Source organism: Anomalospiza imberbis, chromosome 8, assembly GCF_031753505.1.
Source record: "Anomalospiza imberbis isolate Cuckoo-Finch-1a 21T00152 chromosome 8, ASM3175350v1, whole genome shotgun sequence".
In the NCBI taxonomy this organism is placed as follows: Eukaryota; Metazoa; Chordata; class Aves; order Passeriformes; family Viduidae; genus Anomalospiza; species Anomalospiza imberbis.
The window spans coordinates 7,561,447-7,849,804 of record NC_089688.1 but is presented as its reverse complement, the minus strand read 5'-3'; the positions used below and the strand labels follow the sequence as shown (position 1 = coordinate 7,849,804).

The 288,358-nt window shown below is 40.2% G+C and overlaps 1 long non-coding RNA gene across 8 annotated transcripts; it reads right to left on the bottom strand.

Annotated features, from left to right (window-relative positions):
* Nucleotides 1–74,591: 74,591 nt before the first annotated feature.
* Nucleotides 74,592–187,810, bottom strand: LOC137478552 (uncharacterized). Of its 8 annotated transcripts, none has more exons than XR_011001638.1 (4): nt 187,666–187,802; nt 187,379–187,452; nt 158,534–158,669; nt 74,592–74,641 (listed from the first exon to the last, which is right to left on the bottom strand). It is a non-coding gene; the product is annotated as an uncharacterized lncRNA (long non-coding RNA). The 8 variants fall into 8 exon arrangements; XR_011001640.1 differs by lacking the exon at nt 74,592–74,641 and adding an exon at nt 75,705–76,784; XR_011001643.1 differs by lacking the exon at nt 74,592–74,641 and adding an exon at nt 117,244–117,442 and having other exon boundaries at nt 187,699–187,810.
* Nucleotides 187,811–288,358: the final 100,548 nt, after the last annotated feature.

Genomic DNA, 288,358 nt, shown 5'->3' with positions numbered 1-288,358 from the left:
TGAGTATTACTGAATGATTGATTGGCAGATTTCTGCTGTCTGAGATAGAGTGGCTGCTGCTCAGCCTGTGCGCCTTTGACTGAAGAGGCACCAATGAATTTAAAGATGCTTTGCTGTCCAAAGAGCCTCTTTATTGCCCTGCAGCTCTTCTGACACTTCAGAAATACAAAGTCGAGTTTCCCCTCTGCCTTTTCACTATTTGGGATAAATGTTTTGTTGCATTTTGGCTGCACAAAGGATTGCAGTTCAAAAGTAGCACCAACTCTGTTGCATGGCAGACAGCTGCTAATCCAGAGCCTTGGGCACTGGTGGCCCAGAGCTCAAAAATAGGGAAGGTTGGGATGGCAATGGGAGTGAAGCTGGATTGAAGATAGATGATTTACACCTCAAATATTGCTCTACTTTCATCTCTTTTCTTCCACATAAACTATAATGACCCCAAAGACAGGAGACATGAAGATCACCTACGGCACTTCAGAAGATCTACTTTCTTTCCTCAAGAAGAGCAATTGAAAAGGATGCTTGAGATTCATAGAGACTTTCTTCAAGTCCATTTCCCAAATGACAGCTGCTGAATTTGTGCCAGAATGGTTAATAGATTTAGCAGTGAAGCACATATGAAGAGGTGGAAACTGAGCTTTTCTGGATTCAGACTAATGCAGGCCCTTCTTTATGAATTGGACCATTTAGCTTCTGTGTACCCCCTCCAGAAGCAAAGTATCCTAAAAGAAGTTTTTCAGTGCTGAGATTATTAATTTATGACTAGCACCCCTCATGTCATAAGCTATCAGCTACTATTTAAATGTTCTTTAAGTAAATATATATTCCACTCATACGTATTCAAATTTTGCTAACACAGAGCTGCTGTCACAGTGGTTAGCTCATCCATTATTTACATTATTAACAATAAAAAATATTATTCTTCAGCTTCAGCATAGCCTGCATTTAAGTATTTTTAAAAGTTTGACAAACGTTAACCCTTACACAACTCCAAGTCTGGAAAATTTTATCATACCTGTGAAGAATGTGAATGCCAAATATAATCATTTCTTCACAAGTTTCTCACTGAGATATCAGATATTTTTTCTAGCTTATTGTCCTTCCTGATAACCATTACCTTTTCTTGACTTTCAAGAAGCAATGAAAAACTGGAGGTTGAAAATACAAACCAACCTTGTTCATGTGTGGCAGAATAAAAGGAAAATCTAAGTGAGGCAAACTACTGCTGGACTGGAGCTTGGCAAGCAACAGAGGATTGTCACTCTTCTGTCCCATGACAATACTTTTATTTTCAAATGTCTTTATCAGATACAGCACTGAGAAACAACACAGTGTGTGCAGGCAGGCTAATTAGTTCATTAGTGAGACTGATCATTACATCAGTACAGTACCCAAGCCTCTGCTGTTATCCACCCAAGAAACTCAGTTACCTGATTTTTTTTTTTTTTTGTTTGTTTTTTTTTTTTTAAGATATGGCTTTCACCTTTGACCTCATACTTGATAAGTCACATTTTAGAGACCACTGGTAAAGACAGAAAAAGATTATACAGTGTTGATTCATGTACTTAGTAATGTTAATGGTCTTTTCAGGAATTGGGAAGAGAGATTAGAAACAAAAGAAAATTTCCAAATAATGGTTTATGCTGCCATGTTTTCATAATTGGAAAAACCCCATAATTTTTCAATTAAATTTTTCCTTGAAAAAACACGGCTGGACATCTTGTTTTGCACCAACTCCAGCTGCAGTTTATTGCTCTCTGCTCACTGTCTGATAATATTTTTGGTTGCAGGCTGTCAAGTTAGGCCTTTTTACTTCTTTTCTCACATTTAATGGAAATACACAATTCTTTGCTGTTTTATTCTCCTCTGGCTTTAGTTCTGTGCCACCTTTGCACAGGTACTTCACCCCCTGGCACCCCAAACAGACTTATGACAGGCTGCAGCACCCTGCGATGCAAACCGATCAGCGGTATCAGACTTAAATCTATTTTTTCTTTACTTTTTCTTTTATTTTGTTAAAAAATCTTTTTCAAGGGAATGTCTGTATTCCCACCTAGGCCATTTCAATGTTGAGCTCTGAGGACCTACGGTCCTTTACAGCCTGCTCAGAAAAAAAACCACACAGGGCCAAGAAACATGATTAGAATGTTCAACCACAAAAAAGATTTTGATATAAATATTTGCAAAAGACCAGAGCCAGAAAACTGAAAGAGAACAGGATATAAAAGAAATGACTTAACTTTAAAACTATGTTTCAATAAAATAAAACTCTGGTTGAACACCGTGTTGGAATGCTGAGGTGCTGTGATAAATGGAGGACTCAGTTCTGTTTCACCTGCAGGAAAGGGAAACAAATTCTTTCTAATGCACTTCATTAAAGTGCTGATTTTGACTTTTTGCCTATGACGGGGCAATCTGTAAGAGAAAGTAATAAGGGAGTGAAGCTTTGAATTTTAATCTCTCTCTTCCTCTTCTTTTCCCTTCATGTTTTTCTCCCCTCCCTTGGATAACATAGAATTGGATGACTGTGACGGGAGCACATACAAAATCAAAAGGCTTGTACAAAATAAAAAGGCTTAGCCTTGCCTGCTTCTTTATTTACCCATGTAACTCTCTGCATAAAAGCCTCACTAGAAGCAAGAACACGTTGTTTGAGAATACCAATGGTGTAGATATGTGACTCCTCCAGAAAACTGACTTGAATTGATGATCTTCAGTCATTGTATAGGAAAACCAATTTGAAATAGATTTCAAATTAAACTCATTACACTTGGTGTAATTTCCTGATGTCTATTTCTTAGTGGCTCATGCTTTGTATTAGAGGTATAATGTCCCATAGAAGTGGTCTCTACTGGATTCAGAACAAAATGAAGTGAGAAATATCTTCCAAATTGTGTGTTCAGCAGGATATTCAAATTGAAAGAATTGATTTTTTCCCATTCAAGCATCAAGCTCAAAGCAAATCTAAGAAGACTGTTTCTGTAAAACAACCTACCAAATAAACCAACAAAAAAAAACCCTGATGATTCTGGATAGAAAAAACTTCATTGACATCAATAATACTCAAATCTAAGATCACTGTCTTGGGACTTCAGCACAGCAATGGGGTGTTGTGGCAGAAGTAAAGAAAACAAAAGTGTGTGAAAGGGGATTCCAGGATCTCACAGTCTTAGCTTAGCCAACGACTTGATGTACAGCCTTGGATAAATCACTTGTCTGATTACACCTCAGGAAATCAGCTGGAAAACAAGCATAAAAGCCTGGCCACTCTGACAAGCTGCTGACAAACTGAGACCTGCTCCTGCGACAGGACAGGCATTTCTTTAGATGGAGGATTGCCTAACAGGTACCTTGTGGAGGAAGGGGAAGAACAACCCAACATGACAGATGTAAAATGCACCCGTAACTTTTACTGCATAAAAGGTTGAAGTTCCTGCACATTTAAATTAAACAGTACAGAGGATAAGACAGCAAAAGATGATTTTCTAACTTATATTTTTCAAATCTTACAAAATAATAATTAGATTTAAGTGATTGGTAAAGAGTTGAAAATTAATTTGAATTTATCCCAATGTGTTCCTCCATACTAAATGTCATAGTCTGTATGTAGATCAAAATGTGCATGGGATGGACACAAGAAGTGAATATGAATCACCTGTCACAGGAAGCCTTGCCTCCTGTTTTACCCAATTCACACTTCACTGACCTTGCAGGCTTGATCACCCTTCTTATGAATGAAATATTAATCTTTGAAAAGAGCTGGGGAGCTGAAAGAAGAGGAAAGGATAAAATTGTTGCTATGGCTGACTAGCTGCTAAGAGGTTTGGGAGGTGGTGTTGGTTTTTTTTTTTGTTTTTGTTTTTGTTTTTTTTTTTAATTTCAAGTTTTGGAAAACTCAAAATAAAGAATATACTCATCTATGTAGGTGAGTATATAAGAGATTTAAACATAATAAACACTGTGTTCCTGATGACTCCTTAAACACTGATACTTTGTTAAGCTCTGCTTCTCAGAGCAAGCTTGTGTATGCAACTTGGCAGTTGCTAAGGTAACAATCATTTGGGGGAAACAGGAGAGTTAAAGAGACTTATAAAAGCTACATAAAATTGACATGAAATGGCAATGGCTTCTCTAGGCTTACAGCGACGGCCTAGGTGTTCATGAACGCACATATCTAACACAAATGTTTCCATTTCTGAGGAATTACCTGGTTATGTTCTTGTTTAAAAAGATGAATGGCAGTGCCACTTGTACTTGTTGAAGAACCCCTAACACCCCTAACTGCCTTCCCATGAAAAAAATACAGGCTGCTTTTACTAATGGAGATATTCTGCAGCTGCTTCAGTCAGCAATAGGTAATAAAGGGTGCTCCTATTTCAAGTAAAATTGTAACTGGAGGATGATTCCCTGATGTCAAGAAATCATCCCTTCACCTCAGAAATATTTTCTTTATATAGGACACCTGCATCACTTTTTTGGCACGTGTGAGACATGTGGTGCTGTAGATGATGCTAACTTGGAGCTGAGTAAAACATCAAATTTTCCTTTTAAAAAAAGAGAGGAAACTCCACTGCAGGTCTTGCTAACACTTTCTAACAGGAAACAACTCATCATAGTGGGAGCATTTGGGGTGACTGCTCAGCACCGACTTCTCAAAGGCTCAGTCATCATTTTCTGATAGGAAAGCAGAAAACAAGGGTGGTCACAGCCACATAAAAAACTCAAATCAAATAGAAGAACAGATGCTGGCAGCATACAAACTAGGAAAATAATAAAACACTCCAAAATAGTGCAAATCTCTGTCTGCCATTTAAAAATAAACATGTAAAAAGGCCTAGATTTCTCTAAGAGTCACTTATCAGTTCTGTGACAAGAGTGAAGGAAAAGATAGGACTAGAAACCAAGGTGATTCTTCTAGCAAAAACCCACCACCCAGAGAAGGAATCCAAGGTATTGAGACAGCTCAACAAGATGCCTTAAGAGAGGCATGATAAATTCCAGGAACAAGGTTCACTGTGTGCTTTCAGCAGCTCTCAGACTTAAGTTGAAATGGAGTCAGAATTTTCACACTGGTGAAAGATATCTTGCATGTGTTTCAATTTCAGGAATAGCAGAGGGAAAATGCAAGTCCTTTAGGCTAAACACTTTCCAGATGTAAGACTGAACTTGTCCATAATAATAAGCATTACACTATTTTGTAAATGACTTTGAACCTGTGTCTATCTGCAGGGTAGGAGAAAAAAAAGAAATAAAAAAGAACTAGGCAACTTTCAGCATAGAAAGATGGTCATAGCTAAAAAAAGCCTCTGTGAATCCAACTTGTACCCTGACTATCCTAGGGGAATCAAGTTGTGTCTAGTGTTGTCTATCTTGATTCCCTGCCTGCCTGTCTGTGCTCTCAAATAGTGATTTCTAGAATGCTAGTCCCACTGGCAGGCTCTGGCTGGGGCTGCCAGGGAGCCAAGTGAGCAGCTCTGCTGTCTGCAGCAGGGATTGTGCCCAGCACAGGGAGGAGGTCACGGCGGAGGGGAGGGAATGGAAGGGTGCTGCCCACTCTGCCCGGGGAAGGAGGAACCAAAACTCCATTTTCTTTAGTGTTCCCTCCCTCTGGCACTCAGAGCACCAGTGATGTACTTTCTGGAGAGAGGCTTCAGCAGTGCCAGCTTTCAGGCACTCAGCAGGTTGCCAGAGGGAAGTGGTTTGGAGATGCAGCTGGAAAGATCTGCCCTGCTCTTTTTGTCCAAGTTCATGTTTTTAACCTTACAAACTAGAAAGGCTGGGCTTTTCCTTGTGTTTATGTGAATTAGGCATTTGCCTCATGAAAACACAAGCACCATTGGCACAAAGAAACCTATCTTCTCCCACTGGCATTTCCTCCATGAGAGAGTTTTGTCTTTACTAGGTACCGTGTTCAGTTCTCCTGCAAGGCTTTTCCTGTTTAGGAGAGAAGCCCGGGGTACTGCATTAAACATCTGATTTCATTCCCCACAGGGTCTCTCTCTCCAAGAAAAAAAAAAAAAGAATGTATGTGTGCACATGGGGCAAAATATTCATCTGTGATGCATTGATGAGTTTATAACCACATGGTAAATCTGAGCGGACAAAAGCTGTCATTCAGTACTCCTGCTTTGTCAATCATTTTCTACATTAAATTTTAGTACCATTCTTGTCCACAAAAAGAAAAATTATGGGGACCATTCATACTTTCTCAACATCACGAGAGGGGAAATTGTATCAGGAGAGGGGAAATCTAGGACACGAGCCAGTGCTCCAGAAGGATTTCACTGTATGAATTTACTGGTGTGCAAAAGAATAAAAAACACCTAGTTAAAAGTCAGTGATATTAAACTTAAATCAGCTGACTAAAATCTGCAAGACAGATCACTATTACAAGACTAATTTAGCAGTACAAGTAAGCTGACAGCAGCAGACAGACATCACAACAAGCCTGGGACACAGAGTCCTCATGATATCTTAGGTTTGGTCCAGGATATGGCCTGGCAGTTCCCCACCCTCTTAATGATCTCTGAGTCACCATAATCCAATCCAAGTAACTCATTAAAACAGCACTTGGAGAAGGCCAGTGTGCCCCAAACCACCTGCAGACGGGAATTTCTTCAGGCCAAATCAATGTGATCCAGTGAAGTGTGTGCTGGCAGTCTGAGGAGGGACTTTCAAAACTTGCCTACCTTGGATAATCTTTTCAAACCTAGAGCTACTTCTTTGGCATGAGCAATAAATAGTTGAGAGTGATTTCACTGTAATCTGAACATGTGCCAAATTTTATTTTTGGGACAAATGGGTGAATGGCAAGAAGAAAGAGTCACACAGTACAACAGTAATTTAGCATTATTTACGTAACTAACAAAGCTTTTTTGAGGTTTTGCAGTGGTACCTTAAGGGAAAAGTCTACTAGCTGCATTCTGTTGTATTTGAAATCTCTCTGTTGACTTAAATGGAATTTCTCTTCCATGAGACAAGCAGAAATAAGTGTCCTTCTGAAGGAAGAGATGCATTTGTCTCCTAGCCAGGAACAAGTAAATCAATGTTCAAACATCCAGAGTGCCAGGGGAAATAAAGGGTTAGCTGGGCTGAAGGGCCTCAGGGCTGCTGGGCATCCTTTCGGCAGGACTGGTTTTTACACCAACATTTGGCAGCTTCACTCTATTTTATGGTGAAAAAATGGACCCCTATGATACCTCTGGTAGGAGCACAGTGCATGGAAAGAAATGAATCCTGTGCTAAATTCAACCTGAGCCTCTGGCAAGCCAGCCTGACCCTCTTGAAATTATTGAATTCACTAATGGGATCTCTCTCTGGGAGGAAGGAGATAAATATCCAGACCATTTATCCCAATCAGATTATTAAACATTTAAAAATGACATTAAAGGGGACGATGCACAGACTAATGCCCATATCAGAGCTGGCAGCCCCAAAGGGTGTTAGCAGCCCAAATTGCTAGAGCCTCAGTCTGGAGGTGCTAATCACAGAGCTGGGCTGGGTGTCTGGTGAAAATGAGCATCCATCGCCTCAGGCCTTGGGGCTGCAGTTTGACTGTTTAACACCACAGTAAAGCAGTCAAACAGAAAAAGCAAACCAATATTCAGGAGAGCTCTGCACAAAAGCTCAGATCCTTGAAACAATCACTTTGTTATGCTGCCATCCTTATTTTTAGCAGATTTTGATAGGATAGACTTTTCCTTTTTGTCTCAGCCTGGTGACAGTTAATTAAATAAACATTTCACTGGATCCTTATTCATATTTTATATGATGAAATGATTCAAAGGAAAAACTTGTTTAAACTGCAGTGGGTAGATGGGTGTGGGGGGTGGAAGCCCTTAGATAAATAATCACATCATTTTGTGTATCACTTAGTGTTTTTCATCATCTCTTCAGCTGCCTCTGATATTTCTTCTCTAGTTGTCCATTCTGTTTGTTTTGTTAAGGTGACACATGAACAAATCAATCTGTCTGCTACTCTCAGCAGCTAAGCCCTATGCATCTGTGTTTCTGAAAGCTGAGGAAAAAAGAAGGGGACAGAAAATAAATTCCTTGTAGATTGCAGGAAGAAGATGTGTTCCTTTTTTTTCTGGCAATTCAGTTAAACCCCGAAGGGCCATTCATTAGGTTTTGATATTGGATTTTGGACCAGAAAGGCTACTAATTGGAAGCACCAAATGCTGTATGATCACTTATGTGCCTTGATCTCAAAAGGGAAATCAAATATATCCTTAGAAATAAATACAAGAAGACACATTCATTTCACCTCTGAGGATAACCACCCACGTATTCTGTGCAGCTCTGCTGAGTAACTTAAAGGCCATCAGGAGGCTGAAGCAGAACTGGAACTTTTCTCAAGCCTTTATGACCCAAACCCTAAAGAAAGGAGTGAATGAGACTGTCTGTGTAGCAGGAGTGGGTAGGAAGGTGTTCTCAGTAATTGTCTTCCCCTCTTCATGAAGAACCAGAACAGACCCTGTCTAATTGGCTGCCTCTAATGCTGTGGCTACTAGATAAAAAAAGCAGGAAAGAAAACGTTATTCCAAGTAATGACTCAATTGCAGTTATGTGACTTTTATCCCACACCCCAGAGAAACCTGAGTTTTGACATTTGATGTGGCTGGAAATGGGGAGTGCAGCAGGGAATCCCTGATGAGGACAGCAGCTAGTGAGAGTGGGTTAGCATTTCCTGGACACCAGAGGCTTTTTTCCTGTGCAGAAAATTTTGATTCTTGTTTGTATTTATAAATAATTTAAGTGTATATTAATTAGCAATAACGTGGCAGGCAGCAGAGAAAAATCTGTGTGACAAAAATGGCAAAAAAAGCATTGGATTTCAATGATGAGGTAAATGATACTTTCAAAGACTCAAAGATTTTAAGCACAGGATAAACTTTAGTCAGTTTGTTCTAGAAAATTTAGGCCATCAAACTTTATACAGTCGTTTCTGTAATGAGCTTAATAACTTAAAGATAAACTAAAGCATTTATTTTACAGAAAGGCCAATCTTACAGCTGAGAGAAAATTTACTGCATCACTTGGAAAGTTCTGCAATTACAATTATCCTCATTATAAAAATGTGTTCCTCCTCATTATTTAGGTGCTGTTGTTGAAAGCTTAATGGTTCACACTCATTTATATGGGAAAAAAAATAAACAGTTTATTATGAAGTATGGAACTACGGCATAATGTTCTCAAAAATTAGTTCAATTTTAATGAGGCTGCAGAAAAAGTAAGTTATGTGTTCATTTTTGTTCTGGCTAGGTGCTGGAACGCAGCTGTAAGGGCTGCTCCAACCCAAGCAGACAGGCTGAATCCTCACACAAAACCCTGCTCTCTCAGGAGACAACGATCAAATTTTCATTAAGACCTTTGAATCTTTCTGTTGAAATCCTTGGGCTATAGGCAGATCCAAAACAACCTACTTTTAAACCAAGTTTTTTACCTTGGGGGACTTATTTGATCTGAAACACTGCTGCTTTTCAATTTCTAAGCTGACCAAAAACTATGCATTTGAAATATACCTTGGGCTTTTGAGTTCACATACAGAAGCACTTGAAAATGCAAGTGTAACTCTATATTATTTTCCTAGAGGATTGTGGCAGGAAAAGTTTATAAATTAAGGACAGACCCTGAATTTCCACAAAATTTCCATTCACTTTTCATGTGAACCTTTTTAAATTGTCAATATTTACCTGGCAAGAGCAATTTTACACAGTGCCAAAAATGAAAATGGAAACATAACTTATAATTGCAGCAAAACAAAATGGCTTTCATGACACTGGATTGAAAAAAAAACCAAAAATATAAAACAGATTGAGGCTAAGCCAACATTTTGTTTCAGTGCTTCACTTCATATAAATAAATCTGTGCCAGAGGAATAAGATTGCTTACCATCACTGGAAGCTGAACAGATGCTCATTTTTTTGTGATTCTCTGTCCATCTCTGTGGAACCTAAATTTCATGCTGAAACTAAAACCTGCTACTGATAAGTCCTTCTTGCCACTATCCACTTCCCAAGGCTGTTTTGCACTTGGAGTAAAGTGTCTTCGATTAATGCATGGAAATATAGTCTTCTGGTTTTCTCAGATTATTTTCTATTTCTGCTTTGTGACTTTACTCCCAGCTGAAGTTGTCGCAGGGACAGTTAAACTTCAGCATCATTCCTCTGGTTTTAAGTTGCTGAAATAACCATCTATTCAAGATTTGCAGTAAAAGGGAAATGCCAAGAACACTTTTGACCTCAGAGATGCACTTCTGTGCCCCTGGACTTTTTTTAAGCAGTTCCTTGTAGTCTGGGAGGAAAAGTGGGAGAGATGTTTGTGAATAGCAGAGAACCTGCAACTCCTGCAATTCATGCTTTAACAAAAACCGTGTCATGTGCAAGGTTTAACCTGAATGAATTCTTGCAGCTGACCCTGGGTATGTTTTCCTTACACCCCCCTATAACATAAGGGACTGATCAAGGTAAGTCAAGAGTCAACATTGAGTCAGATTCCAAACCAAAAGGGCAAAGCAACAAATTGCCATTGAACAGGTAGTGAGTGGGACACATAGCATGCTGTCCTGAGTATTGTAACGACTAGAAAAGCATCCCAAATCTAAAACCCTGGCAAAGTTGTATCAAATTTAGCTTTTCTTTCATTTCCACCAGTGTTTTTTTCCATTTTCTTTTGCTATATAAAATACAATCCAACAGTGAGCTTGCAAAAACCATGGATGTCAGTTATAGATTTTTTTCCTTTCCTTGTTCTGGGACACACAGAGATTCCTCTCAGCTTTCCCTTTCCTCCCAAAATAAAGTCAAGAAATAAGATCATACTCAAGATTAATTCTTCATAGACAGAGGTGAAAATTATATGCTTCAAATTAAAATCTCCTGCATATTATATCAATCATATAAGATGAGAAAACAGGTTCACGGTTTGAATTTTTTTGTTACAGTGGAAACTGAGGCTCCATTTAAAGGTTTTTTGAAAATGCAAAGAAAAAATATTAGGGTTTTTTTGTGTTTTGTTTTGACAAAAGTTATGTTCCAAATTTCAAGACAGCAGCTCACTCATAGAACCATCTGTAAGTTCTAAAGATTTCCTTAAAGCTTTAGGCGTAAGTTATACCTCAGCAAAGGTCAGCTTTCCCTTTTAGACTATTGAGAAGGTTAATTTGACCAGACGAATCCAGACTTCACCCTGAAACTCAGCTGACATTTTTAGATGAAAAGTGAGTGATGGTAGTGAGGGAAAGAAATCAGTCTCAGCTGCTTCTGTTCTATCACCAGGGAGAGCAGAGCTGCAAGCATGAAAACCCCAAACTCCTCAATTACTATGCCCATATGAGAGTTGGATCCTGGGGCTCAACAGCTTCAAAGGATTTGTTTTTCACACTGTTTTCAGTAACAGTACAGTATAGATTTCAGTAGCCAGCTGGGAGAAAGAGGGAAGGGAAAGAGGTGTCTTTCCCAGTTAAGCTGGGAGCCTGGCTAACTGTGGAATGGAACAGTCCTCACTCTCAACACTGAGTCACATGTGAAGGACAGAGAAACAGGAATCTAAAATTTTAAGGAGATAAATGTTGGAAATATTCTCTCCTTGGAAGAAACAGAAGACATATATCCCTGTGTGCACACATGCACACACATATATATGTGTAACATAAATATGTATATATCTACACCCACATACAGACATGTAAAGGAATTCAGCTGAAAATTCCTGAGAAACACCTGTTTGTCACAAGACAAACAGGAATGTTTAAGTTGCCATTTTCACCTACAGTGCACAATGCACTTTTGCAGAGCTGAGTAATTTTTAAGCAGGCACTCTGCCACTTCAGCAGATGGGTAAGAGCACAGCCATGCCAGCCAAACAGCCTGTCCCTGAAGTTTGGGACTCCCTTGCCAGCTCCGCATCCCAAAATGCTTGAGCAGCATGAGTTGTTTCACCTCTGGCTAGTGGGGATATGTTTCTGCCTGAATATGGAGCATTTAACTTTTAAAATCCCTCAACCAGCAGAATAAAATATCTATCCTGGGAGGTCAATCCATCAGGGTTTGGATTTTCTGGGAAAGCAAAACAGGAGGATAAGATACATGCAGTATTATGTGCTACCTGTGATCTGCCAGAGGGTTCACACCATTGTTAGGAAGCAGCAGGAGTTTTGGAGTTAGGGAAAGGGGCACAAAGTGAGACTGACACAACTGCTGCTTCTCCAGCCATGCTGGGAAGCTCAGCCAAGGTGTCCTGAAGCCTCTGGGATCTCATGCAGGATTCAGCAACCTTGGGAGCAGCAGGGTGAGGACAGGATTTTCTGTCTCTGCTATGATGTAGCTCAGCCACCATGGCCCACCAGTGTGTCTCTGGCCACAGATATCTATCCCTGGGAAACTCCTAAAGTTTTCATGGCTTTTTCTAAGGAGAAGCAGTAGGAATTTACACTCTATACACTTTTCTCATCACTTACAGAAGTTCTGTTTCATGTAAAAGACAAGTCAGAAAACACGTCTTTAAATTCATTACTACTTAATACTTTCCAAACAGCCACAAGCCATACCAAAAGCTGCAGGTGCAAAGACTGAAATCCTAGATATCACACAACCACAAGAGAGGGTTTTCTGTGTCTTTCTGATAATGCTGTATCAAAGCACAATAGTTAAAAGGATCTCTTATGAATTAGTCACTCTGCTTTCACTTCTGTTTAGGGCAGTTTTCTTTTGGGTAAATCCTTGCCTGCAAGGGGCAACCAAGCCACAGGTAACCTGTGGGAACTGAACACCAGAGGTATTTGCAAAGTGCTGATGTAGATGGCTTTGGAAGTGTTTACCTTAACAAGAGTGAGAAGAAAATAGAACAGTTTTTCACTGTCAAAGATGCATATGCTGCAAAATGTTCAGATAAATGTGTATGCATCCATAGACGAATATACACAAAAAAATACATATATTTTCATTATTGTGCAAATATGCTAATTAATCTCGAAGAATGATCTGGAAATGTCATAATTTACCCATTAGTGTGCATGCTGTACAGGAGCAGCTAACAACTTTCCTTCAATCATGGTTATAATTAAATAGGAGGAAAACTGCAGTGGCTGAAGGTTCATGCTAGAAGACTGACATGATGTCAGGTTTTGTAAGTAGCAAGACGTGGAAAATGTCAAATTATTGTTGAGGGAGAAAATGTCAATGATGCACTTAAAATTAGATTTCCCATGCAAGAGTCCCAGTGAACAAGAGGATGCAGAAGGATGATTATGACCAATGTCCAGACACTGGCCTTCAGGACAGTGATGTCTGGGACTCAAGAGCACAGATCTATTGCAGCTCTTCACTGACACCTGAAAATCATCCTTACTGACAGCACAACAATAGGATATCACTTCCTCAAAATACTTTCCTGCAGCTTTTCAGCTGTGTTGCTTTAGTCTGAATTAGCATAGGTCTAATTTCTCCCTTTTGTGGTTTTTTTTTTTTTAATTTCTTCTTTTCTTAGCACTCTTGAATATGAAAGTGCATCATTTACTAAACCAACACATTCTGAAATTACACATCATGCCAAGAAACACTTAATGGCTGACAGGACTGGCATGCCCCAGTTTAGAGAAGTCTTCAGTCAGGCAGGACATACTGCAGTCAAGTCCCTCAATTCTCTGTGATCAAAGTACTTGAAAGTGAGTAGGCAGCTTTTATCAGTAAATGCTTGGTTTTAAATCATAAGAGCTATTCAGGATTCCTTGTCCTTGTTTGTAAATTGCCTACTTTGGTTTTTTTTTATCCCACATGTTCCAGACATCTACCAAGGGAAAAACTCTAAAACTTTATGGTGCATCTGAGTGGATGATTAATCAATCTTTGAACTTCTAACTCAAGTGCTGCACAGCCACAGAAGGTAGCTGTTAGGCAGCATTAAAACTGTGCAGCTTCCTGTCATTCAGCACACATTTCTTCTCTCCCCCTTCCCCAGTCCCTTTTAGAAGGTCTGTTGCCATATTGCTAGTAAATTCTTTACATAAAATAATGCTATTTTTATGGTTTAGAGCTATATAAACTATTGAAGAGTCTTTAAAAAAAAACCATAGCACTTGTTTTCAAAACTATGTTTTTCCAAGTTTTTTACAATGCTGTAGCTAGATTAATTTCTAAAGGGGAAACCACAATTTTCTGACAAAAGGCTAACATCAGTAATTAGAGAACCAGGGTTTCCCTGAGCTGCAGTGGGACAGTCACTACACAAGGCAGAGTAAAATACCAAGTGCATATTATGTTTGTGTCACTGTTACTGCACGCTTTTGCAAAAGAGTAAAAGTGAAGGGAGGACTTCAATGATGTCCCAGAAACCCCACAAGAGGAGAGATACAGGTGTCTCACATCTGGAAATCTCTGCACAGGGTACACATATACCGTGTGTACCCTGAATTTCACGAACCACAAACCAACTCTTTTAAAAGTGCTCCCTTCATTTTAATTCCATGATGTCCATTCTTTTTAAGACTGGAGGTATTGCACTCCATCTAAACATGAAGAGACACTGGTGATGTCATAGAATTATAGAAATGTTTGGGTTGGAAGGGACTTTAAAGATCCTCTAGTACCTTCCACTATCCCAGGTTCCTCAGAGCCCCATCCAGCCTGGCCTTGAACACCCCCAGGGATGGGGCATTCACAGCTTCTCTGGGAACCTTTATGAATGCTGTTTGAAGAATTTGGAATTACATTTTTTGGGTGGCTTTGTAAGAGAAAGAACAGAAAGAATAACAGGGTTAGAGAAAGAGCTATATAATGAAAACCAAGGCACTCATTATTTTGGTGCAAGTAAAATGTGTCTCTGTTACAGTTAAATCTTCAGTGTCCCTAGAGAGAGGAAAAATACCTTAGATTCTGCTTGTGTAATCTCTGAATATGCCATTTTAGACAATATTAACACCAGTTGGGAATCAAATATTAATATTTCTGAATTGAAATTACTGGTATTTGCACTTAAAATCTAAGTTTTATTATAATTTCAATAGTCTTTGATAATTTTCCTCATGTAGATTTCAGTGTTTCAAGTTTCAGTGCAGCCTCATCTATTTTTCATTTGGGATAAGAGTTTATAACTACACCTTCCTCTTTCCTACCTATTATAATTTGAAAAAGATAGTTATCAGTAGCTGAAAATATTATTGCATTTTTTACCTCAAGTCAAGATAGAATTATCTATATTAATGTAAATTTTCCCAGACAAAGCAGGTGTATTTGTGTGATACTCAGTAGGAGATAGTTTGGTTGTTATTAGAAAATGTCTGACTAATAGGGGGTCACTTTTGAATATATTTTATGACTTAATTGACTTTCTAAAGGTATTGTAAAGAAAAAGACACAGAAAAAAACCCCAACTTGTCACATGGTAAAAAATATATATACAATGTAATTATTTTTTCTCTAGCATGAAAAATAGAAGATTCTGCTGCTGCCTGGGGCATACACCTTCTTTATGTGTAGCTGAACTATCTCTGACCTTTTTTTAGGCCTTTAGGTAACAAATTGAGCAAGCAATGTTTTGCAGCCTATGCTTTGACCTTCCAGTCAGATGATTTTGGTTAGAAAGTCATCTTACTGCAGTCTTCAACTTATATCATGTGAAGAATACCTCATCATCTGAAATTGTATTCCCAAAAAAGCTGAAGAAAATTCAGGTGCGTCAGAGGAAGTGATGATGTGTTTAGCTGGACACCCTGGTGTCATGGGTGAAACAGCACATCATGGGCTGTAGGCTCACTTTTCCTTGTTTTATCTTTAGTGCATTATTTTGTGTCCGTTTATGACCCACAGAGTCAAAATAATGAGTTTTGTAAGACAAAGTAGGAAGGCTACTTTATATGTTATTGAATTCTGATTTTTTTTTTGCCCAAAAAGCCTAAAAGTGTACACATCCCAGTCAGCACACATGATTTGACTCCAGATATTTTTATCTTAAACTGGCTGTTTGCATTCTATTTATAACTTTTGACTTATTAATCTTAGATTTTTTTCTTTGTCTTTGCTGCAGTCAATTCTTTGCTGCTTTGGAACATATGACTGATGTGTGTGGGATTGTTTTCCTGTCTCTGGAATTATTGGCTTCATTTATCCCTATCATGTCCACTGCCTCTCTTGTATGAGGTCTGACATTAGGAGATCAGAGTAGCTGAAAAAATATAGCAGGAAGGCAAAGAGAAAAAGAAAGGAAGAGAAAGGAAAGAGGAAAGGAAAGAGGAAGGAAAGGAAAGAGGGAAGGGAAGGGAAGGGAAGGGAAGGGAAGGGAAGGGAAGGGAAGGGAAGGGAAGGGAAGGGAAGGGAAGGGAAGGGAAGGGAAGGGAAGGGAAGGGAAGGGAAGGGAAGGGAAGGGAAGGGAAGGGAAGGGAAGGGAAGGGAAGGGAAGGGAAGGGAAGGGAAGGGAAGGGAAGGGAAGGGAAGGGAAGGGAAGGGAAGGGAAGGGAAGGGAAGGGAAGGGAAGGGAAGGGAAGGGAAGGGAAGGGAAGGGAAGGGAAGGGAAGGGAAGGATTCTGCCTTCACTGCAGTTTCACTCAGAGTTTTCTCTGTGAGGTAAAACCCCCAGATATTTCTATGTGTAACCAGCAACCCTTGTGCTGCAAGTGTTACAGTGACAATCTGTGGATAGTCAGGAACTGCTGCTGTTTTCCTCTCAGGTTTCTGTGGCTTTAATGGACCTAATCCACATTAAGATGATGAAACACTAATCCAAGTAGATATACCAAAAGCCAACAAACACCTTCTTACCACCCTGCAGACCACTAACAGCTTCTTCCTATCTCATCACAGATTCTCTCTGATTAGCAGTCTCAGCTCTCCACGTTTCAGATGCGTGTAATGCTATGGATTCTAAAGAAATCACAAGATCCCTCAAGTTACTGATGAAATTATTTACATGCCAAGGATGCCAGCCAAACTGCTGGAGAGAGCACCACTCAATGTCTGCTCAATCCTGTTGAGAGGATGTGAGAAAAGTACAGGTTGTGAATAGAGCTTTGCTGGAGTTCTTTGTGGGGATTAATTTCACTAGGAAAAGATTACAGCAGCTGTTAGCTCTGCTTTCTAACATGAGTCCCTTCTGCTGTAGGATTTGAGGATGTTATGTCTCCCCCACTCGGATGAAAATACTCAGGAATGGTGCTCTTAGGCTCTGTGTGCCAGCCCTTGCATACCTGAAGAAGGGCTAATTTTACCTTTTGGGAAGTTAATATCTGTCTAAAGTGTGTGCCTGCTGTCACACTCGCTCCATGGGGGTATGAAACTCCCTTCTGGGCACCTCCCTTCTGCCACTGACCACAGGAATAGCTGAGGAAAAGGGTAACACTTGTTTCGGGTGAGGTGACTTACACTTCCATACAGCTAAAGGTGGACGTGCATTTCCCCACTGCTGACCACCACTGGTCCATGTATAACCTGACAATAGTGCCCAGAATTGGTTTTTTTTGGTGCTTATCTGCAAAATAAATAACTAATATTCAAAATTTAAAAAAAAAATTGCCAAAGCACAACACCAGCATGGAAAATAGAGCACAAGATGTCCTTGGATAAATTCAGCCTTGCTGATACAACCAACAATTGGGATTATACTCTGATCCTTCTATTGTACTTTCTCTAGCCAGAACACTTTCCCGGGCTCTCTTTGGAAATTCATTGTCATGGATTTTTTCCTCTTTTTTTTTTTTTTGGTGAGAGCAGAGTGCAGAACATGAGCTGCAGCATCACTAGTCAAAGTAAGCCAAATTACCTTAGATCAGAATTTGATCCACAGGTAGAGGTAGGCAAAATATAGAGTAATGTCACCAACTTTAAAGGAATATTAATTAGAAAGTTAATTGACCTTTCAGGTAGCAATAAGAGGTGTTTACTTATTTATTTTCAGCATGGCACTTCTGTCTAAGAAGAAAGAGTTACAAGGCCCAGTATCTGGAGAGAGAAATGGGGTTGGCAAGGTGAGAAAAGAAGAGTAGCAGAGATCTTTTGATAACAGTGTATTAAAAAAACCCCACTTTGATTTCAACTTTTCATTGTGTTTCATAAGTATCACAGAAATAGAACTCACTGAGATGTAAAGCCCTGAAATTATAAATCCATCTTTATCCAAGATGTTGACTGAGATTCACTCAGGCTTTTCCCAAGACATTGTTTTCATCTCCAGAGTTCCCTGATTGATGTGCATGTTAGAGTCCACCTCTACTCAAACAGCTTCCCAGTAATTGCACCCTTCTGATTTGCTACAGACCCTTCCCTGCCAGATGCTCCCACTCCAACCCTTCATGGATCTGTTACAGGGAGGTGGAATCATTGCTTATGCTAATCTTACATTATTGTCAACAACAAATCCATCATGAGTTGAGCTGGTAGAACATTATTCACAAAATATGTTTCCTGATTAATTTCTCTATTTTGCATTTCACTAATGCAAATTCTCTTCTATGGTGCTTAAACAAAGAACTCTATAACAGTTCCAGGACTGGATCAACCCTTAGCATGTTCATCTCCTTCAGATTTCACTGCAGTTCCTTATTTTGAACTCACTCAGAATATACTTTACTGTTCAGTAAATATTTATTAAATGGGCTACTTGGATGCAGCAGTGAAATTCAGCAAGTAATAAAATACTTGTAAAAACTTTTTGCTCCTAAATGATTACCTCATATTTCCCAAATGTGCCATGCAGAAAAATAGCTACCTAACGAATAGCAGAGATTTTTTTTTCTGTTCTCTGTGAGCCATAAATGTTCTTCTACATCCTAGACCATGGAAAGAACACTGCATAATGATCTTTATGGATATGAAATGTCTAACAGGAGTGAAACATAAACAGACCCCATTAAAATTTTCCTAAGATTTTCTCCCACTATATGAAATCTGCCTCATATTGCGAGAATTAAATTTAATAGAAGCAAAAAATCTTACGTAGATAGAACTCTGTATTTCTAGGTTAGGTGCACTGGTCCAGTGGCTCTTAACTCCTACTACCTTAAAATTCAGTGGAGTCCCAATTTACAACAGTGCCTTAACCTGAATGACCATCATTTCCAGTGAGAAAGTGCTAAAGGGATTATTTTCATTTGTTCACAGAAAATTAGTTTTCATCCAGAAATAATTTAGTTTGGCTTGCCACCTTTCTGCTCAGCTTTCCTCCCTGTATTGCACAGGTCTAGTCATATGAAAAAAATAGATTCAGATATATTGATTTTCCTCCTGATGGCTGCCTGTCATCAGGCAGGTGTGAGTATCTCCTACAGAGGCAAATGAATGACTTTGCACACAACTTCATGCTGTAGTTTTATTTTCTGCTTTTATTTTTCTTATATTTTTTTCACCAGCCATGCCAGCTTAACCTGAAGGTGAGCAGAAAAGCTGGTGAAACGTGAAATATGAAGGTAATTAATTTGGCCTCTGACCAGGCACATAACCTTTGCCATCTCTATTCTAATTTGTGGTGCACTACGTATTTGTGCCTTTCACTCCCAGAAGTCCTCTTGAAACTGAAAGGGACACCTGTATAAAAAAGCCACTCTCCAGCATGAGGAAGAGAACAACTTGTCTTTACAGAAGAAAGGGCTTATTAACAGTGTTGTGTTGCTATTCTATCTGCATCCTTTTGGAAGAGGTAGAAAGGAAATTATACATTCAACACACATCTAACCCAGGGACATACTGCCAGTAGCGTTTCCAAAAAGTGTTACTGCTCAAATAAAGCTGATCTATGAGCCTCACAGCCCAGAGAGTTTTACAACGCAGTCAGCATTTTCTCCTTTGTTCCCTTGATTGAGCAGTCATAGATTTAAAATGGAGAATTTACCAGGCAGCATAAGAAGGAACACAAACAATGTGATTTAGGTATCCAGAGCAGAGCCATACATCCCAGCACAAACCATGGGTGCCAAAAGGCAAAGACTTTCAGGGTCACACCCCACGTTTCCCACAAGGAGACAGCGATGGCTGGCAATGGGTGTTCTCAGGGGAAGGGGCTGGGGAGCACCATCAAAGGCTGCCCACAGCAGGATCAAATCCCACAGCCAAATCCTGCCCACGGCAGCAGCACCCCGAGAGCCACAGAGACCCCAGGCAGCTGCACTGCTGCCTGCGCCGTGGTCAGTAGATGATAACTGGCCAAATACTGACACTGCCATTAACCACAATGCAAAATGCATCGACCTAACCCTACTGTTAATCAGATATGAGACCTGAGGTGGAGTAAATTTGTGGCACTGATGGTCAGTGTTGGCCCAGAGGTCTGAGAGTGGTAACTCCAAACCTGAGTGGTACTTAGAAAGCCAAGTTCTGACACAGATACTAACATTAAACAGTAATTTCTTTTCTCCTTAGTAGAAATTAACCTAATTTCAACTATGTATAGTTGTAGTCTCTTCCGAAGACTGACAGATTAGAATGGATTGAAACCAGCCAAGGAGGTTCTTTGTAATTCATAAAGGCAGACACGGTGATGTGGATTTAAAAATAAAAATCAATCTGAACCCTTGCTTGGAAATTAAAGGGAAACCATTCTGAGTAGTGAATCAATTACTGACAGCTTTGAACTGCCAGATTTTAAAGATTTAAATTGAATATTCCAACTTGAGTCACAAGTGAAAATGAGTGCAGACGCTTTAATCACTAAATGTACTCCTCACCAAAAGTATGATCAATGGAAGGGAGGACCCAGCATTTCAGTCTCCTTTGGCATTTCATATCAGCACTGGAGTGTTCTAGTGGGCACCTGGGGAGCCATGAAGGAGAAGTTCAAGGCAAGGTGATCAAATATGGACAGCATATCTCAAAGTACTGCCTCCACTGCAAGGCTGATATAAATCCTTCCTAATTTTTTTTTTTTAATTTTTTAAAGTCTGAACAAACGGTTTCATGTTTGTCTTGTTTGATTGATGTTTGGTTTTTTTGTTGGTTTGCTTTTTTTTCTCTTTAGCTGTCTTTTATTTTAATGAGAACTCAATCCCTTAAACTAAAAGAAAAAAAAAAAAGTGTTCTATGAAGATATTGGAGAGACTCCTTCTGTGACTCAGATCAATATAGAAAGCTAACTGTGGTTTTTTTATCAGTTTCTGTTTATGCACTTGCAAGCTGCCATATGTGACACCCTGAGTGTGACTTACTGCACGTGCCCTTTCCCTGCCACGCTGCTCACCCCTGCCCCTCTCTGCTCCAGAATGTCCTTAGATGCCAGGCACAGGAAGGGTGGATCACTAGCAATTTCCTCGAGAAGCACAAATCAGAGAGCACCCAGTGCTTTAACAGCTTGGTGCCTGTGTGTCCAACATTTGGGAATACATAACAGCTGGGAAAAAACTCCTGTCCATTGGAGCAACGTTGCTGAGAGGATGCCCAGCCCAGGAGCTCCATGCTGGAGAGGACTGCTCTGCGCCTTCCTGTAGAGCCATGGTTTTGGTGTCATCTTCGCTTCCACACGGTGTATTCCTCAGGTAGAATCTGAAGATTTACAAAAATTTTGCCATGTAGTGGCTGTCTAGAAAGCTGGTGCAACCCTGCTGCTGCCAGTAGGTGGATTCCCACACAGGCCTGTGAGTTTGGGTTCAAAACCCACAATTATTGTCCCACATTTATGGTGGGCTACAAGTGTGAGGAATGCTGTCGTGTGTTAGTATCACGCCTTCCTTTGGAACAGATAAGAAAACCTCTGAAAGAGCAAAGTTTGCATTTTAGAAGGTGTGTAGACCTCATTTAAAGACAGTGTGGCTTAAAAGGACCAGATAAATTTCTGGAAACATATGGAGAGGATGAACTTCACCTGAGAAGCTGCCCTGAGGAGACCAAGCACAGCTGAAGGATCTGCTGGCCTGGGAGGGTGGAAGAGAGGATGAACGCCAGAAACCATGAATCAGATTTTGCTGCTCATGAGGCAGGTCCCTCTGCTGTTATGAAGAAACAGTGGGCTTTAATAACGAAGTAATTGATATTCTTGTCATTTAGCTAATTAGCTACAATGCTTCTTCCACTTCCATGGAAGTCTCCTGCCTGAGGACTGTGATAGCTGATGAGATCTATGGATTAATAGAGAGAGCAACAGACACTAAGCTATACCTTCAATCAGTTCAGGATCCTGGGGCTGAAAAACATTTATGCAACAGTTGGAGACTAGGAGCACTACTTCCCCTCACTGGGGAAAAAAATTAAGAGGTGTTGATTACTAAAAGATCTTCCAAGACAAATATTTATCACAGAGCTGTTACGTCTTGTACAACTTTACAGCTAGCATAGAAAAAAATTAAAATCTTTCAATGGTTTAGACTTACTGTAATGGCTATTTTTACATAACTAGCTGAGATGGTGATCTTACCAGGGTAAGGAACAGCTCTTCTAGATGAGAAAGGGCTAAGCAGATTAAGACTTTTCAATTTGGTGTACAGATAAGTGAGGAAGAAATGGCAGAGATCTATAAAATCAATGGAGCAATGCAAAAGTGCACAGAAGACAATTATTCACTTTTCTTCTAATGCAAGGATTAAGGGGAGTTAAATTAACAGATCACAGATTTTAGAAAGCATATAAAAAAGTTCACAGAAAATGCAATTAAAACTGTGAAGCTCATTACCACAGGATGCTGGAGATGTGAAAAGTTTATGTGAGTTCTGGGAGTAACATACTGGGAAAAAACCCCACTGAGATTCTTCTCCATGCAGGCACTCTACACATTTCAAGGTTTAAGCTGCAACTCAGAGGAGTTTTGGAGAACATACCTTGGAAATATGACTCTTAGATATCTACTGCTTTCTTCTGCAGGAGGTAAAATTTCTTGCCTTGATATATTTTCAAGCTGGCCTGATGCAATCATCTCATGCCATTATTAATAGATTTGCAGCCACAGAGAGCTGCAAAGCTGACACTCAGCCGTGGATATTTTGCTGTAACAGAACTCACTGTGACTGTTGTTGGCTGTGGGATTAAAGCCACTCTACAAAACACACACTTCTAGTGAAAAGCCACAGCAATGCTCTGGTCAGCAATGCCTCTCATTTTCCCATCTGCAAAGGACTAAAGGAACTAATTTTATTTTAGCTTTTATAATTATTCAGCAAAGTGATTGGAAGGTACAAAATGAACCCCAGTGACCTGAATAGTAGGAAAGGAGGTAGAAAATGGCTCATGACTTGGATGAGACAGAAAGCTATGAAGGACTAATAAGGAATTGGCCTGCCAGGGTTAAAGCTGATACACATCTCAGTGAAATCCGCAGGGCAGGCTGCAGTGCTGGGTGCCAGGAAAGCTCTCGTGGATGCCATGCAGAAACCTGATTTGTGTCACTTGTCCTCTCACATAACTGAATCAAAAGTTTCATGTCCCATACACAACACATTGGGATACAAGTAATTTATGTCTTTTACCAAGAAAAATTCTGACAACATATCATTTTTTCAGTTACAAATAGTGTTTTTCCCCTTAGTTTTTTTGACCTGTTTATTTTTCCTTCTTTTAACATAGGAGGCAAAGAGAGGCAAAACTGCAGTAAGTGTGCAGAGGGAGTGCTTATCCATGTGTTTGATGTGATCTCCAGAGTGGCTGTGGCAGCATGTACAGCAGCATGGCAATCTTCCTGCCACCTCTGTTAAACAGAAACCTGGTGCCAGGCTTAACTAGATTGCCCAGTGTCTTTTGGTAAGCAGCAGAAGATATTCAACTGCTCATTTTATTTTGATTGACAAAATATTTAAAAAGTTCACATAAAAAATTAATGGCAGAAATGTTAGCCATCAGTTTGGTATCCGGTAATCAATTTAAAATGAAAAAAAAAAAAAAAGGAAAAAAAAGAGGGGTGGGGTGGATAAATACCTGGATTATTAATGAGTAATTAAATGTAGATTAAAGATGTAGGAGCCTAGAGTCCAGTCATGGAAATGTAACTGTCAGATGATGTGGAAGCTGGCTGTTTTGAGGGAATCTGATGAATGCAGGCTCATGGGAAGCTGTCACAATGATGAAACAAGTCCAGTCTGGGCTAATAGATTTACCTATTTCTACCTGGCAGATTATAATAGGATTTGGAGCCATCCTGCTGATCAGTGGGCATCTGCAGAAAGCTCATCACACAAGAAGTGTCATTTGAAGTGGATTGAAGGGGAATATTTTTTAGAGCTAGATATCTGAAGACATCATCACTCGAAGAAAAGCAGAGAAAGAAGGCTGCATTTTGGGGTATAACATGCAACAGATTGTCAAAATGTCTGCAAAGAAGCAGCTAAAATAGCTGATATGCTGCTGTTGTCTGTTCATGAAGAATTCCCACAGGAGATTCCTTCCCTTCCCATTTCTCTGGAGACCTAATAGTGTTGTAGATCCCAGTGCTGCATATTTTTTGACTGAATGTATAGATATTTTAATAAAGCCGAGGCTGAAATAATCAGTACTTCCAAAGCCTTAAAGCCTCAGCTGAAATGTGGGAAGAGTCAGTCAGCTGTCCTGATTTGCTAAAGATAGGTGCTAAGAGAACACTCTTGGAAAGCTGGACAAAGTATTATTAAGCAGATTTTGCATAAATGAAAGGGAAAAGTAATGCAAATATTTGTTCTTCTAAAAAAGAAAAATGTTTTTGAATCAATGCTTTAGTGTAGAAAATGAACAACACTATTAGGACAAAAGCACCAGAAAAAGCAATTCCCCTTTCCAAGAAATTTAAAACATGAAAAAGAGAAACATGAAGTGTACAATGAAATAATATCAACCTTAGTTTCAAACCATAAAGGTCAAACTCAAGTACAGCTGAAGGGAGATTGTTATGTACACATAATACTGAAGAAATCCATGACAAAACAAATTTCGTGCATAATCCCTAAACAAGGCTCACATTTCCTTCCTGTGGTGCACTTATGGTCATGCTGTCCCATCAAGATATAAAATATGCAAACAGTAAAAGGAAGGCATTTGATTCAGATATCAACAGCACCAGGGGTCAAGGGCAAGATTTTCAGAAGGTGCTGCAAACAGACCTGACATATCTGATGGCCAAAAGGATGCACCAGTAATTCATTAACTCCAGTTTACCTGCAGTGGCCACTGGATTTGCTTTAAGATTAGAGGGCAAAGTTGTGCTCTGTGAGCCTTTCATTCAGTGAAAAAGGTAAGAGAGTTTAAAAAAACCCAAGCTGGAGCCCTGGGACTGTACACACCAATGGCACCTGGTGTAGCTGCTGCCCTTCGTGGGAAAAGGTGTTTGGAAAAGAGAGAGGCAAAAAATAAAATTAATTGTAGTGTCAAGGACATCTACTCATTCAGCCCTTGATCTCTGTCAAAGGAGGGTCTGCAAAGACAGTGAGACTACAGATACTCTGCAAGTACTTCAGGCAAGTACCTGGGTAGATCAACTTCTTGTCCTCAAATCTGCCTCTCAGAATGAAAAGTGACAAACAATAAATCATTTTAGAAACAATACTCTTGTTTTCCTCTTCTGAACACATAATCACACATGTTCTTCCACATGCTTTTCTGTACCTGCAACACACCTTCACTTATAAAAGTGACTTGTAGTGGATGGGATATCTAATGAAATCTCCTTTGCTAGTGTCCTTCAGAGAAAAAATTAGGATCTTATTGCTCACATGGGACCTGAGCCAAAACCTCTTATTAAATTCTGTGGTTGTTGGATCACAAGGCTCTAAAAAGTAATAGGAATAAATGGGTTCTCCTGGCTAACCATCCATTTTTCTTTAAAATAGCACTTCATATGCTTTGCCATTTATGTACACACCTCTGGCTTTGGACCAAATCCTAACTAGTGTAAATCAGTCTCACACCACAGGCAGTGGAGCTACACGAGCTAAAAACAAGCCTGGAACTGGCCGACTGCAAATAAGTTATAGATTTACCTGCTTCTGTATCACACTACTAGTTCCTGTTATTGCTTTGTAAAGTGCTTTGGGAAATTAAGGGAGTAGTAGGAGCTACATTAAATTAGATCCCAGTCTAATACAATCTCACCTGTATTTCACAAGGAAAGAACTTGCACTTCTGAAATGCTGAGCAATGATTTTTAGAAAGTATTAAAAGTAAGGTAGTTCAGATGGCTCTATGCTACCCTGTTCAGAATCATATGGGAAAATTTATTACTGGCAATTTTTTTTTCTCTCCTCCTAATTACCATTAGTGCTAATTAGTAAGTATATGTTAGTTCAATCTCATTGTTGCTCCATAATGTTTAGCTGAAAACTGCAATAATGAATTCCAGCTTCTTCAGACAAATGTAATAAAATGATGATTATTATTCCCCAGGGCTATGATAAAATACAATTCAGGGTGATCTAACAAGCTTGTAAGTGAAAAGTTTGATATCCATCAGGTACTGAAGCTGGCACAGTAAATATAAGGAATAATTAGTAATGTGATGAAACAAGGAGGTCACTGCCCTCTACTCAAATCCAGGTGTTGTGGCCACCATGGCATGGTCAAAATTGCTTGCATGAGTATGGACTGGTGGTGTCCTTATCTTCCCCTAGTTCACTTCTTGTGCCTCTATTACCCTGGAAAACTGCCCATATATCGAAATCCACCCACATCTACTTCTGTATGGTATGAAAAAAGCAAACTCCCACTTTGCTAAATAAAAAATCTTTTTTCCATGGGTTCATGTAGGCTGTGCATAGTTAACAAAATAGAATAAAAATCTAGCATAATTCAGGGACATCCGCTGTCCTGTCAATGCACTTACAGTCACGAATTTTGGGTCCTATCCCAGATGTGAGTGCCTGTCCAAAGTGCCATCCCCTCTCTTGTGACAGTGTCACAGGAAATGTTTCTTTGGAATGACATATGGAATGACCTTGGTGAGGAGCCAGCAGGCAGGTGTCCACGAGACGCTGTGACAGTCACTAATCCTAAGGAACTGTGACAAATGGGCCAAGACCACACTGCTGAGCCCTTTCCCAGCAACAGACTTTCCAGAACAAATCTGAAATAAATCTGTTTGCCTGGGCCATGCAACAGGCTGAATCCACAAGAATGTACAGCACTTTTATAAAAATATACATTTTCTGTTATCCTATATATCCAGTACTGCCAAAATTCCACTTTCTATAAGAACAGAGGGAGGTACAAGAGTGGGAGTTTTTGATCTCACTCTGGCAATAATCCATACAAATTCATGCCCCAGAATTCTTACTTTACATAATCCAATTTATACAAACATGTTCCTCTAGTCACATGCTGCCATGACTGCTGAAATCAAAGGGGTTACATAGATGGAGAAAGGACATAAACCCAGAATGAATTCCACCCTAACCAGGTATCCCCTCACACTGCAGTGCTCATCTCCACCTCCCTTCAGGTTCCATAAACTGAGAAACTAAATTTTAGGAAGGAGTAACATAAGAAATGCACCCAAACCCACCTTTTATTAAAGAATTAGTTTGCCAGATGCAGATAGGTCTTTAAAGTGCAAATGTACATGGAGTTTAATCTCTCCATTTCAAACTCTGAAAATTAAATTCCTTTCTATGATTAAAAAAAATGCCGAACAAAAAAGTCAATATCCACCTCCCCCCTTAAGCCCAAGAAAATGCTGCTAAAAACAAAGTACATGAAAAGAGGGTAACACGATTGTCTTAATACTATAGGAGATCTGTGGCCCTCAGTCTTTCCATCCTTATTTCCCCAAGTGAATGAAAAAGATATTTAACAAGTTTACTGTGATTAAAAAAAAAATATTTTATAGGTGCTCAGGTGATGCAGGGTTGTGTCACAAAGAAGTGTAAAGTAAGGAATATTTTATGCATGTACATGTCTGTGTGTATATGTGCAAATCTCACCAAGCTGAGAAACACTGCCCTATGCATTTTTTTTCTTTGAAAACAAAATTTTCCTTCTCTCTCTCTCCATATCTGTATATACAAAATTAAAAAAAAAAAAAACCCTCCAGCCGTCTTTTATTCAACAGTGCTGCACATCTGGAAAATAAAGAGGTGAATTTAGTGAGGGGGCAGCTCCTAAACCCTCACTTTTGGTATTTTGCAGCACCCCCTGAACCAGCTGAACAAAGGCAGTGCAGATTTCACCCACCCTGTTCCATTGCAACCTGGAGGGAAACTGCAGAAAACAGACACAAGGCTCCATTCCAAGAGAGTGGCATGTATTCTCTTTTTTTCTTCTCAACCCTAACCAGGGAACATTTACAGAACTTCTTCATTTACGAGTCACTCAGAGGCAACACGCAAAAAAAAGCACACAAATATTGACTTTGTTGGGGGAATTGCATTGCTTTCCAACCAGCGGGTACCTGAGACCTATTTTTATATGGATTTCACTCCTGTGTCACCTTACTCCAACCTGTGCCACCTCTTAGACTTCATCTAGAAAGGAACAACAAAGGAACATGCCAACTTGCTGCCCAAACCCCATGTGCTCTGAGGCCAACCAAGTGGCAAACAAAAACACGCCTTTCTGGCCACTGGCAGGGCAAGGGAAAGGGTGTCACCACCCTTCTCAGCTGGGGAAAGGGGCCACTGTTTTAGCATTATCCGCTTTCTGGAAGAAGCAAACAAATGATAAATGAAAAGCAGGTTGTTGTTGCTTCTAACTGGCAGGGTTATACACAGGATATATACATAGAACTCTCAGCTTGACGTAAAAGCAAACAAACCAAGCCCCCTGCGCTCTCATTTTTGCAGTGGTGGGTATTTGCAGTGAACTGGAAAGCTGTTGGGGAGAGGTGTTACTTATTTGAATTCTAGAGCTCTGTATTTGCTAACTAAGTAAAAAAGTAGGAGAAGTTTCACATGTTATCTCAGAACATGTGAAAATAAATCAATGTAAATACAGGGAAGAGGGCTATCACTTTGTGCAATCACAAGGCAAACTCCACAATGACAGCTGAAGGGACAAGTGTATGAAAAAATCATCATTTTCTAGCACAGAATTTATGATTTATTTATAATAAAAAACTGCAGAGAATAGAGGTTTGGGCTTCTTTCCCTTTTTTTTCCTTAAAAAAAAAATTGTTCCATTGTTTTGACAAATTCCCTTCTGCTGATTTTAAAAATTATATAGAATGTATTTTTCCCCTTCACTTGCAGAAAAATTTCCTTCCTATTAATTGGGTCTGGTTTGTCAAAGGAATGGAAAACTTACAAGGGTGAGGAGTGTTTATCCAAAGTAATTATTTCAAAAAGCAAACCATTGAGCTTTTAAAGTATATTAACAGAAGATCTATAATGCTCTATAAAAATGTGTAACCACACAGAATGGGTGGCTTTCCTGCCTTAGCCCTTTCAGAAACTAAAAAAAGCACTGAAGTCACCTCTGTGAGCAGTTTCCCCAGTGTCCTCTCAAAGCTGTCACCCCATAACACCACAAGGAGGGAGAGGAAACCACCTGTTAAAATATGTGTGTGTATATATATATATATATTTGTAAAAGAAAGGCAGAGGACTTTTGTTTGTTTTCAAAGAATTTCTCAGTAGAGTTTAACACAATGCAATCTAAGAGTGTGAAAGAAAACTAAAATGTGATTAGAAAGAAATCCCAGAAATAATATCCACAGTGTACCCTGCAGCCAAGGGGAGTCTGCTTTATCACTCAAATAGCACAGGGACAATAGAGATTTTATCTGTGTTAGAATGATTGCAGAGAGTGATCAACAGAAGGTCAGGAGAAATTTCAACAATAAATATTTGTAATTACTCACTATGTCTTCCTAAGGTGTCCAGTAAGGAAGTCTGTATTATTTTATCTGGTGATCTGGCTCAAAGTTGGTTTCTTGAGCATAGGAACAGTGGGAAGATGCAATCCAGAGTCGTGACCCAGTCACTCATGAGGAGTAGCTGGGAAGACATTTTGCAAAAGAAAGCTCCAGTTTTGCTAACACTGATCTTCTACCACTAAAAATTGACCACAGAAGTTAACTACCATGTGTTAATTATATTTAGGAGGAAATGATTAAGTAACGTACTCAAATAATTTACCTCCTGCCTTCAAGGCTTAATTCTCCATAACATAAACAGAAAAACTCTGAGCTGCATTTTCACTTGAATATTTTGACTTGCACTTTGATGTGTGGGAAGATTTTAACCAAGCAGTTGCTAATGTAGTAAATAATGAAAACAGAAGCAAAATGATAAATATGGCTTGGCAACTAAAGAAATATAATATTAAAAAAAAAAAATAAAAGGAAAGGAAATGGATAAACAGGGAAAGGCTTTCAAGAGGAAAGAATTATCTTAAAAACACAAAAAAGATACTAGAAATCTTCATCATAATACAGGTCCAAAGTCTTAAAGTTTGCCCAGGGCTGAAAGACAGGACTGTGTGCACAGGGATTGGGTCCTGCTCAATAGAATGTGCCTGTTTATCAGTTTTATACCAGAGACATTTCTATGCTTTCTATAAGATGCACTTACTTAATTAGCAAGTTACTAGTTAAAAATGAGAAATTAATGTACTATAAAACAATACAGTTGGATATCTAGTCAAAGACTTTCTAAAGCACAGAATTTGGGATGCTGAGGACAAAAAGGAAACCATTAGGGACAGGAATGATCTAAAGTAATAAACTATTTTGTTAACCTTTTCAATCCCTTCTCATCTGGTGGAAACTATAGAAATATTAAACACTTTTCCCCTCAAAATAACTTTCAGCACAGCTTCAGTTCAATGTGATAGATAACTGAGAAGGGGGAAAAGGAAAAAATACAGAACTTTGATAAGAGTATGAGTTTAGCCTTACTCATCACAGCTTCAGCAGAAGGTAATGAAGGAAAGGACCAGCTTCAATAGAGGCTCTGCTATTACTTCAGATAGATTTTCCCCTTATTACATAACCTTGAGCTTTGTTTGTAGTGGAAGAAAGAGAAACAGCAAGTTGCTTAAACAAAAGCCTTTTGGTGGGATAAGGACAGAAGCTGGTGACACTGCTGAAATATCTGTGCAATATCAATTTCAGCAGTGACACTGCTGAAATATCTGTGCGTTTCATGTACAGCTGAGTGTGCATAAGGGAAGGCTGTCGAGGGAGAGCTCACTCTGACTTACTGATGTGCTCCAAGTCACAGCCAAGAGTTTTTATCCAATTTTCCAACAGAAGATGAGCAGACAGGCAGCACTCACATGGGTATACACATTCCTTCAGAGGTTTTTCTGCACAGGGGTGAGAAACACTGTTGGCTGCCCAGGTACCCAAGCTACATTGTACTATTCACCTCTTATTCCTCAAAAATATAAATCTGAGGAAAATCAGAGGCTGTTCCTGTGCTGATGCCTGCAGGAAGGTGGTGAAGAGTTCATTGAAAGTCCTCCTGGGAAGCAGGTGGGATGTAAGGCAGCACCACTGGGTAGGAAGCAATTGAAACCCATGCTCTGTGCCAGGCCAACAGAGCTTTGAATGAGAGTTTTGGCTGTGCCACAGGCTTGATGCAGCAGTTTGATGGCTTCAGCTGCAGCAAGACAATCAGGGGAAGGTGCTTTGAGAAGCATTTTTAATCAATCTAGTTTGCAGAGAAATATATTTAACTAAATGCCTCCCTGTCTTGTTGGCCATGGTCCCAGCATGGCAGAGGCAAGGTGGCAAAGGCTCTGCATTCAGCTCCAGAGGAAGCACATTGCAGTATTTGGAGCTATGTCTTCAAGCATAGCACTGTTGAAAAAGTTCCTGAGGGAATTTGGACTCTGCTCAGTCAATGAAAGCTCACTTGACAAACGAGGGCTCCCTGGCCCTACACACTTCAGCACTGGTTGGTCAATTTTTTGCTCATTCCTTTCCTCCTTTGGCACTGAAGCTTGTGGAATGTCCCCTGCCCATGGCAGCAGGGCTGGAATCAGATGATCTTTAAATTCCCTTCCAACCCAAACCACTCTATTTTTCTATGATTCAGCAGCAAGCGTTCCTGTACAGATAAAAGGTTTATAGACTTGAGATTAGACTGGGTTACTCTGTCCTTCCAACCAAACATCAGTCTGAGGCAGCACACTTTCCTCGCACAGTGAGCAGAATAGTTTCTAATCAGCTAAAGCATTTCTTCCTCTCTTGTTCAGAAACCTTTAAGAGAGAGTATTGCTGCCTGCTCCTTTGTGCAGTGACTCCCCAGAAAAACACCCCTTACATTGAAATGGCTTCTACTTTGAATTTCCTTTCAAGCTTGCTGGCCCTGAAGTTTAAAACACTGGTTTTACCACCCAATGTGCATCAGTAAATTTAAATGTAGTTACAGTTCTTGGTAATAAAAACCTCTATATTGTGAGTTCATAATGTCAGTAAAATATGCCAACCATATTGAGCTGTCATTGGACTTCTGGGACTCCCATTGGTGCAAACTAAGTCCTAAAGAAGTTCCTGTAGTATGTGTATAGGAGCCTTTAATCCACCTTCTCTATTTCTCCCTTGTGTTGGCAGGGGGCTTGGTGCCCTATGGGAAAAGCAAGGAAATAAATATCTAATTGAAGCTTTCCTATCCTTTCCACACTAAAGGCAGCATCTGCTTCAGGGACAGACACACTACACCTTCACTGCTGAGTTTTCCCAAAGTCTGCTGAAAAGCAAAGCTTTTTTATTGTAGCTCATAGTGGTGTCTTGCAAAAGGCACTGAAGGTTTGGGAATGAGGGGGAAGGCTTAGGATAACAGCTTCAAGGCTGTAAAGTTACTCAGTAAACTGTGCCATGTTGGTCTCCAGACCCGTGGCAACAAAACATAGACAGATATCGAGCTTCAGACTGTAAAAGGTTTGAAGAGTGCCTTAAAGACAGCATCTCCATCTCAAAACTGCCCAGTGCTGTGGAGACTTGACAAAATGTTTACAGAGCCTGACAATCTCCAGGAATGCCCCAAGGAAACTCGCCCACTTTTCCAGTTCTGTGGAACTCAAGTGAAGCTGTAATGTGCTCAGCTCATCCTGACACTCACACAGGCACACTGCCTCAGATTTGTTCATTACTAATTTAATTTATTGCCCACATGCAAAAATGAGGTGGTGAGCTGTGGCAGTCTGTTATTTTACAGTTTGTTCTTCTGTAGTAGGTTTCAATATTCCTTGTTATAAGTTTGTAATGGCTCAGTCTCTGTACCCCATTTGGCTTCCCTAATGGTTCAGTCCTGAGCTGTTTACCACAGTTTTCCCCACCAAAATGTATGTCAATTCACATGTCAATCCACCTGTACACCTCCCTTGTTCCCTTGTCTTACCCCTGTCTGTCAAAGATAGCACACTCCTTTGGTTCTGGAGTGTTCCCTGTCTTTCATCCCTTCCTCATGGCAGAATTGGGTTGTGGGGATTGCTCCCTGCCCGTGTTGGCTTCTATTAGGGAGCCCTTACCCTGCACCCCTCCCCTAATGCCCTCCTACTGGTCAAAGGCCGTGTCCTCCCCATCTTCCCCCATCCCTATAAAAGGAGCCCCTTCAGGTTCAGATTTGTCACTTCCTCTGCCCCGACTTCGACATTAAACGTTTGGAGACTCAGACAAGTGTCCTTCCCTTATTCCTCTGCCTCAGTTTCCTCGTGCCCTGTGCCTCTGCTGCGCTACCCACGCCGCAGCGATCACCGCCACCCGCGACAGCCTCGGCAGAGCCTCGGGGGCAGCCACGTGCGTGCCTGCCCTGTGGCCACAAGCGGGACAGCGACCGGCCAACCTCCATCCCGGGGCCGCCGAGAGCCAGGCGCAGGGAGCCGTGGTGGATCAGTCTTTTTCCAACATTCAAAACTGATTTCCATAGGAGCCTAGCCATCCCATTTCTGAAAGGCACACCAAGTAGCATCACAGGAGTCTGCTGTCAGGTTTTTTCTGGTTTAATGGGATCATGGTGTGCAAACATTAAATGTTGGCCAACAGCAAGTGGAATGACTGCAGGCCTGAAGTGTAATCACACCCATTAATTTTCAGGGATGGCAAATTATTAATTTGTAACTAGTCATTCTTTTCAATTACAGGGTACTTTTCCTGGGAAGCTGTTTTCTCACTGATCTTTCAGCTGCAATGTGCCCTCCATTGCCCTGACACATTCAGATACTCTAATAAGCTGGACTTTGTGAAAATGGTAATTACTGTGTGTTGGGGCTGAAGAAAGCCTCAGAGATGAGAAGAGATGTGAGCTTCTAGAGCAGTAAACATTTACTTAATATACTATATCAGCTACCATCTGTCTGTCATGTGACCTTTAAAGTTCATAATTTACACTAATGTACTATGAAAGATAGCTTCTAATTTGTATTATTATACTGTTGCTGAATTACTGCTTTCTTTCAATGATGCATATATTTATGCCAACTTGTTAGAAAAGATCTTTTTTAGAGTTTACTGAAACTCAAAAAAATATAAAAGGTATTCCACTTCTGAAGAGTTTTGTGATTACTCCAACTGCATACACTGGTTCATTGAATAATTAATATGCCTTCTCAGTACTAGGATCTGAAATGGCAATATTTCAATATAGAGAGCAGGATGTGGACAGAGTCTGAAGTCAAAAGACAACAAAGGGAAACTGATCCTGAGATGAACACACTGTTTTTTTGTTCTGTGTCTGAGGTGGGCACAGACTGGATAGACAAATAGAAACAGTTCAGAGGCTGAGCGCTGCCAGGCCAGGGCTCAACTGAAGCTGCACAGCACATCAAGTCAGGATTTCTTGCAGATTAATTTTAGACTGCTATCAAGCATGATAATCACATTGTAACTTCATTCTGAGGGGAAGCAGATAGGCTCTGAGCTGTGTTACTTTAAAAGGAACAATCATCAGGCCCTATTCTCTTTCTGGGTCATGGTAGGACTGATAGACAGCACTTGAATATCAGGGTAAATTTTGAAGTTCTGCTCATTTTCCATAGCCCTCTATTTGCTAGAATATAACTGTGGAATAGGGGTAAGGAAACAACGAGGGCTGCTGCTAAGTAAGCATATCTGAACCCCTTGTGCAAACCGGAGAAAAAGGATCCCGGATTTTGAGATGGGCACCATAACCACATCAAAAAGTGCAACTGCAACAGTGCCGAGAGAAATGTGCAAAACAGATTATTCTTACAAGAAAGGGAGGCCTAGGCAACCTCCTAGAATGCCTCTTGGATGCCATCATGCAGCACGTTGGATTGGATTATAAAATTGCCATGTGACTCCCAGAGATTTGATAAAGCTAAAACTCACTCTGCATTGACTGATGGGCAGCTCACTTCCCTTGTGAACTTGGACTGTGTTTGCAAATCTCAGAGGCAAGGAGTTGCCACAGCACTTGCATAAATTATGACTAAATCATTATATTATTAATCACTCTGTGTGGTAAATTCATTCTTTTTCACTGCTCCCCCGCATCTACCACAGGAAGCTGTAAGCTTTTCCTAGTAATTTTCATGTTTGGGGGTTTTAACTATTTTTTGCCAAATCCCAAATTCTACAAACAAAACCAAAAGCCATCCTACAGTATGTTACAGCTGTGAGATGGTTATCAGGGTGCTGGGATACTTTAAGAAACTTTAGGTTTTAGGAATTGCCCAAGACAATATTTATCTTGTCATCAGGAAATGAAGACTAAATCCTCTTAAGCAGTTTTATAAACTGTGTTCTCCTTCCTCCTCTCACTCTTATCCTCCCAAAGTGCCACAACCGGGCTCTTGGCAGAGCTGGAGCATACTGATGGACAGAAGGAAATTATGTTCCTGGATTTCTTTTGTGCAGTACAGATGCTGTCTCTTCAGCACAGAGACCCCTTTCATAATGGCTAGAAAAGAAGTTTTCCTTACATTTTTCCATCTTATTTATTTGACAAATATCACCACCATTCCAGATCTGGTCATTTTTGGATTGAGAACAGGTTTCTTCCCGAGTGTTATTTAATCCTCACAAATGTGGATCAATTTTATGAGAGTCAGTTAGAAATCCCATAGGATCTAAAACCTGTTAAAGGTTATAGAGACATAGAAGGCTGGGCTGGAATGTGATCTCCAAGAACCTGCCTATTTTATTGCTTCCAAGGGGCTTGTCAGCTTCCTATTGAAACACAGTTCAGTAATTGCAGAGTGAATAAAAACGAGAAGACAGCTTTTTATTAGCACTAAATGATCAGGTTGATTGGCATTAGGGATCTTTATACAATTTCATTGACACAAGCATATGCTGAAAGGCATCTCTATTTTCCAATAACACATTACTACATGTAGTAAAACAACTCACTACCCAATATTAAGCTATAACATTACTGATCATTTGGAATATGCCTCTATTATATCTCATTTCTACTACCTCCATCTAAAAGTATTTACCTACTTTTTAAATTTTACTTAAACTTATAAGAGAAAAATTACATATAATTATTTAATCTATGGTTCTAAGATTCTCTGAAAGAAACATTTCACAGTAGAGCAGTACTGAAGGGAACTTCCATGGTATTTTAGACAAATTTTACTAATTCCCATTAGATGCTTTCCCATTGCATATGGAATCCACAGTAATCCCTCCCCCTCTCCTAATGATGAGTCCTATTTCACCACAACTCTGAGACCAAGCACAGCCCAGACAGAGATGCAGCACCTGATGCAAGGACAAAAGAAAAGAAATTGCTATCATGGGGTAAAAGAGTCCATAACAGACTGAAGTGCAGGACTGTCATTTCAAAACCTTATTAGTTGCTACTAACCCTCCCTAAAAGGATTTTCAGTGATGAAATTTCTACCATTTCCTTCAGACAATTCCCACAATATAAGTCTTCCCTCAATAGATTTTTTTTCTCCATATAGAGAAGCCTTTTATGTACTTGTAATGTTATGTCTTCCCCACTCCTTCAGCCTTCTTCACTGTCTATTCTTACCCTTCACTACCTCATTTTTATTCTCTTCCCTTGTTTGAGTATTGTTTTCTAAATCCTGACATTTTCCATTGGTGCCCTGGATATCTGTGTAATGTTTATTTCCTCTGTATCAAGTATCAGTCACCTATGACTGAAAGGACTGAGTCCAGAGAGAATAGATGTTTTGCAAGGCACTTCTTTATAAGCTTTATCAAAGTTTGGACTTCTAGAAATATTTGCCTGAGTCTTTTTGGGACAATATTTAAAAAAGGGAAGCCAGGAGTCATCTGACCTCTCACTGAGAACTAAATTAAGGAAAACATACCTTCAAAGATTGGTCTGAATTTTCATGATCTTCATTATTCTCTCATGAGAATAATTTCAAATTTCAAATTCAAATTTCAGCTGTCCTGGTCAGTCATACAGCCAGGTGGCCAGTCAAAAGGAATGCCTGCAATTCTCAAGATCAGAATGAAACAAAAGAATAACTAGGAGCACCCTACAAAAACTCCAAGTACCAAATCATTCAATGGAACCTCATTTACAGCAGACTGCAGTAACTCAGTGTGGAACCACCTCCTTCCTTGCCTTTGGCCAGAGATTAACCACAAGAGAAACCAATACAAGATATCCCACTGAAAGGAAAAATAATGTCCTGCTTTGCATTAAGTGATATTATATCATGGGAACTACCAGAGAGTTAATAAGAGTTGCACAAAGGCAAAAGATTTATGTAAGCAGAAAAGGCTGAAGTCAGAAATAGTCCAGAGGTCACAGAACTTTTCTCCTGTTCCCCCACAGATTAACTACTTGGATTAGAAACCCACAGTATCAGTAGCTGAAATGTACACCAATTGCAAATTAATTTCCAAGATATGTCTTTTTAATTTTAAGTTTAGTTTCCAGGATTAAAAAAAAAGAAAAAAAAATATTGAGGAACAGTTTTTCTTCTCACAATATACCTTTTTTGACAAAAAAACCCCCCCCAAAAAAACCCCAAAAAAACACAAAAAAAAAACCCACCACAAAAAACCCCCCCACAACCAAAAAAAAAAAAATGCCCCAACCAAAGCCAGTGCTAAGGAGTGCATGAAGAGTCAATGGGATTTTGGGATTTTAAATCTCTGAAAACAGAGAGGTCATGCAACTGAGCTGCATTGTATTTGGATTTTATGAAGAATGCAGTAGATTTGCATGAAAATTACTCTAGAAACTATTACATATAATTTTTTATAAAATGTGTGGGAGTTGGAAATGAACAATGCTACTGCATTTAAAAGCTCCCTTTGGGATTTCTTTGACTGCATCTCTTCCCAACACAACAGTCTGAAAAGATACGAGTAACTTGGAGTTGTAGGAATATTAGCACTCCTGGAAGGCAGCCTTCCCAAAGCTGAATTTAGACTAAGGTTTTGACTAAAAGGAAAACTGTCTCTTGCTTACCTCGTGTTTAAATGCAGCACTACACACAGGGATAGATTAGCATCTAAGGCTCTTTGCTGATTTGCTAAGTGGACAAGTGAAATAATGTACAGCCTAAACCAAGACAGTTTTCTTCATCCCAGAGAAATAGTTCCATTCATTAAAGGGTTACCTCCATCCTTTTCTTTGCTACTGAACCCTTCAGACCCCAGAGCTGGACATACAACCTCTGAGCAGCCTGTCAGCCAAGTGTCCTGGCAAAGCCAGAAGAAGACAGCAAAATCTCCAACCTGCTACTCCTGGCCGTGCTGCTGATCTGCTCCCTGAGTGGGTGATAATCCCTCAGCAAGTTGCTGGTGGGAAAAAACCAAACCAAACAATGATCCAATCAGAAAACCCCAGTACACATGCACCAAAATCCTGATTAGGAGACTGATTCTTTCTGGACAGAGAATTATCCGATAGGGCTCTAGTTTCCAGGAGTAAACAAAAGACTGGTTTTAGTGGAATGTTGCCTTTTTGTTTTAATTGATTCTATCAGATGAGATGCTTTTTATATCATCTAATTTTCTGTTTTCACAAAAAGCTGAGTTGCAGTTGTACGTTCTTTAGAATTACAGAGTGACACATTTTTGTGAGAACTCTAAAACTCAGAGAAATAATTGAAGTTTAAAAAAAAACAAAAAAAAAAATCTCAGAAATAGTTTTCCAATTGCTCAAAAAGTGGCAGAATTGCAGGAAAACCTGTGAAATATGGAGACTAAGACACAAGCAACTCTTACAGGATTTCTACCAGTTCTATCACTTGGTGGTATGATTGCTTCCCTTTTGACTTGTAAAAATCAAGAGGGAAAAAATGGAGAGTAAAGCAGAAAAAAAGAGATAAAACCAAGAAAAATAAGAAAAAAATGTAAGAGTGGAGAAAGCAAACATTGGTAGGGATAAAAGTGATGCCTAAGATTATTATTTGATACTCTTCTGGGGAAAGAGGACTTACTTAAACTTTATGAAAGCTTGACTCTCTGCTATATAATTTCTCGTGTAGTGCAACTATGGTAATCATAAGGGCCATAGTCAAAGATAAAAGACATTTATTGGAAGTCCCTTTGATTTCTAGTCACTGTTTTTCATTTTAAAGTAAATACTGAGTTGGTAATGCAAACATTTCTGAAGAAAACCCCATTTTTGCCCTTTCTCCCGAAGGTTACTGTAAGAATTACGGTAAGTTTACACATAAGAGCCTCAGCCCACAGTCACTCACAGAAATAAAACCCATTAGTACAAAAAGTCCAGAAGGGACAGGTAAGGACAGCTGGACTCAAAATCACAAGTGTGAATTTTCTAACACACTGGAAAATGACTTCTTTTTGTTACTCCTGTCCTGGCAAAGCCTAGCTGATCCACAATTTCTATCCCTTACACAGCAAATACATCATTCTCACTCATGCACTTATGAATATGTTATAAATTGTGACTAAATGTAATTATGTAAATGATACTCATTTGTTTGCTGTACAGATTAATGTTCTGCTTCACTGCGGTCCCAATATGGAGCAGCAGAAGTTTGAGCTTTGCAGCTGTGCCTCAGTGTGGTGCTGCCTCTCGTGTAAAAATTAAAATGAAGATGGAATTTATCTTTTGCTTAGGGGGAACAAAACAAACCATCCCTGTGTTACTTAATACATTATCTATTACTTCCTCCAGGTAGCAGAATCAATCACCTTTCCCAGTGGTGGTAAACTCCCAGGGAATAATTTCATACACCTCCAGCCCTATAACACAATGTCAACGTGTTAATTGGAACCCCAAAAAAATGGATTTGCGTTTTTTAGTGAAGCTAAGCTCCCTTTGTCAAACTGGGAGCTGTCAAGAGACATGAAAAGTAAAGTTCTGCTACACTGAGAAGATATGGCTAATAAGGATTTATGTAAAATGAGTTTTCCATCCTGTGAAGGGGATTTTTGATAATTAATAGGTTGTGCTATTTTGCATCAGGATTAATCTGAGAGCTTTAAAGGGTGGGGAGAGTCTCTAACAAGAAAATCTCTTCCAAAAAAGCAAATACCTGTGTGTTTCATTAACTTACACACAGATGCTTCCTTTTAAGAAAGTCATGGTAACAGTTCTGTGTATTTTAACTTTTTCTCCTCCCTCTTTGAAAGTTGCCTGGAAATGTCTGCCAGAAGTAGGCTGCAACATTGCTCTCAGGCTGATGCCACGTGAAGTCCCAGATCTGACTAGTTTTTAAAGTTAGGCAGCCCATTTCTCTTGTTTAAACCACCAACATGGTAAAGCAGACTGAATGCAGCTTCATGTAGTTATAATAAGAGTTCCAGCATTCATAATACAGTTATCACAAAGTGTTTATATTCAATTTTCTGATTATGTCTTTTGAATTATATATGTCTCCACCTAATAAAGAGGATGCAACCAAAGTAACTCTAGGGAGGAAGGGTAAAAACATCTGCCAGACTTAAAAGACTTACAAAGGTAGCAACTATTTTGTTGAAAGTGTGACCACAAGATACACAATTTTCTCACAATAGTTCCTTTCACCAACAACGTCAGCCCTGAGACTTGCTGTATTTTCAGCACAGCGTAACAATGGAGACAGGAATAGGCTGCCTACACACTCTAATGCTTTATTAGTAAAAATTAAATGTTCAGGGAAAGGACAATTGTATTTGAAAGCTCTTGTATCTAGTAAAATGAAAGAGCCTCTGCTGTTCTGCTTTTCAAGTTCACGGTGTCATCCAAGCTCTGCACAGAGCTTTAGCCCTTCATTACTTAATCAATCTTCTATTAATTACCCTTGTATCCCTAGAACTTGACACTGACTTCTTACACTGACTTTCTCAGGTCATCTCTCTCATTTTAAACCCAAAAATTTCTGTCTACACAATAGGAAACAAAACAGAACAAAAAAATAGATAGTGACCAGTGTCCAGTGTGCCTTGCTTGTTCCTCATATAGTTCTAGGTGATGTAGTAAAACTTTCACACCTTAAGAATAGGCTGCTTATAAATTACTCAGAGATTCTTACATGAAATACAGTGTTGAGTTCAAAGCTATTACACTTTCAAGTCTTACTTGGAAGGAGCATGTCCAGGGTATTTGGAATCTTTACAAATGCCACCCACAAGTGAAAGAAATGAGTTAAATTTTTTTAACATATTCCTGGTTGATTCATGAGGATTAACATGCATTATCTCATTACATACATACACAATGAAAACTACAGGAGAGCAATTCATACAGCATGTTCTTCTTTTATAATTTAATAGAAAATATTCTTTATCCTCATTTTAATCTTCCCCTACATCATGCTCAGATGTTAATCAGTGTACAGAGAACCTGCCTCCAGTCAGCCTGGATCCATTTCTCACAGTACTTGCATGCCACAGAGAAGCACATTTGTGCAGCCACAGCAGAGCTGACCCACTAGGATGCTCCAGGAGTGCAACCAACTCAAATATTCATAGAGCTGCTAATTTATGGCAAGTGCTTGTCTCCCATCACAGTTTTCCCTCTGACTGCATGCAGATTCCAAGTGTAATGTGTCTTCTTGCAAAGAACTGGAAGAATTTAGTAATTCAGGAAGTAAAAATAGGAAGAGGAAACAATGAAGCAGCGTTCCATAGTTTCCCTAAGAGAATATTTTTCTATGTTATTATTAATCCTATGTGCATCCAATAATGCCTGAATGCTTATTTGGTTAAATAACAATATATTCCAGTTTGATTTTTCATCAAATATGCACAAGTAATTATGCTCTTCAAAAAAATATGTAGTTGATAAAATTATTCTTTGTAAACATTGTTAAATGTCAAATATTTTAAGACGTTACACAGCAATATAATTTTTTCATTTTTGTCACTTCTCATTTCCCAACAAAGAAAACATGCCTTTCCTTTTCTCCCATTAGAGTGAAACAAAACAATGCAAAGAGACAGGATAAAACTTTCAGCACTAACTAAGGGCAATAAAAGTTTTTTTTTTTGTCTGAAGAGTCCAGTTAAAGCTCTGTTGCAAAACAGTTGCACTGTAAGGACTGCCCTGAGAGCACTGGTTCCAACCCTTTCCAGGTTGTGAGTGAGGAAAGGTACGATACCATCAACAAGAGGCAATCTGTAGTGTGATCAGCTGAGGTTCAGGCTACAGATTGGAATATATAAATTGATAGCAGCTTTAGAAGGAAAAAAAATTAAAGAAAAAAATCTAATAGCAGCATTTGGCAGATGAAAGAATGCTAAATGTGAAGTGGGCATGCACTTCGAGCACTGCACAAGCCAAGCTGTGAGACTGCAAGCCAGGTCTCTGCACACTCTCTTGCCAATATGCCTCAGCCCCTCTCTGGACGGCAAATCATACTGATGGTAATTCAATCCTTGGCTCTTTGGCTTAAGGTACTGACATTTTTTTCTCCCCATCATAAAACAAGTTGTTTTCAGTAGTTTGAGACCTGTACTCAAAATCAAAAGACAAGGGTGCCTTTAGAGGAGACACTAAGAAGTTGTGGTCACCTGAGATATAATTGACTGCTTTGGCTTCATGCCAAGCTTGAGATCCTGGATCTCAGAAACTCAGGAGTCTGTTTGGAGAACAAGGCCCTCCTGACAGGGTAGGAAAAGTGTCTTTTTAAATTCTGCTAGGCTGCAAGTGTCAAGATATTTCTGACAGTGACACTGGCTAATTTTAGTTATCGAGCTAAATCACTGTCAGCCTAAAAGAAATGCTAAGCTGATAAATGACTTCAGGTCACCAAAAAAAGTGATGAGTCTCTATGGCCACTAACTGCTACACGGCTCACAAGAGTTTTCCAAGCAAAACTGCTGCTTCTCTGTGTAAAAGCTCCCAGTTCCCCTAACTCCCTTAAGGTTTGGCTTTGCCTCTTTACCAGACTCTCCATGCCAGTTGTAGAGAGCTGTGCTTTAAACAGCTCTGGCAAAAGGCAGCTGGGAATGCTGATGTTTTACGGTGACATTCACATTCTCCAGACAGACAGACATAATTCTGTCTCTCAGGAGAAGCACAGAGAGAAGAAGAGAAAACAATCTTTCTCTCTGCTCCTTTGTTTTCCCCATGTGGAATGTGGTGTGGAGATTGTTCACCTGCAGTGATTGCTGGGTTGGATTCTGGTGAAGGTTGTTTGGGGTCAGTGACCAATGGGATCCAGCTGTGGCTTAGACTCTCAGCAGAGAGTCACGAGTTTGAGTTAGTTAGGTAAGTAAAAACTAAGTATGTAGTACTTAGCATTCCAAAATGGAAACAAACATGAAAAACCCCTCAACAGTCAACAGCTTGGGCAAAGCTGGGACAAAAGGGAGGAGGAGAGGGGGGTGGGGCTGGGGAAGAAACAACAACAACAACAAAAAGAGAATAAAACAAGAGACAAGATTTTCATTGGTGAGAGCCATGAGTAGAGAAGGTTAAAGCCCTCTAACAAGGCCTGAAATGCAGACTTCATGGCAGAGAAAAGGAACATCATGTACCTTAAAGGATTTGACCTCTTAGAGCGTTTAGGAGCCTAACACATTGTACTACCACATTTGGGGACTACTGACTGTGCATACAAAAGGGACAAGAGGGGGGTGGGGTGGTTTGTGTTTTGCAGGACAAGAGGATAAATGTTTGCCTATATTGGGGTTTTGCAAACATATAGTTGATTTAGAGTTCAGAAAACCATCTTATGAATCTGGGAACCTACACAAATCCCTAATAAGAAACTTATCTGTACTGTTCGAATGAGACAAGTTCCTTCCCAGCCATCAGCACAGGACTCAATCAAATCTTTCCAAAGAGACTGCAAGAAGTCACCTACAAAGCTCAAAGTAAAGATGTGCACAAATGGCAGTAGCCTGTACAGTGAATAACACCACCACCCCAGGGACTCAATGAAAAGGATTACATGGTGGATGCTAAGGAGGAAAAATGGTTGAAAGCACTTATAACATCAGATGAGAGTTCTGCTGTTGCTACCTCACATTTCAAAAGGGATACATGTGCAGGTAATGAGCTGGAAAAGACTTAGCTAGGAAGAAAAACAAAACAAAACCAAACAAACAAAAAAAAAAAAAAAAAAAAAAAAAAAAGAAAAAGGAAAAAATCAAACCAGCCACAAAACTAAGACAACTGAGCCCTGAGAAAAGACAGAATTGAAACCAAGACAATCACTTTCTAACAATAACATTGCTGCCCAAAGGCTCCCCTGTCCTGGTCTCAGAACACAAGTACCAGGACACTGCTAAAACTCTTCTTAATAGGGTGCTTATTTGAAACTACAGGCATTATCTTCAGGCTGATTGCCTCCAATATCATACTCGGTTTGTGTATAAAGTATTAGAGCTTAAATAAAGTGACACAAAGCAGTTAACTCAGCTTCTGTGCAATTCAATAGCTCAGATACACAACATGATCTGGATAGAAGCAGGCACTGAAGGAAGAAAACTTCCTTGACTTTGAGGAATTACAGAACTGCAACTGAGTCAACAAATTATTTTCTAGCAGAAAAATAGAGAGGGTGAAATAAGTGTGAGTATGAAATAAGTACATTAGGTACAGAGAAAAAACAAAATCAAGTTATAACACTCCAAGTCAGAATGGCAATCCACTTCTGTGTGTAATAGAGATTCCTTAATTTCCATGCCCAAGTCACCTTGCTGTTTACAGAGCACACAGTCTGGAAAATTTTGTAGGCACTAGCTTGAAAATAGGGGGGGTCTTCTCTGTCCAGAGGTATTTTAGTTGTTGATGAGGGTTTTCTTCAAAGGCAAGCAAGGAAAAGGGCAGCATGAGTCTGACATGTCTCAGCAGGGCAGCTCATCAGGAAAAGGGGAAGCGCTTGATCACAGTGAGAGACCCGAAATCTGCAGGCAAAACAGCTGGGGCTGACCGCTCTCATGTGGGTCCAGCTGTCACCCCTCAGCCACTCCAAGCCACTTCCCCACCACTTCTCAACATTTCCCTTCTCCTTTCAACCTTGTTTTTGAACTTATCAGCATGAGCTGGCCAAACACAAGGGAAGGAGCACTTGCAAGTCCTCTCTCCCTGCACTCAGACTTGGAGAAGGTGGCTTGTGTCTCTAAAGTGTCCTTCTACCTCTGCACACAGGTACTTCTGCCAACACCCCCTTCTGTTTCTCTGGAAAGCCCTGTTATTTACTTGCTTATTTATGGGGTGGGGAAATTGATTTCAGTACATGTAAATGAATGCCTGCAGGAGAGAAGGAAGAGAATCTTTCAAATTAAATTTCCCATAGCATAGCAGTTAAATGTTGATTTTATCTATCAGGTAATGAACAAATATTCATAAACCTATTAATTTAATCTCTGTGATCTTCAAAAATTCTAAATTTTCATAATTCAATATTTTTATCTACTCTCCACCACTTATATCTTAAAACTATCCCTAATGACAGTGTTTGCTTTCCTGGCCATCACTACTGAAAAACTGTATTACGTGTCCTGTGAAATATCAGACAAACATTAATATATGCAACCACCTTTTGAATGAAATTTCTTCAACTTAAAAAAAAAAAATCATTTTTACTTATTCTTTTCAATAGTAGCATTTTCTCTATTCAGATTGCTATGCTCTTTCCATCATTATTTCCATTTTCTTCCCATTTTACCACATTTGCCCTGCAATTTTTTACTGATTTGAAAGCATTGCAGAAATGCTTTCCAGGAATTTACAAGGGACTGGGAAGGGCACTCAATGAACAGAGCCTGTTAGCAATGACACGCAGATGTTTTGATCTTTTCCTGAGCCATGGACTGCCTTCCTCCCACGGAATCAACCATTGCCATCTGCAGGTAAGGATTAGTTTTGATTTAAAAAAGAAAATAGCTGTGTGGGAACTCACAGGATTCTTAAGCATTGTTAGTGAACTGATGTCAGAGTACTGAGTGTAATAAGGCTGATCTAAAGCAGGGACAGAAAAACAAGGACCTGATTACATTCATTTGGGCACTGTGGGCATAAAGTAGAGTATATCCACTTCAGGCACACAGGCAGGGAGGAGGTGTCATCACTAACAAAGCTGCATGTTAATCTTATGTAGCAGCATCATGAGGCTTTCACTTGTTGAGCAGGACTGTGCAGGCAGCACATGGCCATTAGTAGCACCTAAGGACCGTGTGGTGGCAGCTGTAATTGCAGAGTGCCCTCTCTGCCCAGTGGGTGCTTCTTACTGGTTTCTCAGGGTCCCAGTGAGGGCTCTCCTCACCTCCTGTTCAGCACCTCAGGCCAGCATTTTCATCATCAGGTGTGGCTGCACTAACAGGAGCAGCCTTCAGGTGTCTGACCTGTCACTTGGATGCTTATTCCCTAAATTCACATGGACTCAGTTACTTTGCTACTGAACTCCAGATACATCAGCTTCCCATTCCTGCTATGAAGTTCCTTTTCAGAGGTTCCCAACCTATGCCATTTTATTATAACAGGATCTTTACTGCCTTCCTCCACACAAGCATATTTCTTTCTGCTATGACTGGTAATGCTGGGGATCAGGAGAAATGTTACTGACTACAGCATCATGCTCAGGATGTCAAATTGCATAGGTGAAACTCTGGCCACAAAGGTGATGTTTAAATGCTCTGCAAAACCAAAAAGTTTTGAGCCTCTCCTCCAGCCTTGCTCAATTGCTTTACTGGGCCATGGGATTTTTCTGCCTGCCCATAGAAGATGAACTGAAAACCACTGATATTTTTCAGGAGCACATGCAGATCCACTAATCACAGTGAAGATGGCACAACATCAGGTGAATATTACCTTGCCCTGAATTCATTACAGGAAATCTTGCCTGCATTGCTGCTTTCAGGACAATTACATAAACATTCACCTTTTTTTTTGTTGTTGTTGTTGTTATTTCTGACATCTTTATACAGAAGAGTTACTGTATTTCATTCACTTGTTCCTTTGAGTCTTTCACATTTTATATTTTGTTCTTGTTGGTTTTATTTCAATCCCTCTGAAACAGTGCAAGAACTGATTGGCCACTGGAAATTCTTTCCAGTACAATATTGCACCTTAGGCTTCAACTTTGTGGGCTCAAGATTAAACACAGCAACCTCAGCAATGCAAAAGCTGCTGCTATGCTGAGAACACCTTTTTTTATATTTTATTATATACTTTAACCATGCAGCTCCACAATGCACACTCCTCCAGCAGCACCCTGATATGTTTATTACAGCCAGAGACAAGAGCTAAGGACAGCAGAGCTCACCTCTCCGCTCATGAGCCAAATCCCACCAGACGGTCTTTTTTGCAATAATAACTTCTCCAGCTACAACACCTGATTTTTAGCATTCTGTTTTCTAAGCTTAGTTATCTTCAGAAAAATCTTCTTTACTTCTCAGTTGCTCCTTAGTGATACACGCAATGTGTCCCTAATGTGTTACAGAAGTACTTTGTTTTCTACTTAGCTGGAGTGACAGCAGTGCTGCCTAATCACTCCTAGCCTGATTTCCAAAGGTCAGAAAGAAGAGGTAGAAAGAACTCTTGTTCTAATCCCTTTCAACATTCGAGTTCCCTTCCTTTGTAGCCATGCAAGTAGTTTTATCCTGTGCTTCTCTCAGATCCTGCCATATGCAAAATCTACATGGCATCATCTCTGGAATCTCTCTTTTGCTGAACAGACAGCCCTTGAAATGTCATCTACCAAATGGGGAATTTTGAAAGCATTCAATTCTCTTTGTTTTTTGCCCAGCTGAGCCAAATGAAATAGTAGACTCCCAGTTAGATAACCAAGTCTGGAATAAACATATTTTTACAGTTTTGTGTAAAAGTCATGGTTTAATCCAAGCCAGGAACTATGCATGACCCAGCCATTCATTCACTCACCCCTGGCTGGGATGGGGAAGGGAATCCAAAAGGTAAAAGGGAGAAAATGCAAGGGTTATGTTAAAGGCAGTTTAACAGGCAAAAGCCATGCAGGCAAGCAAAGGAAAACAAGGCACTCGTTCCTCACTCCCCATGGGCAGGTAGGGCTTCAGCCACCCCAAGAAATCTGGGCTCCATCGTGCACAATAGTGACTTGAAAAGACAAATGGCATTTCCAAATATCCCTCCCTCATTCTTTCTTCCTCCAGCTTTATGAGCTGAACATGATATCATATGGTATATGAAATGTCCTTTGGGTCACTTGGCATCAGCTGTCCTGGCTGTGTCCCTTCCCAGCTCCTGCTGAGGAGCAAAACAGGCCCTGGCTGTATCTAAGTGCTGACCAGGATTAATGAAAGCATCTCTGATTTATCAACACAGTTTCCAGCACAAAACACAGTTTTGTACTGGCTACAGTGAAGGGAAAACTCCATCCCATCCAAAGCCAGCACGAAAGAGTTTCCATTTGTTTGGATAAATTGGGTAATTTCTGTATCTTCCTTTTGGTGATTTTCACATGCCTTGGTCACATCTATCATTTCTTAAAATAGCCACACATCACCTGGCAAAAATTCCTTCATTTCATTATCATCCATCACTTTTGGCATTACTCCTAATGAGAGTCAGCTTTGTGCTTGAAGCTTTTGCAGTGGGCAAGCAGACTACCCTAAGTAAACACACATTTAGAAAAATCATGGGGTTTTTATCTCCCACTGCCTTTTTTTGTGATGTGTGTGCAACACAGCACCTAGCTGGTGACATTTTCCCTTGTGCATATCAGTGCTGTTCCCTGCTGTGCAGAGGAAACAGCTTCTCTACCACATCTCAAACAGATATTTGTGCTACAAGCTGATTTTTCCCTCTCTTTCACCTCTGCCATGAAGTTTACTTTTGCCTTGACATTAGCTGAGAATTTTACAGACCAGTAAGAAATTTATTTTTTTTATTTTTTATCTCTTTGAGCTTGCCTGAACAACACACCTGGCTTTCCCTACACCCAGCAGCAGTGGGGTGCACTGAGGTTGGTTGGTTTCCTATTTGCAGGTCTTTGGGATTACCATCTATGTCCAAACTGCTTTTTATAGAACTTCTTTATATCTGCTTTCTTCACATATTTTCTTCTGCTACTCCGATGAGTTTTTTCCTAATGTTAAATTTCCCATTAAGATCCCATCCCCCAGTGTACTAATTCTACCTGCAAAACATATTTTTATGGCTGTACACTTATTTGTTGTCTTGGATATCCCTTGGCAGCTTCCTTGGGAAAATTGATTTTCTGGGAAGCTATTATTCTTTAAAAAGAAAAAATAAGCTCAAGTAATCAACAACTTACCTGCTTTTCTCCTGTTCACATGAGACTGCCACAAAGCACCCATGTTCTGTATCTACCCTTTTCCACCCTTCCAATTAGTTTAGAAACTGAGCAGATTTTTTCAGAAGCCTACCCAGCTGCCTCAGGATGGGCTCCTTCTGCATAGCTCTGTTCTCTGCAGTGCTTTTGGTTCAACATCCACAGCCTGCCCTTCTTTGCCTCATTTATGGGAATGCCAGAGTCTCCTTTTCCTCCGCATACCACACTTTTGATTTAGATACCTGCCAGCACTAGAAATTAACAGAGGCTAGGATGATCTAAGCTGACTTTTGTTACAACCTTCCTACAGAATTCTGTGTCATCCATACTACTCACTGCCCACCTAGAGAGTGCCCAAGCTGTGACGCCTCTTTATCTGTTAGAGAAGAAAAATGCCAGTGCAGGGGCTGGCACACACCTGAGTAACGTGATATGGAATTTATGTCATTGAGATGGCTCACTGGATTGCCTGCAGTCCCCACCCTTGGGCACCTTCAGGTGAGAACCGCTGAAGAGAAATCAGCTTGGGGACACAGAGGGGTGGTCTGTGCCGAGTTACAGATGGAGCACTATGGCTCTGTTCGAGAAAGGAGGTGTGCTTACACATGCAAATGAAAGAGACACGAGCAATGATCCTGAACAACTGCTTTAGGCTGCTCAGGGATCACAGGAGCTGAGGATTCCCACCTGTGATAATTGCTCTCCGTGTTTAATGGGGGCACAAGGTCAAAACACAATGCCTCGACAAAATATTAAAGGATTAAAAATGAAAAGGATGAGACATGTCATTTAGAAAAAGAATTTGAATATGTGGGGAACAACCGCACAAAATATTAATAAAGTTAGAAATATCTCTTAAAATTGATGAGCACCTACTGGGATATTTCTGTGACAGAACAAGTCACTTTACCTAAAAAATATCCCACATAAAACCACCCAAATATTTTATTGCTGAAAAAACCCAAGGAGCATTTGCTGAGCTGTTGCTGTTTATGCACCTAAACCACCAGTCTACACTCTGTGCTCTCAGGGATGTTTGCCAAGTGGTCATTCAGAACACCTCAGATAAAAGCTGAGTTTTTTTCATCAATTAACCAGAAAATTTGAGTTTTACTCTGTAAAAGTTCATCATTAACCACCTTCATGAGGACTGATATTGCTTTTCTGGTAGATTTGCCACTGATATGTGTAACTAAATTTCTCACCTTTTTCCTCCTCCAAGAGGTCACAGCAGTTTATAAAAACCAGTTCCAGCCAGTTACATGAAGATATTTTGTTTTCAACATCTTAATAAAAGTTCCAAAACAGAAATATAATCTCAGTTTAAGACTCTGAACTTATGATTTTTCTAGTTTCAATGGGATATTTTAAAAAGAGTTTGAAATCTCCTTGTTCCTCCTTCTTTGTACTTGATAGATTTTTTTAGAGTCCCCCTCCTATCTGGGCCAACTAAGTATTTTCTTCATAAATGGTAGACCATGACTGAGCTTTCAAAGTGAGTAAAAAGAAGCTAAAAAGTGAGTGTTTGCTACCAAAGAAAAGTCATGTTCGTTGGGAGGTAGGTTGTTTTTTAAAGCTAAATAATCAAATGAAATATTAAACCTTCAATATCTACAGATCTGACAGTCCAATTGCATAAAGTGACATTGCCAGAACTCCAGGAATCATCTAAAATTTCAAATACAGCATGTTTCATCCAGTTCTGTTACTAGCAAAGACAGCTTTGTCTTGCTCCTTCCAAATCTACTCCAAACTACTCATTTATTCTCATAAAACCAAGCAGTTTTAGTTCCACTAAATCAGACAGGGCACAGAAGCTAGTGCAGCAATTCTATTTTGCTTAAAGGACAGCTGGAGCAAAACATTGACCATGATGCTGCAGCCCAAATTTTCTCTAGGCATCTCATTATGCTGGAGAGGGAAAAGATGAGATAGAAATCTATCCTAGTATCATATCCCTAATAAGATCTTCACTCTCAAAAGGGATTTCTTCCTCTCATGGACCAATCTGCTGGAGGAGATGTTCCTAGGAGCCTTTTTGGAGAAGCAATGGGGGACACTGGCTCATCAGAGAAAGAAAAGGGAGACAGATCCAAAATTTGTATTTCCAGATCTGATCAGCTGCCTGGCAGTTTTTTATATCTGGCTATATTAACATCATAGCAACACAGAGACAGCTCAGAAGCAAAATTTCTCATTACTTCAAAGCTTTTTCAGTGAAATTAGAGTTTTTGTGAAGTGCAAGTTGGTATGGCATGCTGAATTAAGACACTTGCAGTACACCAGTGTTGCTGACTATGGCCTGGCCCTGCCTGCTGGCAGAAAGAGAGGAGGCTGCTTGTGCTGTGCCTTGGGGGCCCCTGGTGCACAGCTGTCTTCCCTCCCAGTGTCATCTGCGCCAGTCAAGCATGCACTGCCACAGCCCCAAGTGCAGGTGAGGGGAAAGCATTTTATTTTGTGCTGTACAAGTGGTTTACATGGAGCTGCCCTCTGGGTGGGCTGGGTTGCCATTACCCCATCCTCCTGGGAGCACAGCGTGGCCTCTCAGTCACATTCCAGCTCAGTCTGCCACGAAAGCCTTCCAGCCAGCCAAAGGGAGCTCAGGAAAAGCTGAAACAGCTCTTTAAATGCTAAAGAGATGTTGCCTAACGTGAAGGGGGGTAGGGATAGGCACTGCTAAATCCATCTCCCTCCACACCTCAAGCAGCCAGGTGTGAGGGAAACCAAACCATCCGTGCTGTGCTAGGCACAAAAAGTGTCTAGGAGGAAGAAAGAACCGGTGTACATGCAGTATTTTTAGTTTTACATCAAATCATGCCTCAATTAGTTTCTTTAAAAAGTGACTGCTCAACAAAATCTGATTTTTCTACAAAATTTCACTTTGACATCGATGGGGAATTGCATGCTTGCTTACCTGCATTTGCATGTTGCCCCTCCCAGCCCCAGTACAGCACACAATTCTCTTAAAGCTTGATAATTAGGCATTTCAGCAACCAACCCTTAAACCAAAACACATAAGCCCACCCATGTTCGTTGTTATTGCCATAGGAATCTTCACTTTTTAAAACATAAAATATTGAGCAACAGGCCATAATCAGCTTTATAATGGACAAAAAAACTCAAAATAGCAGAAGCACAGCCTAGCCAGTTAGCCAACAGTGTGTTTGTTTCCAGGATTGTGCTTAAGGAGAGCCAAGCTCCAGAACAGGAGAACATTATAATTAAGAAAATGAAAGAACTTTCACTTGTAGTCAGTAATTTCATAGCTAGCAATATATAACATGTAACTATTGCCATATGTAAAATACTGCATTAAATGTTTATTTATTTCTCTGTATATTGTGTGAAGAGCCACTCTGTGTGCCTTGAAAGAGTGCACAAGAAAACACAGTTAACAATCTCAATTTTTAGAACTGAGTAAAAACTGGGAAAATACAGTCCCTATGAATTACTGCATCACTATAGCCAGAAAAGCCAGGGGCAAAACCAGATGGAATTTGCTTAATTAGGTCCAGATCCAGTGAAGTATATACATATCTCTAAGCCAGCAAGAGAGCCTATGGACAGCAAACAAGTTAAAATAACCATGTTGAAAGAGAGCAGAAAGCTAAACATGACATGGATTTCAGTTTTTACAAATGATATCTCATAGGTTCAGGATTATCTGCAAGCTCAAGCATTTTGCACAATCAGTGCTTTGCCTCTTGTCAGAGAGTTGCCTGGCTGAAAGTTCTAGAAGACTGTCTTGCAGCTGATTAACACCCCATTTAATTCCTCCTCATTTCTCACTCACTTCTATGGGAAAAAGGTTTCCCTGTAAAGGAATAAAACAGCTATTGGCACTGCAGACTTTAGGAAACCGCATATATGAAATTATAGATTTAGGAACATTTAAAAATCTGACTAAATTATGATTCAAAGTATTCACATGATGATTCAAAACCAATGGACAAGGAAAAAACTACTTGCCACTAGGCAAAGCAGAAACAATGCTATCAAGTTGTGGATGACTCATGGGGTTTACAGATATTCCCTATCTGCACAGCAAGACATTCCTTTCTCCATCTTTTCTCGAGATAAGACACCCATCTGTCAGATCAATGATAGATAAGATTTCTGCCAGTGCCTATTATTTGACATATTGTTCATAAAAAGCAGTTCTTGGCCAGAGGGAATTCTCCAAATGTGGTAAGCCAGGATCCAGCTCAGCTAAGGGCCAAAGTGCCCTGAGCTGTGAGGAAACTGAAATGAAGGTCCAGAAATGAGTCATGCACAGGGGCAGGGCCACACGAGAGGCAAAGGGTACAGCAGCAAGCTCACAGGCCAGGCACAGCAGCTGACTCAGACAGGTGACAGAAATTATACCTGACCTGCCATAAAATATGCACTGACTTCCAACTTCCAGTCCAATCTAAAGACCACAATTTTACCTAAGCAAAATGCTTCGTCTTAATTGTCCAATACTGAGATGTAAAAACTAATTCTAGAGTAAAAGATTGATACAAGATGAGCAGTATAAATGAAGAGCTAAGTAATACCGTGGATCTGCCATAGCTTAAGCCAAATTTAAAAGGTTAATGTTTTCAGATATGTCTAAACCTTGGGTACCTCCTGAGTCCAGAAATAAAAATGTTATTTTGTTCCTAGAAGCCAAAATTTTGAGGCCATAATAATATATTTAGATAACTTATGTTAGCAAGTGAGACCGAGGGGACACAGCCATGCTGAATTTTGACCCTTTTGAAGTTTGCAACTGTTTTGCTCTATAGAGTACTTTAATATTCATTGAACTATTTTCTGGTTTTAGGGCCTGAGGAACAAAAGGCTCCTACCTGATAAAGGCTGAACATCCCCAATCCAAATAATAAATCACGATAAAATTATGGTTGTGCAAAGGACAGCTTTGATTTTTTTTCTCTCCAGGTATTTGCTTAGTTACTTCAATTATCTTAAAAAGGTGAACGTGTCTTTAAAGAAAAAGTGAACAAAGTAAGCCAGCCTTATGCTGCAGTAGCTATGACAACAGACTTTGAAATAAGTGTGGAAAAAGCTAGACCTGAATCTTAATTTCATTTAATTATTTTTTCCAGTCTACTCTTCACACTGACTACTTTGCATTTTACTCTGAAATTGCACAGAAACTGGGTTCTCTTACTAATACCATATGCACAGTATCTTCCATAGCTAATTCTACAGATCTTATTTAGGTTAGAAATGAGATTACTCAGAGAATGAGTAGACAACTCCTAATGTCTTCAGACGAAGCCAGACTGCTTTCTGGGGAATGCTGTTCCCAAAGTTGGAGTGTTCAGTGCAGACTGGTGTGTGAGAGACCTGACTACGTGAAGGAGCAATCCCATTGGATCAACCATTAGCAAACTGTATCAAATCTTCTATTAGAGGTGAGATTTTCAAAATAAAGACACAGTAGAGAAGGTAAAGTTAAAAGTCAGATTTTCAGTGGATTCACTAACTGGGCTGAAGTGAGAAAGATGATACTTCAGTTCTAACACCTCTTCCTTTTTTCCTTCAGTCCTTCCCATCAACCTTGGACAATCTTTTATAGATGAAATCCACAATCATGCAAACTACCACCTTCACTAGACAGAAGATTTGACTCCCTGCTCCCAACTCCCTTCCCTTTCCTCTGAATTCTTTCTAGCAGAAGGAGCAGGAAGTAAATTCTTCCCCTCCCTCTATCAAGCACAACAGTTTAGCAATCAAGAACACTTAAAAAAAAAAAGGAAAAGGAGAGAAACTCAGACCATTACCACTAACATCTCTTCCTACCCTGTAAATGTTCCATTGCCCTCTCTATTTTATTTGAGAAAGTCCAGGGCTGCACAGGAAAGCCAAATCACTTTACAGCTGTGACTACACAGAAGAGGAATCACTCGAACCTCTTTTGAAGGGAGCCACCTTCACCTGCGCTCCCAAAGCCAGTTATGGAACTGCAGCCACCCACGAGCTCCCACACCTGACCAGGCCAGGGACATTATCAGCACCTTCCCCCACCGACCCCACTTCTCCAGGGCCAGAAAATCCAAATTCACTGTTGTGGAATGCAGGGCACCACTGCAGAGGTCTGCCTGTGTCATGCAGGCATGAAATACAGAAACAGATGGGTATCATGCTACTAATTACTTATTAATTCCCTTAAGAACTGATTGTGAGTAATCAATCTTCATGATTCTCCCAGAAAGACAAAAATGCATAAAAAGTGAATAAAATATCAGCCATTCTTTTTCATATTTATTCTTGAAGAAGAATATCATTCTTTTGTTACCCTCAATTTTTTTTTTCACTTAACTCTTCCAGCTTTTTCAGTAAGGAGTCAACAAATGAAATAAGACTGGTAGAACAAGGACTGGAAGAAAGCAGCCTTAGCCTCCATTATCCTTTTTACCAGTTTTTGAGACTTCAAAATTTTTACAGGGACCATCTCATGTGTGAGCAGCTACAGATATATTCACAAGAGAAGCAACAGGCATTGGTCATCAGACACCTCCCCCTGCTGAGAAGTATGGGCTCTTATTCCCTAATTTGTCCTGTTTTCAAGCTGCAGCACTCTCCCACTCTCTTGTAGATGTGCCCCACATTTCCAGTACCTGGGGTGGACATGAGGTGTTGCAGTGTTCCATCTATGGCTTGCAGAGCTATGAACTGTTAGGAGGTACTTGCAGAATCCACCTGCAGCTCCCAAGCAGCTGAAGACCATCATCACAAGTGAGAAATGAAGCCCACTCCTCGGCTGAATTTCTAGAAATTTAAGAAAGGACAATAGGGGACAAAATCAATAAAGCAAAAGTCACAGCACTGGGTGTGTAGCTGTAGCCAGAGGTACCCCAGCTAACAACAGCAACCCTTCTTTCTATTGCACCAGTCAAAAACACATTCACAAACGAAAATATGTCAAAAACACATATTCAAACATTTTTTTAACTTGTTTACCAGTTTTAGGAAATTCTTAGCACAGCTCCTGCTCTGATCCATTTTTTTAGAGCCTGTGCAGCAGTCTTGGTTGTGGTTTTGAGAGACGTGTGTCACCTCCCCAGAAGAGCCCCTGCTCCATGGTTTCAGCAGGTGACAGTCCAAGTGTCAGTAGCAGGGGTCCTCCTCACACCCATTCCTCAGATGTTCCCTGACCATGCAGACTGTTTAGTTACTTCAGTTATTGCAAGTTAACCTCAAGTACTCTAAATCAACATCAGCTACTTCACATAGAAGTATAGGCATACTTCATGTGTCTGATATATTTTAATTACTGCCAGTTAGCTACAAAAATAAAAGCAATAGTTATTATTTCACAACTATAGCTACTTCTGCAAAAGTTAACATTATACTACAATGCACAACACATAGCATCCACTTGAATATTTGCAAAAGCCAAGGCTAAATATGTGTTTATGACATCACAATAAGTCCTTAGTCAGGAGTAAATCCAGGTTTTACTGACTGCAACAAATAAAACAGATATTTGTGTAACCCCTAAGGACAAAGAGCTGTACAAGCACTAACAAAGCACAGCCCCAGCTTACAAAGACATCGTTTGCATTTCATCTAGGACTGGAGATAGTTAAAAAGGGCCTACAGCTGCAACCTTTTATTCCAATTACCCACGTTGGGAGGGCAGAAGCAGCATTAACTCTTCAGTGGCTGTCTCAGGGACGGTAGGGAAGGGTGTGGTGCTCAGAGCATTCCTTGTTTGTGAGAACTTTTTAGCATTATATTTGGAAATGCTCCCAGAGTATTATTCAATCTGCACTCTCCTTGCAACAATGATCTTCCTCTTCCATCCTCAACAGAATCAGGGTGAAAGAGTCCTGCCACACATTTTGGCCTTTATGTATTCAGAAAACCACTTCTTAACATCTTTGTTTCTGCATCCACTACACTCAATGCACAAAGAGTTCATTTGTTTTCTGATGGTGAGCCTTGTGAAGTGCATGTACAGCTACTTTTAAATCCCTCCTCTTTAAATCAGATATAATTTTTAAAGCCTTTTTCCACTGGCTCCAGTGGGCACTGCATGCTAGGGAAGTAAAACAGGGCCATGTTTTGTGCTAGAGTTGATATGGTCTTTCCATTTTTCCTCTCTCCAGCATGCAACAGCATTGAGGACCTTGTTTCAGTCTCTCATGTAGCAAATTTGAAAGTTATTCTGCTTTTTGTAATCATGGAATAAGTCATGGGCACTTGAAGTTCAATAAATCCCCTGAGGCAGCCAGCTTGGTTAATTTTCAGCTCCGATGACCCACAGAAGGAAATTGTTTTTTGCAACATGGGAATTGTTTTTTTCCCTTATTATATATAAACAATTCTCTTAACATGAGAGGGAAAAAGTTAATATTAAAAGGCAATGTTTATTAAAATATCAGCTTCTGTCTGCTGCTGGAGGATTATTAGCATCACTGGCTTCCTTCTCTGTTCCAAAAATCTGTTGCCAGATTTCTCAGGAAAGGACTTGTGTGGTTGCTGCTCCTTGATAGTGAGTGTCTGGGAAGTTTGTCCTTTGTGTAAGAACAGTGCTGCAAAGAGGAAAAAAAGAGGTGCTGAGTTTCCTGATGAGGTGGGTGACAGCAGAGCCTCCTTTTCCGGACGGGGCCACTGTGGTCTTCAGTAGAAGCACGAGATTAATTATTTCCTTCCTAAGAATCAGACTGGTACAGACTGGAGAAATATCTTCTCAGAAAGAAAGGAATATTTACTGCTGCATTTCATACACTGTGCTACTGTGTGCAAACAGACAGGGGCACAGCACTGTTCAAGGGGAAAAGTGAGGATGATGTGATGATCATATACAGTGACATCTAGCCATTAAGTGACCCAGAAATGACACACTCAAATGGTGAGGAATGAGTATAAAATGGCTAATATTATGTCTTAAATATCACAAATGGCTCCATATAATGGATTGCTGGAAAAAGTATTTAGTTTATTTAAGTCTTAATGCACTACTTTTTTTCTTTACTTATTTCTTGAATTCATAAAACCCAAAACAAATCTGGATTTTCAGTGCAGAGATTTAGGATTCAGGCAGCAGAAACCAATTTATCACTTAAGATGCAAAAATAGTACTGTCTAAAAAGGGAGACTTTCTTATTTAAGAAGGAGAATCTGAAAAAGAATACCTAATTAAAGTGTTTCCTTTGGGTTTCTTTGAGACAAAAATGTATGAGAGATGACATGTATTTAAATCTTTAAAAACCTAATCTCTTCCATGGGTTTCAGTTGATTTCTGTAGTATGAAAACACATCCTCCTCTTGTTTCTCCCAGTTTGTTCTAGGGCAGACACTTAAATAAAAATGCCTTTTTATAAAACTATCTCTCTATTTGCTCAACCTATTTTTAATCTGTGTTTCTTTACAATGTTTGATGAAAAACTACTGACTGTTTCCCTGAGAGAAAATTGTTCAAAGTTTTGTTTTTAGTTGCTGGATATTAGCAGCACTTCTGTGCACTCTGCACAGAATGGCTGCACAAAATAAGGATGTCTGCCTTATTTTCAACTCCTATTCTGCTTCTACCCATTATCGTTCTGTTCTCCATGCAAGTGTGATTTTAAACCTCCTGGTCTGCAGACACAAAGACAATTAAAGATCTGGTGACAGTCTAAGAGTCATTTAAGGATATAAAGGTACTTTGAACAACCACAGACTTCCTTTCTAGGAATGTTTGTTTTCCTTGGACCTTTTCCTTGCATGACCAGTTTGGGAATACAAGTTTCCACACATAGATCCACATTCCCTCCACCAGTCATCAGATGACTGCCATTTTCTGGGGATTTTAGTTTGGGGGAAATTTTGTTTTGTTTTGTTTGCCTTTTTTTAATAGAATCCCTTGACTACTACTAACATGTAATTTTGTTTCCCTATTCCTTAGTCATTTAGGAGGCGTGTCAAAGCCCCTTCACAGGGATATCCTTTTCTTTCCCTGACTGTTTTTAAAACACATAGCATGAAGCTTTTTCGGTCTGATACTTTAAATTGTGTGGATTGTGGAAAAATGTTGAGGTTATGAAGGAAATTGTGATTTATACTACTACAACTTAGGCTTCAGACCCACCTGTGCTCTTCTGTGAAGAGCAGAAAACACCTAACAAGGGATGGTCAGAGTTTTCTCATCTCAGAACTGTTTTGTTTTCTGAAAACCAACACAGTAACCGTTCTAAATGGCCATAGGGACCTCCACCCAGCCCTGCCTTGCACTTTTCAGAGTGCTGCATACACAAGCCTCAGGTGATTTACAGCCAGCAGAGAAGGTACATACACAAGGAAGGGAAAGAAGGGTGTCTTTGAGAGCACCCAGCTGCTTTGTGCTCCTTTCCACTTCACTGTATACCCAAGGAGTGCTGAACACAACAGCAACATTTAAAGTCTTGGCACACAGACGTGCTAAGTCTTGCTGAGAGCAGTTGGGCCATTAGTGGCCGTTCAGTCAGACAGAGCACGGCTGTCTCAGAGCTATTAGGTAGAGGGGAGAGGTTGGTAGTGAGAAAATGTTGTACTGGAGGATCACACTGAGCAATTGCTTGGCTCAGCTGAATGAGAACGGCAGCCCTCGCTGCAGGGCTGATGGACGGGGAAAGCCAAAAGGGAAATCAGCACTTCATAAAAGTTAATGACCAAAGATAAACTTCTTATGAGTCCTGCCCATAGCAGGATTCAAGTGGAAAGCACTGGACTGTTTCCTCTTCCATTGCTCCCTCTTGTTTTGGACCAATATCCCTCTCTCTTTTTGTTATTATTACTGTTAGTTTATAATATATGCCTTTGTGAGAAAGCCCTGAATAAAGACACCCTCCATTATTTTCTTCCATGTCCCTATCAGATCTGACACAGCTGGGCCATCCCTTTTCTTTTCTGCTTTCCCAAAGGTAATATCTCAACTGAGATTAAACATCCTCTTCCAGATAGCCCATTTTTTGCTAAGTGTGTTCATGCATGAAGGCAAACATTGGCAGACCTTAAATCATCACAGAGAGGGGCACTGGTGTTCTCAGTTCCAGGCATGAAGTATGTATAGATACCTATGCTGGCCAAGACTAACTGTGACACAATAAATAACAGTCTAACAATAACAAATGTAAATAAAACATCTCAATTTCTTTCCAAAAAATAACCTTCTCCTAACCATTTAATTTCATTTCCTTTTTACCCCCATATTTATCCCTCTATTTTACCTAGCATATTTTAATGCTTTTCTGTAGCCAGCTCTGCAAATATTTTTCATAGTGTAAGCATTTCTTTGTAAAATTCATATGACTGGGCAAGGCATGGGAGATGAGTTACAGTGTTTGTTATCCAATAGTGGGTCAAACACAGGGATTGTGGATTAGGGAGGAGATCTAATGCTGATGAAAGCCTGCCCTGCCACAAGTGCCCACACCAGCTCCAGCACGGTGGCTGTCTACACAACACAGCCCTGAAGTCTTTAAGTCTTCTTGCTGGTTTGAAAAATTAGAGTTTTATTCCAAACCCTATCATTCACTCCATGACCACAGGCTTAATATTTCCTTTTTGTTTTCTGTTTTCCCAGTTGTAAACAACTCATAAAGATTCTTCTCATTTTTAAGGCATTTTGAGCCATGTGGGATGGGGTGGGGGGGTTCATAGCCATTCATGCTCAATTGTGATGACAGTGGTGAGTGGCATAAAGCAGAAAGAAACCCAAGGAAAAAGTCACTTCTAAGTTTGGTGCCATAAAAAAAGCTCTGGGATACATGAGCAAGAGACAAATCTAAAACCAAAATAATTCCAATAGAGCTTGTAAGATACAGAATAAATATGAATACACTTTCAGTATTCTGCCTTATCAAAACTGCATTTATGATGGAATAAAAAATTATTGCATTGCTAAAGGAACAGTCATAACTGTGAAGAAAAATGTTGAATTATTATGGCAGACTACACAGCAACAGAGCATTTATGACTCCACTCAGGGCAGATTGCTCAGTCAGGATTTTTCTTACATATATTACCATATAAACCTCCTGTGCCACTTGCAGTTTTGCAGAGTTCAGGTGATGAAAGAGTAAGAGAGGGATAACTTTACTTATTGCTGTGGAAACCTGTTTATCATCCATGTCTAGAATTACTGTCTTTTTACTTGAATTGGAAAAGCGTTCATTAACTCCCTGACATCTTCCCTTCACCGCAAAGTTTTCTTCTTCATACGTGCATGCACTTCATTACTATTGGAAGATGTGCTTTTACAAATTGTGCTACCAAGGTTGCTACTACCTATTTGCCATCGTCGTGTAGCACTGATTACACAGAATTTATTTATAAAGTAAATTATAACAGCACAGGACTGTCCCAAAATTCAACCACATGAATAGTAACCTCTTTGTCCAACTGTTTCTGGGATAATGAATAAGCTCTGTGGACTGCAAGTTAAATATTTCATGACAGTTCTATGATTAACTCATGAGGTTTTGAGATTTGATGGGCAGCATGATCAGGTCTGTCTTTGTCCTTGTCAAGAAGATATCAAGGAGATACATCTCTTTTGCTACAGGTTCAGCAGCAGGAGAACAAATTCCAATTCTTGACTGGGAAAGAGTAAGGAGGGAAAGGGAAAAGACTATCCCAGTTTGCTGAGATTTTGAGCTGCTACTCTGCCTCTAAACGTATCCATTTCCATGGCAATACCAAGGGAAAGTACAGCATCTGTGCTGCAAAGCTTGCAGACAGCTTTTGAAATATCAGAAATTTTTGTGGGTACAGATGATATTGAACATATGGTGTTTGAAAGAGTGGCCAACATTGCAAAAGCCTTTGGAATCATCTGATATTTTATTTTGTGTTTCTCCACCCTCAACTTTTAAGTCTGTCATATTTTCCTAGTAGCAATATAGTGACCCATTTATGGCAACAGCTGCACATTCAACTTGTTACTAGTGGTGTTATTTATCACAGTGAAAAGGAAAGATTCAATAATACTACAATGACCCTAAATGTGAGGAAAAAAAAACAAAACAAAACAAAAAAAAAAAAAGAAAAAGAAAAAAGAAAAAAAGCAATGCTTATACTTCAATGTATGGCCTGGATTATCTTTCTGTAACATATAAATGTTACTTGGTAGGCACAAGTTGACTCTGCATGCTCATGTTACATGTGCAGCTGAAGCAAAAGTCCTTCCTCATCTATGAGGCCAGTCTTCTAGATTTTTCAGGCAGAGAGCACAGCAGCTTCTGTCAGTGATGTGAAATGTCAGTCTGAGCTGAGAAATGCCATGAAGCATGAAGTGATAAATTGCCATCATTTTTGCCAGGTTTCATAATGCACAGTGTCTTCATATTACACCATCTTTACTTGTGTCTGTATATTAATTTGGTTAGGAAATATGTAAAAGGTAAAGCCTTAAAAAACAGCTTTGGCTTGTTTCATTATCTCTTAAATTTTGTGCAGTTTTTCTCAACCTTATATTTAAGCAAAAACTATTCTTTCTCAACTCATGCATAATGCAGTTCCCAACTCTCTCCATGCATCATCTGTCTCACACTGAGGGATTCTAGTTGAGACAATTGCATCATACCACAAATGTGATTTTCTGCTATTAATTCTATGGAAAATCTGCTCTGGAATAGTTTAATTCCCTGGCATTTTCTGTGTGTATCATTATTTGTGAATTCAGGCTTCCAAAGCCTGTGTCGTATAAAACAAAACTCCTGATCCCAAGGTACCAAATTTCAGGTTTGAAAAGTCTATAAACTTCTGCCTCGGGCTGTATTGAAAACCTGAACATCAGTACTTTGGGGCATCAGACCTGCAGTTTTGACCTAGCATGTCATGAGACACTAATCTAAAACTGCATCAAACCAATCATCAGATGAGTAACTAATAATTTATTCAGAAGTTGGCAAAGAGACATCCTTCATATTTCATATGTGTCAGTCTGTGTTCTGTAACTCAGCAAAGCAGGATGTTAAGCCTGTGTATCCTTTTCTAATTGCTTGCATCTGCATTTCAGCCAGACCAGTTCACAGCAAATATGGGACACATCTCAGCTGCTACTCACATCTCTGCAGTTTCAAGTCACCTAAATGAATTTCCAGTTGGGATTGTCTGTAGTAAGTGGCAAGAGAGTGAAAAACTTCTGCACACTGACAGAATCCCACAGGGTGCACACAGACAATTAAAGGAAATCCCAGGAAGAGATTAAAAGTATAGCATTCAGAATTCCATCTCTGGAAAAGGATGTAGAGGCTAGTGAGGGGTGATGAGATCATTCACTGAAAGCTCTTTTCCAGTCAGCTCAAGGGAAGTCCATACACTGCTGAGAGGAGGTTATAGTTTATAGTCAGTTATGGCCTTCAAGTTCATTTTGATTAACAATGCTTCTGGAGGGTTTCAGAAACAAAGAAAAAAAAAAAAGCTAAACAAATCTATGAAAACGGGGCTTTTCAAAAAAAAATAAAAGTTTTCAAACCCTTAAGGAGAGAATAAACCTTCATATTGGAAGGGATGTACATCAAAATGTCAAGAACTCAACCCCATGGCAAGGGTCTTCAAAATCTGCTGCAAGGAAGAAACTCTTCTTTTCAGATCCCTGAAATCTGAAGAATGGTTTCAGTACTTCATGCAATCAGGTCAATAAGTGGAGATGAGAAGTCAGTTAGTGGGAACACAGGGCTGCTTCATATTTGGCCAACCTTTGTATGTTATTTAACTTTTCATTGAATTAATTGATTCATGAGTGATCTTTCAAGCCGGTTTGCATTGCCTGTTTGACAGCAACAAGTCCTGAGCATGACATGCACAGGGCATGGTGATGAAGTTTCCACTGTAACCAAGGAAACTTCTTGCAGAGACAGCAGAGGTTGAAAACTTAGTTCAGAAATGGTGGAGGAAATAGTGAGTGCCACAGTTCCACTTGTATGGTTCTGCCTTCATTCCTTGCCTTTTGGACTGAGACTTCCAATAAAGGTGACAAGAGCAAAAATGTTTTCTCTTGTATCATAAACATCTGCTTATTTGGAACTGTTTTGATGCCTTAAAATCCTCTTTAACAAGAAGAAAAGGAACTGTAAAAAATAAACTGTATAAAAAGAACTATTGCTGTATTACATATCTCTGCTTGGTAATAATATCAATTCCTCATTTGTAGCCAGCAGTTCAAATAGTGTTTGTTTATGTTTGTGTTTTTTTTTTTTTTTGGCAACATAGGAATCCACCACTAACAAGATTTAGATAAGTAATTGCATGAGATCCCAGGGCTGAAATGCTCAGGATGACACTTTAAATTTGAAAATTATTTCCATAATATTAATCTCTTAAATATGGGGCCTAGAGATAGGTAAAGCTGAACATCTTCTCATGTGTATTACAACTCTGGTCGCAGAGATGGCCACAGAAAGAGATGTACTGAGTATGTCTGTGGAACAGAGCAATCAGATATACAGGATGAGCTTTACAACACTTTACATTATTGTTCTGTAATGTTTGGGTTTTTTCTAAAGAACAAATTTTTTAAAGTCAAGGGTGGGAAAAAATAAAAGAAATAATAGGATTATTGCAGCTTTCCCCTGCAACACTTTTTCTGCCAAAATGATACTAAAGGGATTGAAGTAACCTTCACATTGCTCCATAGCAACACCAATCTTCCCTCCTCCTTTTTGCCAGCCAGGCACTGAGGCTGTCTTGGGCATTGTCTCACCTATTCAATGACACAGGTAGGGAATGAAAAGGGTGAGAAAAGCAGAGTAAGAAAGATGAAAAACGTTACCAATGGGAACAGAAGCATTTGGGGGAGGCTGGGAAGCAAGCAGAGACTGAGATTACAGCCTGCCTACCTTTACTCATGACAGCCTCACAAGGCTGTGCAGCACCACCCTTTCTTTCTGAGTTAGCCAGCTGGGGAACTTACACCTTAACATTTGTACATTTGATGTCCAAGCCATCCTTTACAGAGACTGTGGGCTCTCCTCCAATCCATTCCATTTCCTATTTCCCGTTTTATTCAAGTTACTGTTTAATATGGTAATTAGTTGCAGTGCAACAGCTTTTGAGTTGAGAAAATAGATGAGTAGAAGATGATGCAGAGCTGGTCGATCTGTATAAAGGGGATATGGCTGCAAACGAGGCAGGGGATCATCAAATCCTCTCTCCTGAACTCCCACAAAATGGAAGGCAGTGAGAAAAATGCTTCATAACTTCATAGCTACAACATGGAGGCAGTTGTTTGCCATGTTGCTGTAAAGCAACAGCAAAAGAAAACAAATTAACATTTCCTCTATTCACTTTAAGCATCCCTAACTATGCCTTTGTGGAAACTGCAGCTTGAGTTTCACTGTGCTACTGAAATGAGCCCAAGATCTTGTGCGACATTTCAAAAAATGAGGACAATATATTTCTCCATTACTTTACTTACTTTAAGCACATGTGTTTTGTAGTTAATGTAGTTCCTGGTGTTGTGAGAGAGCAGTAAAAATGAAATCCATGCTTAATGCAGTGAACTTTGACAACAGTAGCTGCAACTCAAAATTAAAATCCACTGCTTTGCTTTGCTCTCAGGGTCTGAACCAGAGCTGAGGAAGTGCTGCAGCGCGCTGTGAATGAGGACATCTGAAATGAAAAAATGCCTGAATGGCTGCCCAAAGGACAGATCAAATCACCAAAAGCAAACAGTGATGTGCCAAGCTGTTTGCTGAATACTCAGGTGAAATCAGACAAAACCCATAAGCCTTGGAAATTTCAAGACAAAAGAGAGAGACTGAATTTTTATCATCTGCTGCAAGGCACTAATCATGGAGATAAAAGACTCATTTAGACTGGCTGACTTGACCCAAAAGCCAGAGGAGGCATTGAAGGCAATGAAGTTTCTGCCACCGGTCTCAGAGCACTTTAGATCTGGCCAGAAGACATATACACTACAAATTTGGATTAAGTTGTCTAGCGGGGGAGGTAGTGTATTTTTGTTTGGGGTCTTTTGGAGGGGTGGGGCGAGAGCTGTTGTGGTTTGGTTTTTGTCCAGACAGCAGGAGCAAACTGCTGAAAATTAGTTATTTTTGTCAGTGATCTGATGATGTCCTTTAGGTGCTTAACTGCATTTTATAATGACCCAATATGTCCAGGTTCTGTTCATTAGCTTTCCCTTTATGTCATCAAGGACCTGCTTTGGATTTGTGGCTGAAGTAGGGATTATGCAGACCCCAGGCTGCCTCTAAAGGAGAGCTCTTTAGGAAAATCTCTGCTGAGTGCCTGGCAGGCATCAGCCTCAGCTGTGCCCTGCCTGAGGCAGGTGGAATTCTCTCCAGTGATCTTCTATAAGTATCTACTATAGTGACAGTGGGATAAAATTCCAAGGGAGGAAGGGTGTGCAGACACTGTGGTCTTAAAAAGATTGTGAACGAGGACTGCCAGAAAGAGTCACTGGTACCACACTTGCCTGCTCACAGGGGATGGTACCTGTGTCAGCCAGAACTCACCAGCTGAAACTGGAGTCTTCCTGCTGCCTGTCCTCCACAGAAGAAGCAGTTTCTAATCATACAGGGTTCATGGCAAAAAAGTCCCTCCTAGAGGGATAAGTGTCAGGTAGGAAAATAACACGGCCCTACTGAGCCTGAAATTTGACATGTAAAGTTAGTCATTTAAAATGAAAGAAAGTGACAAGGTTTACAGCTGAATTAGGTTCCTATGATGTAAAAGATTATTGATTCTGATAAATAATAAAGTCACATTACTGAATGTGCTTCTTGTTATAGGCTAATGGCAATAATGTAAATATCTTGCCGATCTCTGTGTGCCATTCCCCACTCATTTTCAATGAGGAATAGAAGTAGCAGGAGTCAATAGGTCTGACTCTGCAAGCTCGCTTTCTTTTTGCAGTTAACTTTCCATGTATTGAAATGCTCTGAATACAGATTGAGTTGCTTTGTTCGATATTTATTATTGTTCCACCTGCGTTGAAATGGGAACAGCTATGGCTTTGATAAATAGATTCAAAGGCAGTCAAAATTCATTGTGCCTCTTCTAAATGGTTTTGTGTTCTCTGCTGGAGCTCTTTTTGATTAACTCTTCCAGGAAGATTTCTCTTGAATCAAAATAGATCTATTCCTTGCTTTCACAGAACACCAGTGGAAACCCTTTCTTTGAACCAGATTGTCCCATGTCATGTATTTGTCTGATTTTTTGAACAGCCAAAAGTTTGTTCCTCTTTTCCATGTTGAGAGACATGGTATTCCTTCTTAAATCATGGAGGCCATGTGCATGACAAGTGCTACATAATTAAAAAGAAAGGTGTCAGAATCTGGCAGTAGAACTTCATTAGCTTTCCAAAGCATACCAAAGAACATTCATTATCACAGTATGAAGTATCATAAATAATTAGTACTAAATCCAGATATAACAAGGGAATGATCTGTATGTCTTCATACTGTGATCAGCTTGCCTGTTTATTTCATTACTGTGTTCATTTGAAAGCTCAATATTATGCCAATTCTGCCATTCACACTCGTTTTCCCAGCATTTGTGGAAAGAAAAGAATACTAGGATTGTCTTGCTATTTTCTTAAGTCATGACACCACCTAGTTATAAATATTTCACCAAACAGTAATAGTACTATCTTGATTTAACTTATCCGCAAGATACTTTGGTTTTGAAGGTAGAATAATATTACAAATTGCAGTTGTAAATTAAAGCAATATTAAGCATAAGGCTGATGCAAACCTTCCAAAAATGCAAGAAGCTGAGCTTAAAGATGTATATTATGTGTTTGAGCTTAAAGATGTATATTATGTGTATAAAGTTCTTCTCCAAGACTTTGTGTTTGTGCCTGTTTTCTCTTCTTTTTATTTATGTCCTCACTGAATGAAGACTTTTTTCTCCTAAGAGGAGAACTGAGTGCACAGAAGAGCACTGAAATTACTAACTTACATACACACACAGTGTGGATTTAATGTAAATGTGCATTTAAACTTACTTTCAAGATCACCCTTGTCAGCAGCCCAGAATGTAACTCCCTGAATAATGAAAGAGGGGCAGCATTAGTTTAAAGCAATTGCTGTGTTTGTTCCATTATTAAGTTTTGTTGCCTGGTGCTACAGGGCAAGGAAACACAGCAGGGCTAAGTAGGGAGAGGAGTATCAAGAAAATTTAACTGGAGTCATGCACCAAGGACCTGCAAACAGCAGAACACAGAGACTCAAAGGCATCAAAGAAATGAACAAATTAATCCACTCCTCCTATTATGCTTACTGTCCTTTCTTCCTCTGTAAATCTCCTACACCTGTGCCTGAAAGACACCTCCTGCTTTCACCTTGGCTTCAGGTTTAATCCACACATCTGTCTTGAACTACCCTGTTTATTAAAATTTGCTGTTGAATATACCATTACTGACAGTTCAGCTACCTGGAGTGCCTTGATGTGGCCCCAGGACAGGAGAGCAGAGCTGCAGCAGGTGTTCAGGGCACAGAAATGTCTCTCTAGCCCCTGCCTAGAACCCTGGCAAAAAGGGCTCCTCTGTGAGCTTCAGCTGCTGCCAATTTGACTAACTGGCTAAGAGCAGTCGACCTTCCTTTTGTGCTGTTTAATAAATAATCCATAAGCATAATAGTAACACAGGCATGATTATCACTAAGAAATAATCCCACTCATTTTTGTTTACTTTTTTTGGAAAAGAGACGTAAATTCACCCAACACAAGTGAGAAATATCAATTATAATAAAATTCCTGGTACAGGAAAGACAAAAACAGTGAAAGCATTTTAAAAGTGTTGAAAGATTCCAATTAATTTTCCATGAAAGAATTGCTCATTGTTTGGAAATTGTACAGAATGAGAATAGACGGTTACAAAATTATCACAGCAGCATAATTCAATTTACAAAGGTTTAAAAATTTTTTTTAACCTTCCTAGAACTTGTGGATGGGGAAGAAACATACACAGTCTAAAATCTTTTCAGAGGCTCCATTTGGCTCCATAGTTGAGCAGCTGGCAAGAGGCTGCCTGGCTGTATTTCCCAAGAAAGCACTGAAGTGGCAAAACCACACTGATCCCAAGTTTCCACTAGACTGAGTAAAAGACAAGGCTGTTAACAGCATGTGCTGAGTCGAAGGGAAGAGGGGCACAACCACATTTCTGCCACTGGGCAGCATTGCCCAGCTGAGGGCAAGCTCGGGCTACCCCTCCTAGAACAAAGTCCTGCCAGAGCCCAGTATAGCTGCACATGGAAGGCTGCAGCTTTCCTGCCCCAGGAGAAGCAGGAAAATGTTGATAGTAAGGAATGTGAGGAAGAAGCTGGCTCCCAGTCCTACTGCCTGGGTCTGGACCACCCAGCCCTAGTCAGCCTGAGAGAGCATCATGAACCTTGCAACTGGCTTGGGACTGAGACACCTCACGCTAAGAGGGGGAGATGCTGGTCACACCCTGAAAGCCAGGTGCCTTGAAGCAGACAGAAAGAGTCCTGGTAGAGTTTTTGAGTCAGCTAATATAGCTCACCAGATTGCACAGAAAGCTAAATAACAGGTTTTTGTGTCATAGAGACTGCAGGGAGCTTGGTTGTTGTCTATGGAAATTCATGGGAGAGATTGCGTTCCTGTTCAGTAGTTCATTTTCAGAGGGTGATTTAGCCACTTGTTTTACTCAATTTAAAACCATCAGTCTGTTATTCATAAGAGAAAATAGATTACAGAGCCTGAGAAGCTGTATTTTTTTTCTTCACAATGGCTTCAAGCAGGTCCTCCAATACTTAACTGGCCTGTGCAGTTTCCCTCAGCTCTCCTTTGTCCATCTCCATGGGGCGGTATATCATTGTGAGAAATCAAATCAAAATTTATTGCAAGATTAAAGGCACTGGAGATCAGAGCAAGTTGCAAAGAACCACTGTGCTTAGATTAAGGCTCAGACCAATGCTGCTTTGAATTCCACTCCAGTTTCACAGATTATCAGGGAACAGTAGTCAAGTTAAAACAAGGCCGTTCCTTCTTAGCAGCAATCGCGCTTGGCTGGAACTTGCTCTGTCAATGTCTGCACTAATCAGTCACTTCAAAGTTTGCCTGGCACCCTCTGGGGCTGCCCCCCACATACAGGCTCTCCTTACCTTCTCATTTCAGCTTCTTCACAGCTTTTGAGAGTGGTGGGAGAGAGCTTAGAGGGACAACTCACCAGATGCAGAGCAGGAACTGCAGAAGCATAAGGCTAAACCCAAGCACAAAGGAAGATTTACTTTGTGAACTTGGTAGCTTGCTACTCTACACCGTCTCCCAAGGTAGATTTCTCTCTGCCTTTGCATCAACAGAGGCAATAACCTTCAGCTGTGCTCCCTACCTTTTTTCTCCTCTTGTTGTACAAAGAAAAACTGACTCAAGGTTAGTGGTAAGAGAGAGCATAGTCTCTAACCATTGCAGTTCTCATGCAGCATTTTGATAACTCCTCTGCTAACAGAGCTGATAGAGAGGAGAATGACAGAGGGGAGGACATTCCCTTCTTGCTCCTTTTCTTTGCTACTTAAAAAGTTTTGACTATTTTCCCATAACTACAGAGCTAACAAGAATGAGAAGTAAAATGGCTTTTGAAATGTGAAAATTCAATATTAGAAATGTGATGAGAAGACACAAATGTAGCTGTTTGAAAAGGTTTGCTGAACAGAGAACACAGGGCTGTTGTACAGCACCTGCACAGGAAGAATGAAGAGAGCAAAAGGAGCAGGCTGTGGGGGGACAGAGCAGAGATAGGCTGAGATTCTTTTAACTAAAAATTCAATACAGCTTCATTCATTATATATATTTTATGAAACAGTGGACTTAAAAAGAAAAGGCTTCAATGAAACATGGGGCTTCCAGCTTGCTCAAGAATATTGCAAAAGCCCTTATTCAGTTTCCCTTGAAGCCAAGAGAAACATGTCTTTTCTGGTCCAATTTTCAGCTCTTTGAAGCAGAAACTCAGTCTTTTATGTGTCCCTACAGTGCCCAGTGCAATAGGTCTCCTGTCTCAGCAGGGACTTCTAAGTGCTATTGTAATAAAATTGATTAATCATAATTTCTAATAACTCCTTAATATTTCCAGTATAATCCTTGACTAAAAAAAATGTATGCAGGCTGAAAAGGCATGAAAGTTTAATTTAGAGCACAGTGAAGATAAGTTTCTGCTATGAGAAAATCTAACACAAAAGGAAGTAAAAATGTTGTTCATATTAAGCAGATGCAGAAATGATATTAACAGTGTAACAAAACAGAAACCTGGGCTTTACATCTATTTGCAGCCTTAAAATGAAGTGCAAGATGAGTGGGATATGCACTCGCATGCAGGGATGCTATTTATGGCTCCAAGAGGGAGATGTACTGTTACCCAGCTCCATCTGCATGGCAATGAAGGGCCACTCAGAGATAGATGTGTAAATCTTCCTGATGTGATTCCTCCCCACTCTTTTGCAAAGTAGCACTTAATATTGACTCCTGTACTGCTGTCATATAACCCCCACAATAAGTGTGGAAATGGAAGGGCCAGCTCACATCTCTCACTGCCTCTGGCTCAGGTTGCAAATGTGGGCGGACACTGCTGCATCACACTGCACTTCAATAAATGTTTTTAAGGCTTATTTCTCACAGCAGGAGCAGGAATGAAAAATAAGATTCAATTGTACATGTCGACAGGCTGGGAGAAGTGCCAGTGTACCATAACCCCAAGTACCAGCCCAGCCCTTCCACTCTGTAAAGTACTATTATTGTAAATTGGTTCAGAGCCTGGCAAACATCAGAGGCACACGTGTGCCTCTCTGCAAATATGCATATACAGGACTCATAAATGATCCTGGGGTTTTCTTTTTCTCCCTGGTGGAAGGAAGTTAAAAGCCTTAATGTGAACTATCCTTTTGCCTCAGCCAGGGCAGATTTTTACCTGAGGGAGTTCCTCTAGGCTTCCCTCCAAGACAGGGAAGAACACAAGTATCACAGGAGGAGCTCATCTCCCCCTGTGGAAAACAGGGGATGCTTGGGCCATTCCCATCTCTCTCCTAGGCAGCTAACTGAGACTTACACATCTTACACTTGGCTGGATTAAATGCTTGCTATTTGGATGCCTAATGTCATTTGAGCTGAAGTTTTGTATAACTTCACAGCAAAGAACCACAAAGGCATCTAAACGTGCTAGTTTTATAGAGAGAAAACTGTCAATTTTAAAGTCTATTTTCTGTGGTTATTTGGAACCAGAAGAAAGTATTAGGTCCATTAAACTAAAAAATAAAAAAGCCTTTTGTAATTTAGAGTTATAAAATACAATGAAAGTTAAAGTGTAGAAATAGATAAGCTTTTACCCCTGAATTTAATCTTATGTATCCATGACATTAAGCAAAACATAGCATGGAATTGTAGAATACCAGGCTGGCTATTCATGTGGCTTTCCATCTCTGGTACACACTTCTCATGGTATTGAGCACACTCAGACCCCTCCAGTTCAGCAATGCTGCTGAACAGAAAATCCCATGTGTGGGTGAACACGAGAAAAACATTTTCCTGCAAATTATTTCTCAAAAATATCAGCTGTGTGGTAAAGCTGTGGGATTAATTAATTTAGAATGCATCTCTAATTGCCTTATTGCAATCCTTCTCTCCCAGGACTAAAGTTAATGCTCCATATCTTGAAGTATCTTCAAATTTCAGGGCTTTTTCCCCATCATGGCAGGCCATGAAATTATTCTCTTCCCTTTAACACATAAGGAATTTTGGTACCTACTAGATACAGGTACTACGTAGACATCCTGCAAGTCTGCATAGATACTGCCACTCACTATAACAGAAACTTTTCAAAATGTAGCTACTTTTTTCCCCTTAATGCTGAAGTACCATTGGGAAGTTAAGTGCAAGACACAGCTCAGATATGCAGGTGTATCTCATTCCTGTGCCACAGCTATATCAAGAGATTTGAAATAAAGAGACACCACTGGATCAGCTAGTGATCTGACCTAATTTAGCCAAGTTAATCTTTTAGAGAGCTCAGTACCTCATATTTAGCTTAGCAATATCTCCCCCAAGCCATCTAGTTCTTGATTTGACTATTTTAACAATAATTTACATCCTAATAGTTGCCGATGGCAGTCAGATTTTAGTTTATTTCTACTGTGTGTGTTTAGTTCTCCTGTGTGAACTTGTGTGTTTTTTCTTAGTCAATTAAATTCATCATGAGCTCAAAGACAGAGATGTTTGAACTTTTTCCTGGATTAACCAGAAGGATCATTCTGAAGAGTTTAGCTGGACAGAGAACAGACAGTTACCTGTCTGTTTGAATTTCACAAAAGAAACAAACCCTAAGCCAAGAATTATTCATGGAAGCGACTCAACCAATAGTTAGAATAACTATATTACATTCATTTCAAACTAATTATACATGGTTGGCAACAAAAAGGAGATAAATTATAAATTTGATTGAAAAAAAATTATTCCTGAAAGCATATATTTTTTTTCATTGACAGTAAAATGTGTACCATGATTTTATTTAAAATGTAGGCCTTGGATGATGTCAGATCATCATGATAATATGAACAAGCACAGCAGGTGATCACAAAGCTCTCCCTGCAACCAAACCCAACTCAGCCTGCTCAATACCCCAACTCACGTGAAAGCCCAGCGCTCCCAGCCATGTCGGCCAGGAAAAAACACTGATCACATGTATTATTTAAGGAGAGGGACAGCAAAATGGTGAGCACACCTTGGAGCAGGTACCTGCAGCCTTTTGGGAGGCAGCAGCGTGCCCTGCAGCTCTCTGGCAGTGAGTCTCTGCGTCTCAGCGGCCGCTCCGCTTTGTCTCACCAAGGCACACGAGCGCGCGGAAATCTTCTGGGGAACCCTCTGCGAGTCGTCCTGCTGGCCTGGTGCCTTAAATATTTCATCTCAATCCCTAACTAGAACACATATGTGATGAGCAAGATAAAGCAAACTCTTTAACAACCTGTCTCTCTTTTTTGGACAAGCAAGCTCTGACTTGCAACACATGGGAAAAGTCAGTCAGCAGCTCCCAAGATGACCCTTCTTTGAAGTGATATCTTTTTTATTTCATTTGCATCCTGGTTTCCAGCTAAACCAGGACTTGCACTGTTGGCCTGTGTGTCTGTTCCAGTCCATTCACTAACAATTTCTGGCAACTGGGCAATTTTAAATTCAAATTCAACAGAGGTACCTTTCAAATATATCTAGTCCTTAAACATATTAGTTAGCAACTCTGTCAAACAGAAAAAAATTACTTACTTTCTGGAGGAAAGTGAGTGTAGATTTATCCAAGCCAAGAAGTCTCACAATATTCCCTCAGTAGCCAATGGGGACGTTAGCTAAAAAAGCAAAGGGAGACTGCAAATTAGGATTTAGAAGTGCAATAGGTATGAGCACACAGGAAACCATATGCCACTAGATTATAGAATATCTTCTATCAGCCAAAAACCAAGGCTTGGCTAACCTTAGCCAATGCATCAGACTTAGATACCACATGTTTAACTCATTCAAGCCCTGAAAAGCCATTTTCAACTTGTTTGGTCAGTTTGCCAGTAGACACTTGGCCAACACTGAAAACCATTCCTCCACAACTTGCACGATTCGTTATAAATGCCTCTCATGTTTTTTTTTCCTCTTTAAGGAATGGTTGTTTAAAATGTTGTATACAAGTCTTCTTATAAATTCTTTTAAAATAATTTTAAGTGTTATATAACTTCTTTTTCCTGTGCTTCTGGAGTGCTGTCCGCAGAAGCACCCACTGAAACTTCTGCAGCACCGTAAACACATTTTCTTATGATTTGTGGCAGCCATATAGCAGCCTTCAGTCTTCAACAATGAAACCATGGAAATTTCACCAGGTGAAGGCTGGTGGATGGAGGAAGAAAGAAGAGCACTGGTAGACAAATGGCTGGCCAGAATTTGGCTCTGACTGCATCTTTGAGAGCAGTGAAGAGCAGAAGGAGTGCTCCCATGTTCCAGCTCCTACAACAGGCTGCTGGCCTTGTCACCCACTGTCCAGACTTGCTGGAATCATGACGTGGTCTTCAACACCTTTCTCACCTCAGGGTTAGTTTTCCTGTTATTCCTTTAACCACTAACATATTTTACCTCCAAAGAAAAACATATTTAATTAGAAAATGAAATTAAACTACTCAATCACTCCTTCTTGCTTTAATTTTATCAATATCTTGACTTCACTTAGAGTTATTCCCCAGTCAGAGCTAGAGGGAAGCAAAACCCCCCAATCTGAATGCAAGCTTGTCTTCCTTAGTCTTTCTTTTTCTAATTTAATTTTTATTTTTTGTAATTCTCACATTTCCTCAGGTTATTTAAGATGACAGCAGCCTCTTGCCTTGTGTGATACAGGACTTGAACTATTTTCAGAAGCAGTAAACTCAAAGAATAAGAAATAACTATAAAGCTTGTCCAGTGGGTTGACTTGATCTAATACTTCAAGACACCTATTATTCCACATTTACTGGACTTCTTCTGCCCCCTTCAACACTGTACACTTCCTATCTCTTTTCTTGATAAAGAAGCCAACACAATAACCCTAACAGCAGTTTCCCTTTCACCCCTGAGATGTGTACCCTTGTAGATTGCATGCAGTGATCCTCTTGATTCATAAGTGTTCCCTGAGTAAATGCTATTGAGCCTGGCAGCTACAGTAATACTCCCCTGCCATATGCATTTTCTATACAGATCATGGCCCTTTCCTCACCTCTTGCTCAAAAGCATGCTGAGAATGTGTGGAAGCTCCACAACATCTCTCTTGGTGGCTATTATGTTCTTTTTCCTGTAGCCCATGAAAGGCCACAACAACCACAGCTGATAAAGGACAGAGAGAAAATGAGTTACAGAATAAAGTGACAATGCAACAAATACAACTCATGGGAGAGATAGGATATTGTGGGAAAGCAAGAGCTTTGTGGGATGCCTGAGGTCAGGCTGCATGGTCAGAAAGGTGATTCCTGCCTTTCTGGCCCATGCCAGAGACTCTGCAGAGGAGAGGAGAGAGCAGAGGAACCTCATTGTGTCTGGTTTCAGCATACCAGCACCCTGGTGTGAGAAACTGAGTTTCAGGGCTACAGGAGGCTACCCATTCTAAATGCACACTTCTGTGAGTCCCATCAGAGGAAAAAAATCACTCGGAGACAGAATGCATATAAATCTCCTGAATTACTGAACAGAAAATAAATCAGAAAGCAAAATGGTTCTATCTCAGTTCAGCATGCCCAAAACTAATTTGCTTGTATTAGTATTTTCATTCAAATAAGACCCCTCTCAAGAAATAATGCACAGTGCTAGGAAAAATCACCGGTCCTGCAGCTGTGATCAGGGAATGAATGAGACATGACAGTGCTCTTGTAGATGTTCAGACAGCCTGAGCTTGCCTCAGTCATCTTTTCCTGCGGTGGCAACATCCTGTGTGATGCACTTTTGTGCAATTTCTGACATTGTCATTTCAGATGTTGTAAAATCCTGGAAGTGAGAGAAGGGACCAGGGTAAGAGGGGAGAAAATAGAACAGAAAATAACATCTGACAACACATATCCAGGCCCTTGTGTCATTGCAAGGTTTGCATGACTTGTCAGGATAGCCACCAATCTGATCAAAATGTGCCTACAGCTGGCATGGCAAACGTGCCAAGCCTTGGAAACCTCTTGATGTCATAACCTAAATAGCAGAGGGGTCAGTTGATTTAGACCTTCCTTCCCCCTTTCTTGGCAAAACACCCAAGTCTGAGATGAATGCATTTCTACTAATCAATGTTTTCAAACTGGACAAGGAAAAGGCAGGTTTAGCATAATTAGCAGCATTTACAGAGGCTACTTTTCCACAGGTTTCTCAAGAGCTGGTTCTCTGGAATCTCCCAACAGCGTTGAACTGACATTGCATTTCCCTCTATTAGAGTGTGAAATTATTTGGGAAAAATAATTTCCCAAATAATACATGTTTTTGTGTACATTGATAGTAAAAGAGTTTTCTGAGGTCCGTCCCACTGTCAGGCTGATCAGGTTCACGGAGAAGTTGTCAGGCAGATGAATGGACCTCTAAGTGTAACTAGAGATGCCAATTTCTTTAGCAAATCATCATAAAACCAGTTAACAATGGATATAAAATGTTTCTTTCTAGATTATATGTGTCACATGAATACTTAGAGCTAACCTGCTAAATTGTCATGATTTTCATATACAGTTTCTTTGCCACTATGACACTCAGGCAGCTTTTAGTTCAAATCCTTCCCATTAGCAGATTAATTCCTCAACATTTGGTGGCCTCTTCTTCTGCCTGATTGGATGGTCAAAAAATATTCCAATTATTCTCTGTTTAATCAATCAAAATATTTTCATTAATAAACAATACTCTTCCTGTAGTTTCAACAAACATAAAATGGGATTTTAAAATGGGAATCTGTATGGCTATCAACAAAATTCTATCTCTCTTCCTGCCTTCCCTCCCTCATCTGTGTACTTGGTGTGCTTCAGGTCCTTCATTCAGAGCATTTCAATGTTGAGATATGGAGAGCAGCATTTTTATGACACAAATTCAGGAGGATACTGCAGAACCAAGAAAGAGATTCTAGACAATCCCTGGTGTCCAAACTGCTCAGGGGGAGCCAGTCTGGACCTTCCCATGAGGAGGTTTCACTGTTTTCACCAGTGAAACCAGTTTTCAGTTATGGTGACCCTGCAAGAGACTCTCACATATGCATAGTGTTTCTAAATTTGTGGACAAATTAAAGATGGACTTGCCAGAGCAAAAGGTTTAAAGTAGCTGAATGGATGCTGAGCTGTGGAAAAGAGACTCTTGATTTAGGTTGCCTTCAGTTTTGGGTTCCCATTTCTCAGAGGGTACCTATTTTCAGGTGTCAAGGTTTCAGATTCTTTGTAGGTAGTTTTCAGGTCCCCAAAGTATTGAGCAGCTGCAGAGTGAAAGACAGAACCCTCAGGGTTCTCCAGGGCTCAGAAGCCCAAAGTCAAAGTAACCAGAAATCACCTGCCACTCTGTGATGGCTTCTGCTGGTTCTGCTTTGTGGTTCCACCAGTAAGAGAATTTAAAGGGGTTCGCTGCTCCTTGAGAGACTAAGAAGAACAAACATAAATTCTCATCACCCTCAGATAAAAAAAAAATTAGGTCATTCAGTTCCGTTATGCGTTTGTGCTTTTTTTGTGATGCTCTCCTAAGAAAGGAGAGAGTAGCTTACGAGGAAAATCAGAATGATTTTAGTAAGCAGATATTATGGTGTTTGATGTATGAATGATAACAGTGGTTACCAAAAAATGCACTACAGAAATAAGGAATTACTTACAATGCATACCAGACAGAATAAAAACAAAGAGCCACATTATGATCTCATAAGAGATAATAAAATTTTTGTCCTCTTGTTTTCAGACTAATTGTACTTGAACAGCTGTATTACAACACCATTATTTGGTCCACTTTTAAAAGCATTTCTATTTTTTTTTTCTAAGATGATTTTGGGTGCAAAACTGAAAAAGAATTCCAGGCAGAGAGCTTGTCTGCCACTAATGGAAAAAAAATAGTCTAGCCTTGCACTGAATGTGTTCCACTGGTAAATGTAAATAGCAACAATTAATGAACAAGATTATTAGTAAAGCATGAGATCACAGTTCAAAAAAGTGATTGTAGTCCAAATTCTTTTAATTCTTTAGTTTACTACTTGTTGAATTATTAGAATTGGTTTACAAGTTCTTTGCTTTAGCAAGCTGAAAACTTGCTTGGAAAATGGAACAAAACAAACAAAAAACCACAAACAAACAAACAAAAGACCACCCAAACCAAAACCAAAGCAAACCCTGAAAGAAAGCCAAATTGGTGTTCTGGATGAATTCTGAACTTACAAAGAAATAGCAGGTATGGAAGACTCACAAGAAAATTGTACAATGTGCCATCATTACACCCTTACACTCTCTTGTAATATAGAGAAAAACTAAACTGAGCTCTGAGTTTTATTTCCATAGCAATAAACTAGGAATTAAGTATTATTTAATAATAATTTCTGCCTGTCAGTTCTATGTTTGTCCAAAACAACGTCCCTTTCTTAAATATTTTTATGTTACAGTTCTTGTTTACAGCTCACTATGGTTATTTCTACAGTACTGTGAAAGGCATCGAGGGAAAATTTTACAAGTGTCATTGAACACTACTGAATTTCTCCACAATGCTAGAAGTACAAATAAAGCCTAGTTCAGTGTATTTAGGTGATCATTAGAGATCTCAAAGAGACTGACAGCATAAATACATTCTAGTCTCTTTAAAAGAGAAACTTTTCTTTTGACTTTACAGTATTTTACATATCACAAAATTTTATATGTGACAAAGAAGTAATTTTAAATAGGATTCAGCTGTTCAATAGTTCTGTTTGTATGTATTTATCTAGTAGGGAATGTGAAAAAATGAAATATAGTTTAATTAGCACTGTCAAAAAGGTACCAAATTTAACTTGGCAGGAGGGATAAAGTTAACAAATCTTAGTGTTTTGTCTCTCTGTATGATCAGTACTCGTATACCACAGTTATTTGACCTGCTAAGAGATGCATAAAACCACACTGCCAGGCCTCCTTTATTGCAGCTTACTGTCTTGGGCACCACGGGCAGAAAGACATAACAGCAGCTGTGTGGTTTAATTAGGCCAGAACTTGATTAACTCTGCACACTGGGGATGTCTCAGAACTCACTGCTGCAGAGCAGTCCCTGCCCGCTGGGAGAGGCTGCCCTGTGCCCTGCTGGCCCTGCCCTCAGCACGGGCAGCCCAGGGGCACTGTCCCTGGCACCTGTGACATTCACATTCTCTGGACAGACAGACATAATTCTTTCTCTCAGGAGAAGCACAGAGAGAAGAAGAGAAAACAATCTTTATCTCTGCTCCTTTGTTTTCCCCATGTGGAATGTGGTGTGGAGATTGTTCACCTGCAGTGATTGCTGGGTTGGATTCTGGTGAAGGTTGTTTGGGGTCAGTGACCAATGGGATCCAGCTGTGGCTCAGACTTTCAGCAGAGAGTCACGAGTTTGAGTTAGGTAAGTATGTAGAATAGTATAGTATCTCTTTAAATAGTATATTAATGTAATATAGTATAGTTTTAATAAAGCTCTCCTTCAGCCTTTTGATCTGGAGCCAGACATCATCATTTCTTCCCTGAGTCTGCTGCATTTTTTACTCTAGGCACCCTCCCAGCTGCTCCATGGCAGAACACCTGTCCAGTACTGGTTCAAAGCCCTGCTGGTCAGATCTCCATGGACAGCTGCCTTGAAAGGGTGAATACCCAACTGCAGGGACACGACCTCGACCTGATGTACACGGCTTACCTTCACCCTGTGAGGGTGAGACTGGAAGCAAACACAGCGAGTAATCCTGTTAAAGAGCTCTATGAACTATCTTCAGAGATTAGCCTAGTGACATCATTTTCAAAAACACTGAAAGCAATATCATCATCGTGTTAAAGACAAAAGTGTGTGCTTTTTTTGGGTTTTTTTGTGGGGGGGTTGGTGGTTTTGTTTGTTTGGTTGGGTTTTTTTTTTTGCTAGAATGTGTAACATCTCATTCTCTTCTAAAGTCAGGTCAGATATGAGGATGTTTCCCAGTGAAGGGAGCAAGGGCAATGATGAGGGAACGTTTGCATCTCATCCAAACATCCCATTTTGCTTTTCCTTCTGATGTTGCCTCTTCCCCTCCCTGTTGTAAGTATTTAATTTTTATCCCATTTTAAATTATATTTGAAGTGATTTGTTTTGCAATGCTAAAGTGTAATATTTTGTTTTGCAGGAATGTTGCCATTTTCCTCAATGAAATTCTGAGGAAATCAACCTGTAGTCGTGATATGTTTCATATGGTCAGAAGACATTTTCTATCAAAATACCTTGGAACAGTAATACTCAGTATGTTAAAAAAATCCTTTTATTTAACTGTTCCATTATGGTTATAAAAGACTTGCATTGGGACTTCTGTCTCATACACTCTCACATTGGCATGGTAACAACAAATGTAATAATGATCATCCTCCTGTGGCCAGAGTGCTCTGCCAAAGCCATGGTTTTGAAATGACCACATGCATTCCAAACCAGCAGGTTTGTAAAACACAGAATAATAGCTGCTGTGGGGTTTCTGACCGTGCTCAGCTGCCTCAGTGTGTTTACAAAAGGAACATGAGCTCTGCGAAATAAAATCCCGGTCGGGTGTGTTTCATTCAGAAAGTTCACTTTGCTCCTCTGCCACATTCACCTCCTGCACTGCTCACACTCCTCCCCTCGGGGCATTGCCTCTGTCTGCCCCGTGTGGACATTTACCCACTGCTGCATTAGAAATGCCCCCTGCATTACCATCAGGTTCTTGGCAGGCAACATCAACCCACTAAACATGCAGCACGACTGCCTCCTAACATCCCTGCTGCACACAGGTTGTACTTGGTGTACCCAGTGCCAGCTGAACACATCACACCAATATTCAACCACAAGCCCCAATTAATTAGGTTTTGTTTTAGAAGAGCCTTTCATTCCCTTGCACTCTCTCTTTCACACTTTCATTCTATGTGTAGATTTTCCTTTACAGTAATTTCTGTGGTATTTTAAAAGAAGCTGCAGAATCTCCTACAGAAAATGTTCTATGCAATTACTCAACCCCAAAAGGGTTGTCTTTCCCACTTATTTTTCTTCAGGGCAAGAAAGATGCACTTAGCATACTACATATAATTTAGCCTGAGCCAAATATAGCATGTACTATGATGTGAGCATTGATTTGTTTTTCTTTGCCCATCTATTACCTCAATGAACACATCTGGAGAAGGTACAAGACTAAATTAAGCTGTGAAAATTATCTTTGAATTAAGCTGAGAGAAAAGAGAATTCACAGCACTGTTACCTGGGCACATATAAGAAACTGAGTTATTATGTTCATCTTCTCTACTAAAACAATGCATTTGAAAGGTCTGGCTTCTTATAAGTCATTTAATAAATACATTATTATTGACAGACAATCAAAAATCAAAAACATGACTATCCACATTATCTACACATCAGCTAGATTCTGGAGGGCAACAAGAATTGATAAGCTAAGAGATTTCTTACATCCGAGGAATTAAAAGCAGCACCTGATAGTGAATGTGTATTTTACAGCTACTTTCTGATCTGCTCCAGAGGGTGATACTTCTTGAATTAACAGTGTAAAGAAAAACCCAGATTTTACAACCTACCTTGTGATGGGAATGTGATAGCTTTTATAGTCCATATCTGCCTCCTATTACCTGTCAGCTACATCTCTGCAGTTTTGTGCACTCCATTCAGAACACTTATCAAAATAACCTATAAATAACTTCACTTTTTGAGGAGGAATAAAAAAACTTCCACTTTTCCTGAGTATGGCTTGTCGCTGAAGCCATTAAGACATTGGGTTGTTATGCTGTATCTCTGCTGGATACAATTTGAAGCACCGATTTTTCCAGCCTGGTGCCTTTTTTCATATATATGTTCACAGGCACAGAGTTAAACTCGGGCTTAATGCAATTTGACTAGAAAATCCACTTAAATTGTCCACAGAATAAAATATTATTTCATAACAAGGTGTCTAGACAGCACTTCTATTTAATTTTTATTGAGATTATTCTAAGTCCACTTCCAGCACTCAGCCAGGGGATTTCCACCACAAGCTTTTGCTGTGTTAAAGGCAGTGTCTACACTGGGGTATTATTCTGATTCTTGATGGCAGAGCCCAGCATTGCCTCCCTAATCTGAGCCCTGCCATGTCCTGCTGGAGATTATTCCAGCCTGGAAGCAGGTGGGTGGCACAGGAGCCTCATCGCTGCCAGCCATGGGGTGACCAGCAGAGAGGGGAAACAGCACCTGAATTCCTGCATGTTATTGGTGACAACAACTCGATTTTTTTAACACACGGGGAGGCCCCACGTGCGTTGATCTTTTACAGAAATAACTGGGGTGTCAAGCAGCTCAGCACTGGTGCTGTGAGTGGTCACAGCTGACAGCTCATGCCTGCCAGGGGGCAGGCACTAGAAAGCTACCAGGCTCTGGTTTGTGTTCCCAATCAGTAAGGAAAGTGATAAAGAGAGGACTGCTGTAGCCACTCTCACTCTGCCAAGGTCCCCGTTACCCCAAGGATGATGTTTGTGTCTCCTTGGAAGCCAGCACGCTGTGCCCTGTGCACATAACCCTCTGCACACTGCCTGTGCACAACCAGAGCCCAGGTGCCTGCACACAGGACAGTCAAAGATTTTACTCTTGCAGGGCACTTCTAGTAACTGAATTCAAGCAGGAGAAGTCATTAACATATACACACGAGTGCATTTTCTAAATGAAACTTAAGAATACAGCAGAAGTAAGGGACCTAGGAAAGTTTTCTTAAATTTACGAATCTGTCAAGACACATCACAGAGGAATTGTGAGTATTGTTTTAGCAATCATCTGAGGGCACTATAATTACAACACAAAACCATCTGCTCTTGGGGAGTGACTAATTACTCTGTGTCAAAACAAGGTTAAGCTTGAATTTCCTTCCATCTAGTTCTAACCTTAGTATAAACTGATCATTAAAGAGAAGCACTAGCCAATCTTATAAGAAATAGCTTTCTTCATTTGTACTCCTTGAAATGAGTTGCTGTTTCCTAGGAGTTATCATGGAGTCATCTCTGCTAAATCACTAATTCCTCTGTGCTTGGTTCCTTAGCAAACATCTCGTGTGGGCAGTGAGCCCTGCACCAGCCTGGCCCAGGAGCCAGCAGCACTGCTGCCATTCCTCTGACTGGGTGGGAAAGATTGATTTCACTGCTGAGGAGGATGCTTGGGCATTTTTAAATGAAAATTATTATGAAAAGCTAAATTTTAAAAGCAATCCTGTTTGTTAAACCTCCAGTTGGCTAAATTTGTGATCAGGCTTTAGGCAAAACTTGTCTTTTGACACACTCCCCTAACAACCTGCCTGTAGATTCAGAAAATTTCTCTTTATCTGCCAATAAGAAATCAGTTTTATTTAATCTCCCCACACCCATAGCTGATGACTTTCAATATACTGCAAAATTTTATGCTGAAATGGACAATTACAACACATGAATTACTGAGAGGAAAATAAGAAATTCAGTTCCATTCCTCTCACCTTCTACCTTTCCCTTTTGCCTCCACTGTCTCCTTTTCTTTAGCAGCTCTACATTTAATTTCTTCTTCCGCCAGTACAATAAACAATTATTTCACTATTTCTTTGCTACTTCTATGCAGTTAGTTGGTTTCACCAAGAGAGAAGCACTAAATGGTTAAGAAAGGTTTGCTTGTTTTAAATAACATCTCTGGAAAAGTTTCTCTTTGCCTGAATGAGGATGTGAGTACCAGAGAATGCAATCATTTCTCGTCTCTCAGGCAAATTGGAATCATGACCTGACAAACTCTTCATGCTACTTGCAGGGTTGGGAATGCTTAGGGTGGCAAATTCAGCCCAGTCTTCAGCAGTCTTAATCTTTAAAGAAAGCATGTAACAAGTACTCTTTTTAAATATGCAGTCTAACCTTGCATAAAAGCAAAGGTTAGAGAGGTAAAATGCAATAATTTGAGAGATTTTTATTCTCAAGGGCTGTATGGTCTCTCATAAATGTGTATATACTAATAAGACTCATATATCACTCCCAGTGCAATGTACAGGACAGAATTAACTGTACTTCTTGCTTTTTCTTTTAAAAGAGAAATATTCTTTTAAAAGGTGCCAGATTCACAGCAGTAACCAGTGATAACCTCTGCTTATCCACACCTAGGAGAATTTACATAGCACGTAGTGTGTTTTTCATTATAACATTTCAATAAAATCCTTTAGCTTTGACCTGTAAGGAGCAGCTCTGAAGGTGGAAAAGTTTTATCTCCACATTTGTTCTTTGCAAAAGTGACCTAGCAGGAAGGTACAGCAAGGATGCCAACTGTGGGAGGAACACAGCTCCAAGGAAAGGGATTATTTTTGATATGCAACATCCATGAGCTGGATTAGCCTATCAAGGCATTTCAAAATCTTTATAAAAGTGTTTGCCCTCAAAATCACCTTGAAATATCATGGCCTTCACAATATCCACACAAGGAACTTAAAACTTTCCTATTCTAAATTACTGGCTCTGGCAGCTATAAACACATAAGTTTTCTCTGTTGTTTGCTTTAGCTGCCACTGAGATGAATTTACTGGCCTAATAAAACAGCAAAACATATTTGCAATGTAAACCCATCACACTGGTTTATTTCATCAAACTATTTTTTTCTAAAGTAAACCTTTCTAACTAATTAAAATATACTAAATGTTATTAAAATATAGCATTCACATTGTGGTATAGAATGCATTTTGATTTTATATACCAAGCAAGAGACATTTGAAATAAACACAAATAGTTTTCACAGACTATTCTATGGGTTATTCCATATTAAATCAATAATGTGCTGCTCCCCAGAGTTTTAGGAAAATGTATCTTATTTTTGCTACTGTCCTTACACATAGAATTCTATATAAATTACTGCATTCACACAATTATATTTTCCTCCTAAAGAAAACATCAAAATAGTGGTGTTTTTTCCTCTCACTCTAGCAATTTGCATCCTTGCTGTTAAATGGAAGACAGGGTTATGCTTCCTACAAGAAACAAGATGAGCTATTAGCCAGAAGTGGTAGGACCAGCGTTTGCATCTGCTGAGGGGAACATGCACATACTGAAACCTGACATTCCTGTCTGCCTGGCACAACGACCACTAACAGCTTTCTCCAATTAACCTTTGCTTTATCTGGCTTTGTGCTGCTCGTACATATGCAGCTTACACATTTCCAGAGCACTGACAATGATAATGGCATTCCCAAAACAAGAGAGCGGCTTGTACAGCGGTGCACCGAGACGCCTGGCAGCACAGGGTGTCACAGACACGCATGTGGCTCACTGGGAGGGCAGGGGCTCTCCTTGGGTGGCCAGGCTTCACTCCAGCTCATGGTGGCTGCAAATGCCAGCAGCAGCCACTGCCTGTTCCCAGGAAAGGAGCACACCTGCTGCAGCCCCCGGCTGTTAACACTGACACAGGGGTGACTGTGCTGCCTGCACCGTCCCTTGGCTGTGTCCCTGGGGTGCTCCCTGCCTGAGCTCCATGCTCTGGTGACCAAAGAGAAGGCATAAAAGCCATTTACATGTTCCCATCCCCACTGCCACAAATACAGGCTGAGGGGAGAGCCTGTGAGCATCTCCTCGGAATCAGAACGTTTGTGCCGTGCACTGGCAAAGTCAGAAGTGTGTGGAAATGTTAAGTGAAATTATGAGCTGTAAATGGAATTGAATTGATGTGAAATTCCTCTACGACATTTGCCTATTCACTGTGTCAAACTATTTTGTCATTTTATAATGTATCTGTGCTAGACATAAAGGCTGTGCAAGAAGTACATCAGAAACATGTACCAGCCCATAGACTGTTTTGCAATCCAGGGGGTTCTGACTTCATAGTGCTACCAAGTTAAAATAACGTGGCTGTTCTGGACTTTCAGACAGCAGCAACATCTATTTCTCTTTCTCTTCTCATTGCATGAAGGCTCTGAGCTGACATTGTGGAATCACCGTGGCAGCCTGGGAGTAACAATGCACAAGGTAGAGAAACCAGTGTCCCATGCTGACAGTGAGGGAGAGTGCAGGGACAGAGCTGGGCTGCACTGCCAGACAGAACCCTGCCACTCTGTGTGCTATGGGGCACTCCCAGACACACAGCTTTGTCCCAGAGCACTGCCAAGCCTCAGGGGCATGACAAAAATAAATGCCAGCTAACATAGATTAGGTACTGGGTTTATGGTTTTAATTGTGAGTGATTATTATTCACACCAATATGGAGGTGATCACCACAGTAAACTGGGAAGACTTTTTAGTTCAGTGAATGAAGCAGCACAGTTCTATTTATTCAACCAATTTGGTTAGAATAACTACCGTAAATCCAAAATAGGACTTCAAAAAACCTTTTATAATACCAAGAGCTAAAAGCAGAAATTAGCTCAGAATTGCCTCTCTACCTGACCCAGCATATCCCCATATCATCCCTGCTGGGGGCATTCTTCTCATTCTTTTTATGCTGAGGATGTTCTCTGCCTCTCAGTCTTTGTTTCTCTCACTTCTGCAGGTGCTTAGTGTCAACTTCAGTCCCCTGAATCTGTCCCTAGACCTTCGCGGTACAAATCTTTAGCTTTTGTCTAGATAAAGCTTCTGGAGCTTTCCTCAGAGGCAAGGAGAAGCTGTAGCAAGATGCAGTTCCACTGTTAAACACAATTCAAAAATCATACAAAGGAAAAAGGACTCAAGAACATGAAAGAAACAAGTGTATTTCTGCTGCTTGCTTTGCTGTCTTGTCTAAGGAGGTCCTGGATTCTGGTCAGAGCCTGACTTTTTGCACAGAAATTTATTTTAAATTGAGCATTGTGAACTAGTGGCTGTGTGGCATTTATGGATGCACACAGCCATCACAATGTGCCTGAGCAGCACAGAGTGGGTGGGAAGGTTTGCTGGGACACATCCTTGACAGAGGAGGCATCCCAAGCAGGCCAGAAAAACCCAGCTGATGCCCCCCTGCCATGGGAACATCCATCTCCTCTTCAAAGAATTCAACGTGAGCGTCACACTCTCAGTCTCTAGGGTGTCTACCTGGAACCCCAACAAATTCAGACTGAGTGCAAACTCCTGTCTGAAAGCAGTCAGGCTGGAGTAGTGAATGCAGTCTCCAGGCTGCAAACTGAGGCCATGCTAATATCAAGAGATGATGTTAAATGGAGGGAAGGTTCCTGAGAGTGCTGGTGGCTTTTCTTTGGTTCTCAGAACCCTTCACTCCCTCTGAAAGAAGTTTGAATTGGGAGTACTGAAAGAACACAGGACCTGACCTCTCCTCAAATAAAAGGATCACCATATCTTAAATCAAGTTTGGCTGTAGGAATTTTTAAAGATGCTTATTTTATTACTTTTTAAAGTTAAATAATGGTCTGGATGGAACCTAGGACAAACTAAATGTTGTCATTGGAAGAAAATCCCAAAAAGTTCTAAAAGGTACATTTTTTCCACAGTTTTTTTCAAGATTAATTTTTCCCTGAAATATTCATCCTAATTTACTCTTAGACCTCTTCATAAATCTGATTTATTAGAAAGTCATCCTAAATTATTTTCAGTGGTTCATCATCCCTCTCCTGAACAATATAGTGAAACCATTTTAAAAAGAGAGAAAAGCCAGAATTCTGCAGTGAGAGTAGGAGAGAAGTTGGCCAGATGCCCCTTTATTTCTTTTCCTATTCTCATTTGTCTTGCTACATATTGAAAATACTTCTCTGTTATATTTCTTTCTTTTTGATAGAAGGAAATGCTGAGAAAGAGGTAGAAGCCAGGACCCCTCATTACAAAAAGGTGCACTTTGAGAATAAAACTCTGAGGAGACTTCAGGTTTCTTTTTTTCCCCCTTGTAGCCCCTGCACAGACAGCCCCCAGCTCCCACACCCTCCTGGGAAATGCTGCTATCACAAACATCAGCAGATGGCAGAGTCTCATTCCAGCTGCCCCTGCACCTCAAACTCTGGTGTCCAACATGCCCTCCTGGGGCTCCTCCTGGCCTTCACTTAGGTAGGCTGATGAAGACAATAAGAATCTGGGCTTAGCTAATGAGCTTTTGCAAGGACTTCATCAGAGAGAAGGAGAAATGACTGAGTGAGATTTGTTACCTCTGTTCTGCCTCACGTTACCCAGCTATCCTGCCACAGCTTTTTGCCCTGAGGAGGAAGCCCTGCAGTCTTCTTTTATTTTCTCCAGTCATTGTATCAATCATGTCTCAGAAGATTAAAATTTAATAAAGATCATTGCCTAAAAAAGAAAACCCTGAATAATACAGGAAATAGAGCAAAAGACTGAGCTGCCTTTATTCCGGAATATCATAGAATATGATTGAGATTGCTGACCACAAGGCACACTGAAGGAACAGAGGCCAGCAACCAGATGTGCTATCACCTGAAATCTGGAGATAAAAAACTGCATGCCTTGGAAGTCAATGAAAGATTTCCATGGGAAGAGTAAAAACATGGTAATGCCTATATCTGTTGACATATACTTGCTTTTTTCCACATTTTAATTTCTTTTCCTCTTTTGCAGTACCTCTCTCTGCTTCAAAGGCCACTTCTATGTTCTCTCTGGTAGATGATCAGTTAATCAATATACCTTCAACAATTTGTGAGGAATTCCCAAAGCAAAGGAAATTTTGTCATGAATTTGATGGACATTTATCTCGTTCATCTTTTCCTTAGCCTTCAGAAGCCCCTGGCTCTTGACACATGAATAAAATCCTAAATTCATGCAAGTCACAACCAGCTGTGCCCTGTCTCCTGGGTGGCGGGTGGGTGGGGAAGAGGAGGGAAGTCCCTCCAGTCCCCAGGCATGCTGAGTGTGAGATTTGATTGCCCTCATTATGGTGTAGCTGCCTCTGATTACAGCCACAACTCCACAAAGGCTTTTGTGAAACCCTGAGTTTGTTCCTAGGATCTCCTGTGGTGGTAAATTATAGTATGAATACACAATGTGGCAGAAAGTAATAATCTTGAGTAATGTAGCTGATCTTACTGCTCTTTTATTTCATGAAGTGTATTCCTGTCAGGAGAGGGATGGCCTTTCAGCTCCTGGTGCAGATGCTCACGTCCTAAAGCTAGACCTGAAATACTAACCAGGGAGCAGAGGGCATGCCCACAGTCTGGACCCAAACGAGGAGAGATGTTCTGGTTCAGAAGCATTTCTGCTCCAGAACAGATGTGTGAAAGAAGACCAGTGGTGGTTTATGTTCTGGGATTTTTATTTTTTATTTAGGGTGACAGATGTCCAATTATAAAACTATATAGATAAATTTAGTGTGTATCCTTTTTGTTTGTTTGTTTTGTTGTTTTTTTTTCTTTTACCATGTTCAGAGACTTGAGGATATACTGGATAAATTATTAAAGTTTGATCATCCATTCTTTACTTGAAAGACTCTAGATTAAAAACTGTGATTATGGACAGGTATTAAGGTATAAGTTGTTTTATTTCAGAAATTTAGTCACCTTGTACATTTTAATATACACACATATATATGTGCATATATATATAATATATATATTTATATCATAAATATTATATCAGGGAAAAATTTGGACTGAATTTGATAAAGGAGATGGCAAAATACGAGTTGAAGGAGATCTTGAAGTACTAATGTAATATGTACATGCATTGCAATTTTGTGACTCCTTTGTGGTAATCTAATCCAAATTGAATTCTGAAAATAATATTAGTTTATACAAAATAGGGAGTGTATATAAATTCATCATAGAAGCAGAAAGCTTTATTCAACTAGATGATTAAAGGATTTTTTCTTTAATCTAATTTTTATGTGTTACATCCCATTAGTGGGTTCTTAGTGAATAAATAATTTCAAATATGTAATACCAAATAAGCCAGCTTCAGGTTTGACAAGCCATTGACTACACACAAGATAAGAAGAAAGTATTGAGAAGAATGAAAAAATTAGCAAAGCTTAAACCCCTTTATGTATAGCTTAGTTATTACAGCAGTACCAAGAAGGAAAACAATAATTATAGTGGCTAATTCCCCTTAGACTAATAGAGTTTAGTGAAGTAATTTCTCATGTGTGTGCAATATTGCTCTCTACTGGCTGCTGGCTGGATAGGGACAGGCAAAGTTCTAACCCAAGGAAACTTCAAGTGGCCTATCAAACCCTGACTCTCCCTGTCAGCTGAGAAACTCACTGAGAGGTTTGGTCACAGCAGCAGCCAGCTGACTTTCAAGGCAATGCTGCATACCCAGCTCCTTCATTGAAAACCTAATTAAAACCCTTTGGAATATGGTCTACACCAGCTGGGTTTTGTAGTATCTGAGGGCTCAATGAAAACAGGAAACATCCCAGAGCAAGGCAAGGTGACAGCAGTGTCCCTCCCTCAATGTGACCTCCTCTATTCAGCCAGCCTCCTGCAGGGAGGACAAGGAGCCCCTGACTGATAGCCTGGAGTGGCAGTAAAATATTAAAAAAAATTTAAAATCTTTGCTAAGGTTTTAAAAGACTACCAAATACAGTATTTGCTACTGGTGAGAAGCAGTTTAAGGAACAGTAAAAATCTGACCCTCAAAGTTTATCTAACCTGCCCCAGAGGACTCTCAGAGTTCATCCATTGATACAACTTCAGATTTCTGCTGAGATGTGAGGGAAGGGAGTGAAAGGAGCATGCAAGGCCACAGAAAATTTCATAACATTTTCTTGGTGTCTCCCAGATAATTTTCTTGGTCGTTTAGAGCATTTTGATGTCAAAAGCAAAATGAACTTGGATAGCAGTGAGGCTCAGCCAAGCTTCACGCTTCTTTTTCCATTTTTGTTGGCCAAAAATACCTGTTGACTAAAGCCATTCACTTCCTACTGACTGTGTGCTTCAGCTACATACAGCATTCTAAGCTGAACCTGCTACAAAACGTGACTTCTTCAACTTAAAGAGCAGAAATTAAAGATTTTAAAAGTTAGTGGGAGAAAAAAATCCAACAACTCCCACTGAAAATCTCAGAGGGCCTCGGTCTTGGCTGAGCTGGTGACTGAGGTGGCCCCTGTTGCTGTTTGCTATTTTACTGTGTAACTCTAAAGCTAGGTCAAGAAGGGAATCAGGTGGGCTCCTCCAAATGCCAAGTGGCTGAGATGGCCTTTCTGAAAACCCAAAGTTGTGTGTGAAGAAAGAAGACAGAGACAAGATCAAAAGTGAACGTCTTGTCTCGGGAGACAGAACGAAAACGTGGCTGTGGAAGTGGGGGAGCCAGCTCAAGAGAGGACACTGAGGGTATCAGACAAACAGATCCTGTCAGCTGTCTCAGGAGCTTGCACCTCACAGCCTTGAAATGATGGGCTGATTTGAAGGATGATGTGGCTATGACTTGTGGGAACTGAGAAAATGGAAGGGCTGGTAGGGATGAAGGTAACCCTACAAGAAAAAAACAGATAATTACAGATAAAGAAAGGCAGAAACTTCAGGTCTGGAAGTCTAAAAGCTGTCCCAGATAAATACAAACTTTGTCCCAGATGAATACAAACTTTCTTAGTAGAAACTAAGAAGGTCCAGGGACAGCAAAGGGAAATTGAAAAACATCATACATTTTTAATGGTTTTAAAAATAATTTCATTCTGCTCATCCTGTAGAAAGCTAGTTCACTTACCTAAATGTTCATGATGTACTGACTAAAAAAGTTGGGTTAGAGACTACTATTTAAAATTATTTACCTAATTTCAAACTTTTTCAAGGGAATCTAAAGAAATTACAAAAAACTCCAAACTTTCCTAAAATACATTATACTTCTGGGGAAAATTGCAATATATTCTGCATTTAGCTTAAAATTGGACTGATTCTGTTAGGGTATTTTCCATCATGATTGAAATGAATTATGAAACAGTTCAAGGTGTGCTTAGGAACCCAGAAATCCTGGCACAGTCCCCTCCTTTTTCTCTCTTATCTCAGAAAAACTTCCCCCCAATGTCTCAAAATGCCATTCTAGGAATCTGAGGGTTGGATATCCTTTATGATCATTAAATTACAAAAGTTTTGTCGAATAAAGCTCTATCCATTACATTTTCTGTTGGACAGGATCCACCCCCACTTCAGCCCATGGTTTTCCACCCCCTGGCAGGAGTCCTCTGGTACCAAAACTAAACAACTGCGGTTCATATGTCAGCATTTGTCTCTGCACTACCAGTCTCCGGTGAGCATAAGTTAAGACCCTTAACATCATTTTTTCCCACACAGGTTTTGCATTTAATTACAGAATAAGGTCACTGTGTGTTCCAAGAGCAATTATCTTACTGACATGTTATTCTGAAGCCAGACATCATCCAGTGTGACACGTGCTGGTTATGCACTGGGAAATGGAGCTATAATGAAGTGAGACTGGGGAAAAATACACTGGAATCTGAAGTAATGCCAGCTGAGAAAGAGCTTATGTCTACTCTACTCTATTATTATTATTATTGTTGTTATTAAATTTAATAAGCAAACTTTTATGCCTGCGGAAGAAAGAAACAAATGAGAGCTTTATAGGATAGATATAAAAGCTTTGCATAAAAGTGTGTTTACAGAGTTACAATTACCTTCCTTTTTGTGCTAAAATAGTAAAAAAAACCAAAACAAAACAAAAAAAAAAAACCAAAAAAAGCAGGATGAAACAAATGGAGACACATATAATTAGGATGTGAAGAAGAGCAAAACTCTCTTAAGGTAGAAGACAAGGGTATATTCCAGGTAGTGGCTTATGAGCAGCTTTGGTTAGGATCCAGAATTTTGTATAGAGTGCATCACAAGTTCTGGTTAAATGTAGGACCAATTTAGAGATCCATTGAAAGACCTGGAAAAACTGTAAAATATTGCTGATAAACAGTTTTGGACTTGGACTATTTCTGACATCATCTCATCAGCCTTCTTAAAAAGATTTCTCAGTCATGACCTTTGAAGCTGAGGCTGCAGAGGTGGTGAGGCTCCCCATCCTGCTGCTCAGGGGCAGCCCTGAGCATGGCAGAGCTGGTATTTGTTAAACAAGTTGTGAGCTGGGACTGGGCACTCCTCACTGAGCTCCTCATTTCACTTCTGCTGTGTCCTGGCAGCTGTACCATGTTCACTCCTCGTGCCCAACAACTACATCCTGACTTGAGATGGGGCTTTGTGGCACAGTAAAGGGTGGAAATCACCACAGTTTCTGAAGCATGATTGAACCTTAAGCCCTTTTACAGTGTAGGGCTATTTTTCTTGTTTTCCTAAAGTATTATAATTGCTGCAAAAAGTGATCAAAGTTGTCACATGTTGCAACAGGAGCTCTGAAAATCTCAGAGCTGATTGCTATGCTGGATATATTTTCAGTGTCCTTGCTGCTCTGTTTCAAGACAAAACCTGTCACTGAGGAATGTAGTGCTCTTTCAGTACAAACAAATAATCAGAGCTTCATTTTTCAGTTTCCAAATTATATAAAAATGATCTTGAAATAGAGAAGATCTCATTGCTATTTTCTAGGCTTTCACACCTCTCTGACTCACCATGGGCTAATACCAACAGTACATTAAGAGCTCTTTTGTATCTATGTCTGTCTTTCTTCATTTCTTGTGCCCACCTTGTAAGAATGCATAGATTCTGTGGGTGAATCCATCCCTGAGTAATTTACATTGTTTTATAAGGAACTGATTATGGGAAAAGTATCAGGAAAAATCCCTGTTCAAAATTTGGACAGGGTCAAAGCTTTGTGAGACCTATATAATGTACATTTTCGGGTTTCAATGTGTGTTTCTATTTTATGTTTCTTGTTATAAAAATACATTGCATAGATTACTTTGTGCATTCTTTCTGCACTCACAGAGATGCATTCTTTAGTATTTTCCATAGTACACTTCACATTTGCAGGATATTATTTGCATAACAAGTTTCTGCCAAAACCAGCGTCTTAAACTAAATCCCAAGAATATTAACTCCCAGCAGAATTTTATAGCAAGCTCCTTGTGACAACTACTCAAAAATAAAATCATTTCCTAAGCAAATATGCTGACTTTTGGGCTGTACCTGGAAACAAAGCTTCTGGGGGCAGAAGCAATCTGTTTGGAAGTTGACTGTGTTCCTGTGAGGATTCCAACTCAGTGCCAACCTGGTTATATCCTTAATTAATTTGCAGACTGTATCAGCCAGCCCAGTGAAACAGCAGCATCCAAGAGGTTTAAACTCCCCAGGTTCCAGTAACAGGGAGCCCCCCAGCCAGATCTGGGAAATCTGTAAGAGCCTGACAGACAATCACATGGCCTCTGATGCCTTCACCAACTTTAATTCTGACCTGCCCTTCAAATTATTACAAATCATTTTGGCCCTTCTTCAGCAAAAGAACAAGACAAAGCTAATCTTCTATTACCAAAGCACTTTTCCATCATGGTTTTGACACAATTTCTTCTTTACTTTCAGCTTGGCCTGGCACAGCAAGAAAGACTTCTGACAAAAACATTGCTCTGAGGAAAGCTTTAAAATTTGTTTACCTCATGCATGTCTTTGTATTTTTTCTTTACTACATGATTATTTACATCAAGCACTTCCAAGCTTGTATGTGATCTGCATATTAAGGTTCTTCTGGAAATTCTAGAAACACAAATCCTTCTTTTACATCTGTGGCAAACTACTATCAGCACTTATTACTACTGCCAAGTAATTACCACAAATTAACCTTGCACTTCATTACAAAATCAACAGAAACTCAAAAAAGTAAAAATAAAAGCACACTCACACAAACACAAAAACCTCATGGTAGCAATCTGAACAATTAAAAAAATAGGAAACTTTTAAAATTTCTAAATTAACAGGGTCATTACAACCTTTTAGTTATAGAGTTGCTTCAGTATGTTAACATATATCTATTATAAACCAATTCCTATGTCTAAGCCTTCCTTACTTGCATTTTTACAATAACTTCTCTTGAAAATGTCAAAGCCCTCAACAAATTGACACTACAATATTTTCTGGGAAAGTAATAGTAGGAAGGAAAACATTTAAAATATTGTTACTAAAACTCCAGAGATTAATTTCATTTTATTCAAGTTTTCAGACTAAAATAAATCCAGTACCCCATATTGTTTTAGTAAGAATAGGTAGACTATCACTTTCTCATAGTCTTCTTGTCAAAAAAATGAATGAATAAATAAATTAATTAATTCTTTCAGACAAAAACAATAATTTAGAAAGAAATTACGTCTGTGGGAAACATAAAAAAAAATCTCATTATCATGAGGAGATTTTTTTTCTTAACTAAGCATTCCAGAGTCCTAGAAAATCCTGGAAAATTCTTGCTGATATTCTGTTGCTAAAAAGTTGCCATGGTTTTGGTTTGTACTGCTGGCTTTCGTCTCCTGCATAAATGTGCAGCATATTAGATTCTCCATATGGGCTATGTTCATTAAACTAGTCAAAGATGATGATAGTATTCCAACAAATTGTTGTAGAATTTTAAAGAATAAGAAGCAACATTAAGAAACATCCTAAAAGCACAAGCCTGAGCAATTAAAGCTGATTAGCAATAGTTTCAAATATGCATATGCATGCCAGAGTAATGTGTATATGAATTTTGAAAGGTGTTCAGTATTATTCTGCAATAACCAAAATGATTATTGCTTACAAGTAACAGTTTTCCCATGTTTATAGGCACTGCAGACTTTAACAGTGCAACATTTTGACCTTTTTATGCTAGAGGTGATCAAAAGCAGGGAGATATAGAGAGCTGAAGGATCAAGGCTGTGTTAGCAGCAGTCTGACATCAGACATCCACTCTTCGACTCCAAATCATATTTGTCTTTCCTGTCCTAGCTTTCCCTCTGTACAAAGCATCTTTATCCTCATCAGTCTGACTTAACCATAGTCCAACATTTTCTAAAGCTTAATTTTACACTACCTGCAAGCAGTATTTTTGGATTTTTTAATAATATCTCCTTGCAGTGCTGTAATCTTGTTTTATCATGCTATTCAAGGCTTTGGTCTTCAGGGGCTACAGACTCACAGAGCACCCCTGAACCTGGCTGCACATAGGCAGATGGCCTGTCCTAGGGCACTTCAGTGAGCTAATGCTTTTCCCAGCACTCCCTGGGATCAGAGTGTCCAACCTACTCCAATTCTTGGACATCGTCACTGGAAGCCTCAGTAAGGGAGGATGTGATAACCTGGCTGTGTTTCGTGTGTACTTGTTAAGTGCTTACAGTTACCATAAAAGACAGTGTGAGCACAAATTTGTCCTAATTTTCACCCAGAGCCTCAGAGTCATTCAGGACATGGTGTCACCCGCTGTGGAGCACTGTGGAATACATTCTGCTCCTACTTGCAGCCTAATTAAGCTTTTCCTCTTGGTGGAAAGCCCATCTAGATATCACAGTGCCCGTGCCCAATTAATTCCTGTAAAAGTTGAAAGAATGGAAACTGTATCAAGAACACAAATTTTAACCAGTCAGCACAACCAACCACAATTTTGTTTTCTTGGCTTACTTGCTCGGTTAAACATGAGTGGCAGCTGCAAATTGAGTTGTTGCTAACTGACACATCTGAAGAAACAAACTGAAGCATTTTTACTAATTTCAATAACTTTAAATAAATCTACATGAGAGAAAGGAAACATGACGGAAGGAAATTTTTCTATCAGCAGTCAAATTGCATAGCCTTGATAGTTTCCAGAATAGACACAGCTTCATGACACCATGAACCAAGGAAATAAACACAAGTCCTTGCTGGAAATTAGACATTCGTGCCGTCTGAATTCATTAAGTTCTCCATGGTAAATTGAAATAATTCTCAATTTTGTTGTGGTGAGTACAGAAGAGGCAGAACCCCTTCCCAGACAAAACAATACACATCAACCCCCCTCTGCCAGCTGACAATAAAGGAAATCATAATCAAGCATCACCAAAGAAACATGTTTTTCTTTCCTAAAAACAGTTTACTTTATTGAGTAGAAGGCTTCAACTCTGAGAGATTTATATTATTTTTCCTTCCACCAAATGTCAGTCACTTCAGTTATTCTAAATTCCTACACAGAAAAGATGCCTCCGACCTCCACGTTATACTGAAATGATTAATTTTCATGGGAGTAACAAAAAAATGCAACCATACAAAATAACCACCTATATTGCTCTCCATGTATCCAGAGCTTTATTGTTCATTATATGCAAAGATCCCAGTGGGATATTTCCTTGTGTGAAGCAGAAATGGCTGATGCAGAATTAGTGGTGGAAGTCTGTGTGTGTGTGAGTGAAGAGAGAGGGAGGTCTTTCATGAAGGTCTCTTGTATTCCTATCAGGACAACAATTTAAATTGACATTTTTTTATTCAACTCAAGGCAGTTATAGATATTTCATTTTTCTCCTCACTCCTTTTGAGGAATTACCAAAATTAAACCACAGCGGTTTCCAGAAAAACTCAGTCGGTAATCCCTTCATTATCAATTACTGGAAAGTTTTGGTTACATCTTAAAATATAGCCCAAGAAATGGGAAAATTTTGGTTAACCACAAATCATAGAAAAGTAGGTCTGTCAATGTCCTCTGTAATTTAACTACTTTAGGTATCTCCCACAGGATATCTGCTATTCCATTCCAGATTTTTTTCTAAACATCTCCTGAAGATTTGGAGTGATGGCACTCCACCTCCTCAACGTGTTTTTACAAGCTCAGGTTTAAAAGCCTGCTCCAACATGCTTAGGTATTTACTTTTCTCCATTATTTGTAATCTCAGGGTTTAAAACTCAGAAAACAAGAGAAATTTCCTGTGGGAGATGGGAGGCTTCTTAATGAGTTAGCTGAAGGCAGGGGTCTTTACAGCCTTCTAGACCTGACATGTTTTATAATTCAACTTGGATTATGGACTTTGTTATTACTATTTTTCTTGGGATATTTTCTACCTGAGAACAGGTAATAGTTTTTACCTTCCTCCTGCAGGAATCCTTAATGCTGACCCCTACTGTGACCAGCTGGCCATCTTTCCATCTTTTTCTCCTAGAGATTGCCTTTACTTGAGGAAAAGCAGCATTTGCAGATGGAATTTTACAAATAAAGGTAGAAGAAAGTAATAGCACCATTCTTGCATCTTTCTTCCACACCACAGGAAAATCTACCCTTCTAACACTTCTAGCCCAGTTGGAGGCAAGAAAAATTAGAGGTCTCACAGGAGAAGCTGAGATCAAGATCTTCAAATGGTTGGGTATTTGAAATAAACATCTCTTGAGCTAGCCCAGCAGTGGACATTTTTTGAGATTTTCCCTTTCATAAGTTCTGACACCTTTTTGCAGTAGCAAAAGCCACCACTGTTCATGATGCTAACACAAAAATCCAAATAAGGGGAAGAGATTTGATCTACACTTCCTTGACATCTAAAGCCCAATTAAGAAGACCACTGTCTGTGGAACTGCATCAGGTACATTGTTTTTTCTCTTGGTAAATCCAAGTTTAGATGCACTGAAGTTTCCTTTAGATGGAGCTTATAACATTTTGGGGAAGGAAATCCCTGCATCTCTCCCACTCATATTCTTGGCAATTTTGGGGGCCATATTTGAGATTTTCCATGAGTCTCAGGGCATGGACTGAATCCAGCTGGAAGTCGCCTGACTTCTGATAAGTCCAGTGCTGCTCCAGTGTCACCTCTGCCTGTTTATTAGCAAATGCCTGGTCTTCAGGCTATCAGATCTGACATGGAGCTGATTCCTTCACATAAATCATAATAAATGGTGCCCATGCACACAAATACACTTGGCCCACTTGTGATAAGTATGTTTCAGAACCAATTATTTATCTCCCTCTAACTTTTATAGTTTGATTTAGCTGAGGAACAAAATGCTTTAGGGGATGACTAGTCTTGAAAGTCTCACTTTATAAATTGCTGTATTATAATTACAGCCCAATTAAAATTCAGTGTTACTCTCTTCATTAATTATCCTCTCCAGCCTTACAAATAAGTTGGGAGAGACTGCTGTTCTGTAGAACATGAAGCTATCCCCTGCCTGCTTTGACTTTGAGAAAACCATGGCTGAGTTGTGTGCTTCAATAATAGCGATTACAGCAGGGAGGACCCATGGTCTGCACTCAGCCTCACAACCACTCCATTCCATGGTTCACAAATACTCAAAACTCACCACCAGATTCAATCGGAGTTCTTGCTTCAGAGGGTATCAAGAACTCTATCTGGTGTGAACAGCAGTGTTAGTAGAACAGCTAAGCCCACAGCAAACATCAAGGCTGCACAGTCATGTTCAGCCACTGCATGAACTCAGCCTGCTCCTTATAAAACAATAACATCTCACTACTTTAACCTTAATTTGTGAAGATGCTCCCCCTTTCTTCTGGGATCTACATAAAGGCACAATCAAATCTTCATGGAACGCACCCTGGATCAGGCCAGTGCTGGTAGGTGATGAGAAGTTCACAAGCCCAGTCTGAAAGGGCAAGAACTCCTAACTTCATGCTGTGCTTACAAACAAAGCAACACAGGAACTCATTGCAATTTAACAATTTAGAAATTGTTAAATTCCCAAGGAAGTCGACGTAATAATTTATCATATATTAGTCTACACACCTTGTACTTCACAAAGAATTGTTTGCTTCAAATCCTGTAATGCTAGTGCTTGCTCAGGCTATTAATGCCAAGTCTCTCTGAGTGCCATGCAGGAATTGTCAGGAATCAGACCAACAGGAATACATTAGCCAGTTATGGCCACAGTAATGTTTCCAGTCCAAAGCAAATACCTCCACAGATTGCTGCCACGTGCCACACATATGTTATTGGCCCAAACAAAGCTCAATCATCCTTCCTTCCACCAAAAAAAACCGGTTACAAACTGAGCAAAAACACCATTTCTCTTATAACCTTCTCATTCCACAACCAACTCAAATATATGATTTTGTTTGGCAGGCTCCCCATTTAGAGTGATCATATATTGTGTTACACTGGTGCTTGTACCATCCGAAGCACCTGTTTCACTGATTCAGAGTTTATAGATTTTAGTTGGTCCAATGCACTATTCCATCTCTAATTAAATGAGTAAAATCATAGTACATTGGCTCTGTGATATCTTTTTCCTGTGAGTAAAAACCATAAAGGACCAAGGGCTGTTTCTTTCTGTAAAACCACAACACGGATCTAACCTCAAGTGAGATGTTTTCCAACAGCTTGACTCTTATTCCAAATTAGTGTGCCATTGCACAGGTGCTGAAAACCCAAAAGGATTCTATTATCATTAGAAGAAATGCCTAAGCTATAATAAGAGAACAATGTGTTACAAAAGGGACTGTAGTAAAAGAACGACTAAACAGAAATGTCATTTAAAAGCTGTTCCTGTCTTAATAACATCTGCCAATTCCTCTGTTGTGTTTGGAAACTAAAGATCAAAGTGCCTCTGGTTTGGGCAGGATGGGAAGGGGGATCATGACAACAGGCAAGCATTGAGCTGCTCCAGGCTCAGGCTTACAGGGAAGAGTGGCAGGAGCCCAGTGCTGACTTCCACACCACGAGCTGAACAGAGGATGGCTGTGAGAATGGGTTTGGACGAGACCCTGTGATACCTCACACTTCCCTGAAGGGATTCCTCTGAGCTTTCTCTTTTCCTTCATGCTGGCCAATTCCCCAGTGCAGTGTTTAATGCTTTCAGACAGGTTTTGAGCTGAGAACGTGGATGTGTATGGGATATGCTGAGCACATTAATTGCATTTCTTCCCCTCCCCACCCCCTTCTTATTTTGCTTGCTTCTCTGTTTTAAATATGTTTAAAATATGCTTTCTATCCATCAAAGGGATAATAGTTATTCTGAATTATACATGATTCCCAGGGACTGGCAGACCTTTCTTCTTCAATATTCATATACAAAACAAAAATAAAGCTGAAAAGAAATGTCAGGGATAATTAGACAAAACAGTGTCATATACATGGACCAAAAAGAGACCCATCAGGTAGCATATGTAAAGTGATATCCCCAGTTATCAAAGTACTCCTTTCTAGTCACAAACTGATTTTCATTTCTTCCTCTCTGGCACTGGAGCAGCAGGGTTTGGTATCTTGCTGCTTTTTCTTTTAACTTTACATTGGTTATATATTTGGGCAACATAAAGGTTGATTTTACATTTCTTTCAGCATACAGTCAATCAACAAAATCAGCATGTCTTCCAAAAGCAGAGTTAGCTTTCCATCTTTCCTCAGAGGGTCTGTAAAATGTAATTAATGTTTGCAAAGCACTAGAATATTCTTGCACAGAAAGTGCTAACTTACTGCCAAGTATTTAATGCAGGCAGTGCTGCCTCTGCCCAAGTCCCCAGATGTGACTCAGGGATTCAAAAAGGAGCATTGACACACAAATAAATAACAGCTGAGGACTTCCAATGCACAAGCCAAAAAGAGACCCCAAAATGTCTACCCCAGGACTACTCAACTCTGTAAGAACAAAACTCACCAAGCCATTTCCTTCTGACCTCAGACACAAGGAACTGGGCTGCTGAACCTCCTCTGAGCTGATTAGCTCAGGCCTGAAGAGCTGCACATCCAGCACCCAGACACCCAAAAATTTAGTTTTCACATACTGTGTGGCTGAACATACTCTGACTAAACGCAAATGTAAAAAGCAGCATCGCAGAGACAAGACAGGGGTGGACTGAACAACTGAGGGGTTTGCCCTCTGCTTCTATTTCTTTTCCAGAAATTATTTCACATAACACAAAGAAATTATTTTCTGCAGAGATTTGGCTCTTCTTAACTATCTGTCTCCAGCTAGGAGGACGGAGAGTAGCACTGACTTAGGTTTGCAGGTGCTTTTTCAATAGGGCACAAGGCTGCTCACTCCATGTGGCACCTGTTCCACAGGTCATGAGCTCTGCAGGCCAAGAGGCTCAGAACAAAAGTACCATCACTCATGGTGATGGCTCCAAGAGCTAAATATGACCACCTGGGACACCCTGAAACTTCAAGATTTAAACTACATTCTTTGCATCACAGTAGTTCTGTTTCCAACCCTAGTTTGAATTAAAAAACACAGAGGACATGAAAATCATTAACTGTTAAAAAAAAAAAAAAAGTATACGCATTAACCAGGCATGCTTGGACCCTGGACAAACTAAATTCCATTTGGTATCTGTAGCAGAAACACTTTCATAGTAAAGTCTCAGGACTGTCATGACTCTTTACTTAATAGGTAACACGTCTTGGGTAGTTTTCTTTAGGTGCAGTATGTGATCTTTGCAGTAACTGAGTCAAGTAGGGGAAAAATAGCGCAAGCTGTCTACTAGGGGTCACATTTTTAATGAAAAATATTGAAGATATCTGCCCTCAAGCTATCAAGGCCTTTCCACTAAAACAAAAGTGAAAATACAAAGAAGCACTCCCACTAGAGGAGTGTTTTAAATGTCTTTAAATGTCTTAAAAATAACATTGGAGAATAATGAAAATGCAGAGAACTGAATTTATTGGCAGAATGACAGCATTTTTAGCAGCCTGGGGGCAGGAAGCTTGTTGGAAAGATGGAGGTCTACATAAACCCTTTGTTAGTGATGGACTTAAAAAGTATTGGATCTAAGTAAGAAACCTTCAGATAAATGCTTCCATCAGCCATGTGAGAAGACATCCAGCAGCATATCCTCTGCTCATTGAGTTATTGCTTGACCTTGGCCAAAAGGGAAGCAGAGAAGCAAATGGAAGGTGAGAGGGGTTTGCTTTGTTTGTAGAGCGAGGCATCGCACGGGGCACTCAGCGCTGGAGGCTCCAGCTGCTGCCAGCACAGGGATGGAGCTGCTTGGAAAAGCACCCAGAGGAGCCAACACAGGGATGGAGCTGCTTGGAAAGGCACCCAGAGGAGCTGGAGCTCCGAGCACAGGCTCTGGGATGCTCTCGGGAGAGGCTGTTTCTTTCCTCTGGTGTCATCCTCAGGACCCTGAGGTCAGTGCCCAAAGCAGGGGTTTGGGCTCAGTGCCCAAAGCAGGGGTTGAGGCTGCTCTGCTCCAGCCCTGTGGTCATGCAGAGCTCCCCAGGAGACAGCCAGAGCCTGCAATGGGTGCAGTCACAGCTCCTGGAGTTATTCACGGCGCTGATTCCCGCGAGCTAAGCTGCAGAAACTCTTTATTTCTGCTCAGGATTTGCAAGGAGACATGAATAGGGATGTTGCCATTGTTCTCAAGATTCAACAAATTTAACTGACACACACTGCAGAGTGTAATCATACCCCAGAGACTGAGAAATCCTTCCTGAGAAAGGAGCAAGGACAATGTTTTTACATGCTTGTGCTTGAAGTACAGACATGTAAACGCCATGTTGTTACATTTAGATTTAAATTAGATAAAAACAGGGAAGACGGAAGGAGAAGAATTAAGAGGAGTACCAATAGATTTACTGTGTCATAAATATGAGCCAATATAAGAACATTTTAATGGTCCTGTAGCATTGCATAAAATCACTTGCCATTTTTCTTTGTCCAACTAATGCAAGATTTCCTAAGAATTTGTGCTATAAAGCAAGAGCAGTGACTATCAAGACCTATTTATTGAGTTTTATATGCAGTACCTCAGCAGTTTGACTGCATAGTGCTTTCAGATATTTCTTGAGAAGACAAGTTGCTGACTTGTAGGTCAAGAAAGGTACAGAAGAAAAGGGGAATTTAATTTTTTTAATGCAATATCCTCTCACTTTCTTATTGTATCATTAAATATGTACTTTTGCCCCTCTGGAAATTTTCCAACAAAGCTTTTTGAGGACTTGTTATGTAAACTGTATTTCTTCAGAAGTGGACACTTTCTCTGGTACTTAAATGTTTTCCAAAAAACTGATGAAATTTATACCTTTTTTTAAAATTTGCCTACATATAATTGAGTGTAAGGCATTAATTGTGTACATCATTGTGAAAGAAATTATAATCTGACAAGTTTTAGCATTTAAAGGGAATCTGGTTTAGACCATCATTCCCCTTTTAATGAGATTACTAAGATGAAAGAGACCATTAAAAACAATGACCTGTCTCAGAAACCACTTGCATTTTATCCCAAGTTATTCATGCCCCCCAACCTTGCACAAATGAAGAACTTAAAGGATTTCACAGAGCACAAGGGGTACTTACTAATGTTACCTTCTAGATTAAAGGAAAAGCACACAACACCCTTCACCTTCCAGTCAACACTGGGGTACACAAACAGACGCAGAACATCTTTAATACTGAGACAGAAATAACATTGTCCTTCATGCCTAATGATAGGAGAGACGGATTAATGGGAAATCTTACAGAATATCTGCACCTGCCTCACACAAAAGTTAGTCAAGTCACATTGCTCTGTGCTTCAAATAGATAAATTACATATATAAGGGCACCTGAAAACAGCTCTTAAGGTACAGAAGATTATAATAGATGTTTGTTAACCAACCCAAAACAAATTGGAGGTTTGTTCTAGTGGACACAACTGAGCAGTCACTGCCAGGCTCCCTGCGCCAGGTGACCAGTTCTTGGGGAATGCTTCTCCACAGGGAGGCATAATTACATTCTGCTATGTGTGCCCTCTAGCCACACTGGCTCTGCAGGAAACATGCATGATTTATCTACTGCATGATTATCAGTAGAGAGCAAATTCCTAAATTGCTGATGGAAGCATTTTCAGAAAGTCAGTTCTAAATGAAACATCAAGCATGACAAAAAGAGACAGAGCTTTGCTTTTCAGAACTGGATGATGTGTGGGTGAGCAGTTATATAACACCTAATATCACCACTTGGGTTATTTCTTTATGCCTTTCTAAATACCCATCCACTTGGGCAAACACAGCAACACTGATAAAAATGTTTTGGAGTGCTGGTAGATTCATAACATTGTTAGAGTGCTTAATGATTACAGCTATTTCAGAGCAATGAAAGTGATGGTGTATTTTACACTGTTTGATGCCAATTTAATTTTAAAAGGATGTTTTTACTAAAGTTTGTGTTAAATTCTTGAACAATAAGTCGTTAAAGCAATCAAAAACCTAATGAATCAAGGACAATACAAATATATATGTCTACAATATTGGCAATATTGGTACAGGTCAGTGTTTTGCAAGATCTATGAGGATAGGAATATAAAGAAGATATTTTATGAGATCAAGAATCTTTTATTTTGTTTAGTTATAAATCTCTGAAAAAGTTTTGGTAGCTTCTAATAGATCTCATGGCTAGACAAGCTATGCATAGTCAATGACTCCTTCATAATGAGGCCAAAGGAAATGGAAAAATATATTAATGAAAATTGCCAAGTAAATTTTAGTAATGAGAAAATGATGTGTATATATGCTGTATGATAGGTAGCAATGTAAGAACTTAACTCGATCAGACAGTGGTCTGCAGATGGACATTCCATTCAATTCAAAGATGAAGAGGCCACATTAATCAAATCCATTATCTATTGGAAAAATGTACTCAGTTCAAATAATTCTCACATCTTCATACAGGTCATGTAGCTGCTGCCTCAGTAACAATCTAGCAGAATGCTATGGTGAATGACATGTCTGATTTTAGGGAAATCTTGGAGACAGTAGGGCCATGCATTACAAGATATAGGCTTGAACTGCTCCGCAGCACCTTTATTCCCCAGTACTACTGCACTGATTGCCTTGCCTGGGGAGCCTGCTGCATCTTCCAAAGCTGCATTTCAGTCATCTGCAAGCTCAGGCACTGCTTTCCACTGTGCCTGGCTGATGTTTCCAAGCCTTTCTTTAAACTTGCCAAAGTTTAAAGAAAGAATATGTATGGGGGATCAGGGGGTGTTATTTAAATAAAAATAAACAGATGCAGAGTTCATGATAATCACCTGATTTCAAAAGCTTAGGCTGCAAGCAAGGTAAGCTGTGCCAGCTGGGATATATTTTATGTATAGACTAGAAGGGGTGAAATCATTCATTCCTGACTTTCTGGTCCAATTCTCAAAAAAAAACCAAAAAAAAATCTAAGAAAGGACCATGAGATTATTATAATGTGTTTGAGAGACAACCTTATTTCCTATGATATCACATTATTCTCTTGCAAGAAGGAAAGAAACTGTTTTACATTTTTGTTCCTCTTACCCAGCTGAAGAAAAATGCCTATAATCTGTCCATGTAAAGGAATATTTGCTGTTAAAGAAGATTAATTTGTTATGCAACGAACACTGTAGCATTTATTCGTGTGGTATCCCAACTCACAAGTTAACTTTTCCCAAACACAAATTGAAAAGAACAATCTGTCCAGTGCCATGATTCCTTAAGTGCACAAACCAAGCAGCTCTTCACAAAGCTCTGAGGCACTGAAATGCATAAATTTCAGCGTGACTCCGCCCTGCCACTCATCATGTGACTCAAGCAGTGAAAGAGAAATGAGATTTTATAAACAATTCATGGCCTGCTTTTTCTTATCCTAAGACTGAAGGAAATTACCAGCTTTAAGTAGCACAGGGCAGGATTCAAAGCAGGGACTCATCCATAATGGTGGATGTGTGCTTCTGAGATAAGGTGACACCTCCTGAGCAAAGAGTGTCCCATAAGAGCAGATGCTGAAGCTCTCTGTATAGAATGAGCTACATTATACCTTGGAAATGTTGATTTTCAGTAGCTCTAAATAAAAGTCTAGATGGGTAGCTGAGATACATGGTAGGTGCATGGAGTTATGGTAGTACATAATAAACTAAATAAGACAGCGGCCCTTGCTTTCTGCAAACAATACCCCTGGGAACTACTGAGTATTCCAAGGGGGAAAAAAACAAACAAAAATAAAAGCAAAAAAACACGTGCAGGGAATTTGGAAATGGTTTTCCTGTGGCTTGATCCATTGTAAATGAAGCCTGATTTCACTGGCCTTGCAAATTCCTTAACAGTAGATTTCCTTATTCTGGAAGACTTCTGAGATCCATTCACAATATTAATGCAAGCCCTTGCTCTGCTCTCTCTTACTGAGACAGCTGTCTCCGAGGGTATTGTCCAAACTGTTTTCCTGACAGGCCCAGTTCAAGGAGGAGAGGAACATTGACATTGAGCATAACTCAGGAGGAATAAAGGTTCCTTTGAACTGACTACCTCACTTCATGGGTGGGAGAATATGAGAAGTGATTTCTGATCAAATCAGGGCCAAGAAGGAGAAATAATCTCAGAGAAATCTGAAAATCTGTGATAGTCAAAATGAGTTTAGCATCATGCTTATGATATGGGAAGTGCACAGCCTTCTTACCTTAAATAAGATTTCCTGTTTCAGTTCTATATTAGATGACATGAACTGCCCTCAGCAAAACAAATTTTTATGGATAGTTGCCATAGGGAAATGTCTAGGAGAATTAAACAGTTCACTGTACTATGGTAGCCTTAAATCAGGCTCTGCTGGCGGCTGCAACGCTGTGCCTTGAGGGACAAAAAGGGGTAAGAAGACAAGAAGAAAAGTGAAAGAAGAAAACTGGTAGAGAAAAGGCAAACAATACAAAACCCAGAAAGAGTGCAGCTGGGGACACAGGAAAAGGTCTTAAAGCATTGTAGTGGGAACACACTGAAGTGCAGGTTATTGGTGCAGAGACACCAGGCAAACCACAAACTCCCTGGATTCTGTTTCTACAAACTCTGGGGTTTGCAAACTCCTGTGCAACAACTTGAACTGTGGTTTTACATAATCTTCCTAAGGGATGAGAGACACTCCTCACCATGTTTAACTGGGGTCAAAGTTCTCCCATCTCAGGAAAAAAGGATGTCAGGGAAAACAAGGGATGCTAAAGTAACCTCTTATCTAGGCATAGTATCTAACAGTGCTGGTTTAGGAAAAGATGAATGCCAACAATTTTCAAATATGCTTTCTCTTTCTATTTAAAATCAAGTAATTGCAAGCTTAGGAGAATGCTTTTATTAAGGATCAGATTTCTCGGGGTGGTTTAGAGAGACTTTTTGCTCAGCTGTTTACAAAAGTACTTGGACTTGGTCATCTGGATACTTTATACTTAAGCATTTGTAAAAAAATCTTGTTATGGTCTGAATTTAATGTTGACCATAGCTCAAGCAAGAAAACCGACAAGATGCCCTTCTGAAATCCTATTCAATCTAAATTATTCAATTATTCTGTCAGCCATTGAATTGTTCCATTCGATGACATTTAGCAGGCATCGTCCTTAACTTGGTCATTTAAAGATGAGGACCATGTCTGTGTACAGACAGTGCAATACCATCTTTGCAATGATTACTTGGATGATTAAACTCTAAGTATATCTCACAGTCCTTCTTTTAGTGGTAGCTCCTGGATTATTAAGTCTCACCTATAAAGAGTTTGATGCTTTAGGAGAAAATTAGCATACTTGGCAATTTCAGGATTCAGGCACATTTGTTTGTGAACTTGGGCACAGAGCTCTCAGCTGCTGCACTACTTCATGACACAAACACTCCCAGAATATCTTTGAAAAACAAAGCATCACTGCATCTTACTGCTTTACCAGACAAAGACAAACAAAGGAACCAGACATCACACCTTTAGCTCTTTGCCTGAGTTACTGGTAGCTTGTCCATCTCTGTATTGCTCTACAGTAAAGATTTTTCCAATCTTTATTGCTCTAGATTGATGATTTTTCCAGTCTTTTAATATATTGGAGACTTACATTAATTCTACTTAGGGCCTGCTGACTTGTTACTTTGAGAAGGTCTTGTCCTGTTTGATGAACAACTTTATTCTACTAATTTCCCTTAGCTAGGCGTGGTCACATCTTTCTGACATAAATTTACATTTTCATCCCTTAGCCTTTTTCTGTCCACATGTAATTCAACTACAGATCCAGGGGCTTCTGTGAGCCTTTTATTTGCAGACTGTCTGAGCAATACCGTTATCCTGATCTGATGCCTGATCTCTTTAGGGTTGTCTGTTTTTTCCTTTGGGGGTGTATATATTCCATTGTTGGAACACAGTGGATTATTCTAGGTACTGCCACCCCTAGAGCTAGAGAAAGAGGAGTAAGTATGTCACAGCTGTGTGTTGAGAAGCCTACACTGGAAGCATAAAATCCTGCTGGGCTTTTTTACCCACAACATATCATCAAACAGAATCAGATGTAATTTACTGCTGGTTATTTCCAGCTCTTCTTTTCAGTATTACTGATTTCCATGCTCCTCCTTCCCATTGAATGTCAGTGCCTCACACTGCATCCCTTGGAGCCAGTGGTGTCTCCTCTGGGAAGAGCAGCTGCTGGTTCCCACCTGCTGGCCAGGTGGGCACACACCGCCGAGCACTGCTCGTGCTCAGCACTGAGCCCCACACTTCCAGCTGTCTGAATTTAACAGGTACATCCAGACCTGCAGAGAAGTTGCAAAGATGAGAATGACAAATCAATACAAGTGAGTTCTCAGCTACAGATAAAGTAAAAATTTTAAGAATGTTCAGGCAGTTGCTGTGTGAAGTTTGCCAGGCATCATGGCACGTAGCACAGTAAGATCTGCACACGGGAAAAAGAACTTTCTAAATGTCTGGAAAACTGCTGTTCCTCACATATCTGGAGAAGTTCTGGGGTGTGGGGGTCTGGGTGTAGAAATAGCACATGCCTTCCTTATTTATGAGGAGAAAATGTCCTGGGAAGAGGTTACGTCTCTCCTAGTGAAGGAACTAGATTTCTTCGGGAGACACAGACAAGCCTCCCACACAGCCCAGAGATCAAAGTCCCTGGCCAGTACCAAAGCCAGGGTGGAGAGTGTGGGATGACAGCAGTGGCTCCTGCACAGGAGTGGCAGAACAAAGAGATGGGAAGATGTAGGTGAGAGCTCAGGCACAGCCCATGTGAAAACTAGAAATGTCAGCCGGAGAATAAAACCAGGATGGCAATTCAATGCCAAGCCCTGAGAAGACATGAAGGCCTAAAGAAAGGTCTGTGCCATTTCCAGCCTTTGTGTGTGCTTTAGTGCCAAACAGCTCTGTGCAGAACGCATCCCACACCAAGGATTTACCTGGCCTGTGTGACCAGGTCTCAGACATCCCGGGCTGTGGTTGCTGACATCCATGCCTGCAGAGAGCACACTGGGAAAGGTCTGGTACCTAATATTCAGTGCTATTGAGCTACTGCACTAAACCCACTCCTGATACCGTAAACTAGAGCCAGCTGGCCAGCAGACAGTGCTGCTGGAATTTCAGGAGGATGTTACATTTTTTTGCTGTGTCATCTCTTCCATGTTATTCAACACAGAAACCCAGTCATACACTCATTGAAGTTGTTTGTTTCACCTGTACCTACTGGGATAACATGCAATTTTCACATTACTTAAAGTGCTGTTATTGATAGAGAGCAAACTGCATTCCCAGAGACTGATCTATCCATCAGCCGTGGTTTGAATTGTGCTGCTCTCTCATCCTTTAAGGTTTTAATCTCTGACTCATGAACAACTTCACTGAGGTGTAGAATAACCTCCAGAGGAGAGTATTTTTTCAATCAATAGCATTTTAGTAGAAAAGCAGGACATGCACGAGTACACTAATTGAAGAACGGGTTCCCTTAGTCTCATCTCTGTTATTGTATTCTAATTTCCCACTGTCTTTACAATTTAACATTTCTGGTTGATCAAAAGTTTATCATGATATAGAGGATTTGACATATATGAGAATTTACTACTAATTTTGGAGGCAATTTGAACAGTGTGAGATTAAATTGGTGCTATTAACATGTTTGCAATTGCTCTGACAGGGAAGAAACCTTGACATTCACAAACCACTTGCTACAAAAGCAGCCTTAAAATCCTACTGAACTGAATGGAACTTTTTAGCAATCTAATGAGAAATTTCTGTTTGAGAGAAGTTCTAAGAAGGTCCCAACTGTATTTAAGTTACTTTTCTTTATTCTAATTTTTAGTCTACTTGTCTTCCTACATGTCCCTTTACCCAGACCTTCTTCTGGGACTAGGTGAGCATTGTGGAAAGGTATACTAAAATTATTATTTCAATAAATCTTTTGAATTTGCAGAATAAAAAAACAAAACAGACAAAAACCCCCAAGAAACAAATCAGCAACAATAAAAATGGTTAAGGACATAGAAGAAAATAAGAAAATAGCACTGTTGCAATTTTTTTCCCATATATTGTGAATAATATTGCATCCTTCCCAGGAGGAGGATGAGTGAGCATGTAATATTTTTGATACTCTTTGGGGAAAACCACTGTGTAAGAGGAAAGAGGAGATTTAATAAAGGGGGGGAAAAGAAAGACTGAATAGCTGTACCAAGGGAATTGTCTTTTTGTCTCCTCCTTCTTGCCACTGTGACCTAGACAGGATGATCACTTCTCACCAAGCATCCCTCCTTCTTCTTGATATTCTTGGTAGATCATGTTTAACACAACAAGACACAAATCCCAACAGGCTCCTTCAGGAATGACTGTAATAAACTTATAAAGCCAAATTATCCCATACTTCCCCACATAGATACCAACTTTTTTTCCCTCTTAGTGCTTATCTAGGCTACAGCAGTGTTTACCCCAGTATATTAAAATGCAGCAGGCATGAGATCTGTCAGAAACTATTCCTGTTTCCTTGCACTGGAGAAGCTCAGAATGTATTATGGCTTTATGGTTGGCTTTCATTAAAACCTAAAAAATTATATATACACTACCACTGGGAGCTAATGAACTAAGTGCTATCCTAGCTGAACAGATCCAGAAAATGAGATGTCAAGTGTGGGGAAGTACACCTGTAATTGCCTCTAGTGAGAGAGACAGCTGGAGCTCATCACTGCTGCTTCTCCACACACAGGCTCTGTGAAAAGATAACTCTCTGGCTCTCCTGAAATCTCCCAAAGGGTCAACTTTCACTTCAGCTGGTGTAGCATCTCACACTGCTTTACTCTACTTATTAATTTCTTCACAGCCCAACCTTTCTTAACCATTTTGCAGCTAAAATAAAATCCCACAAACACCCTGAGAGTGCTGCCTTTGGAAAAATAATTCCAAAAGATACTCCAGGTTTCTGGGTTAGGTATATGCATATATATTTGTGTGTGTACATATATATATGCAAATCAAATTTAAGGTCACATTAAAAATCAAGTTCCAAAAGCAGTGGAAGGGGATTAGGTTGTTCAAGACCTATTGATAAACTCTAAAGTCTCTTGTCAAGACATACTTTTCCCAATAATACAATTTTACTGCAGTAATCATATTTCTTTTCTTCAGAGGAAGAAAAGAAATATATTCTATTTCTAAAAGAAAAAAAAAATGTGTGTGCTGTCAAATTTATTCAGGAGGAAATGTTAAAATAAACAGCTAAAGTTAACTGGAACACTGACCTTCCACAAAAATATTTTAAAGGGATAATATTAGATTGCAGCCAGAAACTAGCAAGTGGCAATTTTTATTCTAATAATTAAATATGTTCATGTAATTTACTACCTTCATGAGATATTAAAAATTACTGCTGCTTTACTAGCTTTTTTTTTATTATTTTCTTTTTCTGTGTGATTATCATGGTAAGTGGACCCCACTGCCTGAGCATGGGGTCCTCACATCAGTGACAGAGCAGCTCAGTCTCCGCCACCTCGTGTTGTATTGTAGGGTTAGAGACACCTCATAGATTAGTGGAGGCTTTTTCATTTGTACTCATCAGCTTTGGGAATCCCCCTGTTTTCTTCCTTGTCTGAAGTCTGGACCAAGGTATTTTCAATGTTTTGTTTTGCCTACCTACAACCTTAGGCTTGCCCTAGGTTTGTCAGGATTATTTTTCTCTCTCCTGTCTGAAAGTAAGAGCTCTGTCATAACTCTGCAGTATGAGAGCACAGCAGCAGCCCATGGACTCCACACCACGTAGGAGGAAGTGTCCTTCCAGCTCTGGGTTGCTGAGTTCCCTCCATTCATTGTCCCTATGAGGCTCAGTTTTCACAAATGAAAAATTCTTCAGAGCAAGAAGAATAAATCACTTTTCCCTTCATGTTGCCAGCCCTTGGTGCTGCCTTCCCTCAGCCCCAGGCTGAACCCAGGGGCACCTGTCAAGGGCAGAAATGACAGCTATCTATCTGCCTCTTTCTCAGAGTGCTCTTTACCTTCAGCAAGTTTTTCTGGAGTGGTGGTGATAGATTTTTATCATTTAATTAAATCAGTCACTGTCTATTTCTGTTTTCACTGCCAGTAGGCTCAGCAAACACTTCTGAGAGCCCAGGATCCTTCTAGAAACGAAATGACGCACAGGGATAGAGTATTCCCTCTCTTACACTGCACAGGTGACTGCAAGCCAGGGCTATTCACATGCATTCTGCTCAGGTTTCTTACTTAATGAAAATCTCCAAATCTCCTAAACGTATCTGGAAACTTTTTATATCCTTGAATCACTTTTGTTCAGGAAGGTATTTTTGAATCATTTGCCAAGCTGAAAGAGGGTTTAATGCATGGCTAAAAACTGAACTCAAACTCTGGAATTAAAAGTAGAGGACATGAATTTTTGTAACTAGTTGCACAGTTCTGGCACTCATTGTAGCACAAGTGCTTGGTGCCAGTAATTAATAAAGTATCTTCTGTCCTTTTAAACCAGAATGCCAGGTTTTACAACTGCAGAGTGGAGTGGGCTAGTGAAGACAGCTATCCTCGTTATCCTATCCAGCAGCAATCTTGGGGCTGCAATGGTAAAGCTACTTGAAAAGGACTAAGCACATTTTCCTTTCAGAATGGGTACATGCTCACAGTTTATACCCTACCACCTAAAAAATGAAAGCCCATGCCTGAAGATAGTGGTTTTCAACCAGTGTGTGCTTTTAAGGACCAATGCTTCAGTGAAAACAAAACAAAACTAACAAAACATTGTGGGGATGGAAAAGGATGTTGAAAAGCAGGGTAGAGAGAAAAAAAAAAGAGCATTAGAAAGACCAACCCACAAAAACTCAGACATTTCTGAGTCAGAAACACACCTCTCAGTAAGGGCTGGTGCCTCCCTCTAACTCCCTGACACTACAGATTCAACCCACTCTTTCTCAGAAAGACAAAGTACCTCGTCAAGGGTTAGCTTACAGCAGACAAATATGATCCACCTGTTCCACAAATTGCTGATAAATGGCATTGCAGTTTCTTTTACTTCTAAATAACAATGTTTTCTCCAAATATTTTGCTAGAGTGTCTTCAGTCTATCACCTCTAAGACTTCAATTGTTACTCTTTCCCTTTCACTGAGAATAAGTGATCACTTCTCTTTCTTTGTAGGCAGATAGATTGCCTGTATATTTGCCTGGTCTTTTTGGTTTTCCTCTCACATCTCTTAAGTCTTCCCTTACAGCCCTGACAAAGAATAATACTGCTAGAAATTCTCCCTTACCTCAACAGAGAACATTAAGTAATCTTATTAAATTGCATTTTTCTCTGCAGTATCAGAGTTTCTATGTACTTTCATAAAGCACAGAACAAGAAATTTCGTTTGCAATTCAAAAAATAGCCCCCCAAAAAGGAGAGCTCTCACTCTTTTCCCCATTTTGCTAGCAGCCACAAAACTAGCCCATCAAAACCAGCTTCCAGTCAAACTGATGTTTGCCTAACATATGTTCCTCAAAGCTGTGCCAGCTGTGGTGCTCTCTACAGCCAATCACTGTGTTAATTGAGGTGAGCAGTGAAAACATAAATACCTAAGTTGCAGCACTTTCTAAGATATTTAAAGCTGACTTGAATAAGCCATGCTAAAATACTGAAATTGTGTGTCCTTTCATGTTGAAGGTAAGTGGTGGTTTTGTTTGCTTGTCACAGCTTGTGGCTGATAGCAATAACAGAGACACCAAATGCAGCTTTGGTTTCTAAACTCAGAATGGCCTTAGCAGTGTTTATCACAAGACCCAGCTTGAGACATGGAGTATATGAATCTTTATCAGCATCTTCTTTGGGCCAAACTGATTTTGCCATTAATCATTTTAAGCTAAATAGGCATTAACAGACTCAGCACACTCACTCAGGACAAGTTTTCTCTCCAGCATTCAGTTTTGTTTATGGGACTTTACATGCTGTTGAAAGAGAATCCAGATTTTTCTCATAAATTCATCTAATCAATCAGGTTCTGACAAATTTTAATGCATCTGGGCCCAAGGGTGTAAATAATAAAATAAAACATATTTTTATAAAAAATCCCTAGAATCCTGTGTCACGCATCTCAGAGAAGAGCTATAGGAGAACTACCCAATTCTGCTGCTTTGTGTTTCTAACAAAACACAAAGAATTCTTTATTAAGCTACCTCAAAATGCACAAAAGCAGCACATCTCCAACCACTGAGGTGGCTGGAACCCACCACATGCAGATCTTTGAGGAGGTGTCAGTACAGAAAGGCCAAGAACTGATGCAGAGTAAGGACAGGGGGAAAGTCTGGCTTCCCTGTACCACTGTTCTACCTTGCAGAAAGCACTGGTCTCATAAGCAACAGCACCAAGGAAGATGAAAGGAACTAGAAGTGTTCAGTCCTGTCAGGATGTGCATGCAACTTGGGTTTTAGGCAGTTTTGAGGAAAAAGCTTACATTCTCTTTATCTTATTCTGGCAATGAACTGACCCTCCGGTGTGTTAGCAGCATGGAAATTGATATAAGCTGGAGTTTCTGTCCTCCTGACTCTTTTTGTGTTTGCATTTTATTCTGTCCCCAGTTCCTAGATGACAAGCCCAAAGGCAGGCTGTATTTTTACAGCAAGCATAAGTTGATTAAAAGAACTAAATCACTTAATGATAATTTTGTGCATGCAAAATACGTTTCTCACAAAAGCACAGATCCTCTCTTCTTTCACATTACTTTTAAATGGGAGCATTGCCTGTGCCTCTTCCAGAGTGCAGAAAAGTCCTACAAATCTGAAAAAATTATCTTCTAGGGCTTGTTAAATGTGAACTATTCTATTATAAGGTGTAGCCCTTTCCCTTGTAGCTAGCCATTTAAATCCTTATTTGCTATGATCTCTGAGATGCCGTGCCATTTTGAACTACAAGAATGAGTTATTAACTTGATGAGAGAAGCACTAATTACTTTCTCTTAGTCTAGGTTTTTTGGTGGTGGTTGGGCTTTTGTTGCTTTTTTTTAAACAGTTTCTCCAAGTCCTAAAGAATATGGTTCTAAATTAGGTCTTTGACAGCAAAAGCAAAGCACATTTTATCATTCCCAGAGCTACAAGAAACAGCTGTATATAAGCACCACTGCAGCCAGTTTCTGTCTGAGTGTGCTCCAGGTCACTGCTGGCCCAGTCCTCAGTTGTGGCCCAGCCCCTGTTGTGCCATTTCTCCTGTGCAGAGCCCCTCCAGCAATGGGTCAAGTGCTGGGCAGCACAAAGCCCAGCCAGCAGAGCTGCCCAGCGCTGTGTCCTCTCTGCTCCAGGGCCAGGGGGAATGCCTGGCTCTGCTGGAGCAGATCTTGGAGTAGTACACCTGCATGCTGGGAAAAACTGAGTTACTGCACCCTGCAAGGATTCTAACTGTTGTGAGGAGAAAAGGATTGGGCTAAGAGATACAAATATTTTAATTTTTTTTTTTTTCACATGGTCTTCTCTTGGAGAACTGTCCCTGTGCCAGAAACTTTACTGGCACAAGAGCTTGGCACAGTGCTGTTGTCCCTAGGCCACTGTACTCATTTGTGCTAATTATAAGGTTAAGGTAGGTTTTCTTTTTCCTCTCCCCTAGTGGATTGCATATTCCACAATCAGATGTTCAACCTAAATTAAAAAATGAATAGATATATAACCTTCAGGCATGTTATTTCCCTTTGACTGCACAGAAGGAACTCCACAAATATTCTCTGTTGTTTCACAGATCACACACATGGGGCAGGAATTAACTTTGAGTCATTCTGGCCTTTGGATGGATGCTGTTGTTGAAGCAATTGTGGCTACTTTTCAAGGAGCATCCAGACAGCCTGGTGATTACTGAAATGCTGGGGTCCTCAATACCAGAACTAACTAAAAATTAACAATATTTAGTAGAGGATGTCCATGACATATAAAAAGCTTGTGTAAGTTCTTCTCTAAATTTTCCCAGAAGGGTGTCTGAAAGCTGAAATATTTTAGGTGAAAAACTAATTATGCCAGATTTTTCCATTTTTAATTCATAGGGAAAAAAATGTGGAAAGGACACTTTTGTTATGAAGAAAAAAAAAAGCAAACAAAAGCCCCCTCACATTTTCTAGTACAAGGTAGTTTCAATAGGAAATTTCTCAGAAGACTTCTTTAATTCAGTGGAAAGTTCTTCCTCAGATCTTCTTAATGTCTCTGGCCAAGTCATGTCATTTCTCCATCTCAGCAGCATATTTGAAAGTAGTTAGGAAGATAGGAAAATGATTTTTCATCCATTTTTATTTGAGACAAGATTTCTATAGAGACAAGATTTTTTGGATGGGCATTCTCTTGCTATTTTCTGCAGGACAAATTGAGTTACCACCTATCCTTCACAGTTTCTAGGGATTGTCCTATTACTAGCTATGACAAGTTAGAGTAATTCACATTACCTGAACATTTTCCCTCAAGTATACTTGTGACTCTCTGAAACTATAAGTACATAATTATAGAATCACAGCTCTATAAGGATTAGTTGCTTGCTCTTTAAATTGAATCAGTGTGTTTCCATAGTACCCCTGATCATGTTCTGATACTTGTATTTGAAAATTTACAAGGAGAATAAGCGAATAAATTGTATTGCAAAGTGTATAAAACCCAATAACTTGGAATTTTAAACATCAGTCAGCCTTAAGGGACAGAAGTAATAATTCAGTTTCTTAGTTACATCACCAAGGCTCTGTGCCTTATGTATAAACACATTTGTTCAGCTTGCTGGCTGCCAGATGATCTCCAAGATGGATGGTTTCTCATGGCTGACTGAGCATGGCAGACCTGCACATATGCTAAAAGGTAACCCTTCTGACAGCATCTTTACTTCCTATAAAGGCTAATAAGTTTTTAATGCACCTTATCATTCTGAAACAGGACATGTTATTTGAGCCATGTCTATGGAATCAGTGTGGTTACCAAGGTGGCCCATGAAATGAGCTTCTTCCAGGAATGTCACATATCTGGCAAAGGTCTCTTGTCTCATATTGCTGCTCAAGAACTGCAGCTTTCAGTCCAAGCTGGCTTTTTGCCTCTCTGGGTGGACAGGACAGGTCACTCTGTGAATGGCACAGCAGCAGTGGTGCACTCAGAGCTTTGTGCTTTAAAGCACTCTAGGATTGCTTAAAGGGACTTTGAGTACCAGGCTGGACATAATGCAACCCAAAACCTTTTCTTTTTAAATATCATATCAACAGTTTGCTCAAAATCCCTCTGTTCTTGCCAGCACCAAAAGACTCATTAAAATTAGTTTTGTCATGGGGAGATCCTTGTCAGTGTGCTCAGTGACCCTTGGAGTTGAAGCTGTTCACTCTCACCCCAAGCAGACATAAGCCTGAAAGTTCAGCTGCAACTGAAATGTGTTCCTCTTTAGGTGAGGGAACATGTTTCACTCTCTTGAGGACTAAAGAGGCTGGCAGGAAGGACATTTGGCTGTCATGCCAGACACCCACAGAATACAGGACACAGAAATAATCTAACTCGGGTATTATCAAGTCTCACTGCAGGAGGGACTGGGTTAGGGTGGACAAATAAAGTAGAATGCCTTTGAGTCCTGCATACCTGGAGCTGCACACCAAGGGTTTCTGCAGGAAATGGGGGACACAATGTAGCAGGTGCTTGATTCAGATAAAAAGCTGAAAAGTGTTTCTTAAGCATAAAAGAAAGCATGCTTGGCTTCTCTGAGAGCTGGGCATTCTCAACTTCCTGTTAGCACAAAGCACTGCAAAAACTAAAGATACAGTGTGGAAAATGCTGCTGCAGTCACAATAATCTAAGAACATTAGTGATGGAAGGTTCATAAGTGGACGCAATGTTTGGCATTATGGAGATTTATAAATGCTTACAGTGCCAGCCAACTGCAGTTAGATAAAAATGAGATGGGTCTGCAGAGCATCCAGAAAGCTTTTGGTCAGCCAGAATTTCCCTGGGGTGGTGAGCCCATTACGTGCTGCAGAGGGGCAGCAGTGCACATTACAGGCTGGGTGATGTGGTCACTGATGTGAGCTGAGCAGGCTGGGAGAGGGATGCTCTGCTCCCCTCTCTCCCCTTCCTTGGTAGCTGCAGTCATGGTCCCTACACCCCTTAAACTTTCCCTGCATGCAGCCTAAGCAGGTTTGTCAAATGACAGCTTATCTATGCCATCCTTGTGATTTCTTTCAGCCTGGTTTTAAAAATAGTTTCTGAGCAATTACGTGTCACATAAGAATAAACCTGCATGCTGGTGCATCTTTCCTGTCACCACAAAATAACAGCACTACAGTTTCTATATTTCAGTCTTGTCTTTTTTTTTTTCTTTTTTTTTTCTGCAAAGATCAACAGCTTCTGCAGCAAAAGGACACAGTATAATCAGGAAATCATCAGCCTGAAGTAAGTATAAAACTTGCAAAATTATGCACTCTGTGAAGAAACCTGCTGCTTTTTTTAGCATCCAAGAACACATACTGCAAAACTAAATCCTCCTATAAAATAAGTCAACACAATCCTCTTCATACCAGTAAGGCTCCACTTACTAATGAGAACAAGATTTTTTTTTTCCTTTCCCCTGAAATGAAATACTTTGCATATTTCTGATGATCTGGCATAGGTGTGGCTGCTTTTGGAAGTTCTTTATTTCACCACGTGCATAGAACACTTACTAAGCCTGCTTCCAGGTATTTACACCAACAAGGTGAGCCCCTGAGATGTTCTGCCTTCCTGGTTCATACTTCAAAGCTGAGGAATTTACATAGAAGACAGCATCTCCTGCACACTGCCTGGTCACACCAAATACAGCCAGAGAAAACTCACTCATGTCTTTCTTCATCCATAGAAATGCTAAAAAAATAGCTGTTGGTTTTCCTGAGGATGTTTCGAGGCAATTGTTTTCCAGATTAGGAGCCCTGCCTGCTCCTCATGCCTTGAAATACTATTGTACATTGCCCCTCCCAGAGAAGTGATTTGCCACCACCTGCAGCTACCTTGGACTGTTCTAGAGCTTGCTGAAAAGGTTTTTCCTTCTGAAACTGGAAGCCCTCCATTTGCAGTGGGTTTGATAGCCCAGCTTCATGGTTCAAAAACATGTGAGGTGTCCACTGATGGCAGCTTTGGCCACACAAGGAACTGCAGCATCACTGAACTGCTATCCAGTAGTGACCGCTGGATTTGTTCCAGGAAAGGAAAACTCAAAACCTGAACCTCAAAACCTGTCTGCCATGGCAGTATTTTCCCAGGGTAATCACTGTATCCCACAGAGCCATGTTTAGGTTGATGAGATTTCTGTGTGCTACTGAAACATCTCTGAGACAGTGAGTGTGAACTGATTGAACCACTGTGTCCAAAGTCTGCGCAGGCAACTGCGGATACATCTGACAAGAAAGCTGACAGAATACTTTTACTGGCAGATACTTTTGCATGGCTTACAATGCATGGTGAAGAAGTCAAAAGGGAATGACTTGAAATGACCCCTGAAGACAGTGGGACAGTGGCCAAACAACAGCAGCAAAACAAAGCTTCAGTGCCAGTGACAAAGATCTCATTAATATGAAGGGGATTTGACAGGCTTTATGGCATACTGATTAATTATTAGTAGGATTTTTTCCTGGTTTCCTTTAGAGTGATAACTCCAATAAAACCACAGAAAGACCAGGGATAACAATGAAAAATAACACTAAGGAAAAACCCTTCTGGGGTTTAAGAGCAAAAGTCCTTTTTTTTTTTTGTACCTCAGCCATTGTCTAATTTTTCAAAGCCTAATAATAAAAAAACAAATAATAAAATTCCTTTAATTTCTCAATTAAATAAATAGACAAAGCTACTGCAGCCTATGAGCTCACCACTGCTGAGTGTGTGCTGTTTGAGCAGAAGGGGTGGTGGTGTTTGTAAGGCAACAAGAACAACACTATATGGAGAGGGATTCAAGAAGATACACAATTCTAAACACTTCCTGCAGGTTCATAAACACTTTTTAGATTCCATATTTTAATCACTCATCTTGAAACAGTCTGGAAAAAAAAAAAAAAAACAAAAAAAACCAACAAAAACACATATCCAAGGTCAGGAGAAGAATATCTTTTTCTTGAATGAGAGGGACAGTTTTGTGACCTTGCACTTCTCAGAACCATTGTCTGTTCTCGTGCACTGACGTTGGTCATGGGCCTGACATCAGGAGAGACATGCCAGGTAGACAGATGCATCAGGACGTTTGTAAGGCCAGACCCTGAGCTGGTACAGAGACCTGACATTGACTTCATGTGGCATGAGAGGAGCTGCTCTCACCAGCTGGTTGGCATCAAGCGACTATTTTGTAAACTCAAGCTGCTCCCAAAGAGTTGTTTACAGAACAACAGTAGATTGCTCACTGATTTCTCAGACACTGAGGAAGCAAAGGAAAAAGGAAGAAAACCAACTTCTAACTGTCCCAAACAGCCAGAACAGAAACAATCCTCCCCATCTCTGCAACATCTGGAAGAGCTGATTGTAATTGCAATTACTATGACAACAACAGAGCAACATAGATAGTTCTTTAAAAACAAACTGAGATGAAGGAGTGCTATTGATCACTGTTATTAGCAGATAGGGTCAGCATAATTTAAACCTTTCCATTAAGGCACAAAGATGGGTTCTCAAGATAGGGCATTGGTGCAATTATTGAGCTGAGTAGGAGGCAGAAATGTAATTATGTAAACTAACTGAATTAAGAGGATTGCACAGTTCATTAGGGTCCATTTTTTTTGGTCAACATTTTGGATCACCAGGTGCTATAGAATTTAATTTCCATTAAAAAGCATTAATTGCACCTCTTGTGTGAAAGCAGAGCAGTTGTGTTCATTGAGCAGCTCCATCCTTGCTACTCTAATGCAGGTGTGGAAAGAGCCTTCTGCTCCACACCAGTGCTCCAGCAGCCAGCCCCAATTCCCTCACCACGCCTTTGGTGGGACAGGATACCTCTGCCAACTCTGCCTAAAGTCACACTGGTTGGTAGGAACTTGGATAGCTGATCTTGTTAAGAACTGAAAGCAGCATTTATTCAGCAAAAATGACTGAGGAGAGCATCCCATTTTGCTAAGTAATTTCAAGGCCCTTCCCAAAGGAGTTTCTCTGTGGCCAGAAAGAAGTGAGTAAATAAAGAACCCAGGAGAGACTTGGAAATCTATGGATGAATTTGCATACAGCCAGTCTTAATTTCACACATTTCTTGTCTCTGGCTTTATTGTCCTTCATGTTGTTGTAGTGTAACATGAAGGCAAATATTGCTCTACATCCTATCAAAGTGAACCACACCTTTGGTCCTCAGCAACTGAAAAGTTTCCCATCTGTAAGAGGCCAATCTGCAGATAAAATAATCTTCTAAACTGGAGACTTTTTTACTTGTGTGTTATACGTGACCCTTGCTTCCTCACAGGGACATCTTTTTGTCACTGTCCATTTTCTACAGATGCTGCTGGCTGACTGGAGCCCAGGGCCATCAGTCACCAGATGCTCCTCTGCCTCCAGACAGAGTATTCAGCCTACAACAGGCAAATCTCATGCTGCTCCATCCCTGCCCGGCTGTTTCTTGGGGTTTTTTTAAGATTAGAGGTTTTCTTTATTGTTTGAAGGTTTTCCCTAAATACAGGGGATGCCTTTACTAATAACGTTCTAATACATTTTGACTCACACACTGGCCACTCAAGGTCTTTACATATGAGGGTTAATGCTGAAGAGCTTGATAAAGACAGATTTCTGGTATGTAAATGGACATAGGAGTGGAAGTGGATATAATACAAAAACCAGAGTGATCATACTGGCTTTATATGCTGAAAAGAATATAAAAATTCCTAGTTTTCCTCTCCTCCAATAGAGGAGAAGTATATTTATGTAATATTTTTCTTTATGCAGAAGAAAAAAAAAAGGATTCATATATCCATGTATAAAGATGGCTGCTTGTGCTGTGTGAGGCTGCTGTAGATGTGTATTTGATTTTTGTAGCTAACAGCTTCTGAACAGGCTTTACCTGCAATAATCATCAGGCTCTGTATTTGTTCCTTTGTAAATGAGCATCCTGCGGGTGACTAAGCAAAAGGAACCTGTGGAAACCTCCTCTCACAGCATGTAAATCATCATCACCACAACATTTGCTTTTCCCTTGCTGATGGCATGAAAGTGCTGCTTCCACAGATAAATCAGGGGCTCGGAGCAGCACACGGAGCAGCCCTCGGTGCCCCCTCCCACGGCCGCCCTGCTTTGGTGCAGGAACTGCTCTGCACACAGCAGACTTTACTGCGGTGACTCATTTGTAAAATATGGATGTGATCCCACAGAAACCAACCTGGTGCAGTCTCCAGCACCAGCATCAATGCCACACCTAAGAGCTGCCTTCATTACCCCCAGGAAATTCAACAGAGTCCCACAGACTGGGCACTGCTGTCCCAGGCTCAGCAGGTAGGACAGGTCTGCACTTCTACTCAGACAAAACACTTCACCTCTGCAACCCTGTTTATTGTCACAGTTTCTCAAGCTTTCCTGGGAAGTCAGCTGGATTGCACTGTTCTTTTCCGAAACAGAAGCTAAGTTTGGCTAGAGGACGGCAGCAGGAGGGGCGAGCTGCTGTCTCTCAAAAAGACCCAAACCTGCCAATCACCCTCTTGTCTCTGTGCCAGGCTGGAACTCGTGAGCCCCAGGCCCAGAGCAAAGGAGGAACACACATTTCTGCTCAAAGACCCACAGCCCCAGGGAGCAGCAAAGCCAGATTTAGGAGCCAGGAGCCACGTGCCACCTTCAGCACGTGAAGTGTCAGGTACCTCAGACCTCAGCCTGGAACAGCAGCAAAGTGACAGAACCTGGCTTTGTGTGCAACAACTTCTGCCACACAGAGAGGACCAGGTTACAAGAGATGCTGTGAAAGAACTGACCTAAGCACCTGTTCTAAAAGCTCTGTGTAGATCTGCCTCAAGGAGAAAACCTTCTATTAATTACCAGGATGGGTCATGCACAGTAGTCCAAATTCATATAAAGAGATATCAATAGAGAATCACCATGAGACCCACAGATTAAAATAAAAGTACAGAAAGAGAAAAGATAGAGAAAAGTTTAATCATGCAAGAGAAAACCTAACAAGAGAAAATCATAGAATAAGACAATGAAACTAAAGGCACAAATACATTTTCAATACAAATCAGAATATAAATAATTCCATATTCCATATACTTTTCTGTATCTTACAGATCTAACACTCTATTTATAATGTCAATATATAGGGTCGAGCCTTGGTTGGCATTGCTTCAGCCAGGCCCCTGACAGTGCCTGTGGTACCTGGTCACCCTTTTGTGTGCCTGGCTGTGAGAGGAAGCCAAGCAGAGCAACACCTGGGCCTTGGTCAGTGCCGTAGGTTGTGCAGAGCAACGTGGTCTCTCAGCACTTTCTGAAAGACTGGGTTTGAGAAAAGACACTATTTTTTCACACAAGTTTTAAAATAAACCCCAGGCTAGCTGAGAAAAGACAAAAGTCAAACCTGGCTTCTCATATTTATTACTGATATCTATATTATGATGCTTATCCAGTATCTAGTATGCTTATGACTATCTAGTATCTTTTTTCTGGCTCAAAAGAACACAAGTTACCAATATTTCCTAATTTTGGCCTCGGAATAGTCACAAGAGTCCCCTTGCGTGTAAAGAAAAACTTTACTTCTACCACTGGAAGTTCTTCTTTTTTCTGGCCCCATGATAAAAATTCCTGGGAAAGCATACTTCATTTAAACTAGCAGAGCAATTTTTTAAAAATAGTTCTGCATTTACCTTTATTACTAATTCAGTCCTTCAAAAAGTATTCAGTCCTTGTGGGTTTTTTCTATGCAAGTAATTATTTCTCCATTTTGCCTGCTTAGGATATTTTTTTTTTCCAGTGGCATTATTCTTCTTTAGTTAGCTCTTCATGTAAAGCTTCTCAAATGACTGATGCTAATGTAGCTGTCAAAAGGTTTGAAAATATTTGACTTTCATTTTCACAAGCCCAGATCCATAGTTTTACACATTCTGGATCTATATTTTCATCTCAAATGGCACAATGGATAATATTTTTACTAGGTTAATCAATACATGCCTCACCTCTAGCTACAGAAATCTACACTGCAGTTAATGAATTCATTTATAGGGCTAAAATTAAACAAAACATTTATGAAGATTCTGACCATTTCTTGACAGTTCTCCATGTTTTGGATATGAGAAAAGAAAGCAGGCTGACCTAGAAACAACGTTATTGATATTTTACTTAAACCTTAATATTGCAAACTTGTCTAGCATACCCAATTTTAATTTGGGGAGGGAGATCCTTCCTGAATTTTAAGTTCACACAAAAAACAGTCTTGACTACCTCCATTCATGTATAGACTTAGAATATCTAGTTATTACTTGCTTTCAGCCCTGAAAGTCATGTCTAGATTCTCAGACCCAGCAAGCCACACTTCACTCTCCTTGCCTCCTGAATTTGACTAATACAAAGTTTATAGCACATTTTGCCTTAATTTCCCACATTTTTTTCATTTAACTGTATTTTTCTTCTTAACTTGAATTTGTTCACAGTAGCAAGATCAGAAGCAAATTTCAAGCCAGTGATCTTGCCTTATTCACCAACTGTAGGAACTTTGAATTTCCTCAGTTTCCAGTGATTTGATAACACTTCATCTTATACCAAATGCTATAAACTACATTTCTTTTCTGATATTTTATTAAAAAAAAAAAAGAAATATCCTGCATTTGCTGTTCCTTAAAATGTATAAAACTTGTTCATTTACTTTTTGTCTTTTCATTTCTTTTGGTAAAATTGCTATATTCAATTTCAAATTTCCTTTTTATCAACCAAGTCCTGTCTTTTTATATTTCTAATTGCAACTTTTTGATCAAGCCTCTGTTAAAATGTTCCCTAAGAATCATGGAGGAGACCTGAGGGGACAGAGAAGCAATCCTTGTGTCAGCATTCACATGCATCGTGTCCCACATTTTCATGTTCTTCACTTCTTAAAAGAATCACCTTTCTATTAACAGATTTCGCCAGAAATATATTTTGGGGTCAGCCTGGCGAATTCCCCAGTCCATCACACTGCACAGACTGATTAGAATGTCACCTCTAAAATCATCTTTGATCAGCTTTAGTTGTCTGTCGTGACTGATTTCTTTGATGGTCCCATGTAAAACTTAGGAATTTATCAAGTTGTTAATATTCCTTTGATCCTGCCATTCCCAGCCTGTTGCTACCTGAGGACCAGTAACGTATATGTGTTCCTCTACCTGAATTATCATACCCAGCAATCTCAGACACTTTCAGTTTTTATGGGCCACCTCTTTGTTGCAAAAGTTAATTTCATATTAAAATCAGTCTAGTGTATTTTCCACATTCATTCATTCTTGTTACCTTTCTGTGCATTCTGGGAAATACAGTACAATTTTATATCTACTTTTATTGGCTGAACACACATAAAGAGCATCAAAGAAAATATTTTTGTATAAAATGTAATCTATCTAGAGCCCAGAACGGAGATGATGGCTGTGTTGAGCCCACTGGATAGGATGCACTTGCATTTGGAAGGAACATCATAAAAATGGCAAGGCTGGACAGATATTATTCATTATTAATCTCCAGTTGCTCTCAAATTCTTTACAATACCATCAAGCCAAAGGAAAGCACTATCAGCTAACAATTCTGGCTTTGCTTCTGAAAACATCTCATCTCTATTCTGTTATACTGTACCACCAGGACATCATTGGAAATGGCAAACCATAACAATTCTGTAAAAATACAATGGCAAGATTCATGGTTCTATAACATTTATGTTGGAGGAATGACAACTAACCTTGGCACTGGACACTAAATTAATTATATGTTCCATCGGGGTGTTTCCCTTTGAAGTGCTGCCGAGTGGCTGCCAGGTGTTGAGTGGAAAGTAAAGACATCAGAATTCAGGAAAATGAACTGCCAGGGCTGAACCAAGAGCTCAGAGCAGACACAGCCCCAGGCAGAGCCACAAGCTCACGTGTGTGAGGGGCTCTCTGGCTTCATGGTCATTGTGGCTGCCCTTGCAGCTCCCCCTCCCCAAGGTCTGTGTCTGTAGGGATGGAGATGAAAGAGCCTCACATAGTTTCTCTTCTGAATCTCTGGCAGTAACAAGCTACAGTTCCTCTTCTCAGCTCCCCACCATACACATATTAAAATAAAACCTGTGATTATCTTCCAGATAAATATACCTTTTTGATAAAAAGCTCATGTATGAAGAGCAAGTTGCAAACTCATAGATTCAAGGCGGATGCACTCAGAAGCAATCAGGACAAGCTACAGCCTTTGTGTGTTTGAGTGACATGCTCTCAGCCCTCAAAACTGCTGCTGAAAAGAAGCTTTCAAAACTGCTTTTGAAAGTCAAGGCCATAGCCTGCACAGCACATAAACAAACAACTTTTAGATCTTACATTGCCTTAAAATCCCAGGGAAAAATGGAACTCTGAAAGTGAACATACACCGGTATTGTTCTTGGCTGTGCTATATTCTACTACCTAAAAATGTCTGAATACCTCTAAAATGTTTTAAAAGGTAAAATGGCATTGTGCTACATGCAAGAGTGAGACAAAATAACAACTCCAAAAATGCAAAATAAAACCAAAGCCTTCAACTAGGATCCTGAACTAAATCAAACCAGCTTTGAGGTTCAGAATTCAGCTAGCAATGCTTTTCTATTTTTCTCCTTTCTCCAACTCCTATTACGTGTATTTCGGATGTGCTATCCACCACAAACTCTGCAGTAAGATGATTTTATTATTGTCTTTTATATCAGCAGTTTAGAATGAGGCAGGGACAGTCACAGAACAAAAAAAAAAAAAAAAAAAACCAAGCAGTTGCAGAAAAGAAAGAGGTCTGCTGTCCTGCCTTCAGCCATGGGTTATAAGAAGCACTAAGGGACAAGCTAAGAATCTGAGATTCACAGTACACATCCAAAGGAAAAACAAGTTCCACCATTCTGGTATTACCCTGCTGTACTTTGGCCAAAGGCTTCAGTTATGGTTTGATTTGATTAGGTGAGAATTGGAGAGAAGGCCCCCAGAATTCTTCTTCTTGCACTGGTGGGCTCCCTCCACACCAGGGGCTCTGCAGGAGCCTGTTGCTAATTTTGTGGCAAACCATCTGTTGCCCGTGCACAGTATGAGCTGCTCAAACACTGACTTGGCAACATCTGAGAGACCTTTTTTTCAGCTGAGTCAAAGCCATTTTTCCTCTACTGAGGAGCAAGCTCATGGCAAGACAGAAGTTCTAAGAGAATCTATTTCTGGGTTATCTGAGTGCATACATAGCTCCTGAAGATTTTTTTTTTTTTTAAGCTTGGAAAAAAAACTTCTTAAAAGAAAAAAAAAAGAAGATTTTTATGCTTCGGATCAATGAAAACTGGACAAATAGAATTCCACAGAATGTAGCAAAAACAAAAAAAAAATCTAGAACAAGACTTTTCTTTGAAGAAAAAGTAATAGAATTCAGATAAAGTACTTTAGAAATGGTTAGTGGGCTACTAAACTAATGCATTTGAAAGTAAACTTTTTACTCAAACTCCAGTAATAGAAATTATTGTAAGATTTCTCTTTTTTACTAAAAAGCCTGGATTTTGGCATAGGAAGCTTGTTCTGTACTTTCATTAGACTTATCAGCAAGGAAAATCCTCCACTGATCAAGGCTCTGGACTTGCTTAAGGAGCTCAGATTCAAGGGCCACCTCTATATCACAACAATTTCTGCTAGTTTTCTCTCAGCCTGGTAACTGAAGCTACACCATGAAATATCCATAAATATCCAGTCACTTTGGGATCTATGCTTACATACAGTGTTTTTTTAGTGACAAAGATAGCTCAAGCTGAATAAAGAAACATTATCCAGTTGCAGTCTATCACTGAAAGTCTGTATTTTGTTTTCATGTGATACCCAGAGTACCTTGAACAGAAAAACAAAATGCAAGAAAAAAATCTTTATTCCAGATACACAACAAAGTCCTCAGACAGGATCCTCTGACTCCCTGCCTGGTGCGTGTTTTCCCCAGTCACTCTTATCAAGAAACATCCTCAAAAATTATTTGGAGCTGTTTTGAAGAGGGCATAGTAGCAGCAAGTCATAACAAGGGCAACACCTGTGCTTCCCTATCTGGAATCTCAAATCCACTCTGTATCTTTTTGTGGTTTAGGAGTGAGAGCAAGGATTTCAGTTGTCACTTGACAATGAAACATGACAGGATATGATTATCTGAATATTGAATCAGATTTCTGGGGAAGCTGCCTGTCTGAAATCATTGCATTTTTATTAAATTTGACACTACATGTAGAGATAAAATAGTCAGTGACTCCATTTCATTACTGTGGTAAAAAAGACTGCTTTAATATAAAGCCTCCAGACTGTCTAAAGGTTCAGGTTGCATTAACAAAACTCCCTACACTGCTTTGCTCCTTGGATAAGCCTTCTGGAAAGAATGCATGCGGGCAAAGGGACACCACTCAGCACAGGCTGTAGCAGCACTGTTTGTCAAAGAACAATTCAGCAAACTCAGGCTTTATTTGGAGTGAATAGAAAAAGCAGAGTTTAGTCTGAGTCTGTCATGGGAATGGTGCCTGAGCCAGGCTATGGACGACACACATTGGTAGGATTTGTGTCACATATCCCGTGGCATCTATCCATGAGGGCAGATAGCTATACATCAATGTTCAGTATTGTTATTATTCAGTAGCCATCGAAGGATTTGTAGTTCACTGGCCCTACCAGGTATAACATGCACAGACAGGCTGGATATATCACAAAACACAGAACACTTCAATTTCTATAGTCCCAGTAGCAAAGTTCTAGCAAACCATGCCAGACAGTTCTTGTCTGGAGAGGCAGTTCAGGTAGTTATTTATTTCCAGCATTATTGCTAGCAGATAGTTTCCAGGCATTATTAAATTCCTACTCCCTAACAACCAATTCCCTATTATTAACATGCATTGACAGCCACTCACTACCTGTAAATGTACAATGCATTTGGCACAAATCAAGCTTCATTTGCTGCCTGGGAGTATGGATTCAGTTTGATGGACACTATCAAAAACAAACCACAGAACTGCTTGGGGCCAGACAACACAGATAAGCCAGAGCAAGTGAAATTTCATCTAACAGCTGGGGAAGTCAACTGGATACCATCACTCCGTGCTGCACAGTATAAAAGTAATTCTCTGCAATTCTAGCAAATTAGAGTGCTTTTTCCAGGCTCACAAAAATTTTCCACTCCATTATCAAACAAATAAAAAACATAATAGTGAAAACTGAGAAGCATGTCTCTTAAGAATATTACAAATACACCCATTAAGTTGATTATTAATGCATTGACAGTTAATGCACCGAAGCATTAAACTGAAAGGTCTTTTCAGCTACCCAGGAATACATATGTCAATTTGTTTGTCAATTTGTTTATCTAGCTACCAAATTGCAAAGGAGACTCTTCTGACAGTTCCCTTCACTCTCCCTGGGACCATTCTGTTCCCATGTGGGGTTAGAACTGTCCTGGTTTGTAATATCACATACCTTCCTCCTCCACTCTGGGAAAAGAGGTTTTGAGCACTTACAGAGGTGCAGATATGAGAACAGAGAGACCAAAATGCCTGCAAAAAAAGTTTATCCTAATTTTAGTCATTGAGGAGTTAGGTCTAAACCAGAGAAGAGTAAAGATTCCCTAAGTTCCGAGGAAAACACAAAACTCATAAACTCTATTGCACTAATGGTTTTCTCTCTCCTTGATGGAGCCCTGCTGGAGAGAATGAGCCCTCTCTTATTCACTTTCCCATGTTATTTGCCATCCATGAAGGGAGTTTATATCAGGCAGCAAAACTGGCTAGTGATGATTAGGCAGAAAAAGTAATTAGCAGGAGACAGTCTGATCAGGGAGCATGAACTGAAAACTCAGGGAACTGTCAAGTTCCTTGGTCAAGAGAAGCATGGATAATAAACCTTACACTTAAACATGATTGGGTTTGAAGGGGAAATGTTTTGGAATGGGGGAACTGAGAGAGAAAAGTTAATATTGGTACTGGGATTACTATAATAATAAAGGGAGTGGTTGCAAATGGAGCTCTTAAAACCTCTTGAGAAAATTCCATTATTCTTTATTTTTAATTTCGTTTGTAGAATAGAGAAAATTGTCCTAACTCTTCAGCCATGGAAAAAGCCCACAACGTTTTGCTCAAATTTCCAGTAATGTGAACAATCAGTAAGTGACCAGTTTTAATGAGACATCCAAGAGTCATTAGAAAGCTAATGGTTTCTCAGATTATTTCACTTTGTCAGTTGATTACCTTGCTTCGTGTTGGGAGTGCATGTGATTACTGCCTCGCAGAGATCAGCAGCAGCACCTCTTATACCCAAAACAATGGGAAGTGGTGAGAAGTTGGACTTTTCCTGCTTGGCCTGGACTTTGCCTCAGCTCCCTTCCAGGCAGCCAGCAGTGCTGGTGCACGGCTTGGCTCTGCATCCCATCTCTGCCTCACACTTGTCCTAACTCACTGCCTAACCCAAGCAGTAAATGCCTTGGGTGGCTGCTGGGGCTGGCTCAGAGAGCTCATTTCACAGAGCACTTGAGCACCAAGAGGAGAATAAACACAATATTAAAGCCAAATTTCTTTCCGGTAATATATTTCCATGTGCTGATCACCACCTCCTGTGGTGTTTAACCCATGTAATACAGCACTGGTATGTACTAGGTATGAGAATTAATTATTCAGAGTATGTACAACCAATTCTTCTCCCTGAAATGCCACTTCTTGTAAAAAATCTAAAAAAAGAGAAAAATCTTGGAAGTCACACTCACACCATCTCCAGGGGAGGATTCCTGGATGTGGCTGTGCCTAGGCAATGCCACTTATTGTTCAAGAAGTAAAGATGCACCTTTGCCAAAGGCAAAACAAGATTATTTTGAAAATGATTATGGTCCAGTTACATTAAATCCCTCTGGAAATAGCTGCATTGTTTTGAAGGCTTTTCCAGGTTAAACGTTGTCACATTTATCATGACAAATGCAGAGTATCAACAAGATATGTGTTTGCAGATCTCGGCTAATACCTAAAAACCGAATCAGCTCTATTATTGCCTTTATTGCTGACATCTGTTTCTCCCTAAAGATGTGTAAATAACTGCAGCCAACACAGCTGACAGGGAGGGAAGAGATACAAATCAAAAAGGAAAAGCACCTATGGGACATGTTTAAGACCCCCTGACAATAAATTTCAATGGCTGCTACTTTCTTATGGCATGTAGTTAGACCCTAGGCTGCACTAGACCCACTGCTGGAGGATGAATCCCTCTGTGACACAATTCTTATTTTTTTATTACAGTAGAGTCGCATTCCCAGTGTTCCCCATAGTAAGGAAGTGAAAGAATACATGTTTATCCATGAGAGCTGTAATGATGCCATATTAAGGATAAGAAGGTTAAGATCAGGAGACATGGAAAAAGAAATATCCTTCCAATCACTTGTGCTGAGAAGAGGACAGCCCTGAATTGGGGGTAATACTACTTGAAACAGTCCCAGTGAAGCTTCCTCTGAACACAGTTTATTGTGTACACTTAGAGTATCCCATCTGGCTCTTTTTTTTTTTTTACAGAGAAGGATTTAAAGGTAGTAAAGAACACATTCTTCACTCAGCTCTATCTTCATGTACTACAAATGGAGAAGTGACAATGAAAAAGAAAGCTCAGCCAAGTGGAAGAAAGTGGCTAAGGTATTTTGTTTATTGTATCTATTACAGTTATGCCCAGGGACACAATGAGTCTAGGGCCTTGTTATGCAAAAATCACTGTGCAGCACAGAGTAAGAGCTGGGGTGAGCTCTGAAGAGCTCGCAGCCAAACAGACAAGACAAAAGGCAATGCAGACACCAAGCACACAAAAGGGTTGGGAACACAACTGTCCTGAAGAACATCTTCTCAGGGCCATAGGAACAGCTTTATTATTTTCTTATTGTCAAGACTGATTTGGGGTGGGTGAAGGCACGAGTTACTGGTGGGAAAGAATGAGCAGAGTGGAAAACCAGAGTGGCAACACAGTGAGGAGAGGAAGGAGGAGACAGCAGGAGCAGCAGAAGGCACTGAACCCCACAAGGTCCTGCAAGGGAGCAAAATATTGCCAAAATATTTACAAAAACTGCAAAAGAAAAAATTTCATATTCCAGATATTGTTATTGCAGCAATGTCATACCCTGATTAAAATGATGGATTCCACATTGAAACTAGATGCTAACAAAAGGCACAGCTGCATTGCCCTCTCTTTTGCCATAATTTTCCTGTTCACTACTACACACCAGAGATATGAATTTAAAAATTTCCCAGCTCTAGGTTAAGAATTTCATTCCTGAAAAGAAAGAGTTTGGAGTTTGTTGCCCTGTTCTTTTAAAAGTTTTAAAGTTCTTTTAAAAGTTTTCTATGCCTTATGATGTTTACATATTTCTACTGGAGTTTCTCACACACTGTTCATGTAAATAATGATTGTTTTGCATCCTTCTTGGTGGGAGGAGAGAATTGATGGACTGTTGGTTTGGCCACTGTGGTCGGAGAGGTGGCAATTTCACCCTCCAATCCACTGTCACTTTTAGAATTCTATATATTGCGAGGTCAGAAATAAAACTTCCTCTTTCTCTTTTCCTTCTTTTGCATCTTGAGTGAGTGTGTGAGTTATTTCATGTCGTAATGTGACAGGAGTTTTCCTGCAGTTTCATCCTATGCTGTAGTACCCACAGACAGGTACTTTTAAGAGAAAACCATCAGGTCTTACAGGTGAACTACAAAACATCAGTTGCCAACAAAATTCTTTCTAAGAGTGTATTTTGATCATTGATCTACACACTTTTGATATTACTGAATATTACTGAAAAATCATTAGACAACATTAAATAGCCTCATTAAATGCTATCAAGTTGATACCATTAAATTAGAAAAACTGATCAGATCTGTTTGACAGATCTGTAGGAGCAGCAGAGGGACTCCCAGTCATTGAGGCTGAAGGTGGAGCTGCCACAGTGCTGTGGCTTTCTGCAGTGGGGACAAAATGACTGTTTAAATGGTTTCAGAGCTGTCTTAAAACTGCACAGGAATGATTCTGGAACAATTGGCAATAAAATTATGAGCCTTTAATCCTTTAGGTCTTGGGGGGAAACAAGAATCTGTTTTGCACACGAGTTTCTGGTAGCTTTCCAATTCTTAGAGACAAATTACAATAGCTTAGCAGCAAACAAACAAGTATTCTTTTCTTGCTTATACCAAAACCAAAAAGAATAGAAAGATACACGTACAGAAAATAGTCTTCACTGCCAAACCCACAACAGCTTCTCCTGGAGTTACAGACCTACAGCTTCAGCAAGGAGAGCATTTAAGGCTTCCTGCCTTGTCTGATCCTGGATGCCAAAGGTGACCTCTCTGTCTGCTCACATCTGCTCTGGGTTTCTCTGGGAGCAGAGCAGCTGCCTGTGCCCTCAGCAGCACCACTAGGACCAGCTCCTCCATTTCCCCCATCTCAGTGCAGCACTGCCTTGAGACCCAACTGAGACCATAGTCTGCTCTCCAAAAAAATCTCAGTGAGGTTGCATTCATTTTTGTACTTAGCTTTTTAACATAATTTCACCTTTTAAAGTTTGATGTTCTGCTTATTCCATCTTTTCATTAATGTGTATTTGAACTTGACTAAAATCAAATTTCTAAGGAGAGTTTAGAAGCTGAAAAGAGAACAAAACGTGATTTCAAGTTTGGGAATTTCCTAATATATCCCCCTTTAAAATTATAATTACTATATTGCTAAATGTATTTTTGTTTTCTCAGAAAGCCCATTTAATTGTGGAAAAAAAAACATAAGTGAGAGAAGAGCGATTTTGGTTACTTCCCCTCCTTGTCAGCACAGTAATGAAGGCAACTGAAGCAAAACCCAATGTTCTGCATTATCAGGAGCAAAGCAGTTTCTTTTTTTTTTCCAGCCATAAATCCTGGTGTTAGTGCCCCTGGAGGTTTCATCATTCTTCTCTTTATCCAGAAATATTTACCTTAGCTTTCAAAGTGTTTGAATTTGGGAATAAAAGAGCTCATCATTTTGTGCGTAATTTCAGCTGAAACTAATTCCAAAAATCTCTAATGATACACACTGAGCATTCCAGTTGTACAGTACAGGAAAGCCTCTCAAATTTCTGCTCTAGGTACTGACAGAAATTGGTTGCTCTGTGGAGGTTGTTTGTCAGTAGGACCCAGACTCAGTGAGGTGCTTTGGGGAATACCAAAAGAGGAGTCTGATAACCTGGAGCAGCTTGCTATTGTGGTCTTATGCAAGCTTTAGTATTTGTACCATATGAAATATTCCTTTATCCCTAAAGAGGCAACAAGAATTAACTAGTTTTGCTAGATTTTACCAGATAAGACTTCAAGGTATTAATTAAACTGTTACTTCCAAAAGACAGAAATTCTATGTAGGAGTATCTTTCAGGTGAAGTTAATTAAAGCAAACGGTCACTATTTTCCCTGCCAGGGAAAGCACAATCACTGTGTTCCCAAATCCACAGGGGATGGACTATCCTGACTTAGTTTTAATTCTGCCTAGAATTTTTTTTCTGCTACTCAAACATGAAGTTCAAATTAATAAAAAAAAATTCCACTTCAGAAAGCCATATTGGCTTTCTCTTGCCTTTCCATAGACTGAAGTAGGCTCTGGCTGCTCAGATGTCTCTTGAGCTGCCTACGAGGCTAGTAAAACAGTAGTGACAGAGTAAGAGGAGCAGAAGTTAAAGGATTTTCCCTCCTAAAAGAGTGGAAGATAGTATTGTTAGATCAAAACATCAATAGGGAAGAGAAGGAGCTGCAGGTACGCTTCTGCTTCAGCACTGGTATCAGCAAGGAGACTTGCCCATGGAAAACTGAATGAGTATGAAGCAGTGCTGGCCAGTGGCCATCAGCCAGCTGCACAAAGGCAAAGTCATTCCCCTCGTGGTGGCCTGCCTGCGGGGAACCTCTGACCAGACACCCACTTGCCTGTCTGTAGAATGACTCAGGCATGCCTGACCCTGCAGGCAGCAGCCAGAGTTTAGGCTGGGAAGCACAGAGCAGCGAGGAGCGGTTATTAGAACAGCTGGTAGTGGGAAGGACCTTGCTGATGCTGTGTTTGACTTGCACACGAAAGCTCTGTGTAGTTCCCTGAGATTGGGCACCCGCCTGGCTATGAGCACACAGCTCCAGAGGAGGAAGAGGACGAAGCTGAGAAAAAACCAGCCTGAATATCAGGCTTTGTGAATATTTCTATTGTCGCCAAGAGAGGTGGCAGCATCGCCTGCATTTGTCGGCACCTCTGGACAGCCCACAGCAGCACACTCGTTCCCTCTCCCCAGCCTGCCCCACTGCCCTGCTGCGGCACAAAAACCACTCCCTAAAGCAGCAGATGGGGTTAACAGGGACGAGAATCCTTTAGAGATGGGCTAATTCAGCGGGCTGCGCTGAGCGCATCCTCCCCTGCGCTGAGAGCATCCTCCCAGAGCCGAGCGCATCCTCCCCTGCGCTGAGAGCATCCTCCCCTGCGCTGAGAGCATCCTCCCAGAGTCGAGCGCATCCTCCCCTGCGCTGAGAGCATCCTCCCAGAGTCGAGCGCATCCTCCCCTGCGCTGAGAGCATCCTCCCCTGCGCTGGCTGCGGGGGCTGTGCCATGTGGGCTGCAGAGTATCGAGCTCATCCCGTTCCAGCGAGCACAGGCTCACTCCTCCCTTTTGTTACTGCCCATGAATGTTAATCACCACCACCTTGCTTTCAAGTGATGGTCCGCCGCATGAGTCACCCGCAAGACGTTTGTAATTCAAGACACACCGCTGCAAACCAGCACAACATAACATCAGTTGTCTCGCTTTCGTGTATTTCTTTCGGGTTATAATATGTCTAATTTCACTTCCCCAAAGTTGCAGAGATAGAAGCAGCGTTCCTCCCTGCAGCAGCCAGTAACTATGGTGACCAACGCCAGTGCGATGAAGGCACCTTCTGTTCCAGCAGCAGCCCAGAAGCACCGGAGTTAAGAAATGATGTAAATAAAAATAGGAAAACCAAAGCTCTAGGAAAAGTTTTCCTGGGTTTTAGATGCACCACTATGGAGTACGTTATTCATTAATGCCTGTGCATCTCTCAGAATCTTGTGACCCTTCACCAGTTAAAAATCAGCAATGTATATTTTTTTATGTTTAGATGGGAAGAACAGAACAGATTTATCACTGCCCCTGTCACACAAATGAACACACTTTGGAGTGGCTAGTGGCTGACTCCTCCCTTACAGGCTATTCTTACAAAAAGTTGTAGATTCAGGCATGTCTGGTCTGGGGCACAAATGTGGCAACAGACAACAGGACAACAGTCCTGTTGAGCCTGCAGGACTCAACAGATCTGCTGCAAAGTCAAACAAGGAATGCCCTGACCTGCACGAGGTGTGCTCTGCCAGGGAAGGGAACACAAGGTTTGCAGAAGGGGTAAAGTGCTGCCCCAGCCCTACTCCCGGGTGTGCTTTCAGCTGCTCCTTTCTCTTGAGTAGCTGGGATCTGCTGCTGCCAGCAAAAGCAGCGCCCTGAAGTACGAGGGGCCAGGCCTGAGCATCTCGCAGGTACTTGGAGGTGACTTTGCTACCTGGGAGAGAGATGTGTGTCAGGGTGTTGCCTCATCTCCTCACTGAGTAGCTTGAGTTGGAAGGCAACTGAAAGATCAGCTCGTTCCAACCTTCCTGCCAAGAGCTGGGGCTTCATCTGAATTCTGTCTTTTCTGCTCCCCACTACACTAAAGGGTAAACTGAAAGGGAGTGATTTACCAAAAGCCTGCATTATAAAGGCTTTGCCAGAATTAAAAGCCAAGTTTCTTTGTCTCTAGTTAAGCAATGAGCTATCATACATAATTCAAAAGCTTTTTTTTCAGAATATTTCACACATTAATTAGTAGTAGTACTATGAATATTATTCTAATTTTATCACTGATAGTTTTTTGCTGCTTCCCAACTGTAAAAGAACTTCTTTAATCTCTGGAATTTATACAATACATTACATTACTTCTGCCATTTCCTTTATTCACTCTTTTAAAAAATGTATTCTGTTTACCCTAAGTCTGCATGAAAGTAATTTGCTATGTAGCTGGCAGTTTGGTGTAGCACAGCTTCACTGGTTGTATTCCAGTCAGAAGCAGGGGCAGAGAACAAAGGAGGGCTGATTGCAGTGGTATTTCAAAGAACATTGTGCTGCTTTATTCCCAATTAAAGGGTGGAAAGGAAAAGCTATGGGTTTCAAGAGTTAAACAGGGAAGAAATCTTAATTTTTCTAAATGTCTTTGCTCACAGTCAGCAGGTTTCAGGGCACTTGTGTATCCAAACTAATCAAATGGTGGTTTCTGTGTGACAGTCTCTCCACCCCACTTGACACCCCTCAAGGCTGTTTTCAACTAGCTGAAAGTATTCAGACACAAAGTCTGGAGATCCTGAGCCAGGCATGAATTTTTGTTGGTGAGGAGGTAGAGCAAACCTTAGGGCACATTTCATGTTCCTTTTCATGTACTATCTCAAATCCTCCTCTTCTCCCTGCCCCACCCCTCCCCCCCCCCAGTGCTGTCCCTTCTGAGTAAACACAAAAATAAAACAAAGAGTCCTTCCCTCTCTGGGGGAAAAAAAAGAAAAAAAAAAAAAAAAAACACACCTAAAAACCACAACAACTTTGCCTGAACAGCCCCTGTACTTCTTAGTACTCAAATCTGCCAACACCTGTTTCCCCTGTCTGTAGTTAAAATGCAAACGCCATCTTCTTTCCTCTCCCTAGATAACTGTGAGACCTGCTACCTGTTTTTGGGCAAAGTAAAAGAGCTTTTCCTTGTTGGCTCTCTCCAAGAACAGCAGGGAACAAAGCAGCTGTTATTTTTAGATCTCATGGTTCCACTCAGTACAGGAGGCTCTCTGCCCTGCAAAGATGAAGAGTCTCATCTGTAGCTTGAAAAATATTTATTGCACTTCTGGTTTAACCACTTGTTTTCAGAGTGCTGCATTGAAAAGTTGCTAATGGAAGAAGCCAAAAGCTATTAGAAATTTCTGCTTGTCCAAGCCCTCAAAGCTGAAATGTATATCCAGGCCTTCTCTGTCACATCAGGCTCATCTTTTCTTATCTTGTAACCCCATTATTTCCAGCCTGACATCTTTCCCCTTGGTGCCCTGGAGCCTTCTCCCATTCCCTAAGACACAGATTAAATCTTTTTTCATAAATTGCCCCAGATTAAATCTTTTTTCTTTTGTGTTATCTCTACAGGATCCCACATCAGGACTATGCAGCTCTCTGTGATTCTCACTCCCCCACATGCTCTGTGAGGGTGATTTCCACATCCTAGTCACCATGTGATAAGCAAGGAAGTGACATCCAATGTCACTTCCTAGTGAAGGTGAGCAACAGGATGCCATCCAGCAACAGCTTGGAAAACACAAGGTCCCGGGCCAGCTTAACTCCTTAGAGAGGGCTGAGAAGCCCAGAGAGATAGAGACTGAGAGTCTGGAGAGGAGATTGCAGAGCTTAAAACCTTTGAGGAGAAGGGGAGGCTGAGAAACACTGTGGTCACCGGCGTGTGTGCCACTTCGAGCACACACTGGAGCACTAAGGACCTCTCAGGAGTGCTCGGGGGAAATGATGCTCACAGGACCACACAACCATCACTGGGGACCTTTTCTCCCTGGCAATGTCTTGACATGTCTCAAAGAGAATCAAACAACCAAAATTATTTGGAGATTTACTAACTGGGGACTATAGTGGAGAAAGAGACCCAAATTGGTGGTTGCTGGAAGATATTTTTGGAATAGGCCCTAGAACAAGAAACTTAAAATCAGTATTTGACATGAGTTACACTTCTGAGCAGGGGTTCACTTGTGGGCTGAAAACATGAGCAAAAAACTGTGTTGTTGGACCAAAACCATCCTCTCTGCAATGTGGGGCCTCCTCCAAAAGAGCACTGAGCATGTTTAATTCCCTGTGTGGGCAGTTTGTAGTTGAAACCAATTATATTACATATGGGATCATCTATACGACATGAGGTTTGTCAAGCAGTTGGCACTAGAGATCACAGGCACATGAAAATACATTATTCAAGTAATTAAGATCTGTATTTTCACAAACTTTCACCTTTTTTCAGATATTGTGAAATCTGCTTGCATATGCTTCCACCCCAGGAAGTGTCTTACTTTTTAAGGAATCTGACTTTATAGCTCAATATTTTTAATCACTAGTACTTATAACAATGAGCTATAAAGCAATTTACACACATTGGAAAATTATACATAAAAAACCCCAAAGAAGATATTTTTCTCTAATGATACTTCTCACTCCTAAGAGCAGTAGTCATCATTAGTAGAAAGTTGATTATTTAAGCAATAAACCTTCAGCTCTCTCCCAGAATAGCTAGAAAACAACTCAGTGATCTCTGGTTAACAAATTGATATTTTAACAAACTACTTAATTTTGTAGAGAAACCCTGTATTATTTATATTCTGTTGGACTCCAAGCACAATTAAGTTACTCTTATGATATATTTCACCATTAGCATTTCCAAACACAAATAAAATGGAGACATATAACAAAGGAACTTTTTCTTAATTACTCTTTTAGACAGCAAAACATATTTAGTTTGGGTTGAGAGTATATGCTAGAGGCAAGTGTGGCCTGTTCAGAATTGTTTCTGAGTTCAAAAATAATTAGCTGTATTCTTTTGATACTAACCCACAAGTAAGGAGGAACAACATTAAATTAATGAAGCTACACCAGCATGGCATTAAGTAGAACACTGGTGCATTTTTAAAGAGATTTTCTCTGAAGTCATAATTTGAACAGGAAATAGGAAAAACAAACTGCAACAAAAAATATTAGGAATTTCAGTTCCTGCATGGCATTTCTGTCACATCTAAAACTCAGACTGGTTGGACCAAGAAATGAACACCAGCATTTGGGGATGCTAAATAGCAGCTTTGTCAGGATGGCTAAGGGAGAGGCTCGGAACATCCTTGCTTGACACGATGTGTTGTCACAGCAATTTGAACTGATGGCAGTTTTGAAATCTGAACAAAACTTTGTACCTTGACACTACCTGGAAAGTCAACATGCAGTCAGAACAGCTTCATCCAACACTCAAAACTGCTCAGATTAAATTGGTTCCCATCCCTTTCTTCTATCCTCTAGCTTATCCTCTAACATTATGTTCAAAAAATAAGGTCAGTGGTGAGGTGGGGTACTTCTTAAAGGCAGAACAGCTCTCAAATGGCACCATCGAGACAGTGTTAGTGATCTAGCACAGCTAGGCAGGATGCTGGTGCATCCATTAACCTCCTGGGCTGCATGCTTGTATGCCTTCAGATCTGTCTCATACATTTCCTTTCTCTCCTTCCTTCTCTTTTTTGTTTTTGTATATCTCCAGGTACTGAAGATAAACACATGCTCAGGGGAAAAAAAAAGAAAAATATAAAAGAACAAAAAGAATTAAAAACCAACAAACAAACCAACAAAAAGCCCCAAGGAATACCCTGAAGGCTTTGCTTTTGAGAAAGGAGTGAAATATCTACTGAATGATCACCACATGCTAAAGATTCAAATTTGTCCCTAAATTTTATATAGCATATTATTCCAAAGTATGAAGCTATGGAGAAAAATTTAACCCAAAGAATAATCCAACCTTAAGGAGTTCACAAGATGACAATTCAACCTCCATGACAGGCCTGAGAATATCCTTTCCTTTTTGAGGGAGAATGGAAGAGCAGAAAAGGAAATAGTGCCATAGTTAAATATACCAGACTAGCCACTGTATCCAAAAGAATGCATATCATGATTAAATTCAAGGTTTGATTCTCAATTGCACAAAGCAGACTCCACAGAAAGAGAAAAAATGCCATTTCCTACGAGCTGACACAGCCATTACAATGAAGAACTCCTCTGAAGGTAAGGAGCAGCATCACCCAGTAATGACAAGATAATTCCCAGTAGCAGAGGGAGGATGCACCTGATGGGAGCTGGGCATGGCTCTCCTGGAATGACACGGAGCTGTTTCCAGAGGAGTGCAGACACAGGCCCACCACACAGACATCCCTTTCAGACCAGAGTTGCATTGACTCCCTGAGAAAAAAGAACAACTTCCTTTTTGTGTTTTGATTTCGAGCGTTCTGGTTTTGTTCTGTTCTAGACCCTGTTCATTGCAGCCCCTTGGAGTTTTTGACTCTGTGGCACCAGCTCATTGTCTCTCCTGCCTGCTGGGGATGGGAGGCTCACCAGATCTCTTCAACACACACCTGAGCAATGACACGCACAGTTAGATGAGGATGCATGTTTTGACAACTGTGCTGGTTGCAGCCACAGCTTCCCAGCACAGACATGTACAGCTTCATTTTTGTGAGGCAGATGCAGCTTCTGGGCCCTTAAATCACACTGGGAATTTTTGTTTTGTTTTATCTATCTCTCTGCATGTCTACAAGTACCCACTGACTCTGACATACACTCCTAGCGGCCCAGACCCCTGTTTTCAGTTTTCTATTGAACAGGATGTCAGCAGATGAGAACCCACGCTCCATTGATGTCATTTGGTAATTTAACAATATTAAATATGGGTCAGAGTCTGACCTCCATCTCCATTTTAGTAGACACTTTATTATTTTGTTTTCAATCAACAAGTTAGACTGAGGATAATGGGGATATGCTGTACCATAATTCATTGCAATGGCTTACGCATATGCTCATAAAACGGCAGCTTGTTGTCTGACACAATTATTTCAGACTTACCACGGCTAGCAAAAGCAGATTTAGTACACACTATCAGCTGCTGAACTCTACAGTTCTCTGCTGTGGTGCTGGATTTCTTCACCCTGACTAGCTCCTGCTGCCATCAGTGAGAGTGGGCGCCCCCCGAGAGCTGTCTGTAGGGCACAGCTGCTCTGCGGCACGGGTGGGCTGCGTTGGGGACAGGACTGCACCGAGGCTGGGACAAGGAACAGGGAGAGGTCTTCTCTGTGTTTTCCAAAGATGCTTATTCCCCAGAGCGTCAGGGACAGACAGACACGGAACAACGGGACACATCTCCTTATATATGGGGGAGGTCGCAGGGGAGGATACAATCTATAACCAATTGGGAGAAACTGGGGGTGGAACACAAGGTGGGAAATACAGTGTTTAAACCAATAGGGGATGACAGGGGAGGAGAACAATTTAAACCAATGGGGCTTGGAAGGATACAAAATTGATAGGGAAGTTTCTAGAGAAAGGGGCAGGCATGGGGAGGGATTGACATTCAGTGGGAGAAGGAACAGGGAACAAAAGGGCAGGTCTTTGGGGAGATGGGAAACAAAACCAGCAAGGGGGGAAGGAACAATCCATTGGTAAAAAAATATGCTATAGCAATACAGAATAGGGTGGGGGGGGTATAAAACAGAGCACTAGGACCGAATTACAATCAAAAACATGCACCACAACAATCTTATAATACAACTATTCTAAGAGACATAGTCAAATACTAGCTGATAATAAATAAACTGATGGGATTTGCTCCCCCATGTCTGTGTGAATAAATCTGTATTATTTTATCCAGTATACCAGAGTTCCCTTGTCTCTGACAGTCTCTGACTTGGCAAATTCATCTTTTTATTTTTTTTTTACTGGGCTATATGACAAAACTTAAACTTTTCTGAAGGTGACCCTTTAGGGGAGGCCAGCACAAAATTTATACGGTCCTTGCAAAAGTTCACACTCATTTACTGACCTCCCTGCCCACTTTATAGAGACACTTGCTTCTAACACCTTTAGAACAACCACTCTTGTGCCAGCACAGAGCTTCCTCTGGAGCAGATTAAAGGGGCCATAAACGCTCCTTATAAGGGCCAGCTGCCCATAGCTACTATAGATTTAATCTGCCAATTGCTACTAAAAAGCAGGGTTACCTTCCTCTTACTTTATTGATTCTTGTGGGTCCTTTCCAACTCAGGATATTCTGTGATCCTGTGAAATTCTCTGAAGCATCCTGGTAGACATTTCACCTTACAGATTCAAGCTGGGAAGGCCCAATACCTGCTTCCTACTGAGTTCAAGAGGAAAAATTTGCTGTGTAAAATCTTGGGACAGTGGTGAGGGGCAGCCTCAGACTCTACACTGCAGCAACTGAAGTAAGCAAAAAAAGATTGCTCTCTCAGAGAGACAGAAACCCAGGACTGGTAAGGGAGACCATAATACATCTATTCATTGGTTACTTTGTAGTGGATCTCCTTGTAATTATCTCATTTCTTCTATGTGGAAAAAAACTGACATTTGCTGTCACCAGTGTCCTCCTTCCCTTGCCAACCCTGTGACCTACAGTGATCCCTGCTGTAGCTTAACCCCAGCAATATCAATAATTATTTACCTATGATACAGAAACAACAAACACTTAAGTGCCTTGGATTCCCCACACCACATTTTTAGAAGGCTGTGGAAAAAACCTTTAGTCTTGAAAGATAAACAACAGGGGAATGTGACAATTTGGGAAGCTGGCAGCAGCATGTGGGAGCTGGTGGAGCCACCCACCGTGACAGAGCTGCTGGATCGTGCTGGGTCTCACATTCCAGCAGCAGTGGCAGATACTGTTGCAGATGCTGACATGCTGATGTTGTGCCCATAATCTGCTCTCATTTCATGTCTTATTTCCTTTGAGCTAACAGTGGAGTGGTGTGTGAGATTGCCATCCTTCAGGAGTCTTTCTGCAGTCTCCAAGGACTCCTCCTCAGCTGAGTACTTCAGAGGCTGTAAATACAGCTGTTAATTTCCCTGATAAATAACAGAAGGACAAGCAACAGAGAAGAATTTGCACTGCTGTGCCAGTTTCATTACTTAGGAAAATTGTCCTTTTACTCTTCAGAACACAGAATAGAGGTTTGCATCCTAAACGCTGCAGGTTTAATTTGTAGCCTCCCTTCCTGCCCTGACTCCAACCTAGAGCTACAAAACCACTAACAAACAAAAAATTTGGAAAAAGCAGTGCTGCTTTTTTTTACCTTTCATTTTCTGTCTGCTACTTTGTGTATGAAGAAATATGTTGTGAATTTACACTTTATTATCATCAGCCTTGCTTGAGATCCTGTATTAAATGGTTCACACACAAAAGTAAAGATCTGTAGATGCATTTCTGTCCTTATGTAAGCCCTATATCTACAAGAGCATTCTCCAATATCTTATTTTCCTTCAACTTCCTTTGTAACTTCAGTTTATTTTCTCTCCATTAGCACTCTTTGCTCCAGAAGCATTCCTCTGATTATATCCATTTGAAGAACATCAACTTGTATTTTCAGAATCAGTTAATGAAGAACCCCTCTTTTCTGATCTGACAACACCTTTATTACATGTACTCTGTAGCTAAAAACCTGTTTATTTGTATGGCAAAAAGAAATTATACCGGCACCAGAGCTGCAAGTTTTTTTGTTTTTTTTTTTTTTTTTTTTTACTGTAGCAATTGAGGAGCTCTTTGAGACAATAATTCTCTGCTCTTTAACAATAGTGTTGCAAGTCTGTCTGTGTGTTTATTATTCTACTCTGAAAAAAATCAGTGAGAAATGGTTTCTTCTTTCCAAAAAGATATTGGAAGAGAAAAATACATTTTTTGACAATATTTTTTAAAAATACTTGTTTTAGTGTTTCAGTTATAATTAAATTTTACTTCTTTGAGGACAACATAAACTGTGATATACCAAAAACCCAGAGCACCAAATTAAATTCTACCAGGGTTTCTTTAAGATAATACCACACAAATCAAGTAACTGGCAGCACAACTGTTTTCCTACCATACTTGAAAGGTTTAGTAGAATGGAATATATTTAAGTTCTATTTCTTAGATATAATTTGCACTAATGACTAGATCACCCAGTGTGAATTACCAAAGGCTGCAAATTAACAAAGATGAGAAGATATCCAATTATTTTTAAAGGGCTAATGGATTCTAAAATGTACTGGTTCTGTTCTTTAGAGATGATGCGTTGTTTTAATCGTTCATGATAAAGCTGCAGTAGCAGAATACACCTCAGCACATCTGTACAGGCAATGATCACCCCCCAGAGCCATGGCTGTGCTGCTGATCGGGCACAGAAGGATGGGACAGGGAGGGGCCTCTGGACTGTCACCTGCCACAGTAACAAATGAGCAGAAGGCAGAAAAAGGCATTTCCATTTCATGACAAGGACACTGAAAAGGGACTCAAAGCTACTGCTTAGGAAGAGCCGGTGCTGGAGACAAAGAAACCACTGTTTCCAGAGCTGTCATTCACTCCTTGTGCTGTTGCTGACATTCGTGTAGTACCAGACACTCTCTGTGGAGGGAAAGTGTGCTAATACTCCACAATGCACTCCCAGCAGTCTCAGCAATATCCCCAGGACACCAGCTCATCTTCTCTGCAACCACCAAAATGTGATTTTCTGCCAGATATGATTCCAATAATTTACAGATAAACATCAACCAAGTCCCAGCTCTTTGCTGCCATTGACTCTCCAGGGCTGTCCCACAAGCACCACTGCAAACAATATTTACTTAAACATGGAATGACAGAGCTGGATGGAAATGGCAAAGATACACATATGAGTTGACATGAATGAATCTTTGAAGTCATATTTATTAAAAATTAATGCTTAGAAAGGACAAATGCAGCACCACCCTAAAGTCTCCTTCCTCAGACTACAGCAACTGTTCAGACCATGCTCAAAGTTTGCTGGTCCTGGTGTGCTCCAGCTCCTTCAGCACTCACTTTCAACTTGGCTACTGCTACTGCCAGCCCTCCTCATTTTCAACAAAGTCAGACACCAACACCTTTAATGCATTTCCAGCCTTGTTGGAGTGTGTTCCTAAAACTACTCCAGTTTCTCAAATTGCTCCCATTAAGGTAAAAACTGCCAATTTTTTTATTCCTTTGGCAAGCACTGCATCTTCTTGGGAGAATAAGTCTTTTTACTAGCAGAGAAAAAAAGCCTGATATTACTGGGCACCAGCAGCTCCGGGTCTCTTTCAGATCACACTGCTGTCTATTAGCAGCAGTTGAGAAGTGGCAATTGTCTCCTTACAAAACATGAGCCCCAAGCTGAAACCTCTCCAGGAAGAAGTGTGCTGGCCTCACACTCTCAGCCATGCAGGACAGCACTACTTGAGACTTGTAAAACCTCACAGAACACTGTATAAACCACGGCTTTGGCACAAACAAGGAATTGCAACTTGCCTACAGGTTTTAGAAATCATGCTGATTTCACTGGAAGTGTTGCAACCTATTCAGCCCAAGAGTGGGTAAGCATATTTGCATTTTTACTTAAACTACGTTTTGCTGGACAAGTCTCTTGGGCTGTCAGCAAAACCCACAAACAGGGGTTTATTGAAGATTTCCCCACAGTTCAATTGAAGATACCCAGAAAACACATCATAGCTAATCTAAATACTGTTTTGATGAAATAAAAGACTAGTGCAGGCTTCTCAACAAGTCATTCCTCCAGTGTGAAGGAATTAACTAAATTATTTTTTCTTGTATTTTTTTTACAAGACTTATAATTTTCTCAATTCTTTTTTTATCCTAAAGACACAATGCTTATGCAAAGCAGCTGGCAGACACTCAGCCCCCAAACCTGGAAACCAATTTAGATCATGTTTGAAAGAAAAGCAGAACTCTCAAGCATTTCACTGTTGTGAAAAATGGTGTTTGGCTAGAGGAGAGGGCCCAAGGCAGGGAGAACTTGGCTGCTGCCCACAGGCTGCTCAGTAGCACCCAGTGAGCCAGACTGAACCTCCAGGCCAGCAAGGGCACAGACTTGCTTTTTTCAGTGGGGACCTTGGACTACATCAAGGGGCAAGAAGGAATCCTCTGTGAGGATGCTAGCCCTCTACTCAGCTTTTATGTTCTGGTAATTAATTTTGGGCTTCCAGCTTTCTTTCAACATGTCCATGCCAATCATCCTTAAACTTATGTCTTATTTATACTTTGTTCATTTTTACCTTGTTTATTCTTTTGCATCATTGTCCACTTTTTTCTTAAACCCCTGATGGAGCCATAGTACCTCTTACTATTGTTCAGTTTCCTTTTGATCAGAAAATTCTCTGATTTTCTTCCTGCTCAATCCCTCAGAACAGCTTCTGGGATTGTTTTGTTTGGCTTAGCATTTTGTGCACTTCAATCCCCAAAATGACCTCAGGAACCCAAGTTATTAACTATTTTCTAAAATTTTCTCTGTGAGGGCTTTTACATCTAGTCCTGCTGTTCTCACTCTTTCCTTTCCTACTAATCTTGTAATCATTGTCACCCAAATGATTCCTCACCAGTGAAACTAATCAAACAGCGATTTCCTGCTGATGAGAGGGAACCCTAAATGAGTTCCTGGTTTGGAATCCCATCTCCTGGCATGCAGAGCTGTCTCTGACACAATACAAGATCACAGTAAGCCATCAGTAACCTGTCATGTTCTATTTCTAACTGCTACCCTGTTAATTAACCTCATTTTCTGGGGTTAATTAACCCTGGAATCCCATTAGCATCCTATTCTGCCTCTGGGAAGCTTCTATCAGCTGCTCAGAATCCCCCAGCCTGATGTCCTCCACGGCAGTGTCACCTCAGCAGTATCACTTAGCCGAAGAGTTGAGTTAAACCCTGGCACATGTCACAAGCTTTGCATCACAGCCACTTGTACAAGGTGGTTGTGGCTCTGCTTGGGAAGGCCAGAGGAGAGATGTAAAAGCTTTTCTTCAAGAGTAGGGTGTAACTGTCTGGCAGCTGGGGGGATGGATGCAGGAAACCAATAAGGGAGAGCAAAGTAATCTGCTTTTTCCAATGATCTGTTTATGCTGGGGGGTGTTGGGTTGTATCCCTTCCTTATAGCCACCTGCTTCCCCCACACTTCTCCCCATTTCCATTTCAGCCATCCCAACTCCTTCATTTCTGGAGACAATGCCAGCATGAAGAATTTCAAAGCACACAAACCAAATTATACAGTAGGTACATCTTTGTAGAAATTAAAAGTGATGTGTCATATCACAGTCCCATTTCTGCAGTCCTGTTCTTTAATGAGTACAAAATCATTCTATATTTTCATTTAACAGCAGTTTTGTTGTCTTCCCTTTTATGATATAGGCAACAATTTAATGACATAATTGTATATGAGAAGTACTTTTTTTGAAAAGAACTGTAGGAAGCTTAAAATTTCAATGGAAATGTTATTTTAAATTGATCTCAGTAATGTTTTTAAAAAGTCCTGTAGAGAATGCTGATTGAAATTTATACCTGCAACTTATTTGGAAAATCTTAGCAAGAAAAGCAGGTTGGGTATTAAAACACAGCAATGCTGATACTTGAGAGTGAGCTGACACTCAGGGGGATTTTGAACAAAGTGAACTGGAAATATTTCCATAAACCATATCCCCAGCCTAACTCAATTTATGATACTGACATTTTTTTATTGTTTGTTTTTCAAATGCTAAGAAATTAAATATTTCCATATATCTTAGCAAATTTCAGTAATTTCTTTTAAGCCAAATGGAATCCTTTAAAATTTGAAGGACAATCTGAAATACTGGCAGTTTTTGGCAGGAAATCTAATTGCCCTCACAACGCTAATCCTGCCACCCTGCTCCTGTCCATTTTTCTCATGCTCTTTATGCTGTGTGTTCTTTGGGGCAGGGACCTGAGGGATCATTCCCCTCTATCCCACTGAGCCAGAACACAAACCTTCCCAACCTCCTGAAGCCCCCATGGCAGCAGCAGCTGTTTGGCACAGATTTGGTGCAGAGAAATTAATGGGAGCTGTGATTTGACGTCACCTGACACTGGGGCAGCTCCTACATGAGGCCAGATCCCAGCAACAGCAGTTTAGGGCAAGACATGTGATCCTGTGCTGCCTCACTGTAATTAATGAGCACATCTCAGAGACAATGTAGCAGAAGATTAACTAAATCTGTTATGGCTCTATCATGCTATTAGAGAATTATGCCTGTTAGCACATTCATACAGAAATTTCTGCAGCCATAACAAAATTACAGTCTATTGTTGGGAGAAAAATTATTACCTGCAATAGATTCAGAAAGAAAGTAAAGAATAATGAGGTTTCTAAGTTTACTTCTTATAACCTCTCTAAAAGACTACAAAAAATGAATGTCTGTGTTGCAAATATTATGACATGTTTAATGATAATTGTATTAGAGCTCTGTCTCAGCATGTGAAAAAGTTGTTAGTGTCAGTGCACAGGAGTTTTCCCTTCATTCAGAATTCTCAGCTCAGTTACACAGGGGTAAAACAAAGCTTTTGCACTGGACATTCTGCTACTTCACTGCTTTATGAAGAACAACAAAATTGTGATATACTTGAATTTCCATTTTAGTGCAATCCAAATTTAGCAGTGACCAGCTGATAACCCTTTTTGACTGAATTTATCCCTGTGTGTACATCTTGTCCATGATTAGCCTGTGCTATTAGTCCTAGAGCATGTTCTAAGATGATACAAGGAAAAAAATAAAAGCAGATCTAATGATGTTTTGAAAATATCCAGATGTAAGATTTCATCTATTTTACTAAAAAAAAAAGCCCTAAAACCAGATTGTTGGTTGAATGATCAAAAGTGAATTATTCTCTATAGTATTTAAGAATGAATTACTGATTCTACCAAATACCTTCACCTAATTCTCATGAAAAGGTTTTATGATATCACCTCCTACCTACAAAAACTGCTGTATGCTATCAAGAACATGATTTTATCAGAGTTATACAGTACAACAAAAACATACTTTTATAAATATTCTATATGACTTTTTGCTGCCTTTGCAGTTGGTGACAATTTCTTCCCAGAAGACTGACAAACCCAAAACTGAACCCCTCTTGAGAGGTGCCCCCATAGTCAAAGATTAAAATCTATCCAGAAATGCAACATGGGCAGTTTTCTGTTCAACAATAGTTTCTTCCCAATTTTAATTCCTACCCTGGAAGAGCCTGTGTGTATGTCTTTACAGGACAGACAGAAGGTTTTCACATACAGAGACCAAAGAGAACTAGTTAGCATTTTTCCCTGATTTTATGACTAGATTAAGTTTAATGTTTTGGTTTTAATCTAGTAGCACAGACCACTCCATTGCCTTTTACGGAGCTACCAGGGTATGAAATCACACATGACCTCAATGAAATACCCTCACATATTTATTAAAGGACTGTTTTCACTGATAATTCAACATCAGCACCTACACACACACACAGAGCCTTATTGCCAAACACTTATCTGTTGTTTCTTATCCACAAATAACATTTTCAGCACTGCATCCACACAGCATTACCTATTGAAGAAAAGTTGTATGTATTTAGTAAAGCTAAATACATATTAGGCAACACACCCTGTGAGCACAGGAATGGCTCTTCCACATAACATCTCCAGATTGTGCACTTAACCTTGAAATGACAACACTTTGTGGATCAGTGGGCTCGATGTCTGGAAGCAGGTTAGGTCTGGGCTGCTGGGATGCCCTTGCCAGCTGCTGCTGAGCAGCTCCCTTCTGCTCGTGCCAACAGCTGAGCTGGTGTGGTGCCACAGAAACCTGTCTGGAATGCAGCAGGGCAGAGCCCACAGGTGTCCAGATGGGAGAGATGGGCCTGTAGCTCCAGTGAAGTCTCCCAGGGGATGATTTACTAAAGCCTCCCAAGGGAATTTCTCTGCCATGAGGAAAATGTTTCCTCTAACAAGTACAGTCTGCACCTCATCATTAGCTGATCACCAGCCAGTACTACCCAGCATTTTAAAGCCTGGCATTGCAGGGATTTCCTGCAGCTCTTCCTGTGCTAGGTCCAGATATCACTGAAGTTAATGTCAACCACCTCTGCTCCTCACAGACCCACAGTTACAGGAACAACCTCAAGGAGGCTGTTGATGTTATTCTGAGTGGAACAGAGCCATATCAGAGATCCAGGAGGTGATCCATGAAGGAAGCAGTGCTGTCTAATAAATAGATCAATAAATGCTGAGGTAATTTACCTTCTTCTTCTACACTTGCTGAACCCAAGTTTAACCAGAAAGTGCAATATCTTATATTATATAATTAATACCCAGGATTTCATATCATTACTACCTATGGTTTTGCAGTCTGGGTGATATACCATTGGATCCTTGCCCTGACTTGCACAGCATCTTCTTTCCCAGTGGGTGCCTGGGAATTTCATGGTGCAAAGGGCAACCCTGCAATTTTACAGTGAGCTTCTGGTAACAAACAGTGTCCTTGAACAACTGCTCTTCAAAGAGACACACACACAATTCCCTGTAGCATACCAAGGGAAAGACAGAAAAAGACAATACTACACTCATTTTTTCTTTGCACTTCCAACATACTGGGGGAATGTGACTATTTTTGTACCACATGCCTTAGGGTAGCAGTACCGGTCTTCACACTACCATGAAAAAAAAAGAAAGGCGTCAAAAGTAAATGCCTCCATTTCTCAGTCATCTGCCAATAAAAGCACACGTTGTGAAATGTACAACCAATGGCCTAACTGTGATTTCATTCATCATATGGGCCTAGAAATACCCAGCTTTGTCTCATTGTTCTTTCACCCATGGTCCTCTCAAGGCTACAAAGTTTTGTGCTGTGACAAAATTTACACCAGTGTGAAGCATGGCAGACAACACCAGAATGGAAAGTTTCCCGGCTTGCTACTGCAGCTAAGGGGCCCAAATCCTGAAGTTCTTCTAAGGGATCCAGCAAATTCTTCACTGCTGCAGCTTGGAGCAGACTAGATTAATATCTAATAAAGGAAACAATACCTAAAAGTTTATCCTCCGTGGCTTAGTCAATCACTAAAGACCTGATCAGACCTCAAGAGTCTGAGTTCACGTTCATTCATTATGTGTAAATATCAGGCCAGAAATCTAGAGAACTATGCAGATACCAACAAGGGCTAGGAACAGCACATTCTATGAAATATCAAAGTTCTTCCAGATTAATTATGCAACTATGGAAAACAGGAAAGCTTCATTTGCTTGAACCTAAGAATAGCTGCTTAAATGACTGAAGTAATAAAGAAGTAGAGAGAAGTGGTTACAGGTTAATTTTTTGCATCCTAAAACCTTTAGCAAAAAAGGAATTTAAAAATGTCTGATCTTCTCCAATAGCTTCCTCTGAAATAAAAAAGAAATCAAAGGGTGGGGGAACCTAAACCCAGATCAAGGAAATTTTCCTGCTGTAAACATCGGTGAAAGTTGGGTGAGCATTAGGCAAGCTTAGGAATCTGTGTGGTTTCATTACTTGACTGTGTTGCATTATTACATGGATTCCATCAGGATTTTCATTTTTGTTTGCTTGGTTTGTCAGGGGTTATGTTTGCATACCTGGATACTTGGTGAGAAAGGCAGAGTCACTTCCACTCACTGTAGGATAGGCATTAGTTAGTAAATGAGAATACATGGAAAATTTTGGGTGGCTCTTGTGCACGTGACAAGAGCAAATGTCTGCCCTGCATTCTGCCAACCCTCCTGAGCTACAGCAAGAACAGGTTGGTGTCACCCTGGCACTCTGCCATATATTCACCAGGCTTATCATCACTTATATTCAACATAAATACCATCCTTAACACAGAGATTAGGCCTTATGCACAGCCAATTTTCACTTTAAGAAAGTAAGAGCTACTGCTTCAGGACCAGGGATTAACTGGGGCTGATCTTGTCTCTCCTTGCAGTTAACCTACTCCTGGCATAAATTCAGACATGCAACTGCTGTCTGTTTACAGTGCCAGACAGCCCCAGGGAGTGGAGCATGGAATATTCCATATTCTGATGTGGGATGCACTCAGAGCACGTTTCACTTGGGACCCAAATCATATCTCACTTTCAGGAGCTCTGAAATTCAACCCACTTCATTTAGATAAGTGCAAAGGAATGCAATGCACGTGCCCTGGCCACCAGGCACCATCCTTTCCCAGTTCCAGCCTATTAGATCAGTTTCTACCAGCTGACTCAAAAGGAAGCTGACATTTGATAGTTAGATTTTCAGGTTAATATGAGATATGCAAGTTAAACAAAAGGCTTTGAACTTTTAATCAGTGGAAACATAGTACTGAATTAGCACTAAATACTGATGGTCTTAGAGGAAAAAGTAGTGGCAGACTGTTCTGGTCCGAGGGGAAAATGCCAAGCTTAGGACAAGGCCTTGAATATGAGGTGAGAAGGATGAATAATGTGCAAGGATTGGACAGAAAAGCACATTGCTTAGAAAGCAGAAGTGAAAGGCAAAGAGACAAACAGGAGCAACGGTGTTCAGTTTTTGAGGAGAGCACCTATTCCTACATGTGTTTTTTAAGCATCAGTTTTACAGGTATTTCACCTGCAGAAGGAGTATTTAAATAGGAAATTGTTGAAATAGCAAGCTGGAGAGCAGTGCAAGTATTTAAAGATTGCATCATTTAGGCAGCCAGTAAGGTGGATTATTTCATTTCTGTAGTAGATTTCAGGGGATCCTGGTAAGCATCAAAGAAGTCACAAAGAGGAAAGATTATAGTTTTCCAGACACTGGAAGCACACAATTTGGCTGAAAAGGAAAGGGACAAAGTCTGCCTTCTATCACACTGATTTATACCTGGAGCAATTCAGCTGGTGAGTTTTCTCAATAGAAATTGAACAAGGGACATGAGACCAAAAAACTGTGCAAGTAGTATTTAATGGCCAGCTGACCTTCTGGAAATTTGATCTCCAGCAATGGAAACACTTAAGGGAAAGTGCTTAAAACAAATTTGGTACAGAGAACAGTAGCTGTGTGAAGATGACAGATCCCCAAACACACTCAAAACCTGTCTGACACCTAAGGCTCAGCTCAGAGTCTCTGGGGACAGTGCTCTGTGCAGTGGTGAATGAGGCTCCAGTTACACACAGGCCCATAAGTACAATCACTTGTTCTCAGTGCAAGGAAAAGAAAAATACAAAAGAAGAATGCAAGACAGCAGTATGTCAGAAACAACAGCATTGCATACTCAGCAGCTGAGTTGGAAGCAACCAATGTATTCAACACTTGCTGTTTTTCTTGCTACTCTTGCACTTATTCACATGCCAGGAATTTCTGAAAAGTCAACATTTCAGCACACTAACTAAGGAAGAAGCAGGAGCTCCACCACACAGACATAAAGTGATGGCAGTGATCCTGGATGCAAGCCCTGTCTCATGTGCAGGCTCCATTGGCAGTGCTGCAAAGGAGTGACAGATGCAGGATGTGGCAGCCCATAGCACCTAAAATGAGCTTGGGAATGGCTCACAGTGGCCAGACCTGGAGCTCTGCTCTGTCTGTCTGCCCTGAGGCAAATGACACCTCCTGGCTCCACAGTCAGCTATTATTTAAAATATTACACATCTTGGCAGGACATTAATTCACAGGCTTATGCAGTAAGGACAAAGAAGCTTTCATCTCTATGAAAGATGAATTATATATACATATATATGTCATTATTTTCCTGTTTGAGGACTTGATATTTGGCAGAAGGAAAAAAATGAAAAAAACACCCAAGGAAAGAGAAACCCCCAAAATTCCCTATATCAGTTGAACATTCTGAACATACCACATTGATTAGTGCCTTTGCAGTGAATTTAATGCCAAATGGAGAGAACAGACTGCCCAGAGACCCCACAGCAAGAGGAATATAACTCCTTTGGTACTTGGTATCTCCTAATCATCTGTGCTGAATGAATTACATAGGCAAAAACAGCAGGGAAATTGTCTTATTTCATGGTCTACTTAAATCTTCTAACAGGCACATTTTCTGATATCCAAACAAAATGCTTAGATCTACCAAACATCTGAGTGTGTTTTTGCTTTAAATGGCAGCTGTGGTATTATGCAAATGTAGCTCTACATGTAATTAATGTATATTGTGATAAAGCTGCCAGTTATTAATAAAGTCCTAAATAGAATCAGAAAACTTTCTTTTTAATGTGCTGTGATTTTCTATATATGATAAGGCCTTGCATGTATATTCTTAGCTGAAACTATAAATAGCATTTAATAAATGGGACAGGAAGTATTGTCTTAGCCTGTGTTCTATTCTTTGGCTGTCATGTCCTTCCTTTTAATATGTTTCCCCAACTTTGGGGTTTTCACATTAGTTCTAGAACAATCAGCTTTGACACAGAGGAAATATTATCTCCCTCCTGCTTCATACTTAGAAAACAAATGAAGGTCATTTTCCTGAAAGACTGAACCTCAGTGACCCTCTTTATCACTCATATTGCACATTTTCCATTACAAGTGTTTCCTGTTTTTCCAAAGAATTTTACAGCAACAGAAGCATTTCCCCTGTGTTTCCAGTGAATCCAGATTAATGGTGAATGCAGGGATTTCTGCTGCTGCACTGAGGGGACAGACCAAGCCAGGCACAGGATGCCTCTATTGCTAATTATACTGCATGCAAATCCAGTCTTCTCCTCAAAGCAGCAGTGCATAGGAGTCCTCAGACTGGCCTACTCCATTTCTGAGGATTTCCCCCTTCCTTTTATCTGGCTTTTTCTGTTTTACCCTTCCTTTCTTTCACTTCATATTGTCCCTCTATTTTTTACTCTAGAAAAACCAGACATTCCTCCCACAAACATCCTCCTATTAACTGCCTGTCATATAAACCCTTAATCTCCTCATGTTGGCCCTGAGTCTGCAATAAGAAGAATCTCTCTAGAGTCCAGGGAAGCTCATTGATGCCTCTAGCACAAAATTTCACCTTTTTTGTTTTCCATCAAAACCTGTCCGGGTTCTATCAGGAAGAAAACTCAGATTTCAAACAAACCATCCACAATTATTACAGCAGATTTGTTTAAATCCCACTTCTAAATGCCACTGATTCATTGATAGTAGGCATCCCATTTTGTTGTTATTGTTTCAGACAGACATACTGTGAACATAATGCTGAATGAAGGAAAATGGAAGAATTAAGAAAGCCTGGGACAATAGTGAAAATAATATAAACAGACAAAGTTTTCTTTTTGTAACAGAATGTATGTGTTGTGACATGCTGCATCAGGGATCATTTTGCAGTTAGAGATTTCCATTTAAATCAAGAAGCATTTGTTAAATAAAAAGGTAGAACTACAGACAATTAAACGAACGCCCACGTATATTGAGCTCTACCACTGCATCTCAGTTAATCATGGTGAAATGCATAAGCTCCCTTAATTAGCATAGTCAAAGAGAACTGAATTTTATTTCACATCAACTTTCTTTGGGCCTCACTTTTTCTGCACTTCTTTTTATCAAAGCTCTGCAGTATACTAGCAGTCAAGTCTGTTCCACAGAGAATGCAACTTGATTATTCATTTCCAAGCTTATTTCAAAATAGATAATAGTAATGGATGAAATCTAAATATGCATCAGACCTGTTAACACCTGCCTTTATCAGTTTGGCTCTGTGGACAGAAGCAGACTCCACTGGTCCATGGCTAAACAGCACACTACATTGCAACACCATTTGCTTCTCCAGCTGTTCAGTGTGGCCATGCTAACCAAACTCAGTGCTAAAAGACCAGCACTGTTACTAAATATTGCTTTATTCACTGTACAAAATCCCAAGCTCCGACTCACAGGCCATGATACACCCAGTGCACCTTTCCAACCTTCCTGACAGCTCCCAGAGCAGAAAAATCACAGAAAACTGAAAGAATGCTCATTGAAAAACAAAGCAGCTGATGTATGTTCACCTTTCCACATAAACCTCTGCTTTAATTAAAATGTACTTACAGTAGAAGGTCTCAGCCTCACTCAGCATATCCCTGATATCCCCAATTCATCCAGCGCCTCCAGACAGACACAAACTCCAACAGGGTGAAGAAAACTGTTCTCCAGCTTCTGGAAGAGTATGCCATATTTTTGCCATCTGAAAAAAACCAGACATTTTTTTCAGAGACAACAAGAGGGAAACTCTTGGAGCTGCCTAAGGAATGGGGAGGTAAGGAGAGCACATGTTGGTGTCTCTGCTCCCCAAAGCCTTGTGGGTTTGTTTCTCAGGATGGTGCTCATGGAGGGCAGAACATTTGCTAGCAAATATCCCAGGGAATGGCAGACAGCATGACACACACACGTCACAGTGGTGTGGTGACACCCTCTCACTGAACACATCGGTGGCATACTCTCTTAGAGTGAAAATAAACACATCAGGGCTTACATCTGCTGTTGCCATGCCATAGTAACTATATTAGAACATCACAAAATGCATATTTATGTTTTTAAATAAATATAAATAGGAATATTTGAATAAATAGGAACATTTCCTCTCATGCACCTTGTGGATCAGGTGCATTTGCTTTTTGCAGCACCATACCAGATTCCTGTGGGGACACCAGCGGAAGCACGACCGAGACCAGAGAAGGCTTCAAGCATCTACAGCTCTTTACTGTTCTTTAGCCCAGCCTTTTATAGCCCTGATTGTTCATGCAGTGCACCTGTGTGCCCTCTGCTCCCTTTGGTGGTTGCTCAGTGCACCTGGGCACTCCATGGCTCATTGCTGCCAATGCTGCTCACCTGCTTCTCACAGCTGTGCCCACTGGGGATGAGGCTGGACCACAGCCCCACCCCAATTACCACAAACTGTGTGCCTACAACAGATTCCAGACACACTTGGCCTCTGTGCTGGTGTTAAGCTATACTTGTTTGCCTCTAGGGTTCTTCACTAGGCTTGGGAACTCTATGTTTTCCTACAACACTCCCCTGGAAGTTACAGTGTGAGAGCACTCAGTCAAATGACAACAACCCCTTGCACAGGTTTTAGGTTTGGGAGGCTGGCTGTTGGAGGAATTCATTATCCTTCAGGACTTTGTCCAGGAGCCCCACTGCAGTGCCTGGCATGTACAGTAATCTCTAATCCTTTGTTGTGCCCTTGCACCCAATGAGCCCTGAAAACTTTGGGTTTAGTCCCTCTCTACCCCATTCTCAGTGCCGTTTCTTGGGGGTTGAGGAGTGGAGAGGATCTTACATTCCCTGTGGCTTTTTGCCTTTTGAACAGTTCAGCCAGCCAGCAACCAGCAGTCTACAGACGAGACTGAGGCAGAACATCCTGCTGGCCCTTTATTTGAAAGTCCCTAAAATATGGACTGCATTTTAAATTGTTTATGATCTGTCATCAGCAAGATCTTCCTCTCCATGCACCTCCAGCCCTTTCCCTCTCCTTAGGCAGCCAGTGTGGAAGCTCCCAGCCCAAACAGGAACCACAGTCACTGCTGCAAGATCAAGCAAGCAATACAGCCCTGTGCAAAAAGCAGTTCCACTGCACAAATTCATATTTTACATCACATCAGGAGAACAAAAAAAGAGAGAAAAAAGGAAATGGAGAGGACTGCAGTTAGAGCCATTAATGTTTCATGAAACCTCTCACATCCTTGCTACAACTGACAGGATAAAAAAGATACAGTCATTAAAATTCAGATAACAGGATACTGCCTTGGTGTTCTTTATATTAAAATTCTGGACTGAATTATTGCTTTGCAGAAATATGTGTCTCTCTCTCTCTATTCTCTTGCATCAGTGTCTCAGGAAAGACCTAATATATCAGCAACAAGAGCCTGTATTGCTCATGTAGTGCTGTTTGTTGCCTTATGGGGAAAGGTTTTTGTTGTATTACAGGAAGGTGTCTGTGGAGCAAGATGTACATCTACATTCCAAGGTCATATTTTCCCTTTGTTAACAAGAAATGTTAACAAATGTAAACACCAAAGTTGGAGAAAATTACTGAAATACTCATAGGTAAAGTTTCCCTCTACATCTGCAAGTTCTGGGAGATGTTTTGCAAAGGAGAAATTTAAGAACTGCAGTTGGGACCCACATTTCCACTGTGCTATTCTGCACAGAACAGTGTTTCCAAGGTGACAAAGAGGCAATGTAAATAAAAATCAGAATTTCTGAGCAGAACACAAAACTTTTGAAGCTTTAATTTAATCTAGCTTTTATGAAAATATAAAGGTTTGATTTGGGTTTGTTTTTACACTATTCCCTTATGAAATCTAGGAGAAAAAATAAATGCTTTCTCACCATATTAAAAAAGCTTTACATAGCATTCATATTTTGAAGTGAAAAAGATCATGAACCAAGAAAGGGTTTTACAAAACTTACCTGATGAAAATAGTTTTCAGACCTTGTTGAAAGCAAAGCAACATTAAATTTTCTCATCCCTACTTTTTGGAGATTACAAAAATCTCTTTCTTTCTTAAGCACAGGGTTTTGGTAGAAAGCTATAAAACAGAACAACACCACACTATTTACATGCAGCTGGAGCCCCTGATTTATCCCACAGATGGAAAGCCCAAGCTGATTCATTACCCTCCTGCTAATCATCACACAACCCAGGCTCACACACCTGCCAGAGATGGCTTTTTTAGTCAAGCTTGAGCACTAATGAAAAAAGGAAAATGTGTTTCATGAAGAATCAAGTGCACTTTGCCAAAAAGATATAGAAGGAAATAATGGGGGGAAACTCACAGATTTTTCAGAAGTTTGCCTTCCTTGATAAAAACTATAATTATTTGTTAGCCTGTGCAGCCTGCTTAGTTTTAGACACAGGATAGATACAATTTTACTTGGCCAATGGAAATCCTGAACGGATATCAAAAGGAAAAGAACTTCAGTTAGGTTTCCATATGCAACTCTTTAATTGTATGCTGTCAACACTGAAGAAGGGCGTGTGCAACTTTTAAGTTCACGCTGTAGCAAAAAGCATTTGGAACTGTGTGCACCTTTGAGTTATCTGAATTTCCTCCACTGGCAGCTCAAACAATGCAGCTTGTTGTACAGCAAGCAACAAAGCCTATAAATAAACTCCAAAATAACAACAAAACAAAACCCCTTGTGTGACTTCTGGCTGTTTCCTGATGATGAAGATGGCACACATCACTGCCATCAGAAAGTTTATGAAAACCACTGCCAACGCCACCGAGCATGAAGTTCAGGCAGGAGTGATGAGGAAAATCTCCCTGCTGATGGCCTTTCCCACCCTCAGAAAACACCACACCTTCCTCCCAGCTGGGACCCGGCCCTCGTTTAAGTGGGCAGGCAACTGTTTTGCTCCCAGTCCTTATTGAGAGACTGCTTATTAGAAATTTATTTCCTTCTTTTAAGTATGGTGCAATCTAGCATCAGGACCATCCTAAAACAGCTGGAATGAAAAATGTGGCCTCAGATTCATGAGAGCCAATAGGAACACAAGCACTTGCAAACACTTGGTCTGATTTAAGGTTCAGTACAGAGTGCAACATTTTCTCTGTGTACCTTCCCCTCCCTTTAAGGGTTTAGATGAGTTCTGAGTTGTAATCAGAGAAATTTATATTCTGTGCAATTTGTATTTCCCTGAAAAGAGTACTTTGAAACATTTTAAAGTGTGTCTCGGAATATATGAGAGTAAAAAATATTTCCCTTACACCATGCATGTTATGTAGTCTATGCTATTAAAAATGAAACAAAAATTTGAGAGGACATTAAATGTTTGAATTATTGCGAATGAAAAGCCTATTATTAAATATAAAGTTATTGGTATTTTAGAGAAGTATGGCATTAATACACATTGAAAATTAACTTATTGTTTACAGTAATCTGACATGTCTAGGTGACTGTCCTTACTCCATAGCCAGGCTCATGCACCAATGTACACTTGGAGGAAGTTGGCATTGGCTTGAAAAAAAATTTCTGAGACTACCAATCTTCCCTTATCTTTGGAAAACATTGTGTTAAGTGGGTTACAATGGCAGTAACCTTCTATTAACTTCTGTAAGATGTGTGAAGGGACACAAAAACACACTCATGGACTCTTCCACACTTTGTCTCTCAAGATTGCACTCATCTTCTGGATTTTTCTTCAAATCTCAGCTCACCCTCTGTTTTTGCAGTGCAATCTTCCAAGAATAAATAATAAAGCTTACTGCTGTGAACCTTTAAAAGCCAGAAACTAAAAATGTTATATCTGAAGATTCCAGCAACTTCAAAATTGACCTACGTTAAAATGATAAATTTAAGTCTACACACAGGGACCAAAGAGAGTTTGAATTATTATAATTTCCCTGGAAGTTGTATAGAAATAATATTTTAATTTCTTGTGCCAACACCAAAGATGTGGCGAGGTCTTCAGGAGTCCCAGGGCTGCACAGCTGCACACTGGCCCCAGGGACAGCATTGGAATTGCCAGCAGGACATGACGTACCTATCACTAGCAAGGGGCTGAGACAACTGCTACTCACAAAGGCAGGTTTTATCACTGAAATGAAGTCAATAAATCCATATGTACTAATTTCTCTTTTGGATGTTTGACAGGCATGGGTCGTTGCTATCCTTTTATCCTTAGAAGGATAACCAAACTCTAAAGGGTAGCAGAGGGATTTTGAAGGGATAACTTAATTTACTTTTAGAACATGAATATTTTTTTAACATGCTGTGCATATTCAGCTGATACTGAAGTAATGCTTAACTAATAATAAAAAAGAAATTTCTCTCTGATCATGGGCTACAGATCCCTGGCAGGAGTCTTTGTGGTCTTTGTTTTAGAAACAACAAATGATACTTATTAAATATGTTTATATGGATCTCAACCTGCGCAGAGATGACACATCCTGCTCAGGAGGGCACATCCCTCAAGAGATGGCAAGGAGACTGCATGGTGTCTGTCCCAGGTGTCTTTCCATGTCCAAATTTCCTGGGCATTTCTTCTGCTCAGGCCAAAGTCTGACCAAACTCCAAAGCAGACATAAAATTAGGAATATATTTTAGCCTTATATATCTACCTCTTTCTTTCAGTTCAATTTCTACTGAATTCTCCTTTTTATCCATCTAAGGGTTTCATTATGTGGCAGGGAAAAATATCAAATAAATCCAACCCTCTGCCTATTATTGTGGAAGACAAACAAAGCATCAGCACTCACTGTGAGACTCAGAAACAGGAGTGGGCACTTCACTGAGTTAAACTTTTCCCTTTGTTTTTCTGTGCCCTAAGAAATTCACTAAGAACTCTTTCAGGATTTGACACAGCTTAAGGAATACAAGGTGCCTTTTTTTAATAGGCATGTGCCTGTCAGTACTGATGTAGGCAAGAAGATAGAAAAGTCCAGCCCTTGTGTATGACCATGGATCATGCTGCTGTTGGGGGAAACAGGGAACTTCAAAGCAAAGAAATTGGAGCTGAACAGGGAGGGAGGGAAACGCAGTTCAGTCCACAAAATATGTTCACAGTGGAAGACTTGAGATTATACAAATTATATTTTAAAATTTCAGAAGAAAAATCTTCCTGCTTTGCATTTTTTTCAAATTGAAACATCACAGAAGACCATCATGTGGGAAATAAGCAAGGATTAACATAATGATGCATATTCTAAGTAGGTATTTTCTGAGTTCCCTCATTTTATAACAATGCTGCAGAAGAGACACAGCTCTGTTAAAAGCATTGCCATCATAGTCCCTTGTATTGCCATGACTTATTCATGGAAAAGAAAAACTAAATATCTGTACAGGCGATTTCCAGTCCTCTATTTTCCTAAAAGAAGGTTATAAAACTGCTTGATTACAACAGCTACCAAGGAACATATATGATGTTTCTGAAAGTGGCAGTTTGTAAGGGACATATAAAACACTGTTAAAGAACAGAGACATCCTCATGTGCTCTGAAAAGATGAAGTTTTTCATTTTGGCTGACTTCTGCAAAGCTTGAGGGTAAATTACTTAATTTCTTTCTTGGATGTTGACTCTTTCCTGTTCAATAATATACACAAATTCCTCAGCTTTAGTAAAAGTAACATCTCTTGAGCCCTGCCACTAGGCATTGGTGGGAAGCAGAGTTAAAAGAACCAGACCAGCAAATTGGTCTCCTGCTTATCTGCAGGCTTTCCTGGGAGGCCAGTGTCACCAAGGCCCATGTCTGGGGGTGTGTCAGTGTGTTTGTGGAACAGGCACACCTCAGCCCAAGCCACAGCTCTCTCTGCCTCTACTGCTGACACTGAGGAGCAAGGGAAAGGCAAAGGACTCCCACCTCTAGCCCTGGGATAACTAATCCTTCTTCTCATTTTCCTTTCAAGTCAAAAGGACAGCAAGTGGTGACATTTAAATGCCATTCTGCCCGTTATAGGATATTTTCCTTGCACACAAGAAGGAAGAAAACATAAACGTGAATAGGCAGAAACTGACAGAATGTGTTTGAAAGCAGGATGTCTCTAAGTCCCTGACTGTTCCTGGTGCTTTCAGATCCCATGGCAGGGGTGTGAGCACAGCAGCTTTGCTCCAGTGGGTCAGCCTGCTCTGTGCCACCCCACGCAGCCCACTGGCCCCCAGCAGTGGCTCAGGCTGCTGAGTCCACCTCTGCATTCACCCAAAAGCATCATTTGATCCCTCCTCTCCACCGGTACCTAGCAGTGTGTGTTTACTTCAGAGACCCCCTAATCGACTCTCCCCAGTAACCCAGCAGTCTGAAAGAGATTTATCTTCCTGTCTCAAGTCCCCATCTGCCAACTCTAAAGTGCAGCCTGTCCATCTGTGACTCTCACTATTAGCTCGTTCAGACAGCCACTTATTTGGAAAAATACATCAAGACACTAGAGACAGGCAAAGAGAAATGTATCTTAAAAGAAACAAAATAACCAAGCAATGCATAAATACGACTGGGGTCAACAGCAGAGTGAGTGAAAATTCAAGCTTCACATTTGTTTTCCCAGAGAAAACTGGAAGAAGGAAAGAGAAGCATAATCTATTACAGCAAATATCTAATATCCTCACCTCCTTCAGTGGTAGGAAGGATCCAACATTACCTTTCACGAGCAAAAAAATGAAATAAGACCAGCTATTCATACTTTCTCTAGAGTTTGAAATATCAACTCTCTTTTACTGGCTAAACATTTACCACTGCTAGTTTTCTAGCACTGAAGCTGCACCTCTAATGAAGCATTAAGGGTAACACAGTCACCAGAACCACCTACTGCTACAACGTTCAGCTATGCCACTGCTTCCCTATCAGAAATTTTGATGGAAAGGGTGCTGCATCAAGTCTTTTTGGGGTCTGGCCAAGTTCCTTCAATCTAGTTTGACCAGCCCCCATTAAGAGTCCTTTTGCAGCTATGGGTATTAGAGCTGAGTGGATTAGGAAGGTGATGGTGTATGTTCCTGGGACATAACTGGTCTCTAGCCTCCCTGATAAATTTTAATCACCCAATCCCAGTGCACTTCTTCTCCAGTCTTTCAATTCTGGATTTATCCCCTAAAATTGCTTTCCTTGAGAATTTTACAGCCAGCTAATTGACTTTCTGTTCCTTCTCTTGCACTGTGCATGAATGAGGTCTCATCAGAATTCTGCTTGCAGCTCTTTAATAAAAGTATTGTATTCATAAACCACTTGGATGGAAGGTTCACAGAAACCACAACAGTATTTAAAGAGGAATAATCATTGAACAAATACTGGGCATCTTTATGAGAACTCAACTTCATATGAAAATATCTGAGATATATGGCTAGGGAGGAATGGACTGTCACAGGCCAAAATGCCAAAGCTTTAAGAAAAATTGCAAGAAATATATCCTTTTCTCTTTTCTTCTCCTTTTTTCATCTTTTCTATTCTCCTCTTTTTAATATTTGATTATTTGTGGTACCTGTTTCCATAAAAGCTTTGATTTCTCCCCCCAATTTATTTTACGCATAAGTTTCCATCTTTTAAATGCTATAGAAGTTAACACTGATTATTAGAAGAATTTTGATCATAGGTAGATTTGCTATTTTGTGGTTATTGATAAAGAGGTGAGGATTCCAAGAAGCATCCTGATGCTTTCCTGCTATGGATAACAGTCTTGTTATGGAGTGGCCTTCTGTGGGGAATGGAACAGTAAAAGCAACCCATGCCATAGGCCATCTTATTTCTGCACATGCATCCAGCAATGAAAAACTATAAAAATGCAAATTATTCATTGACAATTACACAGTTATCATTATGTTTCAGAGCTAGAGATGAAGTGAGGCCATTCTTTCTGCCTTTCCAAAACTTATTTCATTGGATGTCCTTTTACATTTTGGACACCACCTCTGCATCCACAAAAGCTGGGCACCACTACTATACTTGGCATCAGACACACTCTGTGTGTGTATACATGTTTTTATGTAAGGTATAAAAGTATTTTTAATCTGGAATATTGTTCTAGATATGTGTTTTAATTCTGTGACTGCAAAATAGATTTTCCTCATGGATTTTCTCTTGGCTTTTTTTTTCCCACTGATCTCGGAATTACATAAAACCAAAATTTTGTGTGGCATTTGGGCCTTTTTACACCTTAGCATCATTCAAAAGAAGGAATTTAAACTGCATGTGATGGAAAGGTGAACAACTGAGAACATGTTCTGCTGCTGCCCCACAGAGGTTCCTACACTGCTGCTCCAAGTGTCTTTTAACTCTGAAGGAATGGCTGAGCTAGATCTTACTGACATTTTCTTCTAATATTGCCATTCAAGATTAGGTCTGACACCGATTTTAATTTGGGAGAGAATTGTACCTCTGGCACCAAGTTCTCAGTTCAGAACATCTGTGCAAAGGCTTATGAGCTCTGCAGGGGCATCTGAGTTATTTCTAATGACCGTTTAAGTGTCCAACAGTTTTCCATTACAGCGGTTTTCTCTAAACACCTGAACTGACCATGAGGTTTCCAGGGAACTAGACACTGACAGATTACTTTTTTCCTCTAGCAGTAGTTTTTAATGCCTCTGGAAACCTGTCTGCTTACACACTCAGGTGACAGACTTCTTTTTCAAAGAGCGTGGTCACTATGAGGGTCCCAAAAAAAAAAAAAAAAAAAAAAAAAAAGCAAGCTCAAAAATTTCTTCAATATGCAGATAAAGCAGAGCTCAGTGACAGAGGATAGCTCTGCTTATTGCTTATGTCAGATAGAGAATGGGCACTTCCTTGGAAACAATGCTGTGCTCAGTGCTGGATGGGAGACAGGCCATGGGCCAGGAGCTAAGGAAACAAAGAGAACAGACTGACTGAGGTATGACAGGTGTGAAGCTGTTTCCCTGTTCCCCTGCCTCCCAGGCCCTCATGCATCAGCTAGATACAGAGGAGAGAGCTGTAATAGCTCAGATAATCTCAAAATGTCTTTGTGCCAGCAAAAAGCACTCAGGTATGTATTTACTTTAAAAAGACAGATCCCCTTCTGCTCCACACTGCTTCTCCCCACAATATCAGAAGGACTTTTAAGCCTTCTTTTCACTCATGTTATTCTATTTTAGTAATTAATGTATCTACCATAGCAACACATTTCAAGCTTGAATACATATAGTACATTTATTGTTCTTGGAAACACTCTCAGATACACAGTTCAACTACTTATCTTTCCTATATTGTATTCACAACAGATGTTTTTCCCCTTGTACAATAATTATTTGTACTCTGTTCCCATCAGGTATGCACCGAGTGAAAAATGATATGATTACTATTTAGTCACTTTTAGCATGAGTAGCCTAGAGGGTTATATTTTATGATACATTTCTAATCACTGTACCATGATAAAATGAATCAGAACAAGTCTAGAGTTGCACCTGACCATCTACCTACGGATAGAGTTCTTCAAGGATGACCCTGATGTTCAATTACTGCTCTGGAAGGCAGCATTGATATCCTGATCCCTTGCTTGCTACAGGGATAAGTAAAATCATAAATGAGCTACTTTAGGCCATTAAAAGAGTCTCAGGAGGAATCAAAACTACAAGATGGTCTGTCAAAAACAAATTCTGTCAAATTGGGTTAGTCAACTTTTTCTGAGCTTGTCACTCAGAAGTCACATCAGCAGTCAGAAGGGCTGCGCAGAGTTTCCTAACAACTGCAGTGCTCTCAGACACTGAACCCCTCCCTTTCCAGCTCTCCCCTGCTCCTCTAGTTGGGCACATTTGTGCCATATTTTTTGGCACCTGTTTCCCTGTACATGCCAGATGCAGCTGTTTAGGGTGGCATCTCTTGTCATATGTCTGGTGTGCATCCTGGAGTGGCCCAGCAGTGCCGGGGCTTCACTAAAAATCAAACTCAGCTAAAGCCCCACGTGAGACCCACTCACACCTTGGCCAGGTTTTCAGTCAGGACACACACTGCATCCCACATCATACAGAAGCTTCCAGGGAGTGCTTTTACCTCAGCCTATTTGTGTAGAGAGGTTTCTGCAGTAACATATGTGTGAGTTATGTCTCTTTTATCATGAGGGACCTGCATCAGCATAAAAAGGGAAGACCTTACTTGACATTAGTGATTTCTATAAGAGAAAAGAATGAAAGCTAAAAGGTTTCTTTCCTTGCAGAAAAAATATAATAAACACAAGCACACTTTTGACATGTCAGAAAGAGCAAATAAAATGAAAACATATTCTTTTTCCCTAGGATATCTAAAAGCAGGGTGATTAATATGTTGGAACTTATGGCACAGAGGAGAGAATTTGAAGGATTGCTAATGTTAGAACAAGTTATAGCAATTCAGAGTCCCTGAACACATGGAAGAAAAATAGCAGTGACATCATTCAAATGTGTTGAAAGTTCTTCAAGAAACTTAACTTAGCCTTTCACCCTGGGATGAAACTCTAGAGCTTCAGCTAAAACCTTGGCTATGTACTGCGTGGGGCGTGCATCCTGTGCAAGTGTACAGTTCTGGATAACATACCCTCCTCTCGGGGGGTGGAACCAATGAGACACATCCACCCTCACTTCAGAGACAGAAAATGGACTAGAAAAATGTTCCAGCTAAGAAATATTGCAGACACCAAAGGAATACCTGTGGATGTCAGAAAATTCCAAGAAAGGAGGCAGACTCAGACTCTGAAAGTCATTTTGGCAATTCAAGAGCTCTTGACTTCTACAGACTGCTCCTGAATGCCTGTTCTCCTCATACAAAACAGGGTAGGTCATATAATGGAAATCACCTGACACTTTTCCAAGCATTTTGGAAATGAGCATATCTTTTGATACCACTCAAATAAATTAGAAGGTATTTAGCAAGGACCTGGTTACTAGAAAGTGTGGTCAGAGGAACAGAATACATCTTGAAAATTGGGTGTTGGTTTAGAAAATACAGACTGGTAGGAAGAAATAAAGATTTACAATTTCCCTATACCTGCATGTCTCACTCTTTGCAAAGAAAGAGCACCCCACAGATTCATCCATTTAGGGCTGCTGTCTATGGCTGCATTACAAAAGTTCACAATTGATTTCCAGAAATATTACACACCTGGCTCCTGTGACACAGCCTCCTCCATAGCATAAATAGTGATATTTGTGCACTGAAGCTAAGAGCCTGGCTGATAAAGGATATTTGATGGCCACCACAGCAGAGACATTGTGTTCAGTGTGCAAAGCTGACAGTCTCCAGGCCAGCAGGGTGTAATTCAGAGCTCCCCTCTCTCCCTTGTTCAGTGAAAGAAGCAACAAAGGAGACAAGAAAAGAGCTACTTGTGTCACTGCAGGGAGACACAGGTGGCTTTAGCCATCCTGTGCTCCTTACCACAGCTCAGCTACCATGTCCTTTTTAAGGGCTGGAGGTGAGTGTTTCCAAGGCCACCAGGGTCAGGTGGCAGGCTGACCTCTGTGCTGCCACCAAGAGCTCAGGTGATGGCCCTGGCTTCTGCAGCTGTACACTGAATATATCCCCTGAGTCTGAACCCTTTTAGTGGCAGTAACTCCAAAAGGGAAGTGTGCTAATGGATACTTAAAATACTGCCAAGTCCTTCAAGTACATGCTTGGAATACTGGCCAAAAGAGGCAGAAAATCCTTCTTTTCCCTAATTTCAGACATATTGCTTTCATTCTGAGCTTCTTGTTTGAGATGTCTTACCCTCTCTGACCCCTATTTTCTCCAAAATTTAAAAATCATAGATTCAGCTCTAAAAAACTCCAAGCCTGTTTATGCAAGGACTTCCCAGATGAAACTCCTGCTACCTTACAAAGTGCATGAGGAGCAGACAGGCACTCACCGGGAGACACTGGCCTCCCAGTCTTCTCTGTCACTTCACATCCTAAAATAATATTGTGAAGTGACACAGAGAACTTAAAATAACAACTAATTCCATTTAGAAATAACGGCATTATTCATCACACATTTTCCGGGGTTTGTCCTTTTGTTTTTAATACTGAGGATAGTTGCATAAATATTGCAATGTTTATTTCTCGATTAACTTTTTTTCTTGGCAGTTTATTTCTAATATATATTGATGTAACTAAAGCTATCAATTAATTCAATAGATTTGTTTAGCTTTTTTTCTTGAAAAAAATTAATGTTGGGGGATATGCTTTTTATTCAGGAGTATTTGCTAATATTTTCTGTTTGCAATTTTCTTCACACAGCTTTAATAAGGTTTATGTTTAAAATAGAAACAATGCTAAGCCTATTTTATCTTGAAGAATAGGGTAACCAGATAATCTTTTCTTTCAATCCAATGGGATGGAAGTAATTCAGTTCCCAAATTGTTGCTTTTTAAGTGGATAACTAAGGCATAAGAACAAAAGAACTTTAAAAAACAAACAAACAGAAAAAGGTCCTGCCCTACCTACAAAGGAGGGAGAGAAATAAAAGTAATAGCATAATGAACAAGAGAACCTCTAGAAACAAACTTTACCTTCGTGTTTCTTTGATGCCCCAGTCTTGGCTCCCACTGATTTTAGTCAGCAGGCTTTGAGTCACTTTAAATGTTTCTGAAATAGCTGCACTTGTCATCCCTCCTATTTACCCTGTAAAGTTTATTTTGACCTTTGTATTATAGATCATCTTGATGTTGGTTTAGCACATTCAGTGTCCTTGTCACAAGTCTGCTGCCAGGGCCTGGTGCAGAGGAGTTTACTTTCTCAGACTGGAGTAGGTGACATTTTCAGCCAAACAAACTAAGAACCACAAAAGTAAATAGAAATATTCTCTCCAAGTTCTGATCCATCATGTTAAGGTTTGTTTTCATTTCCAGACACAAAACCACCAAGCTCTGGCAGCCAGGGGAAGGAGGAAACATCTTATTACAGCATTGTCACAACAAATTTGTCACCAATGTTTCCCCCAGCCCCCTTGATCTTTCACTGAGTGCTACTTCTGCTAAAACTGATTTACTTTTTCATGATATCTATTATTTCTCAAATACAACACTTTCATACCAGGAACTCCATTAGCCTTTAGAAGAATTGGAGGTTTTGGTGGTTTTTTTTACAGGGCTATAATAGTAGATTTTTTGTGTAGATTTTAGATAGTGGGATTTTATTTTGTTGCAAAGACAATATATTTTTAGACTTAATGCTTGTGAAGGATTCCCCATTCCCTCAAAGGCTTAGTCTAGGAAGTAGGTAGAGATCCTTTTATTTTCAGTGTTAGCAGTGAAGCATAAAACATGATAATTAAATAGCAACAGTTTATGTCTATCATTAAGGGAAAAAATCTCTAATGAAGTCAACAAAAACATTTGATTGGATTCAATAAGGTCCAGCTCTAATCACCTGCCCACCTCTGATGCTCAATACCACATTTAATACATTGCACTGTGATAGATGCCTGTTGTGTTTCCAAAAACCTGCATCAGGAGTTTTTAAAAAGCATATGCAACACAAATTAATACTGACCTAATTTACTGCTGTAAAAAACATTTATATATAGAGATTTATAAATATGATCGTGGATTTGTTTTTTTTTCATTAATTAATGTAGTGATTTAAAAAATTAAGATGTAGAAACTATATCCCATTTGCAGGCGACTAACTCTTGACTTCCCCTTAAAAATTAAAGCTCCTCCCATTCCCCATCTGCTGAATCCATAATGCTAAGCAAATGCCACCCTACAGGCACAAAAATGCATGGATGTGCACGTGGATGAAACTTCTATTGACACAAAATTTCAGACATCTACAGGCAGGATTTAGCCCAGAGTGCTCAGAGTGTGTGACAGCTCATTTATTCTCATGGCAATGAGCTGATGAAGGAGAAAGGCTCTTAATGTGACACAGCAAGCCTAAAGAGCAGAAATGGGAATTCAGGAAGCCATTCAATTGTTTTTTTGAAGAAGATGCTCCTACATTTCAAGTCTGTGCTCAGCATGGTGGTCCCTGCTCCCTCCAGTCTCCAGTAAGAGCTGATGTGTCCTTCAACTGCAACTGCAGATGATGCAGAACCTGGTTTTAGGCTATTAAACTCTTCAATTCACAAGCTGTCTATGCAAACTTGTAAAAAAAAAAAAAAAAAAAAAAATCCAGAAGAGAAGGTAGAGAAGGTAGAGAAGATGCAACAGAAGAAAAGAGACCAGGCAAGCCTCAATTTCTCAGATCCACATCACATGATAAATTGCAGAAAAGTACCTTCACTATCACATTCTATGTTTCTTCAAAATTTCATGTTAAATGAAATAGTTCAGCTAATACATTGTCCCTTTTGAATTTTAAATTATGGAGTCTTCCTTCTTTAAAATACCTTGCTTGTGCAGCCTGCCAGACAACCTCAGCTTTAGAGACAGAATGTTCTTGCAAGAATATTAGGAGGAAGCTTTCAACCATAATCCCAACAGAAGAGACACAGAAATCCTTTTCATCTTGTTTCATTGCTTCTCTTTCCTTGTCCATAGATGCACACAACAGGTTGACAACCTGGGTTAGATTAGTCAAATGAAAGAGAGATAAAACAGGTGATCTGTGGACTTCATCTGATTAACAACTTGAATCCTACAAGGGCTAATCCCTGAAATCACTGCTTTAAGTTGCAAACTTTGCTGTCTTTCCTGCAAATTTGAAAGCACTGCACTACCACAAACTGGTTAACATGAGCAAAGAATACAGTCCCCACTCTTACAACACAGATGTCTCTTCAGAATATTAGTCATAGATTGAGCCTTACCCTAATTTTCTGGGAAAATTCAGACTGGGAATAAAATTAAGATAAAAAAAATAAAATTCAAAGCAGATGCAGTAGAAAAGAACAAAGGAGGAACAGAGGAAAGGAAGAGAAGAGTAAGGGAGAGTGGCCCAAAATTTTTCTTTTTTTTTTTCTACTTAGCAACAACTAGACACCATATTCTGGTGGAGTACCATGTACTTGGACAATAAATTGACAAAAGATACTGAAGAAAGTGAAGAAGAGTTGAATTACCAAAAAAACCCAAACCTCACAGTCCAGTTTTGATACCAAAAAGATGACAAAAATTTCATTACTAAATTATGGACACCTTCCTTTTACTTTCTCTGGTGGCAATCCAGACCTTAGCAGAACAGTTCAGAAAGCTAATAAATATCTCTGATTCTTTTTTTTTTTCCCTAAGATCTTCCTATTACTGAAAAAAATCTCATTTTTTGCCAGGAAAAAAGAAAGACTTAATTAGACTGTATCACTAATTAGTTTTCATGCAAGTCTAGGATAGAGTGGAGAAAGTGAGATACTCCTTAAAGAAAACTGTAGAGAAATTACAGAATTTCCTAAAAAAAGGAGCGGCTGTAGCTTCCAAAACACAATCACAGCTGACAGAAATTCTCACCTCTATTTACAATCTCCCCAGAGAGCAAGGACTGAGAAACCACCACAGGAAACTTCTTAATGCCCTGTGTCAAAGTGATCTCTTCAGATTTAGAATGAGCAGAGAGGCTGAACTCATGTGAGGACACTTCTGCTAACACTGCTCAATGTTTCTTGGGGCGTTCTGGGCAGAGTTGGGAGGTTTTGGTCTCTCTCACTCCCAGAATGGCATTTTTCACCACAAAAAAAAAAAAAAAAATTAAAAAAAAAAAGGTCATGGACAATAAAATCAATGCACAAAAGCATTTCCAAGCATTTCCTGAAAATATTCAAATATCTGCATCAACCCAAAGACATGCACAGTGAAGTGAGAATTGTTATCTGACAGCTGATCAGCAGGGAAGAGCCAAATGAATGCTAAATGTCATTCAAGAGCCCAGTTGTTAGGGCAGGCATGCAGAGGTATATAGGTTACAATGTGCAACGTTGATTTTTGAAGCCTACAGAGAAAGGGATGTTGGAAGATTTGTCAGGAAGAAAGGAAAATAAAGAATGTGCCAAAGTGTTGTGCAAAGGCTGTAAGTTGGAGAATATAGAAATATGGCACAAAACAATGCTGTCAGGAAGATGCTGGGAGCCAAAGACCCAGTGGCACTCTGAAAAACATCCTTACTTCAGCAACACCTTAAGAAGCCAAACAACACAGGGGCAGAAGAAGAACAAAGAAACAAAAAGTGACCTGCTCTGGTTTTATTTCTGGAAAGAATTCAAGATCCCTAGTCATACAGCCAGTTATACCAACACAACTAATGACAGTTCTGCATAAGACCTGATGCCCTTTTCTTGTCTTTCTCTCTCCCTCTCATTCTAATTTTTTTTTTTTCTTTTTTAAATTGAAAGATGTTCTGGACTTGACACCAAATGTTTCATGCATCAGGAAAACATGAATAATGCAGTGGAGTACTATGGTAGCATGAACTGTTAGAGAAATCACAGCTGCTGGTCTTCACTGCTTGTCTAGACAAAAATTAGGTCTTAGGTACATCCTTGATGGCAACCAGAGACCTCAGGACAGGTACTGAAATGCAGATTTCACATGCCATGTTAGTTCTGTCAGCACATATTGGACAACCCTGAGTCCCCCATTCCTGTCGTCCCCCTCCCCATTTGTTTATTCTTCTTCTGTTCAAACTTCTACCACCTTGGCATTTTCTCCCTAAAATCTTTCCTCCAGAGAGCTGAAACTAAAACATGGGGCAACAGTGGCTGTTGTAGCTCTCAAGCTATTTTGACAACAAAATCTGAATCTCATATATCAAATATTTGCCAATAAACATTCATTGCTTTTTTGTTTTGCTTGCTTTGCCTTCCAGTACTGTTGTCCAGGAATAGGGCTTTTAGACCTGAGTCATCTTTTCTGATTTTCAAACAAATATTAAATCCTAGGCATGTATAAGACTTAATTTTATTTTCCTCCCTCCTCACTGACTATCTTTTCCTTTTGAAGCAATGCTTAGCAGATATTCCAGCAAAAGCATCCTCCAGTTCCCAGGCACAGCACCACAAGAAGCTCACCAGCATTCTCTCTGTGAGGCCATAGCCCATTCTTGCATCCTAATTTCTGCTATCTGAAACAGTCAAGCCTATCAACCTGCAAAAGAAAGGAAGGTAAAGAATATGAGGCTACTGTGTCAGAAAGGTCCTACAAGTTAAAGGGTGAAGCATTAGGTGAATCTCCAGGTGAATTCCTGTGATTCAGTTCCACCCCTGCATTCTGGACTGTTTCAGTGATTCTGTTCTCATCCTACCACAGGAGGAATACATCCTGCATTTCTTAGCTACACCAAAATCTGAATTTAGGAATAAGGAAAATGAAAAACATGCTGAAGAGAAGTGGCTGAGATCGAGAGAGCAGCAAGGAGGGTTTGAAGATGCTCTCACATCTATGCTGTCATTTCTGTCTCAGTTGCAGAAGGTACATCCCAAATAAAATCACCTACAGTCAGCTAAGACTTCACTTAGGGAATAAGTGTCACCACCAGATGGGACTGGCAATTCTCCACCAACCCTGAGTCATTTTTCATTAGGTTTGGAGCGACATTGACTTTACATCACATTGATCTGAATGAGGAGCCTCTGCCCCTCTAAGTAATCCTCATCATTACACAGAAGAAAGCTCACAGGAAAAAAAAGACAAAAGGGAAAATACTATGGCCAAAATTTGTTTTGTAATAGAATAATGTTAAGCTTCTGATGGGGCACATTCTCTTATTTTATGAAGGAGTTTAATGTCTTTTAAGAACAGTAAATAAATGGGCTACTTGAAAGCATTCTCAAGTTAACATTGCTTTTTTGCTGCTAAGTCTGCCAATTATGGCATTTTTCCATTAACTGAGAACATAAAGTCCTCAAAACCAATGTTGAGTCAGTTCTCTGAACTGCAGTAGCCCTTCAGAAGTGCAGCACTATCAGAGTGGTTTCAGGTTTCACTTTGCAGTGAACACACTGGCAGAGGGCAGGATTTCTGTGTCTGACTGTGATTTCCTTCCCTGACCAAATGTTTTCAGGAGTGACCAAGCCTCTGCCACCCATTTTCTGCTAAAAAGGATCAACCTGGGCATTTCAATTTCCACAAGAGCACTGCAAGTAGTGTGTAAAGATACAAGAATGGATCATTAGCCAGCTACCAGAGGTTATGGCTTATTGTAGGTTTCATCTTAGGAGTATTTGAAGCAGTAAAATTCAGAAGTAACTTATCTAAAGAAGCTACACAGGCAAAGTAAACGGCATTATCTTTTAATCCCTGATGAGAAAGCTGCCCCATGCCACCACATTAAATATTTAAAGCCACCTCCCCATGATAAATTTGCATCAGGTCCAATGTATTACATGTCACTCCTGAGAGTTTGTCAGCAAAGCCCAACAAACGGGTTTGCACTCTCATCTATTCTTAGCCCTCTTGTTTATTTATTCTTACATGTACAAAGATGTCTACAAATCTGAACCCACTCTGTCAACCAGGCTTGTATCTACAGGATACATGCAAAGCTAACTTCAAAATGAATTTTTAATGATTTCTTTTTAAGGCTGAGAATGGAATGGATCAAACATTGAATATGTTGTAGTTTTCCATGTTCTTCTGATAGGTTTCTCGACTCTGAAGCGAGGAAATAAGATATTTCTCAGCCCTTAGTTTTTCACCTTCAAAAATAAGAAATTCTCCTTGAGAGAACAGTTGTTTTGCTACTGAGTTAAAAAATATATCCCCCCTACAAAAAAACAACCCAAGTGCTGTTATTTTCTCTTTTCAGAAATACAAAATATGATACACTATAATCATTACTTTCTGCTGATCTTGAAGCAGCATATGTGCTGCCATTTTCATTTCAGGAATGGGATAAAGAGCCAGACCAGTTTCTCCTGATTTAATTTATGTACTTCCTTTAGAAAGCATGGTGACCATCAGAAGACATTTGAGACTCCCGAGGACTTCTTGAAACCATGAAATTCTAGGTATGGGAAAATGGTCACCTTGCCTTTCATCAGGTTAAGAACACACAATAGAGAACAAGAAAATACCTCCTGACAATTTTTTTCCTGGCAGAGTGTGCAAGACAGACTTTGTGTTGCCAAAACTTCCTGTTCTGGGGTGATATTTAGATTATAAGAATATGTACTAATAATAAATTGTTTTTCATCTTGTTAGAGATACAGCATAGCTCTGAAAGTACTCAGAGACAGAATCAGCCACTTATGAATATTTAAATAAGACATTACCTTGCTTGTTTATTTTATATTTTAATGTTAAATTATGTGCAAAGAAATCCTTAATATAGCATAACTTAAAAATATATTTCTAAAGTAAACCAAAACAAAGTCTAAATTGTGCCTGTGATAAGATTTCAGCTTACTCTCCCTTCAGGTTACTCAATCTGCTTGTTTATATAAATCTAATATTTATTTTCAATGTATTTAAATTATTTGCAATAGGATACCCTATGAAATAAATTGTGTTGAGGGGAGAAGCTGCTCTATTCTGCTATTTTATTTTTAAACTAACAAAAAAGAGAAATATGGGGCTTTTTCAGCCTCCTGAGATTTCTGATAGATTATTGAATGTGTGCTTTTGGGGATTTTTTTGTTTTCCTTGCTAACAAATACACAGAAACACAAAAATATCCTATAGCAACAGTTGATTGCACTGGCCAAACACTGATGATAAAAATGAATTACCTACAGGAAATCGGTGAATTTGAAAATGAGGGGTGATCAATGTAGTAATTATGATTTCAAGGAAAAGAAAAAAAGAACAATTTCCTCATGTCTTGGAACCCAGAAGTAAAATATTTAAATAATATGAATTCAAATAAGTATTTTCAGTTCTACTGTCACTGCAAATTTCTGCCTTTTTGGTCTGAAGACACTTCAGTGGAACTTGAATACAATAAGGAATGCGAAATTGAGGATTTTCTTAGAGGGGAAACCATGATTTTGCATCTCCAATATGTGATGGAAAAGACAAAGAAATAACCTGGAATGCAATCAGCTCAGAAAGACCCCGACTCAGGACTGTAGTTAGGAAAGGAGAGAGAATGAAAGTAATAGCTCTGTCTATGCAAATTCAGATATTCACGTTCTTTATGTTTGAATTCCTTTTTCCAACTCCCCATGATGGATAGCAAATGCTAATACTGGGATTTAATGAAAGAAGCCAAAGCCCAGAGCAGCACTTTAGAGAATTGCTGTAGACTCCCAGGCAGAGGTAGCCCACGGTTGCCCAAAAGGCAGGAGGAAAGTTGTGCACAAGCTCCACAGCCCATCACAGTGACTTCCTAAAGCAGCACAAACAATATTTGACATTAGCAGGGTAACAGGGCATGGGCTTCTCCCAGACTGAGATTTTACAACTTTGGCATGGAATGCCAAAAAATTCCAGCAACAAAGAGCCCCTCAGGTCAATGGCCAGGGGAGAATCCCATGCTGGGGCTGACTGCCCTCCCTTCAGAAACGCTTCTTCATGGGGCCAGCCACAGAAGGGCCCTCAAATCAGCAGCAGCCTTTCCCTCTCTCAACAGGGCTGAAGTATTCAAGCAAACATCTGGGACTGGCATTCTCAACAGCTATCGCAGACTGGGATTTATGACCCTTACAAGATTGATATCCTAAAAGGATTTGTGGGAACTTTGCTGAGCTCCCACATCCAGTGATGCCTGAGGCAATGCTCTACTGCTGAGGGACCTTTGAAATGGGTTTTGCCATGATGAGCTGAGCTCTCACCATTTCTGCAGGAAATTGTTTCATTCCTATTACTGCTACTGATAGCACAGCTCTAGGAAATTATTAATTTTGGGGTTGCAGCTATGGGAGAGAACTGTAAGTCCCCATCTCTAAAGGAAGCAGTGGCTTGGTGTGCTCCTCAGACTCCCTATCAGCAGCCAGCCTCCCTCCCAGTGCCCAGTCTCCACCAGGGAAACCCAAGGGCTGAATTCATTGAACCCTTCCAGTTCTGCTTTTACTCCTGCTGGAGTGTCTCTCCTCACACTGATGTACAGCAGTAAAAAGAAAACTGCAGAAATTCCTAGTACTAGGAATTTCCAGAGGAAAATAATCACAGAGAGTCACACTTTTGTCACTCTCTGGTAGTAAAGCCCCTTACCTTCTGGCCAAGACTTTCCACAGCATGTGGCAGTAAACAAGTCTGAATGTGAAAATGCTGATTCATGTGTTCCCCACGTGTGTCTTTTCCCATCAAGCTGAGCTCCGAACAAAACATCTGTGAGAGAATTTTTGTTGAGAAGTGTGAAAGAACATAAAAAAGAAGTGATTTTTTCATTGCCAATGTGTGAAGGAAACAGATCTCAAGCTCCTTTCCTCTTCTGCTGATATACTGCTAGTCAGTGGTCTGGAATAATATGTGGATATTACCCAAGTTTTGAGAGATCTGATGACTGTTGATAAGTCAAGATTCATGTTCTCCCATATAGGGCTGACAGGTTAAGCCAAGGAGCCTCTCCCTCTCCAGTATTTGTTACTGAGGAAATAAAAAGACTTTTAAAAACCCAAAACCATGGTATTCTTGTCTGAAATGTCTTTATAATGAGGCAGCCGAGGATGTGAGAAAATTTAAGATTTTTGCTAGTCTAGTCATTTATTTAAAATCAGTGGTGATAGACTCAGTATGGTAAAGAAGAAGACACCAATTAAATATTATTCATTTTCACTTGAATTTTAAATGCTAGTTTCATAAATTTTTTACAGCCACTCAGACAAATAAGTAATAAAATCCTGGGGATGCTGATCTATGGGGCAAGCCCCAGTAAAGTAATACTCTTACCTTATTTGTCCTAATACTTCTTGCAGAAACAAGTATCTCCGTGGGTCTGATACCCTGCTTCTGTAATGAGTCTTGAAAGGTGTAATGATTTTGTGGAATCATTGGTTGTTGTTGTTGTTGCTTTGTTACCCCAATCTGAAAAGATTTTAACAGGCGGATTGTCAGATAGAATTCTTTCACGAGAACGAGCAGCAATTAGGATGTCTTCCGTATAACTCCCTGACCTCTCATGGAAGCAGAAGCAGAGGCCCTGTTGAGCTGATGAAAGCTTCCAAACCACCAGCTTGCATTCATACTAATTCCTTCATTATCTCCACAAGAAGAATTCCTTTATTCCATGGGAGTTGGAAGGCTCGGGAGCATGCCTGGAATACATTGTGAATGTTTACAATGGCAATTCACAGGCTCTGTGCACTGCCTGGAATGAAGAATTCCACACATCTTCCTTGCCAAGACATGAACAGGTTGGACTTGGTGATCTCAAAGGTCTTTCCCAACCTAGCTAATTCTGTAGTATTCATTCAGCCACCTTCCTGGTGTCTCCAACTTGGTGCAACACATGGTGAAAACACCCTGCTACCTGTCTCAGGACTGAACAGCCACAGATCACCCAGAATGTAAGAACTGCCCCTTCAAACACCATGCATGGCTGTGCAGAGATAGATCTCCTCACCATTCATCCTCCCATTCAGCTGCAAGGACACCATGTGGAAAGCAGGGACCTGCAGGATCCTGGCCACTTGTCAAGGCTGATGAGAAATGCAGCTGACAAAGGAGCAAAAAGCAGCAGCTGCCTCCTGGCTGCCTGGAAGGTGCAAGCAAGACATGAACAGCACAACTGCAGGATCAGAGAGAGACTTTGCAATTCCCAACTTGTTGAATATACACAATAAAACAAGAGTCTAGCTGCTCCCATTAGGTCCAGTGCTTTTCAGAGCTATCACAGAACTAATTCCTGTATTTATCCCCACTGTTGTTCCTCCCTGAGAGGGGAGTAGGAAATGCTGTGTTTATTGAATTGCAGACTGATCCCAGGAAAGCCAGGCTTCAGCTGGGAACCCCACAGGCTGGACTGACATAAAGGATTGGAGATTATGAGCCCAGAGTCCAACAGCACACAGCTCTAGCACAGGTTTTAGACATATCTCTTTAAGGTCCAACTATGAAGGTTTTATCAATCCTGCCTTTGGCGGAAGTAGAGCCCTGCCTAAAGCTCAATCTTCAAATGGAAAAATTGTTTATAAAGGATCAAACTCTAAGTTCATTTAATGAATTGTTTGTCTCAAAAAAAGTCCTCACTACTGAACTTTCATAAAGTTGAAACTGTGGGGATAAAAATGCTTTCTTCCACATAATTCCAAATAAAAGCTCTAAATGGGATACTGGTCAAAAAACTGGTATCTTGTCCCAGGAAGAACACATTGGCTTACAAGTGGCACAGAGGAAGTAGTTTATTCTGGTGTCTCAGGCTTTTCAGGAGTCCAGAGGAGAGCAGAATGAATGGTTTCACGGTGTTTTACTTGTAAGCACATGGAAAAACAGATTCCACTTGTCTCAAAGCTCTCTCTGAAGCCAGGTGTAAAAGATACATTCTGCAATCTCCTAGGCAATTACAATATTTCAATGCAAAATAAAAAAAAAAAAAGAAAAAAAAAAACAAGCAAACCACAAACCAAACAAAAACAAACCAAGAAAATTTGATTAAAACAAATAATACCTATGATTTTAGTTAATCGATAAGTACCAGAAGTGAAGAAAACTTTTCTGGTACACCTTCATCAACGGTGGATTACTCATAAGGTCAAGCATTTGCAAAGGAGGTTATTTTGAAGCCTTGGATTACTGCAGAAGCACAGCCTTATCTAAATTAGTTCTGCCCACTCTCAGCCAATAAATTTCTCCACGTGTTTACATATTGATTTTTTCCCATCTTTTATTTATTTCAGCTTTGAAAAGAAAAAAAAAAAAAGTCTATTAAGAAGCTAACAGGAAGTATGTGTTCACAAAGGTTATTTTTTGGTTGTTGTCAAATGTCTCTTGAGCTGGGTCACCTTACAAATGTAAATTAAAAGGTTTAAAATGTTGTGATCCAGTGCAGAATTCTAATTGGACTTCCACAACACATTTTCTCATTCAAAACACAATGCTTTATTTCTGTGTCGTAACACCCTGCTGATCTGGATCAGAACCCATGAGCTCTCAGCTCTTTCCTGGGATGCAGAAAAAGAATTGCCTAAAGGATCTTTATTCTATTTTTCTAGTCCCTCCATTTTGCTTCCCTTTTTCTGAAACAAATAAAGTAGTGTAACATATATTTAACAGCGCCATGAACACCCACAAGTAAGTGTCAGAGTTAATAATCAGCAGCAGCTTGTGAGATTTCACAGATGGATAATTAAAAAGTCTGTGTTTAATACTTCATGTTCTCTCTGGTTTAAGATGTGGACAGATTTTCATTCCTGGGACACTCACAGCCAGGGCACTTAACCTCTGACACCACAGTGGAACATTTCTGCTTCTTGATGCTTCTCAGATGCTCACAAATTACCTCTACTGATTTCACCTTGAGCATTTCATCTCATCCAAAGGTGTGGCTTTTCTGAGAGACCAACAGTGCTATACAATCAAATGAATACTTAGGAATACTCAGTTGGTCATTTATCAGCTCATTTAACAGCACTTGTGATTAGTTTTTACTTCTGATGAAGCTGTTGTCTCATAGAAGTTTTCAGAACAAAAAGTAGTAGAACATTTACTGTTCCTTGGAGACTCAGTTCTCCTGAGCCAGCTCTGGAGCACCAGTTGGGAGACCCATATCTGCCTAAAAGCATGAGGCAGACAATTCTTAGTGTGGAGTCAATGCATACTGGGCAAATTCCTGCTTAGAAGCAAGGGCTGAGTGAGCTGTGCAGCACCAAGAGTGCAGCCAGCAGCTCTGGTTCCTTGGGAAAGGCAGAACCCCTCAGCACAGCCAGCTACACAATCCTACTGCGGTCTCACTTCTGAGTGCATGAATTTAGGCAAAAGTACTGAATGCCAGTACAGTGTGGTCCATAGCTGAGGCACAGCAACTTCAGTGCATGAGTACATAAAAATAGTCAATTCCAGAAATAAGTGCATGAAAGCTCACCTAGGAACAGACACCTTCCAGGGGTAAGAAAATACGCAGATACGACAAAAAAAAAAAAAAAAAAAATCCCACCCCAAATCTCACATGGTGGCTGCTCTACAGCAAGTGTGCTGGTTTTGATTGACCTATCCAAAACCAGTGTTTTGTTTCCAAATATCCTTTCTTTGAGGACCTCCTCCCACCACAAGTGACAGAGAGAAACATGACAGAGAAACAGGTTAGCATAGAGACCTGCATTCAACTTAAGCCACTGCTCCAGTGGTTAGGCTCTGAAGCAAATTATATGGTTTTGTTTTCTCATATTCAATAAACATTTTCAACAACCTGTGTAGTTCCAGGACTTTGCAAATGGCTGCAAATGCACTAATAGTAAGCGAGAAATATGAGAAACCCTTTCAGTTGTCTTCCACTACCTTGTGCACAAAAATTAGGAGAAATTAGAGTAACTTTATATCCTGCAGGTGTCTTTTGGAAGCACAGAAAGTTTTCTAAAATTGACTTTACATTGTATCACTGATTGCAAGGCTCTGGATAATAAGTTCTGCTACAGCTTTAATTCATTGACCTGATAAGGCTCATTGGTTGTCACAGAGCTCTGAAGTGCTGCTTCAAGGTGTTTTCTGGGTAGAGATTTCATTTTAGACAGGACAGGATCAAGGATCAAGAAACTCAGGTCAAAGCATTTAAACCACTGAATAATGAAGTCAGAGCAGTAGCATCTTACAGCTGCAATGAATATCATTACTGGCTACAAAAGAAAAATAGTCAGCAAAGAGCTCACTGAGCTGAGTTCTCTGTTGTATTAGGCAATTGGATCAGGCTGTGCTATCATACCTGCCTTTTAGGATGACTAAACTATCCAGCAGCAAGCTTATTGTTTTTGGTCTGGTGCCACTGCTCCAGCACACCACCCTTCTGCTCTGAGGGCTGAGGGTTCACTGTCCTTTGAGACAACAGCTTTTATTTCAAACTAGCCCAGGAGCAGCTCCACATCCAGCGTACCCCTGCTGACATCCTGGCACTCCCTTGCAAGTCTGAGCTCAATGCCTTCCTTCAGAGCTGGTTTCCAACACGTGACCAAGTCATGGCAGAAGTTCCCTGCCTTCTTTGCTGTGATTCATTCTGGGTTTTCTTCTACCTTGAATGTATTTCCATCTCATCAGCTACCCGGTTTTGTTCTCAGGGTCAATAATCTCCCTTGTTGAAAACAGGCTTTTTATTTTGGGGCCATAAATAATACTTGCAGGCCCTTCTTCTTTTCCATATATGTCACCAACAAGGTTTTTTCTCTTTTTTAGCTACAATGGTGTCCAGATCAATGTGATGAAGTAGTTACCACCTTGTCCTGACTTTTTGTGCTGTAGCTTAATTTTCTGGTAAGATTCTTCTGCGTTACTTTAACTCATAGCTCCCGATTTCATTTCAGCGATTTCATAACCCTCCTGAACACACAGCCCTTTGCCTTGAAGGCTTTTTCTGTTGTTCCTAAAATAAAATCCAGATGACTTTCTACCTGTAACTTGAGGACACTGCTAGTATTTAAATGCTTTGGCGTAGCTGACATCTTTTCAAAGCTATTTTGAACTCAAGAGCCTTAATAAAATGGGCACTGCCTTAAGCTTATTAATCATTCCTCTGTTCCCCAGCAGTAATGCCACAGAGCCTCAGCTACTCAGCCCTACAGTAACAGAGCAATCCCAAAGGGTCCTCAAACATCCTTGTTAATCCTCTTAATTTGTTGTTCTTAACCCATGACTAAGGCAGGCACTTGACTCTGTCCTGGCACATCCACCGCAGCACAAGCTGAGGTATTTCCGCAGCACAAAATTCCCTCCTTAGCTCCTCGAAAGTTTCTCTGCCATTTCCACACTGCCCTCCCAGCTCTGCTACTGTCAGCCAGCCCATTTTTTCCTCAGTCAGCTCTTACAATGGCCTCCAAAATATTTTCCTCTTGTCCTAAAATACTTTGCTCCTATCTTTGAGCTGCCAAATCCCCATCTCCCACAGAGGCTGATCTTGCTCCCAGCCATCCCTGTTCACATGCTGCCTTGGCAGAGAGAGCAGGGCAGCCCCATTTCAAAGTCCTTTTCTCAGCCCTCTAGTGCAGGGTTTCCAATTCAATCATACTTATTTACAGACCTATTTTTAGCCTTCTCTTTTAATTCTCCTTAACTTGTAGTTGGTAACAATTTTTAGTGTAGTTTGTACCCAAAAACTGCTTTACCATTCTCACCCTAAGCAGTCTGAGTCCAGAAGTGTCCATTTCAGCCATGCTTTGCCATCGTGCTTGCATCCCATTATAAGCCTTTTCTGTTTCTCCCGATTTGTGCAGGTCCTTCGATTTTGAAATTGCAACTACATCCTTTATTCCACCGTGGTTTTTGTCATCCTAGATATCCACCCTCAGGTTCTGCCCTGGAAACTCCCATTTCTCCACTTTTCCCCAAGTTCCTGTCTCTAGCACAATTGGCATTTCAGTGCTGGCTCATTAATCACACCCATTCTCTTGTCAGTCTTTGGGACCACACTTTTATCAGCTGCATCCCTTATCCTGCTACAGCTCTCACTAGTTTTATCAGCTTATTCCTTGCTGTCTACCATGCTATCCCTTATTTCTGCTATTATCCTTTTTTTTCCATTTGCTCATGTATTGAAAAAAAAAAACAAACTGGAAGGCATTAATGTTTCATGCACAACTAATATAGAAGTCCCCTCTTACATCATCTATGCTGATTGCTGCACTCAGGAGGTTAAATATGGGCTTCAGGTGGTAATAAAAGTAATACATGATTCAAAAATTCATCAGTGCTTTGCTGCTATTTTACATGCTCCTCTCTTAAACAGGTGTCCTAATTAGAATAAATTAAGTCTACTTATTTTTTTTAAATAATAAAGTGTATTTTTGACAGTAATAATAAAACTACTTGCTACATTTCTGTGACTCATTTTAAGCATAGACTTTACAGCCACTGCCAGGACCAATGTTAATTGTGCTTTGCACTATATCTTGAACTCTTCTTGAAGCAGTGTGTTTAAGTAGGCTAGAATTTCTTTTTAGCTTCCCTTCTAGCTTCAAAAAAATTTAATTAATTCATCTAAAAGAGACAACAAGGTGCGTGTAACTTTCTTTTCTCATGCTTTTTGAACGAGATGGTTAAATTTCCTTTCCTTCCACCACAAAATACATACAAGTGTATCTCTTTTCTACCTTGTCTCAAAACCAGAAGCTGTTACACATCTGCAGTAGAGCAAAAGTGATGTGAGATGGACCCAGAGGTCAAGATCCAAGAGGCCATGTAGGCTGCGTAACAGCAGTGGAGAGCCTGATGGTTTGCTATTCAAGTCATGATCAAACCAATTGTTAACCAAAAAAAAAAAAAAAAAAAAAAAAAAAAAAAAAAAAAAAGAGCATTTCATAGGAAATTGGTATCTGTAGATTGAGCAGAGCTGTAAAACACAATTTCAGAAATTTCATAGCGCAAAACTGCTGAGGAAATGCCCCATGATTTTTGAAGCTCTTGGTGAGATTTCTAAGTTCACATGAACATTGAAAGAAAAACTGGAACATTAAATATTCATCCTCAGAGACTCTTTCAGCTGAAAAAAGGTTTCTCTGTGCCTATTACTACTGTATTTAGAGATAAGCAGTGGACACAAAAACATGCCCATAAACCTTACCTTTCACTGATTTTGAGATTTCTGGAAGCTTATGCTGTGATGACATTTCCTTCCTTTGAGGACCACAGTCAGAACTAACAAAAGACAAAGAGAATACAGTCACTTTTCTCAAACCAGTTTTTCTTTTTGAATTCTCCCACTTTTCCAGGTGTGTTTCCTTTGAGCTAATGCAGGTGACCTGCTGACACCCCTTATTCTTCATGCTACTGGAAATTGCCAGTTGATAAAATCACCAAGCCAAGAAGATGAAGTAGGGACCCATTTTGCATGAGCACAGAGTGTTTTACCTCCCAAAGCCAAACAAATCATTATTTTCTCACAGGTTTTGTCGTTAATCCAAGATACTTACAGAAATGTGGAGTGTAGGGACCACGGTGAGAGCATAACCAACACCAAAGAAGACTTCAAGCATCTGCAGCCCTTTATCATTCTACAGTGCAACCTTTTATACCCTTCATCTTACATGCCTTACACCTGTGTGCCCTCTGTTCCCTTTTTGGTCAGTGCACCTGGGCACTCCATGGCTCATTGCTGTCAGTGCTGCTCACCTGCCCTGCACAGCTGTGCCCACTGGGGATGAGGCTCGGCCCAGCCCCATCCCAATCACCACAAACTGTGTGCCTACAACAGTAGAGACCAGTGAAAAAGCAAGTTTTTGGACAAAGACTTAAAAAGAAATGTTGCAAAGGTGTCAGATGCATTACTTGGCCAGATTAGACATTTTTCATCTAAATTATTTTTCAAAGGTAAACTGGCTTTTGCCTGAATTCAGTGAGCAGAGCTGCAGAAATGTTTGATACCAGTATGAAATTCATCAGTGGTTAATTACTTGGTAAAAATATGGAAGGGCTTCCTGGTTTATCCAAGAAATACTGTCTGCAGGTATGAAGAAAAAAGAATTTTCTTTTTCCATTCTAACAACTAGAAAAACCTGTGAAAGGTTAGAGATATTTCATCTTTATTTTGTATATATCCAAGCAAGCTGAACAAAATTATTTATGTAGGAGAGAAACTGGTTTTGTCCTAGGATGGTATCCCAAAAGACATTTTAATATAAAAAGGAATACATTTGGTATATCAACTGATTTTATTCCTTTTTGTAAAGATGATGTGGGTATTGCCAGGAGTCTATACCCCATTAAAAATAGCAGCAAAAGCATTAGTGATTGTCTACATATAACAACATTTTACCATATCAGCCCTTTGCAGAGATTCAAACAAGTATTCATGTAATTGTCTTTTTGCCCTTGTGTCAGAAATAGTCAAAATTTTGCTCAGCCTTTCCCAGCTCTTATTTTAATGCATTGTGCAGCTTCTCCAGGAACAGAATCGTAGTTCAGCCTGACAGTGTGAACAGTGAATCGTAGTTCAGTTCACACTGCAGGAAGGCTCCTGTGCCAGGGCTGCTTCATCCACCATGCAGCATTTTCCTCCCTGAAGACCTCATATCTGTGAGCACCAATTGGATAGATAAACTCCTTACCATGGCCACGGCAGAACTTACAAATGCCTGACAAGGACAGACTCCCTGCCACAGCACACACACCCCCAGCCTGCCACAGCTGCCCTGTCACCAGGGAAATCTTTGGTGCAGGGAGCCTGACACTTCCCCAGGAAAGACAGATTTGGTTTAATGTCATCCATGTTTTACATGTGAAGCAGTAATGTTTGATTTATACCACAAAATGTCCTGCAAGTGACAACAGAAGAGTGAAGCAGCTTTCATTGGCACAGTGCTGAGAGAGTGTGGAAGCCAGCCACAGGCTGCTTTCTACCAGCAAGAGGAAATATCTGAAAGGAAATGCAAGTAAGCATGGATCCTTTAATAGGAAAGAATTTCATTCAGGATCTATGGCTTATCTATTTACACCAGAGTGTGTATTTCATAAACCAGCTTGCTGCTTTGTGACCAATTACTCTGGGATTTTTATTAGTACTGCAAGAGGAAAATATTTTAGAATTGAATTATACTCATCTCTTTCAGGAAACATTTTTATTTAGAAATATATCTTAGCCTTTTCTACAGGTATTAGTTATAAAACAAAAATATTTTATGTACCTATTTAGGTGTGGATCAATAAAACTTATTTCCATGGCCATTGTGTTGATGCAGTAGTGACTGCTGAATTTGCCTCACTCTGTCTGCAATCCTTAACACTTAATTCAGAAAGCTCCATGCTGCTGTAAACTCTAATGCTACAAGTTTGGGATTTAAGTGGACATAGAAAACAAAGTGAACCCAACACACAGAAAGCTATATTCTGAATGCAGGGTTTGTTTGATTTAAAATTAAATTATCAAATAAAAAAAAAAAAAAAAGAGCACAGCATCTTCTCTTAAATGCTCTATTTAGAAAAGGCATTTCTCAAGCTGCTTTGTATCATGTTGGCCTCATCATTAGTAACCATTCTGAATCATTCCATAAAACAGAACATAAAATAAATTTGGTGTGGATGACAGGAATTTTTAATTCATTGAACTCTGCTTTACAAATTCACTTATCAGTTCAAACTAGCAGCAGAGTGGGTACTGATACCACGCCTGGCCCGTGGCTTCAGAAGCTGCAGGGAAAAGTGTGAGTTGGGAGATTTGTCAAGCCCCATGGAAATGCTCATCTGTTTCCTATTGTGGGAACGCAACTTGAGGATCAAAATCTGTGAAGATTAGAACCTTGATAAATGAATGTCCAGTGAGCCACAAATGGAGCTCCCAGAACGGAGAAACATCAGAGTTAAGTTTGCACAAAATTAACGCTGCCCTCTGGGGAGGTCCACAATAGTTTGGCCTTTAATTAGTCCCAATAATCAATATTTGGGACTTCCATGGGACTCTACAACTGATCTAGCAGCCTCCAATGGAGGAATGAGCTGTTCAGCAGACTGCTGGCATCATTTTCAGCTGTATTCAGCCCCACCTCCTCCTCACTCCTGCAGACTCCTGCCGTGCCATTCCGGTGGCTCACGCTGACACAGGCTGGGACAAGGGAGTGCCCCTGCAGTCACAGCCACCACCCCAGACTGAACAGGACACTGTCACTCATGTACCTCCATAAAAACACTTGTGTTTCCTTTCTGAGGATGATACTGGAGCCCTGCCCCTTTGACCAAGAGATACAAAAAACAAGTGGAAAAACTGGGAAAATATTGACTTTCTGACTGCGGTGGTTTTGGTTTGTGACTGATGATGTTTTGCAAGAGCTTCCTTTTCTCATTTCTTTTAAAAGCAGTAAACAAAGAAATACTACATGTAAACTGTGACAAAAATCAAGAAACCTGCTCAGGTGGAACTATTTGCTTAACACCACACAGAAATCTACTTCCTCCAACCCTACCCCTTCCTCCTCAAAGAGCTATACCCATGTCCTACTCCCAGGGAAAGGCAGCAATGTCACTAAAAAATTAATTTAAATATCACCTTTATAATGGAAGCTCATAGCTTACTTTACCTGTAGCTCTCACATACATCAGTACAGCTCTGTTTAAAGGAAAGAAAAGTTAAATCTTTGAAAAATTCATACATTGCAGTGGTGATGAAGCAGATGCCACACCCAGTGTGCTGTAAATTTTAGTTAAGTAATAAAGGTGAATGATACTTAAAAAAAAAAAAAGACACCAATACTAGCATCAGCAAAGAAAAAAACAACAGAAAAACCCCTGCAGCATCTCATCTTTCTTGAAAATGACTGTGCTAATAAAGGACGCTGAGAGAATTAAATAAGAGGAAATAGAACACTCAAGTCAGAAACATTTCTAGATATTCACTGATATGTTTGAAAAGTTTCCAGAAGATGCCACTGACTGTTGGAGCAGGAAAAATCTATTTGCATGTTTCTAGTGCAGAGGCAGTCATGTTCATGGCAGATGTTTGTCAGTCACACTTTACATGCCCAAAAAAAGATATATTGCCCAATTACACAAAAAAAAAAAAATGCATTTAGGGCAACTCTTGGTCACATCTGGCTAAGAGCAGCTGTGTTGGAACAAAGGTAGACAAATTCCCCTGTTACGTAAGAAGCATCAACCTCCCATGAAACGCTAAGATGGAAAATTTATTAAATTAATTGTGGTTTGGTTTCCTCTCTCTTCTCCTTGGAAAGATATTGATTCACTTATCAAGAAAGAATTGTCTTCAGGTTGGTTCAGGAATTTTTTTTCTTCCTGATTTAGCCTAATGTAAGATGTAAGGACTGGATTATTAAAGGAAAATGGATATTTCAGTTGCCTACAAAGGTGACAAATGACAGAAAAAAGAAACAAAGGTATGAAGCTAAAACTGGACAGACAAAGCAGCCAGGTTAAAAATGAATGTGATCATTACATTTCCTAAAAAAATTCAGAAAATAAATTTTAGTTAGTTGCTACTATTAAATTGAGAATGACAAGCAAGTGGTAGAGTTAAAAGGGCAAGTCATAGTCCAATATTTACAAACAGAGACTCTGAGCATTGCACACACCAAGCCTCCATCTCTGCAGCGTGTGAACACAGGGCTCTGGACTCAGGAACACCAGGGCAAGCAAGGGATGCTCGAGGTGTCATGGACTTACCACTCTGTTTACTGAAGCATTCTTTACAGAAGGGCTGCAACAGACAGAAGTTTTATTACAAAGCATGAAGCTCTGGCAGCACTGGCTGCTTGGACTAAATCAACCTCTCCACCTTTGACAGCCAAAGGATGAGAAAGAATTGAAAGCTTCTACCCCAACTCCTCTCTTGGGCTTGTATATGAAAAATCCAGGAGTGGAGGAAGAATAGGGGTGATTTTTTCCATCTCCCAGCTGCCTAGTATCACTGAATTCCTCCTATCCCATTTAGGAGAGGAATAGGATAGTTGTCTTCATGTAATTGGTCTAATTGCAGAAGGTCCCCACCTCAAATGTAAAGTGGCTGTAAAACAGGTCACACCTTTGTATATTCTGAAGATTTAGATTGGAAAAGAGTGCAAAAAATCAATTTCTCTAGCTAGAAGTCTGACAGCAGTTGAGGGGGTCAAAAGACTGGTCAGAGAGGGTTGAGGGAGTGCCTCAAGGATTGCTTTAATTGACAGGTGTATTGGGTTATGAAAATGCACAATTGCTTTTACTGACACACAGTTGTCTCTTCTCGCTGTAAAGAGCTCCTTAAAAAGAGGCTGAATGCAACAGATGAACTTGTTAGTATTTCTTAATTAAATGCCTGCAGTCACTTCATTTATCCCATTTAAAACTTTAGAAACACAAAGGCAAAACATAAAACTGATGGACAAGGCTAAGTCAGAGGACTGAAATCATAAAGTACAACAGAAACCAAGACTTCAACCTTTACTGCTTAAGAGCTGCTTCAGGTTGTGGCCAGAAACAAGAAACCAGAGTGCCCTCTAACAGAGTCAGGGATTTCAAAAAGTCCCCACAAAATGCTTCCTTTCTTCCTCAAACTTGCCATCAGCTGCTTCCTTCCTCCTACACTCATCTGCAAGTCTCATCCCCTAAGTACAAAGACAAGAACAGAAATCTGTGCTTGTATTTTGCCTTTGGCTGGAATGAGAAAAACTTTTGATAGCAGAAACATCCTAATTTTTAATCATTATAATTTGTAATTATTATGGCCACATGCTAATGTATCCCTAAACATCCAAATGAAAGAGAAATGATTTGAAATAGACTGGAAGGCAGATGCCACCAGCCTAGCAGGTCAATGAAATCAGCTAGTAATTAAAGTTTTCTAAAGAACTCATTCTTTCTGATTTCTTTTCAGCAACTTGAAAAGACAACACAGAGGGGGTCCTTCCCTTAAATGCAATGACATTCATCAAATCCATTTGTAAATATTAATTCAGATAAAACAACACATAAGATATAAAATGTAATTAAGTTCTGTATAGATTTCACTTTCACGGAAGACTAAGAACAGCAAGGAAGAAATGATGTTATTCTGTTTCTAGAGCTCATAGGAACCACTAATGATTTCAAAAGCCCACGACTCATCAGCTGCAATTAAAACAATTGCAATGACAGTGACCTCAGCAGAAGACAAAATCTAATTGCATAGGCAGCAAACAATACAGAGAGATGAAACTGGAATAGAGATGTTACTGATTCATGGGATGCCTAAAAGAATAATTCTCCTGCTAGTGTATTTGTGAGTACTTCCTAACACGGAGGTACAGCAGGAATGGCTGTCCAATGCACTGCACATCTCTGGCCAGAAAACATCAACTCCAATGCACTGCACATCTCTGGTGGAGGATTTGACTTCTGCTTTGGAAAAAGACATCAGTGTAGACTGTTACTGGGGGGAAAGTAACACTGCCCAGAAGCACAGACCCTGCCAGCAGGTGAGCCATGTGCTGCACACTGCCAGCCTTGGGGTTTGGAACATCTCACATGTATTTGTTTATCTACTTATTATTTTTAGTAATAATGAGCAAGGACGTGCTAGCTTCAACAGAACACCTTCCAGAAAAAAAAAAACAAAAACAAAACAGCTGGAAAAAGCAGCTTTGTATAATTTTCTTAATTGTAGCTCTGATGGGCAGCTACTTTGATTAACTGGCAAGATGAGCAAAAGTTTCAATATTAAAGAACAGCAGGATTTAAAAAAAAAGTTTGTATGTCACTATCTGGCCATTATTCTCAGCTAAACCTCCTTTCCCATTTTCTCCCTCAAAATCTTTGCTCTCAATATCATCATCTTGTGTAGGTTCATTGTCCTCTCCTCTCCTCACTTGCTGACTACTCACAGAACAGATTTTGATACTCTTAAACATTATTTTTTTCACAGGTTGGACAAGTTATCTGCATTTGCATTGTTCTTCTTTCCTCCTTCAGGCTCATGCTGGTAGCTTCTTTTCTCAGAGCCCTGAGAGCATCCTTGCTGCCTTCCCCAATGGCATGTTTAGACCACATGGGCATTTTCTCTTTTCCAGCTAGGCCTCCAATGAAAATGACTGCCTCTAATACACACTAAGGGCAGAAAAGCCATACAAAATGGCTACATCCCATTTAGGATGTTACTTATGAACACAAAAAAAAAAAAATCACCCAGTTAAATAACTTTGTGCCCAAAAGAGCTTGGAAAAATGCCTTCTAAAAGTCACTGTCCCTTGTATCTGGCTGCTAAGCTGCCAGCATAATCATCCCCTCAGCAATCTCATTTAAAACGAGCCATGTTTGCAAAACCCTACTGTTTCAGCAAACTTGACTTATCCAACCAGAGCAAGTCAGCTGGCAGAGCTTGTCCTCCTTTGGGATGCAGTATTGGGCAGCTCACAACTCAGAGAGGACCTATGACCCAAAACCTGCTCTCCCTGATCCTCTCCTTTGTCCTTCAGCAGGAAGACTTGAGCCCAGCTGAGCCAACCTGTTTGCAGATAAACCTGACTTGACCAAACATTCTCTTCATTCCATGTCTCCAATCCTATTTTCTTGCCATGATTTTGTAAGTGCCAGAGTGCACTGGCTTGTACTGGAAGTGAAACTAGTAGGCACATTCAAAGCATAGAGAATCTCTAATGTCCAGGTTTTTTATTTTTGTTTTGGTCTCCTTCTCTGTTAAATTTGATACTTGTCTTTCTAGTTTGGCCTGAATAATCTTTACTGTTGGTGGTAACCAAGGAAAGGAAAAAATCCTTAAGCCCCTAAGCTTGTTTTAAAGATTCTAGACATGAAATTAGGAAAGAAATAAAATCTAATAGTCATACATTATGGACATCTGACATGAAAAATACTGAGAGATAAACAATTTTCTGAGCACAGAACTAGACAATAAATCACAAGTAATACAAAGACTTCACCAAAAGAAATTCTGGGAAAGAAACAATGTATTTCTCCCTGTTGATATTTCTTGTGGTTTGGACCTTTCTTTGAAATCCGGTTGCTACCTCATGAAAGGTTTCTTTCCTGACACCTTTCTAAATAATCTAATAGTTGGATGTCTAAAGGGGTATTTTGAAAAGATGCTTCTAAATTCCTTACTCTCTAAAGGTTTTAAAATCTCAAACTAGACCAGAGAAACAGAAAGCTTCTCTGGCACTTATAAACAATATTTTTCAACCAGGCCAAACTTTCTGTAAGCAGAAACAGAGCTGATGAGTCAAACACCCATGAGATTCCCAATGGTCTTTGTTCTCCTAGTCTGTTTTATACAGCAGATGTACAGATACTGGAGTGATGAGTGGCAAAAAAAATCCTAAAAGAGATAATCCCACCGTTCCTCCATACCTCAAGGCAGCTATGAAAAGCCACAACTAACACCTACTTCCAGGAATACTTTCTTGTTTACAGATAAGCCCTGCAGTCTATCAGCAGGAAGACAATCCCATTTTCAGGCTCATGTTCTATTCATCAGCAGCAAAGGAAAAGGAAATAAAAAAATCTTACAGTTAGGTTTGTCTTTACAAACCTAGGACTCCATTTGGGACACATGTCCCAGTTCCTAACCAGAACTGGTGCTCTGGCTAAAGCTGAGAAGGGAGCTGAGGGAATGAAAAAGGGGATTGCACAAGAAGAGGAGGGGTATAATTGTGTCCATCTCCTGCCAGATGCTGTGCCAGAATCTGGCACTCTGCTGCTCAAGTTTAAAATTCTCCCTGCTTGGCGCTTGATGACACATCCTGGATATCCAGCATACAAAACCATGAAAAAGTTCTGTTAGATTATAATGGTTACAAGGGAAAAACAAGAAAGCTCGTGGCACACACACAGGAAGGCCATGAATTGTTTACCATGTTTTGATAAAGAAAGAAAAAAAAAAAAAAAAACTAAAGCAGAAAGGCTCAGCTTCTTTGAAGCTGGCCATTTTGTTAGCCCTTGCCTCTAGCTGTATTTCCTAGTCAGGAATGACAACAGAAACTTTAGATAGTATTTATGTACTTACTTGCAGGAAAAGCCTCCACAGTTATTTGTATAATGAAAGAGATGTTGCCTTTAGATCCAATTAGATAAATTTATCCTGTGAATGAATGGAGCTTCTAAATGCACAATAAAAACAAAAAGGCTGATTATGGTGGTAGTATTTTAATTCACAAAGGGAAGAATCAAACAAGGTTCCTGACAAGAAAGAAATTATATGTTTATTGACTTTGGATTATAAAACACACACACTTTTTTTTTTTTAAACCTATGGAATCATCTTCCATCTTTAAGAATTAATTGTGAATTTTGGAGCACCTTGAGAAGAAAATGCAGTAAAGATTTTCTTCAATTATGGTTTTATCTAAAATGTTCCTATTTATTTGAGTTGGCTTCAGATCAGGGTCTTAACTGGGAAAGACAGTGCTGTGGACTGTGAGATGGAGGAGAACTGTGCTCAGGGTAGATAAAGAAAGGTGGTACAGGACTATTGAAATCTGCTGGCTTCTCCTTCTTCACTGAGGTGGATTTATGCAGCTTCCTGTGTCAGGACAGGGTGTCTGTCACACAGCCAGCACGAGTGCCAGCGTCAACGCTCCCCAGAAGGAGCAGCTTCACTGCACAGCAGGACAGCATCCTCAAGAGCTTGTGCTGTCCCCGGTGTCTGTACATTCCCCGAGTGGCTGCCACCCTGCTGACCTGGGGTTCCCTGTCCTTTGGCCCAGGGGACCAGCACTCCCTGTAGTAGCTGAAGGGTTTCTAAATAGTGCAAAAATCCCCTGGCTCGCTGTGACCCCAGTGCAGGACCCAGCTGGAAATCACCTGATATGACCAAGACACAGCCAGGCTCTCCTTAGTCTAGTCCAGCAAGACAGCAGCTCTTCCTAGCTCCTAATTAACCTCATTTGATGGCTGACACTGAAGCAGGGGAGATGAGTTGTCTCTGGAGGGGAATTTGGGAGCAGATGAGCAGTTTTCTAGCACTAGGTGAGGTGATTGCTGCCCCAGCCCCCAGCTTAAATTCAGATCCCTCATTCTTGCTACGGCTATCATCCTCTGCAACACTGTCACACATTTTTGCTGCAGATGCCTCCTCCCTTCCCTCCTCCTCCTCCTCTTTTTGAGAGAAGCTGCAGTGGTGTCCTAGAGTTCAAACAACCTGCAGTGCCCTGGACACATCTTTCCAAAACCAACATTTACAATTCATCAGTTTGCCCTGCTCTAGCAGTACACCTAATTTGAACCAAAGCTGCCTTGCTCAAAACATCCATCAGCTCAGCACTGTATAAAAGAGGAGAAAAAGAAAACCTTCCTCCTGATACAGCAGGTAGAAAGTAGGCAAAGGATGAGAGCAGTGAACACAGCACTAGCATATTAAAACTCACAAAAGAGCAGACCTAGATGGCCCTACTGTAGAGGCAATGCTGGTACAGGAAAGTTTTAGTTTTCCCAAGGCAGACACATTAAATATGACAAGGAATATTGGTTTTTCTATTTGACTTCAGAACAGCAAGAAACATATTCTGAATGCAAGCCAAGTGTCTGGCACAATAGAACAGCTGGCTAAATTATTTTGGCCTACAAAGATTTTACATTAAAAAATCTACTTCAATTGAGGAAAATTTCCTATCAGCAAAGAAAATTTTGTATGCAGCTAACATTTCCAGGGCTCATTTCACATCTGTGCCCTGGTTCATGTTATGATGACACTGGCATTAGCCAGAAAGGGAACACAAAAGGCTGAGCCAGTGCCCTGCTGGTGCTCCTTCAAGCATTTTGGCACAGAAAGGCTGATGCCAGCCACATTCCAGCACCACTTGCTGTGGACCACCACTGGGGCAGAGCTAAAAGCTCACATCCAGCAGAATCCTTAAGATAGCTCTCATTTACAGCACAAGAGTGACTTTTCCCCAGGAGACAGCCTGCCCAGGCCCAGGTAACCATGGGGGAACATCTCCTTCCCTTCGAGGGCAGGGTATGTCTGCACCCCTGCTTTAGCAGATAGAAGATCTAATCTACAGTTAATGATGATGTGAGATTTTTCTTCTTTTTCCTCTGCAGCATCTCTAGATGGTCACCCAGTGTTACACAGCCTATGCATCCTGTCCTTTGTGTCACTACCTTGGCCCTTCAAATCCTCCTTTCAGTGACTAGTGTGAGTTGTATAGCACATTCTGTAGTTGAAAACCTCACAGATATGGCCTCATTAATCTGCATAGCTCACATTTCAGGGTAAATCATTACTATTATCCTCATTTGAGAACCCAAGAACATAAAATTCGCAGAAATAGTGAGACAGGTCACAGAGCAAGTCATTGTCTGAGGAGAGACCACCACACTGGTATTCCTCCCCCAGTCCCCATGCTCACATGGATAGATGAGACACAAAGCAGCCTGAGCACACGTGTGGCTCTGCACAGGAGCCCTGCTCTGGAGCCACTGGGGGACATGAAATGTGCATTTATTTGCATTACTTCTCCCACCTGACTCAGCAGCATTGCAAGTTCAGGCAGAAAATTACATTTTAAGAAATGAGCACATGTGGCATTTTCACTGACTCAGAGCGCCAAAATTACTCCATCAATTCACTTCGTATTTGGCAAGTGAGATAAAGGTTTTCATTCCCCTAAACAGCCTCCCAACTGCCTCCCAACACCCCTGCAGTTATTTCATCCTAAGAGTCTGGCTACTATCAGAGCTAAAAACTCTCTTTGGAAACCTACAACATTCTTAGCACACTTCAAATCCCACCCACTCAGCCGTAGCCTTGGCTGTGGACACAACCCTGCGTTGGTATCACACACACATATTCCCTGTCAGCATTTCCAACCAAAAAAGGACCCACAATGCAACAAGCAATAAAAATACTCTCTGATTACTTTTCAGGTTTTCTGTTTGCTTACATAACCACAGTTATTGTTTCCATAGCTTTTCCCAGAAATATTTAATGTAATGTTAAATAATTATGAGAAAATATTATTAGTAGAAATTCATAATGATATTATGACTAACTGGAAATATTTGTCAAAGCAGTTGCCTTAAGAAAAAGAAAGAAAAACAATCTGTTACAACTACAGCATTTCAAAATGTTTGCTTTCTTAGCATTTTATTATAAAAGCCAGATAAAGAAATTAATTTAGTGTCTTTTTTTAATTAAACATTTCCTTTGGAGTGATTTTTAAACAGAAGTTTATTTATTATACTAAGAAAAGCTGCAAATATTTAATAGAAAATGCATGTCCTAGATGATGAAACATTTTCAGTCCATTGTTTCATATTTGGATAATTCAAGAAAATAATTAATGCAGATGAACTCAGCACATGAAATGTAAATGAAAAGTGGGTTTAAGAATAGGTGGAAAATATTCCCAAGAATGGATGAAATGACCTAATGAAAGCCAGAAAACGAGCCATTAAGCCCCTAGTCTCTCCCACTGTATCTTTTTAGATTTGAGGGAATGTGCAGGACTTCCCTGATGGGTAGTGAAACCTTTCTAGGATCTTTATTGCTCTGGCTGACGCCTGAGAAATTCTGACTGAAATTCCCTGCTCAGGGTATCCTTTGCCTTTTTCCCCATTCCGAGACAACTGGTTCCTCGTGCTCCACACATCACACCAAGAGACCTGGCCTGAGCTCGAGGCTGCTGAGTCAGGTGTGTCATTCATTACTGTGTCATCACTGTGTGCCACGAGAAATAACCCAGCGGGGCTGGCCTCAAGGCTTTGAGGTCAAGGTAGGCAAGGTAGATAAGGCAGGCAAAACAGAACATAATCCGAGCTCAGGTTCAGTCCCCAGGCTGAGGTTTGATGGCATGTTTATTCAAGCAGCTGGAATAGCAAGCAGATGCATAGAAGGCAGGATTTGCCATTTATTGTAGCTGTCATTTCACACTAGCACAGTCCTGAGCACAGAACACTGTACAAGCCTCTCAAGCCAAAGCTGGCCTCACATCTCAGTTCCCATGGATGATGTAAGAAGTGTGCACTGCCTCAAACATCTGACACATTTGCTTAAAAGGGTTGACCCAGACCAAGAAATGCATTCAGTGGAAATTGTTTCTTTGCTTGCCCTGGGTTTGATCCATCCTCTGTTTGTTTTCCCCATCTCTTTGTCTGCTACAGATGTAGCAGACTTCGAGTCGTCTTTTTCAACCTGCTCCATTTTTCATGCTTTTGAGAAAAAGACATAGTGATAACAGGTTTTCCTTTTCCCTTCTGCAAGGCTTTAAGAGAATCTGCTACCCAAGGGTTAAACACACTGTCCTTTGGTGCTGTTATGGGAGCAGGTCTGACTTCTGCAATGAGCATTAACCAAGAGCTGCAGTGTTACTCTCATTACCCATTCATGAGTTGAGGTAACTGATGGAAGAATACCAGTTTCTCTTTCTATAAAGCAGATAAAAGCCACACAGGCATGGTCTCAGACACTCCTTCTCCACAGGCTCTGGCCTGGCACAGCTGCCAGCTGAGCATTGCTTGGACAGCCAGGCAAGCAAGGGGGCAACTCAGCTGAAGAGGAAAGGAGGTGAAAGTGCAGAAGATTTAGAAAGAAGCCAAGAAAGAAAATAAAGCAAAGAAGAGTCCCCCTTCCCCTCTATCCCTCACAGCACACCTTGCCAACACAGAGACAGGTCCATCTTCTGGCCCTGGTGCTACCACTGGGGCTGGAGGGACCCTGACTCCCCTACAAAAGGTTCTGGAGTGGAGTTCAGCTTGGAAATGTGCTTTACCTTATCATCTCTCAGCAGACACCTCTTTCAGAAAAATTAGGTGTTTCTTTAACACCCACTAGTGAGCTGTTTTAATTTACTTTCCACATGATTACACTTATTTTCCACTCCAAATCCATATTAAGGAACAAATAAATAAATAAGAAACAACCCCGAGCTGATAAACCCCTTCATTTCTCCTACTTCCCCATTTCTTTTTCTGCTGGTATTTCACACCATTGTCCATGGTGTGTTTTCAAATGCTACAAGCAAGAGCTGGTTTGAAAAACAAGGAAGTTGTACAGTTGGAAAGCTGAAGCGCAATTGGCATACCAATAAATGCCTTGATAGCAACTTCAGTACAACTGCACTGAAGTGTCTTGTTTGCAGAGCTCCTCTCTCTCATTTTTTGAAAAGCCTCGGGCCCTGCACAGAGGGTGAACCAGGAGTGGCCCCCAGTGTTACAAAACAGGTGGTTAAAAGGGCAAAGACTGTGCAAAGCAATCACTGATGTGGGAGATACCTTGACTGGTATTCCGGACTGTGACTGTGTCTAATCCTCTTAAAACAGGGTAAATATCACCTGCCAAATGAGTGTTAAATACTGTGCTCCCGAGGGATTATCCCTACTGACTCCTTTCCTCTTTTGTTGGATCAGAGAAATGGCATCAGGAAGGAAAAATCAAAAGTTATCTCATCACGCCATGATGAATGTAGTGGGGAAGAGTTATGTCTACATTTCCAAAAGTTGTGGTTTTATTATACAAGCACAGAAATCTCTGTGAAATATCTTAATTGCAGACACTCGAGCCTGTGCCTCTGCCAGCTCATATCCTGGTTTTGCTGCTCTTGGCCAGGACAAGAGAGGAGCTGTTCTTGCCATCCACAGTTCATCCTAGGGGTAAGAGCTCCCCACCACACTGCTTTGGGAGCTCCAGGCAGCACAGAAACTGCAGCCACTTTTCTGTACATCTTCTGAAGCACAGCCCATACCAGATGTCCACACCACCCCAGCAGCTTGTTCCCTGTCACACAGCTCAGCCTCTCAGAAAAATCACATCTGCTCTGGGTCAAGCAACATTGAGGTTACCAGGGGATGCTCTAACATTATGTCCTCTCTCTACAGCCAGGTAAATACAACAAAGGAATAAACCAGCTCTTTTTATTTCTTCAAAATTTTGCTTGGTATGCTGCAGCTTTGATGGCAGTGACAAATACATGAACTCTAACCAGGCATTCTCAGAGAGAAAACTAAGAAAACTAGAGAGAAAGCAATGGCATTCTTTTATTTTTTTTTTTCTTGGAAGGAAAGAACCAAGTCTCAAAGTTTGGACCCATCCCTTACTGTAATCCAAGCCATCCATAAATCCCTGGTCATGTGTTCCTGTTGTCCAAACATTACCAGGTCATCAAGTAGAGCAGGTATGAGGAAATGGACCACTCCCCAGAATGTTTAGTATAGAGGAGTGTTGCAAGGAGTTGAAAATTTAGCACTGGTGTTTTTGAGTAATGTTATTTTCTTAAACAAAGGAGAATGAGTGGAGAGGACTTATTCTATTGAAGGAAGAAAAGAAAAAAAAAAACTGACTGAAAAGTATTGTATTCTGTGGGAGACAAAAAAATAGGTTTTTACTCTATGTGAGGTTGAAGTAGAGAAGGATTTAAACTGACCTGCAAATTTCCTGTTTTATGACTGTATTTTTTAATTCTAACTTTAAATATTCCAACTTTTCTTTAAAAAGTAGCATTTCAGGAAAAAATATCTTCAAGAAAGACCTTGAAACCATAGGCAATTTGATCAAGCCTACAAGGATAAAGCCTAGGGCTTGAACTAGCTGAAGTGTTTAAAGGTGTTCCCATACCCTGCTGACCTCCCTCCTCCTTGGCTGACCTCCTGCACACCTGAAGAAAAGCAGCAGAAGCAAATGTGTGCAAACATCTCAGCCATTCCCCCTCACAGGCTCTTTTACCAGTGTGATCTCACCTCTCTGGCCTAATTGGCCTGAAGAGTCAATGACAACATGTTTGGGATTCTGCAGGAGCTGCTGCAGTCCTTGCTGAGGTGCTGCATATGCTCCTCTCTGCTGACCCTGCTACAGACCTGGCAACTTCTCCCCACAGGGCAGGGAGGACACAGGGCTCGGAACAGACGGAGCTGCTCCAGCCGCATTCAGCACTCAGGTCCTAGTCTGAGCTCCATGTGCCTGACAGATTGTAACACCAAGAGAAAACACATGGGCTTCATCTGGACGAGGAGTGGGACATTTTGCAGAACGAAATTGTCTTTTGCCTTTTCACAGATCTGCTGAGCTTGGCAACCAGTTGTGCACTGACTCTTAATTGTTATTTGCTGGGAAGAGAGAGAATCCTAGAGTATGACTGGAGTCTCTGAGCTCCTCCACTCCAAACACTGCCCTTGCAGTGGTTTATTGCACTGACAGGACAAAGGAAGTACATTTGGAGGCCGAGTGGACAAACCCTCACTGTCCACTAGAAATGGCAAATTCCTCCCTGACCCAGCACACAGCCCTCTACTCTCCCTGCTGGAGCAGGTTCTGCTCAGGCATTCAAGGAGGCAGAAGGCAAATGAGAGCATCTCTGCAGCCCATGGGGGCTCCGCTGGGAGAGCACAGCAGGAGGGAGAGCTGGGATGCTCTGCAGGGCAGAAAGCCAGTCTGACTCTGTGACACAGGGCAGGAAAAACTTAGGGGCTGCCCTGGGTAGTTTTACTGGCTTTTCTAGAAGGAAATTTATGTAACCTGTACAGCTTTCTCAAGGGTCAGAAATGCTGCTTAAATGACTTAGTGATTGCTTGGCTAAGGGCTAAAACTCCAAGCTTTTCTTGGAAGAACTGGCTCCTGTCTGGATGCAACACTGAAGTACACACATTGATATTGAGCAACTGCTGGACAGATGCAGTGAATAGAACTCTCCTTTCCACAGTTTATCTGCAAAGAAGGTGTTTCCTCCCTTTTAAATCCAGGGGTGTCTTTCAGTTCCTTGGGGTTTAACAGGTTTACCTCTGTTAGCATTAGATCAATCTTTTTCTTTACAATAGACTTTTCAACAGTAACTCTATCTTTCTTAAGTTAAGGCTCAGAAAAATTGACAGATCAAGAGATACTGTTCTGGGCAAATGCTGAAACCAAAAAAAAAAAAAAAAAGGGCAGAAAATCTGTACCTGTATCCAGAACTAATTAGATCTGAGGAAATTATGATTTTTTTCTTTTGCTTTGGTGGATGAACATAAATTTTAAAAAGGTTAGAACAAATGCAAATCACTTTACTTATTTTAATGGTTGAGAGTTTTAATTAAGAAAGACAGAAACCTCTCACTATACTATGATTTTGGTGGTATTCCATTTTCTGAAAGGTTTTGAGGTTTTTTTCTTATTAGACCATCTTTTAAGTGCAATAGTAATGCCCCATTGTAATTGGGAAATAAGTTCGGTGCAAAAATATGGAAATGAGAAGATCCTGCATTTCTGGAAAATAATGCAACTTTGAAAATAGCAAAGTAAATTTTAAAGATGTTTTTGCTTTTGCCTGTTCAATTTGGCCTAAATTCCTGAAGTTGTCACACAGCAGTTTTCCTTAGGTGAGCTGTAGCAGTAGGTTAGTTTCTGTCACTTTGCAAAGCTTTGCGCATGCCTTAAAGTAGTTCAGGGCCCACATTCTAACCTTGTCACAATCCTGACAAATCCTACTCTTTGACCCACTTCAAAATGACTTGTTCATTCCATGCTTTTTCAGCCCCATTACCCATAATCCCCATCCTGTGGAGGAGACACGATGAAAACCTGACCTCTTCTTTTCCAAGTTTTTATTTTTGTGCTGGTTTCTCATTTTTTTATGTTGCTTCTGCTTCTGAGAGATCATTTCCAGAAGTTTTCTGTGTCCCTGCTGATGACAAGGAGTTGTATATCTCCCAGTTTCTGGCCCTGCTTTGCTCTATTCTGGTGTAACTCACATTTCATTATTTGGTTCAATCTGTGGCCTTGCCCCCAGCTTTCACAGCTCATATTTCCAGTCTCATACATGTTCTACTGCACCTCTACTCTTCATTCCCCCAAATTATACCAATACTTTTAAACTTACAAAGGGGAAAACAGCATGCATTATTCTGTAGACAAACAAGGCAGGGGTTCCACATGGCATAAATCCAAGTGCAGGACTTGTAAAACATATCACCAGATTCCCAATAACCAGGGCTTCTGTCCAGAAAGTATTAGCCAAATATAATTTGAAGAGGAGCTGGCAACAAAAATACCCCAGAATTAAAATTCTCAGGGAATCTGCATCTCCAGTGAGGTTCTGGCTTCTTTACAGGGTGCTAAGAGGGTTTCCCTGAGTAGTTCCACATCACTGGATTCATATGGAAGGGAATCATCTCACAGGCTGGTTAGGGGATTATCAAATGCTTCTGTTTTTCCACAAAGAACTATTCCTGGTTTTCACCATGTGAGCTATTTTATATGTAATCTGTTGCATTAATCAAGTCCCAGGTAACTCAAAGCCCTAAGTCAGCCTAACAATCCGATTTCCCTAAAACAAGTGTACATCATCATCCTTTATACAAAATAAGACCTCCATGCCTTGTCTTGCCATTTCAGAGTTTTAGTTTTCTGCAACACAGCCATTTATCAGGCACATAAGTATTCTGTGCTCCCTGCTCTGCTTCTTTCAGGGCTCCAAGGGAACTGCACTTTGTTCCCTTTTTTCCCCTTCTTTTTTAAAAAAAAAATTATTCCTTTTTCTGGAGGAGTGTTAAGGGACCTGAAATCCCCCAAAAAAGGCAAAAAGAGGAAGGAAAAAAAAATATTTTTTCTGGAATTTTTCTTCAAAGGTTTTATGATCACAAAACTATCTGGTTTTATCAAAAGTAACACAGCCTGAGAGTGTTGGGGTTAAGGCCCAGAAGTCCCTGTGGAGGTCAGCTTATCAAAAGGTACAAATATTAGCCTGACACCAAAAGAGGAGAGAGAAAAGGGAAAGAATATCATCACTTGAGAAAATCAAATTGTGACACTCCATCAAGAGACCACAGGTGTTCGAACCTCTTCCTCCAGGTTGTTATTTAAACAAAGCCCCAGACCAAAAAAGCTCTTAATTCAGAGACCTAATTGGCTTTATTCAAGAACACATGAAGAAAAGAAAGCAAAAAAGCAGGGAACAGATTTTTTTGGTATTGCTGCTCTGTTGAAAAGAAAGTGAATCTCCAAGAAAGGGCCAGAAAGACAGAAAGCTCTCCATGGTAAAAATGCAGTCTGAAGTTTATTAGATTATTTCTGAAATACTCTGAATTCACTGAAATTCACTGAAAGGGATGGCTATGGCTGCTGAATTTGAAATTAAAGAGACATCTGGTTGTGATTCACAAGTACCTATGTGCACATCACAGCATTGTTCTGCTTTGTGCACAGCTTGTCTTCTGGGGTGAATCACAAGGCAGACTGCCTTCCTCCAAATCCCAGGAAAGATGAGGAGTGATGTAGCCATGTTACCAGTGGTGGAAAAAGACCTAAATGATTTCCAGGAAGTTTCTCAACAAGTAGATGGTATCCCAAAGATATTACTGGAGTAATTGTTGTTCTAGCTATTAGAAACCTTAATGCTCATAAGAAAAACCCAGATCAAATAAGTCTTGACTGTATCGTGCACCAATCACTCAAACATGCTGAGATGGCCTTTCATGCTCAAGTGCTATTTTTCAGGATGATTTTATTCACTTCATAGCGTTTGGTGTGAAACTTCATACCACAGAGGATTTTTCCAAACAGAATTATTGTCACTTTGGCTTGACAACTTTGAAGCTTTCCTTTAAAAGGAGGAGGAAAGCATTTCATGCAAAGATAAAGGAAATAAAGCACTTCTATTTGAGGCTAAGTGCAAATCAGTGACTATTTGGGTTATTAATAAACATGCTGTCGATTTCCTGCAAACTTCTAGGAGGAACAAGCCTCACATCAGCTTACTTTAAGCTTACTACTCAGCCTTTCTCCTAAATTAAACTGCAGCTATACTTGAACACACTTCTGCTTAGAACACCAGTTATAAGCAGCATTCAGGACTATGGGTATTCATACAGGCCACTGCAACTCTACACAAGAATTCCAGTTCTTTCTCCAGGTTTTAGCAAGTTTCAGATCCATCCAAACCTGAATCCTCACTGAAATTTAGCTCAGACGTTGTAGTCATTTCTTCATGCTATTGACCTAAACTGGTGTACACAAGATTGTCTTTATCCTTGGGCAAATTTGCATGTTTTGAAATCTGTAACAGACCCTGACAAGCCAGTATGGTTTTGGCCCAGTACTATTAGAATAAGAAATAAAAAATGCAAATAAACGGTCATCAGTAATTAATATGGCAGAAATTCTTTTATCCATCCAATTTTACTTATGAACTGTACCTGAAGTCAGGTTTAAAATGGCTGTATTTCATGAGCTGTCCCATAGGCATTGCTGGTGAGGTGACTGTGAGATTAACAGAGCTTCAATAACATTTAAAAGTTTCCTGGGATCTCTGTAGGGCAGCAGTGCTGACAGCCTTAGGCTGAGCACTCCCAGCAGTGGTGTGGGTGCAGTGGGAAAATGCAGTGAGGAAGGTGTTCACTGGTATGAGCACTGCTGATATTGCTGGTATCATCTGGCCTGTGTTATCTGGGCAATTACACTGGAGAGCTCTTCAACACAGCACTTCCATTTTTCCATAATCTCTGTTTGGGCATTATTAACCTTTATATTTTTTTTACAGCCATTACTTTTCAATGTCCCATTTCAAACAGCATATTTATAAATACATCAATACTGCAAAACTCTGCTGCCAAAGACGTGGACATTCTGTTCATCTGCATGACACTCAGCCTGCATTATTTGTCATGATGGAATACTGCAAATCTGAAATACATCTGTACTGGAAACAAACACCACGCAGGCACGCAAACAGCGAGGATACGCAGCGTGGACGATTTGTCAGCCCTTGTCAAGGGAAGCACGACCTGCTGACTTCATCGTGTAGCTATGGCTCTGTTCCCACACTCATTGATACTGATCTCAGAGCTGCTGCATCACCTGGCAGGACAAACAGGGCCAGGCAGGCAGAAGCCCACAGCCACATTTCTTTAGAACCAGACTGAGACATGGAAGGACAAGCAGCAGCTGAAATAATATATAGTCCAAAGCTAGCCCTGAGTATGTGTGTTATTTTTAATAACCAGGTTCTACTGAGCAAAGGGAGATTGCTCAAATTCAGGAGCAAAACTTTTTTTAGAGCTTTCAAGTCCTGGATTTGGTCAAAGAAAATTTGGGAGCTTTTTCCTGTTTCCAGAGTAGCTGGGAAAATGGGTTTGAAGAGGAACAGCAAACTGAAGGGAAAAAGCAAGGGAAAATGGGTTTGAAGAGGAACAGCAAACTGAAGGGAAAAAGCAAAAATACAATCCCGCATGACAAAGATTTTCTCTGAACCCCAGCCTTCTGCAAAGGACACCTTTCCAAAAACACAAAGGATGACAGCAGATTTTGTGCTGGCTGTGATGTATATGAGAGACACATGAAGGACAAAGGGGTTTTTTAGTCTATGGTCAAATATACAGTGATCATCTGTCACTGAACAACAATACAACCTGATGGTAATTAGGACATCAATGAAGTAATTACCTCCCTTCACACCAAAGGGTGACTGGATAGTGTGCTGAACCAAAGTACACTAATACAAAAGGAGGAGAAACAGAAATGCATTCATGTCTCTGCCAGATAAATGCACTGCATAAAGCTATCTCTATCATTTGGATGTGATCTTGTAGGTGCATCAGCACTCCCAGTCTCTCATGCCTGGATTTATCAATAGATACTAATCACTAAGCCCAAGACACCTACTTCAGTTCAGCATTCTCAAATGAGGCCTTGAAAGTAACACTTTATTTTTCTTATCTACCATATGATTAGAAGATTCCTTGCATTTTTCTTTGGGGTGATAACAGTATGTAATTGCTGCACTTAAGTGAAATCAAAGTACAGCTTTTAAAGTCAGTGTAGTGTACACATCTGACAAAAGTGAAAAGAATGTTACCTCAAGCCAAGCTGTTTGATTTTCCTTTCTCCCAGCTCAATTTGCTACAAGATGCTTCACCAACACCAGATTGTCTTTAACCAGAACATAAAGAGAAACAACCTTAAAATATTGTCAAGAATATTTGCCAGCTCAAAATCTACTCATCCATCTCCACTACCACAATGAAGGTAACAAAGCAGGCTAATTATACTTAATTCCTCTACCTAAGGTGTAATACTTTGGCTGAGCAGACTGCTAATAATTTAACAAGCTGTAATAAGAATCAGAGCATCCATGCATATGCATCTGCTATAGGGGCCCCTATATTAATGAAGACTTAGCACTTTGTATTCTCACCACAAAAAGTTCAAATATATGTGTGTTCTAAGAGCCCACAATGTAAAGAGGAACATTTTATGTTCATAAAATCAGAGAAAGAGAAGAGGAGAATTGATGAGTGCCATAGTTCATCTAAAGTATTATCTTTGTGAGTTTTCATGTATTGATTTTGGCAGAAATAGGATCAAACCTTGCTGTCACTTACAATAGTAAGAAAGTGTTTAGGTAATGCCTGATTAGGTTTTAGTGTGCAAAACAAAATTGCCTGGGTATTCTGATGGTTATATCCTACCATAGCATAGATCTAATAAAAAAAGGAATGAGTAATATAGCAATAAAACAAGTTTTATCAGGTCATCATTTTGTCACTGAACCAGTGGTTTTTACAAAAACATCAAAGCCAAGAGCTCAGCACTTACCCTGCAACACTCAGTAGCTGCTGGCTTGCACAGAGATTAAAAGAGCTTGAGCAAGTCTGGTCTTAGTGTCACTATTATCTGCTTTGACCTTTTTTTACAATTTTCATCAATGAAATTAAACTGTACTTATGTAAAATACATTGAAATCACATTTCAGTGCTGTTCAGAAACCATTTCTGTCATTTAGATTGCTTGGGTTTTCTTTGCTTTAGATGAGACTGGTAGCTCTGCATGAACTCAAACTTTGTTTAAGAGAAATGCTCTAGTTTCTGTTACTCTCAGTTCAGATTTCCCAAGCAGTTTCAAAAACCACAACACTGAGAGACCTGTTTAAGCAGAACACACATTTTGTGAGAAAATACGAGTTAGAGAAACGCATGTCATTATGTCTGGTCAGTACAGATGAGTTCTGTCTTTGCCCTGGAGGGACAGAGGTGGGTTAGCAGGTCCCACTGAGTCTTCTCCCAGCCATGGCTCCCATTTCCCAGTTCTCAGTGATACCCATAACCTGTCCTCATGGACAAACAGCCTGAAAAATGGCAATTCAAAGAGCACAGATTTCACGAGGCATAAACTGAAAATGGTGGCCGAGCGTTGGATTTTAAGCTCTCAGCTCTTCATATCTGTGGCACTGGCTTTAGCTTCAGTCCATAAGAGAGACAGGGAGTATTTTGGAAGCACCTGTGCCAATCAGATACCAAACACAGATGTCTGAGTCTCAGAGTGGCACTCAGTCACAACTTTTGCTCCAGGCCACAACTGTGCTAACAGCTCTGTACTAATGAAGGGAAACTTTCCCAAAGATTAGCACTGCACTTCATCTTCTTTAATAAAATATGTTCCGGAATTATTCATCTGGCACATCGTAAAATATCTGGTTTCCTTTAATTATTTTTTTAGAATCTGATAGCTGACAATGAGCGCATAATTTGCAATTTCTCTCTCGTTTCTGTAATCACCCATACTGTGACTGAACAAATCTGAACTGGAAGAGGAAACCGTGTAAGGAAAACTAAACAAATCCAAGAGATACCACCACTGAGGCTAGAGCAAAGGGAAGAGAACAAATAAGTGAGTGAGGGAATGGAGTACTTTGTACAGCTGCTTTAACTTCAGGAATCAGGCCCAGACACTGTTCCAGTGTCAATTTTTCTGGGTTCCTTTGTTGTCACTCTTGGGGGTACAGATACATACAGGCAAAGAGCAAGTGCTCCTTTTGCACCCCGAAACAGTCACTCCTGGAAAAGCACAGTTCCAGTGTGCTGAGATGCCTTTAACAAGCAGTTTAGTTGTTCAGTATTGGACTCATACTATACTTCCTAGAAATTGAAAACAGGGAAAACAAATTAACAACAAAACCAAGCTTTTGGAGCTGTCTCTTTAGCTCTTATCAGTCTCAGAAATTTGGAACCAGATTTTCTTTAGCAGTCACCTGGAGGACAATGCAAGGAACTATTCTTTCACTTGCTTTTCCTCACCCCTATTCAATAATGCTCTCCCACAATATCACGCATTACTACTTTATACACAGTAATAGAGTAGGACCTGTGAAATGAAGCACACTTCTCCTGACTGCCAGTGAGGAGCCACCAACAGGCTGAGTGGGACTAAGGGAGCTGGTCATGACCTGAGGACTGTGCTGTAGAGGAAGAGGGGAGCTGCACTGCCCGGTTCCTGCAGGCACACTCAGCCTTTCACCTCCATACACAGCCCTGCAAGTGCCTGCTCCTGCCTGCCCTGGCTCCAGGCTCAGCTCCTCATCACACGGGCCATTGCCTGACCACTGTGCCTGTCTCTGGAGTTAGTCAGCAGCCTTTTACCAGCAGGACAATTTTAGGGGGCTGCACAAACCTGCCTGCCATTCCTTCATGTTTGGTGCTACACTGACATCTTGTGGCCCTTAACCCTGGTGAGGCTGTAAACAAGGCCAGCACATTTCCAAATGTTTCAGCAAGGATGCAGTAACGTCAAGTTTGGGAGAGCAGCACTGATTTACCTCTCGGTTCCTATCTGCTTGAATTTGTGTTCCAACCTTTATGTGTCCCATTTGGTAACAAACTTCTATGTTAAGTCTCTCCAATTAAACAATAATCAAGTCAACAGTAGTAACAAACAGACTGTAAAGCCAAACCAGAATTGCAGCAGGTGAACCTTTTGTGCAGATGGAAGCAACTTCTCAGTCTGAGGAGAAAGCAGAGTCTACAGATTGCTATTGCTTTCATACTCTGTTAGCAGGCCCTGTCCTTGGTTTTATAAAGCTGAGGTTTTAAATTGCTGTAAGTTTTTACACATTACTTCAGCTGTTATTCAAGAAAATTTCCAAGAATAAAACCATATGGGTGATATGGTACTATTTAGCCACTATATTTAATGATCAACAGCAAGAATAAAAGCAAGAAAATGAATTTGGAAACAATTCCAGTAGTTGTATCACATATTAAAGCTACCTGAAATTAAATCATATGCCTGTTAAGAGACAGGGCTCTTATACTGTCATAATATATCCAAATGGAGACTTTCTTTGCCTTTATCCTTATGGGGAGTGGAGAAATAAAACCAGACACTATAGAGTTGGGCATAACTCCTTAACTCTAAACCGGTTTTTATACAGCTACAAACAATATATGAAAAGGCCTGGAGCTGAAATGCAGTATGGATGATACAGCAAGTAAAAGGGATTTTAGTATTGAAAACATGAAAGACCACACTTCGCTCCAGATTCACTCCTCTAAGCACTCATCCACTTCAGCTAAAACAGGATTTCTGATGCTGCTGGGTAGGTCAATGCAGAAACATATTCTTCTGTAGGATGACTGGAGGTTCTGCTTGGGTGCACTGGGCTTTGAAGGCATTGATCTTTCCTGTCAGTAATTACTGTGTTATCTAACTAGCTAGATTAAAAGCTACAAGCTGAAGTGTTTCAGAGAAGCATCTAGAACTAAGATCCCATACTTTATTTATAAGCAAAGTACTGCAGCTAAAATAAATGGGATACAATATCACAGCTGAAATAAATGGGATACTGGATTTGGGGTAAGGAAGAGGATCTTTACATGCATAGTCAAACAGCTAAGTCCAAATCAATCAATTTAATTTCATATTCCTAATACTACACCAACTAAAGTTCCTATTTTTGTCTGGTAAATTATCAGTGTATAACATTAGACAATTAGATCATCACAGAAGCAATGTGGGAGACACACAAAGAGTCATAACTGCTAAAAGGGCTTCCCCATAGAGAAAATAAAGGAAGATCTCACTTGAAAACCTAGCCTAAGGGATTCAACTTCTTTTCTTAGAAAAACACTAAAAGAAAACAAAATATTTTGCACGTTCATCATAGGGTCTGGGTAACCACTGGCAAAAAAGGACATTGCAAGGGGACATCTCCTCTTCCTGCAGATGTCACTGGCTGTAGGAGGGTACAGATCCCTGCAGAGAAGACTTCTGAGAATGGGAGCAGGGAAGAAAGTAAAGAGAGAGAGGACTGACTTGACTGGTGGGCTCCAACTCACAGCAAGCCCAGGACAGTGACAGAAGATTAGATTAGATTAGATTAGATTAGATTAGATTAGATTAGATTAGATTAGATTAGATTATTGGGCCTGGTCCACTTTCTATTGTAGACAACCTATGAAATAAACTGTCTCACAAAACAGCCACATTCCTCCCAAAAGCTACGTTCTGTCTCTACCATGTCAGATTTCCATCCTTTATGGATCAGAACTTGCTTCTCTGGTACAGCCTGCGTTTATTCATAGGCACCATACCTGCTCTTGGCTTTTGTGCCAGTACGCTCCTTTCACCCACACAGCTCTTGTCTCTCCAGGTGTATTTATAGGCTCTCATCCTTCATTAGGCTCAAGTGAACAGACAAAGCCCTTTGATCTCCTCTCATGAGGGCTGTCAGTGCAGCAGACTGGACTGCTGAGTCCTCTGGTTTGATAAGAGCAGCAGTTGATCCCAGATGATCTCCCCAGTGCTGGCAACACCTCATTCTCTGCACAGGCAACCCTTGTCCCTACTCAGCCTAAGGCTCCACTCACCCTTTTTAAGGGCTGTACAGGACAAGCAAGACCAGGGGGCCTCCTTTTATCCTTGTTTTCACTCTCTGCTTCACCTTGAACTTTTATTCCAGACCTCAAGATAACTCTGTGGGCAGAAGTGCCTTCTAATTTTTTTTTTTTTCCCAGCATGTTCACTACTTGTCATGGGCAGACCTTTTCCTCTTGCAGGTACAGCAGCCTGTCACATCAGATCCCCCTTTGTCACAGGGAGCAGTGCAAACCTGTCTCACCACAGCAGTCAGGAAAGAATTCCTGCTCCTGAGACACTGCACACCTAAGGCACGACTTTTTCCTGATGAGCAATGCTGCCACCAGCAAAATCAACTCAGTCAAAGCAAGCATGGCATCCTAAATGATTGGGATTTGCAATGACAAAATCAGTGGGAACATGCTGGGTGTGTTTGGGTTTGAGTCAAATATCCCATATCCCAAGTTTCTGTATCAAACAGCAAAACATGCTGTACTAATACTATCTTCTGGATTGAAAGCCATTTAAGCAATCAGAAATTTGGGTGGTGACAAGTTGCCACATATCATATTAAAAGAAAAATTGTCAAGGACTTCCCACACAAAGTTATTCATCGTTGTGTTTTAGTTCTGCAGCAGAAATGACAGAAACTTCATTTGTATTTGTTTTTAAAAAAAACTAAATTGAAGATTAATTGTAACTAAAAAGGTATTTTCTGGGAGAAAATCTTCATCGGCAGACATATGAAATCAGAATTTGATCTAGCATAGCTTTTTTTACCTATCATGTCTATGATAGCCAGAAATAAGGGAAAGAAAATAAAATGTCAGTAGATTGGAGCATTCTCAAGGGTGGAATTGGAACCCCTTCAACACTTCCAGAACTGGAAAGATGATTTATTTTCCTTCACTTGTTCTGTGCGGTCAGCAGACTATGGTGGAGCTCAAATACAAATGAATTTACTGAGCAACTGAGCATGGGATAAGGTTGGCAACTAGAGCAAGACTTCAGATACACCAAAAAATTCACTGTCATGCTGTCACACTGTGCTCCTTTTATACTACTCAGGAAACTCTGACAAACTCCTCCGTTGGATATAATCTTAACACAGAAGTTTCCAGCAGGTTCATGGCAGCTGGAGCTGCCATCTCCAATGACACTCAGCCACAGGGAATGCACTGGGAGGGTGTAAACCCACTCCTTTTCCCAGGCTGGAAACCCTTGAAGTCTGCTATCAGCAGACACGAGTTAGAACAAGCTCTTTTCTTGTTAGATAGGAGCCACAAAGAAAGCAGATATTCTGAGAAGCAAATCTCACTCTGTTGGAGACATCCACTTCTCTTCTGCACTCCAGAAAAAAACAGACCAGTAAAACCGGCAGTGTGCATAAAAATAGCCCCAGTACTACACTAATTAAACAGGCTGTAACAGGTGACAAAGGGACTGGTGGCAGAAGTTACAGAAAGAAAATAATTGGGTTTGATCTTCAAGCCTAACGTTATCTGCAATAGGGATATAACAGCAATTCTGTTCTTTAAAAAGCTGCTGGACTGACACACGTTGAGATGCTGCTATCTGACACCCATCAAGTCAACACAGCATAATCAGAAGCAAAGCCCAATCCTGTTACTCCCCCTCGCCCTCCCACCATGGCCTGACCCAGGGCAGGTGAGCAATGCAGAAAGCAGAGAGCTCTGCCCACACAGCCAGTCCTTGGCACATCCATGGTGATGGGAGCGTGCCTGGAAATGTGAATTCTTCTCCCTGGGCCCAGATACTTGCAAAGAGAGAACATCACCCCATCGTGGGAAAGGAAGAGGTGAAAAGAAAGACACACAAACAAAAGGCCAAATAGTGAATCCCAGGCTCCCAAAGGAAAACATGGTGGGGCTACAGCCATCAGAACAGCACAGCTGAAGACAAGCACTTCATTAGGAGAGACAGACTCCCAGCATGGGCCACAGCCAGAAGTAGACAAAGTGAAGTCAGGTTCTGGGACTTCAATGCTTTTCAGCTTTGTGGCTGCCCAAAAAACCAGACTAGAAGAAGAGCCACAGCATGAGAATGTTTTGAGTCAGGGATGTCAGCACTACCTGAAGTGCTACTGCTTGCAAACCTCTCCTCAGTAGCCTGTTATGAATAATGAACAGAGACATCACCCAACGAACTCATTTGTCACATATGTTTAAACCCATCTCTCTGTTCTTTTGGAGGGAATTAAAAATATTTTGATGAGCACTGTGCCTGTTCAAAACCAGTTCAACGCAGGGATAAACAAATTACCACAAATAGCTCTTGTGGCTGAAGTAGGATGCTTTGGAGAAGCCATCTGCATGGCTTCACCCCTCAAAAAAAAAAAAAAAAACAAACAAACAAAAAAAAAAAAAAAACCAAAAAAAAACCCCCAAAAAACACAACCCTTAGCATTTCCTAGGGAAAAAAAAAAAAGATATAGCTGTGACTCTTTTACCATACTCAGTGTGATGTTCTGTGTCCCAGTCCCTGGGTCAGGTGTATGAACTCTTATGCTATGTCTTAATAGTACAAGTAAAATATTTCTTTGCAGTGATCTACTTTAAAAACATTTTCTTTTGAAATTTTCCTTATCAACTTTTCTCCTGGAGAGATTTTCTTATATTTGCATTACGTTTTTAAGTTAATGGAAGCAAACTTCCTTGAACATTTTTGGTAATGCATCCATATTATTCTTCCTGCATATCATTTAGTGATGTCAAAATGTATCCTTACAGAACATGAACCATTTTCTAGTCTAACCTTATACTATTGCAGCAAAGAAGTTATTTTAAATATAAGAAATCTCAACTCTGAGATAAAATAAAGCCTCAGAGTGAAAGGGAATCTCAGTCTTTTTACTTATCCAATCAGAATATTGGAAAGCTGCTACGGGTGACTAGTAGCATTTCCAAATTTCAAAAACTTGAAGTGACTTTGAGGCTGGTACAGTGGCCCCCCTGCAGTTATGAGATGATGTAATGAAGATGAATGCTGCCTGCCAGCACTGTGTCCTGGGCAGCCCCCAGCCAGGGCTACAGCATGCACTGTGCTCTGGGAAATACACTGTGAAGCAGCAGGCTGAATGGAGTTTAAGAGACCACAGCTATGCTCCTTCAGAGAAAAAACTTGGAGGCATTTTATTGTACATGGAGAAACTTGAGAGGTTTCTTCTGAAATGCTCAGCTCCAGCCACAGAGCTGCTTGGAGCAGCCCACTCCACTTGTGTCATACACAGCCCTGCACACCAGCATCCTCCCCTGTCCTGCCAGGCAGCACTGAGGAGCCTCTCAGGACCTGAGCAGGATGATCACACCATTTATTTTTCTGTCATTTATTTATAATACATGCTGGAACAAGGCTATCTCCACACCTTTGGGCTGCTACCCTTTTATTCTCTTGAAGTCAAAATGAGCACATGCAGGGTGCACTCATTGTCACAAAGCCATTAAAATACTTTTATCTTCTTTTAATACAGATTAATTTGGTTTTTCTATTAATATTCCTGCTATTTTGAGTTGAAACTATATTGGTTCTAATTGTTCCCCAGTTCCTAAAAAGATCCAAGGACTAACTGAGCTGGAAGAGAAAATACTCCTCTTTCTGCTATAGCTGCATCTGCCTCTGGGCAGGATGGCACACGTGAGTCAGGCTCTACCACTGTGCCTGCTGTCTCTGCCATGGATATTCAACTACTGCCCCTCTAGCTGGCAGCTTCTGGCACTCCTGAATAAACCAGGGCCAGCTAAAATAAGAAAACAGAGATCTTCACTCAGTCCGTCACTCACCCGGTTCCCAGTTGAATTAATATTTAATGTTTGTTCTAGGAGAAGTTTAACTAGGATAAAAATGGGTAGAGGATATATGTCACCACAGAGGTAGCAAAGGATTTATTAGATCAAGCAATATTGATTTGTGCCACAGTCATTTTCTAATCAGAAAATAAGCTAGGAGATACCCTGAGCACCCTATATGGCTCGCTCACTTTAATTTTTTTGGTGAGGATATTCTCTAACCTCTAGTAAGGGCAGTTAAATACAGCTTTTTGAAAAAGGGTGACCACTGCCCTGATCCGCAGACTCTCATATTTCAAAAAACAGATTTAGCATAAATATCCTTAGCATTACAATCATCCAAAACCACCAAGTACTTTGTTTATGGAGGAAATTCTAACCAAAGTAGAAAACTTCACTTTTTTTTTTTTTTTTTTCATTAAAGCACAAATGTTTCCATTTTATTCTTTAAAATTTTTCCCTTTTTGTTTTCCATATGGTCAGCCTAAGAAACCTCCTAATGATCATTCAAGACACTGTCACAGACACAGTGACCAGGAGCTCAGGAGGTTCAGGAGGCTGCTGCACAAACACCTAAATGTGTGCTAATGACCAGAAACTCCCTGGGAGTCAGCAGAAGGAAAAGGATGTTTTAGAACAGAACTGACTTCCATGAAAATACTTTAGGAGAGAGGACACAGACACTGGAAGTGCTTATTTCTTTCTGGTAGCTCTTAAGTGAGACTTTGATGAGTCTGTGTTTGCTCACCTAAATCCAGCCCCTATGGCACTAATCAAAACCATGGACTGTGGTGGAGAAAGAACTTGGGGAGTGCCAGAGGGCTGCTCAAGAATAAAAGACTCCTCCTAGTTCCAAATGACTGCAGGGGATGAGAAAATATTTACCTTCAAAAGAAAACTTTTCTATTGCCTGAATCTCATGTAGCACTTTTCCCTGGTTTTCAACTCAAAGTATAGATTTCCTAAGCTAAAATTAATTTCCCTGGCACTAGCTATTCAGTGACTTACTCTAGAGTATTTTAGGATTAATCACCACTGTTTTCACATGATGTCAATATTCTGCGATGGAATGTGTATGAGGGCAGCTTGACTCTTCTAGAAGTAGCTGCTGTGACCCAGAAAGTCTTAACCAGAGAACTAAGTTGTTTGAAAAAGCAAAAGGGACAAAAAAACCTTCTTTCAAAAGTTGCATAAGGTCATTTAAAAAACTATTTAGATTCTAACTTAGACCTGTTCCTAAAAGATCCATAAAGAAAATCAACCCATAAAAATTAATTTAATCTTTTCCTTCTCAAGTTAATAATTTAATGACAGTTATGGTGCAAAAAATAAATGGTTCAAATCAGAATTGTACCTCAGCTGACCGTATCCCTACCCATTAAACATGCAAAGAACTCACTCTCTTGACTTCTGCCTCTTATTCTTGTATCTTGGAGCCCATAAATCAACAAGCAGCAAATTTAGGGCTGTGGCTTTCCACCCCTTGAGCATATGATCTGCACTTCATTTTTTTTGAACCTATGCAGCTTGGGGCACAGCACGTTATGCTGTCTAAGGAAAATACAACCGAAAAAGAAATAAATAAAACAATTAAACAAACACGACCACCAAGAACTTGCTTTTGAGTGACCAGCTTGTGAGCCAGGAAAAATATTAAGAATGTGCATAGATGCTTGAATGAATCAATGCACTCATCTCTATTTTTCTCAGAGCTGGAGTGCAGCCATTACTTTCCATAGCTAAAAATAGTGTCAGTAGGCAGCTCAGAATGATGCAAATCACCTTCCTTGGTTTTATTTAATATCTCCTGAGTGATGGACAATTCATTCCCTTGAGATGGTACAGAAAATTAGTGGAATCATACCAGCAGAGAGCAGATAAGAATCCAAGAAAATTATAAAGGATTAAGTATCATTAGTTTGAAAGAAAGACACTTACATGATTTTTTCTTCCAGCCTTTCTTAACCCTACAATTTTAAAGATATGAAAAAAGTTCTTCTAGTCATTGACCATAAAAACCCTTAGCCCCTCATTTTAGGATAATTTCTGTTTTCTCTACAAAGCAGTGATTTCTGTAAAAATTCTGTGTGTTTGATCATACCCAAGGTCAGCAGCAAAGTCTAAAAAGCTGTCAACATACTCATAAAATCCCCAAATTTTGCTTTCTCCTTTGTTATCACCAAGGGCTCATCTCCACATCCAGTCAGCAAGATAATTGAATATCATGGGTGAAAGAACACAGCCCTGCCAAGCTTCTGGACTGACCTTGAACTCTTTGGCCAGCTCACCACATACAATGCCTCTTTGTGCAAGTCCCTGAAGAACAAACTCTGAGTAAGCAGATCAATTTCCAGCCACCTTTCTCAAGCATTGCATAGAAACATTGAACAGTCTGAGTTATACACTGCAGTAAAACTGGCCCAAAACAATAAGAGTTTGAAGTCAATTTTGATGTTAATTTTGTTGAATCTGAAGTACATCATCATCTAATTCCTGGACTGTGTTGTACTAAGTATATATGATTTTTTTTCCCGTTTTTTTTAAATAGTACAATGGATACATACCTTAGGTGACATGCTTTTATATGACCCAGTTCTCAGACTTCCTTTATATTTCTATGAAAGTGTTATGGGCCTACAGAATAAACATCATTATGCTTTCATCCACTTTACTCTGCCAAAATGGTGACTAATATAACTATTATGGACTCATTTATTAAGGAAGATTACACACAAGGTAGTTCATCATCCAGGAAGAAATTAGTAGCCAATTGTTTTCACATTACTGTGCATAGTGATGAGTCTACAGCTGTGGGTCATGCAAGCTTCAGACAAGGCAGGCTGAGGAATGTGGTGCTCTCTGTTTCACACCGAGTGCTTCTGAGACACCCTCTACAATGGTTAACATCAAAACCCATAGGGTCAGTGTTCTTTGGAGAAAACAATGCAAGCAACTTATTCCTGTTGCTTTTTTATTTCTTTTTAAATTGGAAATTGCATTGTTTCCTACCATCAGCCAAGATGCTGAAGATTGTCTGTTGTCATTTGCTTCTGTTTGGGTTCCTCCCAGGACAGGGTGACAACAAGGACTGGTAATCATGAGAACAGAAGCCTTATTATTTTTCAAAACACAACAGTCAGAGCTCAAAAAGCAAGAGGCACTTTTAAGATACCCAGGCATAACCTGCATGCTCCCCTTGAAAGCAAAATTTGTAATTAAAGCTGGCATTTGTGAGCAGCCTGCTAGTGCTGGTCATCTTGCCAACAAACAAAGGGGACATGCCTTGTGACACTGGCACACAATCCGTGGGGCAGAGCCAGGCTGCTCCTGCAGGAAGCACGCACGAGGGATGTGTGGATCTGAGAGGGCCTAGAGGGAACCCAGCTGAAAGATGTTTGGGGAACAAAATGCAGAGAAACAGGAGATGAGCAAGGGATTTAAGATCACGGCTTTGCTTTCCCACAAGCTTTTGCTGTCACTTTGCCTTCCTTGCATTTCCTTCTATATAATGCAGAGGAGCCCATTTTTTTTTAATTCTGAAATTGAGAACTTGGAAAACAAGATAACAAAAGAGTGACAGGATTGAATATTCAGAGCAAAAACTCTGCATGGAAGATAGAAAATAATTTGGTTCTCCAAGACCCTGTAATAAAGAATTAAGTAGTAAAATCCATCTGATTGTTATGCAGGTCATTTTTTCAAATAGAAGGATGGAGCAAAACCAGCTTTTTTTTTCTTTTTTTTTTCTTTTTTTTTTAATTTAAATAGGTTTTAAGTAGCATGGATATTATGGCTTTGGAGATCACAGACATATTGCAGGTCTCACATTTTTATTACTCACACTGGCTGTAGGAAAAAGGACCTTGGGTAATCCAGTCACGTAAATTATTTCATGTTTTATTGAAAACCTCACCATCACCAGGAGAAGATCTTAAAACAGTCAAAAGGCATATACCATACAGAATCAAATTTATATACAGTTAATTGCTTTGAAGAAGGAAGAACAAGTGGAACCCTTGAGATTCAGAAGTGTGTTACCACTAAGTGTGTTAATCTGTTCCACTTGGCTTCTCAACAGGGGAAAGCAAATCAGCATCCACAATTCTGTCCTGTCAGAGAGGCTTTTCAGAACAGATTATAGCACTACACCTTGTTTTAAGCATTTCTCTGCAAACAAGCAAGAGGAAAGCACCCCTGCAGTTATCAGGGGTCAGACAGGCTGAAGAGGGGAATACCCCTGGTGTAGGAAATGTTTGCTAGAGCATTCTGGTGGCAGTCTGTAACGTGCCATGGCTCACTCACATTCATCCATGCCTTCTGATCTTCAAAGGGAATAGAATAAAGGCAGGGTAGATGACCACAAAGTCCTTCTGCATTCGAAGAGACATTTCTGCTAAGCATTTCTTACCAAGGCCACGTAACAATTTTATGCAAAATTATAAAACAGGGGAAGGCAAAACAGAGAGAAGACATTTCAGAGTATGGAGCATTTGCTTGGAAAGAGTTGATATGGTAAAGACAAGCATGAGGTTCTTCTGTCTTCAGTGAGATCTCTGAATTGATACTATGACTCAGGAATGATGGATAAGGTGGCAAACAAAAACACTGATGATGAATGTGGACTTGAAGATAATCAGATCCCCTTTAAGAGCTTTCCCTGAAAAATCATTTTTGCAACATCAGGTTTTGGGAGGCAAATCAATTCCCAAAACAGAAGAAAAAGGAAGATACAGCACTTTGAAAGGGATGACATACAGCAAACCCAGGGAAGATAAACAGCAGAAAAACACAGGAACATGGATGAAAGAAAAAAATATCAGTGTTCAGATCTTAATACTGATGATATTCCTGTGACAAGTAAAGTACTTCTGAAAAAGAATCAATTTAGATCCAGCCAGGAGGGATGCTCAGACACACATTCATCTGCTGTTCCACCTGGTGAGCAGAAACAGGGAGCCAGCTCCCCCAGCAGACAGGCAGAGAAGGCAGAAATCACAGGGCTCCAGAGAGCAAACTCCTGCCTCTGTGCTTGCTCATAACCTATTAATCTGACAGGGATTCTGATTTAAACCCAGCTCTGCTGAGAGCAATCCTCCCTGGAATGGGTCCACTGGCATAAGAAGCCAGAGACAATTATAGTTGTAGCATGGCATAGTATAAATTGTTAGAAGCTGTAATAAATAACAAAATAAATACAAATAAATGGTACAAGTAAATGCAGTGGTGGGGAATTAACAGCTTTTCTTAAGACAAGCAGTGTCACAAAGATGTGTTGCACTTTGGTTTTAAAGAGTCAGCGTACATCAAGAAACTTCAGTGATTTTAGACATCTACAATTTGAAAAAAGTCCTCAACACAGAGCATTCCTGCTGCAAATAAGGGACAAAGCCCCTATACAGACAACTGCAAGTTGTTATTCTGGGCTTCTAAACAAGGCTGAGCTTGATTATACACTCAATTCTCATGCTGTCAAAGGGTTGATGCATTTTCTCCAACTTGCTTTTCTTAGTTATTACTATTTCCCTGGTACACCACATCCCTGAGGGACAAACCCATGTGAAGCAATGGTGTACAAGAGAATCAAAACCCCAAAGTTGCCTACATTAGCACACCACACCTTCATTCTTCCACCCACAGCAGAACTGCTTTCTGTGGCTGATTTCCAATTCCATTTTAAAAAAATCTCACTCAATGTTACATCTCCTCTTGCCCCTGAAAGGCTCTTTTCACCATTTATTAATGTCTTTTTAAAAGTTTTTTTCTGGCAGATCATCTCCCTGCTCTCTATGATAAAACTTGTTGTACTAATTTCTCTTCCCCAATGATGTTTATTCCCTCAAATATTTGCAGAACATTGCCAAGTCACCTTGCAATCACTGCTTGGAGCATTCCTATCTCATCTGCAGCCCTTCTGCACACAGCCAGCCAGTTCCCCCAGCCTCCTTTATCATTTGTCTCGTTCATCCTGTCAGTTAGTTTCTCTGACCTCTCCTCTCACTTTGTTTTATTAATTTTTCAGCACACCCCTGTGAGGTAGGTAGAGATCAGCAGCTCTGTCCCTCCTCACAGTGCACTCCTGGTGGGACCAGGGAGGAGCTGATCCCCTCGGTGCCACGCAAAGGGCACGTTGAATTCCAAGGGAATTAAATGGTGCATTACAGCACCCAGCAGCCCTTCACACAGCACCTGTGCTCACATCCAGGGAGCCCTTCGTGTCACTGCAGAGCCTGAGTGACCACTGTGGGCATGGGAGGTTGGAATTCCTGCCAAAGCACTTCTCCCAGTGCGGGTTTAGGTCCCAGCTGCTGCCCGGGATGGGACACTGAGCTCATTCCTTTCTTTCCTATGTTCCTTGTGCTAGGCTGGGAGAGTTATTGCACATCCCCACACACACTTTTTCCTGAACAAAGGTATTATTTACGGTTGAGTGGAAGATAATGGAGTTTTCTGTCTGTGTGGGTATGGCATACCCACTGCAGTGATTTTCCATTTCATTCATACACTCTGCAGCTTCCTTCCAAGTCCTGCCAGTAAATAATACACATCTGTATTGATAGATACAGATATAGCTGGGTTTTTGACAGACCTGGATGTTGCTGGCCTATATAAGATTACACTCATCCCAATTTATCAGAGTAGTGGTTACACATGTGTAGTGAGGAATTCTATTATCCTGTCTTTAATTTACTCTCAAGGAGTTCATCTCTCTCAGAATCCATATCAGAGCCCCTTTCTCAATTATTTTAGCCAGGGAGGGGACAGGTCTTTATCTCATCTGATAATGGAGCTATTTGGCTCAGCCCAGCCATTAATCCATTTGACAGCTTTCCTATGAAAAAGCAGAATTTTCATCCTACACTCCAATTTATTTCATCATCTACACTTTCCTTCTCCATCCCTCGTTGGTGGTAATAATGAGAACTGTCTAGGAAAATATATAAATATGGCACATGTGTATAAATACAGATAAAGCAGGTGGCACAGGTGTGAGAAGTGAATTCTGCCTTTACAAGATTTTGTAGCTCAAGCATTTATTTGCCTTATGGAAACTTAACCTAGTCACCATAATTGAAAATACCCCAACACAAATTCCTATAAACATTCTCAATAAACAAGCTCTTTATTTTGTTGTGTGTGGAGGGATTGTTTCCTGGGCAGGGGGGAGGGGATTGATTTTGCTTTATTCTGGTTTTGTGTAACTCCTTATCACAGCAGTTCTCTGGTTTTAATGAAAAATGCTGTATTGTAATTCCAAAGTAAGATTTACTCATTGTGGTGACACTCCAGGTATCATGGAGCAAATCTGGAAAAGAGACAAGCCTGAAATGCGGATGTTGAGCTCTCCTGTCTGACCTGCTCCTCTGCAATTATCCTCAGCTGGCAGCATCTGACAAGGCTTAGAGTTAAACAAGCAGAAATCTCAGTGAAGAAGGGGTTTGTTGGTTGTTTTGAAGTAAGAAAAACTGATAAATAGGGCAGCTGCCAAAAGAATTTACATTTTACTCAGTATTAATAAAAACCCAGTATTAATAATATTTTCAAAGTATTTTTATTTAAAAATGCCAAACTTGTAAAACATTTAGCCAAAATGTATTTTAAATAGAAATAATGTTTTGAAATTAATTCCAAACTCTCTGTTTCTTTTCAAAACTTTGGAAGCAGACAATATTTTTCAGGTTCAAAAGAGCATTTCCCATTGCAAGAGCATTAGAAGAATTCTACTAATAAATATAGGCAACACTTAGGCACTCTCACCTCCTGCCACTTCCCTGTTCTTACAGGTGGCAGTTCAGAAACATTTCAAACGAGGTCAGGAGAGGAAAAGAAAAAGGGATTTTTCCCATTATGACATGCTGAGCAAAAGACAAATCAGAGTTTGTACTTTTCCTGCTTCTGTATCTACATTTTAGCTCCAAAGTCACTTAAAGATAATTTCCAAGCATGCAATTGAGCATTTTCATTTTCATTAGGCTACTTAAATTTCTTAGTTAAAAATGAAAGTATGAAAATGGAAAACATCTCAACCATGCTGGAGCATCTCCTCTAGGTTTTTGGGAACCCTCTATTTTCTGGTTAGTTTTTTGGTCCTGCTGTAACTGCAGATGATGAGACCTCACAGTGCAGTGGGTGACTAAATGGCATAAAACAACCATACTTTGAGTCACCTCAGTGGCCATGAATATTTAAATAAACCACCCCTTTCCACCTCCTGCCAAAGCACCACTGCTGCCACCGGCACATTCCCACCTCTCCTGTCAATACAGCTCCCCAGAGGAGAACTGGCTTGGGATACAAGGTCAGAAATAGAAATGCAACTCTAAACTTCCCAAATAGCCTGAATATTCTGACACTGGTGACTATGGCTTAGCCATTTTTTGTTTTCCAAGCCTTTTGATTTTTGAGGCATCCTTTTCTGCTTTCTGCCAGTTGTACGACGCAAAAACAAAGTACCGCGGATGGATTTATTTTTTTTGAAGACCCTCAACAACGATGTCTGTCAGCTCCCCACCACACTCAGCCACTTGAACCGACAGTGGCTCGAGCTCTGCTGTGACTGAGCTGCCCTGAAAGTTGGCTGCACAATTTATACTGCTTCCTATGCAAAACTTGAAGTCTCTACAGGTCTAGAAATGAGAATGGACTTCTGTTTTATAAGAGGGGCTATAAATCAATTTATCAGCCATTTTGTAAAGGTAAACATTAATGAAGATGAAATATAAAGATATATTTTCAGTGATGTCTCCTAGGCCCAGCAAACACTCATAGCAAACTCTGGTCCCTCTCAGGTTCATCTATCTGCCCATGTCTCTCTCAGATATAATATTTCTTCTGCACCCCTAACTGGGAAAAGGAGAGCAATTGATGATGCACAAAAAGAGGGACTTCCATTTGTTTATTTCTACAAACACTGCCTAAGTGTATTTCAAACTGAGGGCAGCTCACAGAAATCATCGGTGGCATAAAATTTGAACTAAAAGGATTTACATGGCCTGGATAAATTTTAAGCTACTTTAAACATTTCCCTGAAGTAAATTTTCTTCCTGCCATAGAGCAGTATTAGAAGAGGGAGACAAGAAAAAGCAATTTAATTAGCATTCCAAGGAGTTTCCAGGACAAATTCTTAAATAACTCTGAGATTTCCTACTTGTAACTCAACCCTCTGTCTGATTAAGCTTCTTTGGGCAAACATGCTTACATTTATGTAAAATCTTTTGAAATCAAATGATGAAAATTTGCCTTAACAGTTCTTTTACAGCAGGGCATGCTTCTTGCAGTACCTGTTTGTTTCTTCTTGGCTTTGACAGGATGTGTTTCTAAGAAGTGAGCCTTGCACACCCTGCTCAGCAAAATGGGTGACTAGTAGCACCCATGGATCATGGAAAGGAGTGAAATGAAGACTTCTGACAAAATGCACACTGGCAGTGACTGATAGAGTCACAAAGGTTCCATCACTGCCTGCAGGTCTCACGTTCCTGGCTCTGGCAAGGGCTGCATGGGCTATCCCCCTATAACAGGCATTTTATCTACCAGCAACATTAATTCTTTTTTCTTTTTCATATTCTCCCAACAGCTTCACAGTCCTGAGAGAATAAAACCAAGCAACAAAACACTAACTACATAAATGCCAAACTATTTTCAAGGCAAATATTTTAAAAGCAATTCAGATGTTCAGAAACGTAAGTCTGTATGCAAATGAGTTATAAACATTAAGAGACTTTAAATGTGTTAGTTATTTATAAAACACTTCCTCTTGACATAGTTACTGCTTTCTTTCATGACAATGTTCATCAGGCACCTATGCCCTGCAACAAACATATATTTTTATACAGTTAGCTCAAATCAAAGATAGCACTCTTTGTTATCTAAAGAGATTGTATGACAAGCAGGGATCACAACTCATGGTCCGTAATAGATTTTGTCTTTAATCACTAAAGTATATCCCTAGTTTACAGAAGAAAAACTAACAAAGTGGTGAAGATTGTGCTGGTGCCAAAACCAGCCTGTCCTTCTGTGATGCCCCTCACGTTGCATCTGCACTAGGGCCAGAACAACTGGGAGCTTCCACAGCTTATGGCACACTCCATTTCCTTTCCTCTTTGTGGCCTGGACCCTGCAGCACTAAACTCATACCTACCATAAATGCTGCACCGACTACTACAACTGCCTGCAAGTCCTGACAAGTATAAAACCTAAAAGCAGGATTTTTTTTTTTTTCTTTTTCCCAGTCTGGAAATGCTTTTTGCTTCTTGGAAACAATTTCCTTCAAAAATCACAACCACCCTCAAGGGGACTTTCTGGTAGTTTACCTCATTTTTGAGCTGCTCTTTTACTCATCCTTCCTTTTTGCCTCCCCCCTCACGCTGTCTCCCCTTCCCATATCACGGATCATCAAATTTACAGAATGGAAACCATTTAAGACACCAAATTATTGCTGAAGGTGAACAGGACATGAAAGTCAAGTAGCATGCTCTGCCTGCCTTTTGGGATCCCTCACATATTGCATTCTGTACTTTACTCATCAAAATGTCATGCTCAGAAAGTTACATGGCTTGAAGAATAGGGGAAGCAACAGAAAAGAAAGGACAAGAAAAGTCTTGACCCTCATGCTATTGCTCATGTTTGCCTATAAAAAAAATTGGAAAAAGATTCCCGAGTCTGACAGCAATTCCAGCCATCTCGACAGTGTCTAACGCATGAATAATGCGTTGTCAGCTCAAAAAAAAGCCCAAACCTGCTTGTCTCCAAAGGCCATTTTACAGCTGGCATATATATCTGACATGAGGGAGAGAGAGATTGCATCATCTCAGATATATGACACTCACAGGGAATGCAGCTGCTTGCTGGAGTGACTTCCATGATAAACATGTCACTTCTGCAGAAAATTGATGGCAACCAGAACTGTCATTTCTCTAATTCATTTTCCCAGTCACTTTGTCCTCCTGGTTCCGACGTGCTTTGTAGACTGAGATTCAACACATCTATTGATTTTCTTAGTGCATAAAGGTAAAAATATTTGTAAAGTTTCTGACTGAACTGGGTCCAAAACACCATAGTACTTTGATATTTTCCATTTCAATAAAACAAATTAAAGTTGAGGAAAGAAAGATGGAGACATGTAAACTTTAGAGACAAAAGCCTGATTTTGATCAAATAAAGTACCTTTGAGAATAGTAGGTCCTGTTAACATACATTTTAATACTACTTGGTTATAGCAGTATTTTGTTTGTTCTTGCCTTTAAACAGAAACCTAACCCAGTCTGCATACAGATTTCTCTTCAGATGCTTGGGAATAATTAAAGTTTTTAACTATGTCCAAATGTAATCCTTATAGCAGTACTTAAATTTTTACAAAATAAGGGATTTTTTTCACTGTGTTACAGATACTTTGGGCCAGTATAGTGCATTCTGGGCTATGAACATGTCAGAATATCTCCTTTGATTGCTCTCATATGGAGTGACACTTTGTGCCTACCAGGGTAATGCATCTCCTTATGAATTTCTGTCTTTTCACTGGCCACCCCTGGTAACTACTCAATATATCTGATTGATTCAAGGCTGGTATTTAGAAAGAAAGGAAGAAAAAAAACAACCAAACAAAACACACATGCACAGCTTTCTCCTTTTTTTGTGCTTGTCTGCTAGATCAGTGGAGCTTTGCTGCTCTGTTTACAACATTGCTGACACTTCTGTGGCACAAAACAGATTTTGCAGAGTCCCACTTTTGTGTTTCTGGCTTCCCTGCAGGAGAAGGCAGCAGCACAGGAGGGATGAGGAGAGGAGAGCTGGGCTGCTGCCTCCTCCCAGCCCCAGGCCTGTCCTTGTGGCACTCTGTCCTCGCCACAGCAGCAGCGTGGGGAGGGAGCAGGGACACACTGCAGGGTGCCACACATTTAGCTCTGCCCACAGGGGTGCCTTGTCCAGTCAGATCAGCGCAGGGCTCTGGGCTGGACCTCCACCAGTTATATAAACCTGTCCATAGGAGCTCCTGGCCAGTGCTACAGAGCACGAGCTGGGTTCAGAGCTGACCACGGCTCCACTTTCCCCAGTACTGTGGGGAAAGAGATGTAGTGCACCCTTCTGATCACTCCCTAGCTTTCCCCAAGTCATTGCCAGAGCAAAACCCTCCTCTTTGCTGCATGCTGATGGAGAAAGGACTGGATATAAATTGCCAGTGTGACACAAAGATGTCCTTTTCACTTCTTTCTTCACATTTTTCTTCCTGTGCTTGTCCCAGAGTGCGAGTCCTGCTTTCCTTTCCATGACAGTGACATCTGTCAAACCTGTCACATCTTACATTTATTCACATGAGATGCAAAAGCTAAAGCAGGTGCTACAGATGATTCCTTGATTAGTGTAATGTGTTGATATTATTTCTTGTGTTTCTTGATATTTCACAAAGGGAAGATGGAGAATGAAAGATAAAAAGAGTAAGAGAGAGCAGTGGCAGTATTAGATTAGATAAATGGCTTTAGAGTACCTTGTTTTGGTGTGATGGTTTCCATCAGACATGCCCAGCAAGGTAAAAGAGGCATTTTTTCAAACAGATGGTCTCAAAGTCTTTAGAGCATTACAGCTCAGAGCAGCAGCATAGCTCACTGCCACACGCTGGGGGAGGAACTGTGCCATGAAGGAGACACTCAATTTACCTGCCTGCCTTAACAGCATCTGAACTCCTGCTCTGCTGAGGTGTTAAACTACACCTCAGTGAAAGGCAGCTGCTAGAGGGACACAGCTGAGGGTATGGACAAGAAATAAAAGCCTTTTGTTAAGGCAATGAATTTGCATTCTGAGAACAGAGGAACAAACCACAATCTCTGTGACAAGGTTTATACCACAGCGCAGATTGTGGACAGTGTGACATTAGATCCAGCCACCGTCTCTTCCTAAAAATATGATGGAAGCAGTCAGCACATGGTGGAAATTCACATTGCAGAAAGCTGGTTGCATCCAAAGTTCTGCAAATAGTATATTGGTTGTGTGCTGGTGCCATACAGAGCCAGGCTGCCAGGAACTTGTGGGTACATATATTGCATTCACTGGAGAGAAGCCTTCAGTCAGCACAGGAGACTCATTTCCAGCTGTCTAGACAGACAGTAACTCTGAATTTGCAGCTTGCAGTAGGTCTGACTGCTTTGCAAAAGATGGAGTAAATACAGCCCAGGTTTCTGTTCACTGTATGTAAAATGGAGGTAACAAATTAAAATATTATCTTTGCCTTTCTCCTTCTTGTCTACTAAACTTGTAGCGCTTTAGAAAGAAGAAGAAATGTCTCATCAAAATAGATTTTAAATGTCCAGCTGGAGTCCAGACTCTTCAGGTTCCTTTATCCAGAAGCAGAAATCAGTGCATCAGTTGGATATGATTTGGGTTGGTGCAGAGCATCTTGAGACAACAGATCTCCTGCACTGATGATTCTCTGACACCCTCAGCAGGCTTTGCTATCCAAAGACATATTTTGCTTAAAGAAAAGGCTATACCTCTCTGTACCAATGCATCAGAAATGAACCTTCAAATCAGGTTCACCCTGGGTCATGAAAATAGAAAAAAATACTTTCTCTGAAATTTCCCTAAATTGGCATGTTCTTTTCCAGCTGCTGCCCCCTACTTGAGTGGAGCTGGCAGGTTTATGCATTCAGTGTGTATTTGCTAAAACGACTTCTACCTAATGATAAAGAAAATATTAATTCATAAATAACCCTAGGCAGTGGCAGGCCTGAAATGTATACATTACTTACTTATATCTGTGTTCAGCAAGCTGAAAAATGACAGAGCGCCCCAGCAGTGCAACCAGGCAAAGCATAAAGCATTCAGCTGAGCAAGAGGAGAGGCCACACTGTGCTCCCAGCACAGGCTGAGCTGGCAGGTCCTGGGTCTACTCCTGCTGCAGATTAACCTGGCTGCATGAGCTGCCAGTGCCTGAGTCAGCAAAGCAAGGGGAGGCACAGCCTCCAACCACACCTGGGTGCACAGGGCTGCCACAGAGAATCTGGCAGCTTGTGGCCCCCAGACCAGACACTGCTGGGTGTTGCTTCTCACCCACCACCTCAGATATTTCCCCTGCTTTCCTGCTGCACGTGATGGAATATCTTGTTTTCCATAGGGCAAGACATGCAGACACTTTAACAGATCGATTTCTGATATTCTTCCTTATGAAGGTAAATCCCAGAGCTGCTGGGCTGGGCCACTCTCAAGTTTTGCAGTCAGGGATTTCCACAGAAAGAGTTGACAATGTAAATGGCTCCAGCAAAGGCCTTTTTCACGACCTAAGTGACCTTTTTATTTTGAGCAGATAGCAGCTTTTATCTCTTTACACCCTTTGGTTATCATATTTTTATATCGCTGAGTGAACCTCTGATGCTGCTACCTGGGGAGAACTGGCACAAGAAATTCCTTCACATAGATCTGTAAAACACCTCCTTGCTGAGGCACAGCCCCCCAGCTATCCCAGGCTCAGGCACTCACATTAGGCACTTCACTCTCACACTGCACTGTCTCCTCTTAGTCCATTACTGAACGAGTACAGCACCTCTCCCTGTACAAACATGCTCCACTTCAGCTGTGTTTCAACCACCACAGATGAATATATCAGCTCGCCAAAACACAGTCATGCTAGTCCATTCTCCTCTTAGCGAGTCTATCCTCATTTCAACTCCAGCCTGGCACAGGTGAGAGTCTGAGAGAGAAAGGTTAGCAACAATCCTTTTTCTTACCTCAATCCTATTCAAACTATTTCCTTAGAAGAGCCCAGCATGGCCATTATTAGAGTTCATAACCTCTTTCTTAATTACCTACATAAAAATCAAAGCTCTGCAAAACACAGGAAGACTATGAATAAACTGCCCCATGTATTCCAGAAACATTTGCCTAATTATTAGTGTTTTTAAAATGATAATGTTTTAAAAATGTTTTTTACATTAATAATAAAGAGAAAATTCCTTTGCATTTTTGTATTTCCTCTATACAGTACATGGGCAAGCCTTCACTAATCAGATATTCCGTCCAGCAACAATGCAACCCATTATTTCTGAACTTTTGGTACTTTCATCCTGCAAGCTCTGGAGCAGTGTGGCCAAGGACACAATCAGCTTAAAGGTATTTGGATGCTAATGAACTACAGATGTGCTGTTCAATAAGCTGAGACCGATAGTGCCTTTAAGTCCACCTTCACTCACTCTGCAGCGAACACCAGAGCTGGGAAAAGACAAGGAAGAAAACAGAAACACAGGACATAGTGTACACTAAGCTCTGGCATCAGTGCTTTGCATTTCTCTCTTCCAGGCAGAAGAACAGAATGCCTAGATCCAGGGTTTGGATCCTAAATGAAAGGATTGGTATTTCTCTGAGGTGACAGCCTCCCTTCAGTACCTCCAATTTCTATACAGAGCACTAAACATATGTTCTCATGTACCCTAATCTCAGGATTACCCTGGAAGGGGGATGGATAAACAAAGGACGAGTAGCATGCCCAAAGGGTGTGTGATGGCCAGAAACCTGCTCAGGCCAGCAGAGAGTGGCTACAGGGGCTGTGAACAGGCTGCTGGTGGAGGGCAGGCAGCAGCCCTGCGGGCTCCTGGTTGGGAGTGCTGCCCCAGCTGCCATGGAATGAGCCCATGGAGCACACAGGGCCGCAAATGTGTAGATGAGAGGTGTGTATGAAAGAGTTGAGAAAAGAATAGTTCATTTGAAAAGTCCCCAGCTGAAGGAACAATGTTCAGTTGTGACATTTTTGCCAGAAATCTTCCAAGAGATATATCTTGTAAGGTCACAGAAGGGCAGTGGGTACCTCAAACTCAAGTGGAAGGTAAATATTTAACAAAAAAATGACAAGGTTCAACTCATTATTTCAGCTTGGATTTTGAGACATGCTGTCTTTCACCATTATTCATGGTTGTTTTTTTTTTTTTTCCAGACAGATGATGTCAGCACTGCAATTATTCATTCTGGTGCCAGCACTCAACTTCTGGGCTGGCCCAGCACCCTAAGAAGACTGAGACTGTGGCAACTGTTATGCTGACTGACCCTTCACAAACAGGAAAAGGGACAAAAGGCAGAGCCACGCCACCTGACCAAGCTGCAAATTCTGCAAGTTTATCTTATTCTCCCTGACTGAGCGTGCCAGCCCGAAACTGCTGTAAGCAACACTGTGGGCAAATGAAACGTTGCTTGCAGTTGATCCCTGACAAACACAAACATCATATTATACCAGTGGAATCATACTTTAATTTCACATTCAGATAGCCTTTAAACCAGCCAGCTGGTAATGTGCTTTGATGAGTTATTAACACTTTTGAGAAGACTGATCTTCTGTCAATAGCATCGATTTATAATGGCTTTTTAAAACATCACCTCTTTCCAAACTAAGGTGCAGGGAATTTGTTCAGGTTGCAGAAAGCCAGGCAGGTAATGTGAACTGCACCACTGCTGCTGCAGGATTTGCTGCAGGATTTGTATTGTTCTGTGTCTCCCTGACACCTAATTTTACTAATTGATAAAGATCTGAGACCACACCAAAGTGCTCGTCTCTCTCCAGTTCACCTAGCAGCTAATAAATGTTTCCAGGATTCCATCCTTTCATTACTGAGTCACTTGAGGGGAAAATAGGTTTGCTCCTTGAGTCAAAACATCCCTGGAGAATTTGAGGTGCTGTTTGCATCTCCTTAAAGATTGCAGTCTTGTTGCATTTTTAAAAGAGGACTGTGAACACCTCTCAGAGAAACTTCCCCAGCTATTCATTTGCCTAAAGACAACGGTGTGAGATATGCAGAATAATTCTGAGAGAAAACAGGAGAAAAACCACAGTTTAGCTAGATTGCGGTGGGGGGTGGGTAATGTCCCTTCTAAAATTCAATGGTGAAACACTACTTTTATGTAAGCCTATTTCTGGTAGAAAAAAAAAAAATCCAGAAAATTGCTTAAAAGCAAATAAAGAGGATTATCATATCTCCCTATGACTAATGTTTGTTGCTTTTTCTTCCAAAATCCCCAATCAGTTTTGTTTCTCTTTGAACAATGTTTTCCCACAACCATACAGACTTGGCAACATTTTGAGGTAATTTACACTTATTGCAAATACCTGATTAATCTTAATGATTTAGGGTCTATCCCTTTTGCCTTTGTTTACGCTTTCACATCTTACTGATCTGGAGACAGTCAGGTGTCTTCCATTCAGAGATCTCAGGTAAGTATGATTCCATATTTACACGGTGAATTCTCTAAAAATAAAGTAGCTATTTACCCTGATCATTTAAGAAAACACCCAGAATTTGGAGTTTCACATCCATGGACTGCAAAGCTGTTACTCTTCAGAACTGAGACTGAAAGTTGTGTGACATCATTTGACCTGATTAGCTTTGCTGCCACGACTCAGTGAGGAATTGCCACAGACAGGTATACATCCATCAAGTTTACCAAAAAAGCAAAAGGGACATTAAAGAAACTGAAAGCACGCAGCTAATGCTTTACATTCTTCTTTTTTTCTAATTTTCAAAAGATAAAGTTTTAGGATTGCTGCTTTCTTTGTGGATATTTTAACTCCTTAGCAAAAGAAATCACAGATTTCAAAAATAAAGTAAATAAGCAGGGGAAAGCATGCACATTATAAAGCAAAACTTACGTCCCTCTGGATTTGTGAGGGGAGGAAAAACATAGACGACAAGGATGCTGATGTCTGAAACAGGGAAGCCAGAAGAAAAGTAGATTAATTTTGGTTTCACTGACCAGAACATGTACACAAGGTTGAAAAGGAAGAAGAAAAACTCAGGAGAATTACCAAGAGCGTCGGGAAGCAGAAAGATGAAGCATGTAACCAGGATTATGTGATCTGGCAGGCACCAGGAAGTAAATCAATGGAACATTGTAAAAATGAGAGTGCTGCCTTTGAATCAGATTTTTGAACACTGACAGATTTCCTCTAGCATGGAGTAAGGGAATAGCTAGGATTTTAATAAAAAATTTTGGAGACACAAACCCAATTTTTTCCTATTAAAATAATCTTTTTGGGGCCTTTTGAGACTTCTGCTTTGAGCACTACTAAAGTTTGAGAATTCTGATCCTTTTTTAATGTCCTTCTCCCTGCTTCTCCTACCCATAAGGGAGAGGTGGAAAAGGTTTCTTAAAATGAAGGAAGCAGGTAGAAACAGAGAGCTTTACCCATGGGATATTCTAGCATTCATGCATCCCCATGAAGAACTTTTTCTTGATTGTTTCTCCTCCTAAAAGTAGCAGTGGAAAAAAGATTGCACCAGAGATTACAAATTAAACTCAGCGTAGCATTTGAGGAAGCCTTTAATGTTTGTGCAAGCTGGGACTTCTAACAATGAGCAGCACAGGCAAGATCTGGACTGTTTTCCTCCAGCTCCCTGAATCTCTACTGATCATCCTTGCCTCAGGCTACTCTTCTTGGGTCAGATCCAAAGCCTGTTCCAAACAGAAAGGCCCTCTAAATCTAATTAGATTTAGGAGGAAACTCCAGGCACTTCAGGCTTGCTTTGTGACACCCCCCTCTCCTCCCATCACTGCAGTAGGAGAAGCTTTGTTGCAACCATTGCTGTGCAATTAATGCCAGACTGGTTTTGTGATATACACAGATAGGAAATATAATGAACTACTCCCCTCCTTTTCACTAGGGAATTCAGCCAGGACAGCTTGTTTCCTAATGGATATATGCCAAGAGCTGACAGAAGACGTGCATCAGAGTCAAGCAGAAGTGATTTCCACTGTTTGCTTTGCTACCTCAGAGGGATGAGCAATCACCAAGAAACATCACTCTATCAAGCAGCCTATGTGCAAAAGCCAGGACTGCACTTTACCAAGCCCTGCTCCCAGGAGCTCCAGCTCTCAACAGCTGCTGCCACAAAAATACTGACACCAGCTCACAGGAAGGTCCCTAAAACTTCTGCAAGAGACATGAACCACTAAGTAGGCATGCAGAGAGAGTTAGTCTTTCATTTTCGGCACGCAGTAAGCAGAAAGAAGCCTATGAGCTAGCCAGTTTGAGAGAGCTCCCATTTCCTCCACCCTTGGAAATAAGGAACCTTTTTATAGGTGAGTCCTAGCCAGCAATCACCTGACCCATTCTCTTGGACACCTGGGAAGCCATCAGCACCCACAGAACTTGCTCCACCCCCCCTGAAAAGTCCTAATGATGCCAACTAGCCTGTTCCATGCTTAGATACATGAGTAGAAGTAGCCCAGCTGCTACAGACCCCACTTTACTTCGCTGTTCTTCTGCTGACACTCTCCAAACCTTCCATAAATAAATGGCAGTTGTGTGTTTCCAGCTAGATCTTCCAAGTCTCCACCAAAATTTCTCTCCCAAACGTTTTCATTGTACTAACTGTTGGTTTTCAAAATCCTACAGTAGATTGCTCTCTTCTCTGACTCTTCCTTTAAGGTTTCCAACACAGTACCTTTGTATTGTACACAGCAGCACACATAACTTTCCTACACAGAGGCAACTCTAAAGCTATTTAGATCCTCAGTTCTAAGAAGAGGAGAACTGCCTCTGTTTTTCACAAAGCTCTGCAGCCTTCAGAGAACAAGGAGACATGGCTGCAATATTTCAGTCTTGCTGGTGGAGAAGAGGCTTTTTCCCTAGTTAACCTTCACAGGGAAAGTCAAACTACAAAAAAAAAAAAAAAAAAAAAAAAAAAAAAAAAAAAAGAATGAACCAAAAGCCCAGCCCCGAGGGCTCCTGTGGTTATTAGTCATTTCCATCTCATGCTGCTTTTCTATTCCTTTTCTCTAATAAAGCAGTGCAATGCCTTCTGGCATGCCAGAGACCTCATGACTGTAGGGAAATCTATTTTCTTACTTCTTCCTGACAGAAAAGCCCCGTGTCCTGAGCAACGATCCCCTCTCAGGCAGCAGAGCTACAAGACCCTGCTTTTCTCAGCCACCATAAAGCTGTAAGCAGCACCCACTCGCACTAGAAAGGAGTAATCACACCCTGAGGCAAGAAGGGTCTTGGCAGTGCTCTCGGACATGCCATTTGCTGTTATCCATGTCCCCCAAAAATATCTTTTTGCATGAGTATGGGTTTGTTTCAGGTTTTGCACCACTCAGCACTGTATCTGGCAAGTGAAACTTCAGTTAGCAGTAGCAGCAATTAGCAGAGGCTGGGTCATTAGGTAAGGATTCTTGGCAGGGGTTTTTTTCCTGTAGTATAGTTTCACTCTTAAGCTAACGAGGCATCTGCCAGCAATTACAGCCAAAGCCAGGCAACCCATCTAGTGTACAGAGAGTAATGAAAAAAAAGTAACTAAAATGCTTTCAAGGGTGTCTAAAAGGCAAATCACCATGAGAAGACAGAATTGAACTGACAGGATGAAAGGTGCTAATTGTGGGAACAGCCACCATAGCTTTTTGGTAACAGCTATGGTAACTCATTTCTACATTTTTGCTCTCCAGTTTTGCATCTGGGAGTTCCCAGAAGGAAGTCCAGGGGCAGAGTGGAGAAGATTCACTGACAGCAAATGGAGAGCCAGTCCTTTAAGACATTTTTCCAGGTACAACTAGCTAGTTTCTATATCTAGACCATACACCACGCTCACGCATGACCTCAGATTTTCTCTCTCCTACAGTCTGGACAGTGTCCACACAGTGAGGAGATAATGTTTGAAAGTGTTAACTTGCCACTGATTCACTGGAGAGTGAAGGAGCTGGTGTCAGGGGGGATGCTGACATCAGGAAAGAGAGATAGATGTCTCCTATAATTCAAAAGTGGTTTATGCCAACAAAAACAACTACTAATTTTCTCTAACAGAGAATCACAAAAGCAAAATTATAATCCATGTGCATAAAGGTATCCTATTCAACAAGGCAGCCCATGTCCTCCTGCTCTCTGTGCTGTCTTCAATGCTGTAGGTAACTAAAGCAAACTCCACAAACTCCACTCTGATGGCATGTGCCTGGAGAATATTTTCACACATACACCAAAACCCATCCACATGCATATGTGTTTGAGCACAAAAGAACACATTTTTAACTAAAAAAAGTTTTCAAAGGCTATCAGGGTCCCCTTGTGCAGAAAATGAAAAACAAATGCCATTGCTTAAGTTCCATTCCTTAGGTATCTATGCATTATGTCCTACCTAATCCTGCAGTGGTCCTTCCCGTGTGAGTGATGGCTACTAAAATGAGGAAAAAAAACAAAAGTATCAGGCAGGCAGCCTTTGTGCAGCTCCAGTTGCCAGGGAGATGCTGTCCACTCTGTGTCCAAATCGGAACAGCTGTCTCATTTGCAAACTGACTTGCAGGCAACAATAAGCATGCTGTGGCCAGTGGTGAAAAAATGAGCAAAACCAGGGAAAAACAATTATGGGCACCAATAAAAATGCAAAAATAACTCAACCCCCCACCTTGTTGCTAAAAGAAAATTTTTGATCTAGCAAGATGTTTCTAATGCAAGCTAATGAAGGACATGGCTCCTTTTCATGGGTGTTGAAAACTGCAGTTACCATAATTTCTACTTTGTACATTAAAAAATGCCCATCCAAAGACAGCTACAGCTCAGTGACTTTTTGGATTAGACTTATTAAAAGATTAAGGCAGTGTTTGAGTGACATTCTGCAGGAAGCTGCTGGGCCTGAATTCCTGCCCAGGGTTCCTCTGTGACAAATCCAGGCAAGCCAGAGCTGCTCACACAGGTTATGGCTCTTCCTGCCTCTGCTCCCTTAGCAGCACTTGCAAAGTCCAACAGGGACCAGTGCTGACTGCTTCTGCTGATGTTTAAGCTAAACACTGGTGTCACTGGGAAGAGACCACCACATCTGATTTGGGTTCAATATTTTAAGAAGTGAAGTGATAAAGTGAGTTAAGAAACGGAATAAATCACTGTACTCGTGAAAGGCAGAATGTTTATGTACTAAAATTTAGTTGTCCCTATTCATTTCAGGAGTCACTGTAAGATGGAAATACCACCTTACAAGCACTCCTAACATCATTTTAAAACTAATGTTCCTTCTGGTTTCTGTCTTTCAGTCAAACAAATCAATGCACTTGCCCTTAGATCTCCTTTGTCTGACAGACACGCAAGTCTGATCCAGCCTGAGTTTTCTTCTTTGCCACCAAGCAAATTAAAGCTTTTCTACCATTTCAGATAAAACTATCTGCATGCACTGGGAAAGATATCAAAATAAGAAGTGTGTTTCTGAACTTCAGTTAACTAAGCATGCACAAAAACAAAGAGAAGTAGTTATTTTGAAAATGACATCGCACCCTTCTATGTATTGTTGATAATATCTAAGTTAAATAAGCTTTTTCATATGGCATCCTTGAAACTGCATTCTGAATTAGCCTGATTCTTTTTTCCCCCGACAGGTAATATGTTCTGACTGCAGCGAAGGAGTTTGGGAGGGAGCCTGCCAATTTCAGTGAAGCTAACTGAGAAATTTCAAAGACAAAAGAGGACATTCTGTTCCAGCTTTCTCAGGTTCTATTAGGTGGATTACTTCATGTGAGCACAGGCACACAAAGTGTACAGGTACACACAATGCATACTGGCAGCATGTTTTGCATTAGTTTCACCATTACCAGAAAGGAATATTTTGATGAATTCACTTATGTGTTTGCATACAAAAAAAAAAATCATAATTCACATAATATAATACAGCTATTATATAAATATATGTAAAATATGTATTTTTTTCAAATTCTCCATCATTCTTAAATTCTTATAAAGAGCTTCACATTCTTTTTTTCTCCTGATTTTTTTTTCAAACTTATTCTTAAGAATTCCTTTCTCATATATCACACTAAAACAAGAATGATGATTTCTCTACTACCCAACAATAAACAAATTGACAACATTTAACAGAGAGAAGTAACCATTTAAAAAATCTTAAAACCCAAAAGCACAACACATTTGAATTTCAAGATCCTTAGGGTATTGTTGTATAAAAACAGTCTGAAGGGAGATGTTTTACAGATGATGAGAAAGTATCTTGACAGGTTCCTTTAAACTGAGATCCTGTTTTAAATTAATCCTGAACAATCTGAATTTTAAGGGTCAAAAGCCAAGCCATTTACTAGCTAGTATTCCACCTTTCTGTGCTTTTTTTTTTTAAATCCCAAACTGTATTCTTAATGTCTCAGATGTTATAAAATATTAGGAATGTACTAAAGAGGCCAATGCCTTGGAGGTTTTTGTTTTGGTTGGGTTTTTTTTTTGGCGGGGGCTGCCTTATTTTTTTTAAGCACTCCTTTCCTTCTCAAGGTATTTGTTCACTGGACTGAGACAACAAAGTGGATTATTAATACTATGTAATCCTAAAGAGTCTAAAATTGAATCTCTTGACCCCTGAAGCTCACTGATTTGGGAATCTGCAGCTCAGATGCATCTGACAGGAGCAGAAGCAGAAGTGCAGGAGAGAGGAAAGGAGGCTGGCAAAATCCTACCCAAGTTGGCCTTTTCTGGTGCTTTCTAGTACCACAGCATCTTGAGGGTCTCTGCATTTGGGCTTAGCTAGAAATTTACTATCTGGAATGATGTTCCTGGCACCTCTCTTGGCCTTATTTGTTGTTTCAATTTAATATTGTTGCTGATTTCAACATTAGCCAAAGAGCTTCAGTGATTTCTGAAAAGAAGGCAAAGCTTCATCCATGTGAACATTCTGCTCTCAAAAATATCTGCTGTCTCTCTGGAACACTTTTCCTCTCCCACCAAATAGGGAAAAGGTTAGTGATCTCCAGAAATCTTGATTATTAATCAAGCAAAATGCTGTTTATAACTACATAAGCCATTAATAGAATCCTAGAGTGGTTTGGGTTGGAAGGACCACAGAAAGTGCATCTGTCACTATGTTTAGACAGTTTCTTTCTGGCCAAATATTATAAATATCTATGCATACCTGAAAAACTTATGCTTTTAATTCGTATTTATCTTGAAGAAGCAGCTAGGTGAGTAATTCCTGCCCTAAAAAAAATCAAACAAAACAACAACAACAAAAAAAAAAAAAAAAAAAAAAAAAAAAAAAAAAAAAAAAAAAAAAAACTACTGCCAAACAAAATAAGGGTACAAGAATCCAGAAAGGTAGCAGCTCAGGATGAAATGCTTAAGTCTATTTCTGGAAGTCTTGCCAAATGTCAAGTTCAAATTTTTTCTCAAATGTACAGTCTGCACCCCTGTGAACAATGAGATAAAAAGAAGAGAAACATGTGGGCCTGGATAAATGGGAATCAGCAATGCTGTAACTTTGAATTATGGCAGGATTTCACAAACTCTCTGAGGCCCCAGTGCCTCTTATCTCCTGAAACTTGCTTTCATTGTCTAGCAAGCACAAAGCAACCTGAACTATGAGCTGTACTTTCAAATGATAAATAACATTCCTCACACACTGATCACTGCACGGTGTGGCACTAAAGGCAGTCTTGCAGCATTTTGCAGCAAGTCTGCTGGCTGGACAATGGAGAATTGAGATGCTGGGCAAATTGTTAAATGCCTTCCAGAATATTTCACTCAGTGGCAGCAGCAGTTGTTCCTCTCAGCTGAATAGAACATAATAGAACCTATTAGATCCATTCAGACCCCAAAGATGGAGTTGTTGATGTGCTGGACAGTGGCCTGCAGTGTGACAGAGCAGGTGCATGTCCCACTCAGCAGCACTTTCTGCAGCACCAGTAACACCCAGCAGAGGCCCAGCCCAGAGCAGAAGCTGTTTCAGTTGCTAGACAGTCCAAAACATGCTGGTATCTTCAACAGCTCTTCAAGAAAGCAGTGTCTTCCTTTTCAGCTAAGCTTGGAAGAGAATCCCCAAAGGTACGGATAGCAGACGGTTTCTTTGAAAAAAAGAGACTCTCAAACTAATGCTGCATATGCAGAAAGTTCTATGAAAATAATTCTCATTAAAAAGAAGACTGTCACTGCAGGTGATGGACACAATACTTGTGTAGAGTACACCAAGTAAAGACAACTCAAGACTGAAACTGACTGACCCCTGGCCTCTTTTGGGTCCCAGAAGTCTTTTGACCACCAGTTGACAGTCAGCTTTCCTGGCATGTCACACCTCCCTATCTAGAGCTGACAACACAATGCAGGGAGAATGCTTTTAAGGCTGTGAATTACAGACTTTGGAAAATTCACATGTACAACTAGCAAGGTGTCACAATAGAAAGCAAAGAAAGCTTTTTTTTTTTTTTTTTACTCATGTAGAGGAGTCAAAGGACAACATATCTCTGGAGATATTTCAAATTGCTGTTTGATGAAGTTGTCAGATTGCACCAAGGAACCATTCTCTGCAAAGGCATATTCGGGGGATTTCATTGCCTGCCTGTCACTCCACAGGACAGCATGCTCCCCTGTGTTTAGGTTTCTGTATAAATCACTGGCTTATCTCAAAATGAATACTCAGATTGGTAGATTTAGGAGGCAGAGAAAGCAAGAGTGCATCACCCCATGTATTCCATCCAGCTCCACCACACATGATGGAGAATATACTGAGTTTTTTCATTTGCTGTGGATCAGAACTATTTCTTGCTAAACCAATGGCATTGTTTACAGGTCCTGTGCTTTGAAAAGTAAGGCAGAGGGGAGAGGGGTGTAGCATGAAGGGAAGCAATTTCTCTCTCATTTACTGCCAGATGCACACAGCACATGTGAACTGTTGGGTGAACTGTTCCTCAATGAACTTTCTCCTACTACGCTTAATGGCTTGTGGGGTTTTGAGTTCGTTTTTGTTTTCACTCTTTTTAGATCTTAATTTGAGAAACCCTTCTTACATCGATGTAAATCTAGGCTCTCTGACTTAGCAAGCTCTCTGGCACTCCAGCACTCCCACTGTCTGCTTGGGCAGAGAAAAGCAGACAAACTCCGGGGCAGCCTTGTGCTTACGCCAGCGATAATGGACATTGTGAAGAGGACGTGTGTGCTCCCAGGAGCAATACCTGCTTGTGACCAACACACCTATGTTGGTTCACTCTTCCTGTTACACTGGATTCAGTTTAGGCACCAGTCCAAGGTAGTCCACACCTTTGAGACAATCAGACAGGGTGAGACATCAGATGAAAAGGCACACATGCATGCCTGGCTAGAAAACTAAACCTTGCAATTAAGCAAATCAGTGAGTGCTGTAAATAAGGAAAAACAGGCACAACTTCATTGCTAATATCTTCTGAAAACACACTATTTTCAGGCCATTTACTTATTTTTCCCTTGCCTTTGACTTTGTGACCAAAATGGGTCAAAGTCCTGAGATAGTTGTTGAGATGAGGTGGTGAGAAGCTGCTGGCCACACACACAGCGAGTTCAGTTGACAAAAACCATTAAATACATGAGTGAGGATTTGCCTCTGAGGATATTTTAATACCTCTATCACAATTTTATTCCCACTAAATCTCCCTGGAGCTGTCATTTCATGCCAGAGACGAAGAAGGCCTGTTTACAGTAGCCTCCAGATGTGTTTTCTGTTTTTTTTAGAGCCCAACTAGAAAATCTGCACCCATACCATCTCAGTGAGGACCTCAACATCCTTCCAACAGCTTCATACATATTCATCTCCAGGAGGAAGGCAGGGGGACATTTCGGCTCTCCTGCTACATGGCTAAATGACTACTTTAATCCTGCAAAGCCACTTATATGCTTAATACATTGAATTCTAGCACTTGCCCTTCACACACAGGGAAGCATAGAGTTGTCCTGGAGGGAAACAGCACCAGCAACAGGCTGAGCACACAGGAGTTCTGCCCTCCACCTCTGCACCCTTTGTGCCCCATCTGTCTCCATAAGCATTCCCAGGATTGCTTCCACAGGACACTTTCTCATCAAGATAAAGCAAAATGATGCTGTCACAGTAGCTGTGACAGTACACTAAGCTCTGCTGGCTGGAGACACAAATCAGTGTTTATTAAACAGGAAAAAGGACAACTTGGAGGAGAGGAAAGCTGTCAAGCACCTTGTAACTCACAGCAGAATGCCAATAAAAGCACTGTAAACATGACTTGATTGTGCTTTCTGAATAGCTCATTATGGTGGCAAAGCTGTGACAAATTTCATATGAATGTGAATTTAAATATTACAATCTATTCAGCATCTGAAGAACCCTCCTTGTAAATAATTTTTTAGGAAAGGGGGCAGAACATGACAAAATATTTATAGGTAATTAAGCTACTTGTGCTGATGCTTTCACATCAGTAATGTCTAGACTTACTCTCTCTATGTAACCAGGACATCCTTCTTCCTTTAAATAAATGTGGAGTTTTGTATAAACTGTGCAAATAGCAGCCACCCTATATGTGGAGGACAAATCCCCTGCCTATCTAAAATGCTATTACATTAAAATCCCCATGTGGTGGACTGGAAATTAGTGGGCTGGGAGATCAAACTGCTGTTTCTACCCTTCCACATACTCAGCAGACTTTTACTTACTAGAATAAGACATTCTTCATAGAATAGCTTGATCTGCCTTTCTTTAGCTATATTGTGTAGCAAAGGGCTTTTAAATCTGACACTCAGATTTTGGAGTGGTTCCCACAGATAAAACATAGCAAAGCTGAATATGCTAGGATATGGTATAAAGGATGCATTTGTATACTATTAATGCTTTTCTTAGATATAGGCTCTTTTTTCTTCTCCCTTCAAGACATGATGGTGACTATTGTTTCGACTGCCCACAAATAGTACCAAAAATAAAATGTACTACAGCCATTTTAAGAGAAATTGTCGAGTGCAGGTAAGTGCTTCTGCAATTGTTTGATTGATCCTGTATCATTCCAGCCCGAATTTCTCTTCAGGAACAAATCTTTGTTTCTTTCAAATTCTTGACGTACAGTGGCACAAATTCTCCTCACTTATTTCATATTGATTATGGAACACCACTAATTGAGCTTAACACCTTTTCAGTGACAGTTTTATTTGGAACACCCTGCACAGCAGGGGTGTGACAGTTACAGATAGGAACAATTCATAATAGCAACACTCCCCCTTCAGAATCTCTAGATTTACCCATTATTGAAGCCACATCATCTTAAAACTGGCTGTAATGAGAACTGGCTCTGAAATGATGTGCAAGTTTGAAGAAGATAATTAATGTGTGAAATTTTTCTTTCTTCTCCCCTTGTGAGGAGGTGGTTTGAAGGGGATTTGGAAGCTTTGAAAAATTGGAAAAAATTGTGAGCAAATTATTTTTATAATACTGTAACAGAGGTGCGTGCCAAGAAAAATGGCTTTTTGTCTTACCACATCCTCCTCACTCCCAATTTTAATTACCAGAGTTTGGCACCTGATCCTGCACAGAGCCATATAAAAGCCACACAGGCCAGCTTTTTCCAGACAGAGATAAAATAGAGGGAGGGAGGAATTAATTAAATCCTTTTCAAATCTTTTCAGTGAGTTTCCTTCTGAAGTCACTGTCCTGGTTTCTGCATAGCTAGTACAATGACATATGGTCACAAATAACAAACCGTTCCTGCCTCCTCCTGTTGTCTCTCTTCTTCCACCCTCTGCAGAATCAAAACAAAACAGGCTTATGGTTCTGGTATTATAAGCAAGCCAGGTCAGGATCCAGAGCATGTTTTTGATTCACAGCACAGTGCAGGGCTTTTAAATGAGCTGGTTTATTCAGCCTTACAGGTCCCAGCTACCAGGGCTCTTCCTGCTTACATCTCAGGCCCAGAATGGTGACACATAATTACCAAACTAAGCTAAAACAAACCAAAGTAAAATTTGATAACCCTAGTTACTAAAACATAGCTTCTCTCTTTTTTTATGACTTCAGTCTTGTGAATCTCCTCCCCTCTCAAAAGGAGTGTGTCACTTACTTCTGGGATCCTGAGGAATAAGGGAGAAGGTTTCCTGTTCAGCTCATGACCCTTCACCATGGGCTGTTCCTGCTGTGCATTGAACAGGTCTGACCGGTCTGACCTTCCCCCTGTCCAGCACAAAATCAAGCAGCAAGGTGAATGCCTGGTGTCCTTCGATCTGGTGGCATTTAGCACCATAAACACAAGCAGAGCCCTTGAGAGACTGTGGTGGGGACGCCTCCCTCTTGCACTAAAGGACAAACTCTCTGACCAGTGTCTAACACAGCAAAGAGGGAAGGATGGGTTGCAGCAGGCCAGCAGCCCCCATGGTGACCAGCTGCAGTTTCCCAGCTCAGCAGAAGTGATTCTGAGAAAAGCAGGAGATGACATCAGTGCAGTGCTGGGGCACACATGAGAAATGCTACAGAATGCAACCCAGCATGTCAGGACAGGGATGAAAGACACATCCACTTCCAAGGCCTTTGTTTTCCATTTGAACAGACTTTTACCACACCTCTCCGTGTCTCTGGCCCACAGTACCCGTGTCAGTGAGCCTGTCCACCTCAGGGAAAAAAAGGCACACTACAGCATGAGGGCCAAAACATCAGTCCAGAGATCAACATTTTTGATTGTTTACTGCCCATTTGCTGATTTTTCATGCATAGAATGGAGCATAGAGCACAGACTATTGCAAGATGCTTTTTCTCTGGAAAAAATAATAAAAGAAAAAAAAATATCACAATTTAAGTTTCTTTTTGCAAGTTTGACTCCAGATGCTCAGGAGAATCTGTTATCCCATTAAAATAAGTAATGTCTTTTCTTTCCTATCTCCTTTGTTAACACTAGGAAGCTTCTGAGGGAAACTGTAAATTAATGATTTTTTAGCTTCTCAAACTTCCATTCTCTTTATTAAAAATGATGATGAACTTCTGTATGTGGTTACTTCAGCTGTTTCCAGCCTGGCTGCATTTGCAAGACAGAAGCTGCCTGAGCACTGGGCAGAGCTATCAATGTTCCAGTGGGCTACAGAGTTACAGGGATAATCCTGCAGCACCCACAGAGCACACCGAGCCACAGATGCTCTCTGCATCAGAACTAATCAAAACTCAGACCTTCATCTCCCCAGAAAGTTCTAACATTTTGAAATGTGTTTGGGTTTCAAAACAGAATGAAAATACACAAGCAAACTGTTACATACAATTTGCAAATTATTCTGTTTGGATGTGTTAAGCTGTCCAGCTTCAATATCATGAAAATATTGAGCCAGGAACTCAGCTTACATTACAACATCAGAAAAAAAAAACAGTGATTTTTCTGTTAGGATGACAGAAAGGTTTTACTTCAAAACAGGCCAGGAGTGGAGAAGCCTGCGTCAGTCCACCTGAATTCCTCTGAGCATGGTGCTACACCCAGCAGGAGAGGCTGATTCCTCCAGGAGCAACACAGAACATTAAAAGCCAGGCTCTTGATAGGAATCATGGTATCGATGCATTGGAAAACCTATGACATTTGACTAATCACTTCCTAAAAAGCCTTTTAATCATTTAGTAAGTCCTTCATAAAAACTGTGTTGGTGAAACCTTCCATGTAAACAAGAGTTTCATAAGAATTAATCAGTTTTCAGCTATCAATCACTGAATATAAGAAAATTGAGGAAATACAAAAGGTTTTTAAGGCTCCAAGAGATGCAGAGATTAGGTTTAGGTCCACCATTAACAAGATAAACCTACAGTAGATCTCAAATAAGAGCAGCAGGAAGGAGAACATGCTTTTCTCTAGGCTATCAAGTTCTCTCACTCATTGTGGAAGAACTCACAGCAAGAGGTTTAAAATTTCCTTAGAGAGCACCAGGAATTTCCTAGAAAGCTTTAGGAAGAGAGGTTTGCCACACAGCCACCACAGAGGATTTGCACAGGAAGATGGTTTGCCCCACCTAGCCTTTTATCTCCCTATACAGCCTTTCAGCAGTTGCAGTTGTCAGTGTTGAATGAACCCCAAAGAAGCAAAATAAATGTGAAGCCAAATTTGGTATTTTGCCAAGTCAGTCCAGATCAACCAAAAAGAGCTGAGGTGTTCCAAGACACTGAAGAAACAATTTTGATTCCATAAAGATAACCACAATGCTTATTAAGAAGAGAATAAAAATTATCTGAGCATTTTGGATAAAGAAGCAAGGGTTCTGTTAGCCCTTAAAACTTTCCATCTACTGTGTTCACATTTGACCCTGCCTCAGGCTTCCTGGGCTCTCTAACATAGCCCAGCTAAGGAAAGCTCTTCATTGTGACAGAGATATCAATTAGTCAAATATCCACCACTAAACAAACAATGTGGCTGATACATAAATCCCAGTTGGACTGGAGAGGGTTTTCTTTGTTTTTATTTTATTTTTGTGTGTGACAAGACACCTAGCTTGTCGGAAAATATCTTTATAAATTGAACTGCACTATTTAAGTTAATTATATTATAGAGAAGGATATTATGTGTGGCACCAGGAGGATAGTAGAAACGATAAGCACAAAAGTAGAATCTTGTTCTTCTTTTGATTAGAAGACTTCCAAATTGGAAAAAAAAAAAAAAAAACCCAATACAGAGAACAAGCCCAGGATGTTGGGAGAACATGTTTCACTACTGACAAAATTGTCTTTTCACCAAGTCACCCAGCAGATTTTGAAAGAGAACATGAACTCTGTGCCAGTGTGGCTACAGCCCCACAGCCAAATGTGAAGCCTCTGATAAGCAGAAAAAGCATAAGAGAAAGAAATTGAGGAGTAATGTAGAAAAGCTCCTTAGAAACAACCACATCTAGCCATGGTTCTCCAGAATGTGGGACCTGTTTGCAGCACAAACACCGTAACACGCATGGATGTTACCACTTCCCACATGATGATACTCAATATGCAGCAAGGCAAAGTTCCCAAGCTCTGCTGTGATGGAGATGTTGGGAAATCAAATGTTTAAAGTTCACTCAATAAGTGAATCCAGGTGAATCCAGGAAAAGAGGGAAAGAGAAAGCTCCAGGAAGCCACTGCTCCCTCTGAGCAGGTGAATTAGCTTTTATACCTTGCCCCTAACACTCCCAACCAGTCAAACTAACTACAAGCAGGAAAAAGACACCATCAAAGCACAATGTCACCTTGAACCCCAAATAATCCTTTAAAGTTACTTCTACAAGACTTAGCTAAATATTGCTGAAAAAAATTGCTAGGTAAAATGACAGGGACCATTCATCACTAGACTCTGCAGCACTGGCAACATCAGAGCTCTGTTGTCATAAAAATGCACCAGAATTTTCTAACAAGATTGGGAGAGGCAGAAAATGCAAGAATATTTGGAATCCTCCTTGCTTTACAGACCAGAGAAAATATTTGTTTTTTAAGAAATCTCTCCTCAATCCTTACTGTTTTGAATCAAACCTGTTGTTCATCATCTTTAGGGTTTTTTCAACATTCTGATTATACTTACAAAAGGGAAAAATCTCCTTTAGTGAGTCCAAAGAATTAAAACTCTCTTGCAAATGGACAGACTCGGACTGACTTCAACAGAGCTTCAGTTTTCATCAGCACAACATTTGGTCCTCTCTATTGACTGTTATTATTGAAAGCATACAATGAGCATGCAAACAGCACACCAAAACCTACCAATAACTTCTAAATTGTCAGTTATCTCAGATTTCTCTTTTAATTAACAGGATTTAATCCCAATCCCAGTTCCAGAAAAGCTGCAAATTTTAGGCAGTAATTATTCTGTTTATTAAAAATGTGGGTGCGTGCAATATTGTAAAGTGCCTTCTGGACTGATCACTGATCCATGGCCAGGGAAATCCTGTTTCCTTTCAAGTTAAAATTGTGTTTCAGGTGGAAACAATAAAAAAAAATATTATTGGAATGCAAATATTAAAAAAAACAGAAACAACATAAATCTGGGAGTGGGGGACTGTTGATTGTTTCCCCCTTGTTAGGTGTTCCTCTGTATGAGGAACTTGCTGGAGGTGATTATTAACTGCATTTGGTAGTCTGCCTAATACATATATCTATATCCACAGATACATGCCCAATCACAATTCCTACTAAGCTTTGATCAGGAGTTTTCTAAGTTATTGGTAATGAAAACTGTGTGTATCTTGCCCAAAAAGAGTTCCCACCAATACAATGACATTTGATCTCAGTCAGCACAAATGAAACAGAAAAATTTGATCTAATGTACAAAAGTTGTGGTTTGCTTCATGCTGGCTCCTATGTTTGCAATTTAAAAAAACCTCTTCCTTATCTTGGGAAGAGACAGCTTATTGCTCATGCTTTACCCCAGCATAAACACAAGGAACCCAAAGTATTGAAACTGTTTACAAGCACCAGTCCACATTTTCATGCTTACATAATAGCCTCAGCAAACTCACAGTGTTAACCTGAAAAAACAACTGTCTAATGCATACAGCTGAATGGAGATGCAAACTGCAGCTAAAATAATTTTGTCTTTCTATCTGAATACTGGCAGGACAGGACAGAAAAGTGCTGAAGAGATGAGGAAGCTGTTACAGATCACACTTGTGAATCCATTTGGACAAAGTTCCATTTATTCCAGATGAAGGATTTCATCCTGTGTTCTTGAGCTATCTTTAACATAGAAGAGCTTAACATAGAGCTCTAGCAGAGCTTTATGATAGAAAAGACTTACCTTAAACACAGACTAGCCCATTGTTACCAGTTAGTGGCCATTAGCATTTTGTTTGGCTTGGAAAGGAAGAAGTTTGTGTCCAGAGATAATACTCCAGCACCTGAACTGAAGACTACAATGACTCGCCCAGCTCAGTTGCCTTCTTAAAGCAAGAAAAGAAACACACCCAAAATTAGGTGCCTAGCATGAGGCATCTGTTCCTAATCTAAATGTTTTGTTTTATTCTTTAATTAGGTTTCTGAATGCCTAGTTTGAGATTTGGGTACAGATTGGATACTTCAGAACTAACATATTTGGAAATGTAAGCAATTATTAAAAGTCAAGCAGATGTCTGCTCAGCCTTCCTTCATTTGCTCTGCAAACACATTGTCTGCTCACACAAATAAAGGCCCTGCAGATTAAGAATTTAAGAGCTAAACAGAGGATGGCTGTGTTCTGAGAAGGCAGCACAAAAAAATCCCTGTTCTGAGTATAAAACTATGCCCCAGCACTCCTGGCTATGGGGTCCCTATGAACCAGCCATGGGAAAAAGCTAGGAAGGAGCAAAAGCTCCTTGAAGCTCTTTGTCTGCTTGTTCTCTTTATGGAAAGGTACATGACAAAAGTTTTGAAAGCTGAGCCTAAATGAAAGAGGTATTTCCTTTGTTAAACCTTCCAGCACACTGCCAGCATAACTGAAGAGGGCTGACTTCTGTCATCTGGGGCCAGTTGAGAAATTGGTCTTGAATTCAAATACTGCCAGTGTTTTAGTACAGGCTATGCACAAAACTGTTATTATTATGCTGGAATCACAACAGCATTTCAGTATAATATTTTTCATCAACGATTACAACTATTCCTCACATACAATATCTACAGCATTTCAAAAAGTAGTCTTTATGACTGGCTTCATCCCTTCCCAGCAAACATATTAATTCCTCCTCTATTGTCTTTTAAAGCATTATAGATTATGAGGTCCTTTATGGAAAGCACTTAAAACATTGATGGTTGCAAGTAAATTGCAGACATTTCTGTGTTTTCCATATTAAAACTTCTTAAATTTCCTAAGAAATGTAGGTCTACTGGCATTTTCATATTTGGAGGATAAAGCATATATTCCTTGAGACAGTTCCATAATAGCTCAGCTGTGGACTGACAGGTTCCTCTGAGTGATGTAGGCATAAAAAGCCAGTTTATAATATATGCTCTCTCTTTGCATCTGTTTATCATCTGGTTTATTTTCCATTTACAAAATTTCTCTAAGGATATTTCTGTTCTCTAAAAATCATTACCAGTGCCCACAGCCTTGTGGGAGACCCTCCTATTAATAGCAACAAAATAAACTAACCGTAGTGCATACAGAATGGAAGATAATATATAAGAAAGCATGTGCTGTCAGGTGCCAAATGGCTATCAAAAACAAGAATGGGGATAACATCACCTCAAAAATCATGAGGCAAGAGAAGTCCCTGACAGATTTTTTAACATAAAATGTCTTAAAAAAATTATCAAGAAAAATTCCAGACACTAGAATGAGCTGGTGCTAGCTGGACATTGATAGCTGCATCCTGACTGCAGACAGCATTGGAAAACAAATCCACTTTCATCTGTGAGAATATCAGCTGCAAGCCAGAGGGATGTGGGTTGTTTTCTTCCCCTTTTGAGGGCTTGAGATTTAAATAATGTTCCACTCATGTGTTAAGCACACCTGGTGACACACAGCCTTACCAAGAACTGCCACAGTGGTAATTCTCAGACAAGAACCAGATCCACGCATTCAGAGAAATCTCACTGCTTAATGTTGCTGTCAAAAAATCCTGCCTTATGAAAGCACTTCTTATGTGCCAGCCCTTTTAAACTATACTGATTTTCATCAGGCACTTCCAATTTATAGCCAGATCACAGAGACCACCAAAGCAATCACCTTCCAACTGACAAACCCAGTTTGGACTCTGTTTGGAAGGGACTGTGTCAATGAGTTACCTTTTGAAGAAATGGTTCATTTACATGGGAATGCAAAAAAAGTATTCCCTATGTACATCTGAGACAAGGCACAAAACAGAGGAGGTGCCACAAAGCACAAAGTATGAATGAATGCCATGAAATTGCATATGAACTGCAGAAAATCAATGGTTTTTTGACGAATCACAGCAGATATATTTTGTCCTGTGGTTCCTGCTGCTGCTGCAAAGCCACAGCCAGAAATACTATCAAGTCTTCACTCTGTTTATAAACATGCAGTAGAAAATCATCTTAGCTAGGCCCAGTGGGTGTTTACAACAGCTGTAAATTCCCTTCTAACTTGCACAGCTACAATGACTTTTACATCCCTGCCCTAAAATATGAAGGAAATTGTCCACTGCTGAGAAGATGCCCAGTTTGTTCTCTCACCATCTTTACTTGCTTCCAGGAAACTGAAGCCTACCCCTTCTTGGACAGAAATCCACTCTTTTTTGTTTTGACCTTTTTTCCTGCTCTAGAGCTGTTTGCTCTTGAAACACATTTCACAATTAATTTCTTTTCCCATCCTCACCAATAAGCAGGAACCTACACTCCTTCCAAGTGTGTCCTTCTCTTCAGAAAATGCTTATTTTGTCCCTTTTCCTGGTATTTCCTTCACTGTCATGGAGAAGATGAGCAGAGGATCTCTCTAACATGTGGAAGAGTTTTACTAATTTTGACTGGGGTTGATGTCCTACTGATGGTGTTCCCTACCTCAGTGAGGGTCATCCAAGCGTACAGACCTCATTAGCCTCTACCTTACCCCAAATCAAGTGCCTTAAGCCTGCGTGGCCACAAAGCAGCTCTGTTCCTACAGTAAGCTGCGTGATCTGTCAGTCAGGACATCACTCTCAGAGTGGACAGGATCTGGCACATTGGAGTCCTTACTCTGAACTCTGAGACGGAAAAGGACCTTTCATGGTTATGCCATTCTTGAAACACAAGTCAACCACACAAACAAGCTCCTCACATATAATTCAAGACTCTCTTTCACTGAGAAAGCCTCTCATTTAAGGCTTTTTATGGGAATGCTGCATTATCTACCATGTGTGACTGATGGGTACAGTATACTGGCCAAAATGCTGGGCCCAAAAGTCACAGTGTCACAGATGAATACTCATCATCAAAGAACAGCAAAGGACTTCCAGGACATCTGGAGCTATCATGCTATCCAAGAGAGCCAACAGCACAATTCCAAGCAATTACAAACTAAGACACAATCATTACAGCCCTGCTCACTGAATGACTTTCATCCTTTTGTGGGAGCAGGTCATGGGCTTTAGAGAGGATCAGGACATGTTTTTATAACCAGCTGTTGACACTGCAGTATTTAATGTCTAGGCAAGTCCAGCTGCTGTTCTCTGCTAATAGCAAGCATAAAGCCAGACCCTCTGTTGGCCTCTAAGTAGAAGTTTAAATGTCCCACAGGGCTTCTTTGAAAAGAGGAGTGAATGACCCTGATGTCTAGACTAGCATTAGTTTCATCTATAAAATTCAGGTCATAATGTAAAGAGCTGTGTGTGAACTATTGCTGAGAGCATAATGACCGAGTTAATTGCCTATATAATCATTCTCCAATCCAATGAAGTACCCTGAGATAGTCTGAATGGGAAAAGTACCATTAAAAAATCCTTAGGCTAGACTAAACTTTAATTACATGACACCTGCAAATGATAAACTGAGAAACAACTCAATAAGGCACACACATTGTAAAACAAAAAAGTGCTCTGCTTGTGCCATTAATGGATAAAGGATCAGTTCCTAAGGAGTTCATCCTGAAAGCTGCAAATAGGTAGAATGTGGTAGATTACATACAGGAGAATCCTTGGGACATTCATCTGTAGTCCAAAGGCACAGGCCAACCTTCCTCTGCCCCTAAGGCAGTGATAATTTCATACAAGTACAACTCAGAACTTCTCAGTTCGTGATGGACCAAGGCAGGGTCTGGACATGCTGATGGCTGCAATACCTTGGAGAAGGGCTGGATGGCAAAATAATTCTGAGGTTTTTTTTAAGAAACAATATCAGACTCAAGTGTGTTTTGCTAAGACACAGGAAGGTTGGCAAACCAGATGAACTTGCAATCCTGTTTTATTCAGGAAACAGCTGTGAAGGTTATGACATTTTCTTTTATAACAGTTACACTTGGGCTAAAACAAGTAGCAGTAGCTGCAGCACTAATTGACTCAACCAGTGCATTCCCTATTAAACCTTAAACATTAAGAATTCATAGGCAGAACCAGAAATAAACTTTGTGTGGGTGTGAAGGTACATGCAACGGTAAAAAGCTAAGCCTGCATGAAATTATATTAACTTCAGCTGAATGGAAAGATCCATAGTTAGATTAGAAAACTGTTATTTTATTTGTTGGCTTTTAAGGAAGTTATTGTTAGCCCGTTTGGCTTTGTCATTACTGTTCTAGCTCTTAATGCAACATGGTTTTATCACATGCAACACGGTGCCATTTCACATCATGTACCTAACAGGATAATGTCAGGCAGGATAACATCACGCCATGGCAAAGACATCAGGATCACACTGTACTCATCAGACATTCTCTCTGGCAGACTGTAGAGCTCCCCCCGTGATTTAATCCAGAAGACTCTCCCTTTGACTTTGACTTGACATGCTGTTTTGAACACTAAGTAGAGCCAAACACCAGCTCTTAAAGCTAGGCCATGTTTTCAGGGTCCTGTTCTAGTACTTATCAGCTGGAAAAACACTAGCAAAGTGGGCAAGGATAGAGCCAATTACCATAAATTACACTAGCATTATGCAAAGAGAAAACATATATAAAATAGTCCTCAAAGGAATTTCTGCTTGCATATAACCAGCCCAAATACATCAAGCTCACCTCAGGGATGAGCCCTAAAAAATTATGTGCCTGTGGTCCAAACCTGCCACAGATACCCACCTACAAACTGAGATATGTCCCTAGGATGCAGATAACAGCAGGAGCATCAATCCTACTTTTCTAGTGAGGTAAAAAAACCCCAAATCAACAGACTTGCCAGGTTGCTTGTCAAATCACAGAAGTAAAATCAAGTTAAAGCTCATGATTCCCTGAACCCCACATTTCATCCCAGAGCACAGTGGACAGAAGACTTGGTCATCTTCCCTTCTATGGGACTGATCTGCACTGAAAGAAAAAGTTTACATAGCCTAATTAATAAGATTTTAGGAATCTCCCTGTCAGGAGGTAAATACCGTAACTTTCACAGGAGACTAAAGATCCAGCTCACTTACAAACATACAACACAAATGTTCTAGGCACATAACAAAAAATTAAGATATTGCCTCTGCCCAGAGAATGTGATGGAAAATTCTTCTACTGAACTGTTCATGCAGTAATTCCAGACTGGTGTTTATAGTTTTACTCCACTGAAGTTTCTCTAAATGTTCACCCTTGGCCTTAAAATATCAGTCCTGCCTTTCTGAATGATTATTAAGAAGTGAGATAGCTTGCAGATATTTTATTTCTCTGCCTTATAGCAAACAGACTGTTCCTTTGATGGAAGATGTTCTCCTCTTACCTTCCTGGGAAAAAAAAAATCAGCCTTCACACTGATGATAAAAAAGAAAGCTTTAAAGTGTTTGTAAACTGTACATCAAGTAAGAATGAAAAATGTTGTCAAAACATTTTGTAGGCTAAAAAACTTTGTATTCATAGAATTTTTAGAGACTAAATAGAAAAGACATTTAGGAAAAAGTTCAGAGTAAAACAAAATCCTTTGTAATTAATTTTCCCCAGTTTCTACTTGTAACCTCTACATATAAACTTAGTACTTTATTTCCATTTTCTTTCCTAGCGGGAAAGAATACAGAGAAGGATTTTTCATTCTTGACTGGCTTACCTGTCATTAATGAATTCAGTAAGCATGTTAACTATCCAAGCATACCTACTCCCTCTGACTCCAGTTCAACCTCAGCAGTCTCTCAGCACTTCACATAATTACAGTCAGTGTGAGGAGAGAGGGAAAGATTGTTCAAGTGTCCTTACAATGCATCTTCCACTCTGAACATCTTCTGTATATTTCCCTTGGAATATACAGCCAGAAAGAGACAGTCCTTTGACCATAGTTACAAAAAAAAAAAAAACCTAGATCAAAACAATGTAAGCATTTTAATTCACTGAATTTGGGCTTGGAAACAACCATTTAATTATCTTAATTTAATGATATCTCAATCAAAGAAAATAAATGAATACTTTTAAAGTACTTACAACTTTTTACTGGAATTATTCTGATACAGAATGATGCCCCTCCCCTGCCTATGTTACAATATAAAGGATGTTAAAACAGCCAAAGATTATTAATACTAGCAGTTTATAATATCAGAAGCACAGACAATACCTCACTGGCGATCAGCTCTCCAGTTAAAAATATTTTTACAGCACCTGACAGAGCTGACATTGACATGAAGCAAATGAATGATTAGGAACAAAAATACACTGAATATTCAGTCAGTAGCTAGCCAAGCACATTGTATCTCCTTTCACGCAGGGAAATCTACCTGGCCCTTCCAGCTGCACTTTGCAAAGTCCACAGCTCCTGCCTGCCTCTGTGAAGTTTTATCTGCTATACTGTACAATTCACCCCAGCTTTTATGTGCTGCTCCACACAAGATGTAGGGTCTGTCCCACACCTTTTGCTTCTGCTGCACCAAAGCACATTAGTGTTTTTATTAGATCATAAACCACTTTCTGAATCTAATGATCTCATCTTACACTTTCAGATTTGGCATCCCACTGAAGAGTGGGTTTTTATCTTACTTCAGCTCTTAGAGTGGAGTCCCACATTTCTTCAGGAACACCTGACTTGCTTTGATTGCAATTCTCCTTTGTGAGTAACAGGCAACAAATCCTACAAATCCTAGCGCCTGCTGGTTCGGTTGTACCAACATCATGAAAATCTCATAAAAGGGTCCCAGTCGCACTCCGCAGCTGCTGGCAGGGAGCCAGCTGCAGCCTTATTCCCTCGGCTCTGCTCAGAGTGAGTTGTTACCGTTCTGTTCCCCTCCAGGGCCCAGGACAGGTGCCACCGAATGGAGGTTCACGAGTTCCTGCTTATCCTGCACCGCTCCAGTGCTCTCAGAAAGATACAAACTGGCACAGCCTCGCACCATCTCCTCACCAGCTGTACTACTTGCTTACTACAGGGGAGCTTTGGTGTGACTGAGCGAGCTCTGGGTGTGTTTTTGTGTTTAATTTTTCACCACTGCTCTGAAGCCTTCAGTAACACACATGACATAGACTCATGGTGCATTATTTGCTACTACTGACATGCTAGGAAATTACTGATTTGTAACTTCTTACTTCAGTAGCAAAACTCAGCAGAAAAAATGCCACCCATCAATATTATAAACTAAATGCTCAATGCTTTCATATGTGGATTATAGGTGCTTGCTGTTCCAAACTTTGAAGCTGGTCTGCTTAAAATCTACTCAGTATGCCTTCCTCCTATCTCTCCACCCACCCTCCTTTTAATCCCATTCTGTCAGTACAGCAGAGATGAGACTTGAATCACTAAAGAAATCTCAGTCAAAAGGGCCACTGCAAAACTGCCTTGTCTCCATCCCTCCTCTCATTTCTCCTTCAACCAAATGGACAAACATTCATTCATTGCTGCCTTTCCCTTGTGTGTTCTGGCTAAAAATCTGCCTCCTGTGAGAAGGAGGCAGTACCTCCACTGTACCCTGCACCCTCTGCTGCTCCTGAGCACCTCTCTCCTGAGTTTGCAGAGCTGGGCCTATGAGCTTCTGCATGATCTCACTGACCAGGCTCATCAGGTGGGAAATAAGTGTCCTGTGCCTCAAGCTAAGAGCAGGGCTCAAAAATATTGCATGAGCAGTAGCACCATACAGGTTCTTGGCTCTCTGCCTCCCTGTTCTTTACTTCAGTGCAAAGGGAGTATAATACACAGTGAAATCAAAATGCATTTGCCACCTCATCACTAGTGGCACATACAAGTTCCTCACAAAGGTGGGAAGCAATTACAGCCCGAGCACATTTCCCTTCATCCCAACTTTTTTTTTTTCCTCTCACAGCTAGAGATTGGAGAGTCTTGAGAGACACACAGATAAGGGAAGCTGCCTTTAATACTCTGACATTTCACACAGGCTGAAGAGCTGCTCCTCAAATATTTACCTAACATGCATATGCTGGTAAATTCCAGTGGTCCACAGCAGGCTCAGAACTTTTTCACTTACTGGAAGGATCATAGGAGACAGTTTAAACAGGTAATGAGCTCAGTCTTTAAAGATTTCATAATGAATTGAAACCAAAGGGTTGGGGCTTTTTGCATTCAAGGTTGTTACTCCCTGGCAATGATCCTGTCTGTAGTATCACCACAACCCTTCCTTGGAATTACAGCTGGTGGAGTTCTGCACGCTCACAATGTGACTTCAAGGCATATTCAGGAGTGACTGCTGTGCTGTAAACTAGTTTGTGTTTCACTGCGGAGCCACAGATTCATGAGACAAAGCTGGAAACCAGTTGCAGTACAAGCATATCAAGGAACTTCCATTGTAACAGATTAAACAGAAACAGTTGCATTCATTAAGCCTTAATATCTACATATGGATTAATTTATGTACCTGCATGCTTAACCAGCTCTGAAGTACACAACAGGATGGGTAAATTATCTTTTTCCAGTGCTTCTGGGTTTCAGATTCCAAGCTGGTGCTGCCAGGAGCTGTGTCCTGGCAGCTTTACCATGCTGAGAAGGCCAGCACAGGACTTGCAGCTTTCACTTTGACAACAGCACTTGTGACAGCACTTTGTCTTCCATCTTCACTCCCTGACACTGACATAAATCTATTTCTGTTCTGTTCTCTCCTAGTCTGTTTCTAACTTTCAAATTCATTTCCCCAACTTACTTCACAAGGTCAGAGGGAAAACTTTAACATTTATTGCCAGAATCTACCTCAGTCTACTCCAAACAGCTGCTGTACAAGACTTGTACTTGCCCATTTCTACATCTGGCCTCTTTCTTTTGACATCCATGAGACAAATAACACATGGATCAATTCTAAGAGCTTATGGCTGGGAGGAGCAGGAACAGCTCTGTATGCAGAAAAATGACAAGAATCGGTCATAAGAGGAAGAATCATCTCAAAATGGAAGTCAGCACTTGGAATAACTCTTACAGCAAGGAGCCACCACATTGTCTCACAGAGACAGGTGACAGAAGAACACAACACTGTTCTCCACAGTGTCTCAGCTGAGCCACACCCTAACCCCACTCCTGTGCAGGTCAGGTTTAAGTTAGGAACTCCCTGGGAACTGCAGAACTTCTTTTGCCAGATGGCTTAGAACAAACAGCACACCAGCCCTGAGAAGGAACTGTACTAAAAAATATCCCCTGCTCTGCAAGATCCTGGCTTTGACTTCACCCAGTCACTGCAGAGAGGGGACAGTGCTCTCCTGCTGCACCATGTTTTCAGTGCTTGCTTGGGTGGGCTGGGTCATTTTGGAGGTGAAGAAGCAGTAGGGAAAGGAGAAAGAGAAATCTATTAAAATAGGTAGCAATATACAGCTGCTTCAAGCAAACAGAAAACATGTAGCCTCAGTTTGTCTTTGAAATAAGTAATTAGGAACATAACTGCAAGAGAAGCATTAACAAGCTTCCCATTTATCTGGCTATTATTTTCTGCACATGTGTACTTTTTTTAACATAACCTCAGCTCCAAAAAGTCATATCCTGTTGTTAATTTACAGAAATTAAGCAGAGACTCTGTAACAGAGGTTAATTTAGGTTTAAAACAAATGAAGTGCCACAGAATCACATACTGCTGATTAAGCTGACTAAAAAGAGTGCCTGGGACAAAGCCTAACTTCTTCTGACAAATTTTTCATCACTGGACATAGCCTTTTGTGAACTGAGATTATGCCTGTTCTCAGAGCTGTCATCCGGGTCTCCAGTGTCACGAGGTCCCTGTGACACGTGTGAGGCACAAGGACAACCTCTCAGGATTAATTCCAACACCTCTATACTGCAGCTGCCTGCCTTAGAGATGGCTCAATCCCACGGGACCCAGTGCCTAACGCTGCCACTGGATGCTGCAAACTCAAATGATCAGTAAATATGGGAATTATTGAGATTTCAATGTACGCATGCAGACCTTACTAATAAAAAAAATGAGTAAATCTCTGACAAATGATTCTACCAAATCTTTAGTCCAAGTAGTGACATGTAAAAATTGCTCTCATGTCTTGCTTTTTAACCTGAAAATCCACACAATTTCTATCTTTATTCAAGGACTGAATCGTGGGGCATAGAGTTGTTCTGTCTAAATTAAGTTCATCGAATTTTAGCACAAACTTTGTTTCAGGGGAACGTGAGACAGAGAAGATTGAAGCATTCAGTGACTTTTCTGCAATAATGGTGAAGGCTGAAACATAAAATACTTTATTAGCAGCATCATTACAACAGACTTATCTGTGAACCACAGAAGTGCTAAACAATTACCCTTAACCCTTGTAAAATATATTTAGATCATTAGAACCCCTATACTAATTCAGCTAATTATTTCTCTCATGAGAAACAATTTCTTCTCTACCTATACTGCATAAGTCTCCTATTCTAATCACTATAGTCCCTAACACCAAAAATGATGACATTGCAGCTTTATCGTAAAAAAAAAAAAAAAAAAAAAAAAATCAAGAATCCACATTAGGGAAAAACAACACCAACACAGAACTCAATGGTAAATATAAAAAGACATTTGATGGAATAGAACTCACTAATTAGCCAATCTTTCCTCTTCCTGGACTCAGTCCTCTTTCAAGGACTGGTGTGCTCATACTGCAGAATTGTCACATTGACCAAAACATTAAAATTCATGTGGGCCATGCCTGAGGAGCACTCAGAGCACTATTAAAAATATCTAATTTTCCATGGGGCAGAGAGCACTTTTTGCAACACATTCAATAATACCTTAACAAATATTTCTCTAAAACTCTACCAAAATATACTTAAATGAGTGAAATTTCGTGGACCAAGGCATGTGCTTTCAGAGAGACTATATCCATACTCAAATCCAGCTGAAGGAAAGAGGAGCTACAACTGCATGCAACTGATTACCATGAGAATTAGTGAAATGTCCTATGTGCCTCCTGTGTCAGTATATCCCAGCTATATTCCTTCTACAAGTCCTCAGGGTGTGCCTAACCAGATCTGAACAAAAAAGGCATTTCCTATCTCTCAGCACCTCTGCTGCCCTTCTCAGTATTTGCTTTCCCTCTGCCATTTTCCAGGGAGTGACCGGAGCTGCCTGTTGAGTTCACTGTGCAGGGAAAGCCTAGATTTATCGATGGCATAAAGATGTTTTCTATTTTGTTCCCCTTTTTTCCCCCTAATAATTTTTACAAGTCTATTTGCCTTTTCTGTGTGACTGAGTACACAGATGATATTTGCAGTGAACTACACTCAGTGACCTTAAAGAAGGTCCTTCTGAATGGGAGTAGCTGAGGTAAAACTTACCATGGTATATGCCTTAGAAGTTATTTTTCCTGGTATCATTATTTTACATTTACCAGCAATGGATTTCATCTGCCATTTTATCAACTAGTCATTCAGCATTGAATAATCATTTTGCAGTTCATCCTAAGACGGCTTATGTTGAACTACACTGACCTTTTTCTTCAATTGTAAATATTTTTTGTTTAATCTTCAACCTGATTTTTTACTCAGCTACAAATGCATGGAATGACATAATTTCCACAACATATTTTCACAGGGTCCTTCTGGTAACTTTACTCCTTGGCCAAAATGACCATTTATGGCTGCCTTTTTTTTTCCCCTGGTTTTAATTTTTTTTTTTAAAGACTACAAGACCAGTAACCAAAGGGGAAAAAATGAGAGTGGGTGATAAATTATGTTAATTTATCTACTCTAGATTTACCTTGGCTGGATTTTACTTTACTGCCTTATTATCCTGAAGCTACACAACAACTGCCTAGGTCATAATTTAGCACATAACCCTCCTGGGGATTACAGTGAAGATGACCAGCTGCAAATTTACTCAAGTCCCTTTAAATAAATGAATACGATAATTCCTTTAGGAATTCATTAGCAATTGGCCCATTTTTAAATGCCTTAGGGTGACTTTCTTGGTCCTGTCCCTGTGGATTTACACCATTCTTTAATATTACATATATTTGACCTGCTTTGACTTCTATATTCTCATTAATCCCATTTTTATTAAATACATACCCAAAATAAGTAGGAATGTCTTAAATTAAAACAGAAAGAATGTTTCATAGCTTTTTAGTACATACTTATTTTCTATTAATTCTTACTTTGAGTATATTACTAAAATCTCATTAGAATTGTTTACATTTGTTTGGTTGGTTCTTAATTCTCTTTAGTCTTGGCCTTTCTGGCTGTCTCCCTCAGATTTTGCTTCCAAGTACTTTCAGTTATGCATTCTTCTTTTCACTGGGGCATGATTCCAATCCAACTTCCATGTTTAGGGCACATTTCCAGGACCACATGCATGTCGTGACTCCCTGCTCTAGTTCTGACTCTTCTGTGGCTAATTCTTCATTCATAGAATTCTTATTGCCTTTTTTCCTTTTTTTTTCCTCTACAGTAAAAACAGTATACTTTAAATATTAGAAAAATTATAATGCCAGCATGAAACATGGAAAATGTATTGCTTTGCATTTAAAATAGGAGTGCAGAAACATGAGTGAGACAAAAAAATTCTGAACCCTTTCATGCTCAATTTTTTTCTGATGCTTCATTATTTTTTCACTTTATTTCATCCTTTCAAATTGTTGTCTGCAAATCTTACTGTGAGGACATGAGAACTCTCATTTTAAAGAGAACAAAATGGTAAACCTGTTTCTGAAACTGCATGAAGACACTAAGAAAGCATCTCCTCAATTTCTAAGAGGCTGATGAGTGACCTTCTTTGGTATTAACACTGATCCCCGGACTGGAGAAAATTTTACCATATGCAAGTTCATTAGTTATGTATATTTTTTAAAAAATAATTATTTAGCATTTGCACTGGTAAAAACCAATTTTTTTTCCAAGGAAAACAGATTGCAAATTCAGTCTCAATTAATTCCATTCTGTCAGACATTTGCCCATTTTTGGTATTTCATTCCAGGTCATGCTGATGCAAAATTCAGAGATGCCAACTGTCCTGCATGAGAGCTGTCAGACAGATTAGCACTCCTGCACTGACACAGCTCCTGCTTTGTCAGGACTGGGCACTGCTGTGTTGAGAAATGAAGCCTCAGCTGATGTGCCTGTGGGAACAGAGCAACTGGCACTACATGGGGTTTGGTCCTATGGGGAGTCTTGGTGCCTAAAACCATGCTGTCCAAAATATATTCCCACTATTCTCTGTGAGAAGGACCAAGATTTGTTAGCACTAAAACTCTCCTGAATTCCCTGAGATCAGTTTGTTCCTTCCCTTTCTTCAAGACTACAGACATCCCTTCATTTTCTTCTTTCCCACAATATTTATGAAGTCTCTTTTTGCTTGCTCAGTTGAAACTGACTGTGATCCTTTCTTTTTCCAAATGCTCCCTCCCCTCTGAAAGGAGACTAAGCACTCCAGCAATCTCAGTTACAGGTTGCTGCCTCACCTATTGTTTTGTCACTTCTCTGTGCTCATGTGCTGACACAGTGTCCATCCTTTCCCAGCTGAGCACAGCATCCCAGCTTTTATCGACATCACAGAGTGCTCTCCAAGAATTGCCATAGCTAGTCCTGATGGATCCAGGGCAATCCAGACTTTGCAGTTCTACCACAAAGGAAAAGATCCTAAAGTTCCTTAAATCTTTGAGAGTGATGGAATGCCATGACTGTTACTCTGTACATGTAAAATGAGGAAGAATTAAAATCCATATGTTGTAGGTATTCCCCAGTCATTCTGATTATGAGGTGCAAATAATTTAAACAGTATCTTGTGAAAATTGTTCTGGTTTTTTTGCCTTTTTTTTAAATTTTGGGTCTCAAATACTTGGTTTTGGAGTTTCTAATGTACACAGTAGAAATGAGAGGCACAGTTCACCAAGATGTAATTTTTGGCTTTCAGAGCTTCTTTCCTCATGCTGTGTTAACTTTTCAACAGACTCAAAAATTCAGAGTGCTGAGGAAATGTTGCCCTTGTTTATTCCACCTCAGATCTGGAAATAAAACTAAAACCCAGAGGACACACTTACAATGGGCCAGCTATTTTTGATTGGTATCAGAGTATGCAAATACTACCACACAACTCAAAATCAAGGCCCATTTGTTTAAGAGACTCTGTGGAGGACTTGTTACAGCATACCACAAATACCTGATGTTGAATTCAGGGGGAAAACAAATCCTTTTTCCTAATAGTACTTGCATTCCAGTCCAAAAGTCTACTTTTAAACCATTAGCATTTGGGGGCACAGAAACATAACTTCTAAGAAGAAATGGGAACTACAACTAATAGACAAGCAAATTATGCTACCAGCTGTATCTGTCTGCAAGTGTTATTTGCCTTATACATGGCTTTGAGAAAACCTTTCCTAGTAAAAAAATTAAGAATGCCATTTTACCACAAGAAATATGCAGCATTCCTTGATTAATAATGTTTTGTAGCATAACTACTTGGATCTAGTGGAGTTTTTTTCCTGTTCAGACCACTGTTTCTGTGTTGCTTTGTGTAGATATGGCTATTACTATGAAACTGTGGGTACTGCTGCTGTTGTGAAGCCCAAAGGGTTCCAGCATCAGATGAAATTTTCCAATATAATCTCCTGGGCTACATGAATTGCTTTACATGGATTGCATTTTAAATCTCATTTGATAATGCGTGTTTTAGAGAGGAAAGAAGTGCTTTCTGGCTTAATTACAAACCACAACAAGTTAAGCAGGCATAATAAGATTTGTCCACTTATCCAGTGTGAATAGCTGGAAAGAATTGTTCTGAGCTGACAGCTTTAGATTGGATTGAGAAATGGAAAGGAAAATCCATAAAAAATCATCCACATTCTTAATGCTCACCTGCTATGGTGAAAATAGCAACTTTTGGGGTCCTTGCCCCGAATCAGGGTATTTTGGTAGACTTCTGCTATGCTGTTCAAATATTCCTAAATTCTGCTTGTGTACAGATGTAGCTCTTGCTGTGGTTAAAGTTCTGCTTCATTTAAGCACAGGAAAAACTCACCACTAAAGATACACTATGCACAGACTGAAATTTTCAGAATTCTCTCCTGTTTTACCTGGAGCTTTGTCCCTGGCAGCCTGTGAGTCAAGCTCATGAAGGCATCATGCAAAGAGCTCAGTCACACAACTCACCCACCCACCCCTCCCAGTGTGTCATTAGCAGCCACACAAACGAGGGCTGGAGGCAACAAAATGTGACAATTCCTGTGGCAAGTCAGAAATGGATATTCTGCAGTGCTAATGACAGCAGCAAGGGAGACACAAAGCACATAAATTAATGTAGCTACAGAGCACAAGCCAAAGAGGGCAGCTCCTTGGAGTTTTCACCAGGGCAATGTTTCCAGACACCACCCCACCCTGGGCCTACCAGGTTGCAACTGGATAAAAAAGACAAACATGATGTTCCAGTTTTAGCACTTACAGGATGCTTACCCTTCCTGCAGTAGGCATGCTGTGACTTCCTGGAATGGTTTCAGTATGACTGATCAGAAACACATTTACTACAGATTTTAAGTACTAAATGACCCCTCTATAACCTCAACCTAAAGTGAGTGTTATTTCAAAATGAAACTGAACATAAACCTGGAAGATTATGGCAAAGATTAACAAAGCAGCTATGAAAATGTTAGGTTGACTAAGGACACAACCTTTCTGTGGAGCAAGGTGTCTTGTCAGCCTACAAAAAGAGAAGGCTTCAGTTGTCCTACTGCCACAGGGAGTCCTGCAGGCACTGGTCAGATCCTGCTTTGACTAAAACCTGGAAAATGGTGAGGCAGTTTGACAAAATGCCTCTGCCAGAAGTATTCACCATTTACATAACGAACAGAGCTCATTTTTCTGTCTACAAATTCATCATGAGCACAAAACATTGCTAATAAATTTGATACTGAGAGTTACTCCACTAACAACCAATACAGACAAAGATTTGCAGAAACAATCCACTGCAACTAATATGTCAAACAACCTATTAATGCTATTTGTAATCCATTTTTCATACTGATCACCTGATCTGTCACTGCTTCTGTTGCCTAACTGGCTGGCTGTAAGTCTCTAAACAGAAACAGCACAACCAACACGCTGCAGACATCTGCTTCCTTCCCCAGGCACTCACTCTCATCGTTTTAAAGACTTTCACTTGGCTGTGAGCATTCTTCCACCCTTGGAAATTATGTATGTCTGTTCCTGGCTACTTAAGAAAATATCAAGAAAACTTAATTGAATTTGCTGGTATTATGCCAAAGAATTCCTGACAATATTTCACTGAAGAAGGCACCCAGGGCTGTATGTAAGCTGTTTTATCTCAGCTCACTCCCAACACTAAAATAATTGAAAGAGAAGCCTTCACTCTGCCTCAGATGCAGCTATGAGGAGCATTAAACAGGTAGACATCTAGGCCAAATTCACATTAGTCATAAAGGGTTCAAATACTTCCAGAAGTGCAGAAGATCCATACATGTCTGTAAAACAAGGACCTGCATCACTCCAAAGCCCTGAACACAGGAACAAAACACTCCCTGCCTTCCCCCTGCCTTTTCCCTTCCATCACTGGTCCACACAGCCACCCAGAGCTGTGCAGCCTCTGGGACAGGGTTTACTCCTGTCTCACCATCGTGGGTTCTCCATAACCTCTTCACAGGCAGGTCCTTGTTCCCTGCTACAGCCTCAGCAATAAAGGGGAGATTTTATTTCTGTCAAATACTGTTAGATAATCCCATTCTTCTCTCCATTCCAGTGATCAGAAAAGAAAGCAAACAGAAAATCAGCACTACTGTAATACAGCACACTCTGTTGGACAGCCCTGAGAGGCCAGCTCAGTGGATAAAGGCAATAGTACTTTCTGGGGACCAGGATTCAACAGCAGATTTTAGTTCAGAGTAGCACAGCACTAAATTGTGATTTTCAAATATATTTGCATTTTTCTATCCTGTTTTTCATAAACACAAACCAGTACAAACACATATCCATCCCCTTCCCTCAGACTAAGCTGTTTCTTTCATGACTGATTGTCTCTACGGGTCAGGGCTATACGTAAAAAAAACCCCAAACAATCCTGACTAAATAACAAATTACTGCTTGCACTTTTGGTACTGATGGCAACAGAAAAATGAATAAAAGAACACTTATGAGGAGGAAGGAACATGTTCCTGATGCAATAATTTTAGTTCCCTGAAATTAGGACTGGAAGGGATCACACACTCCCTGTTCACTGGGCTGGTATAAAATTAACACAGTGGACTTCGCTCCTTTTAAATTGTTATGGGTACTTGAGAATTGAATTTCCCAATGTGTAAAAATACAATTGTTTAATAATTGAAGGCTTCAGACTCAATCAAAAATTTGAGCCAGCAGAGCTGTATTAGTTTATACCAACAAAAGTCCTTTCTGAAATGACAGATCCAAGGGTGTTTGAGCACTGTCAGTATCACCAGCTGTTATGTATGTTATCAATGAGCTGTGGAGGAGCACTCAAGTGCAGTGCAGTTATTTCCATCCAAAGGAGATCACAGGACTGTGAATGGTGTTACTCATATGCCTGCCTCTGTGGGGCCTTCACACTACAGAGGAACTAGAACCAGGAACAAAACACCTGCTAAGACCCAGACACATTCACCTATCATCAAAGATCATGAAATATATTTAACTCTTCTTCCATAAGGATCATTACATACAGCCTGAATTCTTTGTGCTATAGCTCTGACACTCAGCAGTCAGTATGAAATTACATAACCAAAATGCATCAGAAGTGAGCACCTGGGCTTTATCTCACGTCTCAGTCCTGACTCTGACATAGCACTTGTGACCTTCTCATTATGTTGTGCATATCTAAGTGTGACAAAGGGTGAACAATAAAAAAATATTGTTCAGTGAAACAAAATTAGTGTCCACATACATCAGGAAGGGGTACAGGGCAATAGCAGTTTTAATTGGTTCCCTGTTTAGGAAATGCAGCAGTGCATAGAATGTATCACTAGCAGCTTATAGTAAAACATTTTATTCTCTGTCAAGATAAAGGTGAGTGCTAATGACTGTGACTAAATCTTGACAGGCAAATGATCCCTTCTCCTTGTAAGAGTCTGTTGTGTAATGAGCAATCAGAGCAGCTGTGCAGTAATTACACACATTCACTTGCACTAAAAGCATTTCTGGTGGACTGAAAGGTATTGAAGCAGAAACATGAGATAATTATTTTCCTTACCTTTACTTTGGACATGAAATGATGATGCTTCCTGTTTGGTGGTGTTTTTTCTTGTTTTTTTTTTTGGTGGGGGGGAGAGGGGAGGTTCTGGTTTTGCTTTTTTATGTTTTTGGGGGTTTGTTTTGTTTTTCTTTGTTTGTTTTTTTTAATTAAACCAAAACACAGAAGCCTTAAAAGTTATTTTTTTCTTTTAACTCAAGGTGTTCTTTCCTGCTGTTAATTAACACTTATTTAGCTTGAGACAGAAGTCAGGCATTACGTAATAGATATTTCTTGTGTATTTTTAGGGCAAACCCTGGAAGCATGGAGAATGATGCAGGCTTTCATGTCATCAGGATCTGATGTGGAAGAGCAACCAAGTGCCAGTACACATAGCAGTGCCAAAAGCTTTTGATTTATCTAAAGCAGACAAAGTGAGAGAAACCTTCATGTTGTTCTAACATGTTCTCTGAAAATTTGTGTGAGGAAGGAAAGAAAAACTTTCCAAGGTGGAACAAGGATTTGGACATTTATTCAAGCTGATAATTTTCTGAATTTCCAATGAATGAAGCAAGGGGTAGAACAGGATTGTTGAAGCATAGATAATGTTCAGTCTACTGTCTGATCTTTCCAGAACAACAAGTCCTTCTAATACTACTGATGTGCTGATCTATTTATGACCACAAATCCAGTTTTAAAGTCTACTAAAATAACACAAAAAGATTATGTTTCAGTGTCAACTAAGATGCTATTTTACATATGGAGATTGATTTATATAAACCATGCTCAAAAATAACACAAGAGAAGGTGGTTTATAAGTCCTTTATATCTGCTACCTGAATGTTGGTTGTATTTATAATTTTTTTTACCACTATGAAAAATTCCAAACGCCCACCTGAGCACTCCAAGCTGCACTTGCCATCAGCAACCTATTGCTCTTGATTAAAAATTTATGCTATATTCACATAGAAAGCTTACAAATATATAACACTCCTGCATAAGTCCAGTTTCTGAATTCCAGCCCTCAAATACCACAGCAGAACTTAATATATGAGGTGAACAGAGCCATCACATCCTCTTCTTTCCTGTAGCTGTACTGTGCTTCTCTGGCACGTGATTAATTCAAGTTCTATAAAGGTTTAGGAAGGCTCTCTGGAATCATTACAAACTCTAATTTGTGCTGCACAGTGTTGCCAAATGTCATAACTTTATATCATGGATATCTGTTTCCATGCAGTGCTCTCACTCCTTCAAAAATACTCCCCATCCTCTCTAATTCTTTAACAACCTTGCTCCTTATCCTGCATCTCACCTCACAGAAGCTTCTTCCCTGAGCAGTACAAGATTTGGGAAGGTGTGGCTTGGAATAAAGAGTTGTATTTTTTATTTCAGCACATACTTTTGTTCACATAATTTCTGATCTTTCACTACTTAAGGGAAGCATTCATAAAAATCAAATCTACTTTTCATCATAGCTTGTGTACAAAGTTTTTGGTGGGATACATTTCAGTGTGTAATATTTTAATAGAATGCAAATATAGACATCTGTCTACATATAAAAATCCCATAACTGCAAGTGGTTTTTCCATCTTTCCTTTTATTCTACAGAATTACATCTGTAGATGTATATTTGTTTTGTGAAATGATAAAAATGTATTTTGCAACAAGAGCAGCTGCAAGTCTACCAGCTCTGTGATAACTTGACTGTTGGTCAATTTATATGGTTCCATATTTATTTTCCTAGACTTGAAAAATCTCCTGTCTGTTATGGAGGCTAAAACTGATGGTGGAAAAAGTAAAGAGGAGAACTTAATCTCTAGCCTTCCATGGAAGAGCAGCTGTGAGAGGATTATCCATCAAACAGCAAACCCTACAGAGGCTGTCAGGTTCCAAAAGGAAAACTCATACTGGCAAGTAATAGATGCCTCTCCCTGTGCATATTCTTCAAAACCAAAGTTTTGACAATTCCATAAAAATTTGGCTCCTTTACTCTAGGAATAAAGTTTTGTTGGGATATTATTTTGTTTTGCTTTTAAATAGGTAGAATTTTCAAGCATTGAGCTGAATTGCCACTATGGCACATAATGAAACTGGTTAAAAAATAGGGACAGAGATGAACTAAGCAAGTTTCTCCAAAGCAAAAAACACAAATTCTATTGTTTTAACAAATTCAGTTTTGCCTTTCTCTGAACTGCTGTGCTACACTGACATTTTTTTTTTTCTGTAGGACATGGTTAAAAAAATTAAAAGTAGGTATTTGAGCACACTTTTAACATGTTTCTGTAAAATATAAAATGCTAATTACAGTACAATTAGAGCATTACTTTGCTGATCTGATGAAATGAACCACAGAATTAATTGGGACCACTTTACTAATCTTTCCTCCATCAGATAAAGATTATTTGACCCAAACAATTTTTACCCTGCCAATTAGAGCAGTTTTCTGTATTTAGATTTCACTGCTATTAAAGTCAAGAGGATTCATAGCATTTTCTTTCAATACGATTAAGCCATTTTTAATCTTTCCAGAGTAGCACAATCACTTGTGCACATCAGAAAGAGAAAAGGAAATGGAGAGATAATGACAAGAAGAGGCAAAGTGAAAAAGTACTGTGATCCATATGGCACCAAAGCAGATTTGATACTAATTAATAAGACTATCTGGAATCTATTTAACTCCCCATTCTGGCAACTTGCCCAAGTAATTTGTTTTGATCGCTAATTCCATGCTTACTAAGTATTTTTTTTAAATTTCTTCTGGTCTCCAAAATTAACAATCTATATTGCAGGAAAGTGTTTCTTGAAGAAAAATATAGAGGCCACTATTGCAAACAGCAAAGAATTCAGAATACTTCTCATTTTGGGGTCCTAATTTCCTGTCAAAAGGTTACCTGCTGCCCAGAACATCTGGTTTGCACTGGAAAACTTGGGCAAGGAAACAGAGTCCTCCACAGGGCTCCAGTCAAGGTGAGCATGGAGGCAGGACAATGGTGTGCAGTGAAATGTCTGTGTCCCTAGAATTTCCCCATGGCCTTACTTCACCAGATCTCTGAAGAGCAGGGGCCCTCCGAGGCTCTTAGAAAGGCAAAACAGCCTGAGACAGAAGATAAAATAGGGTCTAAGGAGCCATCAGAATTGGCCTAGTTCTGTTCCATTACCAGAGACAAGAAGGCAAGAAAAGTAAAAAATCAGCTCTTCCCTCTACTGTTTGCTTTTGGCAGAATTTTCTTCCAATAAGGCTGAGTCAGCCCAGACAGAGGGAAAGAGGGAAAAACAACCCACCTCACAAAAACAAAGAAAACCCACAACATATCATCAATCCAGCTGGGTCCTCCACCACAGGCAAGACTCCTCTAACTCAGGGCAGAAGTCTATTGAGCAAACTTGTTTTACTGCTATCAGAGAGACTTATTCTAAAACAAAAGAGAAATGCAGTCATTTTCACTTCAAGCTCTTGTGGCCGCACTAGGACTCGTGGTCAGTCACTATTTAGTTCTGCACACACACAGAGGAGAGCAGCCTACCTCTCCAGACCCCCAACTCCTGCTTAGCTGTCTAGTTCATACATAAGGGGCTGATAAATTCTGTCATTTTCTGTCATTGCTGGAGTCACTTTTTTTTTTTTTTTTTTTTTTTTTTAGCGGGAGAGAGCCAGGAAGGAAAGAGGGGGTGCACCTTTCCAAACATGTGTGGGGCAATTTAGCAGTACAGACAGCCAATGCACTGTACTGCCTTGAAACAACAGGCAAAGAGAACCCCAACTCCAAACAGCCCAAACCTGAGGATTTAAGGGACACTTGGAGTGTGATGCTATTTGGGCAGGGAGATAAAGATGCAGGCTCCTGTAGAGCACCATCAATCTGCACTTCGGATGGGAAGCATGAATTAGAAGGTGTGAATCACTTTTCTACTGACACACACCCAATGAACAATCAAAACGTTTAACAGAAAACATGAGCCTGATAATCTAAAGATCTCCTTGTGTGCATGCTGTGAGTAATAATCTATACAGTTTGTAGATACCTGCTTCCTACTCCCCCATCCTTCACACAGTCCTCGTGGCTATTGCAGTCTCTAAATCTAACTCTCCCGCACTAAATAACCATAATTGCTTCCCTCTGAGATAACAGGCAGCTCAGAGGCATCAAAGCTTTTGTTGCTGGAACTTTGCCATGGGTGCTATGTAAGAACTGCACCATACATTACTTATGAACTCCAACGTTCATTTATCTCTTCTGGTGTATTTATTTTTTGTACTTGGAGCATTAGCTCCAAGGAACAGATGATTAATTCTAGGTTACACTGAAGGACTGTTCACAATATACAAACCAACTTTGTAGTAGTAAAACTAGCCCCAAAATCTCTTTATTGAAAATTGTGTTTAATAATGCATTTAGTTTCCTGCTATCTCATCAGTTCCAAACAGGTTTTAGTAGGTATATCTCTAATTTTTTCCCCTTCTGATCGATGCTGCTCTTGTACCAACATAAACACAGTGCTCATCAATACTTTCAGTGAAGCAGAAGTAAACACCTCTCCCCTGCTGTTGTTTAGCTTTCTGTACTGCTCACATACCATTCACAGTTAAGCAACTCATTACTGCAAACTTTGAGTAACTCATTGCTGCAAACTTTTGCTGACAATTAGAATACAGCAAGGCTCGCAGCAATGTTTGGTCTGACTGATCTGTGCTGAAGCACTGAACAGCAAGCAGTGATCACAGGAAGAGAAAGCAGCTGAACTTCAATATTTCCTGTTGGAACTCTGAGGAGCTTTTTCTCCTGGGCTTGATTCATTTATGATTGCCTAGCACAGATGGTTTTCCACCTTTCTGAGAATTATCCAGTTCCAGATGCTCTCTTCCTTGCTAAGGATCCAGACTTCATGTTCAACATGTCATGCTAAACAGCACCTTCCACAATGTTCACCCTTTAGTTTTGAAAGGCACAAAATGAGATAATGACTTGAAATTAAACCCACAATATTTCTCTTAGACTGCCCTTCACTGTTACAAGTAGGCAGTTCTGGGAACAATTTGACAGGAAGGAGATTCACCAAGGAATCCATGTGTTATGGCAGCTCATGTGTGAGCACAGCAAGGGGAACACACCAGTTCTCCCCCAGGCAGCAGGGAGATCACTGTGGGGCTGCTCCCCACTGCCCTGAAGGCAGGCAAAGCAAGGCAGACAGGTGACTGATCCACTGTCACATTACCTGGCTCTCAGCCACCCAGCCACACCTTGGATGAGCTTCATTTACCAAAACCAAGAGGTACGAGATGGGAAAGAGGTGCAATTTGAGGGTCTCATTTTTATGTGGCCTCTACTACTACAGCAGATGTCAAAAGTAGGTTTAATTAGAACAGAAAAAAATCAGTTTAGGAGAAACTGTAAACTGTTTAAGCACTACAGTCAATTAAACAAAGTTCTACATATGTTTTTAAACAATATAAAGGGTTTTTTCAAAATAGGGAGAAACAGTCTTAGGCCTGAACATTGACAGGGAAAAGTTAAAACCTATTTTAACTAGGAGCTGTGTGGCTCCTCTCTTTAAAGTGCTGTAGATCAGAAATGAAGATGCCCAATACTTTTGAGAAATGTAAAATACAGCACAGGATTAAAATATAATGCCAAAATTTCCTTTTCCACATGTTTTTTCCTCCTCAGCAGTTAATATATACTGCTCATTCTGTTTACTATTGCACACAGAGGATTAGTTCTGCATTTGATTGTCCCATTTGGTGTAAAGATAATAGATTTATAGTTCATTTTATCTTGGCTGTCTGGCTCTACAGAGGGTAATTCTGTTAAATTCTATTACACCTACAGTTTAATGGCTTTAATAAAAAAAAAAAAAAAGGCAAGCTAAGTAGTCTTATTTACTTTTTTAGGCAGCAAGAACTAGAACCAAACCTCCTCCTTCTAGCACCAACTTAACACAGGTAATCCAGACATTTTTTTTGCATTTTCAGCCTTTTAGAAATCAGCATCTACTCCAGCTTCTTTCCTTCTTAAAACAGGTGAAAAGAACATTGGCATATGGCTGAACAAAGACAACAACCACAGTAAGGGCTTGCTTCCTGTGCCCAGGGAAAACTTGTTGGCAAATTTGGATCATTGAAGAATCTCTTTCTATTAAGAGACTGAAGCTTTAGCAACAGCATGGTGACTACAGCCAACAGAACACTATTCTGCCACAGAAAACTGACCCAATTTGGGGTCAGTACAATTTCAAGAAGCTTTCAAATGTCCACAATACTTGCATCATTTTCGAGCTCATTCCTGGAGATTGCTATTAGGCCTCACCCTCAGTGTAAATCCACACATCTCCTCTCATATGAGTTGCTTAGCTCACAACTGAGCCAACATCATTTGGCTAAAAATGAACAAAAAAGCATTTGCCTTCCATTAGGCACAGGGAAATCACCAGCCATGCAGTCAGCTAACACACTGATGGGCCAGGAAGGTGATACAGGTTATAAAATACAAACAATATTACCAAGCCAGATAAAATAAATATAAGTATACAGGACCTAAGAAAAAGAAAATCCCAGAAAAATAGACATTTCATATAAGTTCTTTAGTGACACCATGACAGACGCTGAGAAATTGCAGCAACTCTATCTCTAAAAATTATTAGAAGCAGCATCATGTAGCAACATCACTGTTTTATTATTTCAATAGCAAGCACACCATTTAAATATTTGCCATTTTTACAATGCCACATTACAACAGTGCTGCTGTTCAATTCACAGAAAGATATAGTGCAGAAACAACTTTATCCTTCACTTCAATATTGTCAACAAAATGTCAAACACTTCCTGCTGTCCCCATTGAGCAGCAAACACACACAAAAGCCTCACATCCTAAGTTGAGCATGACTCTAAATATCACTTGGAATTTTTTTTCATAGTATTCAAGCCATGGAGAATGAGCACACTCCATTTCTTTTAAATTACTTCTTCAAAGCACCTTCTTATTAAAAAAAAAAAAAAAAAAAAAAATCCACATTTATGCTCCACTGCAGCACACTATCCAGCTTAATGTCGATTGTGAAGATCAAGGTGACTCTTAACCTAACGTTAAGAGAAGAATCTGACATTTTAAAATATATGTCAGATCTCAAGCACGTGTATCACTTAAACTCCATTTCTATTACATAACTAGAAAGCAAATAGTTAATAAACATTTCCACACAGATCTGGATATTACCTTTGAAAGAATAAACAATTACATTAAATATCCCATAATTGTTTTCAAAAGTGTCTAAATATCTGTCATTATAATTTTGAAGCCACAGCATTTTAAAAAGAGCTAAAACCCCTGAAGTTTTATCCCTATGAGGACAGATTGTACAAAAGTTTCTCACCATGGGTTTCAAGGTTTCAGAGGGTTTCACAAGCAAGTGTTCAAATGCCTGGCACAACTTCCCAGAAGGTTCCTCTGCCCCACCTGGGATAAAAAGCTGCCTCTGAAAATGAGTCACTTCAAGTGAGCTCCATTACTCACTTCACTGCAAGAGCACTGCACTGCCAAGATATTCCAAACTTTCTATGGAAATGAAATGTTTCATCCTGAAACATTTTCTGGACATGAGGCTCCAGAAGAGAGGTTGCTCACTTACTGAGGAGCAGCAGTCTGAAGCATTCCTGGGAGAACTGGGGAGCTGTACTGTGTTGTAGGAGTGCTGCACTGGCAAATGCCAGCCAGCCAAGGGGCTCACTTCACAAAACACTTGCAATAACTTTTTGAAATGCCAGATTTGAAAAAGGACTATAACAATGAGCATATATAGCCCGAGGCCCACCTTCTCTGAAGTCCTGTTTCAGCAAGGGCTATTGATGTTCTGTCATACTCAAGGCAGGGTCATAAAATCACCTGCAGCAGTGGGGGATTGTTTTATGAGCAGGTTTAGTGCTCACTGACAGGGTAGCTGGGCTGAAGTGCAGGTTACACTGCACAGCTCAGTGAGCACAGACACTCTGATCATCCTCCCAGTGCTCGAGCTTTAACAGCAAAGGCAGCTCCGTGGTATTTGTCTCAAACAGGTGCCTCTTCCAAGAGCAGCTCTCTGGGAAGGCAGCTTGTGGCTTTAAAAACAGAGTGCATGATCTCATCCTGAAAGGTGGGCCTGTGGATATGCTTCTGCTTTTTGTTTCCAGGCACCTGGAAATATTAGAAAGCTATTTTGCCTGCAAAGAGGTCTGACTAATATTCCAGCCACCCTCTGCCTTTAGGCTGCTGCTTGCTGCTTATTGGATAAAATAGCACAATGACACCTGGCAGAGCATTTACTGCTTTCACCAGTCTTCAGGATTCCTTCCCTCTTTTCACAAGCACAAAAGCTTAATGTTATCAGTATTCCTCTCCAACTACTCCTCCTGCTTTACCAAGAGATGAAATATCCTGATGAACTCATTCTCATCTCCACTTATGGACAATAAAAGCTTTGCTTAAACACTTAGTGAGAACTCTATTACAAGGATTACAATGCACACTGCCAATACCAGTAGAATAATAGAGAAAAAAAAAAAACCCTAAACAAACACCAAACAAAAATAAGAAATTTTTATTGCAGACAATAGCAGAGAAAGGTCAAGCCTGCAACCACAATTTTCCCCCCAGCTATTTCAGTGATTTTATTTCAGCATACCTCTCTGTCCTTCCCACTGTCACTGAGCAAGAATGATGTGCACTTGCAGAACTAAAACCAGTCTTAAGCAGCAAACCCAAACATTTCATTTGTTTTATACAATTTGTAGGATTGAAACAAAAGAGCAGCTCACATTCAGTCTGGTAGTCTCAAACACAATTTTAACTGGATGTTTACAGGACATCTAAAAGGTCCCCCTCTCACACCTTGGGGAGGTGAAACAATTGCAAAAATATAAATATAGCAGGTAACAGTCCATGGACCACAGAGCTGAATAAGGCTGAGTTACCTCTTTTTTTCTGAAACAAAAGTATAATAGAAACAAAACATTTTTCTGAAATCTTTGGAAAGCAGTGTTAACTTTTTTACAGAAATTTAAAAACAATAAGGTTTGTTTTTTTTTCAAGATATCTTCTCTTGCAGCTAGCTAAGATTTCTGGCAAAACATTAGATGAATAAATCATTAGCCAGTAGAAAGCCTGCTTATGGAAATTAGATAACTTTATAGGAATTTTTATGACAGCAGATTTGCATTTCAACAGAAGCATCCTGACTTTGATTTATTTAGGTAATCTGTATTTATTAGTTTCTTCTGTTTGCCATTTAAATAAAACAACAGTTCTAGCCACTTACACTCTCTTTACGAGGGAGGGTTTTCAGAAGCCCTTGACATAAGCCCACTTTTCTTTTGCTGTACCTAATATAAACTTTGCTCTAGCGTGTAAGAGTTGTAGAATATAGCTAGAAACCAGGATTATATCAAAGAGTATGTGACTGGCCATAAATCAATTTAAATCCATCCAATTATAGAGCTCTCAAAATTTTAACCGTAAATTAGTATTGTTAAGAGACTGTTTCAAGCGTGAATGACAAAGTGATTGCTCAATAAATATCTATTTTAAAATGCTGTCAATAACTTGATAAAATGCTATCCATAAAACTGTTTCCATGAAGACTACAGGTGACTAAAAAGTGGAGTGGTAAATAATGAATTGTCACAGAGAGACTGCAGTTTCTGACCCACGAGTGGCAGGGGACAGGGGCACAACTCAACACAGAAACCCAAGGAGAGCAGGGATGAAGTTTAACCTGAAACATGGACAAAGTGGGCTTTTTCATGCCTTATCCCTGGCCTTGCAATCCTTAATCTGACTCTAAAGAAAAGAGCAGGACTGAAAGGTGCAAAATTTACCATCTAAAGGTACTGTTCTGCTATCTAGTGCTGTGTCTAAGTCCACTGGAATATCAAGCTGTCACTGATCCCAAGAGGATGCAATCAAATGGAGACAGAGAGAACAGATGGCATCACAATCCCCATCGTGCTTTGCCAAACTTTAATCACTGTATGAAACTCACATCCCTGCCACCAACTTCTTTCACAACTTCCTCTCCTGAGCTCCCTGTTTGCCTGCTTTCAAAAGGCTCTACCCAAGATTGTATCTTTTGAAATTCTGTTGTAGACCTGTGACCAAAACCACAGATAGAGCAAATCTTTAAATACCTCAGATGGCGATACAGGTTTCCAGTGTCTTGAAGTTTTCTGATAACAGCAGTAATTTGTGCTATCTTTCTTTAGCAGTGAAGGTGCAGCTAAGGGCAGAATTTTTATAGCCAATTTACATCTATCAGACATTCAGGAATGGAAAAGTGAGCACAGGCTGCAACAGCTTGAAAGAGCTACACACTCTAAAGCAAAGAAACACTGAGATGTAAAGAAGTATTTCAATCTTGTACTTGTCTACAGAAAAAGACCTGCTGGAATGCCACATACAGTTCTGATACCCAGCTCTTAATAAGAGTACGGGAAAATTGAAAATATTTATAAAGCAACAACAACAAAACAATTACTTAAGATTTTGAACTAAAAATTCCAAAGGCTAGAGGTGTGGTTAGGGGAGTTTTCATTGTGGTGTAACAGGGATCTGCAGGGAGAGCAGAATTTGATGGCAGTGAAAGCTCTTCAGTGTCCTAATTAAAGAGAGAACAAGGCTGCAATAACTGAACCTGAAGACAGGCATATTCAGATAAGAAACAAGAGATACATTTGTTATGGTAAGGTTCATTAATAGCTTACCCAGAATTCTCCTTCTCTGCACACCTTGAAATCACAGTTGTATAGGTTTAAACACAGCACCTGGTCTAATTCAAGCAAAAGTGCTGGATTGAAAGCCAGCATGCAAGAGAAGTCAATGCTCACTAAATAATCACAGTAGTCATTTACGGCCTTAATTTATACAAATCTGTGACTTATTTCTCACCTTCATTCTGAGACACGGTCAGAAGAGTTACAAACTAAATTAGCTCTTCTCCATTCAATCACATGGCCATATGCCCCTATGCTTTCCATGCCAAAAATGCAGTCATTTGCCCAAAAATCTGATTTCTAACTGTACATACAAGCTAAATTACCCTGCCTGTTGTATGTGCTCATTCTAATTAACATCATAGAACATAAATTATACCTATAAGAAAGGCACTTATATCAAGTCAAAAGAAAACAAGGAGAAAATTAAAACAGGGACATAACAGTGTTTTGTAAAGGCAATTTTTCATTAACCTGAAAAACAAAACAAAGAAAGCTAAAATAACTGACAGTCATAGCTTTCCATAATTTTTTGAGACATATATATGTTCATCTCAACATCCTATTCTGTAGTGAAGACTCAGGGAGTCTTTTACATTCAGAAACAAAATAATCTTGTGAAAGAGATGAATAATGGAATAAGGAAATACATCCACTGATTGTTACTCTGGACTATGCCTACAGATTTGCATCCCAATTTTGGAATAGATTATAAAAGGAATATCAACCATGATTTTTGTATATTCTTTTTCAACCCCCAGCACTATACTTGTTCTAAACACCAGGGAGTGAATTAAATTAAGCCTCCCTCCATACCCACCCACATTGAATTGCAGCCTTTTCTTTGTCTACATGCAGACAAAGTCAGTGTAGACTAACATCTACTTCAAGACACTACTGTCCAAAATCAGGTGAAACGACAGGTGACCCAAAATGACAAAAGGTGCAGGCATATTTAGTCACTTTCAGGTTCATAAGAATTAAAGATAAATTTAAAGTTTGAAAGGGCTGAATTAAGTCACTGTTTTGGACCTCAAAACCTAAACCATGCTTGAAACATACTGAGCCAGGGAAAGTCCTGAGGATGAGTACAGACAGAGCCAGGAAGAGGGAATCTGAGCACATATGTCAAAGGATACTCATGGCTTTAGCAAGCCATTGGCATTCTGGTTTATGCTGCCACCCCCATGGCATTCTGCATCCTTCTACTGCTATTTTCCATTTAGCAAGCTAAAGCAGGGCTCAAAACCCCACATTGTAACAAATCATCCTGGTGCTAGCCAAGCATTTATATAGGCAAACTTCCAAGTATGAATAGAGTTAAATTAAATGCAACACTGATATAATTCTCTGCTTGAGAAAATCTGTTGGTGACTCAAATTCCTTTGCATTGAGGAGATTCTGGAGTGTTTTGGTGTTACTACTGCACCATGACAAAATAGTGTTTTATCTATTATCCCACACATGGTAGAACCTTGATAGCTGCAGGAAAAGTTTGCATCCTGTGCTTTTCCAAATATTTGCAATCTGCCTTCTTGTGTTCATTAGTGGAACACTTATCTTTCAGTCAGGCATCTTCCTAATACAAAGATTTAACAATAAAGAGAAGTCTCACTGAATTCATTTGGCACAGTGAAAAGGCAAGGGAAAAATACAAACATTTCCAGACACTCAAAATCCAGCAGCATGTCAAAAACTGCAACAAAGTGTTTTATCTTCAAAAACTGACTTCTTCTATGACTAACTCGTGTAAGTCACCAAGCAGTAAGTTCTTTGAGCTGAAGTCAGTCGCTGGTTGACTCATCCCTGCACTGCTTTCTTCCCAAAAAAAAAAAAAAAAAAAAAAAAAAAAAAAAAAAAATCAAAAAACCTCCAAAGATTATCAGAAATATGCTTAGCTAAAGTTAGGAACCACACTAACTTTCTTTTCCCCCCCCATAGTTTTTGCATTGTTGAGAACACCAATATCTATATTTTATAAGTCAGAAATAAAGCAAGAGTGAAAGAAATCTGGAAAAAGTTTCCTGGTGAACAATCTCAGGAAAGGCAAAGTTTAAAAAGCCTTGCACATAGTGCTTCTAAATTAATGTGAGCATGCATTGCCATTCCTTTCCTGTCCAGAAGGATTTAGGGATATGCTACAATACCAGCTAGAGAAGCAGAACTCTTTATTTGAGCACAACATTTCGTGTTAACAAAACCAGGAACAAAACCAGGCAGATGTATAGCCTGGAACTAATGTTTGTACTTTAGGGTGTCAGAAGCTCTTTAAAAATTAATCTATTCTCATCTGAAATAGCTGCTGTCCCAAAAGGTCAGTAACTAACTGCATATTATTGTCATTACTAACTTTAATGAAACCAGATTTTCTCTAAGTAGCACCAATAAGCACTAATTGGATCAATCTACAGGGAGATGAACAAAACTCACCTCATCTTGACTTTGCAATGGGACAACACACCAATTATTCCAAAAGCTCACCTCTTCTCCAAACTTACAAAAGAAAATAACTGAAGCCAGAGTCTCTAAATAAGATGAAATATCTAAACACAGACAGTGAAAAACAAAGGAAGAACAGAAAATGTTGAAGACAGATTGTGCTCCTGATGAGATTTTAGTTTGCACATCAGTTCTTTCCTTCATTTCCCTATTTCTTCACTACACTTTCTGAAGTACCAGATAATATAGAAGAAAAGGCCTAAAACTGCAATTTGGAAAGCTCTGGAAGACTATTTCATATCTATTTTGGCCAAATCCTCCAGAAGGTTACATCTGCATAATGCTCTCCTCAGTTTTATGAGCTAATTACAAATGTCTTGCTCTTGCCATGGCTGTTCAGTGGGGAACATTGCTGCTACAGAATGTGCAGACTTCTCCTGCAGCTGAGGAGGAGATGCTGTGGTTGGGAGAAGATGAATGGGCCTGAGAAGTGAGAAACTGAAATAGAGTGACCCTAACAAAGAAAATAATAATTGTGCTTGTCCTGACTGGCTGCTTCTAGGTCTCTGACTGATCCAACATAACTGGAGACATGCAGTTTTGGAAAAGGAGACAAAACCTCCCATGAGCTCAGCATAATCTGGTGAGAAAACAAAGACCAGAGAAGACCATTATCCTCTCCCTGCCTTATGGTGGGTGCTGCTGCTGAAGTCCCTGCCCTGAGAAACATGGCCTTACAGCAATGGTAATCCTTTTCAGTGAAAGCCAGGCAGAAGTGATTTTTCGGTTTATCCAGAATTCAAAAATCTGCCCACTACAGTGAAAAAAAACCCAAAATCATACTTCTCTGCAGCATTTTTCTGAGGAGCAGACTGCTCTATCACAGCAATGTCTTCAGCAAGCAGGCAGGAAAAACTGAATTGCCAATCAGTACATTCACACAGACCAGTTCTGAAATTCAGCTCCTACTGCAGGAGCCAAAGGGCACAAGACATTCACTGCATAAGCAGAGAATAAATAATTGCTTGGACCATCAGCAAGAAGACACAAAAATAAAAACCAGCCTTCTCTAAGTCAGACCTTCACAAACAAGTTAAAGGTAGTAATACAGAACAGTTTTTGGCAAACACAGCTGGGAGAAAGGGGTGTCAATCCTCACAAGCAGAAATAAAATTTTCTATGACCTTTTTGTAAAAGTTTTCAAGCATCTCACCTTGTTCTTGCCCACCTGCAACTTTTGCTGAAATTAATTTGCTGCTTTGGAAAGAATACTCTGAAATCAAGCTTCTCTTGTTTCACCAGAAAACTTTCAAATTCCTATATTCCTCATGGAGATTTCTATCCTCTTCCTGTAACTTTCCTGAGAAGTCCAGAGACCTGCCAGTACACTGTTTTATAGTCTAGCACAGCTAATAATTGCAGAGTAGCTTTAGAACACATAATACATTTTTCTGACACCAGAATTCTGTTTGTACAGAATAGAGACACAGCTACACTTTTTTATTTGAACAAACAGATACAGATATCTTGGAACCAGCAGCAGCCCCAGCCATCATAATTCCAGAAGAAACTAGAATGAGCTTGCAACAGGCCGATTCTTTGAGCTGATTGCATTACTATTTTTATTGATGAAACAAGATTACTAGATGGGGGCCTTTAGCAGATTTAAGAGATGTGGCTTTTAGAGATTCAAATTTGCATTGCATACATTTCCTCTCAATTCTTATGTTGGACACAAGATCTACCCTACAAAATACAAGAAAGCTTAAATTGTACAAACAAATGATTATGCTAAATGACAAATGATTGAGGCTTGGAGGCATCATTGCTAGTCCTATTTAATGCTTATAACAATGATCAGGAAACAGCATGTAATGAAAACTCCAGATTAGAGAGATTAGACGCATGAGCAGAAATCACCAGTAAAATGCAATTTGCAAAGTCATAAGCTAAGACATCTGGAACAAAGTAATCCAAAGAGCTGGTCTACACATCTGTAGCAAGGAAAGCTGGAACTTGATAGCATAACAAACCAGTATGTGTTCATGTATGTATGCCTATATAGAGAGACACAATGTGCATATGCATAAATGGACCAGATACAGGCAGAAATTCTCTGACTGTGAGGAACCTCATAGGATTATCAGAAAACTACTATTTCCTGATTGAAAAACATGACCATTTTCAAGAAAGCATTCTGAAATTTTTCAAAACTGATTTTGTTCCTCAACAAGAACTTTATTTAATATTAGGATTGCCTTTAATATCAAAAGAAAGTAACATTGTGCACTCAGTTTTGCAATACAGCCTAAACTTTATCCCTGAGTTTATGCCACATGTGCCAGCTTGTTTCTGAGCCCAGATTTCCAGGCTTGAGCAGTGAAGCTACATGGTTATCAGTGAGTTAATGTTTAGGAGTATGACTAGAAAGATAGCAACGACTATGAGTTCAGAGGAAAACAGTGAAAATGATAAAAACCCCCACAGCAATTTGCTGGATTAAAAAAAGCTGGACACATTTATGGCAGCTACAGGATAACTCAGAGGGAGGACCAGCTTTTTGGCTATATTAAAGGACTCGCAGTACCAGGACATCATAAAACAACTATTTCCCAAGACAAATTAAAGCATGATGAAATTTAAAGAAAAAAAAAAAAATCTATATCACTGTTTGATATTCTTGACTAAAAAATACTGTCCCAAGTGAAGCTGCAACATTTCCAAGCTTGAGTCAGCCAACACAGAATGAATGTTTAAGAGAAAATGTCTGTCACTAGCACTTTAGCTGATTGATTTCATAGCTCTGCCCATTAATAAATTAATTCTTGCAAAGGCATTCATTTACTTATTGACTACTATCTCTTTAACAAAAACCAAAATTGTCTGCCTAGTGAAACATCTTGGCTCTTTGGTCCTTTTAAATACACATAAGTCCCATTAGCACTCTAAAGTAACAAGGAACAGTAAAACCTAATTTATTCCTAAATGACAAGACAGAAATAGTCATACAAGAGTTATAAATAACCTAAGAAGGTTATAAGATAAACACAGAGCAGTCTCAAGCATTGCATATATGCAGAGACACCAACATAAAACTTGCACTGCTTCAAGCATCTGAGTACAAGCAGCTTTTTCTCTCCCCATCCCTGTTGTACTGCTTGAGGCTCAATTTTAACAATTTCACACCTCCTCCTTTTTTGTTCATGTATTATAAACACAACTGAGAAGGTGAATGGAGTCAAAAACAGGAATCCTGCAAGTTAATGCAGACTCCAATTCATTGACCCACTGGCATGATGATAAAAACAGAGGCAAGGTATTTTAACTCTATAGCCTAAGCAACAGAAAAATCTCACAATTAAAATATAGTCAAATATGAAAGCAAATCTGAAACAAGGACTGTTATCCAGGTCTGTCAGGTTTTGCAGTTAAAGCAACACAGAGGTCACACAGCTTTTCAGAGAACAGTCCATCTAAAAAAAGAAGCCAAATCACATGGAATCATCTTGAGATATCAAAACAAAGCACTATTTATACCCAGCCAATTGCCCTTTCTCCTGAAACGAGGCTCTGCACCTGACTGCAGGGACATGCTCCAGTTCACCTCCAGGGAGCTGTGACTGAGATCAAGGTTGTTGGTTTAGCTGGGGATCACTCGGCACCAGCCCCTGCAGTGCTGGGCCTCTCAAATTCTCACCCTTAATTCCCCCTCACTGTTTTAGTTATTTGCCATGAGCTCATGCTTAATCAAGGAAGAGTAATAAGTTCCATAGGACAAGACCTTCTGCTGCTCTAGAGCCACTACAGGCAAATTCTTCATGTGCCTAAAGGCACAGTAGGAAAATGTTAATATATCAAGAGGTAAAACACAGTTCTGTTTCAAACAGTATTTTTTGCCAAAGAAAAGAGCACAAGAAGTGATTTCTGTAGTTGTAAATGACATGATTTAAACTGACAAAACAAAAATATCTAAGAGAAGCAACACTAACTCAAGAAACAAAAGTATCTGTAAGCATTATTCAGGCAATGAATCCCTGTTCAGATGAGGGTCACTTGAGTTATTGCAGCATGAAAGCACAACTCCTGTAAGAGTTTGGGAAAAAATCAAAAACAAAACAAAACAAAAAAATTAATAACCGAAACCTGTTGGTTGTAGTGTATTACAGAATCTGAGTGCAATGCTCAATTCAGAAAGGAAACCCATTTCTGAGCTGTATATGCTGGAAACACAAGAAAATCTGAAGTCGTAAAAGGCTGGCCAAGAGAGGCTATTCATACTCAGGTAATTAGCAGTAAACAGGTACTCTTACCATATTGTAAAATCCTTTAAATAGAGGGGAAATTAAAAAAAAAAAAAATTTGGGACTATAGAGATTGAATTTCAGTTTATAAAAAACTCTGTATTCATCAGGAACATCAGTAACACCAATAATAATAATAATATATTTTCTCTTTCCCTCTCCTTTTTCTGTTGTTAGTTTATCAGTACAGCTTTAGCTACAGTGCCAAATCTTTTAGAGACACTGGCCTCTTGTCATCTACTGGACCCAAGGTTCCTAAATGGTCTCAGCTCAAGTCCTTGGAAAAATCCAGGCCGGGAACTAAACATTAAATCACAGTGGGAGATACACTTCTGCAAGTTCAAAGGCTGCACTCATACAAAAATTAAAAACCAAATTAGAAACCAAAATGAAGATCCATTTTCTGTGACTTTGTGGATTTTTGTCTCCTGAACAAAAAGTTACAGGTAAAAAAAAAATATTTACTTTTCATGCATGTTCTCTGGCGAGTGCATTGCAAAGGGACCCAAGTCCAGGGCTCAGAATCAAACAGTAACCTGTACTGAAGCCCACATCCTATGTATGTTCCAGTTTTAAAGTACATCAAGTTATGCTTTGCAGTTTGCACACTTCCCGGTGTATCTTTTATCCTATTTTAAATCATTTCCACATTCAACAGCAAATCAAGGGCACAGCATTGTCCCATCTTTTCATAAGCACAGTCCATTTTCCTTTAAGAAAAAAGTGAATATGTGTCAAAGCCACATGGCTTCTCACCTACAACCAAGTGATTTATTTCCTCAGGAAAAATGGAGCAGACAGGAAAGGATGATCTATGGCAGTGTGCTCCTGCAAGCTGTTCCAGCAGAGCCCCAAGCAGCCCTGACCTGTACTTGGTCACACCAGATTTGGTATCCTTGACCTCAGGAATGAGCTACATCTCCATAAAGAATATTCCTGGGATACAGGAGGCCCTCTGACAGAGGGGACAGGAGTTGCACCTGCCATTCCTGCCCATCTGCAGGGCAGAGAACTGGACCAGCCAAACCCCCGGTGAAATAAAGTTGTCATTGCAGCACAACGCTTTTGACCCAAGATACACCAAGCCTGGGAGGAACACTGGCTGCTTGCTTTCCAGAAGAGAGTAAAGCAGGCTTGAACCTTACCCAAAAGCTTGAAAGTAGTCTCTGAATTATAGGGAAATCTCTCTACAAGAGTTAAGAGGACCAGATGAGATGTGAAGACACACCTAACATCCGAATACAAGATATTTGACCTAATCCATGTGTGACTTGCCCCTGAAAAATTGCTCCCCTGCCATAAAAAATGAGTTTCCACAGAATACGTCCACAGGTTAGATCTTTGTCCCTTGAAATAATTCACACAGGACCATCCAGATTCTTCAAGGAGACCAGTCAAAAAAACCTATTATCTCACTTTTCCCAGAAATTCCTTTCACTGCACTGATTGATGGGGTGTTCCCTCCCACTCCCTTTAGTTTTACTGTATGAGAACCAACAAAGACTAAATCCTGGTGAGAGGATAAGTTGTGGCAGTGACAGGCAGGTGCATGTCATCTCCAGCAAGCTCAGCACAAACAGCTTGATAAAGGCTGCTCACCATAG